Raw genomic sequence first — 288,358 nt, 5'->3', positions numbered from 1 at the left:
GCCGCCAGCCTATTGACCTTCTGCTTCCCTACTGACTATGCTCCTGTACCGCCTGCCCTGACCTCTAGCCAGCCTGACTACGTCCTGCATATTCCTTTGGTGCCACGCTTCACCTCAGCCGCCTGTGTGGTCGAGTCGTGCCAGGGGTAGCCACCTGGGTGTCGCCTGCCGCTTTGCGGTGGGCTCTGGTGAAAACCAGAGGCACCTTAGACTCCGCTCCCTGGCACGGCCCGCGTCATCTGCCACACAGGTCCAGTGGATCCACTACATCACCCGCTCCAGACTAACGGGGAACTACGGATCTACTACTCCCTGGGTACCTGCCATCTGCGGTGACTCTTACACAAATGGCACGATCCATGCTCAATTGCTTGCGTAGTGACCGCCGAATTGTCACTATTCGGCAGCGGGATGACTTCTGGCTCTCCACCTTATTGGACCCTCGCTACCGACACAAAATGGGGGCCTTTTTCACACCCCCTGTGAGGGAGGAAAAACTGTCCTACTACAGAGACATTCTACGTAGTCAGTTGGCCGATGCCTATCTGCGCCATCGTCCATCCTCTCGCAGGTCTGACTCGGGGGGCCCTCTGCGCTCACCTTCCACTGCCATGGCTGCTGGGGAGCGGTGGGGTGGCAGAAGCAGTACCAGCTCCATCAGTAGCAACCGGAGTCTACAGTCACTGATGAGTACCTTTCTTCACCCGCATAGTGTAGCAACTCAGCAGCAGGTAGACCTGGAGCAGGACCTGAACCAGCAGGTGGTGGCATACCTTGACATGCCCATGCCAACACACCTTGAAGATCCGCAGGACTTCTGGGAAGCCAAACTTGATTTGTGGCCGCAACTAGCAGAGTTTGCCCTGGGAAAGCTGTCTTGCCTGGCCAGTAGTGTACTATCAGAGCGGGTGTTTAGTGCAGCGGGGGCCATAGTCACCCCAAGGAGAAATCTGTAGTTTCAGGTGCTGCAGAATGGGCAAAACAAAAATTGGAACAGGACCCTCAGTTTACGCAGAAGATTTTGTTCAATGATGAGGCAAACTTTTATGTGAATGGTTAACAAATGGTTAAAGTTAACAAACAAAACCACCGCTATTGGTCTGACACTAACCCACTTTGGATAGATCCCTCCAAGACTGTTGGAATACAAAAATTTATGGTATGGTGTGGTATAGGGGGGCCATTCTTGATCAATGGAAACCTCAAGGCCACTGGATATGCGAAATTGCTACATGATGATGTGTTTCCCTCTTTATGTACTGAAGCTGGCACGTTCCCTGAGATGGTGCACCACCACATTATGGGTGTCAGGTCCGAGCATTCCTAGATGAACAGTTTCCTGGAAAGTGGATTGGTCGTCGTGGGCCAGTTGAATTGCCCCCAAGGTCTCCCGATCTGACCCCCTTAGACTTTTATCTTTGGGGTCATCTGAAGGCAATTGTCTATGCTGTGAAGATACGAGATGTGCAGCACCTGAAACTACGGATACTGGAAGCCTGTGCTGGCATTTCTCCTGCGGTGTTGCTATCAGTGTGTGAAGAGTGGGAGAAGAGGGTTGCATTGACAATCCAACACAATGGGCAGCACATTGAACACATTTTATAAGTGGTCAGAAACTTGTAAATAACTCATGAAAGAATAAAGTTACGTTAAAACCAAGCACATCATTGTTTTTCTTGTGAAATTCCCAATAAGTTTGATGTGTCACATGAACCTCTTCCTATTGAAAAAACAAAAGTTGGATTCAAAATGGCCAACTTCAAAATGGCTACCATGGTCACCACCCATCTTGAAAAGTTTCCCCTCTTACATATACAAATGTGCCACAAACAGGAAGTTAATATCACCAACCATTCCCATTTTATTAAGGTGTATCCATATAAATGGCCCACCCTGCACACAACTTTCTATGGAACATACAGTAGCTTATAAGTACTGAAAGGCTTAAGATAGAAGTAATTTACAAATCTGTTTAACTTTCTGGCACCAGTTTATTTGAAAACATTTGTTTTCCACTTGTTTTTTATCGAGTACCCCTTTATGGGTACATTCACACTTTCCATGTTTGCTGCAGTTTTCATCCTATAGATTTGATGCTGTGTCCACTCATTTACAGCAAGACAGGACATAAATGCTGCAGATTTTTGCTGCCAGGATTCGATGGCAGAAAATCCAGTGTTTTCTGTAGAAAAATATCTACAGTGGCAAATCCACACAGAATTTGTTTGATTTTATTGTGAATTTCTTGTGGTTTTGTCTCTGCTGGTTTTCCTGCAGATTCTGAATTAAGTAAAAAAAAAAAAAAAAGTAAATGGGTAATCTGCAACAAAATCTAAATTTAATTTATTTTAACATCCCAGAATCTGTAATTTTCCACAAAGCAACATAATTTAAAATGCTGCGGACTTAGGTTATGGTCCCACTTACCGCTTACGCAGCGAATTTCACGCTGCGCAAAATCTGCTGCAGAGGGAAATATGCTGTGCAACCCCTGATCACCATACACACAGGGCTTTGCAGCGGAAGCCCTATGTGTGCAGTGAGTTTTGGAGGCAGGGCCACACGTCACAGTTACGGTGGCAGGTGGCCCTGCCTCCATAGCTCACTGCACACACAGGGCTGCCCCGGGAAATCCCTGTGTGTATAGTGATTGTGGATTATGCAGCGTATATTCCTTCTGCAGCAGCAGATTTTGCACAGATTAGGTGCTCAAGAAGAGATAAATAAGAGTTTTCATGTAAGGCACTCATTTTCCTAATCCAAACTGTGTAAACTCAAGGGCTCGCACACACTATGGAATAAGACAAGTAAAAATCCATTTTGGCACCCGCACCTTTCTGCTCCGTTGCAGAAATTATCTTGAATCAGCACTTATTTAATTCAGGGGAAAGTGACACCACCTTTGCCAATATACTACTGCCACTGCTAAATAAAAGTTGAATGCAATAAATTATACCTTTTATTATGTATATTCACTGTGCCGTTGTGTAAAAAAATGTATTTTATTGCCTATGGTAATTCACTCTTTGGTGCACTAAGGGTGTTACCTTTACAGCAGGAGCACCACTGTGCTTGCATTGGCCACTACCATCCCCTCCTGTAGCCCTACCTGATTACAGCCTCTATATTGCAGTGGCAGTAGTATATGGACAAAGGTGGTGTCACTTTCCATTTAAATAATGGGGCTTTGCTTGTAGATTCTGCCAGAAGAATAAACAGGTTAATTTTTTTTGAGGAACTTGGATCTGAGGCAGAAATTCTGTAACAGAAACTCTGAGATCAATGAGAGGCTGCTGCAAGCGGAATCCTGTGCAGAATATCTGTGGTTTGAACGTCCAGTAAGAAGACAAACCTCTCATTATTTATCTAGAATATTGTTTGAATAATATTTTTTATTCTTTTATTGGGAAGGATATATTCTTATGACATTATACCTAAAAACAAATTATAGTTGTCTTTTATTTAAAGAAGCAGAGTATAAAATAATGTTTTGCAGCAGTATTTAGTGTGTGTAGATCACACACTTGGTTTTGGGCTATTATTGCTCATCCAAAATACCAACTAAAATACGGCATGAACGTGGCCTTATTAGGAAATATTCCTATCATAGCTCTAACACAAATGACCACTAGATGTCAGGATTTGCTTAACGTATTTGCATGACATTTTTCACAATGACAATGTACTCATTTGAAGGGCATAAAGGGCAAAGCCAGATGAAACTAATGATATATACAAAATTATAATCCAGATGGCATTGGGATGATAAAATTGCTTGCTATAATTTGCAGTTATAGATTTTTGTATATAAACTGGAAACCTCAGAGAATATGTTGAAGCCTAAACTACAGAAAATTAGGAGACATGATGTGTTACTTTGCAGAAAGAACAGTGGTAAGTTAAAGAAATAAAGGCAATCTGCCAACACAACAGTCAGTAGACCACACTGTGACAGAGAAACTTGAAAAGCATAGTTGTTGTTCAAGGAGTGAAGTAGTTTCTGGTTATAAGAGTAATATTTCTTATTATCAGAAACATCTTCATTCCTTGTAAATCTTCTATGCTCTTCATGTTTTTCTGTAACAGTGTGGTCTATTGTCTGAAGTATGTGTCAAAGTTTGGAACGCCATATGAAACATGCTGAATCTGTCTCACATGGGTCCGTTTAGGTGCCCTATGGGCTAAAATGGGATATGGCATCTATGCACTATCCAATCCATGACCTATGCACATCCAACATAGTTGATCTTCAGTGTGGTGCATGCAGTTTTGATCTACCAAGTCCGTGTTGGATGGCAACACTACCAGGTCCCCAGATATGAACGGAGAGTAATATTATATTGTTTATCACTTAATAAAAACTTCACTTGTTTATTTCTATTGATGAAAAGGGTGCAGGATACTAAAGGGTGCAGGATTCTTCCTCACCTGCAGCTCCATCCTCGTGTGCTGCCTCGGGTGCGCCAGCTTCATGAAATTTAAAGGGCCAGCGCACCATTGATTGGTGGCTGGTCCTCACTGTTCTGTAAATGTCTCCTGCCCCTTCCTGCCCTCGCCAGATCTTTAGTGCCTTGTGCCTAGTGAAAGCATTCCCTCAGTTCAGTGTTGCCCTTGCCTGTTGCCGAACCATTGCCCGTGACTACCGCTAGTGAACCTGTGCTGCCTGCCCTGACCTGTTGCCTGACTATCGCCTATGAACCTGTGCCGCCTGCCCTGACCTCTGCTACGTCCGACTACGCTTCTGCCTGCTCCTCCTGTACCGCGCCATTCTCAGCTACCAGAGGGGTCGAGTCGCTATCGGGTGGAACGACCTGGGGGCTACCTGCCACAGCAAGACCATCCCGCTATGCGGCGGGCCCTGGTGAAGACCAGTAGTCCCTTAGACTCCGTTCCCCTGGTACGGCCCACGTCTTTGCCCCTCTGGTTCAGTGGATCTACCTCCTGTCTCCTGACCGGTACGTTACAGCAGCAACACATGTTGTTCTATACACAGGTTTATTCACTCTGTGTGCATTATAACTAAACCAAAAAAGGGAGAAAAAAAGCTAATTGAACATAATGGCACACCAAACTCCAAAAATGGGCTGGACAAAATTATTGGCACCTTTTCAAAATTGTGGAAAAATAAGATTGTTTCAAGCATGTGATGCTCCTTTAAACTCACCTGGGGCAAGTAACAGGTGTGGGCAATATAAAAATAACACCACAAAGCAGATACAAAGGAGAGAAGTTCACTTAGTCTTTTCATTGTGTGTCTGTGTGTGCCACCCTAAGTATGGATAACAGAAAGAGGACAAGAGAACTGTCTGAGGACTTGAGAACCAAAAACGTGGAAAAATATAAACAATCACAAGGCTACAAGTCCATCTCCAGAGATGTAGATTTGCCTTTGTCCAGAGTGCGCAGCATTATTAAGAAGTTTGCAACCCATGGCACTGTAGCTAATCTCCCTGGGCATGGACGGAAGAGAAAAATTGATGAAAGGTGTCAACGCAGGATAGTCCAGATAGTGGATAAGCAGCCCCAAACAAGTTCCAAAGATATTCAAGCTGTCCTGCAGACTCAGTTTGCGCTGACACTGATGCTACCTATCTGTTGACATATAAATTAAATGAAATGCTATGGCAGGACACCCAGGAGGACCCCACTGCTGACACAGAGACAGAAAAAAGCAAGACTACATTTTGCCAAAAGGAACTTGAGTTCCTTCTGGGAAAATGTCTTGTGGATAGATGAGAACATGATAGAGCTTTTTGGTAAAGGACATCAATCTACTGTTTACCAAAAATGGAATGAGGCCTACAAAGAAAAGAACACAGTACCTACAGTGAAATATGGTGGAGGTTCAATTATGTTTTGGGGTTGTTTTGCTGCCTCTGGCACTGGGTGCCCTGAATGTGTGCAAGGCATCATGAAATCTGAGGATTATCAATGGATTTTGGGCCACACTGTACAGCCCAGTGTCAGCAAGCTGAGTTTGTGTCGGGGATCTTGGGTCTTCCAGCAGGACAATGACCCCAAACATACGTCAAAAAGCACCCAGAAATGGATGGCAACAAAGCTCTGAAGAGTTCTGAAGTGGCAGCAATGAGTCCAGATCTAAATCCCATTGAACACCTGTGGAAAGATCTTAAAATTGCTGTTGGGAAAAGGCACCCTTCCAATAAGAGAGACCTGGAGCAGTTTGCAAAGGAAGAGTGGTCCAACATTCCGGCTGAGAGGTGTTAGAAGCTTATTGATGGTTATAGGAAGCGACTGATTTCAGTAATTTTTTCCAAAGGGTGTGCAACCAGATATTAAGTTTAGGGTGCCAATAATTTTGTCCAGCCCATTTTTGGAGTTTGGTGTGACATTATGTCCAATTTTCTTTTTTTTCCTTCTTTTTTGGTTTAGTTCCAATATACACAGAGGGAATAAACATGTGTATGTTCTTTTCTGTGAAAAATACTTTATTTTCTAGAAAAATTTCAGGGGTGCCAACATTTACGGCCATGACTGTATGTGTAGGTCACAGCATCCAAACTGCAGACTCCAAAATACTGTAGTACAAAAAGCTGTAGTCTTTTTATTGGTTACCCAAAGTTCTTGCAATGTTTCGACTGTACTCTAGCCTTTGTTAAGCTTGACAAATGCTAGAATATAGCCAAAACATTGCATGCACTTTGGGGTATAAGATGAAGATTAAGCAGATGATTACACAATGCGGCAACAAATACAAGGGCTATGTCCACACTGTGCTAATTTATTAAAAAGGAAAAACTTAAATATTGTATTACAGACCCTTTCCTTTGGGGATTTTCTGTCATTCTTCTCTGCATATCCTCTCAATCTGTGTTAGATTGGATCCCTCTGGATCAGGTTTTCTTTATAAATATATCTGTACATTGCCCCAATCACCTTTCTTTCAACTCTGACCAATGGCCCTGTCTCAACCACTGAAAAATACTCCCACAGAGCAGAATACTTCCACCACCATGCTTCATTGTAGGTAAAGTGCAGGTGTTAAGCAGTGCCTGGTTTCTTCTAGACTTGATCCTTAGAATTTATTATTATTATTTTTTTTTTTTTATTGCTTCATTTTTATTTTGAGCTGAGGTTAGAAAGTTCACTTTTGGTTTAGTCTTAGAGTTGATTGGTGCAGTTATTTTTAACCTTCTGGAAGTTTGTCCCATTTGGATCTTGGTCACATCACTTAGGTTTTGTTCACATGAGGGAATGTCTGCATGGAAAATTTTCGTGTGTACATTCCCCGACAGCGGAGCGCTGGCAGGAAATGCTGGTGCTAGGACCACTGGGACTCTGTGTTGACTTAGCAAAGACAAGAAAATTGTTGTGTGGCTAAGAGTCAAAGGTTTTGCATAATATATAAATGTTTATAAGGTGCTGGAGAGTTAATGTAAATATTTTTATGTCTATTGCACCATTTTTATTGCATACACTTTGGTCTTACACCAAAAGGGTCAATATTTCTGCAATTACTATACCGAGATGAATTTGGTCACATGAACAACTAATAGTTTCAGAAGAAGTCCCTAGTCCAACCCCCTACTCCCAGAAGTACAAAAAGCCTTTTAGAACCAGTCTTGGCTTGACTTTCGCCATAGTGGCATATACTAGCTTTGCTCTTTCTGAGCATTCCAGTCAGACAGCAAGGGGTGCATATTTCCTAGTCCTGATCTTGCTAGGCATTCCTAAACCTAGACCACATTTCTTCTACCTAGATAAAATACTGTCTACAGTCAAGAAATTGGGGGAGATTTATCAAAACCAGTCCAGAGGAAAAGTTGCTGAATTGCATAGCAACTGTAAGAACCTGAAGGGTTAGTCTGCCCTGAGAGCTTTTGTTCATCTCTGTTGCTAGGACTCAACTCTGTGCTTCTGGTGTGTTTCAGTTGCAGCCTATCAGAGTCCTCCTGCTAGATGCACAGGTGTATTTAAGGATGCCTTTGCCATTCCTTCCCTGCCTGTGATAGTTCTAGTAACTGACCTAGCAACCTCTCACTCTTACTGTTTATTCTGTTTTTCTGTGACTCTTAGCTCGGCTTTTTTACTTCCCTTTGTAACTCCATTATTGTACCTCGTTCCCTCTTAACTTGGACTCGGCTCGTCGATTACGAATTAATGTGTGTGTGTTTAGGTTAATTTCTTTTAGTTTGTATGCCTCCAGCTGTTTCCTGACCTTTTGCCTGTTTTTTTGTATTTTGTTTTGACTACTGACTTCCATCACTTATATAGGAAAGGACTGGCACCTTGGCTGTGGACCCACTGCCTAGGGCGGGTACACAAGTAGGCAGGGACAGAGGGAGTGGACGAGCTCAGGGCCACACTCAGTCCCTGCCCAACGCTGACATTAGCTGTGCATGTGGAAGACGTCTGCGTGAGCTCAGACGAGAGTTCTCTTTTTCCTCTACCTCTCCTGTTTTGCCTGATTCTTCTCCTGTATCTCATCACCAACCCGTGCCCGAGGTTGAGGCCCATGGAAATAGGGCACACCGGTATGTCTTGCCTCTCAGAGAACTACGCCTGGCAATGTTCTTCTGGGGGCATTGTTCCATCTAATGTTCGATCTGAATTAATATCTAAGAGTGTCAAGCCAGTTTTGCAGCAGCCTCTGGCTGAATCGGTGTGTTGTGGCAGCATGGGCAATAAGAGTAATGAGACCGCTCATGCGGACTTGCGGTCAGAGGGAAGTAATGAGGATTTGGAGGATGACTGTGAGGACACCAATGAGTGGTGTGATTTAGAGGATGAGGATGCAGATGAGGAGATTGATGGTCCATCTATATCCAAGTTGGTACCTTTGTACTGTACTCTCAGGTGATTAAGGGTCCAGCGGCCCCTCTTAAAAGGGGGGGGGGGGGGGGCCACTGTAAGAACCCAAAGGGTTAATCTGCCCTAAGAGCTTTTGTTTATCTTTGTTACTGGGACTTGCCTCTGTGCTTCTGGGTGTGTTTCAGTTGCAGCCTATCAGAGTCCTCATGCTAGATGCACAGATGTATTTAAGGAGGCCTTTTCCATTCATTCCCTGCCTGCAACCTCTTACTCTTAGGCTCCTTTCACACTATGAGTATTCATCCGTTATTAAGCATCTGTTTTCTGTGTAAAAACAGATGTATAATAACGGATGAAATAACGGGTGCTAATGGCTGAATAATGTCCATCAAAATAACTGGCATATTCATCCGTTAAGACCCGTTATAACATCCTTCATGTACAGCCGTTTTAACACCTCTGCCTACAGACTCCCACAGCTGGGACTACTACTACTCCCATCATGGAACAGACTTGTTTCCATGATTAGAGTAGTTGTTCCCCGGCTGCGGGATGCCACCGGTGCATTTATAATGTACCCCCCGCCGGCGCATTTATAATGTGCCCCCCCCGCCGGCGCATTTATAATGTCATATAATATGTCATTTCTCATATTATGTCACTGCAGCACTGCCAGTCAGCTGCTGATAGATACACTTTTCCTTTGTAGCGCTGCGGTGGCATATGTGTATAGAAGTGCTGTGGGGGGCAGAAGCCCCCAGCGCTTCTATATACATATGCCATTGCAGCGCTGTGTATGAAAAGTATTGTATCAGCAATAATGTATCAGCAATAATGCACCGACGGGGGGTATATTATAAATGTGCCGGTAGGGGGCACATTATAAATGCGCCGGCGGGGGGGATCATATCTTTTTTAATGCGCTGTGGGGGGCACGTTATAAATGCGCCGGCGGGGATATATATATATATATATATATATGTTAATGCGCCGGCGGGGGTCATATCTTTTTTAATGCGCTGAGAGAGGCATATTTTAAATGCCCTGGGGGGCTAGATATATAGGCTATTTGTCTGCCCCCCCTGCAGCGCTATATATCTTGCCCCCCACAGCACTTTTAATATACATATGGCCCCTGCTGCCACTCAGAATGTTAATTTAAAAAAAAAAAACGGAGAGCCCTGAATGGCTTCTTGGTACTGGCCATTCAGGGCTCCCCGCGGGGGATTTAAAAATGAAAGTAAAAACACACAATACATCGCAGGGTTGTGGACCATGCCGCCAGCTCCTCTGCTTAATAACTTCTGATTGCATGGGGTCTCAGAAGTGAGACCCAGTGCGATCAATCCCTCAGCCCCTGTACTACAACCCCCATCATGGAACAGAGTCTGTTCCCTGATTGGTGTAGTAGTAAAAACACTAATGTAGCCTCCCCTGCCACCGGCAGACTCCGGCAGCTGGGGAATTACTACTCCCATCATGGAAACAAGTCTAAAAATGTAGCATGTAAAAAAACCTCTTATCACATATAAAAGGAATAAAATGATAGGTGATGCACTAAATACATGGTTGGGTGATCTTGTTCCAAAAGAGAATTTTAAATGCAAGAGCTGCAATTTTTGTAATTATAACATGGCAACAAAACATTTGAGGATAGGACCGCTTCATCATACAGTGAACAAATTTATTGCATGTCGCTCAAAAAAAACATAGTGTATGCTATTTTTTGCCTTTACGTGGGGAAGACTGGATGACAACTGTTTGTGCGGATTAGTTGGTATTTCTACTCCATATGCACTGGTAAACAGGGTGCCCCCCGTCTTCTATCCCAAGTACATGGTAATAACCCAGAGATCCTGTGTTTCGCAGGACTTAAGAAAAGTAGAAGATAAGGCAGGCGAACACACGGATAAAAAATTTCTTCAGAGAGAGTTGCATTGGATAATTATGTCCAATGCAACAGGCCCTCTAGGTTTGAATGATAGAACAGACATAGATATGATGCACTGATTCAAAGAAGGTTGCATGGTCGGATGAAGCACTAGACAGTGCGAAATGGAGCTTGTTGCCTATCTGTACCCCCTGGTGTCTGTCCCTCTCCCCAGCATGTATTGTGAGTATTTTGAATAAAGAAATCCTGAAGACAAGAGATTGTGAGTGGCCGGCTTTCATTCCTCTTTGATTGATGAATATCTGCATGCTATTTATAGCCAGAGCACCGCCACATGTCTACACTGCCAGAGAAGCACGCTTTCCCCATTATCATCTCCTAATCCCACAGTTGCCGAACACACATCTGTAACTGATCTATGGAAACAAGTCTGTTCCATTATGGGAGTAGTAGTAGTCCCTCAGCACTCCAGGAGTTTACTGATGTCACCTCTTCGGAGCATGCTCAGAAGTAATAACGGGATGTTATAAACTAGGTACAAACGGATGACATAAAGGCTCACTCGTTTGCCATAGACTTCAATGTTAAAAATAACGGCCTTTAATTTACCCATTTCTTGTGACGGAAGAAGAATTAATGCATGTGCCGTTTTTTCTTCCATCACAAATAACGTCTGTTATTCATGACGGGCTATAACGGGTCATAACGGATTATCAAAAAATCCCATAGACTTGAATAGGAGTTTGTAACGGACATTTAACATCCGTTTTTAAAGGGGTACTCCTCTGGAAAATATTTTCTTTTAAATCAACTGGTGCCAGAAAGTTAAACAGATTTGTAAATTACTTCTATTAAAAAAAAATCGTAATCCTTCCAGTACTTATCAGCTGCTATTATGATCCACAGGAAGTTCTTTTATTTTTTAATTTCCTTTCTGCCTGACCACAGTGCTCTCTACTGATACCTCTGTCCATTTTAGGAACTGTCCAGAGCAGGATAGGTTTTCTATGGGGATTTGCTTCTACACTGGACACTTCCTAAAATGGACAGAGGTGTCAGCAGAGAGCACTGTAGTCAGGCAGAAAGGAAATTCAAAAAGAAAAGAACTTCCTGTGGATCATAACAGCAGCTTATAATTATTGGAAGGATTAATATTTTTTAATAGAAGTAATTTACAAATCTGTTTAACTTTCTGGTACCAGTTGATTTAAAAGATTTTTTTTTTCCAGTGGAGTACCCCTTTAAGGCTTTTCTAACAGATGTTCATAAGGGATCTTTTAATGGAACAACTTTATAGTGTGAAAGGGGCCTTACTGTTTATTCTGGTTTTCTGTGACTCTTGGCTTGGCTTTTTGACTTCCCTTTGTAACTCCTTTATTGTACTTCGTTCCCTCTTGGCTTGGACTCGGTTAGAGATGGCAAATTTAAAAAAAAATTGATTTGACCGTTTTGCCTAATTTTCTGAAGAAATTTGGTTCAATCCGAATAAATTTGCGGTGAATCACTATTAAAACAGCTATTTCCGGGCTACAGAGAGCCTCAATAGGGGTGTAGAACACTTTCCCTTGCCATAACACGCATAGAGAATGTGCTGGGGTAGTGAAAAAAATACTGTTATTCAGTATGACATGCAAATTACAGGCGGCACTATTAGAATCCCTACCGCAGAGTGGCACAATGACAGGGTCTGGATGCGGCAGCAGGGTAGGGAGACCATATGGCGTCACAATTGAAAAGATTAAAGAGATTTTTGAGATGTCAATTGAAAAGTTTAAAGAGATTAACGAGTTTAATGTGCCACCAGCAGTATGATCGTATGGCAGCACAATGAGACAGTCTGGAGGTGGCAGCAGCCTATGTAGGTCGCAGAGCGGCACAATGACAGAGAAGTGGGTCAGTTTGTCCTCCCTCTCAGTGGTGTAGGTTACTGGGTAGATCCTGCCTGTATCATATGCTTGCCTAAAATATTAAGCCATGCACGTGAAAGTAAACAAGTGAAATTGTGGTACTGTGAAACTGCATATGAAACTGCAAATGTGTCATTTAATCAATTATGGTTTATTTTTATTGCTCCAACCTGTTTCCTTAGATTCTTGTGGTAATGCCAGAGCTAATATATGTCAACGAGCAGCTTAAGGAGAGTGTGCTTTACGGTGTACCAGTGGCTGAAATGCATGCAAAGTTTCCTGGACATTTTTAGGATGTCTTGCAGATGGGTGGAAGACTTAAGGAAAAATGACAGAGCCTGGAGGTGGCAGTAGCAGCATCAGGAGATCTGAAAGTGACCGGTGACAGAGTGGGGTGGGGGGTGGCAAAACCAGTACCCGCTAACAAAGGTGGGTGAAAGAAGGAGCACTTGGCATCAGATCTGTGGCAAAAACAAAAGGAAAAGGAAAAATAGCCAGCACAACAACCTGATACACAGGTGCCCGCTGCTGTGGCAAATACAAAATGTACAAAAAAGAAAGTTGCAAAAGCACTCTTGGTCAAAAAATGGATGCGCTAAGAGCCTCCGTTTTTTGACCAAGAGTGCTGTTGCAACTTTCTTTTTTGTACATCAGATCTGTGGCATTAGGTGGGTGGCAGGATCAGAATAGTAGCTGAGGCAGATAGGCAGAAGAAACCGGTCTCTTTTGTCAAAATGTTGGTGTGGCACCATGCATAATCTAGTCTGATTCATCAGGCATTGGTGAGTGGAAATTCTGGATGATCCAAGTCTGATTCATCTTGACAAAGGTCAGTCTCTCCACATTTTTGGTGGACAGGTGAGTTGTGGGTTGGCAGGGTCATGACCAAGTATGCCACCACCCGCTGGTTCAGGTCCTGCTCAAGGTCTACCTGCTGCTGCTGATTAGTTACTTCACTATGCAGGTGACGAAAGCTACCCATCAGCGACTGTAGACTCAGGCGTCTGCTGCTGAAGGAGCTGGTACTGCTCCTGCCACCCCACCCTTCCCCAGCAGCCATGGCAGTGAAACGTGAGCGCAGAGGGCCCCCACAGTCAGACCTGCGAGAGGATGGATGATGGAACAGATAAGCATCGGCCAACTAACTAAGTAGGATGTCTCTGTAGTAGGTCAGTTTGTCCTCCCTCTCAGTGGTTGTAAAAAAGGCCCCCATTTTGTGTCGGTAGCGAGGGTCCAACATGGTGGAGAGCCAGAAGTCATCCCGCTGCCGGATGGTGACAATTCAGCAGTCACTACGCAAGCAAGTGAGAATGCATCGTGTCCTTTGTGCAAGTGACTCGGAGGGACTCCCTACCTCCATCTCCACTACATACTACCATGGTGTGTCTAGGTCCTCTGTCTCATCTTCCTCATCACCATGAAGCTCCTCTGGCTGCTCCTGCTCATTCTTTCCTGTCAGCCTTGTATAAAAACCACCCATTTTGCTACACATTGTCTGCGCTCCACTGTCCCCCTCCCCTCCCTCCCCTACTACTCTCCCAGTTCAGCCCCCACAGGGCTCATGTGGTCGTGAGATGTAGGCGCCACATCTCCAGTGCCATGACCAGCCATTTTTTTCCACCATCTGTTGTAGGAAATGAAGCAGTGTAACCACGTTACTCATCCTGTAATCTTGGCGATTGACAAATAATGTGGCTTCCTCAAAGGGCCTGAGCAAATGGCAGGTGTCACGTATGAGCTGCCACTGGCAAACCAGGTAAAGAACATCGTGACACCGCTGTGACCTGCACACTTGGTATGCTGGAGGGGCACTGTGACTTGTCCGTGCAGTGGAGACTGAGTCGGACATTGTCGCAGGACCAACTGCGTAAGAACGTGGAGGTGGAATCGGCGTGACCTTGCCAAGTTGCGGGTGTGGCTGTGCAGGAACCATATTCACCCAGTAGGCAGTAAAGGACATGTATTGCCCCTGACTGTAGTTACAGCTCCACACGCCAGTGATGCCGTGCACTTTGGCACACACAACAGGCTCAAAGACTGGCCCACCTTCTGTTCTACATTTTTGTGCAGTCTATAAAAGCAAAAGAGAGCACTCCATAGCGTAAAACCACCCGGGTGGATATGGCAAAAGGAATGATTATGCAAGCCTCTTACCCCAGGTGGTTTTGTGGACTCACACACAACAATGGTAAGCGTGAGTGAGCGGTAAGGTCCGGTCTGCAGCCTCCCAACCAGGTAAACAGCAACTGGGGATAGACTTCCAAGCAGTGGTGGGTCTCCACGGCGCTGACCAAGGACGGACACGTCAGGTAAGTGAAAGGGGATTTTATTGGGAAAATGCAACGCGTTTCACCGCACTTGCGGAGCTTCATCATGCATCATGAAGCCTAATAAAGCCGCTCAAACGCAGTGAAACGCGTTGCATTATCCCAATGAAAACACCTTTCACTTACCTGACGTGTCCATCCTTGGTCAGCGCCGTGGAGACCCGCCACTCCTTGGAAGTCTATCCCCAGTTACATTTTTGTGCAGGGCTGGTACTGCCTTTTTTTGAAAAGAAATAATGGCTTGGGACTCTCTACCTGGGCTGGGAACAAGTCATCAGTTCTCTGCAAGGTGCAGAGTCCACCACTTGAAAAGGGAGGGACTGCAGCATCAGCAACTTGGACAGGAGCACATTCAGCTTCTGCGCCATTTTATACTGCTGTCTCTTGGAAATTGCTTCAGTGACAGATTGCTACCGTTTGACTGACAAGAAGTAGGAGGAACAGGAGCATCGTGACCAACAGAAGATGGGAATGACAGACAGCTCCCTTCGGCTGAGGTGGTGGAGCCTTGGTCGGCTGAAACAGGGAGCGGCATGCCACTGGGTGATGCAGTGGTTGCTGCAGCTGGCTGCACCACCACACCAGAGCCATGGTTCTCCTAGGCCGCTTTATGGTGAGGCTGCATATGTTGACGCAGGGCCGTGGTGCCAACATTGGTACCCTGGCCACACTTCACCTTCTTCCGATATATCTATGTGGCCATGTTAACCTCCTCTGGATGCTTGACAAAAACTGCCACACCGTCAAGTAGCTGATTTTCCCCCCAACAGTCCACACTGACTGACTGCTACTGCCGCAGACTCCGGGAACCCCTGATCCACTCCTCCCGGGCAGGTATACTGCCGCAAAGCAGTTGGTCTACCCCGGGCACGTTTGGCTCCAGACTTCCCACTGCTGCCACCTTGCTGAATCCCAACCATGATACCACCTTTGCTGGCTCTGCTGCTGCCTCCCAGGCAACCAGCCACCCTCTTTTCCTGATGAAGATGAAGCCCCTTCTGCACCTGGCTCCCAAGTGCGATCGGCTTCATCATCATCGAGTTGTGTCTGCACGTCACTGATGTCATCCTCAAGTTCCTCGACTGTGTATGTTTCAGGAGCCTGAATGCTCACAACACCATCTCCCACGCCACTCTCCTTATCACTACTTGCTTGCCTAGCAAAGGAAGCAGCGGATGTCTGCTCCACATCTTGGCTGGGCAGTAGCTGCTGACTGTCCTTTAGTTGATCGTCCTCACTGTATAGTGGAGCTGAGCCCACAGCATACAATACTTCTCTGCGTGAGGGAACAGTATAGGACAGAGGCAGTTGGAGGACAGGGACTGCTCCCAGGCTATGCCAATTGAGGGTTGAGTCTGAGGAACCCACCGACTGTTGACTGGGGGTGTCGGATGTCACTTGGGATGAAGTGGATAACCGAGTTAATCAATCAATGATGGTTGTTGGGTTACTGGTTGAGACACGACGTCTAGCTGACACAGGGAGCTCAGACCTCTCACTGCTAATCCTGCTGCCCTACTCTGCTGTGACCTCTGCCTGCGCCCGATAAATTTAGGCCTCTGCCACTCCACTGTGCACGGCCTGGCACTTCTCTGCCTGACATACTTGTAGAACAGTGTTGTGCTTATGTATAACTTGCGGAACACTCAATGTGTGTGTATATATGCCTGCTTTTACACTACAGGCCACTATACGCTTGAAACAGAAAACTTATACAACACCGGAGTGCGTATATATTTCACTTTTTATAGAGTAATACGCCCCAGTACAGTTGCACTAGAAATAAGCATAACAATCTAGTGCGTAAGTCTTTTAGTGCTTTTACACTTACTGCCCCCTATTAGCTTCAACCAGAAAAAAACTTAGAACTGCAGAGTGCGTATATATTTCACTTTTTTAAGAATAATATGCCCCAGTATGGTTACACCAGAAATAAGTGTAACAATCTAGTGCATAAGTCTTTTAGTGCTTCTACACTTACTTGCCCTATTAGCTTTAACCAGAAAAAAATATAGAACTGAGGAGTGCGAACATTTTTCACTTTTTTTTTCAGTAATACACCCCAGCACTGTTGCAGCAGAAAAAAGCATTCTCATTCTCTCTCTCTGAATTGTCCCTGCCTGCACTATGGCTGCATGCATTCTTTGAATGGGGAGTGCTTCCTGTGATGATCTCAATTGGCAGACTTTGAAAGGACATCTAAACTCTCCCTGCCTGCCTGCAGTAATGCAGGCTTGAGGGTGCATGTCATAGGCTGGTGCATGGTATACCCCGATAAATACGGTATATGCACCAAAATTTGTATGTTGAAAATTTTCATTTTCTGACCTCTTCTAACTTTTTTATTCTTCCATATACGGGGATGTATGAGGGCTAATTTTTTTGCCGTCATCTGAAGTTTTTATCAATACCATTTTTGTTTTGATGGGACTTTTTGATTGCTTTTGATACATTTTTTTAGGGTATACAAAGTGACCAAAAATATGCAATTTTGGACTTTGGTATTTTTTTTTACGATAACGCCATTGACCAAACGGTTTAATTCATTATATTATTAAAGTTCTTACATTTGCACATGCGGCGATATCACATATGTTTATTTTTATTATGTTTACATATTTTTTATATGGAATTTGGGAAAAGAGGGGTGATTTTAACTTTTAAAGGGGTACTCCGGCGCTTAGACATCCCCTATCCAAAGGATAGGGGATAAGATGTCTGATCGCGGGGGTCCCACCGCTGGGGACCCCCGTGATCTTGCACACTGCACTCCACGGTGGGACCCCCACGATCAGGCATCTTATCCCCTATCCTTTGGATAGGGGATAAGATGTCTAAGCACCTGAGTACCCCTTTAAAGGGTTAATGTTTTTTTTTAAATACTTTTTATTCACCTTTTTTTTTTTCTTACACTTTTAGTCCCCTTAGGGGACTTTTAGGAGGAATCAGTAGATTCCTCATACAGGTCAATGTAGTTCCATAGAACTACATTGATCTGTGTGCTCTGCGCTCGATTGATAAAGCCTGGTCCAGCCAGATTTTATCAATCACAGAGCCGGGACCAGCATGGAAGCAGAGGTAAGCCCTCCAACTACCTCTACAGTGGATCGCTCCCCCGTGATTGTGCGGTGGGTGGGGGGGGGGGGTAATCCACCTTACTGGACCACAAGGGATTGGTCATAGGTCGCATTAGATGCCACTTAATAGCTGCATGTCGGCTATTAATGGCAGCCCCCAGCTACAAGAATAAGGAGCGGAGCCCGCGCCATACACCGCTTGCCGTCGTAGGATGAGCCGGCTTTTCCTTAAACGACAACCGGTTAAGTAAAGTTTAAGTAAAGTAAAGTTTAATTGTTTAAGTTTGTTTAGTTTAAGTTTGCCAATAGAGCAGAAATAGTGCTCAGTGCCACAAATGTGATTAAAGACCTTGTGATTTTCCTTCAGGGAGGTCTTACCCATGGATCCAATGCTTATGTGTATTTATTTATTTATCTTTTCCCCTTTTTCTTTTATTTCTATGAAACCAATACATGATATTCTCAGAATGTAATGTTACCTGCGCTTCTGCACTTAGTTGGTAAATTCACTACAATGCTAATTTTGGTTTTATAAATCTTTTTTCAAATTTGTCAAACAGAATAAAAAAAATAAAAAAATTAAAAAAAGAAAATATTTTTTTCCCCAGTATCCCAGTAGTGTACAGAGGACTTATCCCTGTATGTGCATTGATATAACTTATAATCAAGGGAAAAAGTAACACCTAGTTGTCAACTTATTTATACATTTCCAGTAGGAATAACAGAGCAATCATAAATGCAGTTGTAAGAAAACAAAATCATTAGAATTGTTATTTCATGGGGAATGTGTTTATAAAATGTCTTTATCGGCATTACCATGAAAGCCAGTGACTGGCTGCAGCATCACATGCTGAGTGTACGGGGACACCATCAGTGCACTTCCACAAAGAAGTGGTGGCAGCACTGGAACAGTAGTGAGCTTAGGGGAGAGTATAGATTTTGGTTTAATTGTGTTCCCCATTCATTTAAAATAGAGATGCTAGGATTGCTGACAGGACCTCTTGAAGAAGATTTTGATCATATATTTTGCACTATATTAATTTCTCAAGACAGATACCAAGATTTCTATAAAGTTGGATACATTTTTTTCCTAAGCACTGTATAGAAATATTGTATAAATGTTTCCAAACTATGCAAAATAAAACAAAACTGTGCTGTTAGTATTAACTGAGATATTCAAAATTGTAGTATTTAGCATTTTTGCTGAATACTATATAACTAATATGCGTCTCACTTCTACATATCCCAAGGAACCAGGTTTTAACAGATGAACACAGGATTAGTGTAAGCTATATGTACAGCACCTGTACAGCAGTAAAGTCATTTTAGCTTGTCACATGTGAGAAATGTATTACTTCTAATATCAGACTGTTTTCCCTAAGTTCACCAGGTCCCATGAGTAATGAAATGAATCCCAGCTGCTCACCCACCTTCTAATAAAAGAAGGGAAAACAGGTTTTTTCATTGACAGGTTGATTCACTTATCTAAATGTTAATAGCATTTTGCTGCTCGGGTAGTTTCAGCAGGAAACCTATGCTTCCAGCTGTTATTTCGATAAGAATCCAATAATGCAGCATCATTGCTAGAAAAGAAAAATGGTTTGACATAAGGCTTCTTCCTAGCCTAATAGTAAGAACTACCACATGATGGCCTAAAGGTAATGTGTCATATGACAGCTGTTATTGTTGATGGTGTTGTAAGTAGAACACAAAACAGTTGCTAACAGTATTCCAGAGCAGGATATTGGGAAGATTTATCATTGGATTTATCACTTTTTTCCTGTAAATTGGCACAAATATTTTGCACAGTTGGTTTGTGTGCACAAATTTTGCATCCTTTTGAAATTCTGACTGTAAAATCCAGTGATTCATTATTGACAATGTTGAAGTTATTAATGTAGAGCAGTGTTTCCCAAACGCAATCCTGAAGCACCCCCAACAGGTCATGTTTTCTGGATTTCCTTAGTCTTTCACAGGTGATATAATTCTGGTCAGTGATTAAGGCATCACCTCAGTTATATCACCTGTGAAAGACTAAGGAAATCCTGAAAACATGACCTGTTGGGGGTGCTTGAGGATCGCGTTTAGGAAACACTGATGTAGAGCATTTTTTGGGAACAGATGCAAAATAAAGTGCGCAAACATAAAAAACCCTGCAAACTCATACCAACCTAACATAGACTAAGCTAGTAACATGCTACAACAATATTTCCCTTCACAAGTAAAGGTTAGCAAGGATTTGTGGACTAGTGTTTAACACGTTAAGGATGAAGGGTGTATGGGTATGCCCTTGCGTCCTGGTACTTATGGACTAGGGGCGTACCTGTACCCCTTGGTCCCGCTACCAGTGTTTAAAGCATGCTCCCAGGCTGACTGTGCTTCAAATCCTTTAGACCCTTATAAAGGCAAAAAAAAAGTAAAATGTGTAAAACAAAAGTTAATAAATGTAAATAACCATTTAACCCCTTAAGGACACAGCCCATTTTCACCTCTAGGACGCAGCCCTTTTTTGCACATCTGACCACTGTCACTTTAAACATTAATAACTCTGGAATGCTTTTACTTATCAATCTGATTCCGAGATAGTTTTTTCGTGACATATTCTACTTTAACATAGTGGTAAATTTTTGTGGTAACTTGCATCCTTTCTTGGTGAAAAATCCCAAAATTTGATGAAAAAATTGAAAATTTTGCATTTTTCTAACTTTGAAGCTCTCTGTTTGTAAGAAAAATGGATATTCCAAATATTATTTTTTTTGGATTCACATATACAATATGTCTACTTTATATTTTCATCATAAAATTGACAAGTGTTTACTTTTGGAAGACACCAGAGGGCTTCAAAGTTCAGCAGCAATTTTACAATTTTTCACAAAATTTTCAAACTCGCTATTTTTCATGGACCAGTTCAGGTTTGAAGTGGATTTGAAGGGTCTTCATATTAGAAATACCCCATAAATGACCCCATTACAAAAACTGCACCCCCCAAAGTATTCAAAATGACATTCAGTAAGTGTTTTAACCCTTTAGGTGTTTCACAGGAAAAGCAGCAAAGTGAAGGAGAAAATTCAAAATCTTAATTTTTTACACTTGCATGTTCTTGTAAACCCAATTTTTGAATTTTTACAAGGGGTAAAAGGATAAAATTTATACTTGAATTTGTAGCCCAATTTCTCTCGAGTAAGCACATACCTCATATGTCTATGTAAATTGTTCGGCGGGCGCAGTAGAGGGCTCAGAAGCGAAGGAGCGACAAGGGGATTTTGGAGAGTACGTTTTTCTGAAATGGTTTTTTGGGGGCATGTTGCATTTAGGAAGCCCCCATGGTGCCAAAACAGCAAATAAAAAAACATGGCATACCATTTTGGAAACTAGACCCCTTGAGGAACGTAAAAAGGAATTAAGTGAGCCTTAATACCCCACAGGTGTTTCATGACTTTTGCATATGTAAAAAAAAAAAAATAAATTTTCACTAAAATGTGTTTCTCCCCAAATTTCACATTTTTGCAAGGGTTAATAGCAGAAAATACCCCCCAAAATTTGTAACCCCATCTCTTCTGAGTATGGAGGTACCCCATAAGTTGACCTGAAGTGCATTACGGGCGAACTACAATGCTCAGAAGAGAAGGAGTCATATTTGGCTTTTTGAGAGCAAATTTTGCTCGGGGGGCATGTCGCATTTAGGAAGCCCCTATGGTGCCAGGAGAGCAAAAAAAAATGACATGGCATACCATTTTGGAAACTAGACTCCTTGAGGAACGTAACAAGGGATAAAGTGAACCTTAATACCCCACAGGTGTTTCACGACTTTTGCATATGTAAAAAAAAAAAGATTTTTTTTTTACCAAAAATGCTTGGTTTAGCAAAAATTTTACATTTTTAAAAAAGGTAATAGCAGAAAATACCCCCCAACATTTGAAGCCCAATTTCTCCCGATTCAGAAGACACCCAATATGGGGATGAAAAGTGCTCTGCTGGCGCACTACAGGTCTCAGAAGAGAAGGAGTCACATTTGGCTTTTTGGAAGCAAATTTTGCTCTGGGGGCATGCCGCATTTAGGAAGCACCTATGGTGCCAGGACAGAAAAAAAACCCACATGGCATACCATTTTGGAAACTAGACCCCTCGGGGAACGTAACAAGGGGTAAAGTGAACCTTAATACCCCACAGGTGTTTCACGACTTTTGCATATGTAAAAAAAATATATATATTTTTTACACTAAAATGCTTGTTTTCCCCCAAATTTTACATTTTTACAAGGGATAATAGCAGAAAATACCCCCCAAAATTTATAACCCCATCTCTTCTGAGTATGGAAATACCCAATAAGTGGACGTGAAGTGCACTGGGGGCGAACTACAATGCTCAGAAGAGAAGGAGCATCATTGAGCTTTTGGAGAGAGAATTTGGCCATGTGCATTTCCAAAGCCCCCCGTGGTGCCAGAACAGTGGACCCCCCACATGTGACCCCATTTTTAAAACTACACCCCTCACGGAAGGTAATAAGGGGTGCAGGGAGAATTTACACCCCACTGGCATTTGACGGATCTTTGGAACAGTGGGCTGTGCAAATTAAAAATTTTATTTTTCATTTTCACAGACCCCTGTTTCAAAGATCTGTCAGACACCTGTGGGGCGTAAATGCTCACTGTACCCCTTGTTACATTCCGTGAGGGGTGTAGTTTCCAAAATGGGGTCACATGTGGGTATTTATTGTTTTGCACTTATGTCAGAACCGCTGTAAAATCAGCCACCCCTGTGCAAATCACCAATTTAGACCTCAAATTTACATGGTGCACTCTCCCTTCTGAGCCTTGTTGTGCGCCCCCAGAACACTTTGCGCCCACATATGGGGTATCTCCGTCCTCAGGAGAAATTGCGTTACAAATTTTGGAGGCTTTTTTTCTTTTACCGCTTGTGAAATTTTAAAGTATGGGGCAACATCAGTATGTTAGTGTACAAAAATGTTTTTTTTTTACACTAACATGCTGGTTAGGCAATTTCTCCCGAGTACGGCGATACCCCATATGTGGCCCTAAACTGTTGCCTTGAAATACGACAGGGCTCCAAAGTGAGAGCGCCATGCGCATTTGAGGCCTAAATTAGGGATTTGCATAGGGGTGGACATAGGGGTATTTTACACCAATGATTCTCAAACAGGGTGCCTCCAGCTGTTGCTAAACTCCCAGCATGCTTGAACAGTCAATGGCTGTCCGGAAATGCTGGGAGTTTTTGTTTTGCAACAGCTGGAGGCTCCGTTTTGGAAACACTGCTGTAGGATACGTTTTTCATTTTTATTGGGGGGGAAGGGGTGGTGGTGGGGGGGGGGGGCAGTGTACGTGTGTATATGTAGTGTTTTACTCTTTATTTTATGTTAGTGTAGTGTTTTTAGGTTACATTCACACTGACGGCGGATTACACTGAGTCTCCCGCTAGGAGTTTGAGCTGCGGCTGCTGCAGCTCAAACCTGAAGCAGGGAATTCACTGTAATCCGCCGCCAGTGTGAATGTAACCTGTACATTCACATGGGAGGGGGGGGGGGGCAAAACTACAACTCCCAGCATGCACTGACAGAACGTGCATGCTGGGAGTTGTAGTTTTGCAACAGCTGGAGGCACACTGGTTGGAAAATACTGAGTTAGGTAATAGAACCTACTACCTAACTCGGTATTTCCCAACCAGTGTGCCTCCAGCTGTTGCATAACTACATCTCCCAGCATTCCCTTTGGCAATCAGTACATGCTGAGAGTTGTAGTTCTGTAACAGCTGGAGGCACACTGGTTGGGAAATACCGAGTTAGGTAGTAGGTTCAGGCTAGAGATCACTGACAGTGGTCTCTAAACTGTGGCCCTCCAGATGTTGCAAAACTACAAATCTCAGCATGCTAAGACAGCAAACTGCTGTCTGAGCATGCTGGGAGTTGTAGTTTTGTAATATCTGGAGGGCTACAGTTTAGAGACCACTGTCAGTGATCTCTAGCCTGAACCCCTCTAAATCTTGCAAAACTACAACTCCCAGCATGCCAACACAGCAAACAGCTGTCAAGGCATGCTGAGAGTTGTAGTTTTGCAACATCTGGAGGGCGACAGTTTAGAGACCACTCTCTAAACTGTCGCCCTGCAGATGTTGCTAGGCAACAGACTCCTGGACACGCGGCGTCATACTTACCTCCACCGCCGAGATGATCAAAGCCGCCGCCGTCATCTGGAGCTCCGCCGCCGGGTAAGTGACCGCCACCGCCGCCGCTACTACACGGTTCCCCCCGCTGTGCCCGGACACCGATGGGCGGGCATAGCGCGGGGAACCGAACTTTAACCCCCCCGCCCCCAGTCTGCTATTGGTCGGCCGCTCCGCCGATCAATAGCAGGGATAGGAGGGGTGGCAACCCTGCCACCTCACTCCTATCTCTTCAAGGGGGGTCGAGGGTGTCTTGGACACCCCCGATCCCCCTTATTTTATCGCGGAGCCGCCGTTGATGGGCAGGGGGAGAGCGCTCCCCCTGCAAACACCATAGATGCCGTGATCAGACTGATCACGGCATCTATGGGGTTAATGCTGCTGGGACCGGCGCGATCGCGGCCCCGGCAGCTGCGGTGGGACTCCGGCTGTGATTGACAGCTGAGTCCCACCCGCGATCTCCTGCGCTGCCCGCGGCAGAGCAGGAGATCGCTTGGACGTATGCATACGTCCATTTGCGCGAACATGTAATTCGCCTGGACGTATGCATACGTCCAATAGCGGGAAGGGGTTAATGACGCAGGACGTATATTTACATCCTGTGCCGTCTCCCGATATGTGAAGCGCGCTCAGAGGCTGGGTACGCTTCATACCTGCCAGCTCCCAGGTTCTATCTGCAACCAGGACCTATGGCTAATACTGGACATCGCTGATTGGGCTGATGTCCGGTATTATCCCTTTAGACGCCATGATCAAAGTTGATTGCGGCATCTAAAACGGGAGAAAACTGTTGCCGGTTAGCTCAGTGGGCTGTTCGGGACTGCCGAAGTGAAATCGCGGTGTCCCGAACAGCTGAGAGGACAGCGGGAGACTTCTTACCCTGCTTCCCGCTGTTCGATCGTCGCTCTGCTGCTCCATGCAGCCTGAGATCCAGGCTGTAGCAGCAGAGCACCGATAACACTGATTAATGCTATGTTATGGCATAGCATTGATAAGTGTATGCAATCATAGGATTGCATGTAATAGTCTCCTATGGGGACTAAAAAAAAGTTAAAAAAAGTTAAAAAAACTTCTTCAGTAATTAAAGTTTGAATCACCCCCGTTTTCCCATATAATAATAAAAAAAATAAATAAATAAACATTTGCTATTGCTGCGTGCATGAAACTATAAAAAACCATAAAAATATAATGTTAATTAAACCGCACGATCAATGGCATGTATGTAAAAATTCAAAAGTCCTAAATTGTGTATTTTTGGTTACTTTGTATACCATTTAAATTTTTTTTATAAAAAGCTATAAAAAAAAATCCCATCAAAACAAAAATGTTACCGATAAAAACTTTAGATCACGGCGCAAAAAAATAGCTCTCATATGTCCCTGTATATGGAAAAATAAAAAAGTTATAGGGGAAGATGACAATTTTACACATACAAATTTTGGTGCATGTAGTTATAATTTTTTTAAAGTAGTAAAATAAAACCTATATAAACTAGGTATCCTTGTAACTGTATGGATATAGATACAGGATATAGATACAGAATAAAGATAAGGTGTCATTTTTACCGAAAAGTGCACTGTGTAGGATTGGAAGCCCCCAAAAGTTCCAATTTTGCCCCACAAATATATTTTTTCAGGTTTCGCAGTAAATTTTGTGCTGAAATAATTGATGTCATTATAAAGTACAATTTTTTGCGTAAAAAATAAGCCCTCATATGGATCTATAGGAGCACAATTGAAAGCGTAATGATTTTTAGAAGGTGATGAGGAAAAAACGTCAATATAAAAAGCCTGCGTCCTTAAGGGGATAAGTCTTTTCTCTAATAACAGTGTGACTCACCCTCCTTTACTATATTTTTAAATAAAATAACGTAATCAAAAATAAACAATCATATGTGGTATAGCTGCTTGCGCAAATGTCCAAAAGATTAAATTATAACATTTGTTAAACCGCACAATCGATGGTGCACACATAAAGTCCAAAATTGCGCATTTTTGGTCACTTCATATACCTAAAAAAATGTATAAAGAGTGATCATATTATACCGATAAAAACTACAAACCACACGCAAAAAATGAGCCCTCATTTAGCCCCGTATGCAGAAAAAGAAAAAGCGTTATAGGGATCAGAAGATGACAATTTTAAGCATACTCATTTTAGTGCATGTAGTTAGGATTTTTTTGAAGTATTAAAATAAATAAAACCTACATAAATTGGGTATCCTTGTAACTGTATGGACCTACAGAATAAATATAAGGTGTCGTTTTTACCAAAAAGTGCACTGTGTAGAAACAGAAGCCCCAAAAAAATACAAACGACAATTTTTTTTATTTTACCCCACTAATATGTTTTTTTTTGTTTTGCCACAAATTTTGCTATAAAATAAGTGATGTCATTACAAAGTACAATTGGTGACACAAAAAACAAGCCCTTAAATGGGTCTGTAGGTCCAAAACTGAAAGCGTTATGATTTTTAGAAGGGGAGGAGGAAAAAACAAAAGTGCAAAAAGGAAAAATCGCTTGATCCTTAAGGCCAAAATGGGCTTCATCCTTAAAGGAGTAGTCGACGATATGAGAGGATAGGAGTTGAGTTTTAGATCGTGGGGGGTCTGACCACTGGGGTCCGCCACGATCTCCCATTAAGATCCCAGCAGTCAGCGGCAAGGGTGTGTGTCTTACCACCACATGATTCGGTGGCCGACACGCCCCCTCAATCCATCTCTATGGGAGAACTGCATTCAGCAGTCTTCGGCTCTGCCATAGAGATGTATTGAGGGGGCGTGTTGTCCGCCGTGTCATGCGATGGTCAATTCGCGCTATTTCGGGCCCTTCTGTGATTTGAAACTTTTCCCCTATCCTTAAGATGGGGGATAGGTTTTCATATCCTGGAGTACTCCTTTAAGGGGTTAAACAGTATAGTATGAATAATGTTATAAAGTAATTTGTTGATTAAGGGTACATTCACACGGGCGGATTTATTTGCGGGTTTCCAGCTGCGTATTTGAAAGGGGGCAGGCTCTTCTCGGCTGTCCGCAGCCGATTTTATGGTGTGGAAAATCCGCCGCAAGCCCCATTGAAGTCAGTGGGGTCTGCAGCGGATTTTCCACAGCGGAAATTCCGCCGCAGAAAATCTGCTGCAGACAGCTGAGAAGAGACTGCCCCCTTTCAAATACGCAGCCGGAAGCCCGCAAATAAATCCGCTCGTGTGAACGTACCCTAAGGGTGGATCACACATGCCATATTTTGCTGCTGTGTATTTTCCTACCTATTAAAGTCAATGGGCAACAAAATCAGCTGCAGAAAATATGCAGCAAAATATGCAGAAACATAGGGCACATGTGACCCTAACCCTATAAAGAAATTTAAATTAGGATCATCACAAAATATAATAAAAAATTACAAAATGTAAAGTTGCATTAATCTCTCAATTCGGCACCCACTCTATTTTGGTAAAATCTTAAACTGGGATTCCAAATTGCATACAGAGCAAGTAAAATTATGACTGTGCTTTCTCTGTGAGTGTTGTGAGATGTGGTTGTTGTCTGCCCCTTCTGAGGTGATTTTTTTTTATTTGTGCGAAATATATCGAGCCGGTGCGCCTTTTTGATAAATTTGAGGCAAAGATGCCAGAATCATAAAAGCGTCTAAACTGCCTAGAAACAGCCACATTTTAATAAATCTCCCCAAATGTCATTAGTCTTTGTGCTTGGGAATGATAGTGATAGGGCAATAAGAGTTATAGTTATGTAGTCATAACATATGTGATATAGTTATGTGCCATATGTAATATTGTCTCAGAGCACTATAACATAATTTTATTTCATATATCTGTGTGGTTATTACAGGTAAGGCCAGGTTAATACTAAAGAATATCTTCATGGCAATTGGGACCATGCAGACATTGCCATCCCCATAAATTGCTGTCCCCATAGATACATAAATGTATTTCACATGGATTCCTCAGAAAGATTGAGCAAGATTTAAATCCTTTTGTGTACTGTTAAGTCACATTATTTTTTATTTTCTAATTGGTGCAGACCGGCTGGGAATTGTAGTCCTTTATATTTCCAAAGTGCAGGAATATGTACTTTAGGACAGTAGGATTCCTTGGAACAAAGTGAAAGACTTTTCTAAAACTTCTGATGCAATTCAAAAATCATACAGTTGCGTTGGAATAACTTGAAATGTTACAGCTACTTAGCCAGAAGAATGGATATTTGGTCACTGTCGCTATAATTAGTGCTTTTTTAGCAGCTTGACTGAAATTAGCAATCTTGAGGTGCTTCCCAGTATGTGGACGTGTAATGCAGATGTATGTGCTCTCTTGTTCTCAATTTCTCAGCCCAATATTATTAGATCTACTAGATTGGTTCCCTGAGGTGCAAGGTGCAAAATGTAGATTTCACTTTATTTACTCAGTGATGGCTTCTGTGAGAACACACTCGGAAATATCCATCCAGGGAAGTCTTCCTGATGTGGCAGACAGGCAGCACTAATTCTGATGAAAGGCCGACAAAGAGATTACTGCAATTCAGAGAGGCGCCTCGTTCAGCATTTTTCTTGCAAAGTTCTCCATCTCGGAGACAGGAATCTTGTAGAATGATCTCCTTTTAGTTCGGACAGAGCAGGAGCAGGAACAGTGATTGTAGACCATGATATAAGACATGTGGGTATTGGTTACTGCTATGTTATGTCCCTGTGTTATAGGTTTTTTGTGCACTTGCACTTTACTTTGTTTAGGCAAAGTTTCCACTTGTTTTTTTCTGGCAGTTTTTGGACATCTGCCACTGCAGTTTTTGAGCCAAAGCCAGAAGTGTATTCAAAAAGAATAGGACATATAAAGGAAGGACTTACACTTCTCCTTCCTTATGGATCCACTTCGGACTTTGGCTCAAAAACTGCAGTGGCAGATATCCAAAAACTGCCCGAAAAAAAAAACAAGTAGAAACTTAGCCTTACAGGGATCTTTGCAATAGTCCTTACCCTTTGTAGTAATATGTCCAACCTTGACATTTGAACAGGTTCATCTTCCGGTTTTTTACTTTTTATTGCTCTTTATTTCAGAGATTATCATATGATACAAGATACTCTCCTACTACAAACGGTGAGGTTTTCTCAAGGGGATTCATTTTGTTACATTGTAGCAATTTTGCAGAAAAAATGTCCTTTGGTAATTTTGTGTATACTCTATCTCTTATCAAAATATTTCTTCTTCCCACCAACGCTGATCCATATTACTTCAAACTACCTCTATGGGTTCTATCAGTGCTGATTCACATTTCTTTCATATTGCCCTTCCCGATTGAATAGATGAGCCGTTCCTCACTATCTCATTTAGACTACATGAGATAGGCTTCTCATAGCAATCGATGACAATTAGCGTAAGAGTGCGTTCACACTGCAGAATCTCCCCTCGCAGATTTCTGTGAGTGGAGATTCCGTCTGCCGCCAGCCGCCGAAAATACTTCGGCGCTATGGCCGTGGGGCACTGAGCCGTCACATTGATGGCTGTGCAGTGCTCGCGGAATCCGTGAAAAGAATGATCATGTTCTTTTTTTGGGCTGAACAATTTCAGCGGCGAAATTGTCCGCTGCTGAAATTCCACAGTGTGAACAGGTCTTTTGGAGACGCATTCACACTAATGTTAAGTTCACACCACGGAATTCCGCAATGTGAACTTACCCTAAAGCCCCGTAGCCTTCTCTGACAACTGCAGCTGTCATCATTATTACCACTGCCCAATTTTGGTGCTGGTGGCTTTTATAAGAGTGCGATAGTAAAACACCACGCACTAGATATTAAATTGCTATGTACATTTGTATATTATTATTACTTTTTTCTCCCATAGGGATTATGTAAAAACTATTTAATTATCTATGCACACTTAGAGCCTATGTAGTGCATATGTTTCTTTTTATAGTTTTAGATAATTATATCCTACATCTGCATTTGTCTTTTATGGTGTTAATGTGAATAACTGTTCATGCATTGTATTTTCTATATGAATATCAATTGGACTTCTCTTTGGTGCTCACTTGCATGAGTGAAGAGACCTTCCTAATTGGAACACCAACCTAAACCAAGAGACTGTGGCTGACATTTATCATTGTCTTTAGACTGTTTTTTTGTGTCTAGAAAAGGCTCAAAAAAGGCGCAAGCAGGGTTTACTTGCCCCTTTTTTGCGCCTTTTGGTTTACACATTTCAGCTGATTTTGAGTTGCAATCCAGTGATTTTGGCAATAAACATGATATGGAAGGGCTTTATGAACTGCGCCTTTTCATGAAGGCATTTACTATAAGCATGTCTTTCAGATGCGTCTGTAGTTAAATGTGGGCCACTCGCTGTGTTGACAGAGTGAGGGTGAGGTGGGGGGCTCATGATTGTGTTTCCGCTAAGGCCTCACAAAGTTTAGAACCACCTCTGACTGCAAGATTGTACAATATATGAACACACCCCCAGGGAAAGTGTTTAACCACTATGAGGGACATTTATCAATGTTTGCTTATGTATTCTTTTTTTTAGTAATTTTTTCCTTACTTTTTTTTTTGCTTATGTGTGACTTATTTATCAACTGGTTTCAGTCTGTTGATAATTTTCTTTCACGTAAGCAATTTTTCCTTTTTTACTTTGGTAGTAGCTTTTTCTGCTCCATGTTTGAGCTGGAGTAAATTTAGTCAATTTTTAACCCTGTTGCGACTTTTTTTTGCGCAGTTGCGACTGTCGCAGTTAATAAATACCTGACTACCCTTAGTCCATTTTAAAATTATTACTACGTAGTTAATTTTTGTAAAATTTGCTTTTCTCGCTTTCCAGTCAAAATGTCGCACGAAAAATCGCGTAGTCGCAGTTGCGACAATTTTGCAACAATTATAGTAAAGAAAACCTGACTAAACCCGTTGATAAATGTCCATATATATGTCTAGATTTCAGTATTTCAGTAAAAAAAAAAAAGATCTGGAAGGGGGGGGGGAGGTATGTAGGGAAGGTCTTGTTTAAATACTTAAACAACAAAACCCCAATTGGAAGTACTAGGGTCAAATCAACTCACAACAATTTTAGGGGAACCCCCGTAGGGGAACCCTTAAGCTAAGTACCCCCCAATATTAAAATATACCTTTTATTGATCCATTTAAAATATACTCTGTGACCAACATAAATATGTGATTCAACAATTAGGTGTAATGACACCACCACTAACTTTAAAACCACAGTTAGTCACCAGGCTCCTTAACTCCTATATTTGTCTTTTGTAAACACTTGATTGTGTGATGACAGAGTGAGCATTAATTAGTAGCTCACTCTTCTATCTAATAGGAGCCGGTGGCTACTGCTAATTAAAATAACCAGATATTAGCCAGCCCTTCCAATGTTTCACTGGCACCCCAGCTTCGTCAGGAAAGTCTAGTGGCTAATGGCTGGTGGGCGTCTCATGCTGCCTTTTATATCATCGCGTCTGACGTTGAATATGCCGCCCGCGGCATATCATCCAATCACCGGCCGGCTCAAGCTTATGCGCTTTGTTATGATGGTTGTTCATCCAATCACGATCGTATTGATTGATCATGTGAGTAAACATGCTGGCCGTCACTATGTATAAGTTTACGGACATGCGCGAGACTGACACATGCGCTACGGACCTTACCTCAGGGTTTTAACTATATCCAATCACATGAGGGGCGCCTTTTAGTGACGTCCAGCATGTTTACTCACATGATCAGTCAATACGATCGTGATTGGATGAACAACCATCATAACAAAGCGCATAAGCTTCTGAGCCAGCCGGTGATTGGATGATATGCCGCGGGCGGCATATTCAACGTCAGACGCAATGATATAAAAGGCAGCATGAGACGCCCGCCAGCCATTAGCCACCAGACTTTCCTGACGAAGCTGGGGTGCCAGTGAAACGTTGGAAGGGCTGGCTAATATCTGGTTATTTTAGTTAGCAGTAGCCACCGGCTCTTATTAGACAGAAGAGTGAGCTACTAATTAATGCTCACTCTGTCATCACACAATCAAGTGTTTACAAAAGACAAGTATAGGAGTTAAGGAGCCTGGTGACTAACTGTGGTTTTAAAGTTAGTGGTGGTGTCATTACACCTAATTGTTGAATCACATATTTATGTTGGTCACAGAGTATATTTTAAATGGATCAATAAAAGGTATATTTTAATATTGGGGGGTACTTAGTTTAAGGGTTCCCCTAGGAGGGTTCCCCTAAAATTGTTGTGAGTTGTTTAAATACTTTACACAGTTTAATATCATCTACTCAAGTTTATACTTTACTATGTCATTAACTAATCATTAACAAATATGTTGCAGCAGAGAATAGGGCCTAACACTACCCCCCTGTGGTACCCCACTGCAAACAGTGACCTAATCAGGGTATGCACCTAACTAAGTGAGCTGAGCCAGTTACTTCCACCTATTTCCCTCCATCCCCAGCATTCTCATTTATGACATACAAGGACTTACCTCCTTAAAGGGGTATTCAGGGCAAAAACATTTTATCCCCTATCCAAAGTAAAAGGGATAAGATGTCTGATCATGGGGGCCGGCCGCTGGGACCCCATTCCCCCCCCCCCCCCCGCGATGTCCCTGCAGCACCCGCAGGGAGCTTCATCTTCAGTTTCGGAAACCTCCGGGACTGGGACGTGATGCCACGCCTCCTCCATTCATGTCTATGGGAGGGGGGATGATGGCTGCCACGCCCCCTACCATAGATATGAATGGAGGGGGCGTGGCGTGACGTCACATCCCCAGTCCCGGAGACCCAGCTCACACAGGCGGGTGCTGCAGGGTGATCGCGGGGGGGTCCAAGCGGCAGCCCCCCCCCCGCGATCAGACTTCTTATCCCCTATCCTCTGTCTAAAATATTGTTTCTCTTTCCTTTATTATAGTTACTACATTCACTAATGCCATGATATCTCACTTTGAATATTTTTTGCTTATGGCAAAGTATTGATCCCTTGTGTACTGTATGTCCCCTGATGAACCTCTTTATGTCAGTGGGGAAAAGGCACTGGGACTGTTCTGTTTGAAGAATTCAAGTTGATTAAGTTTGGAATGCAATCTCTACTTATTATTTTGCAATTATTTATTAACATTTAAAACATAACAACAAATAATTATAGAAATAAACATATCATATCTGACCAGAACAAAACAATATAATGAATCATAAAACCACCGACACCATAGCATAAAATAAAACACTGGTACAACCCTACACGTATTCTTGCACACAAACAAAATATATACAATATGTACAACACATTTTATACTTTACCACCCATAAGACTATTCTGTAATTTATATTACATTACAGTATTTGGGTTTGCCAACATGTGGATCTTTTTGCATATTTTATTGGTGATAAGTCTAGTTTCACCGATTCCTCATAAACTTTTACTGATAACGGGGTTATATATTTATTTTCATTTAGATACTCCAGTATAACATTTCTTAGAAAACCTTAAAATAATTTATCCATAATAAAGATTAAAGGGGTACTCTGGTAGAAAACATTTTTTTTATTTATCAGCTGCTGCATACTACAGAGGAAGTTGAATTGTTCTTTTCTATCTGACTACAGTGCTCTCTGCTGACACCTCTGTCCATGCCAGGAACTGTCCAGAGCAGGAGAGGTTTGCTATGGGGATTTGCTCCTACTCTGTACAGTTCTTGACATGGACAGAGGTGTCAGCAGAGAGCACTGTGGTCAGACAGAAAAGAATTGTACAACTTTTTGCTGATAAGTACTGGAAGGTTTGCGGTTTTTAAATAGAGGTAATTTACAAATCTATTTACATTTTTGCCACCAATTGATAATTTTTTTTAAATTTCACTGGAGTACCCTTTTAAACTAACAGGCCTATATCTCCTAGGGTCTCACTTTAAAGGGGTACTCCACCCCTAGACATCTTATCACCAGCAGCGGGACCCCCTCGATCTCAAGTGTGGCACCCCAGACATCCGATACACGGTGTAAACTTCGCTCCGTGCCGGATGACTGGCGATGCGGGGGAAGAGGCTTGTGACGTCATGGTCATGCTTCGCTTGTGATGTCAAATCCAGCCTAGAAGCACTGATAGGGAAGGGAGTGAGATTGAGAGAGAAAGTGCAATTGTAGTACACAGCGACTGTGTGCTGCAGCAGGGGTGTGTACAACAACTGAAAAGCTAATAGTGGCCAGCCAGTTAGGGTGAGCAGAGCACTAAAAGCATATTGTCCTCTATGAAGTGTAACCTGTGCGTACATCTAAGTGGTGTACCATTTTGTTCCTTTTCAAGTCTTAAGGGCCGAGATACTGTGAAAGGCCAGGCAAAAGTACACACCTGCTGGTGTTGAAGACAAATACTGTTTTAAGCGTACTGGAGCACATTGTCCTCCCCTCATAAGTGCATACCACATACATACATCTAAGTGGTGTACCATTTTGTTCCTGTTAAAGTCTTAAGGGCCTATATACTGTGAAAGGCCTGGCAAAAGTACACACCTGCTGGTGTTGTAGACAAATACTGTTTTAAGCCTACTGGAGCGCATTGTCCTCCCCTCATAAGTGTATACCATATATGTATATCTAAGTGGTGTACCATTTTGTTCCCGTTAAAGTCTTAAGGGCCTAGATACTGTGAAAGACCATGCGAAAGTACACACCTGCTGGTGTTGTAAACAAATACTGTTTTAAGCGTAGTGGAGCGTATTTTACTCCCCTCATACACACTAAGTATGTGTGGCAGAGGCTTAAATTCATATCAGGCAGAGGTTTCAGCATATTAGGGGTAAGTGGCAGCAGGAGTCGCAGCAAGAAGCCTGAACTCCAGGTATCAGCTAGAGGTCGTGTCTCGACCAGCAACCCATCTGCCGTCACCGATTGGTTAACACGGTCTTCCACTTCATCACAAGTGACATCTGACACCCCCAGTCAATTGTCCTTGGGTTCCTCAGACACATCCCTCAGTTGGCATGGCCCGGAAGCAGTCCCCGTCCTCCAATTGCCTCTGTCCTATGCTGTTCCCCCCCCACAGAATTATCTTATGCTGTGAGTTCAGCTCCATTATTTAGTGAGGACGATCTACTAGAGGACAGTCAGCAGCTACTGCCCAGCCAAGAACTGGAGGAGACATCCGCTGCTTCCTACGCTAGACGGGCAAGTAGTGATGAGGAGAGTGGCATGGGAGATGGTGTTGCAAGCATTCAGGCTCCTGAAGCAGACACTGTTGAGGAACCTGAGGAGGACATCAGTGACGTGCAGACACAACTCGATGATGATGAAGCTGATCGCACTTGGGAGCCGGGTGCAGAAGGGGCTTCATCACCATCATGAGAAGAGGGTTGCAGGTTGCCCTTGAGGCAGGAGCCGAGCCAGCAAGGTGGTAGCATGGTTGGCAGTCAGCATGGTGGCAGAAGTTGAAAGTCTGGAGCCAAACGTGCCCGGGGTAGACCACCTGCTTCGCGACAGTCTACCTTCCCAGGAGGTAGTGGAACAGGGATTCCTGGAGTCGGCGGCAGTAGCAGTCAATCAGTGGGGACTGTTGGTGGGAAAATCGGCTACTTGGTGGTGTGGCAGTTTTTCATTAAGCATCCGGAGGATGTTAACCTGGCCACATGCAAGATGTGTCGGCAGAAGGTGAAGCGTGGCCAGAGTCCCTAAATGTGCTCCTGTCCAAGTTGCTGGTGCTGCAGTCTCTCCCTTTTCAAGTGGTGGACTCTGCACCTTTCAGAGAACTGATGGCTTGTGCCGAGCCGGAGAGTCCCAAGCCATCATTTTTTTGCGAAGAAGGCAGTACCAGCCCTGCACAATTTTGTGGAACAGAAGGTGGGCCAGTGCTTGAGCCTGTCAGTGTGCCTGGCAGCGCTGATATGTGGAGCTGTAACTACAGTCAGGGACAATACATGTCCTTTACGGCCCACTGGGTGAATGTAGTTCCTGGACAACCACAACAGCAACTTGGACAGGACACGCCTGTAATGTCCTGTGCTCCGGCCAGATATGCTGGCCGTGAGCGCTTTCCTCCCCAGCCGGTGGGGCCGGGATTCGCATTGCGGGACTCACCCGCATGCGAATCTCAGCCCTTCACTCACCTCTGCCCTCTGCTGTCCTGTCCGTCCCCCCTCAGCGCCGGCACACGTGCCCCTGCCTCCTAGGGAGCATGCCGCAGCTCTCTGATTTTGAGGGCCAGTGCGCCCGTTATTATGACATACACTTGCACCTATGTTATAAGTACCAGCACCTCCCACAAACCTCTGCCGGATCTTTGTTGCCATTGTGCGCTAGTGAAAACCTTCCTGTGTCTTCCCTTGCCCATTCCTGACCTCTCTGTTCCGTTACAAGTCCTTGCTCCTGTGCCGCCTGCCTTTGACTTCCTGCCACGTTCCTTCCCACGTACCTGTGCCGCCAGCCCTGACCTGCTGTTCTTACCCTCACTAGCTGTATTCCTCCTTTGCCTTGGACCTCCTCAGCCACCTGTGTGGTTGAGCCATGCCAGGGGTAGCGACCTGGGTGCTGCCTGCTGCAGCAAGACCATCCCACATTGCGGTGGGCTGTGGTGGAAACCAGCGGCACCGTAGACTCCGCTCCCTGTCATAGCCCACGTCATCCACCATACAGGTCCAGCAGATCCACTATTACCCTGAGTGCTACAGCCTACTGCCATGAGTCTTGCAACGCCGCTTCTGCCTCCAGGCTCTCAGGCAGTTTGTCCTGTGACAGTGTGCGACTCCGCCTCCTCATCCTCCACCATGTCCTCAGCCTCCACTGCACGTACAAGTCTCAGTGCCCCTACAGCATACCATGTGTGCAGGGCACGGCGATGTCACGCTGTTCTTCACATGTCACACAGGGGAGGAACTGCTAACAGTAATTTATCAAGAAATTGAATCATGGCTTACTCCACGAAAACTGGAAATGGGAACCATGGTGACCGACAATGGGAAGAACATCTTGTCTGCGCTGCAACAAGGAAGCCTGAGACATGCACCCTGCATCGCACACGTGTTCAATCTGGTTGTTAAATGTTCCTGAAGTGTTCCCCCCATCTGCAAGACATCCTAACAATGGGAAGGAAACCTTGCATGCACTTCAGCCACTCGTACACCGCAAAGCACACCCTCCTTGAGCTGCAGTGTCAGAACGGCATCCCCCAACATAGTCTGATTTGCGACCCACCATCCATATGTTCGACCGACTATATGAAAAGAGAAAAGCCATCACCAATTTCTTTATGGTCCAAGCGAATAAAGGGACTCCCCTGTGTAACTTCAATGTCAACTAGTGGCAGCTCATACGTGACACCTGCTGTTTCCTCAGGCCCTTTGAGGAAGCCACATTATTAGTCAGTCACCAGGATTACGGGATGAACAACATCATTACACTGCTTCATCTACTACAACACGTGTTGGAAACAATGGCTTGTCAGGGCACTGGAGACGTGGCACCTACATCTCACGGCCACAAGAGCCCTGTGGGGGCTGACCCCGAGGAGAAGGGGCACATTGAAGCACAGTTTAGGTTTCGTAAGATGGGCAGTTTTTCTAGTCATCCGACAGGAGAGGAGGAGCAGGAGAAGCTAGAGGAGCTAGAGGGAACAAGGCAGAAAACCCAGACACCGTGGCAGTATGCAGTGGAGATGGAGGCAGGGAGTCCCTCCGAGTCACTTGCACAAATGACACAATGCATGCTCACTTGCTTGCTTAGTGACTGCTGAATTGTCACCATTCGGCAGCGGGATGGCTCTCCACCTTATTGGACCCTCGCTACTGACACAAAATGGGGGCCTTTTTTACATTCACTGAGAAGGAGGACAAACTGACAGACTACAGAGACATTCTACTCATCAGAAGCAGGTAGACCTTGAGCAGGACCTGAACCAACAGGTGGTGGCATACCTTGACATTACCATGCCAACATACCTTGAAGATCCACTGGACTTCTGGGCAGCCAAACTTGAATTGAGGCAGCAACTAGCAGAGTTTGCCCTGGAAAAGCGGTCCTGCCTGGCCAGTAGTGTGCCATTAGAGCAGGTGTGTAGTGCGGCGGGGGCAATAGTAACCCCAAGGAAAACTCGTCTGTCCACGAAAAATGTGGAGAGACTGACCTTTGTGAAGATGAATCAGGCATGGATCAGCCAGAATTTCCACCCACCAATGCCTGATGCATCAGAGTAGATTAACCATGGTGCCACACCAACACTTCACAAATATGGATAGTGCAAAACATATTTAGGCGCTGCTCCCCAGTTACAGACATTCCTCTGCATCAGAGCACAAGTAAGTATTGAGGATATGCATTACGTAAAACTTAACTTTTAATAATATTCTTGGTATTAAATATATGTGCAAAAAACACCATATTGCAAAGGTGTGCAAAAAACACCATATTGTACCTACACCACCAAGTATTGATGTGATGCAAAGACCTCTAAAAGGTGGAAGGGAACAACGTATGGTCCATTGTAACCGGTGGGGGTGAAAACTTCCCCAGTAAGGCCCTACTCTTGCATTATTAATTCCCTTCTTTGCAAGTGTTACTCGCACTAAAAAGGGCGGCCCCACACAGGGACCTCTCCCTCTCCCCCCCCCCTACAAACACTGCCATTTCCTAGGGTTTTTAGGTGGAAATAGAGAGTTTCCTGTGTGGGGCCTCTTTTTTTTTAGAGAGAGTAACACTTGCCAAGAAAGGATTTAATAGGGTGAAAGTAGGGCCTTTTTACCTCCACCTGCTAGAATGGACAATACGTTGTTCACTTCCACCTTTTCGAGGAAGGTGTTACTTGTCTTAAAAAGGGCAGCCCCACACAGGAACCTATTTCCACCTAAAAACCATGGGAAATGGGAATTGTAGGTGAAAATAGGGAGAGGTTCCTGTGTGGGGCTGCCTTTTTTAGGGCGAGTAACACTTGCCAAGAAGGGAATAAATAATGTGAGAGTAGGGCCTTACAGGGGAAGTCTTTACCCCCAACGGTTACAATGGACCATACGTTGTTTCCTTCCACCTTTTAGAGGTCTTTGCATCACATCAATACTTGGTGGTGTAGGTGGCACATGGTGTTTTTTGCACACATTTCCTTTTGTTTTATTTAAAAAAAATTATAATAATTTTGGGTCCAGATATATTTTATCCTAAGCATATTATTCAAAGTTAAGATTTAGGTAAGACGTATCCTCAATACTTACTTGTGCACACTAACACTTACAAAGGAGACCGCTTTCTTCTGCCTACTGTTACGCCGAGCGCTCCGGGTCCCCGCTCCTCCCCGGAGCGCTCTCGGCGTCTCTCTCCCTGCAGCGCCCCGGTCAGTCCCGCTGACCGGGAGCGCTGCACTGTCATGGCCGTTGGGGATGCGATTCGCACAGCGGGACGCGCCCGCTCGCGAGTCGCATCCCAGGTCACTTACCTATTCCGGTCCCCTGCTGTCATGCTCTGGCGCGCGCGGCTCCGCTCTCTAGGGTGCGCGCGCGCCAGCTCTCTTGATTTAAAGGGCCAGTGCACCAATGATGGTGCCTGGTCCAATCTTCCCAATTAGCTTGATTAGTTTCCACCTGTGCACTCCCTACTTATACCTCACTTCCCCTGCACTCCCTTGCCGGATCTTGTTGCCCTTGTGCCTAGTGAAAGCGTTCCCTTGTTTGTTCCTAGCCCGTGTTCCAGACCTCCTGCCGTTGCCCCTGACTACGATCCTTGCTGCCTGCCCTGACCTTCTGCTACGTCCGACCTCGCTTTTGCCTTATCCCTTGTACCATGCCTATCTCAGCAGTCAGAGAGGTTGAGCCGTTGCCGGTGGATACGACCTGGTTGCTACCGCCGCTGCAAGACCATCCCGCTTTGCGGCGGGCTCTGGTGAAAACCAGTAGCTACTTAGAACCGGTCCACCGACACGGTCCTCGCCAAACCCTCTCTGACACAGAGGATCCACCTCCAGCCTGCCGATCCGTGACAGTAGATCCGGCCATGGATTCCGCTGAGGTGCCGCTGTCAAGTCTTGCCGACATTTCCACGGTGATCGCCCAGCAAGCCCTAAAGATCACCCAACGAAATCACCAGCTGGCATACTTGACCACCGTGACACAGCAACTTCAGTCACAGATACAGCAGCTTCAGTCACAATTTCAGTCACAGCTACAGCTGCAACAACCATCTCCTCCGCCGGCTCCTGCAACTCCTCCACAGCAACCGGCCGCTCCTAACCTCTGCTTGTCCCTGCCGGACAAATTTGATGGGGACTCTAGACTCTGCCGTGGTCTCCTGCCTGGGAAGGCCCTGCCATGTGCCACACCGCCCGGAGCACCTCTCTTACAGTATCCATTGCAATCCACCCCTGTGCCTCCCGCCGAGGAGGCTATGCAAGTGGATCGGTCCCGCCTGACCCCTGAGGAGAGGACTCGCCGCAGGAAGAAAGAAGATTTATTTCTACACTGCACTGTGCGTTACTGCACAGAACCCCTGCTCTTCAGCATGGAACTTTTTGTTTTGCCCAAATGCTCCTCTGAAGTCCTCCTCGGTCTGCCATGGCTCCAACCCCCATCTTCTGCCCTTGTCTGGACCACCGGGGAGATCGGGAGCTGGGGTGCTTCTTGCCACAGGAAGTGCCTCATGTCTGCTCCCAGTCCCGTCAGTCAAGCCTCTGTGTCTCCCCCTTTACCTGGCCTCCCCAAGGCCTGTCTGGACTTTGCTGTGTCTCCTCCTCATGGCTCCCGTCCTGTTGACACTCTGCCCCGTGCCGGGCTTGACCCTCTTCCCTCCCTCCTCACCCCCACGCCTTCTTGTGTGCCCGCTGTTGATGTGGTTTCCCGGGGCTTCGCCACCAACTGGAAAAAGACTCTGAAATTCCTCATGCTGGCCTCATCCCGGGTGAAGAAGCTTGCCGGAAAAAAGAGAAGAGCTCCTCCTGTTTTTGTGTGGCTCTCCGCCAAGTATTTCGGCTTCCGTGTCCCCAGTTTTAATCTCGGACCACGTTATCTTGGACCCTTTGTACTTGAGTGCTCAGAGGAGAGATCCTGGGAACCTGAGGACTACGTCCTGGACAAAAGTCTTATCCTCAGGTTCTCGGGCTCCAAGAAGAGGGGGAGACCCAAGGGGGGGGGGGTACTGTTACGCCGAGCGCTCCGGGTCCCCGCTCCTCCCCGGAGCGCTCTCGGCGTCTCTCTCCCTGCAGCGCCCCGGTCAGTCCCGCTGACCGGGAGCGCTGCACTGTCATGGCCGTTGGGGATGCGATTCGCACAGCGGGACGTGCCCGCTCGCGAGTCGCATCCCAGGTCACTTACCTATCCCGGTCCCCTGCTGTCATGCTCTGGCGCGCGCGGCTCCGCTCTCTAGGGCGCGCGCGCGCCAGCTCTCTTGATTTAAAGGGCCAGTGCACCAATGATGGTGCCTGGTCCAATCTTCCCAATTAGCTTGATTAGTTTCCACCTGTGCACTCCCTACTTATACCTCACTTCCCCTGCACTCCCTTGCCGGATCTTGTTGCCCTTGTGCCTAGTGAAAGCGTTCCCTTGTTTGTTCCTAGCCCGTGTTCCAGACCTCCTGCCGTTGCCCCTGACTACGATCCTTGCTGCCTGCCCTGACCTTCTGCTACGTCCGACCTCGCTTTTGCCTTATCCCTTGTACCATGCCTATCTCAGCAGTCAGAGAGGTTGAGCCGTTGCCGGTGGATACGACCTGGTTGCTACCGCCGCTGCAAGACCATCCCGCTTTGCGGCGGGCTCTGGTGAAAACCAGTAGCTACTTAGAACCGGTCCACCGACACGGTCCTCGCCAAACCCTCTCTGACACAGAGGATCCACCTCCAGCCTGCCGATCCGTGACACCTACCTTCCTCAGCTACTATTCTGACCCTGCACCTGCCTGATGCCACACATCTGATGCCAAGTTCTCCTTTTTCCACCCACCTTTGTCACCGGGTACTGGTATTGCGACCCACCGCACCACTCTGTCACCAGGTCACTTTCAGGACTCCTGATGCTGCTGCCACCTCCAGTCTGTCTCATTCTGCCACCATGTGTTCTTCTTGTGCTTATTCCATCTCCAGGCTGTCCCATTCTGCCACCATATGTTCTCCTCATGCTGATGCCACCTTTAGGCTGTCTCATTCTGCCACCAAATGTTCTCCTTATGCTGATGCCATCTCCAGGCTGTCTCATTCTGCCACCATATGTTCTCCTCATGCTGATGCCAGCTCCAAGCTGGCTCATACTGCCACCATGTGTTCTCCTTATGCTGCTGCCACCTCAAGGCTGTGTCATTCAGCCACTATATGGTCTCCTCATGCTTCCACTACCTCCAGGCTGTGCCATTCAGCCACTATATGTTCTCCTCATGCTGCCGCAAAATCCAGGCTATATCATTAAGCCACTATATGGTCTCCTTATGCTGCTGCCAACTCCAGGCTGTGTCATTCAGCCACTATATGGTCCCCTCATGCTTCCGCCACCTCTAGGCTGTGTCATTCAGCCACTATATGTTCTCCTCATGTTGCTGCAAACTCCAGGCTGTGTCATTCAGCCACTATGTGGTCTTCTCATGCTGCCGCCTCCTCAAGGCTTTGTCATTCAGCCACTATATATTCTCCTCATGCTGCCGCCACCACTACGCTGTGTCATGCAGCCACTATATGGTCTCCTCATGCTGCCGCCACCTCCATGCTGTGTCATTCAGGCACTATATGGTCTCATCATGCTTCCGCCACTTCCAGGATGTGTCATTCAGCCACTATATGTTCTCCTCATGCTGCTGCCGCAAACTCAATGCTGTGTCATTCAGCCACTATATGCTGCCGCCAACTCCAGGCTGTGTCATTCAGCCACTATGTGGTCTCCTCATGCTGCCGCCAACTCCAGGCTTTGTCATTCAGGCACTTTATGTTCTCCTTATGCTGCCGCCACCTCCACGCCGTGTCATTCAGCCCCTATATGGTCTCCTCATGCTGCCACCTCCATGCTTTGTCATTCAGCCACTATATGGTCTCCTCATGCTGCCGCCACCTCCACTATGTGTCATCCAGCCACTATATGGTCTCCTCATGCTGCCACCACCTCCACGCTGTGTCATTCAGCTTTATATGGTCTCCTCATGCTGCCACCTCCATGCTGTGTCATTCAGCCACTATATGGTCTCCTCATACTGATGCCACCTCCAGGCTCTGTCATTGTGCCACTCTGTGACAGTAATTCCAATAGCAACGCCTATGATCTGCATGTCATACTGAATAACAGTATTATTTAATTGCCACAATGCGAATCTCAGCCCCACCGACAGTGGGGACAGAGAGCACTCACGGCCGGCGAGTTCGGCCGGAGAGCAGACGTAACACTGTTATTCAGTATGACATGCAGATCAGCGGCGTTGCTGTTAGAATAATTGTCGCAGAGCGGCACAATGACAGAGCCTGGAGGTGGCATCAGTATGAGAAGACCATATAGTGGCTGAATGACACAGCCTGGAGGTGGCATCAGTATGAGGAGACCACATAATGGCTGACTGACACAGCCTGGAGTTGGCGGCAGCATATAGTGGCTGAATGACACAGCCTAGAGTTTGCATTATGAGGAGAACATATAGTGACTGAATGAGACAGCGTGGAGGTGCTGGCAGCACGAGGAGAACATATAGTGGCTGAATAACACAGCGTGGAGGTAGCAGAAGCATGAGGAGACCATACAGCCTCAATAGGGGTGTAGAACACTTTGCCTTGTCCTAACACACATAGGGAGTTTGCTGTGTTAGTGAAATAATACTGTTATTCAGTATGACATGCAGATTTCAGATTTCGCTATTAGAATCACTGTCGCAGAGCCTCTGGATGTGGCAGCAGGGAGACCATATGGTGCCAGAATTGAAGAGAATAAACAGATTTTTTATGTCATTTCTATTTAATTTAATTAGAATTTGTTTACATTTTTTGAGTACCCATTCTTGTGAGCATCAAGCTGGATGTCCTCTGCCAGGCGAGATACCTCCTGTTCCGGCCCCTGCCTCTCAGTGCCCCCTGACTGTGAAAGACTGTGAAATGTTTCATTTAGTCAGTTATGATTCATTGTTATCGTTCCAAGCTGTTTCATTGGATTCTTGTGATAATTCCACAGGTAATATATGAAGCCGACGACCATAGAGCCTCAGTCTTCAAAAGATCACATAAATTTTTTTAAATTTAAGATTTTGATTAGATTCCCAAGTTTAATGTCCCAGTGTTTACTTTGAACTAATACTGTATGACCACAAAACCCAATCTAACAAGGAGTCACATGTCGGCACAATGACAGCCTAGAGGTGGAAGCAGCCTGACGAGACCATAGGGCCTCACTATAGAAAAGATTAAAGATATTTTGTAAAATATAAATTGAAGATTTTAGATACATGAACATTTTTCAAGTTTCTTCTAAGGTGCCAACAGCATAAGGAGACCATATGGTGGCCCAATGACACAGCCTGGAGGTGGCAGCAGCATGAGGAGACCATAGGGCCCAACAATTCCAAAGATTAAAAGATACATTTTCAAATTTTTATTGAAGATTTTTGGTAGCTAGTGCTACCATAAAATTTTTTAGGTAATGTCCCAGCAGCATGATGAGACCATATAGTGGCTGAATGACACTGCATGGAAGTGGCGGCAGCATATCGTGGCTGAATGACACAGCCTGGAGTTTGTGGCAGCATGATGAGACCATATAGTGGCTGAATGACACTGCATGGAAGTGGCGGCTGCATATCGTGGCTGAATGACACAGCCTGGAGGTGGAGGAAGCATGAGGAGACCATATAGTGGCTGAATGAGAAAGCGTGGAGGTGGCGGCAGCATGAGAACATATGGTGGTAGTATGAGACAGCTTAGAGCTGGCATCAGCATGAGGAGAACATATGGTGGCAGAATGAGACAGCCTGGAGGTGGCAGCAGCAGCATCAGGAGCCCTGAAAGTGATCTGGTGACAGAGTGGTGCGGTGGATGGCAAAACCAGTACCCGGTGATGAAGGTGGGTGAATAAAGGAGTACTTGGCATCAGATGTGTGGCATCAGGTGGGTGGCAGGATCAGAATAGTAGCTGAGGCAGGTAGGCAGAAGAAAACGGTATATTTTGTAAAAGTGTTAGTGTTCACAAGTAAGTATTGAGGATATGCATTGTGTAAAACTTAACTTTTAATAATATGCTTAAGATAAAATATATGGCCCCAATTTTTTTTTTTTATCAAACCAAAGGAAAGGTGTGATAAAAAACACCATGTACCACCTACACTACCAAGTATTGATGCGAGGCAAAGACCTCTAAAAGGTGGAAGGGAACAACGTTATGTCCATTGTAACCGGTGGGGGTAAACACTTCTCCTGTAAGGCTCTACTCTCGCATTATTAATTCCCTTCATGGCAAGTTTTACTCGCCCTAAAAAGGGCAGCCCTACACAGGAACTTCTCCCTATTTCCACGTACAAACACTGCCATTTCCCAGGGTTTTAAGTGGAAATAGGGATTGGTTCCTTTGCCGGGCCACCCTTTTTAAGACGAGTAACACTTTCCTCGAAAAGGTGGAAGGGAACAACGTATTGTCCATTGTAGCAGGTGGGGGTAAAAACTTCCCCTGTAAGGCCCTACTCTCGTCCTATTAATTCCCTTCTTGAGTATCGATGTGATGCAAAGACCTCTAAATGGTGGAAGGGAACAACGTATGGTCCATTGTAACCGGTGGGGGTAAAAACTTCCCCTGTAAGGCCCTACTCACGCATTACTAATTCCCTTCCTGGCAAGTGTTACTTGCTCTAAAAAGGGTGGCCCCACACAGGAAACTCTCTTTTTCCACCTAAAAACCCTGGCAAATGGCAGTATTTGTAGGGGGAAATAGGGAGAGGTTCCTGTGTGGGGCCGCCTTTTTAAGGGTGAATAACACTTGCAAAGAAGGGAAATAATAATGTGAGATTAGGGCTTTACAGGGGAAGTTTTTACCCCCACCAGTTACAATCGACCATACGTTGTTCCCTTCCACCTTTTTAGAGGTCTTTGCATCACATCAATACTTGGTGGTATAGGTGGCACATGGTGTTTTTGCACACCTTTCCTTTTGTTTGATTTAAAAAAAATTTTTTTTATCCTATTAAAAGTTAAGTTTTAGCTAATGCATATCCTCAAAAATTACTTGTGGTCTGATGCAGAGGAATTTCTGTAACTGGGGGGCAGCACCTTAAACATGTTTTGCACTATCCATATTTGTGAAGTGTTGGTGTGGCACCATGGTCAATCTACTCTGATGCATCAGGCATTGGTGGGTGGAAATCCTGCCTGATCCATGCCTGATTCATCTTCACAAAGGTCAGTCTCTCCACATTTTTCATGGACAGAAGAGTTCTCCTCCGCTCTGATGGCACACTACTGGCCGGGCATGACAGCTTTTCCAGGACAAACTCTGCTAGTTGCAGCCACAAATCAAGATTGGCTGCCCTGAAGTCCAGAAGATCTTCAAGGTGTGTTGGCATGGTCATGTAGAGGTATGCTATCACCTGCTGGTTCAGGTCCTGCTCCAGGTCTATCTGCTGCTGATGAGTTGCTTCACTATGCGGGTGAAGGAAGCTGTTCATCAGCACCTGTATATTCAGGCTGCTGCCGATGGAGCTGGTACTGCTCCTGCCACCCCACCCCTCCCCAGCAGCCATGGCAGTGGAAGGTGAGCACAGAGGGCCCCCCCGAGTCAGACTAGGCATCAGCCAACTGACTACGTAGGATGTCTCTGTAGTAGGGTAGTTTGTCCTCCCTCTCAGTAGGTGTGAAAAAGGCCCCCATTTTGTGCCGGTAGCGAAGGCCCAATAAGGTGGAGAGACAGAAGTCATCCCGCTGCCGAATTGTGACAATTTTCGGTCACTATGCAAGCAAGTGGGCATGCATCGTGCCATTTGTGCAAGTGGCTCGGAGGGAATCCCTGCCTCCATCTCTACTGCATACTGCCACAGTGTGTCTGGGTCCTGTGTCTCACCTTCCTTATAACCCTCTAGCTCCTCTAGCTGCTCCTGCTCCTCCTCTCCTGTCAGATGACTAGAAAAACTGCCCATTTTCTGAAACCTAATCTGTGCTCCACTGTGCCCCTCCCCCTCCTCCTCCTCCAGTTCAGCCCCCACAGGGCTCATGTGGCCGTGAGATGTAGGCACCATGTCTCCAGTGTCCTGACCAGCCATCAATTACAATACGTGTTGTAGTAGATGAAGCAGTGGAATTAATATGTTCATCCCGTAATCCTGGCGACTGACTAATAATGTGGCTTCCTTAAAGGACCTGAGCAAATGGCAGGTGTCACGTATGAGCTGCCACTGGTTGACATTGAAGCTACACAGGGGAGTCCCCCTATCCGCTTGGGTCATCAAGTAATCGGCGATGGCTTTTCTCTGTTCGTACAGTCAGTCCAACATATGGAGGGTAGAATTCCAATGTGTGGAAACATCGCAAATCAGACTACGTTGGGGGATGCCATTCTGACGCTGCAGCTCAAGGAGGGTGAGCTTTGCGGTGTACGAGTGGCTGAAGTGCATGCAAGGTTTCCTTCCCATTGTTAGGATGTCTTGCAGATGGTGGGAACACTTCAGGAACCGCTTGACAACCAGATTGAACACGTGTGCCATGCAGGGCGCATTTTTCAGGCTTCCTTGTTGCAGCGCAGACAAAATGTTCTTCCTGTTGTTGGTCACCATCGTTCCCATTTCCAGTTTTCGTGGAGTAAGCCATGATTTGATTTCTTGATGAATAACTTAGCAGTTCCTCCCCTGTGTGACTCGCCAAGGAAAACCATGTGAAGAACAGCGTGAAACCGCCGTGCCCTGCACACATGGTATGCTGAAGGGGTACTGAGACTTGTCCGTGCAGTGGAGGCTGAGGACATGGTGGAGGATGAGGAGGCGGAGTCGCACACTGTCACAAGACCAACGGTCTAAGAGTGTGGAGGCAGAAGCGGCGTGACCTGTCCAAGTTGCTGTTGTTGTGGCTGTGCAGGAACCACATTCACCCAGTGGGCTGTAAAGGACATGTATTGTCCCTGACCGTAGTTACTGCTCCTCTCGTCGGCGCTGTCGTTCCACAAAATTGTCTTCGCAATGAAATGACGGTCTGGGACTCTCCACCTTGGCTCTGCACAAGTCATCAGTTCTCTGAAAGCTGCAGAGTCCACCACTTGAAAAGGGAGGGACTGCAGCACCAGCAACTTGGACAGGAGCACATTCAGCTTCTGCGCCGTTGGATGAGTGGGCGCATACTGTTGTCTCTTGGACATGGCTTCGCCGATGGATTGCTGGCTGAATGATTGACTCTAAATAGGAGGAGCAGGAGCATCTGGAGTGACATACGATGGGTATGACGCACAGCTCGCTTCGGCAGAGGTGATGGAGCCTTGGCTGGCTGAAACAGGGAGGTGCGTGCCACTGGGTGATGCAGCAGGCTGGACTACCACATCGGAGCCACGGTTCTCCCAGGCCACTTTATGGTGACGCTGCATATGTTGAAGCAGGGCCGTGGTGCCAACATTGGGACCCTGGCCGCGCTTCACCTTCTGCTGACACATCTTGCATGTGGCCAGGTTAACCTCCTCCGGATGATAAACTGCAACGCTGCAGAGTAGCTGATTTTCCTACAAATAGTCCGCACTGATTGACTGACTCCAGGAACCCCTTTTTCACTACCTCCCGGGAAGGTAGTGCGATTGGCTTTATCATCATCAGTGAGTTGTGTCTGCACGTCACTGATGTCCTCCTTAGGTTCCTCAACAGTGTCTGCTTCAGGAGCCTGAATGCTCGCAACACCACCTCCCACACCACTCTCCTCATCACTACTTTCCCGCCTAGCGGAGGAAATGACCGATGTCTTCTCCACTTCTTGTCTGGGCAGTAGCTGCTGACTGTCCTCTAGATCGCCCTCACTAAATAGTGGAGCTGAACCCACAGCATAGCACAGAGGTAATGGGAGAACATGGACTGCTCCCGGGTTGTGTCTGAGGAACCCACCGATTGTGTTAGATGTCACTAGTGATGAAGTGGATGACCATGTTAACCAATCGATGACGGCAGATGGGTTGCTGGTCGAGACATGACCGCTAGCTGATACCGGGAGCTCAGGCCTCTAGCTGCGACTTCTGCTGCCATTCGCTCCTAGTCTGCTGCGACCTATGCCTGATGAATTTAGGCCTCTGTCACTACTATGGTCCCGTCCTGGCACTTCTCTGCTTGACATACTTAGTGCGTATGTGAGAGAAGTACAATACGCTACAGTACGCTTAAAAAAGTATTTGTGTACAACACCAGCCTGTGAGTACTTTTGCCTGGCCTTTCACAGTATCTAGGCCCTTGAGACTAACGGGAACAAAATAGTACACCACCTTGATGTACGTATATGGTATGCACTTATGAGGGGAGAAAAATGCACTACAGTACGCTTAAAAAAGAATTTGTGTACAACAGCCGATGAGTACTTTTGCCTGGTTTTTCACAGTATCTATGCCCTTGAGACTTTAACAGGTACAAAATAGTACACCACTTAGATGTACGAATGTGGTATGCACTTATGAGGGGAGAAAAATGCGCTACAGTACGCACCAGATGGTGTACAACACTTATGAGGGCCTTTTTGCCTAGCCTTTCACAGTATCTAGGCCCTTGAGACATCTAAGTGTTGTACAAAATAGTACAACACTTAGATGTACATGCGTGGTATGCACTTATGAGGGGAGAAAAATGTGCTATAGTACGCTTAAAAAATATTTGTGCACAACACCAGCAGTACACACCAGTGCTGCAGCACACAGTCGCTGTGTACTACACCCAAAATTGCACTCTCTCTTTCAGTCTCACTCCCTTCCCTATCAGTGCTTCTAGGCAGGATTTGTGCTTGGGCTGAATCGCTGCTGTTCTGTGCAACACACTGCTCTCTGTCCCTCTCTGTAATAGAATGCTGTAGTGACTGGGAGGTGAATCGCTGCAGTAAGAATGCTTTTCTGTGCACCACACACTGCTCTCTGTCCCTCTGTGCAACAGAACGCTGATGTGACTAGGAGGTGAATCGCTACTGGGAAAAAGCTTTTCTGGCCAACACACACCGCTGTCTGTCCCTATCTATCTCACTGCAATGAAAGGCTGAAGTGATTGGCCGCAATATGGCTGCAGATTATATAGGGCTGTGACATCACAGAGGTGACTCGCTGCTGCTAGGCTGCATGCTGCCTGTGATTCAGGGTCATCCCGCACTTTCCAGGATTCCTTGCCTTATGTCCTCACATATGGATCAGCCATTTTCGATACCCTGGAGCCTGGACCGCACTAAATGTAGTTTAATGAAGCGATTCGCACAATCGAATCGCGCCAATATTCGCATTCGTTATGAATCGAACTTTCCCAGAAATTTGTCACAAATTCGGATTCGTCAGATTCGATTCGCTCATCCCTACTTACAATGACTCAGCTGCAAAGAGATGTAGATAGAAAGCAATAAGTGGGAGAGCCTTCTGCGATAGAACCGTATTCCCAGGGCATGTGAAAAGAGTTATGTGGGGAGAACTTTAAGAAAAGACATTTATGGATATTTATCAAAACCTGTGTAGAGGAAGAGTAATGCAGTTCTCTATAGCAATAAATTAGATTGCTTGCTTTTTGAAAAAGGCCTAAACAAATTAAAGGAGTAATCTGATTGGTTGCTATGGGCAACTGCACTGCACTTTTTCTAGACAGGTTTTGATAAATCTCCCCTTTAAGCAAAAACCACAGTGTGCCATAACTGCCTACCAACCAGGCCCGGACTGGCCATCGGGCAGACTGGGCATTTGCCTGGTGGGCCGGGCTGTCCGACTGCCCTGAATCTGCAGCTCTGTGGCAGAACTAGTAGCCGGCCGCAGCTGCTGCTTTGAGGCTAGCGGCCTAACACAGTGTACTAAGCAGCAGTACTAACACAGTGACAGAGGGACTTGGAACCCTTTGTGTGCCGGCCTGCAGCACAAGACGTCCGGTCACAAGCACAGAACAGTGGCCGGCGGTGCCGCTTTAAGAGCAGTGGAGTCACGTGCCGCGTCAGGTGGCATGCAGGCATGTCTTTATCCCTGCGGCAGCTCACTGTACAGTAGCGCGGCTAGAGCTGCGGCCGTGGCTACTGTAAGTGAACTGCATCGTTGCCGGGGAGACGTGCGACCTCGCCTGACATTGCGTGGAGGTGCCGCACAGCACAGGAGGACGTCACACGTCAGTGCAGCCCCGCCGAGCGCTGCATGAAGGAGCAGGCATAGGGACCGCAGAAGGCCCAGACGGCGGTAAAGTAAAAATAAGTTTTAAAGTTAAAAATAAGTGTATGGGATGGAGGGAGGGCATTAAGATGGTGGCAGGGCTTTGAGCACAAGGCATGGAGGAGGTCAGGAGGAGGAAGGAGGGGGGTTTGAGCACAAGGCATTAGGATGGAGGGAGAGAGGGATAATGGCGGAGGGGGGATGGGGAGAAATAAAGCACAATGCATTAAGACTTAATGTCTTGCGCTTTATTTCTCCCCATGCCCCCTCCGCCATTATCCCTCTTCCCCTCCATCTTAATGCCTTGTGCTTTATTTCTCCCCATCCCCCCTCCGCCATTATCTCTCTCCCCCTCCATCTTTATGCCTTGTGCTTTATTTCTCCCCTCTCCCCCCTCCATCTTAATGCATTGTGCTTTATTTCTCCCCATCCCCCCCTCCGCCATTATCCCTCTCCCCCTCCATCTTAATGCATTGTGCTTTATTTCTCCCCATCCCCCCTCCGCCATTATCCCTCCCCCCCTCCATCTTAATGCCTTGTGCTTTATTTATTCCCATCCCCCCTCCCTCCGCTATAATCGCTCTCCCCCTCCATCTTTATCATTAAAATGGAGGGGTAGAGGAATAATGGTGGAGGGGGAGAGGGATAATGGCGGAGGTGGGATGGGGAGAAATAAAGCACAAGGCATTATGATGGAGGGGGAAAGGGATAATGGCGTAGGGGGGATGGGGAGAAATAAAGCACAATGCATTAAGATTATAGTAACAATTTATTCACAATTAAGACATGTATTTTACAGAAACATTTCCAAGCTCTCTATACTATTGCATGTTATAATGTTTTATATCCAGATTATGACTGCAACCTTAAATCATTATATAATCTCCCAGGAATTATATAATCCTACATCTTTAGTTATACAGACAGGGAATAGCTTCTTTAAAAAGGGATTGTTATTAATGTAGTTATACTGTTTGTTAGTTGGAGATATTGGCAGAGTTTTGGCACTGTATATGCATTTGACCTTTTAAGACAATTATTGTTAACTCTGAACCCAAATAATAATTATCAGTTAATTGACACAGAAATATTACATTTGCCATATAATATAAGAAATAAGACACTGATTTGCAGTTAATAAATAATTTGTGGGTGTAAGAAAGGTATTATGCCTAATGGAGTTTTTCTGAATGTATCGCTTGTACAAAGGTTGGTGGCCTACACTTACAGTGATTCATTCTTTTTATGTCTGGATGAATCACAGTAGACGGAGCACAGTTTCTATGGTTACATTACACTGATTACTTCGCACATCTACAAGTGTATGTTTTATAACCACTTTCACACACTTTGACATGTTTGCATTATTGGTTCTTTGCATTTAAATGCTAAAGGACAAAACTTAGACTTTTCAGTAAGTTTAATGAGGACCTGTGGCCATCCCAGACATTGCTCCCCTGGAAAACATTTTTTTTTTAATCAACTGATGCCAGAAAGTTAAACAGATTTGTATATCACTTCTATTAAAAAATCTTAATCCTTCCAGTACTTATCAGCTGCTCTATGCTCCACAGGAAGTTCTTTTATTTTTTAATTTCTTTTCTGTCTGACCACAGTACTTTCTGCTGACATGGAAACCACAAATAGGCATATAGGCACTCACCGCCTAGGAAGTGTTGAAGTCGGAAGGAGGCCAGAAGAAGTATGCACTGACATGAAAAACTGCTGGCGTTGCCTCTGAGCGCTCCCGATATGCGTCTATACTGAAGACCCAGTAGCCCGGACTCTGGATCGCTTCAACACCTACTAGGTGGTGAGTGCATATATACCTTTTTGTGGTTTCCATGATTGATTGATACTTTACCTTAGTATATGCACCCCGCAGGAGTCATTACTGCTGGAATACTAAGGATTGCTGCCAATTCTGCATAAACATATGTATTTAGGAGGAATCTAAACCTGGAGTATACTCAGTGTGCTCTCCCTTTTCTGTCTATATTTTTTGGCTCTCTGCTGACAACTCTGTCCATTTTAGGAACTGTCTAGGAGAGGTTTGCTATGGGGATTTGCTCCTGCTCTGGACAGTTCCTGACATGGACAGAGGTGTCAGCAGAGAGAAATGTGGTCAAAGGAAATTTAAAAAGTAAAGAACTTCCTCTGGAACATACAGCAGCTGATAAGTACTGGAAGGATTAAGATTTTTAAATAGACATAATTTACAAATCTGTTTAACTTCCTGGCACCAGTTGATTAAAAAAAAAAATGTTTTCCAGTGGAGTACCCCTTTAACTTGACCCCCCCCACACACACATTTCCGAGTTATGAAGGTTTTTGTACCCCATTTGACATTAGTGAACTCGTCAGATGGGTGTACGTTTCATTCTAGTACAGTGTTTTTCTAGTACAGTGTTTTCAAAGGGCGCATGCACTGAGCTTCTCTGTGTCTTCCTTCCTGGCTCTGCTACTGAGCACAAACCAACAGTATGAACTAACCTTCTGGTATAGCTATCTGGTGAGCTGGTGAGATTGTAGACAGCGGGAGTGCGTTCATCATGGACCAAAATTAGATTGTATTATCAGTAGTAGCTCATCTTCAATGTACTGTAGCCCATATACTGCGATTATAGAACAGAATTCTCTGAGGAAGAGGGACGGTGGAGTGTAAAACTAGTATATTACTTACAGAATCCAGTTATATAATTCCAGCATGCAAGCTATAGAGCAATGAAAAAGGTGCTGGACTCCTAAAGGGTTAATCCTTGGCAAGTGGGAGGGGTTGCAGCTTGCAGCTTTTAGCGTGGATATCACAATCTCATCATGGTCTACGTGGACACACTCCCAGTGTCTAGAATCGTTCCAACTCACACAGATGGTTATACCACAAGGTTAGTTCACTGTTAGTTTGTGCTCAGCAGCAGAGATAGGAAGGGAGACATGGAGCAGCTCCATGCACAGTATATACCTCCTATCTAAATCACAGCTTCTTGCACACAATGGATTCACTGACAGTCAGATATGGTACAAAACCTTTATCTCAGGAGTGGGGGGATTATTAAAATAATAAGACCCCTTCACTCAGGGCATCCTAAAATAAATCATAATGTTTGGAAAGGCCACACGTCCTCTCTGCAGGTTCCATTTCTAGATAATATTTGCCATAAAGTTACCTAGTTTAAATGTAATTGTATTAGCTATATTACAAATCAAACTAACAAGAAACATAGCCTGCACTCACCGTACAGTACGGGTCTCGCGGCCTCAAACTTCAGACCACCTTGATGGCGTGGGATTCTTAGCAAAAGCCGATAGGGCTCAGAAAAACAGGCGACTGCCGGCGGTTACGCGAAGTTTGAGGCCGCGAGACCTGTATTGTACGGTGAGTGCAGGCTATGTTTCTTGCTAGTTTGATTTGTATATTGATGCCTGACTCTCTGTCCTAGCACCGCCATGGGTCAGAACAGAGACTCCTCCAGCTGCTCCATTAGTCCTTATAGTGGGTGAAGAGAGGACTTGCTAGTGCCGCTACTTACTACTACTTATTGAAGTTTTTAGTTATATTACAGTTGATCATTTTATGTAAGAATTTACTGTGATAACTTTTTTTTTTACAGAATATTTTAACAGTTTTTACCTCTGCAAGCTCAATCTCTAATCTTTAGTTGTCCCTGAGCTAGTGGGTGAACACCTCAATGAAGTGTCTCAAATACTGCACACAGAGAAGAGGAGATCTTGCACTTCTATGTCTTTATAGTATACCCTAAGAATCAGCAGTATCAATAATATAGAGCAGTACTTAGTTGTCTAAACTAATAGTAAAAAGTGTACTCTTTCTGCTGTCACTGTTTGCACTCTCCCTACCTACCTTCTCACTTCCCCCCTCATCCCTAGATTTGTGTGGGCAGCATTTGATATGATCCCTCAGTGATCTGTAGACTGACTTCTGTGCGCACTTCTAACTTGCACCACAATATATGTCATTTTTTTTTTTTTATCATTTGCCATTCACAACTAATATCATTCCTTATCTTATGGCAATGAGTAATGCCACTTTTACTTTTGGTATGTTCTCTATTAATGTTCAAAAAGCTTAGAGATGAAAGCAATCTGTATTATGCAACAGTAAATAGTAGGCCGGGAGAAGGGGGTGCAGTTGCAGCTTCTCAATGGCAGTGGATGGTGGAGGAACCCATCAATGAGAAGACACTAGATTTGCTCAGAACACACAGCAAGGCACTCTAGGAAGAGCCTATACACCAAAAAAAAAAAGAAGAAATAGCAAAACTGTGCTTTTTATAAAAAAAATAAAAAATAAAAAAAAATAACTGCCAAAGGAAATGTGAAACGCTCAAAAAAATTCAGGTTAGAAATTCATTTTTTGTTTGGATCACGTCTAGTACAGAATTACAGGTGGCTGTCAAACTGTAGATATATTTGGAGAGCGGACAAGATCTACTTTAAAGTGCATACAGTGTCATTGAGCATACTTCTTCACATTTCCTTTAAGCCTTCAAATAACCACTCTGGACTCCTCTTCTCACCACGCTTAACTGGGCGAGCACGCCTCATTTTTCCTTCTCACTTTGGAAGCAGACGGAATCCACACACTTCTTTTTCATATACAAGGTAAGCAATTTATTAATCATAAAACATCCGATAAAAGTACTAGTACATAGAGATCGATGCGTTGCAGGGTTTTAATATTAGATCTTTTTGGTATAGCTATATGGTGCCCTTTTAAAAAAAAACTAAAATTTTTTTTTTTGTTTTGCCCAACGATTGGGGGTGGGATGTGGGAGGGGGAGGAGAGAGGAGGTATTATTGAAATTTGAAATTAGAATAGATGTGGGTGATATGGGTCGGACAGGGCACTGGAACCAGACTTGAAAAGTGTATGGGGGGGGGGGGGGGGAAGAAGAAAAAAAAAGGGATCCACAAGAAGAAAAAAAAAGGGATCCACAAGAGATACTCAATATAGGCGTTTCAAGTGTGTGAGTGGTTTGTAAAAGAACCACTCACCAAGTGTATGTTTATTTCTTTATTTTTTACAGCCAAATGTGCTTTTGTGGTGAGAATTTCTTAGGACCGCTCCCAAAAGATTTTTTCTGTATTTTCATACTATATCTTTTATATTTAAGAACACAACCTCCTCAAAGCTTGTGTTTGTAGATCGGTTAGAATTTTTCTTCACCACATATTTTATTTGTTTCTCCATTGTATTATTTCATTTAGCTGTCCCAAGAGAGCATTTGGAATGTGATCATTATTCTTGCACATTGTGTTTGGATTCTTCAGGGGTTTCAAGGTAGAAATGAATGGAGAACCTCTTAGCTCCTTGTTAAGGGATGGAAATTAATTAGGATTGTAAATTGTAATTTGATCATGGGAAACTCATTTCTGTAAACAATACTTAATATGTGTTCTTGTGCAACTAACAATACTTACATCAAACCCGGAGAGTGGTGGTCAATGATTTGTACTCTGATTGATCCTTGGTTATTAGTGATGTACTCCAGGGTTCATTACTAGGCATGCTTTTTGTTTAACTTAATTATTAGTGATATAAAGGATGGTATAAACAGCTCTGTTTCTTTTTTTTGCAGATGACATCAAGCTTTTCAGCACAGTACAGTCTATGGAAGTTGTGTATAAGTTACAAGCTGACTTGGAAAAACTGAGTTTCTGGGCATCCACTTGGCAAATAATGTTCAATGTGGATAAATGTAAAGTTATGCATCTGGTTATAAAAAATAAGCATGCATCATATGTCGGGGGGGGGGGGGGTAAGATTGAGAGAGTCACTGATAGAGAAGGATCTGGGTGTACTTGTAGATCACAAACTACAGAACAGCAAGCAATGTCAAGCAGCTGCTTCTAAGGCCAGCAGGAAATTGTCATCAAACATCAAAAGAGGCATGGACTCCCGGGACAGGGACATATTGCCACTTTATAAAGCATTGGTGAGGCATCACCAGGAATATGCTGTTCAGCTTTAGGCACTGGCTCATAAAAGGGAAATAGAAGGGGTACAAAAGACCCACAACTAAATTATTAAGGGGCATGGAATATCATAGCTATGAGGAAAGATTAAAATAGCTACATTTGTTCAGTCTTGAGAGGAGACATTTAAGGGGAGACATGATCAACTTATGTAAGTATATAAATGGCCAATAAAAAAAATATGGGGAAAAATTGTTCTAGGTAAAAAAAAAAAAAAAAAAAAAAGACAAGGGGACACTGTAGAGAAAAAGGTTTAGTCTCTAAGGGTGACAAGCCATCTATACATCAAAAACTATAAATTTATGGTCTGTCGCAGGAACTGGTCACAGCAAGAACAGTTGTATGCTTCAAAACAGGGTTGGATACATTTCTAGAACTAAATAACATTAATGCATATGCAGAAATATAGAATCGCATCCCCTCCCTTTTATTCACCCATAGCCCTTTCCACTCCTTGGTTGAACTTGATGGACACGTGTCTTTTTTCAACCGTACTAACTATGTAACTACATGGCTTATCAGAAATTATTACCTTTATGCAGAAAACACGCATCTCATGGCCAACTATAACATTGATCAATAATACTTTTATTGCCATAGGTTCCAAATATACCAGTGGTTTTGCTAGATTGTCTCCAATTTTTGAGATAATAGATATCCTGTTAAAAAAGTAACAAACATTTTATTTCATTGGTCATGGATATCATACAAAAACATGTGATCAGTACTAGTGTTGAGCAAATCTGCTTTCTGTCAGAACTTTAGGAAATGTTTGCGTCAGCATTAAAGTGAACATTAGATGATTTGCTTTAGTCAAAGCTGCTTACATATAGTATGCTGGGGATGCAATGCGCCCAACCATGGGAATCCCCCCCCCTTCCCACAATACACAGCAAGCCAAGACTGCCATACTGCCAATTGCTGACAGCTACAGGGTTTCCCAAGCAGAAGCAGAATGTTTTTCTGGCTGTGTGCCAGAAACTTTCTTCTTCTGCTGACAAAAGACGCTAGAAAGATAAGCATGGATGTTGTTTTTTTTATTTGTTTATTTGTTTTTATTTTTACTAACTTTAATTTTTTTAACAGGAAGAAGGAAAGCTTCTGGACAAAAACAGAAAAAATATTATTTTTACTTAATAAAAGGGTTAAAGGGGTTATCCAGCATAAGGTGATTTTAGTACGTACCTGGCAGACAGTAATGGACATGCTTAGGAACGATCTGCGCTCGTCTTGGGGCTAAATGGCTATGCTGTGAGATTACCAGAACATTGTGGCTAGCTTTCTGTGAACTTGTATTTCCTGTTTTCAGTTTTCTTGGTTGCCTACAAATCCCATGATACGATTTTCCTCCTTCGCACACATCAGCCACCCCACTCATTGAAACATAAATTGCTGCAGACCTGTGGTTTTCAATCAGGGTGTCTCCAGCTGTTGCATTACTTGCAGATTGCTCTCTCCACCCATTGAAGCAGACAGGCTTCCTGTCATCAGCTGACTAGTGAGTCAGGTCTCGACCGCATTGCAAGCTGATAAAAATCCAAGACAGCAGTCATTTTGTATGCTGTTAAAAATAAATATTGGGATGAAAATCCCATAAGAATTGTGAGAAAACTGTCAAACACAGGTACAGACACTATATTATGAACTACACTAACTTTACAGCCCCTGTAGCATAGTCAAATAAAAAAAAAATCCTGGAATACCCCTTTAATAAGAGGACTAATTTCAATAACTTTTTTAACCTTGTCTGTGTGTTTTTTTCTTACTTCTTTTTTGTTTAGTTGCGGCAGCCATCTGTTAAATTAAGTCCATTACTAAGATGGAGCTTAGCGTCAACGCTAACCCCACCTATCTAACGCTAACTTCACATCATTACCCCTGTACCCAATGGCACATGAAGGTTATTGACAAGACCCGGGTACTGGGCAGGCGTGGACCCTCAAAAATGATGGTCTAAGACAGGTGCAATAGCAGGCTGGTAGTATAAGCTGCAAAGAGCCAAAATTAATGGCCCATGCTTCCCGGGTGTTACTAGACTGCTACTGTTTGGTTATGGAAATTGCTATCTGGCTGGATATGGAAAAAATTTGTAATGTCTGTCCTGTTCTGTTTTCACACACAGCTATTGGATTTGCTGTGTGTGAACAGTTTTATGTTCTCTGGTCAGGGAATAGTTAATGTCTCTGGCTTTTTCAGCCTCAGCCTCTGTTGTCCAGTTGCCTTTAGGGTGTGTCTACTTAAAGTCAGCCCCGCTTAGCCTCAGGGCTGGCTATTGACTTCATTTCATTCTGACTTCATTTACTGATGGACTTCCTGATGTCTAGCTGCTAACATGCTGGCTATGCTGCTAATGGAGGCTTGGTGAAACACTCTCTGTTTGAGCTTTTACTCTACTATTTCTGTTTTAGCATGCACTTTGTATTTTCTGGTTTTAGCCATGTTAGGTGGCATGCTCTTAGTGGATTTTAAGATGTGTTTGTTTAGTTGGTTTTAGGATTTGTTTATCCTTTCTGCTATGTGTATGTTCACACTGTGTTTTCTCTTGTATCCGTTTATGTGAAGTTCTGTGTTTTATATTTCTGTTTTCCTACTGGGCCAGCATCCTGACCACATGGTGGAGTGTGCTTCTGGCCAGTAGCCTATTTGGATTTATTATTAATGGCTACTCCTATAGTGGAGTGGAGTGTCCAGTTTGTGTGTTCAGTGTGAACAGTGTTCTATAAATATATCCTGTATATTTAGGCATCCCTGTTACGGCTCCATGGGACTCTTTGTCTACTGGAAGTGTTCTGAAGGGATTGCGATTATTCCTGTCTTGTGCTCAGTGTGAACAGTGTCCTATAAATATATCCTTTGTATCTAGGCATCCCTATTACCTGTCCATGGGGACTTCGTGTCTACTGGAGGTTTTGCATTGGCAATGCGAATATTCCTGTTTAGCGATACATCCCGTTTACCTGTCCGTGGGGACTCAGAGGGTATTGTTATTCCTGTGTCTATCGGAGGTTTTTCTAGGGGATTCAGCTTATTCCTGTTTTGTTTCTGGAGTATGTTCAGACTCCGTTTTCCTGTCTGGTGTTCCGTTTTCCTGTCTGGTGTTTTGAACTCTATGGAGGAGATTTATCAAAACCTGTCCAGAGGAGAAGCTGCTGAGTTGCCCATGGCAACCAATCAGATCGCTTCTTTCATTTTTCAGAGGCCTTTTCAAAAATGAAAGAAGCAATCTGATTGGTTGCTATGGGCAACTCACCAACTTTTCCTCTGGACAGATTTTGATAAATCTCCCCCTATATGTTTATTAGTTATTCATTCAGATCTTTGGAGTTCTGTTCATGACCGCTTATCTATAGTGTCCTCTGTTTACGAGCATTGAGTCCTCTGTTCATGTCCACTGATCTATAGTGTCCTCTGTTCATGACCGCTGATCCATAGTGTCTCCTGTGCTGCTCACTGATCTGTGTCCTCTGAACTTAATCAGTTATAGAGTTGTATGTTCCTATTATGTTTCTGATTTGGGACCGACTATTTATTAGTATGTGTTTTTATTAGGCCCCTGCACCTTAGCTCAGGAAGGACTGGCGCCCAATTGTTGATCCACCGGTTAGGGTGGATGGGCAAGTAGGCAGGGAGAGTGGTTTTAGGGTCAGTTTAGGGTACACTCTCCCTGTCCCCCTGATTGGTCCCTGACAAAAGGCTTTTTTTCCTAAATAAATAGCAGCTTCCCCCATTTAATTAATAATCAGTCAGGAACAAAACCAAGCAGTACCATGGTGGCAAGGAACATATATTTTACCTGTTGCCATCCTAATAAGTACAGCCTTTTACCTCCCATTCAAAGCATAATTTTTTGACGCTCTGGAAAAGATGGTACCTGGCTCTCCTTGGTACCCCCGGTGCCGATGTGTATCAGGGTAATAGTGTGTGTGAGTGGGGGGCTTAGCACTAGCCAAAAAAAGGGTTAATGGGTCCACTCATCATGTGTAAAAATGGTTTTATTTTTTCCCTGAAGTCCTGGCCTTCTTCGTGTAAAAAAAAAAAAAGTAGTAGAAAAAAATACTACCACGACTTTAGTGGGAGGAGATGGATAGGAGCTCTAAGAGTCATGTTTTCTACAGGAACAGGACCAGAAACAAAAGCTTTAATAATGTCAACACAAAAAAAACAGAGCCTGCAGTACCCTAACCATCCAGGAGTATATAACAACAACACGCTTCTTCAAATATGCTGCCGAATCTGTTGTAATCTAGAGGGGGTGGTGGCTGTGGCAACCTAAATCCAAGGTTTAAGAAGAGGAAAGTAGCAGCAGGTACCTGCAGCCTGTAGCAGAAGAAATGTACATTAAGTTGTTTAACACACTAGCAGAGACCTCTCTTCCTCCCTGGGCCAGTTATACAGAGATTTGCTTTCACAACTTCAGCATAGATGGCAAAATTTTGGACTAGAACTTTCTCCACAGTGCCTAAAGTTGATGCTTCCTAATTCCTTTTAGGAGTGCATTAGCAACATCTATGCATTTCCTCTTCCTTTAATGTACACATCAAGAACGTCTGGTTGTACTGTATCCAGTATGGCCCTCCAAATCTTGGTATCCAAAGATACAGCAAGTAACCATAATATCCAAAAGTCCTATTAGGTCCCAAAAAACTTTTAATTAATAATAGCCTATGCGACACTGTATGAAAAAAATACAGAATTGCTTTTTTAACATCATTATTACTAAGTAAACAGATAATATTTACTCATGTGGAGACAAAACTAACCATGTGAAGATAAAACTTTAAATCCCCTCATGGCCATTTGCAATGTTATCAATCCATCAGTTTTTTTGTTTTTTTGCAGTTGAAGTGCCATGGAGGCATTGTTGAACAGCAGCAGTGCGCCTCCTCCTTCCCACACCCCCTCCTGCTTACACTGATTAACATGGACCATTCCTAAGCGGCCTTCATGGTATACTTATGCCAAAAAACATAGGTTAAGAAGTCACTGTTAGTGTACATATACCCATAAGGATAAATCATGTATATACAGTGGAACATTTTACTTTTTATTTGAATAGTGCATATAATGATAATACAGGCAGTTATAGTATTCCCAGAGTAACATTTTCCATAGAAAGAAGAATTCTAAATGTTGAAATTGCAATTAAAATAACTTAAGCAAAAACAAAAGAAAACATGGCCCTGGAAACTGTATCCCTTACATGTGACTCGCTTTTATACACATACTATGTTGAAGATTCATGATCTATTAAAAAGTGTGGCTTGATAAATTAGCAATTTAAACAATGCTAAAGGTGAAAAGGACATATCATATATGGTACATAAGGTTTATTTTACCATAAAACACACTTATATTATATATGGAAATAAAACAACACTCAACTTGAATCCTAGGCTAGAGAGACTAAACTGTCTGAAATGGTATAATAGATCACTTACTACTTGTGTTCCCAATTTTTGACTGCTTGTTTTCAGGCCACCAGTCTGTCACAGTGGTCTGTCATGTATCCACATAATAGAGATAGAGATTAGTGAAACAATTGAGTCTATAATCTATGGAGAATTAGGTAAAATAGAAATGATTTAGAAAATAGCTCAACTCGGCCATTTATTGCCAAAGTTCTAGGTATACATATGGTATAGAGGTTGCTATTACCCCTGCTGAGGTACTCTAAGCATAAGCACCAAAATCATTCTCTGTTTTCTATTATACCAGGGCCATATTTTCTACTAGACACTGGAGGGCCTAGGGTGGCACCTTGCAGCAGACAGGAAAAAAAAATGAAAAAGTTTTCGATCCCCATGGCTTTCCTTGCGCTGCACTTGCTAGTAAATATGACGTGTATATAGGTATGTTTCTAACTTGTTTGTATATAGGTACGTGTGCACTGCATAGGCATGTGTTTAATGTTTGTAAATATATGTGTGTGAATAGATATGTGTGCACTGTACATCATAACCAATGTCCTTTTGATAAAGCTAGGTTGTCTAGCGAAACGTTAAGGCGGGGTACGCTGGTTTTTAGACAGGAAGTGTGGGATGAGACGCCGAGACATAGTCTCAGCAATAACTTGCATATGCCGATAACTGGATGTGAATAGGCATCAGGAGTTGAGACTTACACAACAGCACCACCTAGTGGGCTACATCTAATATTAATCTTTTAAATGAAACAAGAAAAGTTATATTTTAGGTGGGTCTTTAGTTTAGGGTATTATTCCCCGGAGGGGTTACCCTGCAATAAGGGGATAGGATTTGAAGTCAATAATCCTGAGACCCACTGGGACACCTTTTTGAATTCACTGTACGGTATACAGATGTGCTGAATTTATATGTGAGTGTTTATGCATGTGTGTGTGTATATATATATATATATATATATATATATATATGCATGTGTGTGTATGTGTATATGTGCATTGTATATGCATTTGTGAAATGCGTGTATGTACCATATTTATGTATGTATGTAAGAATGCAATAAATAATAAAAGTCTTTGTGTGCCTTATCTTTGTATGTGGACATTGCCAGCAAGTAGCTCCCATTCTGGTGGCCTCCACCTATCTATACTTTCCCCCTGCCATGTTGGGACAGTTCAGAACTGGGGCAATCAGGTTTTGATTAATGAGCCAACTCTTTAAAGGGTACCTCTCATCAAAAAAACTTTTGATATATTATAGATTAATGTATGCAGAATAACTTTACAATTGCATGTTATTAAAAAATATGCTTCTTTCTATTTAATTTTCCACTTTGAAGAAATGACCACTAGGGGTCTCCCTACCAGTTCTGGCAGCAAGCATTTCAGACTCATGCTGGAGTCCTAAACACTACGAGCTGCCAGTCTGCTTTGTTCACAAAGGAGAACACTCAGAGCTGCCAGCCTGCTTTGTTCACAGCCTGTTTGGCTGTGAACAAAGCAGGCTGGCAGCTCTGAGTGTTTAGAACTCCAGCATGAGTCAGAAATGCTTGCTGACAGGACCGATTGGGAAAAATACAATAGAAAGAAGCATATTTTACATTAACATGCTATTGGAAAGTTATTCAACATTCATTAATCTAAAATATATCAAAGGTTTATTTGATGAGAGGTACCCTTTAATGCTTTTAAAAGTGTTTTCAAAGCATTCGAGTTTAAAGCATTACTGTCATGAAAAAAAACTTCTAACATGTCAAGCAGACATATCAAAGTTTTGATTGGTCAGGGCTCAGTGCTGAGACCCTAACCAATCGCTAGGTATAGTTGGGTGTTAGCATGTAGCATATTTCACTCCCTGGCTCGGCTTTCATGGCAGGAGATTTATTGCAGGAGGCTCTATTACAGTCTACAAAGCCCATTACATGAAAAGTCATGGTGTGAAAGGCACTGCTGTCTATATCTAGTGATATAGTCTCGGAACTGAGACCCCAACCAATTGTAACTTTTGGCACGTTTTATGACATGTCAACGTTTTTTTTTTTTTTTACGATAATCAACAGTAGCAAATCCACACTATGTTGTGGCGATTTTGGTGGAGATTAATGTGTATTTTGGTTTAGAATATGTAAATAAAAAAATCAATGAGTTTAAAATAAAACTGTTGGTGACTCATGGAATAGCAAGGACTCTTCCTAGGGCTGGCTGCCCCACAAAACTAAGTATTTGGAGGAGAAGGGCCTTTACAAGCCAGGTGACCAAACCAATAGTCACTCTGGTTGAGGTATAAAGATCCTCTGTGCAGATGGGAAAAACATTCAGAAGGGCAACTATCACTCCATCCCTCCACCAATCTAAGCTTTATTGCTGAGTGGCCAGAAAGAAACCTCTCTCAGTAAAAGACAGGTGTGCAAACCTTTTGGCATCATACCCAAGAAGACTGGAGGCTGTAACGGCTGCAATGGTACTTCAACTACGTACTGAGTAAAGTGTCTGAATACTTTGTCAATGCAGTATTTTAGTTATTTTATTTTCAGTAAATAATCAAAGATTTATATCATTCTGGTTTCACTTTGTTGTTATGGAAATGGAGTGCAAAATTATGTGGAAAAACTTGATTTTTTTTTATCTTAGCACAAGGCCATAGCATAACAAAATGTGAAAAAGTGAGAAAGTCTGAAGATGTTCCAAATTCTTGTAGTGCCTGAATAATGTTACCATATAGATTAAAAACCTTATAGTGGCCATCCAAGCTCTACACAGGGTTTAAAAATTTTACATTTTATAAAAATACTTTAAAAAATATATTTTACTATATTTTTTTTTAAATAGCCACTAGGGCTTTCACTCTCTGTAATCTCATTGCCCAACACTTGTAGTCTAGTCAGATGAGACCTCAAAACAGAATGAAAGGAAAGATATATATACATATAGATATATTCACTCCCACCTAATTAAACAGTGTTAGGCCCCTTTAGCACTGATGTTGTGCCCTGTCCATCAGGCACTCTTTTTTTGTGCCTTAACGGACATTCTTTTTAATGGGAAACAATGGGTCCCGACAGATCCCATTTACTATTATGGGGTCAGTCGGGCGCCATTGTTTTTCGATGGCAGTAGTGGGAGGAAAAAAACCTTGTATGATGTATTTTTCCTCCCACTATTCTCCCCAGCTTCCACGACAGACATCACATTGCCATGTCCAAACGGCAGTGTAAAAGAAGCCTTAGATGGCGTCTGATCCATATGAGAGTGAGACAGGAGCCAGACATCTGCAGCATTTACAGAGGAGACCATTGACTTCCAGGCTCACTGACCCCCAATACAAGGTACTATCTCAGTTATTTTTTATGTGCACACTAGTGTTGAGCGGCATAGGGCATATTCGAATTTGCGATATTTCGCGAATATATGGACGAACATTCGTCATATATTCACTAAATTCGCATATTCGTAACATTCGCATTTTATTTTCGCATATGCGAAAAATTTGCATCTGCGAAAATTAGCATAATCAAACATTTGCATATTCGAAAATTAGCATATGCAAATTTTGCATATGCGAAAATTCACACGCCAGTCTCACACATTAGTATTAGAGCCTTCTTTACCCACACAATCTGGAAGCAGAGAGGGATGATCACTGTGATGTGTACTGTGGAAAAAAAAAAGAATATTCGTAATTGCGAATATATAGTGCTATATTCGCGAATATGCGATATTCGTGAATAAAATTTGCATTGCGAATATTAGTGAGCAACACTAGTGCACACATGTTTCTCTATGGGCAAAAAAATGAAAGGATTTCTTGTGGATATACACTGTATACTGTGGACATGGTATGCTCCATGTTAAGGCCATGTGAAAGGTGAGAGGTGAGAGGAAGGGGGGTGGGAGGAGTAAGTTCATTCTGCTCCTAAGGAAATGCCAAGAACAGCAAAGCAAGAAACAACCACAGCTACCAGCAAAAATTCAGTGACAGTGTGTACCCCAAAAGAGAAGAAAATAAGGTATTTATACAAACAATGCATATTGATGTGCATATTTATGTTAGAGCTAATTATTACACCAGCTTGAGGATTTTGGAGGATTTTACAACTAATGACAGTAATGCTTTAAGTAATATGTAAGGAAAATACTCTGTTGTTTCAGAAATCTTTGTGCCCTAGTCTACTATTTCTGGAGCCTCCATCAAAATCATGGCGCTACATAGAAATTGTATCACATGCTAGCCAACTGTACCACTACTAAATTTACTTTGGCTGCCTTTGCTTTCTGACCGAAAACTTCTCTCATCAATGTACAGTGGTCCCTCAACATATGATATTAATTGGTTCCAGGAGAACCATCATATGTTGAAACCATCGTATGTCGAGTACATATGTCTATGTAAAAATGGTAATTGGTTCTGGGGCCTTGGAACCATTGTATGTTGAATACATATCTCTATGGGAAACTGCTAATTGGTTCTGGGATGACCATTGTATGTGGAGTGTATGGGGAGTGTTTAACAAACCAGGGTGCTTCCAGCTGTTGCACAACTACAACTCCCAGCATGCATGTACAGCCATTGACTGTCTGGGCATGCTGGGAGTTATAGTTTTGCAACAGCTGGAGGCACACTGATAGGGAAACATTGATGTATGGGGTGTATAGTGTGTCTATGTATTGTATGTGATGTGTGACGTCGCATACAGTACTGTACAGTTCTTCAAATACCTTCAGGGGGGACATAATGTCCTCCATTACTATCCTGCTGACTACAGCTCTATAGGAAAGGAAGGGGAGGGCAGCCAGCAGCTCATTGGATGCCTGCAGCAAGATGCTCCAGGCTATTGGCTATGGCTGCACTGGGGGGGGGGGGGGGGGGGGGCCTTACACAGAGCTCACAGTGGAAGCCTGTATGAGTTAGCAGGACAGCATGTGAGTAACAGGAGGCAGAACGGGACACACGGGGCACATTAAACAACTATCTGTCAGTTGCTGAAGTTGTCAGCGCCGTCAGATAGCTGTTTGTACGATGGCCCCGACACACAGCAGCATCATATGTTGATGCTGCCTTCAACATACGATGGGCTCTGAGAGGCCATCATATGTTGAAATGATCATATGTCGGGGCCATCATAAGTCGGGGGGTCACTGTACTGATATATCTCTATTGTATAGAAACCTTTCTCTCTTTAGTGGCTGGCAAAGTTTTTCTTATGCATTATTATGTTTTATACCTTTTCACCACAAATTGCATTGGACAAGCTTATCTACCTAAACACTGGCTAGTTGATATTTTAAAAGGGTTATCCACCATAAGGTGATTTTAGTACATACCTGGTAGGCAGCAATGGACATGCTTAGGAAGGATCTGTGCTTGTCTTGGGGCTAAATGGCTATGTTGTGAGATTACGATTAACGCTGTGGCTAGCTGTTTGTTAATTTGTATTTCCTGTTTGACTTTTCTTTTTTTGACTACAAATCCCACAATTCCATGTTCCTCCCTCCCACACATCAGCCACCCCACCAATTGAAACATAAATGAGCTGCATCCATTCAAAAGACCTGTGGTTTTCAATTAGGGTGCCTACAGCTGTTGCATTAGTTGCAGATTGATCCCTCTCCCACCAAGCGATCCCTCTACCCAATGAAGCAGACAGGCTCCCAGTCATCAGCTGACTAGTGAGTCAGGTCTCTGCCACATTGCAAGCTGGGAAAAATCTGAGACAACAGTCATTTTGTATGCTGTTAAAAATAAATATTGGAGTGAAAATCACAGAAAAATTGTGAGAAAACCGTCACACACAGGTACAGACACTATATTATGAACTACACTAACTTTACAGCCACTTTAGCATAGTCAAATAAAAAAAAATCCTTGAATGCCCCTTTAAGTTTCACTCATCTCTACTTATAATATTTCAGCATTAGATTTTGTAACCACTTCTGTTATTTTACTTGTAATATGACCTGCATATTTCAGGGAACATTTTATGGACAGGTATGTAGCATAATAGGTAAACTGTTTCTTTTTATAAAGGTTGAGTGTGTAAAACATTAACATCTAAAACAGATGTGTCATACTGGGTAGAATGATAAGAAAAGTCCTCAACACTGCATCACTCACTTTACATCGCATGAGAAATATTTCAGAACATCCTTATTGAAAAATATTAAGCTGTGTAGCATAATAAAATGTATCGTTTCAGCTATTAAAATACTCTGTAGAATGTTAATCTCCTAAATTATGTACAAAATCCAATCAGTATACAAGATAAAACAGTATTTTTCCCCCCCCCCCTTTTTACATGCAGTAAGGTTTCTTAAACTTCACTAGTTTTGGCCCATTTCCAATGCAGTAGGATATATCCACCTGCTTAAGAACACAGTGGAATGCTAAATGACAGAAGGCACTCGACAGGCCCCAGTCCAGCAGTCTGATGATGAACAAGAATTTATAGCTCTGTCATCAAAAGGCGTTTCATCATCTTCTCTCTCTCAAGTTCACGTCTTAGAGCTTCAGAACTGGAAACAGAAATAAAGGAAATGAGTAGAATCTTTTGGATAGACTAACATATTCTTTCTTAATTGGACAATGTCAGATGCAAAATCTTTATATATGTTGTTACTGATGAAAATCAAAGACCTTTTGTAATATGGTTGTTTAAAAATTTGAATTTAATAAAGAAAACGGCTCCTGAAAATCCCACTACTAGGGGTCCCCATACCTACTGGGACACTAACCACTCCTGCAGTAGCATCAGGCTTGTCCATGAGTCATGGACAAGAGACGACTCATGGACAAGGCTGTATGAGCAGACGCACCAATCACCTCCCACCACAAGAGAGGGACACGCCCCCTTACCCTGAGAGGATTTCTAACACTGCAAGATAATGAAAAGAGGGATTTTTATAATAAATATAGTCGATAGAGGCATAAAAACTACATTTACATAGTTAGGATTAGGTACTGAGTAACATATTATTAATTTATTTATTTATTTATTTTTTGTGGGATCTGACAGGTACACTTTACCCAATTAGCTGTCCATGGTATATTCTACTTATATATTATATAATATCATATTATATAAGATTTCATTTTAACATTATCCCCCCCCCCATCTTGATACCCAAAATTGGCATACTTTATAAATGGTAGACTGCTTTAAATACTAAATATGACATGAACTTTGCTCCAATCATATGTACAAATCAAACATTACACACTGGATTATGATATCTATAGAGCTTCACCAGTATTTTTTTTTATAAGAAATATGTTGCATCAATAAATCTGCAATGCTTTGCATTTTTTTTCCTAAGAGTGTCTGTACAACTTTGTACAACTGTACAACTTTAGTTCTGTGAAATGTGTATCTTCAAAATAAAAAACATGCTTGGTACCTATTCTTTGGTTCTGGTCTTTCTGACTCATCCCAGGGTTGCACCTGAATATGTTTGTGACATTGTGAAAGGTCTAGCATATGTCTAGGACCTTCACCTCCCATGCTAGTATTCTAAGTTTTAGGAAACTTTCTTGTAGTTGGAAGCTGCATGTGATGTTTGAGTTACCTGTACAGAAGTAAATTGCTGCACAGTTCTCTCAATTATATTTCATACATTTCCCCTATTTATAATATTATATTGTAAAATAGTCATTGCACACACACAATTCTGCTGATGCATGCTGGACTTACTGACAATGTGCCAAATGCTTGTTTGCCAAGACACTGCCAGAATGCTGTTCTTCATATTTGTCATGACTGTCTGGGGGGGACAGGGAGAGTGAGCCCTAAGCTGACCCTAGTAACACTCTCCCTGCCTAATTGCCCATCTGCCCTAAACAACGGATCGACAACCACGGTGCCGATCCCCACCTGAGCTAAAGTGCAGTGGGCGTAAAAAACAAATAATAATACACAGTCAGTCACAGACCAGAAACATAACGAGAAAACTACCAAACAAGCAAATATACCAGACAAAATATAAACAGGCTAACATATAGTGTACTAACATACAGTTCAGAAACCGGAACCAAGATAAACGGCAGACATGAATTAACCCCTCAAGGACTCAGCGTTTTTCAGTTTTTGCATTTTCGTTTCTGCCTGGCTATTCTGTAGGTCTATGCGATTAAAATGATACCCTACTTATATAGGTTTGATTTTGTATTACTTCTGGAAAAAATCATAACTACGTGAAGGAAAATTAATACGTTTAAAAACGTCCTATTTTGACCCCTATAACTTTGTTATTTTTCCGCATATGGGGATGTAGGAGGGCTAATTTTTTGCTCCGTGATCTGAAGTTTTTATCGGTACCATGTTTGTTTTGATTGGACTTTTTGATCGCTTTTTATACATTTTTTATGGTATAAAAAGTGATCAAAAATACGCTATTTTGGACTTTGGAATTTTTTTTATGTGTACCCCATTGACCGTGTGGTTTAATTAATGATATATTTTTATAGTTTGGATATTTACACATGCTGCAATTCCATATATGTTTATATTTATTTTTATTTACATAGTTTTTTTTTAAATGGGAAAAGGGGGTGATTCAGATTTTTATTAAGGAAGAGGTCAAATTGTAATAGATGTATCTGTTTTTTTTCATGTAAAATGTTCATTTAGGAGGCCCCCTCCTAATACTTTGTTTTCACATTTATTTTTTATTTTTTGCAATGTTATAGCTACCATACAGGACTATAATCAGATTTTTATTAAGGAAGAGGTCAAATTGTAATAGATGTATCTATGTTTTTTTTCATGTAAAATGTTCATTTAGGAGGCCCCCTCCTAATACTTTGTTTTCACTTTTTTTTTTTGCAATGTTATAGCCCCCATACAGGACTATAACATTGCACACACTGATTTTTTACACTGATCACTGCCATGTTATAGCTATATGATCAGTGTTATTGCCGCTCGACTGCTCCTACCTAGATCTCAGGCACGGAGCAGACATTCGGCAATCCTACGCACAGGGGGCAGGTAGGAATCCTCCTCGTGCCCTGCAAGCTGTTCGGGACGCCACGATTTCACAGTGAGCTGCCGGGAAGCTTTCACTTTCACTTTAGATGCAGCAATCAAATTTGATCGCCACGTCTGAAGGGTTAATACCAGGCATCACCGCGATCAGTGATGTCTGGTATTAGCCGCGGGTCCCGGCCAGTGATGGTCGCCGGAACCAACCCGTTATGACGCGGGATCACCGCGTGACGCCGCGTTATATATCGGGAGGCGGCGCAGGACGTAAATATATGTCCTGTGTCGTTAAGAAGTTAATGAACAAGACAAGGTATGAAATAGGTATGCAACAACAACCAGAAGATGCAGGGGATGAACAGAAGAACTGAAACACTAAACAGATCAAAAAAATAGAACACTGTTCAGACTGGACAACAAAAACAGATTCTAGTTCAGAGGACACAGATCAGTGATAAAGTACAGAGGACACAATAGAGGTCGGCAACCCCTGGGTGCTTTTGAGTGGCACGTGGGGCTGGCTCCGGTCAGGGAGGTGCTCGCTCCACTAATGGGGATCCAGGACACTTGTCAGGTGAGCGAGCGCCGCTTTAATCTGTATGCGCACACACACGCACAGTTAAAGCTCCCTCTCAGTGTGAGCTGCAGGACCTGTGGCTTCACTGAGAGGAGACCTGTGACCTCTGCCTGCATGCAGCGCTGGTGCTGATGACATCACTCATGACGGGGAGAGGGATGCAGGTGATGGGGGAGGGGGGTGCAGGTGACAGGGTGGGGGATGATAATTTTCGATGTGAAGGAGCACTGGCTACTTCCCTACCTGGCTACCTACACAATTATCGGGGTATGCAAGTGATGATGGGGGGTGCAAGTGATGATGGGAGTGCAAGTGATAATGGGGGGGAAGGGGGGTGCAAGTGATGATGGGGGTTGCAAGTGATGGGGGGTGCAAGTGACAGGGGGAAGAGGGTGCAAGTGACGGGGGAAAGGCGGGCCAGGTGACAGGGAGGGGGATGCAGGTGAAAGGGAGGGGGATGATGATTTGAATGTGAAGGGGCACTGGCTACTTCCCTACCTGGCTACCTACACAATTACCTGCCTGGCTACCTACCTTATTAATTCCCTGGCTACATACCCACCTAGTTAGCCACCTGGCTATCTACCTACATAGCTCCTTACCTACATAGCAACCTAATTATCTAACTACCTACTTGCTACCTAACTACCTACCTATCTACCCAGGTACCTACCTACATACATAGCTACCAATTTACCTACCTTGCTACCTCCCTATGAACTTATCTCCATATCTACTTACCTACCTGCATAGCTACCTACCTACTTATATCCAATTAAAATAATCGTAGCTCACCAAAGTATAAAGTGCAGAATACAGTGATTTATTCCATTTCAAACAGTGTTACAGAGCAGGCTACGTTTTTCACTGTACTGGAAAAATGCAGAGAGAGGGGTTTCATTATGGTGGGTGGTGACTCATGGGTCTGTATTATGGTGGGGACTGATTCTGGGGTCAGTATTATAGTGGGGCCTGATTCTGGGGTCTGTATTATGGTGGGTGGTGATTCTGGGGTCTGTATTATGGTGGGTGGTGATTCTGAGGTCTGCATTATGGTGAGGACTGAATCTGGGTTCTGTATTATAGTGGGGCCTGATTCTTCTGTATTATGGTGGGGACCGATTCTGGGATCTGTATTATGGTGGGGACTGATTCTGGGGTCTGTATTATGGTGGGTGGTGATTCTGGGGGTCTATATTATGGTGGGTGGTGATTCTAGGATCTGTATTATGGTGGGGCCTGATTCTGGGGTCTGTATTGTGGTGGGGTCTGATTCTAAGGGTCTGTAATATGGTTGGGACTGATTATGGTGTCTGTATTATGGTGGGTGGTGATTCTGGGGTCTGTAATATGGAGGGTTCTTATTCTGGGGTCTGTTTTATGGTGGGTGGTGACTCTAGGGGGGGGTCTGTATCATGGTGGGTGGTGATTCTGGGGTCTATATTATGGTGTTGCCTGATTCTGGGGTCTGTATTATGGAGGGGTCTGATTCTGGGGTCTGTATTATGGTAGGGTCTGATTCTGGGGTCTGTATTATGGTGAGGACTGTTTCTGGGGTCTGTATTATGGTGGGTGGTGATTCTGGGGTCTGTATTATGGTGGGGTCTGATTCTGGTGGGGACTGATTCTGGGGTCTGTATTATGGTGGGTGGTGATTCTAGGATCTGTATTAGGGTGGGGCCTGATTCTGGGGTCTGTATTGTGGTGGGGTCTGATTCTAAGGGTCTGTATTATGGTTGGGACTGATTATGGTGACTGTATTATGGTAGGTGGTGATTCTGGGGTCTGTATTATGGAGGGTTCTTATTCTGGGGTCTGTTTTATGGTGGGTGGTGATTCTGGGGGGTCTGTATTATGGTGGGTGGTGATTCTGGGGTCTGTATTATGGTGTTGCCTGATTCTGGGGTCTGTATTATGGAGGGGTCTGATTCTGGGGTCTGTATTATGGTAGGGTCTGATTCTGGGGTCTGTATTATGGTGAGGACTGTTTCTGGGGGTCTGTATTATGGTGGGGTCTGATTCTGGGGTCTGTATAATGGTAGGGTCTGATTCTGGGGTCTGTATTATGGTAAGGACTGTTTCTGGGGTCTGTATTATGGTGGGGTTTGATTCTGGGGTCTGTATTATGGTGGGGTCTGATTCTGGGGTCTGTATTATGGTGGATGGTGATTCTGGGGTCTGTATTATGGTGGATGGTGATTCTGGGGTCTGTATTATGGTGGGGTCTGATTCTGGGGTCTATATTATGGTGGGTGATGATTCTGGGGTCTGTATTATGGTGGGTGGTGATTCTGGGGTCTGTATTATGGTAGGTGGTGATTCTGAGGTCTGTATTATGGTGGGTGGTGATTCTGGGGTCTGTATTTTGGTGAGGTCTGATTCTGGGGTCTGTATTATGGTGGGTGGTGATTCTGAGTTCTGTATTATGGTGGGGTCTGATTCTGGGGTCTGTTACGGCGTCTGTATTATGGTGGGGTCTGATTCTGGGGTCTGTATTATGGTGGGATCTGATTCCGGGGTCTGTATTATGGTGGGGACTGATTCCAGGGTCTGTATTAATGTGGGGTCTGATTCTGGGGTCTATATTATGGTGGGGTCTGATTCTGGGGTCTGTATATAGTAGGGTCTGATTCTGGGGTCTGTATTACGGTGGGGTTTGATTCTGGGGTCTGTGTTATGGTGCGTGGTAATTCTAAGGTCTGTATTATGGTAGGGACTGCTTCTGGGGTCTGTACATGGTGGAGTCTGATTCTGGGGTCTGTATTATGGTGGGGTTGGATTCTGGGCTCTGTATATGGTAGGGTCTGATTTTGGGGTCTGTATTATGGTGGGTGGTGATTCTGGGGTTTGTATTATGGTGGGTGTTGCTTCTGGCGTCTGTATTGTGGTGAGGTCTGATTCTGGGGTCTGTATTATGGTGGGTGGTGATTCTGAGGTCTGTATTGGGGTGGGGACTGATTCTGGGGTCTGTGTTATGGTAGGTGACGATTCTGGGGTCTGTTTATGGTGGGGACTAATTCTGGGGTCTGTTTATGGTGGGGACTGATTATGAGGTCTGTATTATGGTGGGGACTGATTCTGGGGTCTGTGTTATGGTGAGTGGTGATTCTGAGGTCTGTACTATGGTGGGGACTGCTTCTGGAGACTGTATATGGTGGGGTCTGATTCTGGGGTCTGCATTATGGTGGGGTTTGATTCTGGGGTCTGTATTATGGTGCATGGTGATTCTGGTTTTTTTATTATGGTGGGTGGTGATTCTGTGGTCTGTATTGTGGTGAGGTCTGATTCTGGGGTCTGTATCATGGTGGGTGGTGATTCTGGGGTCTGTATTATGGTAGGGTCTGATTCTGGGGTCTGTTCCGGGGTCTGTATTATGGTGGGTGGTGATTCTGGGGTCTGTATTATGGTGGGGTTTTATTCTGGGGTCTGTGTTATGGTGGGGACTGATTGCGGGGTCTGTGTTATGGTGGGGTCTGATTATGGGGTCTGAATTATGGTGGGGTCTGATTCTGGGGTCTGTATTATGGTGGGGTCTGATTATGGGGTCTGTATTATGGTGAGGTTTGATTCTGGGGTCTATATTACGGTGTGGACTGATTCTAGGGTCGGTATTATGGTGGGGTCTGATTCTGGGGTGTGTATTATGGTGGGGTCTGATTCTGGGGTCTGTATTATGGTGGGGACTGATTCTGGGGTTTGTATTATGGTGGGTGGTGATTCTGGGGGTCTGTATTGTGGTGGGGTCTTATTCTGGGGACTGTGTTATGTTGGGTGGTGATTCTGGGGTCTGTATTATGGTGGGGACTGATTCTGGGGTCTGTATTATGGTAGGGACTGATTATGGGGTCTGTATACGGTGGGGACTGATTATGGGGTCTGTATTGTGGTGAGGTCTGATTCTGGGGTCTGTATTATGGTGGGTGGTGATTCTAAGGTCTGTATTATGGTGGGGTCTGATTCTGGGGTCAGTATTATGGTGGGGGGGGGGGGTAATTCTGGAGCCTGTATTGTGTCGGGGTCTTATTCTAGGGTCTGTGTTATGGTGGGTGGTGATTCTGGGGTCTGTATTGTGGTGGGGACTAATTCTGGGGTCTGTAATATGGTGGGGACTGATTCCGGGGTCTGTATTATGGTGGGGACTGATTCCGGGGTCTGTATTATGGTGGGGTCTGATTCTGGGGTCTGTATTACGGTGGGGTCTGAATCCGGGGTCTGTATTATGGTGGGGACTGATTCCGATGTCTTTATTATGGTGGGGTCTGATTCTGGGGTCTGTATTATGGTGGGGTCTGATTCTGGGGTCTGAATTATGGTGGGGACAGATTCTGGGGTTTATATTATGATGAGTGGTGATTTTGGGGTCTGTATTGTGGTGGGGTCTTATTCTGGGGTCTGTATTATGGTGCGTGGTGATTCTGGGGTTTGTATTATGGTGGGTGGTGATTCTGGGGTCTGTATTGTGGTGAGGTCTGATTCTGGGGTCTGTAATATGGTGGGTGGTGATTCTGGGGTCTGTATTATGGTGGGGTCTGATTCTGGGGTCTGTTCCGGGGTCTGTATTATGGTGGGGTCCATTTCTGGGGTCTGTATTATAGTGGGATCTGATTCTGTTGTCTGTGTTATGGTGGGGACTGATTCTGGGGTCTGTGTTATGGTGGGGTCTGATTCTGGGGTTTGCATTATGGCGGGGTCTGATTCTGGGTTCTATATTATGGTGGGGTCTGATTCTGGGGTCTGATTCTAGGGTCATTATTATGGTGGGGTCTGATTCTGGGGACAGTATTATGGTGGGGTCTTATTCTGGGGTCAGTATTATGGTGAGGTCTGATTCTGGGGTCTGTATTATGGTGGGGTCTGTATTATGGCGGGGTCTGATTCTCGGGTCTGTATTATGGTGGGGACTGATTATGAGGTTTGTTTTATGGTGGGTGGTGATTCTGGGGTCTGTATTGTGGTGGCGTCTTATTTTGGGGTCTGTATTATGGTGGGTGGTGATTCTGGGATCTGTATTATGGTGGGGTCTGATTTTGGGGTCTGTATTATGGTGGGGACTGATTCTGGGGTTTGTATTATGGTGGGGGGGGGGGTGATTCTGGAGCCTGTATTGTGTCTGGGTCTTATTCTAGGGTCTGTGTTATGGTGGGTGGTGATTCTGGGGTCTGTATTATGGTGGGGACTAATTCTGGGGTCTGTAATATGGTGGGGACTGATTCCGGGGTCTGTATTATGGTGGGGACTGATTCCGGGGTCTGTATTATGGTGGGGTCTGATTCTGGGGTCTGTATTATGGTGGGACAGATTCTGGGGTTTATATTATAATGGGTGGTGATTCTGGGGTCTGTATTGTGGTGGGGTCTTATTCTGGGGTCTGTATTATGGAGGGGTCTGATTCTGGGGTCTGTATTATGGTAGGGTCTGATTCTGGGGTCTGTATTATGGTGAGGACTGTTTCTGGGGTCTGCATTATGGTGGGGTCTGATTCTGGGGTCTGTATTATGGTGGGGTCTGATTCTGGTGGGGACTGATTCTGGGGTCTGTATTATGGTGGGTGGTGATTCTAGGATTTGTATTAGGGTGGGGCCTGATTCTGGGGTCTGTATTGTGGTGGGGTCTGATTCTAAGGGTCTGTATTATGGTTGGGACTGATTATGGTGTCTGTATTATGGTAGGTGGTGATTCTGGGGTCTGTGTTATGGAGGGTTCTTATTCTGGGGTCTGTAATTATGGAGGGGTCTGATTCTGGGGTCTGTATTATGGTGGGGTCTGATTCTGGGGTCTGAATTATGGTGGGGACAGATTCTGGGGTTTATATTATGATGGGTGGTGATTTTGGGGTCTGTATTGTGGTGGGGTCTTATTCTGGGGTCTGTATTATGGTGCGTGGTGATTCTGGGGTTTGTATTATGGTGGGTGGTGATTCTGGGGTCTGTATTGTGGTGAGGTCTGATTCTGGGGTCTGTAATATGGTGGGTGGTGATTCTGGGGTCTGTATTATGGTGGGGTCTGATTCTGGGGTCTGTTCCGGGGTCTGTATTATGGTGGGGTCCATTTCTGGGGTCTGTATTATAGTGGGATCTGATTCTGTTGTCTGTGTTATGGTGGGGACTGATTCTGGGGTCTGTGTTATGGTGGGGTCTGATTCTGGGGTTTGCATTATGGCGGGGTCTGATTCTGGGTTCTATATTATGGTGGGGTCTGATTCTGGGGTCTGATTCTAGGGTCATTATTATGGTGGGGTCTGATTCTGGGGACAGTATTATGGTGGGGTCTTATTCTGGGGTCAGTATTATGGTGAGGTCTGATTCTGGGGTCTGTATTATGGTGGGGTCTGTATTATGGCGGGGTCTGATTCTCGGGTCTGTATTATGGTGGGGACTGATTATGAGGTTTGTTTTATGGTGGGTGGTGATTCTGGGGTCTGTATTGTGGTGGCGTCTTATTTTGGGGTCTGTATTATGGTGGGTGGTGATTCTGGGATCTGTATTATGGTGGGGTCTGATTTTGGGGTCTGTATTATGGTGGGGACTGATTCTGGGGTTTGTATTATGGTGGGGGGGGGGGGGTGATTCTGGAGCCTGTATTGTGTCTGGGTCTTATTCTAGGGTCTGTGTTATGGTGGGTGGTGATTCGGGGGTCTGTATTATGGTGGGGACTAATTCTGGGGTCTGTAATATGGTGGGGACTGATTCCGGGGTCTGTATTATGGTGGGGACTGATTCCGGGGTCTGTATTATGGTGGGGTCTGATTCTGGGGTCTGTATTATGGTGGGACAGATTCTGGGGTTTATATTATAATGGGTGGTGATTCTGGGGTCTGTATTGTGGTGGGGTCTTATTCTGGGGTCTGTATTATGGAGGGGTCTGATTCTGGGGTCTGTATTATGGTAGGGTCTGATTCTGGGGTCTGTATTATGGTGAGGACTGTTTCTGGGGTCTGCATTATGGTGGGGTCTGATTCTGGGGTCTGTATTATGGTGGGGTCTGATTCTGGTGGGGACTGATTCTGGGGTCTGTATTATGGTGGGTGGTGATTCTAGGATTTGTATTAGGGTGGGGCCTGATTCTGGGGTCTGTATTGTGGTGGGGTCTGATTCTAAGGGTCTGTATTATGGTTGGGACTGATTATGGTGTCTGTATTATGGTAGGTGGTGATTCTGGGGTCTGTGTTATGGAGGGTTCTTATTCTGGGGTCTGTAATTATGGAGGGGTCTGATTCTGGGGACTGTATTATGGTAGGGTCTGATTCTGGGGTCTGTATTATGGTGAGGGCTGTTTCTGGGGTCTGTATTATGGTGGGGTCTGATTCTGGGGTCTGTATAATGGTGAGGACTGTTTCTGGGGTCTGTATTATGGTGGGGTTTGATTCTGGGGTCTGTATTATGGTGGGGTCTGATTCTGGGGTCTGTATTATGGTGGATGGTGATTCTGGGGTCTGTATTATGGTGGATGGTGATTCTGGGGTCTGTATTATGGTGGGGTCTGATTCTGGGGTCTATATTATGGTGGGTGATGATTCTGGGGTCTATATTATGGTGGGTGATGATTCTGGGGTCTGTATTATGGTGGGTGGTGATTCTGGGGTCTGTATTATGGTAGGTGGTGATTCTGAGGTCTGCATTATGGTGGGGTCTGATTCTGGGGTCTGTATTATGGTGGGGTCTGATTCTGGTGGGGACTGATTCTGGGGTCTGTATTATGGTGGGTGGTGATTCTAGGATTTGTATTAGGGTGGGGCCTGATTCTGGGGTCTGTATTGTGGTGGGGTCTGATTCTAAGGGTCTGTATTATGGTTGGGACTGATTATGGTGTCTGTATTATGGTAGGTGGTGATTCTGGGGTCTGTGTTATGGAGGGTTCTTATTCTGGGGTCTGTAATTATGGAGGGGTCTGATTCTGGGGACTGTATTATGGTAGGGTCTGATTCTGGGGTCTGTATTATGGTGAGGGCTGTTTCTGGGGTCTGTATTATGGTGGGGTTTGATTCTGGGGTCTGTATTATGGTGGGGTCTGATTCTGGGGTCTGTATTATGGTGGATGGTGATTCTGGGGTCTGTATTATGGTGGATGGTGATTCTGGGGTCTGTATTATGGTGGGGTCTGATTCTGGGGTCTATATTATGGTGGGTGATGATTCTGGGGTCTATATTATGGTGGGTGATGATTCTGGGGTCTGTATTATGGTGGGTGGTGATTCTGGGGTCTGTATTATGGTAGGTGGTGATTCTGAGGTCTGTATTATGGTGGGTGGTGATTCTGGGGTCTGTATTTTGGTGAGGTCTGATTCTGGGGTCTGTATTATGGTGGGTGGTGATTCTGAGTTCTGTATTATGGTGGGGTCTGATTCTGGGGTCTGTTCCGGCGTCTGTATTATGGTGGGGTCTGATTCTGGGGTCTGTATTATGGTGGGATCTGATTCCGGGGTCTGTATTATGGTGGGGACTGATTCCAGGGTCTGTATTAATGTGGGGTCTGATTCTGGGGTCTATATTATGGTGGGGTCTGATTCTGGGGTCTGTATATAGTAGGGTCTGATTCTGGGGTCTGTATTACGGTGGGGTTTGATTCTGGGGTCTGTGTTATGGTGCGTGGTAATTCTAAGGTCTGTATTATGGTAGGGACTGCTTCTGGGGTCTGTACATGGTGGAGTCTGATTCTGGGGTCTGTATTATGGTGGGGTTGGATTCTGGGCTCTGTATATGGTAGGTTCTGATTTTGGGGTCTGTATTATGGTGGGTGGTGATTCTGGGTTTTGTATTATGGTGGGTGTTGCTTCTGGCGTCGGTATTGTGGTGAGGTCTGATTCTGGGGTCTGTATTATGGTGGGTGGTGATTCTGAGGTCTGTATTGGGGTGGGGACTGATTCTGGGGTCTGTGTTATGGTAGGTGACGATTCTGGGGTCTGTTTATGGTGGGGACTAATTCTGGGGTCTGTTTATGGTGGGGACTGATTATGAGGTCTGTATTATGGTGGGGACTGATTCTGGGGTCTGTGTTATCGTGGGTGGTGATTCTGAGGTCTGTACTATGGTGGGGGGGGGGGGGGGGGGTGATTCTGGAGCCTGTATTGTGTCGGGGTCTTATTCTAGGGTCTGCATTATGGTGGGGTTTGATTCTGGGGTCTGTATTATGGTGCATGGTGATTCTGGGTTTTTTATTATGGTGGGTGGTGAATCTGTGGTCTGTATTGTGGTGAGGTCTGATTCTGGGGTCTGTATCATGGTGGGTGGTGGTTCTGGGGTCTGTATTATGGTAGGGTCTGATTCTGGGGTCTGTATTATGGTGGGTGGTGATTCTGGGGTCTGTATTATGGTGGGGTTTTATTCTGGGGTCTGTGTTATGGTGGGGACTGATTCCGGGGTCTATGTTATGGTGGGGTCTGTTTCTGGGGTTTGCATTATGGTGGGGTCTGATTCCGGTGTCTGTATTATGGTGGGGACTGATTCTGGGGTCTGAAATATGGTGGGGTCTGATTCTGAGGTCTGTATTATGGTTGGGTCAGATTATGGGGTCTGTATTATGGTGAGGTCTGATTCTGGGGTCTGTATTACGGTGTGGACTGATTCTAGGGTCGGTATTATGGTGGGGTCTGATTCTGGGGTCTGTATTATGGTGGGGTCTGATTCTGGGGTCTGTATTATGGTGGGGACTGATTCTGGGGTTTGTATTATGGTGGGTGGTGATTCTGGGGGTCTGTATTGTGGTAGGGTCTTATTCTGGGGACTGTGTTATGTTGGGTGGTGATTCTGGGGTCTGTATTATGGTGGGGACTGATTCTGGGGTCTGTATTATGGTAGGGACTGATTATGGGGTCTGTATATGGTGGGGACTGATTATGGGGTCTGTATTGTGGTGAGGTCTGATTCTGGGGTCTGTATTATGGTGGGTGGTGATTCTGAGGTCTGTATTATGGTGGGGTCTGATTCTGGGGTCTGTATTATGGTGGGTGGTGATTCTGGAGCCTGTATTGTGTCGGGGTCTTATTCTAGGGTCTGTGTTATGGTGGGTGGTGATTCTGGGGTCTGTATTATGGTGGGGACTAATTCTGGGGTCTGTAATATGGTGGGGACTGATTCCGGGGTCTGTATTATGGTGGGGACTGATTCCGGGGTCTGTATTATGGTGGGGTCTGATTCTGGGGTCTGTATTACGGTGGGGTCTGAATCCGGGGTCTGTATTATGGTGGGGACTGATTCCGATGTCTTTATTATGGTGGGGTCTGATTCTGGGGTCTGTATTATGGTGGGGTCTGATTCTGGGGTCTGTATTATGGTGGGGACAGATTCTGGGGTTTATATTATGATGGGTGGTGATTCTGGGGTCTGTATTGTGGTGGGGTCTTATTCTGGGGTCTGTATTATGGTGCGTGGTGATTCTGGGTTTTGTATTATGGTGGGTGGTAATTCTGGGGTCTGTATTGTAGTGAGGTCTGATTCTGGGGTCTGGAATATGGTGGGTGGTGATTCTTGGGTCTGTATTATGGTGGGGTCTGATTCTGGGGTCTGTTCCGGGGTCTGTATTATGGTGGGGTCCATTTCTGGGGTCTGTATTATAGTGGGGTCTGATTCTGTGGTCTGTGTTATGGTGGGGACTGATTCTGGGGTCTGTGTTATGGTGGGGTCTGATTCTGGGGTTTGCATTATGGTGGGGTCTGATTCTGGGGTCAGTATTATGGTGGGGACTAATTCTGGGGTCAGTATTATGGTGAGGTCTGATTCTGGGGTCTGTATTATGGTGGGGACTAATTCTGGGGTCAGTATTATGGTGGGGTCTGTATTATGGCGGGGTCTGATTCTCGGGTCTGTATTATGGTGGGGACTGATTATGAGGTTTGTTTTATGGTGGGTGGTGATTCTGGGGTCTGTATTGTGGTGGCGTCTTATTCTGGGGTCTGTATTATGGTGGGTGGTGATTCTGGGGTCTGTATTATGGTGGGGTCTGATTCTGGGGTCTGTATTATGGTGGGGACTGATTCTGGGGTTTGTATTATGGTGGGGGGGGGGGGGGTGATTCTGGAGCCTGTATTGTGTTGGGGTCTGATTCTAGGGTCTGTGTTATGGTGGGTGGTGATTCTGGCGTCTGTATTATGGTGGGGACTAATTCTGGGGTTTTTAATATGGTGGGGACTTATTCTGGGGTCTGTATTATGGTGGGGACTGTTTCCGGGGTCTGTATTATGGTGGGGTCTGATTCTGGGGTCTGTATTACGGTGGGGTCTGAATCCGGGGTCTGTATTATGGTGGGGACTGATTCCGATGTCTTTATTATGGTGGGGTCTGATTCTGGGGTCTGTATTATGGTGGGGTCTGATTCTGGGGTCTGTATTATGGTGGGGACAGATTCTGGGGTTTATATTATGATGGGTGGTGATTCTGGGGTCTGTATTGTGGTGGGGTCTTATTCTGGGGTCTGTATTATGGTGCGTGGTGATTCTGGGGTTTGTATTATGGTGGGTGGTGATTCTGGGGTCTGTATTGTGGTGAGGTCTGATTCTGGGGTCTGTATTATGGTGGGGTCTGATTCTGGGGTCTGTTCCGGGGTCTGTATTATGGTGGGGTCCATTTCTGGGGTCTATATTATAGTGGGGTCTGATTCTGTGGTCTGTATTATGGTGGGGACAGATTCTGGGGTTTATATTATGATGGGTGGTGATTCTGGGGTCTGTATTGTGGTGGGGTCTTATTCTGGGGTCTGTATTATGGTGCGTGGTGATTCTGGGGTTTGTATTATGGTGGGTGGTGATTCTGGGGTCTGTATTGTGGTGAGGTCGGATTCTGGGGTCTGTATTATGGTGGTATCTGATTCTGGGGTTTGCATTATGGCGGGGTCTGATTCTGGGGTATGATTCTGGGGTCATTATTATGGTGGGGTCTGATTCTGGGGTCAGTATTATGGTGGGGTCTTATTCTGGGGTCAGTATGATGGTGAGGTCTGATTCTGGGGTCTGTATTATGGTGGGGACTGATTCTGGGGTCAGTATTATGGTGGGGTCTGTATTATGGTGGGGTCGGATTCTCGGGTCTGTATTATGGTTGGGACTGATTATGAGGTTTGTTTTATGGTGGGTGGTGATTCTGGGGTCTGTATTGTGGTGGCGTCTTATTCTGGGGTCTGTGTTATGGTGGGTGGTGATTCTGGGGTCTTTATTATGGTGGGGACTGATTCTGGGGTCTGTATTATGGTAGAGACTGATTCTGGGGTCTGTATATGGTGGGGACTGATAATGGGGTCTGTATTGTGGTGAGGTCTGATTCTGGGGTCTGTATTATGATGGTGGTGATTCTGAGGTCTGTATTATGGTGGGGTCTGATTCTGGGGTCTGTATTATGGTGGGGACTGATTCTGGGGTTTGTTTTATGGTGGGGGTTGATTCTGAGGTCTGCATTGTGGCGGGGTCTTATTCTGGGGTCTGTGTTATGGTGGGTGGTGATTCTGGGGTCTGTATCATGATGGGGACAGATTATGGGGTCTGTATTATGGTGGGGACTGATTCTGGGATCTATGTTATGGTGGGTGGTGATTCTGAGGTTTGTATTATGGTGGGGACAGCTTCTGGGTTCTGTATGTGGTGGGGTCTGATTCTGGGGTGTGTATTATGGTGGGGTTTGATTCTGAGGTCTGTATTATGGTGCGTGGTGATTCTGTAGTTTGTATTATGGTGGGTGGTGATTCTGAGGTCTGTGTTATTGTGGGGTCTGATTCTGGCGTCTGTTACGGGGTCTGTATTATGGTGGGGTCTGTATTATGGTTGGGTCTGATTCTGGGGTCTGTATTATGGTGGGGTCTGTATTATGGTTGGGTCTGATTCTGGGGTCTGTGTTATGGTGGGGACTGATCCCGGGGTCTGATTTTGGGGTCTTTATTATGGTGGGGTCTGATTCCAGTGTCTGTATTATGGTGGGGTCCGATTCCGGGGTCTTTATTATTGTGGGGTCTGATTCTGGAGTCTGTATTATGGTGGGGTCTGAATCCGGGGTCTGTATTATGGTGGGGTCTGATTCTGGGGTCTGTATTATGGTGGGGACTGATTCTGGGGTCTGTATTATGGTGGGGTCTGAATCCGGGGTCTGTATTATGGTGGGGTCTGAATCCGGGGTCTGTATTATGGTGGGGACTGATTCCAGGGTCTTTATTATGGTGGAGGTCTGATTTTGGGGTGTGTATTATGGTGGGGTCTGATTCTGGGGTCTGTATTATGGTGGGGACTGATTCTGGGGTCTGTATTATAGTGGGGACTGTTTCTGGGGTCTGTATTATGGTGGGGTCTGATTCTGGAGTCTGTATTACGGTGGGGTCTGAATCCGGGGTCTGTATTATGGTGGGGACTGATTCCAGGGTCTTTATTATCTGGGATCTGTGTTATGGTGGGTAGGGATTCTGAGGTCTGTATTATGGTGGGGACTGCTTCTGGGGTCTGTATATGGTGGGGTCTGATTCTGGGGTCTGTATTATGGTGGGTTTGTATTATGGTGGGTGGGGATTCTGTGGTCTGTATTGTGGTGGGATCTTATTCTGGGGTATGTATTATGGTGGGGACTGATTTTGGGGTCTGCATATGGTGTGGACTGATTCTGGGGTCTGTTTTATGGTGGGTGGGGATTCTGGGGTCTGTATATGGTGGGTGGTGATTCTGGGGTCTGTATTATGGTGGGGACTGATTCTGGGGTCTGTATTATGGTGGGTGGTGATTCTGGGGTCTGTATTATGGTGGGGTCTTTATATGGTGGGTGGTGATTCTGCGGTCTGTATTATGGTGAGGACTGATTCTGGGGTCTGTATCATGGTGGGGTCTAATTCTGGGGTCTGTATTATGGTGGGGTCTGATTCTGGGGTCAGTACTATGGTGGGGACTGATTCTGGGGTCTGTATTATGGCGGGTGAAGATTCTAGGGTCTGTATTATACAGATCTGATTTAAAATGGTTGTTCTCACTGTAAGGTCCTTACAGCAAGAACAATATATAGGGACAATTCCTTAAAAAAATCCCCCCTGTGACAATCCACAGCCCCACAAACCCCACCCACAGCAAGCCACACCCACAGCAAGAGAAACACATGTTGCCGTCACACCAAGCGACTTCAAAAATTTGGGCACAGCACTATCAAAAGGTTTCCTACCCCTGCTATAGACCAATGGTAATGTTCAGAGGAAACACTAGATCAGTGATCTTGAACACTATAATTGGTGCATGTACTAAAAACACATAAGATCAGCAATCATGAACTTTATTAAAAATGGGTAAGAAAAAACAAACTCCACAAAATGGAGGAACCAGGATACCAGAACAGGAATAATACCAGCGAGACTCACAGTGTGAACACAGGCTAAGATACAAGGCTAAAGCAGAACAGACATACAATTATCCTAAAAACTATAAACAGGACTATTAACCATGGTTAAAACACAGAAATATTACAAGATAAATACAAGGTGCATGATTAAGTAGACATGGTCAGAATTGCACAAATCACCAGCACAGAATACAGGCCAGCTGGGGTTTTAAAGCCACACCCGAACTGCAGTAGAGTGAAAGCAATAACTCTTCCAAGTCTAGGAAGAATTAGAACAGAAACTGCTCAAAACACAAAAACCAGTGTCTGAACAGACCCAAAGACAGAAAAAAACAAAAACACATAAACAGACAATACAATATTTGCACATAATAGAGACAATGTACTGCCCTGATTTGTATAAACGTTGTCTTAACTACGGTATTGCACAAATCAAGCACAGTCACCTTGTATTAGTCCCTATCTCTAGTTAGATTGAGAGCCCTTACAAGCAGGGCTTTTAATCCTCTTTTTTGAACTTTTAGTGTGTTACTCTGCAATGTCTGATTTTAAATAAAGGCTATGGGGGTATTTATCAACGGATTTATGTGTTTTATTGCGTTTCTTTTGAGCAGAGTTTTTTTGTGCCAATGTTTGGCGTATTCTCTCCTACCTCAAATTGTAAACTTGCTAGGACTTTGACGGTCCTGTATACGATTTTGGCAGTGGTCAGTAATTTATCAATTACGTAAATTGTATTCTGGCGCTAATTTTCCTGTTTTTGACGCATGTTTAATGCAAATCACTGAAATCAAGGAAGACTGTGGTATGCGCCAAAGTTTACTAAAGGACGTGCGCCAAATGATAAATTTGGTGCACGCCTGTAGAAACCAAAGTAAAAAAAAAGGGTAAAAATAAACTGACAACAGGTAAAAATGATAAATACCCCCAATTATGATGTGGGTTATCATTTTTGTTATTATAAGCTACATGGATTGCGGCACGGTTCTTCAGCCCCTCTATAAAAAGGGGTATGTATGTGTTTTGCATATTCCTTTATTGGCTTGGTGCAAAATCCTACTCATCAGTCGGACTGTATGCTGAGCCAGGGAATCAAGAGCACTGCCATACCTGTCACCTGGGTATAAAAAATGATGAGTGGTTATTCTCAGTACTAAGTCCCCAACTGATCTAAGCTTTTGACATATCTCAGTGATGAAAATTTTAATTAAAGGGGTACACTGGTACCTAAAAACTTATACCCTGTCTACAGGATAGGGGATAAGTGTCTGATTGTGAGGGGTCTGACCAATAAAACCCCCCTCTCCTGTCCGTCACCGTGGCTTTTCCCATGCTCTGAGCAGCCACCACCACTGAGCTGTGTCAACCACTGCACAAAGCAGTGGTCAACATACCCCCTCAAAGCATCTCTTTGGGAGACCCGAGTGTTGTATCTCGGGCTCTTCCAATGAGATGCATGGAGGACTGTATTGGCCATCGCTTCATGCGGTGGTCAACAGAGCTCAGTGCATAGTGTGGTGCCCATTACCATAAATAAGCCATACAACATAAAATTGCAATGCTTTATAGCCTTATAAAATATTCATAGACACCTATAGACAACTATAGAGAACAATAATATATTTATTTACCTGTCCACGTTTGAGGTGTGTGAAGAATGTGTTGTCTGCATTGGTTGTGCTTGGTTCATCAGTTGCCTTGGAGTCACCATGTGAATTGACCGTGAAAGTCTCTTTGGGGAAGTCTGTGCAGTGTATATTTGCAATGGGGAATCTAACAAATCCACCTGAAAAAAGGCAAAAAGACATCAAATACAGTTGCCTTGGTAAACATGGGTCACCCATAAAAGTTTTTGACTGATTCCTTCCAATGAAACTGTATAATTCTATGAGTTTCGAAAAGTTAGCACAAAAACTATATCCAAACGTTGTAGTATAGTAAAATAATTCTGCATCATGGGCATATACATACAGCGGTCCCTCAACTTACAATGGCCCCAATGTACAATATATTTAACATACAGTCTTCTTTTCTGGAACATTGTATCGTGAAACCAGACTCAACAATGCTACGGAAAGTCCAGATCTGCTAGATGTGTCAATGGCTGGAAGAACTGACTAATCAAAATGGACACTTCCCTTGTAAAACACCTGTATTGACGGGCTGCCTGGTAGCGCCTCCCTACAATACACGGACGTACAACATGTTCTTGCCAGGGTTAGCTGCTCCTTTGGACACCAAGTGAAAGTAGCTCCATTATACTTTTTTGAGGCACTGTGTGTACTGTATAAGACCCTGAAAGCCCCTGTCCTCTACATAAACAGAGATTAACAGCTCTTTCTTAGTTTTATATGTAAGGATTTGCTTTATCTGTATTAGTTACTTGCTTATGTTTATTTAATCCTCACCTTTTCCTATTTTTGGATGACATTTTGTGGGCTTCAGAATAAATTACCAGGTTTCTATAGAGTTATTGTCTCAACGTGCAATGGTTAAAACATACAATGGGTGTCCTGGAACCAATTTAACCTGAGGGACCATTGTAGTAACACGGATCCCAAACCAAAAATCCTGCTGTTTGTAATTTACTGCATTACATCCCATCATCTTGGGCAGAAGATGGGGTGAGGTTTTCACTAACATTGCTGTAATGGGAGATAGTTCAAAAAGATTCAAGAAGACTAGTCTGACCAAACCCTCTGCTGTCTTTCTTTTACTACCTTTTACTATCTGTAGTTCTAAATATCTCTTCACTGCCCCCTTATCACCAAATATTAAAATAAAATTTATCAGGCATTGTATAAAGGCATGTTGTGGTTCGTAGTCATAAACAAGGGAATTTTAAGTTAACCTGCACCAATTAACTGTAATTTGAATTACAGTTAAGGAGTATGAGTGCACAGCACGCACAAAACCAAAGACACACTTTAAGGCTATTTTCACATATTCCATAATTTCTTATTGGGAAAAACAGCACTGCATATAGGGAATTTTTGTTCATCAAAATTGCAGAACCCAGTGGACCCAAATATAAGCCAATTCTCTCAGTTGGGTGTTGCTGTTATCTTGGGTACAATGGATCCAAAACTGCATTAGGATTTCAACAACAATAAAGCTATGAACAGAGTCTAATATACCGGTATTTTTAACACTTTACAAATCATCATTTGCATGTGTGAACAACAGCAACAAATATATGCATATATATATATATATATATATATATATATATATATATATCATAGAAAAAATCCGCAGCACTACTCAGCTCAGTCCGTTTAATGGTGCCAGCGCTCCAACCTGATCAGGGTTCCTCGTAATGTAGAAAATCCAACAAGCGCAGCACTCAAATTAAATAAAGTGCATTTATTTGTTCATGTCTCAATACAGCAACGTTTCTGCCCCTATGGAGCCATTTTCAAGCCTGTGATACACACAATCTAAGGGGTTTAAATACCCAGTTCTAGTGCAATATTCCACATCACATGATTCACATCAATCAATTACAAAAAACTATAAACATATTAAGTGAAATACATAAATAAATTACATCTCATACTGTGTTTTACAAAAATAAAGTGCATATTATAGTGCGATACTGTGCATAATTGTGCAGATTAAAAACAATGCTTGAAAATACACCATCTCAGGTATACTCATATAACAACATCTAATTATTAATTATACTCATATGTACATAATTATGTATCAATATTAGTATAAGGCCAGTGAGATATTACTCACTCGCTCTGTTGATGGCGGCGCTGGCGTGGGTGAAAAGTGCACTGCGCATGTGTGTATAGATTAGAAGGGCTCCTGGGATGTGATCACATGACCGGGGCACCCACGTGACCCTCTCCCACGTCATCGCCATCAGTAACTGATGACGAGAGTAGGGGAGGAGGCCGCGGCATCCCGATCACGTGACACACCCCTATCACATGACCGCATCCACCTAAATGAGTGCGATCATGTCTAAAGGGAGCTAATGTTGCCATGCAACCACTGGCGTCATGTCAGCCGCTGACTGGCATAAAGAAGGAGCAGAGTTCAATACCTAAACAGGTAGGGGATCCGGGTAATGGAAGGGGAACTTAATATTGAGGAATATAACTTGTATATAACAAGTTATATTCCTCAATATTATGGGGTCCTTGAAAAGGACCCCATTGAGAGGGTTGAAACGTTGCTGATATGATGGGTGAATAAAAAGCACTACTTTTTTACTTTGGATGCTGGAGTGCCGCTTCTTGCCTTTTTTTGGATACTTATATATATATATATATATATATATATATATATATATATGTATTTTTTTGTTGTTGAAAGATATACAGTATGACTTTAAAACATAACCTAAACCATAACAGTACAGTACACAATGCCAGAAATTCTGCATATTAAGCTAGAGCAAAGAGATAAAATGTCACTGGTGAGTAATAGTTTGAAGTAGTGTACCTGTCATTTAAAAAAACATGTCAAAAGTTTTGATTGGTTGGGGTCTCCTACCAATCAGGAGAATATGTGGGGAGTAGCGCATGCCCTGGCTAGCAGCAATCTCCGTCCAGCCCCATTGACTTATAATGGGGCTACAGGATGGTAATTGCTATGACCCGGAACTTAAGGATGCTACCATGCCCCCCCCCCCTCTCCTGACTTTTGGGAGTTGATTAACGCATAGTGAAACCTGAAAACAAATGACAGAAAGATTTTATAAAAAGATATACATTTTAAAAATTATCTTACAATGATCTATTAAACCCCTTTTTCTTTGAAGGTTCCCCGAACAATAAGCTGAAATTTGCTGGGGCACCCAGAGATCAGCTTTGTCATTCGTGAAGGAACCTGGCAGCAATTTAATTTCCTAACAGAGCTGCCGAAGGTGAAATAAAACTATAGAGTTTCCACTAAAATCAATGGTCCTGATGTGATAGATATATTGTTTAAGCTTTTCTTCCATCTTCAGTATCAAATGGTAATCCTTTGTAACTAGGTTAGTACATTTTCATATGTGCATGTATGTTCTACTTCTTGTGAAAATAATGTGTCCCTCTGGGAATGCAATTAAACAACTTTTTTTTTCTCATATCAACTGGCTCCAGAAATTGTAAATTACTTCTATTAACTTCTATTAAAAAATCTTAATCCTACCAGTACTTATCAGCTGCTGAAGTTGAGTTGTTCTTTTCTGTCTGACAGCAGTGTCTTAGGAACTGTCCAGAGCAGGAGAGGTTTTCTCTGGGGATTTGGTGCTACTCTGAACTGTTGTCAGACAGAAAAGAATAACTCAACTTCAGCAGCTGATAAGTACTGGAAGGATAAGGATGTTTTAATAGAAGTAATTTACAAATCTGTTTAACTTTCTGGAGCCAGTTGAAATGAAACACCCCTTTAAGTGACCCAGCCAGAATCCTGACTTAAACCCAATTGAACATCTCAATTTAGACCTGAAAATGGCTTTTCTCTGACAGTCCCATCCAACCTGACGGAGCTTGAGAGGATGTGCAGAGAAAATCTCCAAATCCAGGTATGCAAATCTTGTGGCATCATCTTTAGGAAGACTGGAGACTGTTATTGTTGCCAAAAGGTGCTTCAACTATGGTCTAAATACTTATGTTGATGAAATATTTTAGTTTTTCCTTTTCAATAAATTAGCAAATATTTCTAACATTCTATTTTCACAATGAGGGGCATTTACTAAGGGGTTTAGTTATTTTTTTCTGACTATTTTTGGCGCAAAATTGTCGCAATTGCGCCTACCCTATAAATTGTGCGACTTTCCCTAGCAAGAGCTAGAAAGTAAAAAAAAAAATTCCCGCTTAATTTACGCAAGTTTTCAGTTTTTACTTGCAGTGGTCAGGAATTTATTAACTGAGACAGTCGCAGTTGCGCAATAAACTGTCGCAACGGCCGTAAAAATTGACTAAATTTACTCCAGCTCCAACATGGAGCAGGAAAAGCTACTGCTGCCCGGGCTCCGACATACTTTCTCCCCGCTACCCTCACTGCGCTACCGGGACACTGCAGTGATTTACAACCCACCCCTCTCACCTGCCAGCGCCATGCAACTCCCATCTGTCTGCTGTTGCAAGACTACAAGTCACAGCATGGCCTTACAGTGAGGACACGCTGGGAGTTGTAGTCTTGTAGCAGCAGGAGCTGAGCAGCGCGGGCGGGAGACAAGGGGGGGGGGTAGCGGGGAGGCCGTATGAGGAGCCCGGGCGGGAGACAAGGGGGGTAGCGGGGAGACCGTATGAGGAGCCCGGGCAGCTGCACTGTAATGTCAGCCCGGGCTCCTGCCCTGAGAGCCATAGGCTTTGGCTGTCAGGGCATGCTGGGTGTTGTAGTTTTGCAACAGCTGGAGGGCCACAGTTTGCAGACCACTGGTGTGTGGTCTGTAAACTATAGTCCTCCAGCTGTTGCAAAACTAAACAGCTGAAGGGGACCGTCGCGCGGCAGTGTCGTGCGGCAGTGTCGTGCAGCGCTGGATCCTACGGAAGGCGGTAAGTTGTGCAAGCTTCCCAACCAGGGTGCCTCCAAATGTTGCAAGACTACAACTCCCAGCATGCCTGGACACCCTTTGGCTGTCCGGGCATGCTGGGAGTTGTAGTTTTGCAACAGCTGGAGGCACCCTTGTTGGGAAACACTGGCCTAAAACAGTGTTTCCCAACCAGGGTGCCTCCAGATGTTGCAAGACTACAACTCCCAGCATGCCTGGACAGCCATTGGCTGTCCAGGCATGCTGGGAGTTGTAGTTTTGCAACAGCTGGAGGGCCACAGTTTGCAGACCACTGGTTTGTGGTCTGTAAACTGTAGTCCTCCAGCTGTTGCAAAACTAAACAGCTGAAGGGGACCGGCGAAGAAGTTCACTTACCCTTCCGAGGCTCCAGCGACGATCGCTGTCGGAGATCGTCGCGCGGCAGTGTCGTGCAGCACTGGATCCTACGGAAGCCGGTAAGTTGCGCAAGCTTCCCAACCAGGGTGCCTCCAAATGTTGCAAGACTACAACTCCCAGCATGCCTGGACACCCTTTGGCTGTCCGGGCATGCTGGGAGTTGTAGTTTTGCAACAGCTGGAGGCTCCCTGCTTGGGAAACACTGACATAGACAGTAATTTACAGCTCCCAGCAGATCTTTATTACTTTTATATGTAAGGATTTGCTTTATCTATATCAGTTATCTACTTATTTTTCTTTGTCACTTTTTCCTATTTTGGATGACATTTTGGTGCCTTTAGAACCAATTACCACGTTTCCATAGAGTTATGGTCTCAACATACAATGGTTTCAACTTACAATGGTTTTCCTGGAACCAATTAATATTGTAACTTGAGGGACCACTGTAGTTATTGAATTATTTAGATGTGGTGAAAAAGCTAAAAAAAAACCTCAAAAACAAAAGATCCAGAAGGAAACCAGCAGCCAAACCTATTCAGACAGCAGGAAAAAGGAACAGACTATTTTTTCTACTACATGAAGTAAATTTCCCACTTTTGCCTATGTGTGCCAAATTTATTAATGCCGTGCAACAATTTAGTAAATTTGTCGCACATAGTCAAGAATGAAGTAGAAAAAAACAGGGTAAAAACCAGACTACATAGTAAAAGATTAGTAAATGCCCCTCTTTGTCATTATTGGGATTTGAGTGCAGAATGATGGAGGAAAACTTTTTGTTTGTTTGTTCTTTAGCACAAGTCCGCAACATACCAAATGTGAAAAAATAAAATGATATTAAAGTTTCCAAATTTATTGTATAAAATATTTATATTATTCTAAGATACATGAGTAGAACACAATCATTGTTTACTGTAAGCCCTGATAAATAAAAGAACGGAAATATAGGAGGGTGTGCTGTCTTTTTTTTTTTTTTGCCATGTGTGTGTCATTTGCCTAAAAATTTTGATTTGTTATGTTCTTGTTAAGATCATTCTTCCTAAATGTGCAGTGTGTGTTTGGGGCTTTAAACATATGCCATCATATATACTGTATTTTTCGCCGTATAAGATGCACTTTTTCTTCCCCAAAACTGGGGGGGGGGGAAAGTTGGTGCGTCTTATACGGCGAATACACACACCTATCGCGGCGGTCCCTGCGGCCATCAACGCCCGGGACCCGCGACTAATACAGGACATCACCGATCGCAGTGATGCCCTGTATTAACCCTTCAGACGTGGCGATCAAAGCTGACCGCCGCATCTGAAGGGAAAGTGACACTAACCCGGCTGCTCAGTCGGGCTGTTCGGGACCGCCGCGGTGAAATCGCGGCATTCCCAAACAGCCTACAGGACACCGGGAGGGACCTTACCTGCCTCCTCGGTGTCTGCTCTGTGCCGGGATCCCCTGCCTGGCCGGCGCTCTCCTTCGACGTCATCACGTCGTCGCGCACGCCGTCCCATCATCCAATAGGAGCGCCGTGCGTAGCGACGTGATGACGGCGACGGAGAACATGGATCCCGGGGAAGAAGACGTCCGGAGATTCGGGGACACCACAGGGATGCGGCGACAGCGATGGAGTGACATCCAGGGCAGCGGTGACCGGTTTCGGAGCGGCAGGGACATGTGAGTACTACCTCCTATACCAGTGGTCTTCAACCTGAGGACCTCCAGATGTTGCAAAACTACAACTCCCAGCATGCCCGGACAGCCAACAGCTGTCCCGGCATGCTGGGAGTTGTAGTTTTGGAATATCTGGAAGTCCGCAGGTTGAAGATCACTGTTGGGTTCAGAATCTTTTTTTTCTAGATTTTGCACCTTTAAAATTGGGTGCGTCTTATATGCCGGTGCGTCCTATAGGGCGAAAAATACGGGTATGTGGCAAGGATTAAAGCCTTGGTTACTGAAATCACATAAGCAGTTTTATAGTTTATAATTTCTCGAGATGAATTACATATATAAAGACATACAAAAAGGAGCAAAACATTTTTAAGAAATTAATAAAAACACATTGCACCAACACAGAGCCAAACCATATAGCCCACTGGAAAGTTTACATATTACAAAACATTAAGGTATAAATGACAGAGAAAATAAGCAAAGAGATTTTAACTCTAGAAGTAGACTGCCATTTTTTTTTGTAAACACTGAAATAAAAAATTTTTTTTTTAATCCTTTATTGTTATTAGGTAGGCCAACAATAGAAAAAGTTTAGACAAAATATTCTGGTCTTTAAGTGTTAGATAATACACATCTGAACTAAACAGAGAAACATACACCTAAGTATACATTGTTTGGATATTGGGGAAAAAACTCTGCATGCTAAAATGCATCTGCTGACTTATTTTGGTTGATAACCGGCAGTTGCGGTCATTGAATTATAAAGCAGATAGCAGATTATGATGCTACCCAACATCACACACCAATTTTTAGTGATTAGAATGAATAGTGTTTTTCCAATGTGCTGACATGGATGGGTAAAGCATGTATAGACACCCTGAACATGGAAAAGGAATTAGGAATTGAAAGTAATAAATAGTCTTCAGACACGGGGAAGACACAAGGACAACATCATTATACCATCAATAGGATTGGTTTCTACCAAAGACAAATTTTACTTACAGGGTATTGTTGCACAGTTGTATAGGGGTCAAAAAATGAATTAGATGGATCAGCAGGATATGCCTTTATCTTTAAAATATAAAAAAAAAAATGCATTATTTGTATATAAAGAATAGTAAAACATATTGCATAGCCTGTAGAAATATGTCTGTATCTTTTCATAACAAAATAGTAAACAAAAGAAAAAAGAAACTTTTCAGTATGTTGTTGGCCTACTATAACTCATATGACCAGGGCAGCTAAATGCTCCATCACTGCAGTGCATATCAATTGTCCTCTAGTAACTGACTGTACTTATCACTTGCTATATGCACCAAACTGACAATGTTAAATATTTACTGACTGTTGGTCTTTAGAAGACTCCTAGCCGGTTCCTGTTGCACTGCATTATGGGGATTGTCCCAGACATGGAAATCACTTTTTCTATTCGCTCCCTGGTAACAATATTGTGGAGCCATAGGCCACTGCATGCATGTTTGCTATTGCTGGAATAAAAGATCAACCACAACAAATTTTTGGCGACACATCCTGCCCCCTGCAAGGGGGGAGATAACATGCTACGTTGCCATGCTTCCCTGAAGCGAGCCGTTGTGGAGCGAGCATAGTTAGAGCTTTTTACATTATGGGAGAACCCCTTAAAGGCTGTATAAAAGTGATTTCACAGATGACGTCTTTTCCAGAGTAACACAAAAAAAAATGTTGCTTTGTGTTATTGTAATATTTTTATTTTTTTTTCACATTCTTCAATAGAAATTCTTAAATCTCATATTTAAAGAATGTTGAAAGCATTAGACATAAGACACTGGTCTTAGATCAGAAAACTTGCCTTCTGGCGAGAGATAAAAAATCTGCAACTGCTGATTTTGAATGTAATTTTATCACCAATTTTAGCTGTGATTACAAACAAATTAAAGGGCATCTGCAGCAAAAGACAACTTATCCCCTATCCACAGGATAAGGGATAAGTGTCTGATCTCCCAAACGGGGCCCCCGCATTGCCGCTCTATATGAGCGGCTAATGTGGCATAGCATTGACCTTTCTGAACTCGACGGTATGCCCCCTTCCCGGCCTTTCCTCATACAGTTCGAAGGGAGAGGCGGGGGGCTTAAACGCTGCCTCCCCGCCTCTCCCATAGAACTACATGGAGGAAGCGTGTCGCTGCAGCCGGCACACCTCCTGCATGGGAAAGCCACGGCAGAGCCGTGGCCCCTTGCAGGAGATCACGGGGGGATCCCAGCAGTCGGACCCCCCGCGATCAAACACTTATCCTCTATCCTATGGATAGGGGGTAAGTTGTCTTTTGTTGCAGATGTCCTTTAAGTCCATCTTAGAAAAGCACTGGAGCACCTTAATGCTTGATCCATATCTTAAAGAGATCATCCCTGCTAAAGCCAATATTACATTTCGCAAGTCACTTAAAAATATCCTAGCTCCGAGCAAGAGACAAAAACACAACAAAGCATTCACATTTTTATCAGCTTTGCCGGGTAGTAGGGATGAGCGAATCGAATCTGACGAATCCAAATTCTTTACGAATTTCATGAAAAATTCAATGTGCAACGAAAGCGAATATCGGCGCGATTCACTTCATTAAACTCCATTTAGTGTGGTCCAGGCTCCAGGGCATCTAAATGGTGGATCCACATGTGAGGACATGGGGCAAAGAATCCTGGGAAGGCGGGAACAAGGGTAGGCGGGATGACCCTGAATCACATGCAGCCTATCACCAGACAGTCACTCCTGTGATGTCACAGCCCTATATAATCGGCAGCCATATTGCGGCCAGTCACTTAATCCTTTTACTGCAGAGATATAGATAGGGACAGACAGCACTGTGTGTTGGCCAGAAAAGCTTTTTGCAGCAGCAATTCACCTCCTAGTCACATCAGAGTTCTGTTGCACAGAGGGACAGAGAGCAGTGTGTTGGACAGTGTGTTGCACAGAACAGCAGCGATTCAGCTTAACTCATTCAGGATGCAGGGAGTACCCATACACCCCCTTTTCCGAGTCCTTAAGGACTCAGGGCGTACAGGTATGCCCTGCGTTTCTCCGCTCCCTGCCTCTCGCCAGGCAGGGACCGGACTGGGATGCCTGCTGAAATCATTCAGCAGGCATCCCGTGACAATGCTTGTGGGGGCCCTGAGACCCCAATACAGATCAGCGATTTGTGATGATTCTGGGCTGATCGGGTCTCTAGTGACCTGATAGCCCGGAAAATAGGGATGATCGGAGCTGTCAGAGACAGCCCCGATCATCCTAAAGGATAGGAGCAAGTGGCAGTGGTGCCACCTCCTCCTATCCCCTGCTATTGGTCAGTTAGGACTAACTGACCAATGGCAGGAGGGGTGCGGGAGGGTTAAAGTTGATATCCCCGCTCTGCCCGCCCCTGGATGTTGGGGCAGAGCAGGGAGAAGATGTCGGTGCGTACCGGAGAGCAGGAGGAGAATCAGACCAGTGCTGTATTTTTGGTATTTCCTCTATTCAATGATGCTGCAGTGCCACCTGCATCTATTTCCCTATACGTGTACTTGGTTGCATATTGTAGTGTTGAGGCTCCGGTGGTTTTCCCGCATCATCTGTATATTTGTACATACATTTTATATGTACAAAATTGTTCTTTATATATGGGTACATATATATTTCTTTATATTGTGCATTATATATAGTATTTTTAATTATGTGCATCTGTATATATAATTTATTTTTATATTTGTTTTCTATATGTTTTTCATGTATTCCTGCTATATCATTGTACCTTTTTGATAACAGCATCTCAGTACTACATTATTCTGTGACTATTTTAGAATTTCTCCCCATGTATGCATTGCTTGCTTTTTATTTGGCTCCGTAATTTTACTGATGTGGCTAAATTTCTTCCCGATAAAATAGCAACCCATATGCTCCCTGTTAAGCCTGATGAAGCTGCTTTCCCACAGCGAAACGCGTTGCATCTTGGAAAATAAACTACCTTGATTTTACCTTGCTTCTTCCTGTTTGTATCCTGCTCTATGTCGAGCCGGCATCCACTTTGAAGCCATTCTGATTGTCTTCCATTGCTTTGCCGGAGGGCTATAGATACTATACCATCCGATGCGCTTACCATTGTTGTGTATGTTGCTGCACAACCACCTTTGGTGAGCAGCTTTCATGTCTATGTTTTATATTGAGAATCTCACTTTTATTACACCAAGGAGCGCTCTCTTCTCATCTTTTTAGATCCTTGGCTGTCTGGGCATGCTGGGAGCTGTAGTTTTTCAACAACTGGAGGCACTCTGGTTGGGAAACATTGTCTGTTTCCTAACTCAGTGTTTCCCAACCCGTGTGCCTCCAGCTGTTTCAAAACTATAACTCCCAGCATGCACTGACAACTGGAGGCACACAGGTTGGGAGACACTGAGTTAAGTAACAAACTCAGTGTTTTGCAACTAGAGATGTCACGAATTGTTCGCCAGCGAACAGTTCCCGGCAAACTTAGCATGTTCGCGTTCGCATCGCCCGCCCAAACATATGTGAAGTTCGATTCGCCCCCTATACTTTAACATTGCAGTAAACTTTGACCCTGTGAGTCAGAGTCAGCAGACACATTACAGCCAATTAGCAGCAGTTCCTCCCTTCCAGACCCTCCTACCTCCTGCACGGACGCCATTTTAGCCTCATTCAGCATGCTGCAGGCTTAGAAAGTGGAGGGACAGAGAAGCTGCTCCTGCTGTAATAGGGAACGCGATAGCTAGGTTGCTGCTAGGTGGTGTATTCAAGGTCCACTTTACTCCTAAAGCACTAGTCTAACATCTGCTTTAAGGACAGCACCCAAAAAAGCCCTTTTTAGGGCTCAAATATCAGTCCGTGTGTTTTGCAACAGCTGGAGGCACCCTGGTTGGGAGGGAACCGCTGGTTAAAAGGGGTACTCCAGTGTAAAACTTAAGTTCCTTCAAGCAACTAACTACAGTATTAAAAGGGCTATAAGTTCAGTCCGTGTGTCTTGCAACTGCTGGAGGCACCCTGGTTGGGGACCTCTGCTTAAAAGGGGAACTCCACTGGCAACCTCTTTTTTGCTCATTGTCACACTAGTGCAAATCACATTTGGTGTGACAGTTGTTCAAATAAAAAAAATTAAAAAAACTTTTTTGGCTGTGAAATAAAACCAGTGCTGCCTAAAGGGGGGCTCTAACTATGTGCTGCCTAATATGGGGGAATCTGTGTGCTGCCTAAAGGGGAAATCTAAATATGTGCTGCCTAAAGGGGGCTCTATGGGCTGCCTAAAGGGAGGCTCTAACTATGGGCTGCCTAATATGGGGGAATCTATGTGCTGCCTAAAGGGGAGACTCTATGTGCTGCCTAAAGGGGGGCTCTAACTATGTGCTGCCTAACATGGGGGAATCTATGTGCTGCCTAAAGGGGGGATCTAACTATGTGCTGCCTAAAGGGGGATCTAACTATGTGCTGCCTAAAGGGGGCTCTATGTGCTGGCTAAAGGGAGGCTCTACCTATGTGCTGCCTAAAGGGGGGCTCTAACTATGTGCTGCCTAATATGGGGGAATCTATGTGCTGCCTAAAGGGGGATCTAACTATGTGATGCCTAAAGGGGGGCTCTATGTGCTGCCTAAAGGGGGCTAAAGCACGTTATTCCAGATAATTTAGGAATAATAGGTGATTTATGCCCTTTATGGATTAAAACCAGATTCTGCATCAACTATGTAATTTTCCATGGGAGTTTTGCCATGGATCCCCCTCCAGCATGCCACAGTCCAGGTATTAGTCCCCTTGAAACAACTTTTAAATCACTATTTTGGCCAGAAAGAGTCCCTGTGGGTTTTAAAATTCATTTTCGCGAACCGAAAATGTTATGTTCGCGACATCACTATTTGCAACCAGTGTGCCTCCAGTTGTTGCATAACTACAACCCCCAGCATGCACGGACAGCCAAAGGGCATGCTGGGAGTCGTAGTAGTATGCCTCCAGCTGTTGTGTAACTACAAGCATGCCCAGCTGTCACTGCATGCTAAGAGTTGTAGTTTTTTCAACAGCTGAAGGCACACTGGTTGTGAAACACAGAGTTTGTTCCCTAACTCAGTGTTTCGCAACCAGTATGCCTCCACCAATTGCAAACTACAACTCCCAGCATGCCCTTTGGCAGTCCGTACATTCTGGGAGTTGTACTTCTGCAACAACTCGAGGCACCCTGGTTGCGTAACAAACTCTCAGTGTTTTGCAACCAATGTGCCTCCAGCTATTGCATAGCTACAACCCCCAGCATGCTCGGACAGCCAAAGGGCATTCTGGGAGTTGTAATTTATAACAGCTGGAGGGATACCCCCCCATGTGATATACAGGGTACATTCACACGGGCGGGGGTTCACAGTGAGTTTCTCGCTGCAAGTTTGAGATGCAGCAAATTTTCTGCTGAAGCTCAAACTTGCTGTGAACGGGAAACTCGCTGCGAACCCCCCTCGTGTGAATGTACCCTAAAAACACTACACTACACAAAATAAAAAATAAAACACTACATATACATATACCCCTACACATTTACCCCCTCCCCCCCCCAATAAAAATTAGAAACGTCTGATACGGCGTGGTTTCTAAAACTGAGCCTCCAGCTGTTGCAAAACAACAACTCCCAGTGTTGCCAGACAGCCATTGACTTTCCAGGCATGCTGGGAGTTTTGCAACAGCTGGAGGCACCCTGTTTGGGAAAAACAGCCATAGTATAATTTTGGTATCGGAGGAAAGTGTAATTCTTGCATCTGGATCTGTCCCTATTAGAGATGAGCGAACTTACGGTAAATTCGATTCGTCATGAACTTCTCGGCTCGGGAGTTGATGACTTATCCTGCATAAATTAGTTCAGCTTTCAGGTGCTCCCGTGGACTGGAAAAGGTGGATACAGTCCTAGGAGACTCTTTCCTAGGACTGTGTCCACCTTTCCAGCCCACCGGGGCACCTGAAAGCTGAACTAATTTATGCAGGATAAGTAATCAACTCCCGAGCAGAGAAGTTTGTGACGAATCGAATTTACTGTAAGTTCGCTCATCTCTAGTCCCTATACAAATCCCTAATTTACGCCTCAAATGCGCATGGCGCTCTTTTACTTTGGAGCCCTGTCGTATTTCATGGCAACAGTTTAGGGCCACATATAGGGTATTTCCATACTCGGGAGAAATTGTTCTCATTTTACCCCTTATGAAAAGGTAAAGTTGGGGTCTACTCCAGCATGTTAATGTAAATGTTTTTAATTTTTTACACTAACATGCTAGTGTTGCCCCATACTTTTCATTTTCACAAGAAGTAAAAGGAAAGCAAGACCACCAAAATTTGTAACACAATTTCTCCTGAGTATGGAAATACCCATTATGTGGACCTACAATGCTCTGCGGGTGCACAAGGCTCAGGAGAGAGAGAGCGCCATGTACATTTGAGGTGATTTGCACAGGATGGCTGATCGTTACAGCAGTTCTGATATAAACGCAAAAAAAAAAACACCCACATGTGACCCCATTTTGGAAACTACACCCCTCATGGAACGTAACAATGGGTATAGTGAGCCTGAACACACCACATGTGTTTGAAGAATTTTTGTTAAAGTTGGACGTGAAAATTAATAAAAAAAAAAAAAAATCACTAAAATGCTGGTGTTATGCCAAATTTTTCATTTTCACAAGGGGTAATAGGAAAAAAGCCCCCCAAAATTTGTAACACCATTTCTTATGAGTATGGAAATGCCTCATATGTGGATGTAAAGTGCTCTGCGGGCGAACTACAATGCTCAGAAGAGAAGGAGCACCATTGGGCTTTTGGAAAGAGAATGTGTCTGGAATTGAAGGCCATGTGTGTTCACAAAGCCCCTTGTGGTGTCAAAAGAGTGGACCCCCCACATGTGACCCCTTTTAGGAAACTACACCCCTCAAGGAATGTAATAAGGGGTACAGTGAGCATTTACACCCCACTGGTGTCTGACAGATTTTTTTGTAATTGTAATTTTTCATTTGCACAGCCCACTGTTCCAAAGATCTGTCAAACGCCAGTGAAATGTAAATGCTCACTGCACCCCTTATTAAATTCTGTGAGGGGTGCAGTTTCCAAAATGATGTCACATGTGAGGGGTTTCTGCTGTTCTGGCACCATGGGAGGTATGTAAATGCACATGGCCCCTGACTTCAATTTCAGCAAAATTCTCTCTCCAAAAGTCCAATGGCGCTCCTTCTGTTCTGAGATCTGTAGTGCGCCAACAGAGCACTTAAGGTCCACATATGGGGCGTTTTCTTATTTGGGAGAAATTGGGCTTGTGAAAAAGAAAACATTTTTATACCATCATTTTAGTGTTAAAAATCTAATTTTCCATTTTCACGTCCAACTTCAACGCAAAGTCGTCAAACACCTGTGAAGTGTTAAGGCTCACTGTACCCCTTGTTACATTCCTTGAGAGGTGTAGTTTTCAAAATAGTATGCCATGTGTTTTTTTTTTTTGCTGTTCTGGCACCCTGTGGACTTGCTAAATGCAACATGCCCCCCATAAACCATTTCAGCAAAATTCTCTTTCAAAAAGCCAAATTTTGCTCCTTCTCTTCCAAGCATTGTAGTGCGCTAGCAGAGCACCTAACGTCCACATATGGGGCATTTACTTAAATCGGGAGAAATTGGGCTTCAAATTTTGGGGTCCATTTTCACCTATTACCCCTTGTGAAAAAGAAAAATTTGGGGTAACACCATCATTTTGGTGTTAAAAATAAAATTTTCCATTTTCACATCCAACTTCAACGCAAAGTCGTCAAACAGCTGTGAGGTGTTAAGGCAAACTATATCCCTTGTTACATTCCTTGAGGGGTGTAGTTTCCAAAATAGTATGCCATGTGATTTATTTGTGTGTTTTTTTTTTGCTGTTCTGGCAACATGGAGGCTTCCTAAATGCAACATGGCCCTCAAAAACCATGACAGCAAAATTCGTTTTCCAAAATCCAACAGTGTCTCTTCCCCTCTTGAACCATGTTGTGAGCCCGCAGAGCACTTTATATCAACATATGAGGTATTTCCATATTCGAGAGAAATTGGGCTACAAAATTTGGGGGTCTTTTTCTCTTTATAGCACTTGTAAAAATGAAAAAATGATGCTACAAGAGAAGATTTTGATTTTTCTCCTCCACTTTGCTGCTATTCTTGTGAAACACCTAAAGGGTTAACAAACTTTCTGAATTTCATTTTGAATACTTTGAGGGGGGTAGTTTCTATAATGCGGTCATTTATGGGGTATTTCTCAAAGAAAGGTATCTCAAATCCACTTCAAACTTAACAGGTCCCTGAAAAATTCAGATTTTGAAAGTTTCGTGAAAATTTAGAAAATTGCTGCTTTACTGTGAAGCTCTCTAATATCTTCAAAAAGTAAACACATGTCAACTTTCTAATGCCAATATAAAGTAGACATATTTTATTTGTGAATCAATATAAAAATTTTTTGGAATATCCATTTCCCTTACAAGCAGAGAGTTTCAAAGTTAGAAAAATGCTACATTTTTTCATGAAATTTGGGGATTTTTCACCAAGAAAGAATGCAAGTAATGCCTAAAATTTACCACTGTGTTAAAGTAGAATAAGTCACGAAAAAACTATCTCGGAATCAGAATAAACGGTAAAATGATCACAGAGTTATTAATGCATAAAGTGACCCCATAACAACCACGGACATAAATATACGTCCTGGATTGGTGGTACTTCGCGCACCAGGACGTACATTTACGTCATGTGCATGACCCCGAGCATCAAACCGAAGCTCGCATCATACACGGCAGGTTCCAGCTGCTATCAGCAGCCCAGGGCCCGCTGGTAAAGGCCGACATCCGCGATCGTGCTGATGTCCGCCATTAACCCCTCAGATGCCGTGATCAGTACAGATCCCGGCATCTGCAGCAATGCGCATGTTAAAATAGATGATAGGATTGCCCGCAGGGGATCCGATCATCTGTAATGGCAGATGGAGGTCCCTTCACCTGTCTCCGTCCGTCTCCCGGCGACTTCTGCTCTGGTCTGAGATCGAGCAGACCAGAGCAGAAGATAGCTGATAATACTGATCAGTTCTATGTCCTATGCATAGCACTGAACAGTATTAACATTCAAATGATTGCTATAGATAGTCCTATATGGGGACATAAAAAGTATTTTAAAAAAAGTAAAAAAAAAAAGGTGAAAAATCCCCCCCCCCCCCAATAAAAATGAAAATTTTAAGTTTTTCCCATTTTACCCCAAAAAAGCGTACATTTTTTTAATAAACATATTTGGTATTACTGCATGCATAATTGCAACCAGTGTGCCGCTGCGTATTCCTTGCTCACTATACACACAGGGCTTTCTGGCGGCAGCCCTATGTGTGTTGTGAGTTTTAGAGGTGGAGCCGTGTGCCGGCGTGTCTGTGACACACTACTCTGCCTTCAAAACTCACTACACGCATAGGGCTGCCGCCGGAAAACCCTGTGTGTATAGTGAGCAAGGAATACGAAGCGTATTTCCCGCTGCTGCCGTAAATTTTGCGCAGTGTGAAATACGCTGCGTATACGCCATGTGGGAACGCACCCTAAATACTGTGGCCTAAAGGGGTTAATAAGCAGTTAAAAAAACTCTTATAAATAAAGGGTACTGTTAGAAATCGGAATTCTACATTTTGCCAGGACTTCAGACCAATGCCTGAAGATTCAAAACCTTATCAGGAAAAATTGTTTCTGAAACATGTAAAAATTCTCAAACACTTCACTGACATCATTAAAAAATACTTCACTATTCCAGGGACAAAGGCAAGGCTGGATTAATTTAATACAGATATTGCTGCATATTATTTCAATCCCCAAGCCAGAAGTGTTGTACTTATGTTACTAAGGTAACCTAATTGGAAGAGGTCTTAGCGTAAAAATGAAAAGTATTATTACAGCCACAATTTGCATATGTTCTATTCTGCTACACAGATTACTAGGCAGAGTGGGTTACAAGTTTCTATATGAAGAAATTATTTACAGGAAGGTCAGACAATTATTATGGACTTCTTCAATGCAGATAGTACTTTGCATTTTGAGGCAGACTTACTAAGAGTGGATGCAAAGAAGAAGAAATTCCTGAATCTTTCAGTTATATTGCAACAAAACAACAAAAAGAACTAAAAAGGCTACATCATATGGTTTAAAGATTGACTATAAGAAACTGCTATGTTTTGTCTGTGACACATCTGGTAATATTACTAGTTATACAAATCTTGGTATAAGAACACAGGGCATTATTTTGAGAATAAATGTGGAATAATTTAAGAATTGGTTAAAATGAGTTAATCCTTCTACCATCAGCTGCCTTACTTTTAAATTACAACCCATAACAATTGATCTTTCAACCTGGCATGCTTTTTTCAGTAGCCAGGGCTTCAAAGACAAGACCACAGTGGCCATTTTTCACATATATTAATGTGGCTTAAAAAGGGTATCTGTCAGCTCTATATTTAAGTGTCATGGTAGCATTGCCAAGCCAAAAATGCATGCCTCTCCCCCCCCCCACTCTGCCTTAAAGCGTACCCGTCAGATTCAACAAAAAACATTTTTTTTTATATATCACTCAGTAACTAATCCTAATCATGTACATTTATGTTCATTTTTATGTCTAGCACCTTTATTTATTATTTTATTACACTTTTAATTACTAGCTGGAATGCCTCTCACAGTGTGGCCTCCCTCAGTATGGGAGGATTTTTCCTCCAGCTGTGAGCCCTGCACTCATAGCTGTCAATCAAGGAAGTGTGTCCATGACATAGGTGATGATGCATGGACACAGCAGGACTAGTATGTGTCCAAGTAGGCAGTTGTTTGACTGGCTTTTTCACTATGAAATACTGAAAATTTTCTAATGAAAGCAATTGCAAAACCTATTGGCTTTGGATGTTTTACAACATATCAAAAGTTTTTGTATCTGAAAGTGCCCATTTAGCTGTTGACATACAGATCTCAATGCTGGAAGCTAAGCAGGGAAGGGTGGGGGAGAGGAGGTGTGCATGTACAAAAGATGTGATCAGCTGACAAATGAGTGCTTTGTCATTCATCTGCTAATTGTTGGCCCTTTTACAAGAGCCATTTGTCAGGAATTAACGTTCCTAAGAACATTCAGCTAATCAGTTGTGTGATGGGTTTGAGATACATTGCCTCATACACTTTTTCTACTGCATGCTCACAATGAGTAAATGTACCCTGGGTCATAATGAGTAAATATCTGACTAGAGATGGATGAATTTTCGATTTTTTTTTAAATGGCTATATATGGCCTACAAGGAGCCTCAATAGAGGTGTAGAACACTTTGCCTTGCTGTAACATGCATGGGGTGTGTGCTGGGTTAGTGAAAAAATACTATTATTCAGTATGACATGCAGATCAGAGGCATCACTATTAGAATCACTGTTGCAGAGCTGCACAATGAAAGAGCCTGGAGGTGGCATCAGTATGAGGAGACAATATAGTGGCTTAATGACACAGCCTGGAGTTGGCGGCAGCATATAGTGGCTGAATGACACAGCATTGAGTTTGAGGCAGCATGAGGAGAACATTTAGTGGTTGAATGACACAGCCTGGAGGTGGTAGCAGCATGAGGAGAACATACAGTGGCTGAATGACACAGCCTAGAGTTTGTGGCAGCATGAGGAGAACATATAGTGGCTGAATAACACAGCCTGGAGTTGGCAGCAGCATGAGGAGACCACATAGTGGCTGAATGACACAGCCTGGAGTTGTTGGCAGCATATAGTGGCTGAATGACACAGCCTGGAGTTTGCAGCAGCATGAAGAGAACATATAGTGGCTGAATAACACAGCCTGGAGGTGGAGGCAGCATGAGGAGAACATATAGTGGCTGAATGATACAGCCTGGAGTTGGCAGCAGCATGAAGAGAACATATGGTCGGAGAATGAGACAGCCTGGAATTGGCATCAGCACGAGGAGAACATATGGTGGCAGAATGAGACAGCCTGGAGGTGGCAGAAGCAGCATCAGGAGTCCTGAAAGAGACCCGGTGACAGAGTGGTGCGGTGGGTGGCAATACCAGTACCCGGTGACAAAGATGGGTGATCAGGTGGGTGGCAGGATCAGAATAGTAGCTGAGGCAGGAAGGCAGAAGAAAACGGTCTCTTTTGTAAAAGTGTTAGTGTGCACAAGTAAGTATTGAGGATATGCATTACGTAAAACTTAACTTTTAATAATATGCTTAGGATAAAATACATCGACCCAAACTTTTAGCAGTTCCTCCCCTGTGTGATTCCGTTCGCCAAGGAAAACCATGTTAAGAACAGAGTGACACCGCCGTGCCCTGCACACATGGTATGCTAGAGGGGTACTGAGACTTGTCCGTGCAGTGGAGGCTGAGGACACAATGGAGGATGAGGAGTCGCAAACTGTCACAGGACCACAGAGCGTGGAGGCGGAAGCGGCATGACCTGTACAAGTTGCTGTTGTGGCTGTGCAGGAACCACATTCACCCAGTGGGCCGTAAAGGACATGTATTGTCCCTGACCATAGTTACAGCTCCACACTTTGGCGTTGCCATGCACTTTGGTACACACCGACAGCCTCAAGGACTGGCCCACCTTCTGTTCCACAAAATTGTGCAGGGCTGCTACTGCCTTTTTCGCAAAGAAATGACAGCTTGGGACTCTCCAGCTCGGCTCAGCACAAGCCATCAGTTCTCTGAAAGGTGCAGAGTCCACCACTTGAAAAGGGAGGGACTGCAGCACCAGCAACTTGGACAGGAGCACATTCAGCTTCTGCGCCATTGGATGAGTGGGCGCATACTGTTGTCTCTTAGACATGGCTTCGCCGATGGATTGCTGGCAGAATGACTGACTCGAAGTAGTAGGAGCAGGACCATCTGGAGCGACATAAGATGGGCAAGACACACAGCTCCCTTTGGCTGAGGTGGGGGAGCCTTGGCTGGCTGAAACAGGGAGCTGCATGCCACTGGGTGATGCAGCAGGCTGGATCACCACATCAGAGCCACAATTCTCCCAGGCTGCTTTATGGTGACGCTGCATATGTTGACGCAGGGCCGTGGTGCCAACATTGGGACCCTGGCCACGCTTCACCTTCTGCTGACACATTTTGCATGTGGCCAGGTTAACATCCTCCGAATGCTTAATGAAAAACTGCCACACCGCCGACTAGCTGACTTTCCCACCAACAGTCCGCACTGATTGACTGCTCCTGCCGCTGACTCCAGGAACCCCTGTTCCACTACCTCCCGGGAAGGTAGGCTGAGGCAAAGCAGGTGGTCTCCCCGGGCACGTTTGGCTCCAGACTTTCCATTTCTGCCACCATGCTGACTGTCAACCATGCTACCACCTTGCTAGCTCTGCTGCTGCCTCACAGGCAACCTGCAGCCCTCTTCTCCTGATGATAATTGAGCCCCTTCTGCACCCGGCTCCCAAGTGCGATCGGCTTCATCATCATCGAGTTGTGCCTGCACGTCACTGATGTCCTCCTCAGGTTCCTCAACAGTTTCTGCTTTAGGAGCATGAACGTTCGCAACACCACCTCCCACGCCACTCTCCTCATCACTACTTGCCCGCCTAGCGAAGGAAGTGGCGGATGTCTCCTCCACTTATTGGCTGGGCAGTAGCTGCTGACTGTCTTCTATCGTCCTCACTAAATAGTGGAGCTGAACCCACAGCATAAGATACTTCTGTAGAGGAGGGAACAGCATAGGACAGAAGGAAGCAATGGGAGAACAGGGATTGCTCCCGTGCCATGCCAACTGAGGGTTGTGTCTGAGGAACCCACCGACTGTTGACTGGGTGTGTCAGATGTCCTTTGTGATTAAGTGGATGACCGTGTTAACCAATCGATGACGGCAGATGGGTTGCTGGTCGAGACACGACCGCTAGCTGATACCGGGAACTCAGGCCTCTTGCTGCGACTCCTGCTGCCACTCACCCCTAGTCTGCTGCGACCTCTGCCTGAATTTTGGCCTCTGCCACTCTTCTTTTGTGCCCAATCTGGCACTTCTCTGCCTGACATACTTATTGCGTATATGAGGGGAGAACAATGCGCTCCACTACGCTTAATGGGGTTATCCAGGATTATATATATATATATATATCAACTGGGTCCAGAAGGTTAAACAGATTTGTAAATTATTTCAATTAAAAAATCTTAATCCTTTCAGTACTTATGAGCTGCTGAAGTTGAGTTGTTCTTTTCTGTCAAAGTGCTCTCTGATGACACCTGTCTTGGGAACCGTCCAGAGTAGAAGCAAATCTCCGTAGCAAACCTCTTCTACTCTGTGCAGTTCCCAAGACATGCAAAAATGTCAGCAGAGAGCACTGTTGCCAAACAGAAAATAACAACTCAACTTCAGCAGCTGATAATTATAGGAAGGATTAAGATTTTTTAATAGAAGTAATTTACAAATCTGTTTAACTTTCTGGAGCCAGTTGATAAAAATTTTTTTCCCCTGGAATACCCCCTTTAAAACAGTATTTGTCTACAACACCAGCAGGTGTGTACTTTTGGCTGGCCTTTCACAGTATCTAGGCCCTTAAGACTTTAACAGGAAGAAAATAGTACACCACTTAGATGTATGTATGTGGTATGAACTTATGAGGGGAGGACAATGCGCTCCAGTACGCTTAAAACAGTATGTGTACAACACCAGAAGTACACACCAGTGCTGCAGCACACAGGCGCTGTGTACTTCACCCAAAATTGTACTTTCTCTCTCAATCTCACTCCCTTCCCTATCAGTGCTTCTAGGCTGAATTTGGGCTTGAGGTGAATCGATCCTGTAAAAAAGCTTTTCTGTGCAACACACTACTCTCTGTCCCTCCCTCTGTGCAACAGAATGCTGATGTGACTGGGAGGTGAATCGCTGCTGGAAAAATGCTTTTCTGTGCAACACACAGCACTGTCTGTCCCTCTCTCTCTCTCTCTCTGCAATAAAAGGCTGAAGTGACTGGCCGCAAGATGGCTGCCGATTATATAGGGCTATGACATCACAGGGGTGGCTGGCTGCTGATAGGCTGCATGTGATTCAGGGTCATCCCGCCTACCCTTGTTCCCGCCTTCCCAGGATTCCTTGCCCCATGTCCTCACATGTGGATCTGCCATTTTAGATGCCCTGAAACCTGGACTGCACTAAATGGAGTTTAACCCCTTAAGGACGAGCGCCGCAAAGTGTCACTTTGTGCACAGCGCCGTACATTGACGGCGCTGTGTTCCTTGATCACCTTGCCTCCGGACGCGGTGATCGGAACGGGATGACTGCTGATATCTATCAGCAGCCATCCCAGCATATCGCCCAGGGGGGTCCTGAGACCCCCCCCTTGTCGGCGATTGCCATGATTCGCCGGTCAATTCTGACTGGCAAATCACGGCTTTTCCGGGCTGATCGGGTCTCTGGTGACCCGACAGCCCAGAAAATAGGAGCCCCGATCATCCTAAAGAATAGGAGCGAGGTGGCAGGGGTGCCACCTCCTCCTAACCCCTGTGATTGGCCGGTCAGGTCTGACCGACGAATCGCAGGGCAATACCCCATATGTGGATGTAAAATGCTCTGCGGGCAAACTACAATGCTCAGAAGACAAGGAGCGCCATTGGGCTTTTGGAGAGAGGATTTGGCTGGAATTGAAGGCCATGTGCGTTTGCAAAGCCCCCATGCTACCAGAACAGTGGACACCCCTCCCATGTGATCCTATTTTGGAAACTACACCCCTCACAGAATTTAATAAGGGGTGCAGTGAGCATTTACACCCAACAGGTGTCTGACAGATTTTTGGAACAGTGGTCCGTGAAAATGAAAAATGTAACTTTTCATTTGCACAGCCCACTGTTCAAAAAAATCTCTCAAACGCCAGTGGGGTGTAAATGCTCACTGCACCCCTTATTAAATTCTGTGAGGGGTGTAGTTTCCAAAATGGGATCACATACATGGGGGGGGGGGGGGGTGTCCACTGTTCTGGTAGCATGGGGGCTTTGCAAACGCACATGGCCCCCAACTTCCATTCCAACCAAATTCTCTAACCAAAAGCCCAATGGCGCTACTTCTGTTCTGAGCATTGTAGTTCGCCCGCGAGTACTTTACATCCACATATGGGGTATTTCCATACTCAGAAGAAATGGGGTTACAAATTTTGGGGGGCTTTTCTCCTATTAAAGGAGAACTCCAGAGTATAAAAACGTCACCCATACTGCCGGCAGTAAAAAAATAAAGACGTACATACCTTCCTCCACTCCCCCTCTGGTAACCGGCTCCGGTCTCCGCCACGATCCACTTCCTGATTGCCGGTGGTCGGAGAATCTTACTGCGCTCAGCCAATCACCAGCCGCAGTGAAGTCCGACTCGGCCGGCGATAGGCTGAGCGGCAGTGTGAAAACGCTTCAGGACACAAAATTCTTCACTACACCGACCTATCGCCGGCCGAGTCGGGACTTTGCTGCGGCTGGTGATTGGCTGAGCGCAGTAAGACTCTCCGACCACCGGCAACCAGGAAGTGGATCGCGGCGGAGACCCGAGCCGGTTACCGGAGGCCCCAGGGGAGCGGAGGAAGGTATGTACCTCTTTATTTTTTTTCTGCCGGCAATATGGGCGACAATTTTTATACTCTGGAGTTATCCTTTAACCCTTGTAAAAATGAAAAATTTGGGGTAACACCAGCATTTTAGTGAAAAAAAAAAAATTTTCATTCTCACGTCCAACTTTAGCAAAAATTCGTTAATAACCTGTGGGGTGTTAAAGCTCACTATACCCATTATTACGTTCCTTGAGGGGTGTAGTTTCCAAAATAGTGTGCCTTGTGTTTTTTTTTTTTTTTTTTTTGCTGTTATGGCACCATGGGAGCTTCCTAAATGAAACATGCCCCCCAACAACCATTTCAGCAAAATTCGCTCTCCAAAATCCCATTGTCGCTCCTACCCTTCTGAGCCCTCTAGGGCACCCACAGACCACTAAACATCCACATATGAGGTATTTCCTTACTTGAGAGAAATGGGGTTACAAATTTTTGGGGACATTTTTATCTATTACCCCTTGTAAAAATGAAAAATTTGGGGTTGCACCAACATTTTAGTGAAACATTTTTTTTTTCATTTTCATGTCCAACTTTAGTGAAAATTCATCAAACACCTGTGGGGTCTTAAGGCTCACTGTACCCCTTCTTACGTTCCTTGAGGGGTGTAGTTTCCCAAATAGTATGCCATCTGTTTTTTTTTCTGTTATGGCACCATGGGAGCTTCCTAAATGAAGCATGCCCCCCAACAACCATTTCAGCAAAATTCGCTCTCTAAAATCCCATTGTCGTTCCTACCCTTCTGAGCCCTCTAGTGCACCCACAGACCATTAAACATCCACATATGAGGTATTTCCTTACTTCAGAGAAATGGGGTTACAAACTTTTGGGGACATTTTTACCTATTACCCCTTGTGAAAATGAAAAATTTGGGGTTGCACCAGCACTTTAGTGAAACATTTTTTTTCTTCATTTTCACGTCCAACTTTAGTGAAAATTCATCAAACACCTGTGGGGTCTTAAGGCTCACTGTACCCCTTCTTACATTCCTTGATGGGGTGTAGTTTCCCAAATAATGTGCCATGTGTTTTTTTGTTTTTGCTGTTCTGCCACCATGGGAGCTTCCTAAATGAGACATACCCCCCAAAAACCATTTCAGCAAAATTCGCTCTCCAAAATCCCATTGTCGTTACTTCCCTTCTGAGCCCTCTACTGCGCCCGCAGAACACTTTACATCCACATATGAGGTATTTCCTTACTCGCGAGAAATAGGGTTACACATTTTGGGGGACATTTTTACCTATTACCCCTTGTAAAAATGAAAAAAAAAATGGGTCTACAAGAACATGTTAGTGTAAAAAATAAAGATTTAGAATTTTCTCCTCCACTTTGCTGCTATTCCTGTGAAACACCTAAAGGGTTAAAAAAAACGTTCTGAATGGCATTTTGAATACTTTACAGGGTGCAGTTTTCATAATGGGGTCCATTATAGGGTATTTCTAACAAAGACCCTCAAATTCACTTTGAAACTGAACTGGTCCCTGAAAAATTCCAATTTTGAAATTGTCATGAAAAAATGGAAAATTGCTGATAAACTAAAAAGCTCTCTAACGTCTTCAAAAAGTAAAAACATGTCAACTTTATGATGCAAACACAAACAAGACATATGTGAATCAACATATTTATTTGGAACTTCCACTTTCCTTACAAGCAGAGAGCTTCAAAGTTTGAAAAATTTTCAAATTTTCAAATTTCTAATGAAATTTTGAATTTTGAATTTCCACTAACATAAATTTACCACTAACATAAAGTAGAATATGTCATGAAAAATCTACCTCAGAATCAAATTAAGAAGTTAAAGCATCCCAAAGTCATTAATGCTTAAAGTGACCGTGGTCAGATTTGCAAAAAAAGGCTGCATTCTTAACCCCTTAAGGACCCAGCCATTTTACACCTTAGGACCCGGCCATTTTTTGCACATCTGACCACTGTCACTTTAAACATTAATAACTCTGGAATGCTTTTAGTTATCATTCTGATTCCGAGATTGTTTTTTCGTGACATATTCTACTTTAACTTAGTGGTAACATTTTTTGGTAACTTGCATCCTTTCTTGGTGAAAAATCCCAAAATTTGATGAAAAATTTGAAAATTTTGCATTTTTCGAACTTTGAAGCTCTCTGCTTGTAATGAAAATAGATATTCCAAATATTATTTTATTTTATTCACATATACAATATGTCTACTTTATATTTGCATCATAAAATTGACGAGTTTTTACTTTTGGAAGACACCAGAGGGCTTCAAAGTTCAGCAGCAATTTTCCAATTTTTCACAAAATTTCCAAAATCACAATTTTTCAGGGACCAGTTCAGGTTTGAAGTGGATTTGAAGGGTCTTCATCTTAGAAATACCCCACAAATGACCCCATTATAAAAACTGCACCCCTGAAAATATTCAAAATGACATTCAGACAGCATTTTAACCCTTTAGGTGTTTCACAGGAATAGCAGCAAAGTGAAGGAGAAAATTCACAATTTCCATTTTTTACACTCGCATGTTCTTGTAGACCCAATTTTTGAATTTTTACAAGGGGTAAAAGGAGAAAATGTATACTTCTATTTGTAGCCCAATTTCTCTCGACTAAGCACATACCTCATATGTCTATGTAAAGTGTTCGGCGGGCGCAGTAGAGGGCTCAGAAGGGAAGGAGCGACAAGGGGATTTTGGAGCGTACATTTTTCTGAAATGGTTTTTGGGGGGCATGTTGCATTTAGGAAGCCCCTATGGTGCCAGAACAGCAAAAAAAAACCACATGGCATACCATTTTGGAAACTAGACCCCTTGAGGAACGTAACAAGGAATAAAGTGAGCCTTAATACCCCACAGGTGTTTCACAACTTTTGCATATGTAAAAAAATGTAAAAAAAATTTCTATAAAATGTGTGCTTCCCCCCAAATTTCACATTTTTGCAAGGGTTAATAGCAGAAAATAGCCCCCAAAATTTGTAACCCCATCTCTTCTGAATATGGAGGTACCCCATAAGTTGACATGAAGTGCACTATGGGCGAACTACAATGCTCAGAAGAGAAGGAGTCATATTTGGCTTTTTGAGAGCAAATTTTGCTCGTGGGCATGTCGCATTTAGGAAGCCCCTATGGTGCCAGGACAACAAAAAATACCCACATGCCATACCATTTTGGAAACTAGACCCCTTGAGGAACGTAACAAGGAATAAAGTGAGCCTTAATACCCCACAGGGGTTTCACGACTTTTGCATACGTAAAAAAAAATTAAAAAATTTCACTAAAATGTGTGTTTCCCCCCCAAATTTCACATTTTTGCAAGGGTTAATAGCAGAAAATACCCCCCAAAATTTGTAACCCCATCTCTTCCGAGTATGGAGGTACCCCATAAGTTGACCTGAAGCGCACTACAGGCAAACTACAATGCTCAGAAGAGAAGGAGTCATATTTGGCTTTTTGAGAGCAAATTTTGCTCGGGGGGCATGTCGCATTTAGGAAGCCCCTATGGGGCCAGGACAGCAAAATAACCCCCACATGGCATACCATTTTGGAAATTAGACCCCTTGAGGAACGTAACAAGGGGTACAGTGAGCATTTACCCCCCACTGGTGTCTGTCAGATCTTTGGAACTGTGGGCTGTACAAAATTTTTAATTTGCGCAGCCCACTGTTCCAAAGATCTGTCAGACACCAGTGGGGTGTAAATTCTCACTGCACCCCTCATTACATTCCGTGAGGGGTGTAGTTTACGAAATGGGGTCACATGTGGGTTTGTTTTTTTTTGCGTCAAAACCGCTGTATTAATCAGCCACCCCTGTGCAAATCACCTCAAATGTACATGGTGCACTCTCCCTTCTGAACCTTGTCGTGCGCCCCCAGAGCACTTTGCGACCACATATTGGGTATCTCCGTAGTCGGGAGAAGTTGCATTACAAATTGTGGGGGGCTTTTTTCCCTTTTACCTCTTGTCAAAATGAAAAGTATAGGACAACACCAGCATGTTAGTGTAAAAAAAATATTTTTTTACACTAACATGCTGGTGTAGACCACAATTTCACCTTTTCATAAGGGTGAAAGGAGAAAAAGCCCCCAAAATTTGTTAGGCAATTTCTGCCGAGTACGGCGATACCCCATATGTGGCCCTAAACTGTTGCCTTGAAATATGACAGGGCTCCAAAGTGAGAGCGCCATGCGCATTTGAGGCCTGAATTAGGGATTTGCATTGGGGTGGACATAGGGGTATTCTACGCCAGTGATTCCCAAACAGGGTGCCTCCAGCTGTTCCAAAACTCCCAGCATGCTTGGACAGTCAACGGCTGTCCGGCAATACTGGGAGTTGTTGTTTTGCAACAGCTGGAGGCTCCATTTTGAAAACAGTGGCGTACCAGACGTTTTTCATTTTTATTGGGGAGGGGGGCTGTGTAGGGGTATGTGTATATGTACTGTTTTTTACTTTTTATTTTATTTTGTGTTAGTGTAGTGTTTTTAGGGTACAGTCACACGGGCGGGGGGGGGTTACAACGATTTTCCCGCTGCGAGTTTGAGCTGCCACGCAAAATTAGCTGCATCGCAAACTGCAGCCTGATACTCGCTGTAAGCCCCCTGCCCATGTGAATGTACCCTGTACATTCACAAGGGGGGGGGGACCTCCAGCTCTTGCAAAACTACAACTCCCAGCATGCACAGTCTATCATGCTGGTAGTTATAGTTTTGCAACAGCTGGAGGCACACGGGTTGGGAAACACTGAGTTGCAAAACCACAACTCCCAAACATTCTCAGGCATGTTGGGAGTAGTAGTTCGGCAACATCTCTAGAGCCAGATGTTGCCGAACTACAACTCCCAGCATGCTTGGAGTTGTTGTTTGCAACATCTGGAGGACTACAGTTTGCAGACCATTAATACAGTGGTTCCCAATCTGTGCCCTTCCAGATGTTGCAAAACTACAACTCCCAGTATGCCAAAACTGTCCAGGCATGCTGGGAGTTGTAGTTCTGCAACATCTGAAGGGCCAGATGTTACAGAACTACAACTCCCAGCATGCCTGGACAATAAGGGCATGCTGAGAATGTGTAGTTTTGCAACATCTGGAAGGGCACAGTGGTCTCCAAACTGTGGACCTCCAGATGTTGCAAAACTGCAACTCCCAGCATGCCCAGACGCCAAGGGCTGTCTGGGCATGCTGGGAGTTGTAGTATATAGGGTCCCAATACAGCAATGCATGTCGCTTTACGGCGACGTGCATTGCTGTGAAGGGCACGACCGCGGCTGAAGATCTACTCACCTGTCGCCGCCGCCGCCATCTTTCTCGCCGGGATCCGGGTCTTCAGGGACGAGGTAAGTTCCGGGGCCGGTCCCCAGCACTCCCCCGTCCCCCGCCGCATCCTCCGGTCTTCCTCCCATCCTCTCCGGACTTTCAGGGGCCAGGCAGGACGGGAGGAAGTAACCGCCCCCCCTCCTGCGATTGGTCGGTTAACTAACCGACAGATCGCAGGGAATAGGAGGAGGTGGCCGGCTTGCCACCTCGCTCCTATACGTTAGCATGGTCCTGGCTGTCTGTGACAGCCGGGATCATGCGAAATTACCGGGCGGTCGGGTCCCAGAGACCCGATCAGCCCGGTATCGCCGCAGATCGCAAGGGCGATTTCCCTTGCGATTTGCAGCGATCGCCGACATGGGGGGCATACATGGCCCCCCTCGGCGTTTGCCCTGGATCCCTGCTGAAGGATTTCAGCAGGGATCCGCTTCCGATCTCCGCCGGGTGAGCGGCGGAGACCAGGAAAAGACATGACGTATGCATACGTCATGGGTCCTTAAGACCCAGGGTGTGAAGACGTATGCATACGTCATGGGTCCTGAAGAGGTTAAAGGGGTACTCCGGTGGAAAACTTTTTTTTTTTTTTTTTTTTTAAATGAACTGGTGCCAGAAAGTTAAACAGATTTGTAAATTACTTAAAAAATCTTAATCCTTTTAGTACTTTTTAGCAGCTGTATGCTACAGAGAAAATTCTTTCCTTTTTGAATTTCTTTTTTGTGCTGTCCACAGTGCTTCTGCTGACACCTCTGTCCATGTCAGGAACTGTCCAGAGCAGCATTGGTTTGCTATGGGGATTTTCTCCTGCTCTGGACAGTTCCTGATATGGGCATCAGGTGTCATCAGAGAGCCCAGTGGACAACACAAAAAAGAAAATAAAGATTTTCCTCTGTAGCAAATAGCTGCTAAAAAGTACTGAAATTGTTAAGATTTTTTAAAAGAAGTAATTTACAAATCTAAAACAAAGATTAACCACACCTCAAGAATGCTACCCTAGGGTACACAGTGAATAATTGTTTGAGACATAAAGTTTTGAAAAAAAGTGCAGATTTTATTAAAACAATAAAAACCTAAATGGTTAAAAATATCAGAGCAATGTCAATGTTATCTTAAACTGTCATTGGGCCCTAATGACAGATTTAGAAAATATGAATATATGTATAGCAACCACCTAATATAGAATAATCTATAGATTTAAAAAACAAATGCAATTTTTCAACGGTATATAATGATCCGGAGTCGACTATTAGTCCGGCACCTATGATGAATAAAAAAGGGCTGATAGTCCGGCACTTATAATGGAAAAGGCAAAGTCACTTGATGGACTGATGTATAGGTGTATAAAAAGCTGCCCACAGTTGTTAGACAAATGCAAAGTTCAACCTCACCCTGGCTGCTGGTCCCGTACTGCGACGGGCCGATAGTTGAAATTCTTGTGTTGGCTGCAGCAATCCTGGCGTGAGAGCCTGGATGGATATGGGCTCCGGCAGGAGACTCTCTCGGGAACGGTCCGTGGTATCGGCAAATACCTGGATGTGTATCGGACCTTCGCTGGAGAGATCGTGGTTGGGTTCTGGTAGTGCAGGCAGCAGGTTGGTAATGCGCTCAGTGGGAGAGGATGTTTGATGAATGCAGCAAGTGGTGCACAAAGTTCTGGGCCGGCTTCAGTCTAGGTGGTGCGTGCAAATTGGTGTCTGTTCAGATTAGATATCAGTCTAGACGCGTTTCAGGGTGCTAAAAACGACCCCTTCCTCAGTAGGCGAATGACGCCTACTGAGGAAGGGGTCGTTTTTAGCACCCTGAAACGCTTCTAGGCTGATATCTAATCTGAACAGAGCACAATTCGCACGCACCACCTAGACTGAAGCCGGCCCAGAACTTTGTGCACCACTTGCTGCATTCATCAAACATCCTCTCCCACTGAGCGCATTACCAACCTGCTGCATGCACTACCAGAACCCAGCCACGATCTCTCCAGCGAAGGTCCGATACACATCCAGGTATTTGCCGATACCACGGACCGTTCCCGAGAGAGTCTCCTGCCGGAGCCCATATCCATCCAGGCTCTCACGCCAGGATTGCTGCAGCCAACACAAGAATTTCAACTATCGGCCCGTCGCAGTACGGGACCAGCAGCCAGGGTGAGGTTGAACTTTGCATTTGTCTAACAACTGTGGGCAGCTTTTTATACACCTATACATCAGTCCATCAAGTGACTTTGCCTTTTCCAATATAAGTGCCGGACTATCAGCCCTTTTTTATTCATCATAGGTGCCGGACTAATAGTCGACTCCGGATCATTATATACCGTTGAAAAATTGCATTTGTTTTTTAAATCTATAGATTATTCTATATTAGGTGGTTGCTATACATATATTCATATTTTCTAAATCTGTCATTAGGGCCCAATGACAGTTTAAGATAACATTGACATTGCTCTGATATTTTTAACCATTTAGGTTTTTATTGTTTTAATAAAATCTGCACTTTTTTTCAAAACTTTATGTCTCAAACAATTATTCACTGTGTACCCTAGGGTAGTATTCTTGAGGTGTGGTTAATCTTTGTTTTAGTTTTTACCCATTTGGATTGGTGGGGATCAATCCTTTAACCACAATAACCTCGAATACCTGGTTGTGAGCTGCACACATTTTTCTAATTTACAAATCTGTTTAACTTTCTGGCACCTGTTCATTTAAAAAAAAGTTTTCCACCGGAGTACCCTTTTAAGGTCAAAATGGGCTGCGTCCTTAAGGGGTTAATGAAGCGATTTGCACGATCAAATCACTGCGATATTCAAATTCGTTGCGAATCGAGTTTTTCCTGAAATTCGTAACTAATTCAGATTCGTCAGATCAATTCACTTATCCCTACATATACAGTAACCTATTCATTTCAAGTTGAGTATGTAAAATAGAGAGATAACATTGGTGCTTGTTTTGATATTATGATGGTATTCAAAGGTTTAAAAGCTTTCAAAGACTGAAAAGACTATTTAAATTTTTGGAGTAGTAAACAAAACTTAATCAATACTCCTCCAAAAAGATTAAAGGGGTTATCACATCCCTTGGCTCCTCTTACTTACTGCTTTCAGTAGGGGAGGGCTCTTGCTCTTTGACTGACACTCCAGACACACTGGCTCTGCTGACTGTGTGCAATCTACTTCCAGTTTGAAAGACTCACTGACTCAGTACAGCTTTCACACAAGCAGCAGAGCTTCTGTCTGAAGTGTCAGTAATTATGTTTAAAGAAAGACAAGGTTCCCAGCAGATGAGGTGGCAGGGCAGTCAGTAAGTTTGGGTAGGATCCTGGCTCTCTCCTGCTATGTGCAGAGAGAGGGTGTGACATCAGCAGCAGCCCAGCCACTGCTTCTAGAGTGAAGAGGTGGTCTGTAACCTAGACAGTGAGCAGCAAACAAGGGGAAGAGAAAAGCAGCAGGGACATAAAAAGAGGTAAGCTTGATAAATATATATTTACAAAAGAAGAAAAAGAACATGAGGTCTCCCTTTTATTTTTTAATCACTTCACTTCAAACAGTCAACGTTTTTCCTTGGAAAAGTGAATATGTGTAGGAAAAAAAATGACAGTGTGGTGTTGCATTAAACTATATCCATATTAAAAAAATCTAATATTGCAATTGATAATATTTAAAATTGCCGTTGCCATTGTTTTCCACTTCCCAGGTGTCCTTTTAATTTCCTATTATTATTTCATATGTAAGTACGTATACAAATTTTTTAATTGTACCTGTAATTTCAGGCAACTTTTTAGCATACCCTGTCCTTTTTTTTTTTTTTTTACCAGTTTTCACCCTTTGTAGAGTCATCCTCTAATTTTCAGTTTTCTTTAAGCTCCTGTCTCATTGTACCACCTTTCTCCTCTTTTTTCTTTCCCTCTGCTATCCATAGACTTTAACAGGCAGCTGATAATCCATGTTGTCTCTTTCAGTGCAATAAGATATATTGCTTGTACTATGGATTTATTTTATATTTGTTGAAACAGCAGAGCTCACTTAACATCCCGTTCACCTTTTTTCCTTTGCATAGCAGCCACCAGCATTTGGGTGTACAGGAAACTGCACTGCAGCCCCTTTCAACTAAAGGGAGACAACTGCCACTGCCTGTACAGGCAGTTGGCCGTGAAGATTGGTGTGCAAGAAAAAACTACAAAGGCGATGCAGTACTAAACCAGTGCTGTTTCTTCTAAATTTTTTAAAATGGTAAGGATTCCAGAGTTAATACTCCCACCGATTATATGGTATATCCTACCAGAAAAACCTTTTAAACATGGTATTTGTTTTTTATGCTTGATAGTAAATAGAAAAATTATGTTCAAGTAGAAAAAAAATTAAACAAAAATTATAACTGTGTATCTCACATATCTTACAAGTTGAATTAATAGAAAACATTTCAGTAGAGATAAAAGATTAGATATATTCTAAGCCCCTCAGAATATAACAGCCTTTTTCTGGGAGTAAACCATAAATATATTGATATGGGTTTTATTGTGATAAATATTGTTGAGAGAAGTTTTAAAAAATTTGCTGACTATTTGCAAAAAGTTCGCTTCTGATCAAATAACGGACTGAAGCAGGAACTCAACAATAACCCTAAAACTTGTGCCTAAGACTCGGGTCCTGAAGTCCAGTATAACCATGTGAGGTCAACTAGGAGTGTATTCAAGTAGTAGCGGATTTTGTATGCTTTTTAAAATTAAAATAAAGATAACAAAATTATATCTTTTTGTTGTTATTTGCCTGCTGGTGTTAAATTGCATATGTAGAAGACATGTGCAATTTGTTTCGGCACGAATGTCTAATTTACCAAATATTACCGTTTTCGGGCATTCAGACCGATCCGAATGCACGAAAACATATTTTGAACATTCCCGAATAGCCACGATAATACGAATAGCAAAATAACGAATGCATTCGTTATTTACCGAATGCATGCGGTAAATAACGAATGCATTCGTTATCCGTAAACGAACGTAAATAATTCATTCTAATAAAAATAAAATAATAAAAAAGATACAGTAGTGATGTAAAAAATTGTATCTAATGAAATGTATCTTTTTTATTATGAAATGTTTATCAATTTTTAAACAGGGATCAATTTATGTGAGCGGGTAAAGCACTAAAAATGTAGCCGACAATAATAAAAATGTAGTGTGTGCGTGTTTTTCACTTTTTTTTTCTTCATTTTTTAGGTCGGTCCCTTTGGAACCTCTTATATAAAGTATAGATGCGGCGGCCGCTCTTCTATGGTCCCCTGCACTGACGTATATATACACCTATTCATATTTCCCGCAGAGCTGTGATTGGCCAGATGGTTCCAACCAATCACAGCTCTCTGTGAGAAATAGGAATATGTGTATATATACGGCACTGCAGGGGACCATAGGAGAGCGGCCGCCGCATCCATACATTATACAGGAGCATCACAGCGGGTGTCAGGAGTGATACCCACAGTGATCTTTCCTTAACTACAAGTACTACTACTCCCAACATGGAGTACACTCTGCTCCATGCTGGGAGCTGTAGTATCTGCATTAATAGACAGATCGCATCATGTGTCAGAAGTTACTGCATTACTGAAGTTAATGCAGGTACTACAGCTCCCAGCATGGAGAAGAGTGTGCTCCATGTTGGGAGTAGTAGTACCTGCAGTAAGGGACAGATCACAGCGGATGTCACTCCTCCTGACACCCGCTGCGATCCTCCTGATGTGAATGTCGGGATCAGCTGTTCTCAAGGCTACAGAGCCGGGAGAACAGCTGACGCTGAGCCGTAGGTATACATCGTATATCTACTGCCCAGCAAGAACTTACAGTGAGTCTGCAATGTATATACAGTATACACATTGCTGGCTCACTTAACCCCTTGCTGAGCTGTGCGCTATGCGCAAGCCCAGCAAGGAAAGAGTTAACTTACACTGCTGGACAGTGTAGGTTAACCCTTTGGGCTGTATACACTATATACAGCTATCTATAGATAGCTGTATATAGTGTATACAGAAGACGACGTCCGCTTACTTCCCTCAAGTCCCGGGCAGGCCCGTGTAGCTCCGCCCCTAGAGATGATGTCATTAGGGACGGAGCTACAGACGGGATTCAGGCTAGTCTGAAGCTCTGTTCACATTGTCCTTTTTGGATAATGGGAACAGACCCTTCTGCCAGTGTCTACCCAGACAGGGAGACTCCAGCTGTTGCTAAACTACAACTCCCAGCATGCCGAGACAGCCAAAGGCTGTCTGGGCATGCTGGGAGTTGTAGTTTTGCACCAATTGGTGGCTCCCTGTTTGGGTAGACATTGCATCATGGGTGCTCTCCCCAGCGGACAGCGCCAAAAATGTCATAACCAATTTTTTGTGTTTTTTTCTTCTCGTTTCAGATCCGTGTATGCAGGGGATTACGGCAGATTCGATGGATTACGGCGAATTAATTTTTTTTCTTTTAATAAAATGGTTAACGAGGGCAGTGGGGGAGTGTTTTTTAAAATAAAATAATTTTTCCAATGTGTTGTGTTTTTTTTATTGAATTTTCAGGCTTAGTAGTGGAAGCCAGTCTTATCGACGGAATCCATTACTAAGCCAGGGCTTAGCGCTAGCCCCAAAAACAGCTAGCGATAACCCCCAATTATTACCCCGGTACCCACTGCCACAGGGGTGCCGGGAAGAGCCGGTACCACCAGGCCCGGAGCGTAAAAAATGGAGCTCCTGGGCCTAGGTGGTAACAGGCTGGTGTTATTTAGGCTGGGGAGGGCCAATAACAATGGTCCTCGCCCACCCTGGTAACATCAGGCAGTTGCTGTTTGGTTGGTAGTGTGCTGAGAATTAAAATACGGGGAACCCTATGCGTTTTTTTATTTATTTATTTATTTAAATAAAAAAATAAAAAAACGTATAGGGTTCCCCATATTTTCATTCTCAGCACAATACCAACCAAACAGCAACAGCCTTACGTTACCAGGGTGGGCGAGGACCATGTTACTGGCCCTCCCCAGCCTAAATAATGCCAGCCTGTTACCGCCTAGGCCCAGGAGCGCCATTTTTGACGCTCCGGGCCTGTTGGTACCGGCTCTTCCCGGCACCCCTGTGGCGATGGGTACCGGGGTAATAATTGGGGGTTAGCGCTAGCTGTTTTTGGGGCTAGCGCTAAGCCCTGGCTTAATAATGGATTCCGTCAATAAGACCGGCTTCCACCACTAAGCCTGAAAATTCAATAAAAAAAAAACACAACACATTGGAAAAATTATTTTATTTTAAAAAACACTCACCCACAGCCCTCGTTAACCATTTATTAAAAGAAAAAAAATTAATTTGCCGTAATCCATCGAATCTGCCGTAATCCCCTGCATACACGGATCTGAAACGAGAAGAAAAAAACACAAAAAATTGGTTATGACATTTTTGGCGCTGTCCGCTGGGGAGAGCACCCATGATGCAATGTCTACCCAAACAGGGAACCACCAATTGGTGCAAAACTACAACTCCCACTCCATGCTGGGAGTTGTAGTTTAGCAACAGCTGGAGTCTCCCTGACTGGCAGAAGGGTCTGTTCCAATTATCCAAAACGGACAATGTGAACAGAGCTTCAGACTAGCCTGAATCCCGTATGTAGCTACGCCCCTAATGATGTCATCACTAGGGGGCGGAGCTACACAGGCCTGCCTGGGACTCAAGGGAAGTAAGCAGACTTCGTCTTCTGTATACACTATATACGGCTTTCTATAGATAGCTGTATATAGTGTATACCGCCCAAAGGGTTAACCTACACTGTCCAGCAGTGTAAGTTAACTCTTACTTTGCTGGGCTTGCGCATAGCGCACAGCTCAGCAAGGGGTTAAGTGAGCCAGCAATGTGTATACTGTATACACATTGCAGGCTCACTGTAAGTTCTTGCTGGGCAGTAGATATACGATGTATACCTACGGCTCAGCGTCAGCTGTTCTCCCGACTCTGTAGACTTGAGAACAGCTGATCCCGACATTCACATCAGCAGGATCACAGCGGGTGTCAGGAGGAGTGACATCTGCTGTGATCTGTCCCTTACTGCAGGTACTACTACTCCCAACATGGAGTACACTCTGCTCCATGTGGGAGTTAGTACCTGCATTATTAGACATATCACAGCGAGTGTAACTTCTGACACTCGCTGCGATCTGTCTATTAATGCAGGTACTACAGCTCCCAGCATGGAACAGAGTGTACTCCATGTTGGGAGTAGTAGTACTTGTAGTTAAGGAAAGATCCCTGCGGGTATCACTCCAGACACCCGCTGTGATGCTCCTGTATAATGTATGGATGCGGCGGCCACTCTCCTATGGTCCCCTGCAGTGCCGTATATATACACATATTCCTATTTCTCACAGAGAGCTGTGATTGGCTGGAACCATCTGGCCAATCACAGCTCTGCGGGAAATATGAATATATGTATATATACGTCAGTGCAGGGGACCATAGAAGAGCGGCCGCCGCATCTATACATTATACAACAGGATCGCAAGGGACCCCGGCGATCAGTCAACTAGTACAGGTAACTACTACTCCCATCATGAAACAGTGTGTTCCATGCTGGGAGTAGTAGTACTACCTAAAAAATGTAAAAAAAAAAAAAGGGAAAAACAGGCACACACTACATTTTTATTATTGGCTACATACCCGCTCACATAAATGGATCCCTGTTTAAAAATTAATAAACATTTCATAATAAAAAAGATACATTTGTTAGATACAATTTTTTCCATCACTACTGTATCTTTTTTATTATTTTTTTTTATGGTACCCTACGAAATTTTAATAAAAAAGGTATCTCCATCATTTTTTAGGATCGCTAGGAACTCCAAAAAAGAATAAAAAGATTTACCCGAATGTAACCGAATATCAAATGTATCCGATAGAAAATAAAAACCTGAATACCGAATGTGTCCGAAAAATCAAACCGAACACCTGAATACCGAATGTATCCGAAAAATAAAACCGAAAATATTACCGAACCGAAAATTTTATCCAAAACCGAAAAAAACAAACGAAATGAAAAATTTTCTTGTGCACAAGTTTAATATGTAGGTATCCAAAGAAGCAATGGCTTTTTCCAAGCATTCCCAAAATGATCCCTTTATGAGAGTAGCAGCAGGTTTTGCGCCTGGCAAGTGATGAAACAATTACTTTTTTTCTTCCAAATGAAAAGCAGAAAAAAAAGTTATCGCTTCTGTGGGACCACAGGGTTGTATATGTAGAAGCCTGGTAGAAGCAGCAGCAAGGGTGATGGTAGTAGTAGCTTCAGCAGTACAATAAAACACAAAGTACAGGAGAGGGGATCTGTGCTCACATAGGCTCGGTAGTAGTGAACGGAGGGGGAGTGGACTGGTGGTAGATGTAGCGATTCGACAGCAGGGGTGGCTGGTGGTAATGTTTCAGTCGGCAGCACTTAGACAATGTGGGGGGATTTATCAAAGTTGTCTATTTTCCGGATCAATATAGACCAACCTACATTGGCAGGTCTATTGCGCGCCTAATTTATCCAAAGTCACACGGCTCTTGATAAATTCTGCACACAGACTTAAATTTAAACCTGCTTCAGTATGGTCTGACATTTCAGCGTACTTTCGCCCCATGCTAATTTTCGCAGAAAAGTCGCTATTGATAAGTTCCGCACCAATGCATTTTTTCATTTAAAAGAGCCTAGAATAAATAAATCATGTACTAAAAATCCTCTAAAGAAAAAGTCGCAAAAAAGTCACACGTATTTAGACTGCGACTTTCTGTGCGACAATTTTAGATGGGAAAAACCAGTCTAAATCCTTTGATAAATCTCCCCCAATGTTTTTATTTGCATGTTTATTCTCCAACTAATATGTACGTGTGTGTATACACTTTAAAGGGGTATTCCAGGAAAAAACTTTTTTATATATATCAACTGGCTCCAGAAAGTTAAACAGATTTGTAAATTGCTTCTATTAAAAAATCTTAATCCTTTCAGTATTTATGAGCTTCTGAAGTTAAGGTTGTTCTTTTCTGTCTAAGTAATCTCTGATGACATGTGTCTCGGGAAACATCCAGTTTAGAAGCAAATTCCCATAGCAAACCTCTTCTAAACTGGGCGTTTCCCGAGACACATGTCATCAGAGATTACTTAGACAGAAAAGAACAACCTAAACTTCAGAAGCTCATAAGTACTGAAAGGATTAAGATTTTTTAATAGAAGTAATTTACAAATCTGTTTAACTTTCTGGAGCCAGTTGATATATAAAAAAAAACTTTTTTCCTGGATAACCCCTTTAATCTGCAATGGCAATTATTATATTACCAAAAAAGATACACCAAAACAGAGAAAGTATTACCAAGATAGGATTATGTACACATCCAACCAATGCAGTATTGCTATAATAGCTCCCTGCAAATAAATCTGGCAACTGTATGGGGAACTCCTTAATTACGTACAGATACCAAAGAAAAATAAAATGGAGTCATTTAAAGAATGTTTTAAAAGGTAAATATTTATTTCATCATTTTAAATAAGAACATATTAAAAAAGGAGGAATGCATACATCACAATAGGGATGACATATCTGGAATCTGCATAATCAAATGTAATGGCAGTCACAGGTAAGTGCTAATAGCACAAAAAGGAGTGCATCAAACCACTGATAGCTAAACCCTAAATAGTACAATACAATAATACCGGACAAAGGCTGGACATGCCGAAACGCACATCGGAGTGGCGCTATACTGGTCGCTGCACTAACTATATCTGCACATGCACTTTGTTGGTCAGTAGGGTTTATCTCTGTTAATATGTATCTATCTATGGTAATCTATTGGTGGTGATTTAGACACTTAGCACTTTAGCAACATCAATTGCTGTGTGATGTACCGTATTATTTAGGGTTTAGCTATCAGTGGTTTGATGCACTGCTTTTTGTGCTATTAGCACTCACCATTATATTTGTTACTGCCAACATACCATATTTAGCTGTGCGTTAATTATGCAGGTTCTGGATATGCCATCCCTATGGTGTATTCCATGTTCTTATTTTATGTAATGAAATAAATATTTAACTTTTAATACATTCTTTAGGTGACTCCATATTTTCTTTCTTTGGTATCAGAGGCAGTTATTATGTAATATGTTTTCTTAGATCACAAAAGTATTCTTGGGCTATTTTCCGCACCTATATGTGTGTGCCACCTACAACAATAGTAATATTGGCTCTGAGCACACACTATTACTGTCTGAATGAATCATCTTTTCACCCTGACCTGACAAGGCAAATGCAGTCCACAAGCCTGCAGCTGCTGCAGATGTAGCTGCTATAGTTCTTTAGTAGTGTAAAAATGGAGTGTAGCCTGTTTTTCCGGCCTCTCATCACACACACTTGGGGGAGATTTATGAAAACCTGTGCAAAGGAAAAGTTACCCAGTTGCCCATAGCAACCAATCAGATCGCTTCCTTCATTTTGCAGAGGCCTTGTTAAAAATGAAAGAAACAAGCTGATTGGTTGCTATAGGCAACTGGGCAACTTTTCCTCTGGAGAGGTTTTGATAAATCTCCCCCCACTGTCCCTGACCGAGATGTTTTCATCAGTTCCTTTTCCTAAAAATACCACCCTCTGTTCTACCCCTACACTGCCCTCTGTCTATGGGAGAGCTGGAGAGTGCTTGAAGGGCCTGTTGACCACCCCCGCTCCGTGCATGAAGAGCAAACCAGTGTTCTGAAGAAAATCTTCAGAACATCAGATGCCAGGCAAGAGACCGCTGGGGGGCCCCAGCGGTTAGACCCCCTGTGATCATACACTTATCCCCTATGATAAGATTAAAAGCACCATCATTCCCCTTTAACAAAACTTTTTTGCTGTTATTAAAGAGTTTTTAATTGTTCTAAATATGTTTCCCTATCCACTCATCTGAAAAAAAGGTAAAGCATACCGAATGTAGATTGTGCTATTAGCCCATATTAACCTATGATATATATATATATATTTATATATATATATATATATATATATATATATCTTTGCAAAAAAGACAGGTCAACTATTGTACTAAAATCCAAAATCTTCAAAACATATGTATTGTATGAAAATATACCATTGGTGTAGCTTCTGTGAAATCCATTAAAAGATTGCCAGGTTCTAATGTGAAGGAGCTGCTTGCTTTATTGGGACTCTGCAAAGAAATATTTTGGAGAATTATTTTTCCTAAGCACCAATTAAATTCTAGAAATTCTTATGAGCAAATAATATTTATTGTACATATACCAATAAGCATTAACATTTATAACCATTGAACTACAACTAAATTAGCCTGGTGTCTTTACTGTTATGTGTTGAACAGTGTATATATGTATTTTATAGATGGATACAGCCTGAAAAATATGGTCTACAAATGGTGAAACAACAGCCTAGGGTCTTTTTACATCTGATCCTTACATTACTCAGCTCCCGCAAAAGGTCCCAGCAACCAGATACTACCTCCTCTGGTATCAACACCAGCCTTGCTGGATTCAGCTATGGTTCCCCACCTAAGAATAATCGGCAGCATCAGGTTGCTGGGAAGTCATGTTGCCATATCTTCCAGACCGACTGGTATTCATACCCTTGCCTGGCTCCCTTTTTACAGCCCTTTGTCATTCACTCTGATATGCTATGACCTTACAGAGAAATCACAATTGAACTGCTTTCCTGTCAATGATGATTTTTTGGCCAAACTTTTTTTTTTTTTTTTTTTTACAAAAGATTTACAAAAAGGAAGAGGTCTATCACTCAACCCCAAGCAGGGCAGGAAGAAGAGCTGGGACCAATCTGTTGACTTAAAAGGGTTATCCAGGAATATATAAAAAAAACTAAGCTAATTTCTTTCAAAAGCTGCTTCCCGTCTGTCTCCAGGTTAGGTGTGGTATTACAATTTGGTTTCATTTACTTCAATGTAACTGAGCTGCAGAACCACACCCAACCTGGAGACAGACGGGGATAACCCTTTTTAAAGCCCAATTTCCAGCTGATTTTTAAACTGTGATTCATCTGAAAGACTGTAGCATTCCAGCGTGAATTATAGACAGATGTACTAAGGGAGTCTTTCCATATTTTATGCTGCCAATGGTTCTGGAACAAGAAACCAATGTCAAGTTTCCTTTAAAGGGGTATTCCAGGCAAAACCTTTTTTTTTTTATATATATATATCAACTGGCTCCGGAAAGTTAAACAGATTTGTAAATTACTTCTATTAAAAAATCTTAATCCTTCCAATAGTTATTAGCTTCTGAAGTTTTCTGTCTAACTGCTCAATGATGATGTCATGTCCCGGGAGCTGTGCATGATGGGAGACTATCCCCATAGGAACTGCACAGCTCCCGGGACGTGAGTCATCAGAGAGCAGTTAGACAGATAACAACAACTCAACTTCAGAAGCTAATAACTATTGGAAGGATTAAGATTTTTTAATAGAAGTAATTTACAAATCTGTTTAACTTTCCGGAGCCAGTTGATATATAAAAAAAAAGTTTTGGTCTGGAATATCCCTTTAAGGATAAAAAATGGGGAGATATCTAGACTACTTTTCCTTTGTTCTCATGATTGGTGGGGGTCTAAACAGCCAGAACCCTACTAATCACAACTTCTGGAATGTCTCTATTTTGCATTGGAGCCAAGAAGCCTCAAGCTCTTTGGGTCTTCTTGAGTTTCTTATCAATTGTCATTGCATTGTTGCTTTCTGCAAAGGTCCAGTACTATAAACCTGACTAAAAAGAATATGCAAGTATGAATGGAGTCTAAATTAAAGGATTTTCACTATAAATATTGTGATGCTTTGCTTTATTGTCTCGATTTGTCAATTTAACCTTTATCTATTACCTATCTTTCATGTGCCCCAATTTATCCAGTGCTGTCAAGACAGTAATTCTTTGTGCTAAATAGAACACAAAGAAGCCAAGTGTCTGGGCACACTGTGCTGATATGTATAAGTTGCAAGATAAATGATAAAATCTGGATTATTTTTGGGAGGATTGTTGTTTTGCCATTACATTAGTTAGTCACAGTAGTGATTGTCTTTTAACTTTTTATAAGAAAGGTACAGGGACTAAGTAAGACCTCCATAGCACTCCAGAAATTTTTCCTTTCCCAAATAGTTCAGCATAGGTTATTATAACAGAAAAATGTAGTATGCCTTGTGTCTACCTGCTTTAGCTGATGTGGGAGGCATTGGTTTTCAGTCACACTAATGTGTTTTTCTCATGCTCCCTACATTTCCTATAAGTCCTAAAGCTTTGCAGAGAGAGGGGGTGGAGCAATACATGTAATGAGCCCAACTTAATCACCTGGCTAGACTGCAGCAACCTGAACCCTAAACTGCACTTCACACTACATGCAGTTTAGAAGTATTTAAAGTGGTACTCCGGTGCTAAGACATCTTATCCCCTATCCAAACGATAGGGGATAAGATGCCTGATCGCGGGGGTTCTGCCACTGGGAACCCCCGTGATCTTCCACGCCGCACCCGGTTAGAATCAACACCGGGAGCGTGCTGGCTCTGGGTCTGATTACTAGCGATCACGGGGACGGAGCATAGTGACGTCACGGCTCCGCGCCCATTTGACGTCACGCTCCGCCCCCTCTATGCAAGCCTATGGAGGGGGCGTGACAGCTGTTATGCCCCTCCATAGGCTTGCATTGAGGGGGCGGAGCGTGATGTCACACGGGGGCGGAGCGAGACATCACACGGGAGCGGAGCCGTGACGTCACAATGCTCCGTCCCCGTGATCGCTAGTAATCAGACCTGGAGCAAGCACGCTCCGGGGGCTGATTCTAACGGGGTGCGGCGTGGAAGATCACTGGGGTCCCAAGCGGCGGGACCCCCTTTGGATAGGGGATAAGATGTCTTAGCGCCGGAGTACCCCTTAAAGGAAGGGGAAAAAAAAGGTTATTCATCTTATAATCACATGTAAAGTATTCAGGCTGTGTTCAGAAAGTGATTCAAATTATAATCACATCTGAGATATTCAGGCTGTGTTCAGAAGAATCTTATTGGTGATGATGTCATTCTGTAGTTGACAGGAAGTCAGTTGACACAGGACTGACCACTTCCTCTTACACACAAAGCACTGTAATTTTCTGCGGGACATACTTGTGACTACATGACTGAGTTACAGTAATATAAAAAATGGTTGCAGCTCTGCTGGAATGAAATAAATGGTGCGGTGCTATAAGAATAGCGATGGGGAGTATACATGATAAGGGCCACAATAAAAAAACATCAAACAGACCTTCTCAATGGAGGATGCTTGAGAGTTTCCATTGGAAGCCAGGAGAAGCGCAGCCCTCTGTTCTGCAGCTGATTCGGCAGCCACTGCAGCCAGTGCTGGGGGGAGATCATCTTCATCACTGTGGTTACTAAAAATCAAAGATAATATTTAGAATTACCAATAACATGGCTACTGTCTACAGTACAACCTTTAGTGAATTATACACAAAAGGTTTTATTGTAGAAAGCAATCATAGATTGAATCAATTCTATTAGAAAGATACATGGTTATTCACATAATGGAAATCTAATGGCAGGTTCTATTTACATACTAAAATACTCTGAAACACATTCATTTTCCTAGTGTCTTGCTTTGTTTAACCCAGGCCTTTGTGTAGGTCACGCCATTGATTACAGAGCTATTTTATGAACTTTTGGCTCATCATATCCCATATCCAAAGGATAGGGGATAAGATGTCAGATCGAGGGGGCCTGCTGCTGGGGACCCCTGGAATCTCCGCTGTGGCACCCCGCTATCATTACTGCACAGAGCACACTCGCTCTGTGCGTAATGACAGGCAATACAGGGGCCGGAGCATCGTGATGTCACGGTCCCGCCCCCTCATGACGTCACGGCCCGCCCCCTTAATGCAAGTCTATGGGAGGGGGCGTGATGGCCGCCACGCCCCCTTCCAGACACTTGTATTGAGGGGGCGGGCTGTGACATCACAAGGGGGTGGAGCCTTGACATAACGATTCTCCGGCCCCTGTATTGCCGGTCATTACGCACAGAGCGAGTTTGCTCTGTGCAGAAATTATAGTGGGGTGCCACAGCGGAGATCCCGGGGGTTCTCAGCGATCTGACATCTTATCCCCTATCCTTTAGATAGGGGATAAGATGCTAAGGGAGGAGTACCCCTTTAAATTGTTGCAATATATTCTCCTAGCTCCACATATTAAGCATCTTAGTGGAAATCACCTGATTTACACATATCTGAAGTTATCCCCAGAATTAACACCATTCTTCCAAATGAAGGATTTGTTGCTATTCGCAATGACACCCTGGGTCTAAGAATAAAAATACAGCACCTGACAAACTCTTTAAGGTTTTAAAGAAATGTGTCACAAAAAAATAGATCAGATTACATTACAATGCATGCAAGGTTACAAAACGGATGGCTTTTTTTTTCCATTTAAAAAGAACATGGTGAGTTGTATGAATTAAAGTGAACAATCTCCTGCCTGTTTGCCTTTAAAGAAGACCTGAGGCTGTGGCCTCCCCAAACATTCTAAGTTTTTAAAGTAAATCTGTCATCAGTTTTACCTGCACTAACCTGTCGGTACAGACAGGTAGTGGAGGTGACACTATTGACAACGATATTTACCTGCTCCCATTCCATGCTCCGGTACTCCCTCTATCGTCTTCTGTTCCGGTACTGACTTGGAGCATGGGCGGAGCTTCGTGATGTTATCTCTCCTGCTTCTCTTCTGGGTCCCGCAGCACGCAAACAGCAGTGGTGACATCACAAACCTCCACCCATGCTCTAAGTGAGCCCCGGAGCAGAAGATACCCAGAGAACCAGAGCACGGAACGGGATCAGGTAAGTATCGTTGTCATCAGTGTCATCTGCACTACCTGTCTGTATCAGCAGGTGAGTGCAGGTGAAACTGATGACAGATTTCTTTAAATATTATCTGATAGGTTAGGGTGTTTTTAAGATCCTGCTGTCAGAGCTTTCTACAAGGCCCTCCGTGTACGGCGCGCCCCCTGTATGTGAATCATGCCCCTCATGTAACATCACATACAGTATTCTAATTAAGGTAACCGCCCCTCTGACGAATTTCCTTAATCGCCAGAGGGGCAGAAAAACATTATTGCGTAGGGAATGGGGGGAAGGTTATGTGACCTATTAATAAAGTATACACACCTGTACACTCAGGGCTCCGTAAGCTTTCAGGTAATATAAAAAAAATTCAGCATGTTTGGGGAGTACACAGGTCCTCTATAAGCCTTTCCTATTTATTTTTTTTATTTTTTATTTTATTGGACAGCAATACTGAAGTCACAGACCATTGTCTCATTGATGACTGTAATGAATAGTATTTAATTGAAAAACAGTGATGTAGCAGCAATTGAACATTAGTGACATACAAGTATGCAAAAGCAATGTCTGTAAATTCATGTTGGCACTCTTCTTGGCATCGCTACTGGCTCAATGCATTTTGGAAGATACCAGAAGCCCAATCCTGTGTGGTGTCATGCTGACATTGATACATTACAAGTGAATGTTACATTACTGTGGCTGCTACTTCAGAAACTATTTATATAACAGGAGGAAAATCAGTTAAAGGGGTACTCCAGTGGAAAACATTTTTTTTAAATCAACTGGTGCCAGAAAGTAAAACAGATTTGTAAATTACTTCTATTAAAAAAATCTTAATCCTTCTAGTACTTATCAGCTGCTGTATACTTCAAAGGAAGTTCTTTTCTTTTTGAATTTATTTTCTGTCTGACCACAGTGCTCTCTGCTGACACCTTTGTCTATGTCAGGAACTGTCCAGAGCAGGATAGGTTTGCTATGGAGATTTTCTCCTGCTCTGGACAGTTCCTGTTACGGGCATCAGGTGTCAGCAGAGAGCACTGTGGACAAGACAAAAAATAAATTCAAAATAAAAGGAATTTCCTCTGCAGCATACAGCTGGTAAAAAGTACTGGAAAGATAAAGATTTTTTTATAGAAGTAATTTACAAATCTGTTTAACTTTGTTGCACCAGTTGATTTAAAAAAAAATGTTTTCCACCGGAGTACTTTTTTAAGTCTTACAGTGCACATGTATTATACAGCAAAAAGAAATTCCTGTGATGATTTTTACCATGAAGCTACATGTATCCAACTTGTGATGACCAAGCAAACATTTATAAAGAGAAGACTTACTATTAAAATGCATCAGAATTCTGGCACAACTGCTGCTAAAAACCTGGCTTATATGATTTATCTTACATTTATTATGAGTTTTACACACTTACACCTTTGTATCTTATTCAGCAAGAGGGCATGGCTTAGTGGTAAGTTGTGTAATAGGGCTTCAACATGTGAAACGTTGGGAGCTGTAGATTTGCAACCTCTGCAGGGCAGCAGTTTGGAGAGTACAGGTCTAGGGGAATGATATGATTAGGGTGGTTAAAGTGGTACTCCATCCCTAGACATCTTGTCCCCTATCCCACGGCTGGGGATCCCCGCGATCTCGGCTGCAGCACCCAAGACATCCAGTGCACGGAGCGAACTTCGCTCTGTGCCGGATGACTGGTGATGCGGGGTGGAGACTCGTGACTTCACGGCCATGCCCCCTCAATGCAAGTCTATGGGGGCTTGACTGCCATCACACCCCCTCCCATAGACTTGCATTGAGGGGGCATGGCCATCACGAGTGGGGTGTGACTATGACGTCAAGATCCTTCGGCGCTGCACTTGACGCTCTAAATGACTGCCGAGTGCAGCAGGGAGATCGCGGGGGTCTCCATCTTATCCTCTTTGGATAGGGGATAAGATGTCTAGGGGCAGAGTACCCCTTTAAGTAGTTAACACTTAAGATGATACAATGGGGGAATGAATAAAAAAGTTTGTCTGTTAATATTTTAAGTACATGGTTTCTCCTTTTCACAAGTCACTTATAAATAAAAGTTGTGTATGCATCATGTAAAATTAGGTTTGTCTTCACGTTTAATTCATACATGAACAATTGCGTAATCATAGGAACCAAGCAGTTGGAAATTAAAAGTGGTGCACATGGATTTTGCTGCAGATATGCGGAGTCTTCTATGTGCTTTTTGTGAAAGTACCTAAAAAGACTTAAAAGAAAAAATTGCAACATAATATTAAAAAAATGTGATTGTTTATGCCTTGGATATGGTTTTCATGCATGAAGCCTTTTCAATGGGAAAATGCAATTACAATGGCAAAATCTTTTCATTTATTCATCATATTTCTTATGAATATTGTCGTACATAGAAGAAAGGGGACCCCATAGCAAATATAAAAATGAGTCTCCTAATATGGCATCTGATTTTGCCCCAGGAAAGTTCTGGTGTTTATTTCCCTTGCTTTCCATGACCCGTGACAATGCAGTTCGCTGGATTAAGAAGTTCTGGTTGGCCCTATGCTGGGACCAACCAGGGAGGGTTCCTTTCGCTCCAAGGGCCAATTTTGCACATTTTGGAGGGTTTCGTTTTCACAATGTACACTTAATGGTAAAAATGACACGTGTTCTTTATTCTGTAGGTGAATAAGATTAAAATGATACCCATGGCTAGATACTTTTATATTTTTGTACCGCTTAAAAAAAAATCTAAAACTTTTTGTACAAAATCAGTAATCTAAAATCACCCCATTTTGACCACCTATAACTTTTTCATTTTTCCATATATAGGGTGGTATGAGGGCTTATTTTTTGCACCGTCATTGGTACTTTTTATCGATACCATATTTGCATATATAAAACTTTTAGATCATTTTTTATTATTTTTTGGGGAATAAAATGTGACAAAAAAGCAGCATTTGTAAAAAAATTAAAATTTTTACGTTTATGCCGTTCACCGTACGGGATCATTAACATTCGGACATTTACACATGCGGCAATACGAAATATATTTATAAAAAAAATGTTTTCGCTTTTCGGGGGTAAAATGGGAAAAACGGACAATTTTCATTTTTATTGGGGGAGGGGATTTTTCCCTTTTTTTCCCCTTTTTATTTTTACATTTTTCTACTTTTTTTTACACTTTTTATGTACCCATAGGGGACTATGTATAGCAATTGTTTGATTGCTAATACTGTTCAGTGCTATGCATAGGGTAAAGCACTGATCAGTATTATCGGTGATCTTCTGCTCTGGTCTTCTCGATCTCAGACCAGAGAAGGAGATGCCGGGAGATGGACGGAGGTAGGTGAGGGGACCTCTGTCCGCCAATACAGATGATCGTATCCCCGTGACTGCGCTGCGGGCGATCCGATCATCTATTTTAAAGTGCGCATTGCCGCAGATGCCGTGATCTGTACTGATCACGACATCTGAGAGGCAATCGCTGATGTCGGCCAATACTGGCAGGTTCCTGGCTGCTGCTAGCAGCCAGAACCTGCCGTGTATGACGCGAGCACTGCTCCGATGCTTGCGGTCATACACGGGACGTAAATGTACATCCTGGTGCACTAAGTACTGCCACACCAGGATGTACATTTACGTCTGTGGTCATTAAGGGGTTAACCCCAACCCCCCCCCCCCCCCCCCACACACACACACACACACACATATACACATATATTTTTCTTGACATAACCAGTTAATTGTAAAATTCTGCCTGCCTGCAGCTGGAAATAGTACAGGCTCAATGCACGAGGATTGTGACAGCTCCCATTAGAGGAGTACTCCACTAGAAAACCTTATTTTTTTTTATCAACTGGTGCCAGTAAGTTAAACAGATGTCAATTACTTCTATTAAAAGATCTGTCCAAAGCAGGATAGGTTTTCTATGGGGATTTGCTCTACTCTGGACAGTTCCTAAAATGGACAGAGGTGTCAGTAGAGAGGACTGTGGTCAGGCAGTAAGGACATTCAAAAAGAAAAGAACTTCCAGTGGATCATATAGCATCTGATTAGTACTGGAAGGATTAAGATTTTTTAATGGAAGTAATTTACAAATCTGTTTAAATTTCTGTCACCAGTTGATTAAAAAAAAAAAAAGGGTTTTCCAGTGGAGTACCCCTTTAAAGTCAGCATTGAGGGAGTTCCCCCTTGTGGTGGGAGAAGGAAGGTTATCATTTAACTTTTTTTTTTTTTTTGCTTATATAGTTCAGCACAGGCTATTGCTGGAGAATAATGAGATTCTTGTGTATACCTTGTGCCCATCAGTAACAGCAGATGTGGCAGGCATGGGTTTTCAGCCATACTGGTTTGCAATTCCATCACTGTAAGGATGCCTAAATACTGCCTAAATTTCCCATGATTCCTCTTGCTTTGCAGAGTTTGTGAAGTTTTATTATTGCACCTGGTCATCTAATTAGGCTGCTGGTCCTGGGGTTCAACCAAGTGAACTCATTAGGCTCATAATGTAAGTGGGTGGAGGTCAATTCACATTATGTGAAGTTCTGATTTGTTTTTTTAAGTAATAAATAAATAAAATATACATGTACACTGTCTATTTGGGTTTATGATATTTTCTACATTCCTACTGATATAACTATACAGCAGCTGATATTTTTAAAATAGTTGCAATTCTTCCTTGTTACTGAAAACATAAATAAAATAGGGGGATTTGTCAAATTTTGTGCAAAGGAACAGTGGAGCAGTTGCCCTTAGCAACCAAATACGGTCAGCTGTTCATTTTTCAAAGGCCTTTTCAAAAAATGAAAGAAACAATCTCATTGGTTGCTATTGGCAACTACTCCACAGTTTCTTTGCACAAGGTTTGATTATTTTCCCTTAGGACAAATATTCCCATTCTCAAGAAAGTGGGAGACTGTGCTAGTGTTGTATCCCCCTCATCTACTTAGGATGTCATAAAGCAAATCCTATATTCATTTCTGATTTAAAATTTCAGCTATAATATAATAAGCATTACAAATAAACATGCACACATTCCTAAATCCTGTAATAAATATTTTCCTTCCTACAGATGGTGTAGGAGCATCCAGCTTTGAACATCATAGTGAGGATGTGGTAGAAGACTGAGCCATTTATTCCTCCGTGGCTTCCAGAATTTACACCCACTCAGAGCTGCGGTACAGCCATGATTAATATATATTACTTATTTATGTTGTTTTAATTAGACAAAACTGGCTCCGATATCAGTGAGTCAGTCAGAAACCGACATCTGGAGACAAATAGTGTTAGGCTGGGTTCACACTACGTTTTAAGCAATATGCCACCGTATACAGCTGGGGGAGCGAAAACTGGGCTCTCCCGTATCCCAGCCGTATCCAGCCCGTATGTAATGCATTTCAATGAGCCAACCAGAGTCAAATGCTGACTCCAGTCAGCTAATTTTTGCTCCGAATATGGTTTTCCCACCGGACCTAAAACCGTGGTCTACCACGATTTTACGTCCGGTTAGAGAACTGTATATGGGGCAAAAATTACAAACGCTGACTCCGGTTGGCTCATCGAAATGCATTACTTATGGGCCAGATGTGGCTGGGATATGGGAGCGCCCGGTTTTCGCTCACCCCCCCCCCAGCCGTATACGGTCCTGTATTGCCTAAAACGTAGTGTGAACCCAGCCTTAGTTCCCTGACAAATTTATCTGACCAGGTCCAGTCATTTTCATTCGCTCCTTATCCCACTGATCATCTTTTAGGTCATTACTTCCCACTCCTAATTTCTAGCTGCTGTTGTAAATAACACACTTACATCTATAGGCATCAAGACATTGGCCCTTATTTACAAAGCAGGTTTTGCTTTTTGTTTTTTTTTCACAATGTTTGCAACATGTGCGTGCCAAGGTTGTGCCATCAGGCACCGAAAAAATCCACAAAACCAAGCAAACCAACTCAAATAAAACCCAACAAAATAGGCATGTTAACTAATTTTCATAAGGAACCTACATATTTATTAAGGTTTCTTGCTGAGAAAAGAGAATTCTGTGGGAAAATTTCTGATCGAAACAAAGATGGTCTGAAGAAACCCCATTATCCAATTTCTTCACTTTTGACCTTTGGGAATTGTGTTTGCTTTATTCTAAGTGAGTTTGCTTGGTACTAGGTTCCCTAGTTAACCCCTTCATGACCCAGGGTTTTTCTGTTTTTGCACTTTCGTTTTTTCCTCCTTACCTTTAAAAAAACCATAACTCTTTCAATTTTGCACCAAAGAATCCATATGATGGTTTATTTTTTGTGCCACCAATTCTACTTTGTAATGACATCAGGCATTTTGCCCAAAAATCTACAGCGAATCAGAAAAAAAAATCATTGTGCAACAAAATTGAAGAAAAAAAACACAATTTTGTAATTTTGGGGGCTTCCGTTTCTACGCAGTACATTTTTCGGTAAAAATGACACCTTCCCTTTATTCTGTAGGTCCATACGGTTAAAATGATAGCCTACTTGGTTGGGGGGTTCTCTGGGGTGTCACTGGGATAGCAGTGCATAGTAGAATTACGGTGCATTATGGGGAGGGGGGTGTGTGCGGTGTGGGGGGAAGGATAGGGGGAAGGGGGAGGGATGGCACGGGACGATCGAAGGAGGGGATCTCTTTTTTTTTTTCTTTCTCTTAGGTAAATATGTCTATGCTTAAATTGTTAGCCTGGAATGTACGAGGTATGACGGATAGAATTAAAAAGTGTGCAATCTTCGATTATATTCGGAGGTGCCTTCCTGCGATCATATGTTTAGTTGAGACCCATAGGTCAAGAGATGAGCAGATACTTCCAAGGAAGTGGGCCAAAGAAGAATACCATCCTAGACTCTCTTCTTACTCCTTGGGAGTATCAGTATATGTTCACAGGAAGGTACCATTCAAGACTAAAAATGCAAAGGTAGATAAGTATGGTTGATACGTATTTCTGTATGGAATATGGGAAGATAGGGCCTTTATCTTGGCTTTTGTTTATATTCCTCCACCTTTTAGAGTGGATGTTTTGAGGGACCTCGTGAGTTATAGCGAAAGTAAGACACATTCGGCATTATGGATAGTTGGAGATCTGAACAATGTAATGGACCCTAGTATGGACAGATACAAATTAGGTAGGAATGTAGGGGGGAATGAAACAGCACTGGTGAGATACTGTGGAGAGATGAATTGGGTTGATGGGTGGCGGAAACTAAACCCAGGAGTAAGACAGTACTCATGTTTTAGTACCTCATATAACACCGCTTCCCGAATTGACTTATGCCTGTGTGATAAGAATGCGATTACCTGGACCAGCAGGGTGCAGTATAAAGCTAAAACCCTATCAGACCATTGCCCAGTGGTGGTGGAAATCGGAGGTAAGGCAATGGGTGGGAAAAGGTTGGGCTTTCGGCTTAACCCCCACTGGATAGAATTAGTGGGAGACCAGGACTGGTTTAGACAGGAAATAGAAGCATTCTGGGAGATTAATCATAAGTCCGCAAATCCTCAGGTGGTATGGGACACTATGAAGGCATTTTTGAGGGGCCTATATATAGGGCGAATCAATAAAAAGAAAAAGGAATTCTCACAGGAAGAATCAGTACTGAATAGTAAAGTGGCAATATTAGAAGCAGGGATAGATGAGGATAGTGGGGGTGAACAGCTGTTAGAACTGAAGGCAGCTCAAGAGGAATATAAAGAATATATACTTAAAAAGGCACAAAATAAACTATTCTTCAGTGGACAATTAAATTTTTTTGAGAAAGGGAAACCAAATAAGACATTGTCAAGACTACTTAAAAATCAAGGCGAGGAATGTGGTATTATGGCTCTGAGGAGGGAGCATGGTAGCATAACCACAGAAAGAGAAGAAATAGCCCAAATGGTTAACTCTTTTTTCTCCAATCTTTATATAGGCAGCAATATTAATAGGGTGGATGTAGAGGAATTCTTGAGGGGAATTAACATTCCAAGTTTGACAGAGGATGTCAGGGACTCCTTGGATGACCCAATTTCTCTCCAGGAACTGGAGGAGGCATTGGCATCAATCCAAGGGAATACATCCCCCGGGTCCGACGGCATTCCATTCCAGATATATAGGATATACTCAACCCTGCTGCTTCCAAGATTGCTGGGTATCATTAATGAATCCTGGAGGAGGGGGGGGGGGCTCTCCCTAAATCTATGTGTGAGACCAATATTAGACTCATTAGGAAAAAAGATAAAGATCCCTTGGATTTGGGTTCATATCGTCCTATCTCCTTGCTTAATACAGATATAAAGATAATAGCGAAAGCATTGGCAAGGAGATTGGATAAAGTAGTGGATGCAGTGGTGGGCAATGACCAGGGAGGGTTTAGGTCAGGAAGAACGGTTCATGACAATATCCACCAGGTGTATGAAGCAATCCAGAGTGGATCCCGGGGCCCCCGCTCCATTCTGTCATTGGATGCTACTAAAGCTTTTGACAGAGTGGAGTGGGGATACCTCTGGGAAGTTTTGAAGAGGGTTGGCGTGGGCCCGAGGTTTTTGAGTTATATTCAGCTATTATACACTAACCCCGAGGCGAGTGTAGTGATGGATGGAATTTCCTCCTACCCATTTAAACTAAGCAGAGGAACAAGGCAGGGCTGCCCCCTCTCACCCTCTTTATTTTTAATTTATATTGAACCCTTAGCGGCTTGGATAAGAGATAATGATGTTTATGAGGGATTTGGAGTAAATGGAGAGAAGAGTAAGATCTTGCTATTTGCAGATGATATCCTCCTCTTTGTAACTAACCCACAAGAAAAAATACATTGTATCATTAAGATGTTCGAGGCATTTGCCCCTCTATCTGGGTTGGAGATAAATTGGAGTAAATCTACTATGCTCCCCCTGGATGAGGATATGGGGGAGACGGTGGGAAGATTATCCGTGTTAAAAAAAAATGAATGTTTTCCCTACTTGGGAGAAAAATAGCAGCCACGAATGATAGGTTTGTGATTAACAATATACGGCCCCTCTTAAATAGTTTAGCGAAGAGAGTAGAAGTATGGATTAAAATGCCCTTCTCTATGTCAGAAAGGATGGCGATAATAAAAATGGTTGTCCTCCCACAGATCCTTTTTTTTCTTACTGCCTCGCCAATGTGGATCGGCAAATGCTGGTTTCCGGAAGATAGAAGTGATACTGGGGAGATTGTTATGGGGAAGAAAAAGGGTTTGTCTGAAATACAGATATTTTATGGCCCCTGGTGACAGGGGGGGATTGGATATGCCCAACTTTTTTGTTTATTATATGGCCGCGCAGTTGGTACGAATTGTGAATTGGAGGAATTTTAGATACCTGGAGAAGATTGTAGTAGATAAGGAGAAAGTGAACATATATGAGGTGCTGGAATTAGATGATTATGAGGAGAGTGGTTCAAATAACAAGATGTTATTGTATAAATATAGAAAAGTATGGGGTGTTGATTAGGTATACTCCTAGATGTAAACTAACATGGCTACTTGGCTTCTAGGGCTTTTGTTTTCTTTCTTAATTGGTGATGTTGTTTTATCTGAATTGTATAATGTACTTTTGTCAAAAAAAAAATAATAAAAAAAATTATAGCCTACTTATATAGGTTTGATTTTGTCGTACTTCTGGAAAAAATCATAACTACATGCAGGAAAATGTATATGTTTAAAATTGTATCGTGATCTGAAGTTTTTAGCGGCACCATTTTTTTAATGATCAGACTTTTTAATTGTCTAAAGGGTTAATAGCGCGCGGCCCCGTGATCACTGCTGCGCGCTATTAGCCATGGGTCCCAGCCGTTGCTAGGTGCCGGGCCCCACCCGCTATGATGTGGAGCCATGCCATGGCCCCTCATTATAAAATGGGAGCCGACCCATGACGTACATGTATGTCATGGGTCGGGAAAGGGTTAAAATGTGTATACAATTACTCATTTGGAATGCAATTATTATTTTTCCTGCATGTGCCAAAAAATCCAGCGTGCGTCAAAATTGCACCAAAAAACCTACACAAACGCAAAGAATATTAAATAAATTACGGGGGAAAAAACACATGGATTATTAAACCTACAAAAAATACCCCCACCCCACACTCTTAGTAAATGGGAGCCATTGAGTGCCGTGGGGGTACCCAATAGTGAGGAGTAATGAATGACTGCAGGTACTGGTATAATGTCAGAATAAATTCTTCGAGATCTGGTCTGCAATCTAAATTTATGCAAGTGACTAATCTTAGGGATCTGAATTTATTCATGACTTGCGTATATTTATTTTAGGGTTAAGTATGGGGTAGGAAAATGGCTCAAAAGGCAAATAGACTAGTACCTATATGTTCTGAGATTTTTACCATATTTTACCATATATCTGGTATGTGGCATTTTCTGCCATTTTTTTAAAATTATGAATGAATGTGGATAATCTGACTACTATGTATTATTCATTATTACTGCCATTTTGCTTCCGAATTTTGTCCTTTTTCTGCTGATTTACATAGCATTGTAATTGTTTTTTATAGATTTTTGGGGTATATTCATATTACGGAATTAAGCAAGGAAAATCTCCGAGGATCGCTCCATGGCTGATGACGGGTGATACAGGGGACGGAGTATTGTGATGTCATGGCTCCGCCCCATCGTGACCTCACACCCCGCCCCCTCAATGCAAGCCCATGGGAGGGAGCATGATGGCCGCCACGCCTCCTTCCCATTGAATTGCATTGAGGGGGCGGAGTCGTGACTTCACGATACTCCGTCCTCTGTATCGCCCATCATCAGCCACAGATCAATCCTTGCTACCAGCAGCTGAAGGGATATCCCCTTTGGATAGGGGATAAGATGTCTAGGGATGGAGTACCCCTTTACATCTTCTTGGGAATCCCACCCTTTCGCTCCCTGGTAAATGGAGCAGAAATTATGTGGAATCAGTGCTTATTTCCTCTGCAATTTGCTGCGAAACTAAGAGCCAAATAAAGGAAAAGTAACACCACATATACTGCACTGCCACTGCTAAAAATATAATAAGTAAAATATAATGACATAGCCATTGTTATTCTATAGGTTTTCTGCTTGTTGGAACCCTGGGAGGGGTCACCTGGACCACTTCCATCTCCTCCTGTAGCAGTGACATAAAGCCATGTGACAGTCTCACCGAGGCACAGGGCACGCACAAGATCTGGCATCGGCCTTGGCTCCACGTCACTGCGGAGAGGCGGCTCAGGCTAGCTGGGCAGGTGGGGGCTACAGGAGATGAGGGAAGTGGTCCAGGTGACCGCCCCTAGTGCACCAATGAACTTTAAGTATGCAGAATAACTAAGGCTATATAGGTTTATTTTCTTCCAGTAGCAGTATATGTCGTGGCAGTTTCTCTTTAAAGGAACTTTGCTTGCAAATTCCACGGAAAGAATGAGCATGTTAATTTCAACTGATCAATTTTCACAGTGGAATTTTCCGTCACTGAAATTCCACAGTGTGAATGGGTCCGCAGAAGACTCATTCACATTTCACACCAATGTTGGGCTTGTGCAGCTGAATCTCTGGCAGAATTCCTGATTGAAATTCCATTTAAAGGGGTACTCCACTGGAAAACATTTTTTTTTAATCAACTGGTGCCACAAAGTTAAAGGGGTATTCCAGGCAAAACCTTTTTTTATATATATCAACTGGCTCCGGAAAGTTAAACAGATTTGTAAATTACTTCTATTAAAAAATCTTAATCCTTCCAATAGTTATTAGCTTCTGAAGTTTTCTGTCTGAGGCTAAGTTTCCACTTGGTTTTTTTTCTGGCAGTTTTTGGAAAACTGCCACTGCAGTTTTTGAGCCAAAGTCAGAAGTGGATCCATAAGGGAGGAGAAGTGTAAGTCCTTCCTTTATATTTCATATTCCTAATGGATCCACTTCTGGCTTTGGCTCAAAAACTGCAGTGGCAGTTTTCCAAAAACTGCCAGAGAAAAACCAAGTGGAAACTTAGCCTGACTGCTCAATGATGATGTCACATCCCTGGAGCTGTGCATGATGGGTGAATATCCCCATAGGAACTGCACAGCTCCCTGGAAGTGAGTCATCAGGGAGCAGTTAGACAGAAAACAAAAACTCAACTTCAGAAGCTAATAACTATTGGACGGTTTAAGATTTTTAATAGAAGTAATTTACAAATCTAAAAAGGAAAAGAGTCTCAGCTCACCTGGGGCGTGCACGGCTACCTCCAACCAAAGTAGAAAAAAGTAGAAAAAGGCCAGCACGGCTGAATGAAATCTTCAAAGCTTTATTCACGAATCCTCGTTAAAAACCTTCATGGTGGCAGAAAGACACGGACATATACAAAAATAGAAATATTGCACATGGAAAAACAGTCCCAAACAAGGCTGACGCGTTTCAGGTTGCTATACCCTTACTCATAGCTATGAGTAAGGGTATAGCAACCTGAAACGCGTCAGCCTTGTTTGGGACTGTTTTTCCATGTGCAATATTTCTATTTTTGTATATGTCCGTGTCTTTCTGCCACCATGAAGGTTTTTAACGAGGATTCGTGAATAAAGCTTTGAAGATTTCATTCAGCCGTGCTGGCCTTTTTCTACTTTTTTCTAATTTACAAATCTGTTTAACTTTCCGGAGCCAGTTTATTTATAAAAAAAAAAGTTTTGGCCTGGAATACCCCTTTAAACATACTTGTAAATTACTTCTATTTAAAAATCTTAATCCTTTCTGTCTGACCACAGTGCTCTCTGCTGACATCTCTGTCCATGTCAGGAGCTGTCCAGAGCAGGAGAGGTTTGCTATGGGGATTTACTCCTACTCTGGACAGTTCCTAAAATGGACAGAGGTGTCAGCAGAGAGCACTGTGGTCAGACAGTTTCAAAAAGAAAAGAACTTCCTGTTGAGCATATAGAATCTGGTAAGTACTGGAAGGATTAAGATTATTTAATGTAAGTAATTTACAAATCTGTTTAACTTTCTGGCACCAGTTGATATAATTTTTTTTTTCCCAGCGGAGTACCCCTTTAAAGATTCTATAGTTTGAACATACCCTTAAAGGCTGTCTTTTGATTTATAATTTTGTAGCTGACTATCAATCTTTTAGGATTTTTGCTGGTTTTACCACATTGCTTGTTGGAAGTTTTTAGATTGAATGTAACATTTGATGCATTTCCAAACATTTACTGTCATATTTGGGAAGCTTTTGAAATCCACAAAAAAATGTGTCTGATTTTTTATTTCAGCTGGCAACCAATCACAGCTCAGGTTTCATTGCTCTGGTAAAATGAAAGATGAGCTTTGAATGCCTGGTGAAGATCCCGGTATGGGCTCGAAATGCATTGCTTTTTAACTTGGACTTATGTGATCTATTGGGAGAAGCCCTAATACAAGGTTAAATTTTTGGGTCTTAAACTTATTTCACGTCATTTTATGGTGACACTGAATGATAAATCTGGGGGCCAGTATGTTCGGAAATGGGCCCAGTGCAGGTACATCTCGTATTTGTCAATGTACCACTCTGCTGCTATGCCTGGAACGTAGTGCATTTTTTAAAAGGAGTTATCAGATGTCTTGCAAAAAGGAAGTACATAAAATATTAATTGCTTGCTTTCTTTCATCTATTTTTTTCTGAAAAAACCTGGAAAAAATTTCCCTATAGAGGTACAGAGATCTTTCACTGCACTAACATGAAATCATCATCAATACTCATGTTCTCTTAGCAAACAAATTAATATTTCTGTTTCATGTAACTCTTTATCTGATTTGAAAACTTTAAATAAAAAGCCAGAATTTAAAAACCATGTTTGTTTGTCAGGTTCTATAGGATAACCTGCATGCAATAATAGAGCAGTATTCAGTCTTGAAAATAATTGCAAATTACATGATAAAACCAGCACATGGGCATATCCCCTTCAACTCTTATCCATTGGATAAGGTTTTTGAAAAAAAAAAAGTTATTTTTTTATGGATTTAATCTTTCCTTCTTTACAAGGTCTGCAATAAACAGCGGCTACAAACTGTCACGGTTTCTCTGGATTGTATGAACTAGTTTTTCTACATTAATTTATTGATGTCACAATCCATTAATCTATGGGTTCTGCAAAACACATTCATCAGACCAGAATGACAGAAGATAAATTGTCAGGGTTGTGTCTTGTCAAAAGAAGAAGGTAATTAAGAAAGTGACATTACACAAGACATTCTGCAGGAATGCAGACCCACCATGAATTGTTGTATGGAATGAATACATGAATGAATTTTTTTCTAGGAATAATTTATTTTAGCAAATTTGGGAAATTGTTTCAATAATGTTAATGTTTTTGCTTTAATAAAATAGGTATAGACTAGAAGTACCTAGCCACCACCAAGGGAGCTTACTGAAGATGTATCTGCTCAGATCTGACATGTGCTTACACATTAGGTATTAAAGAAAAATGTTAAGACTTTTAAAGCATTACTGTCATTAGAAACAACTTTTTTTTCCATTTAATACTTCCTTAAAAAGTGAGCATTTTTCTAATATACTTCATAAAAAAATGTGATTGCTAAAGATGTGAAAAATAGGTTTAAAAAATGGCCACTAGGGGTCTCTTCTGCAAGCGAACTCAGAAAATTCAGCCTTTTTAAAAAGGACCAACATTTCTGAGGGGAGGGGGGAGGGAGGTGTGGTTATCCCCATGCTGTTCCTCAGAGCACAGACAAGATGCAGACAGCTTGCAGCCTCTTCAGGAGAAGCATTTGCATGCACAGTTACAAGCAATACAAGGTGCTAAACTTTTATTTATATGCAAAATGGTTTCTCTTTGGTCATTTTATGAACTTACTTCTTGTTTATGTGCACCATATAGATTCCACTTGGCTGCTTTAGGGTTATGAAAAGCATGCACTTTGGTTACAAAGCTTTTTCATTCTGTCCTTGCACCATATAGTTTCACATGGCTGCATTAGTTATATAGAGCATGCATTTAGCCAATATGCTTTGCAAAAGTAAAAATGTTTGTGCAGACCTCATGACAGGGGAGAGGAGAGAGGAGAAGAGCTCATCAAACTCAAGGGGAAACCCCCCAGGCCTTTGAGAGGAATTCAGAAGACTGATCAGATATACATAGATCAAAAGGTATTTTACATATTAGCACATGCATATTATTATGCATACAGATCTTAGGGCATATTACTACACTGATTTAAGCTTTTTTTTCTAAATAATAACAGTAACACTTTAATGAGGGGCTAGAGTGTTAAAAACCACAGGAGTTCTGTGCTTCCTTAAACATAACCACTGGAATACTAACTTCCAACAAATACATATGCTGCAGGGAATAGTCTATAGTGTTGGCATCACTACAATGTGATTTACCTAACATTGCAATCCTGGGTGTCCCAACCCTAAAAGGAGGAATCAAGTGCTTCATCAACAGAATATTTTAGAGAACTCCACTCCAGCCAACAAATTGAATCCTTCTTTTTTGAAACCCAATTCCACTCTATGCTGCAGACGAAACTGAACTAAATGTCGCCAAAAATGGCTGCTAGTCGAAGCAGAGAGATAAGAGACCTGGGACCTGGCCATAAGATATCAACTTCTCCCAACTGCATGATTTTTTTCCTCAGTCCCCAGTAACCATGCATGACTCCATAGCCGACCTCTTCCTCCCATTATCACTTGAGAAGGATTATCCAAGAGCAGCAAAGCCGGTAATTACTCACCGGTAATGTTGTTTCCCCGAGCCATGACAGCACCACTTGAGAGAGAGAGACTCCGCCCATAATGACAGGAAACCTGAGAATAAAAAGAAGAGCCCGCCTCTCCAGCCTCAGTGTATTTCTGAGACCAGAAGAGCCTTTTTAAGTTATTATTTACATGAAGATTTATACAAAGAGAGAAAAATCACCAACTTGTGAACCTAAACCCAGTGAGAGAAAGAAGCATCATAAAATAAAGGGTGGAAATGCCCTAGTGCTGTCATGGCGCAGGGAAACATTACCGGTGAGTAATTACTTGCTTTCCCCATTGCCATGACAGCACCACCTGAGAGAATATCAGAGATTAAACCTAGGGTGGGATAACGGATTGTAAGACCTTACGGCCAAAGGCAAGAGAAGAGGAGCTACCCACATTCACCCTGTAGTGACGAAAGAAAGTATGTGGAGAAGACCAAGTAGCAGCCATGCATATTTTATCTAGAGAAGCTCCATGCCTTTCAGCCAAAGAGGTGGCTATGGACCTTGTAGAATGGGCCCTCAGTCCTACTGGTGGATCAAGACCTAACGCTGTATAAGCTAAGGCAATAGACTGTCTGATCCACCTAGCTAACGAATTACTATTAGCTTTGGATCCCTTATTTTTAACTGCAAACCGAACAAATAAAGCAGTAGAATTTCTGAAGTCCTTTGTTCTGTCTATATACTGCAGGACACATCTTCTAACATCTAATATATGAAGGGCCTTTTCTTTGTCATTAGAGGGGTTGTTACAAAAAGAAGGTAATACAATATTCTGAGAAACATGGAAAGAAGAAACTACTTTACGTAAGTATGCAGGATCTGGGAGGAAGATTATGCTATCCTCTAAAATTTTTGTATATGGTTTTATGCTAGAAAGGGCAGAAAGATCCCTTACCCTCCTGGCTGAAGTTACTGCCACTAACGGGACTGTTTTTAGAACCTGTTTTTAGAACCAAAGTTGAATCGTATCAATTGGCTCAAAAGTTTGGGACAAAAAAGCTTCAGAACCGATAGTCTTTTAACTGCTCTGAGGAATCTGATAACCCAGGGATGATCTGCTATTTTGGAATTATACAGGGCACCTAATGCTGAGACTTTTAAAGTAGCTAGTTTTAACCCTTTCTCCAAACCTGCTTGAAAAAAGTCAAAAATTTTGGGAATATTTGGGACAGATGAAGAAGAGAATGGTTCATTAAGAAAGGATAGATAAACTTTCCATATCCTGAAGTAAATTTTGTAGGTGCTGGAGATGCCCTTACTTTTAAGAATCATGCTCTCAAGGGCCATGACGTCAGATGGAGATTCTTTACCGACAGATGTAACACTGGACCCTGCATCAGGAAGGACCCATGAATCTGTGACTGACAGTTCTCTTAGTGAGAAAACCATGCCCTCCGTGGCCAGAACGGGGCTATCAAGATCACCCAAGCTTTGTCCATCCGAATCTTTTTTATGACCCTTGGAATTGAAGAGGTTGAAAAGCGTAGGCTAGGCTCCAGCCCCAAGTTTGGGTTAGAGCGTCCACTGCCCATGGGTTTTGTACCTGTCGGTTTTCCCTCGTGGCAAAAAGGTCTATCTGTGGAGTCCCCCAGAGACAGCTAATTTTCTTGATGATCTGGGGGTCTAGGCACCATTCCCCTTGACGAAGTTCGTGACGGCTTAAGAAATTGGTTCTTGTGTTTAACAAACCTTTTACATGCACCCTGGATAATGAAAGGAGATTTGATTCTGCGAAGGAAAATATTTGATAACAGATATTCATTAAGGTTTCGCTCTTGGTGGTACCCTGTCTGTTCAGCACGGATACTGTGGTAGAGTTGTCTGAAAACACTTTTAAATTTCGGTTGAGAAGGAGCTTTTGCGACTTGATCAGGCTGTGGTGTACAGCTAAGAGTTCTCTTCCATTCGAGGAAAGAGGTTTTTTCAAGATATCCCACGGACCTTAAAGGTTTAGATCTCATATGTGAGCCCCCCAGCCCCAGGGGCTGGCATCTTTGGTAAGTATCTTGGGATCTACAGAGACCCAGTCTAGACCTATTTGAAGATTTTCTACTCTTAGCCACCACTGGAGGGACTCTAAAGTCTCTGGAGCCAGACAAATTTTTTGTTCAAGACCCTGAACTGAACCATCCCAGCAGGCAAACAGATTTAAATGCAGATGACTTACATGAAAATGAGCCCAGGGGACTGCCTATATAGCGGCTGTAAACAGCCCTAGGAGGGACATACCTTTCCTTAGAGATATGGAACAGACACGGAGCAGTTCGCCTACTATTTTTTTTTTTTCGCCTACTACAATTTTTACTATTTTTTTATTTTGGCAGAAAAGTCTTTTGTACCTCTTAGTCTAAGAGGACTCCCAGAAAAAGATTTTTCTTCGCTGGCACCATGGATGGCTTTGTCCAATTTACAATCCAACCTAATTTTTTTAGAATAGACAAGGTATGATCTAAGAAACTTTTTACCTCTTCTTCTGTCTGACCTACTAGCAGGAAGTAGTCTAAATAAGGGACAAAGGTACCCCTTCTTTCCCTTATATGAGCCGCAATCTCTGAAACGATTTTTGTGGACACTCTTGGGGCTATTGAGATGCCCAAGGGTAGAGCCCTGAACTGAAGGTGCACCAGTTCTGAGTTTAGATAGCTAGCTTGTCTTAGGTATTTTTGATAATCCGGATGAATTGGTACATGTAGGTATGCGTCTTTTAGGTCTATTGAGACCATGAAACAGTCTGTGAGCTGATTTATAGTTTATTTCACAGTTTCCATTTTGAATTTCTGGTAGACTAGAAACTGATTTAATGGCTTTTGGTTTATTATGGTGCGAAATGAGTTGTCTGGCTTTCTTACTAACAAAAGGGAAGAATAGAAACCCTGACCTTTTTCGCTTCCTGGGACTGGAACTAAGAACTCCTTTTCTATTAACCAGTTAACGATCATGGACGTCTATACTCATCCATGTTATAGGGGTCAGAAGAGGACAATTTTGAACGTATTCATTTTCATGCATGTAGTTATGATTTTTTCCATAAGTATGACAAAATCAAACCTATATAAGTAGGGTATCAATTTAATCATATGGACCTACAGAATAAAGATAAAGTGTCATTTTTACCAAAAAATGTACTGCGTAGAAAAAGAAGCCCCCAAAATTTACAAAATTGTATTTTCTCTTCAATTTTGTCATACAATGATTTTTTTCCCCCCATTTCACCGTAGATTTTTGGTTAAAATGACTGATGTCATTACAAAGTAGAATTGTTGGTGCAAAAAAAAAAAAAAAAAGCCCTCATATGGTTTTTTAGGTGCAAAATTGAAAGGGTTATGATTTTAAAAGGTAAGGAGGAAAAAACGAAAGTTGCAAAAATAGCTTGGTCCTTCAAGGGGTACTCCGCTGCTCAGTGTTTGGAACAAACTGTTCCAAATGCTGGAGCGGGTGTCGGGAGCTTGTGACATCATAACCCCGCCCCTCATGATGTAACACCCCGCCCACTCAATGCAAGTCTATGGGACATGAGCAGCATAGTACCCCTTTAAGGGGTTAAGGAAAGAACTTCTTTTTCTAGAGCTAGTTGACCTACATGACCTGAGTGACTCACAGTGATTTTTAGACGAGTCAGGGGGAGGCTGTGAAATTTGAAAGTGAATCAATTTTTTAGGGTATTTAATACCCAAGAACTGTTGGAAATTTGTTCCCAATGGATGAAGAAATTTCTCAGTCTGCCGCCAACTCGATCTTTAGTGTAATTGCTGAACTGTTTTTTTTAGAGGTTGAGGCAGACTGGTTAAAGAGATAACCTTTTCAACCCTTGGGAAAACGCCACCTAGAATTTTCCCCAGTTTCACGGCCCTGACCCCTAGACTTTTTATTTGAAGCATAGGGCTTGTTTTGTTTAAAGGGTGGCTGGATAGGGAACCCTTTCTTTCTGTCACCTGCCTTGTCCAAAATGTCAGACAAGGCTGGTCCAAAAAGCAAATTTCCCTCACACGAAAGGGATCACAGTTTAATTTTAGAGGTTACATCCCCATTGCCAAGGTTTTAGCCAATGGGCTCTGCAGGCAGAATTTGATGAAGCAGCCGACCTGGCAGACAGCCTCAAGGAATCTGAGGAAGCATCCGCCAAGAACGCTGCAGATTTTTTAATTAAAGGTATAGAAGATAATAATTGTTCATGGGAAACATTGTGCTGGATATCCATAGACAATTGATTGATACATAGTAACATGGATCTAGAAACCCATGATGCTGCCACATTTGGTTTGAAACAAAAAACAGACAGCGCTCCATAGTGTAATACAGTTGTTGCACAAGAAAGAATTATGCAGGTGGATATTGCGCTTACCACAATGGGTTACACTCCACCAAGTGCAAAAATGGATCAGGACGTGAGATGTAATAGAGGTGTCGGCAGCCACTCCACGTCTCATCAAATGTAGCAAAGCAAACAGTAGAACTCCAAGGTATAGACGGGATACACGGGCGCTCAACCACCAGGTAACAAGATAAAACGTTTATTCACCCATAATGCCATGCGTTTCACAGCACAGCTGCTTCATCAGGCATCTTGCCTGATGAAGTAGCTGTGCTGTAAAACGCATTGCATTATGGGTGAATAAACGTTTTGTGGTGTCCCGATACCGCATCCTATACGGTACCTATGTATGTGTGGGTCCCCATAGCCAGAGTCCCTAGGACGTAGGGATCCCTGTCATTTGGTTAACCCCTTTTCATCTCTATTTCTACTAATAGACCAGTGGTCTATATAAGGTTAATGTAAATATAATGATATATTTGTAAATAAATGGTTAATATATATTATAATGGAGCGGCGGCCATGTTTCTCTCTCTTACCTTGTGGGCTGTCATGAGAGAAGGATCTGCACAGCAACTAACGCAGTGAGTTAGGCCCGAGCCTTGCGGCAACGGCTGAACAATTCTAAATCTAGAGTGTATCAATCCCCAGACACTCTGCAGCATCACCGGACCTAATAATACCCCTAAATCCGGACGGATCTGCAAATATCTACCCTAAATTCAGAGACTGTATGACTAGCTCAAGGTCCACAACAACTGTCAGTCACTAAGCAAGATAAGGACTGTTTATATGAGACTGTTACTGTGCCTTGGATACTGCAAGCACTTAAGTAAAGTTGTTCAAGTTCAAGTTCAATCTCTTTGTGGACCTTCAGTCATTTCATGCACCTATCGTTACTGGGAAGGGCAGCGATAGGCCGGAGCATTGACTCAGCATACCAGCCCTCAGCCTGGCGTCACGAACTATAGGGTTAACATTAACCCCTCATATACCAATACCATACCACCACTACCATACACCCCCCAAGGGCTACCACAGTTTTATCTTGCTACCTGGTGGTTGAGCGCCCGTGTATCCCGTCTATACCTTGGAGTTCTACTGTTTGCTTTGCTACATTTGGTTTGAAGGAAGCAGTTGAGGCTTCCCTCCTCAAGAAAGATTCGGATTTTTTATCCATAGGATCCCTAAAGACCCCCAAATCTTCCAATCTAGAAATTTTAGAGATTGATACGTCTATCTTAGGAACTTTTTCCCACATAGTAAGATTCTTATGATCAAAGGGATATTTGTGTTTTAGAGCCTTGGGAAAAAAAAGCTTTCTTATCAGGGTTTTCACACTCTTTTTTTTATGAGACCAGAAATGCATCTGTGGACCCGAAAAACCCTGTTCTTCCTTGGTTCAAGGCTCTCAAACATTATATCCTGGATAGTTTTAACTTCCTTTGGATTCTCTATGTTCATGGCCATACGGATATTTTTAATAAGTCCATCTGTATCCTCAGAAGAAGAAACGGTCTTCCGGATGTAGTGTCCTCAGAAGAAGAAAACTCATCCTCTGATTCTCCAGAATCTACTATAATACCTTCTTCTTCAGACCCCACAGCAGATGGTAATATAGCTGCAGGGGATTCAGGGGTTTGGCATGCAGACACCGGGGTAGAAACAGAAGTATTTAACCCTTTCAGGGAATTTTTAATCTCCATTTTAATCATTTCTTGCATAGAGATTAGTAAAGATGGAACTTCTTTAGAAAATACTTTTACTACACAAGAGGTACAGGTCTGCTTGTCATAACCCTGGGGAAGTTTTGATTTACAGGTATTACAATTATTACATTCCAAATGCTTCTTTTTTGAAGATTTTTTTAGGAACATCACCCTAGAAAATAAACCGTATCTAACATTATTGACCCCATAAAGAAAACAAGGAATGGATACATTCACTTAGGGTGTTGGTGGTACTGTAGACAGGGTTTTGGCTGCAACCTCAGCTGTATCTTGTTTGGAGTCCTCCTTGGCTGAGCTCATGCTAATTGCTGTTCAGGAACACTTGCTGATGACTTGATAGCTAGCAAGGAGGGCTTCTGGAATTGTGCAGGCTGCCTAAATACTATCAGACAGCACTTACACACCGAGGGCCAGCGTCTGATGTCACATCTGGGTCCTCTGATCACATGACCCGACATCATATCTGTCCGCCGGCCCTCTGCTCTGCGCCGCTTCCGGATTCTTCTGCCCAGCAACGCATGTGGGGAACATACAAGCAACAACCTGTAGTCCCGCAGCAGGTTCCGGCCCAAGATACGCTACTACAACACCGGCCATAAGCGCTCCCCACCTGCAGAGTGCCTGGAACCCTTTGTGGAGCCAGACTCACCTCCCAACTAAGGAGCTATGTAGGGTAAGGGGAACCCCGTCACCATGGAGATTTAGCATCCTTGCCTCAGCTATGGAAAGTCCCCCTGAGACAGGGACTCCTGCTCAGCTCAGGCTTCCTTAGGGACTGGAAACACACTGAGGCTGGAGAGGAGGGCTCTTCTTTTTATTCTTAAGTTTCCTGTCCTTATGGACGGAGTCCCTCCTTCAGGTCGTGCTGTCATGACTTAGAAATGAAACTTCCATGCCCTCATGTGGTGACCAATGACCACAGTGCCAACCATGTACATATTAAACATATTTCTCACCCATCTTATCACCACATTACCTCCAGACAAAGTCAGAGCCATAGCTATATACATTGACGGAACCATCCCTTTTCTCCTCCAGTCCTCCAAACACACCATTAAAAGCTGCTAATATCTTTTAGCAGGGTACCATTCAAGATATGCTGTCCCGCCCAACTTTCTACCAAATATAACACCTACCTTCATTCTGCCAGTGCTCTGCTCAGAACAAAACCCCATCTCTCTAAAGTTTTCTGTCTTGATGTGGAAGCCAATCAATACTGTGTCACAATGACTTCACACATCCTGGAGCATCCAATCTTCTGGAGTCAGGTTTCAAAGAACACTTCTGACTTAATAGTTATTTAGCTTCCACAGTGACCTTCCTATAAAAACTACAGGAGGTGTTCTTTAGGAGTCTACTGTTTATGAACCATAAAATACTTGGTTATCAAATTTGTCTGTAAGGGCTCAATTCTAAGAATTGGGGCACATTTCACACCAAATCTAAATATTACCAAGCAACAGAAATGTCATAGCTGGCCCTATACCACGCTAAGTCAAATTCTCTCTAGCTGTCCATGACAGCTCAGAATGCCACTCTCTGATGTTAGACAATATCCCCTGTACCCCTCCCTCTTATAGATGTCATATAAACATCTTAGTTTTGGTATTAGCTGGTTTATCTCACCTTCTACTAAAATCTCTGCAACAACCCATTTTTTTGTTGACAGATGACATTAATTCATTTTCAGTTTTACTTACTTTCATCCAAAATTTGGTCTCATTCTTGTCCTCATCTACATTCAAAACCTTTACATATACTCTATTCGAACAAAGATGCAGGTCAACCACTCACTCTCCAGGTCTAATATCCAAGCTGGACTCCAGTTGGGGTCCTATTTGACAGTTTTCCTATGACCACACTGTTCCAGGTTGCTTGTCTAACTGCTTTAGGGTAGGGTCACACGTGCCACATTTTGCTGGTGCGTATTTTTCTACCCATCAAAGTCAACTGGCAGCATAATCAGCTGCAGAAATAATTGTAACAAAATATGAAAATTCAACACATGTGACCCTGCCCTTAGAGTTTGCCCAGCCATAGGGCATATGTTTGCTATTTGGTGGGCATGTAAGAATGAAGCATCTGTGGCTCAGGACATACAAAATATTTGCCTAATAAAACATGATATCTAAAAATAAAAAAAACTGGGAAGCCCACCTAAACAAATTCAATTGTGGCCAATATCTACATAAATAAATTCTCATTTTAAGACAGATTAATAAATAAATACCATATATACTTAAACAACTGAAAACAATTAACTCACAAACTGAATTGTCGTGTCAGCTTTTTTAATCTTGCTGGTCGGCCTTCTTGCTTGCTTGAAGATGATCCTGTGGATTGTGTGCTCTCAGCCCGCAGAGACGCTGCTGGACTTCTGTGTAGAAAAAACAAATATGGCTAATTAAACAAAAGCAGATAAATGTACAAATAAACAATATACTATAATGGGGAGATTTATTAAAACCTGTGTAGAGGAGGAGTATTGCAGTTGACCATAGCAACCAGATTGCGTCCTTTATTTTTTAAAAGGCCTCTAAAAAGGAAAGAAGGCATTTGAGTTGTTGCTATGGGCAACTGCACCACCCTTCCTCTACACGTCTTGATAAAACTCCCCCATCTATCTACACCCTTTCAGGTGGCATATAACATTAATTAAAAGGGATTATACAGGATTAGAAAATAATAACTACTTTCTTTTAAGAAGTGCCACCCTTTTCCTTAGCTTGTTTGTGGTATTGGAGTTTAGTTGTAATACCACACACAAGCTGAGGGGGCTGGTGAGGCTCTGTTTTTGGAAAAAAGCAGATGTGTCTTTCTAATCCTTGATGACCCCTAAGGTGGTAGTCTGGGGACCATTTTTTATATGTAAATGTGCTTGGGCTGATGTAAACAAAAAACACTGTAATTGTCTCCCCTTATTCTACATGGCCGCCTTTCTGATGGTCCACTCCCGGTCACGCTGTTAGTCTCGAAAGCAAGAACCTGCTCAGCCGATCTATTTCTGAGGCAAGACACCACTCCAGCCAGTGACTGGCTAAATGTGTGAGCTGCAGGACCAGAGGTGGCAGGGGATTGAGCAAGGTAAGTACAGGGGATTTTTTTATTTTTTATACCAACCTAAGCATATCAAAAACAATCCCCAGATTACTCCTGCAAAAAAAGTCTCCCATTGTAAAAAGGCATTATGTAGCAAATAAACGTGATGTAAAACTTACTTGAAAGAAATGATAATGAATAATTAAATCATAAATAGATTTTTATTAATAAATGTGAATTACAAAGAAGATAGCCTGAGTAGTTAAAGGTTTTACTCTTCTCACTCAGACATTCATGTAGGAGGGGGCATTTGTTTGCCTTAAAGTGCTGTTCCAATAAAAGTAGTACATACCATCAGTGTTATTATAGAGGGTAGGTTGGTAGATTTAACACCAAGACCCGACACAGTATACACTCACCCAGTGCCACTCTACCACACATTTAATGCATAAGACAATTAGCTCATACTGACTGAACACCTGTGTAGGAAACTATCACCATATTATCATACAAGAATAATACAGATACAGTAAACCCTCTACAAAAGACCACCTCTTGACCACCTCTTGAGAAGACTATTTACCCCTACAAACCAGATATAGTGTAACAGATTTTCAGTCCTCTGTTTATAATACATTGTTTGATAAGACTACTCCCTCCCCCCATGAGTGCAATTTATGGCGGTCTTCTGAATGAGGCCTCACTATACATACAGTACATATACTTTAGGGCCCAGATTTATCAAACTGTGTGAGATAAAAATGTTGTGATTTTCCCACAGCAACCAATCACAGCCCAGCTTTCACTTTACCAGAGCTCGTTAGCTGAGCCGTGATTGGCTGCTGTGGGAAAATCACAAAAAAATTTCTCTCACACAGTTTGATAAATCTGGACCTAGATTGCTTAAAAAGATGTATGGTGTTACCTGTTCTAAACATTTAGTCATTCTAGATATCTTGTTCTTAGATCTAATATCCAAACTTGCCTACAAGGTTGTGTCCCCATAAGTATATAGTGATAGTTTCATACACTGAAAGCTAATGTTTACATAAGTTGGAGAAACTGTAGGACTCTTTATTGTTCTCCAAAAACCAACCAAAGTCCCACCTGGAGAGTATAGAATATCAATAAAAAAAATAACAATGGCAAAAACCCAGGCCCGGCACAACAATCTGATATCACGACCTTTGTACATGACTTGATACACTCACAGATTAATATAAAAAGAAAATGTAAAAAATTCTGCACTGTTTAACCCCTTTACTCAATAGCCTGTTTTGACCGTAACCCCTTTATGACGCGGGTTTTTCCACTTTTATTTTTTCCTCCAATTTTGTGCCACCAATTCTACTTTGTAATGACATTAGTAATTTTACCCAAAAATCTACAGCGAAACAGAAAAAAAAAATCATTGTGCGACAAAATTGGAGAAAAAACACCATTTTGTAAATTTTGGGGGCTTCCGTTTCTACGCAGTACATTTTTCGGTAAAAAAGGACACCTTCTCTTTATTTTGTAGGTCCATACCATTAAAATGATACCCTACTTATATAGGTTTGATTTTGTCATACTTCTGAAAAAAATCATAACTACATGCCCCTTGCATGTGTGAGGGCTCATTTTTTGCGCAGTGATCTGAAGTTTTTAGCTGTATCATTTTTTGTATTGATTGGACTTTTTGATCGGTTTTTATTCATTTTTTTCATTATATAAAAAGTGACCAAAAATACGCTATTTTGGACTTTGGAATTTTTTTGCGCGTACGCCATTGATCGTGCGGTTTCATTAATGATATATTTTTATAATTTGGACATTTCCACATGGGGCAATACCACATATTTTTATTTTTATTTACACTTTTTTTTTCAATGGGAAAAGGGGGGTGATTCTTATTTTTATTAGGGAAGGAGTTAAACGATCATTATTAACTTTTTTTCACTTTTTTTTGCAATGTTATAGCTCCGATAGGGGACTATAATATGCAGTACATTGATCTGTCATGCTGTTCAATGCTATGCTATGGATCTCAGGCACAGAGCAGTCATTCGGCGATCGGACCCGGAGGAGTAAGGTAAGGCATCCTCCTCGTACCATCCAGCTGTTTGGGATGCCGCGATTTTGCCGCAGCGGTCCCGAACAGCCCACTGAGCTAACCGGCACTGATTAGCTTTCACTTTAGACGTGGCTATCAACTTTGAACGCCACGTCTAAAGGGTTAATAGCGTGTGGCACGCTATTAGCCATGGGTCCACGCCGTGCATGGCCCCGCGTTGTAGAAAGGGAGAGGACCCAGGACGTAACGGTACCGGGAAGGGGTTAAAGGGGTATGCCGGTGGAAAACATTTTTTTTATGCCTCTGTATGCTACAGAGGAAATTCTTTTCTTTTTGAATTTCTTTTTTTGTCTTGTCCACAGTGCTCTCTGCTGACACCTCTGTCCGTTTCAGGAACTGTCCAGAGCAGAATAGGTTTGCAATGGGAATTTTCTCCTGCTCTGGACAGTTCCTGATACCGACATCAGGTGTAAGCAGAGAGCACTGTGGACAAGACAAAAAAAAATTCTAAAATATATTTTCTCTGTAGCATACAGCTGCTTATAAATACTGGAAGGGTAAAGAGTTTTTTTTTATAGAAGTCATTTACAAATCTGTTTACCTTTCTGGCACCAGTTGATTTAAAAATAAAAATGTTTCCACCAGAGTACCCCTTTAATTACCAAGGCAAATTTTCAAAATCTGTCATGAGTCCACTTATTTGGTAATTACTTTGGAACACTTTCACTTATGAAAGCGATTCTGAGATAATTTTTTTGTAACATATTGTACTTTACATTAGTGGTAAATTTTGATTGATATATTTAGCGGTTTTTGTAAAAAAATAAAATAAAACAGCATTTTTCTAGCTTTTACATTTTCTGCTTGTACGATAAATAGTAATTCCACACCAAATTAATGATTAATTCAAATCTACATTATGTTAACTTTATGTTCCCATCATTTTGTAAACATTATTTAACTGTTTTAGAATGTTAGAGAGTTTATAAGCTAAGCAGCAATCTTTCAGATTTTCAAGAAAATTACAAAAGCAGATTTTTCAGGGACCAGTTCAGACCTGAAGTGGAATTGAGGGGCATGTATGTAATATACCCCCATAAATCACCCCATTTTATAAACTTCACCCCTTAAAGTAGTCAGAATGACATTAAAGAAGTTTATTAACCCTTTAGGTGTCTCACAGAAATAAAAGCAGAGTGGAGGCGAAATGTTAAAATGTAATTTTTTTGCAGATTTTTTGTTTTAATTCATTTTTTTTCTGTAATACAGTAGGTGTTGACAAAGAAATAAAACTCAAGATTTATTCCCCGAATTCTGACGTACTTAGAAATATCCCATATGTTGCCTTTGTGCACTACGTGTCTCTCGCACAGGCCTCAGACATGAAGGCATGCTGTGTGGATTTTTGGGGCATCCTTTTAGTTTAGGATATTTTGTTGGCATCATATAAAATTACAGAGGCCTGGGGGTGCAAAAATATTTTTGGGAGACAGGTTGACACTTTCATTTGTACCATTCTGGGGTACATGTGACACTGATCATTTTTTATTTAATTTTTTATGAGGCGGTTTAAATGAAAAAAATCTATTCTGTGGTTGTTTTTTATATATTTTTTAGGTCGTTCATCATGCGGTATAAATGACATGTTAACGTTACACTGCAGGTTGATACGATTACGGTGTTACCAAATTTATATACTTTTTTCATATTTTACTTCATTTATGGCATATACGACGTATTCTGTGAGCTGTAACTTTTTTATTTTTTCACTGACACAATTGTGTGAGGACTCTTTTTTTGCGGGACATGTTGATGTATTTGGGGGGGACTATTTTTAGGAGTGTATTATATACTTATAATTTTTTTTCTTATTTTTTTAATTTTTAAAAATTTTTTTTATAGATTTTTATTTTTTACCTTTTTCACACTTTTTTTCTACTATTATAAACATAATTAAATGGAGTACACATCTGTACTCAATTGAATTATGCCTATATCTGTCAGTACTCACAGGCATAGGATAGATCCATTAGGGACTGACTCCTGATTATGTCATCCTAGGTCTTGCCATATACATTGTTAGTCTGTGTGTGCGGTGTACTCTGTGCAATGGATAAAGAAAGGAGAAGGTAATAGGGGAAATTACAGCACATATCTCACTGCCTAACCAGTGTGGAACCAGTAACAGATATTGTGGGGGGGATGGGGGGGATTTAAGATTTTAACTCTTTGAGGACACAGATAATTTTGATTTTTGCCATAACACTTTAATTTTTCCATCCACAGACCCATTTGAGGTTGTTGTTCTTTTTTGCACCATCAATTGTACTTTGTAATGACACCTTTCATTTTACCATAAGATGAACGAAGCAACCATTACAGCGCAACCATTATTATTATTTTGATGTGAAAATGAAAAAAAAGGCTATTTTGCAACTTTTGGAGGATTTTAGTTATGTGGGCCAATATAATTTAAATGATTATTGTACTGCTTTAAAAAAAAAAAAAAAAACTTTTAACAAAATGTTTCTGGCAAAGAAGCTCCGAATTCCGTATCTGCAGAAAGAGTGAACCCATTCATTCTTTCTGTGGACTCCGCATAGAGATACATGGAGGAGACGTGTAGGTTGCGGCTTTCTGCGGGGGTTGGAACAGGCACTTCTGGCACCTAAAGTACGAGAACTGATTTGCACTGAATTTCTCTACGTGTGTCCTTACAGCTGTCCGTTCACTTCTTGCATAGGGGGGAGCTGAGCTGATTTGCACTCTATGGGGTCAGGTTGCAAACCCCCAAATTACTGCAGCCACAAACTCCTCCTGGATGGAATTATTATGTTTGTCATGTTGTAGTCACAGCCATTTGTGGCTTGCAGCGCAATCTAATTTAATCACACCAGCTGAGATGCAGCACAATTCAGGGAGCACAACATGGAGATCTTTGGTCACGCAATCTGAGGGCCCCATTTTAAATTCTTTGCCAAGAGCCACACTTAGTCTAAAACAATCCCTGACCATGTAAGACTCCACTGCTGAATAAAAAGCAAGTTGAAGCTCTTTTAGAGTTTGCTGTATAACATTTGGAAAAGCCAGTGAAATACTGGGAGAATATAGTGTGGTCAGATTAGAGAAAAATGTATAATATGCATAATATGCATCATGTTTGGAAGAGAAATGTTAGTGCAAATCACCCTAAAAACAGCACACCAACAGTGAAGTTTGAAAGTGGCAACATCATGGTGTGGGGCGGCTTTTTAACCAATGGTACTGGCAATCTTCACATAATGGGAGAAGGATGAATGGGCAAATTTAGTGAGACATTTGTGACAAACATCTGCTGCCAACTACCAAGATGAAGATCAATGGAGGGTGGACATTTCAGTAAGACACTAGTCCCAAACACACAGAAAAGGAAACTCTCACATGGTTTTCAAGTGTCAGATCACAGGGGGTCCAACTGCTGGGGACCCTCGCGATCTCCTGTATGGGGCCCCGGCTCTCCTCCTAAAAGGGCATTTCGATCACCACCCAAATCACTGGCCAACACGACCCCTCCATGTAGCTCTATGGGAGAGTCGGAGATTTCCAAGTGCAGCGCTCCGGTTTTCCCATAGAGCTGCATGGAGGGGGCGTGTTGGCTGCCGCTTCGTGCAGTGGTCGAAACGCCCCATTCAGGAGGAGAGCACAGTCAGAGAGTTGGGCTCTTTCTCCGTGCTCTCTAATGGGAACTTCCTGGGTCCCACCTCTAGCAATGATTTGCAGCTCTAGCAATTTTCTTGAATAGACGCTAGAGTGGTCAATCATTGGTGAGAGGTGGGGGTGAGGGCGCAAATAGCATGACCAAGAATACAGGTATGTATGCATTAACTTTCCCTGTGGCTATTTAGGGATGTCAGCAGTCTTACTACTCTATATTTAAATTTATTATTTGAACACATGTTATGCTGATGCGCCATACATTAGCTTAAACATAGAGCAGCTTTCTCGTGCTGTGTAGCTGTAATTCATATCACAATTATGATGGTGGGGATGATGATAATTATGATGATGATGATGATGAAGTTAATTGATGTTGAATAAAGGAATTGACCAACTGCTCAAGCTGAAAGGCCATTTTCTATTTGACTAATGAAAAGTTATTTATAAAAATGAATTACAATGACATGATAAATTTTCTGCCCGATTTATTATGTCCTTCCAAAGTCAGTTAAGTGATTGAAGACACAGTATGGTAATTTATCTTTATGTCTATCAAATCCATCCTAAAATGATTCCTACAAATTAAATAGATTTTTAAGTCATTCATTACATTTTTTAATTGACTTAAACTGCATGTTAGGAAATAAGGTATTGTTTCATGACAAACTTGATTCATTTACCTACTCATAGACCCAATAGATCCTTTTTGAGTGAAATCAGATTATCAGTATCTTGTAAGTAGGGATTTATAGTCTACCAACTATTCCCTGGTTGGACTTGATGGACGTATGTCTTTTTTCAACCATACTAACTAACTATGTAACAATAGTCTTCACAGGGTCCCTGATCCCTTAATTAACATCCCCACCATTATCACTTTTTAGGGCTTGTTCACACAGCCGTCTGCCCCCATAAATTCATGCCCATTCTGCAATCCGTTTGATAATTTTTAAACGGGTTGCAAACGGCTGTAAAATAATCCCTTTAATGTCAATGGGATTTTTTTTTACAATCCTTTATCACCCGTTTGCACCCGTTTCCTTCCTGTTTAATTTTTTTTTTAGCGGGAAAAGACGGTGCATGCTGAATTTTTTCTCCTGTCAAAAATAACGTAATAGAAACGGATATTCAAAATTTAACATTGAAGTCTATTGCAAAAGGATGAGCATATAATGTCATCCGTTTGCACCCAGTTCTTAATAAGCATTTTTGGACCGTTACTACTTCTGAGCATGCTCAGAAGGAGTGAAATCAGCAAAGTCTTGCTGTGCTGCGGTATTACTACTACTGCCATCATGGAACAGACTTTTTTCCGTGATGGGAATAATAGTTTCTGGGTTGGGGGAGTCTGGGGAGGCTAGATTAATGCTTGTACTACTACCCACATCATGGAACAGAGTCTGTTCCATGTTGGGGGTATTAGTACAGGGGCTGATGGATTGATCGCACCAGGTCTCACGTCTGATACCCGATGTGATCAGAAGTTATTAACCAGGGGAGCGGGCGGCATGCTCCGCAACCCTGCGATGTAGATCAAGTGTGTGATTTACTTTAATTTTCAAATTCCCCGCCGGGAGCCCTTAATGGCCCCTTGGTGCATCGCAGGGTTGCAGAGCATGCCGCCCGCTCCCCTGGTTAATAACTTCTGATCGCATTGGGTCTCAGAAGTGAGACCCGTTGCAATCAATCCCTCAGCCTCTGTACTACTACCACCAACATGTAACAGACTTTGTTCCGTGATGGGGGTAGTAGTACAAGCACTAATCTAGCCTCCCAGCCACCTGCAGACTTCAGCAGGCAGGGAACTACTCCCATCATGAAAAGATCATGAAAAGAAGTCTGTTCCATGATGGGAGTAGTAGTAGTCCTGGCTGCAGGAGTCTGTAGACAGCTGATGCTAACGGATGAAAAACTGATGTAAACAGATTCCACTAAATAGCATCCCTTTGCATCAGTTTGCACCTGTTAATAGAAGGGTCCGTTTAGGAGGCAATAAAGGACACATTCAAGACGAGGGACAACGGCTGTGTGAACATAGCCTAATTCACCATCTTTGCTTTTCTAACCTTATTTTCTCCTTATGTTTCACATATTGTTTATGTTGCATGATTAGAATTTATACAAAAAACTGCTTTCAGCTCATATTATTGACTTGAGTATACTCTAGCTTTGTGTACTTTTTTACAACTCATCGTTTTTTTTCTGGGGAAATATACCCTCGATGACATCTGATTGTCCTTGTCCTCAGAGTCAAAATTTGTTTAACTAGGTTTGGCTATATTTGTTGCATCAAGTAAGTGCTTATTCTTTCAAAATAAAGAATAATAAAGACATCTATATGGCTGTATAATGTATACAATAAAGAGAGTGATCCTTACCATCTTATTGCTGGTCCGGGCCTCTTCTTGTGTAGCTCTGCCCCCTAGTGACATTATTACTAGAGGCGGAGCTACACAAGAAGAGGCCCAGACCAGTGATGAGATGGTAAGTATCACTCACTTTACTGTATACATTATACAGCCATATAGATGGCTGTATAGTGTGTATACCTAAAGAGCTAATGAACTCCCTCCTTGTTGGGGAGGCGCATAGCATACTGTATGATATTACAGTAAACCAGCAGATTCACTGTGACAAAAGAGTTTAGTTTTGTTGCACATAGATGGTTTATCACTGTCAACTCAGGCCATGACATTACCCTCTTAGGTCCTGGCAGGTTTTGGGTAGCTGCAGTAGCTGTTGGGCCTTAGCAGACCCAGATCAACCATGCATTAAGAGTTAGGCACCTAAATTCACCTTTATAAATAGGGCTAATATGTCAGCTCCAGTTACAGGGGAAATCGGCATAAAAAATTATGCAATGTTAAAATGCCACGAAAAGTATTTTTTGACCGTATGGGAGGCACAATAATAAAAAAAAAAAAATAAAGGAAGTCCTACTTCTCAAGACTCCTTGAGTTCCCTTTAGGTATTTTAAAATAAAGTTTCTGGTCATAATGGTGGTATACTGGCCTGCCTTAGGCCATGTTCACAGGGCAGAATTTCTGCACTGAATTCTGCATAGAAATAGAATTCTGCATGAAAATTCTGCATGACGTTAGAGTCAATGGGGGGCATTTAGCCTTGTAGGTGTAAGTAAAGCATTTCATTTACACTTTTTTTGTGTGCTGGTAATGTGTAGGAGCACCACATTTATTAAATGGTCACAGACCATTTGATAAATTTTGTGCAGGTCACATTTTCTGAAATTTCTCTCTTCACATACACCAAAAAGCTAAGCTAAGTCTGGGCTGGTGTAGTTTAGAGACTTTTCATTGGCTTAGCGCCTTTTTTGTGCTTTTTCACAAAAAGGTGCAGTTCATAAAACCCTTCCATATCATGTGCCAAAATCAGTGGATTGCAACTCAAAATCATTAAAGTGTATTGGCTATAAATTCATGCAGAATTTTCATGCAGAATTAAGTGCAGAAATTCGCCCATGTGACCCCAGCCTTAAACCGGGTAAGGGCTTTTTTTTTTTTTTTTTTAGCTAAATCTGGAGTTTCTGCCAGAGATTTCATCTTGCTTGGCAGGAAGAATCACATTGTATGTAGTCCTATTTTTCCAATCATGTACATTATGGCAGAACCCACTGACCTCATTATAAGTCAATTCAACAGATTTGGTACTGCTTTGTGGTTTTGCAGGTGTGAACAGAGCCTTATACCAGAATAGTAGGCACTTGATTCTGCACCACAGAATTGCATAGCCCCTGGCAAATGTAACAGCAGGATGCGTTTCGACATAAGCCTTTCTCAGCTGTCATGTACAGTTTTCATGTACAAAGTAATCTTACAGAGGCTTCTATCTGTGTGGACCCCTGAGTTGGGTCATTGAATGATGGAGTAATCCACAAGGAGCTGTCCTCCAGTCTTTTTTTTATTTTCATACAGGCACATAGCAACATGTCCTGCTTTGTTACATTAGCCGATTAAAGTCTTCGACATGTTGCATTCTAGTTACATGAGCTAGGATGTCTTTCTGCAAAAGTATGTTGACAAAAAAAATAATAATCTAAAACCATGGATGTTAACATAGAAATGTGCTCCCTTTTGCAACTAAGGATGTAAACACTCTTCTCGGAAGGCTTTTAGAGTTAGCCTGTAGGAATGTAGGAAAGTTTAAGATTTTAGAGTTAGCCTGTAGGAATGTATTCCCATTCAGCAAAAGGAGCAAATGGGAGGTAAGGCCTTGAGTTCGCTAACCTCATTAGTGGTTCTGTCTTGTAATTTATGCCAAAGGTGGGGTTCAAGTTAGGACTCTGTGTAGGTCATATGGTTGCCACAAATCAAACTCATTTAGGGTACGGTCACACATGCCGTATTTTGCTGCATATTTTCTGCAGTTATTTCGCAACCCATTGACTGTAATCGGTAGGGAAATACGCAGCAGCAAAATATGCAGCCAAATACAGCACTTGTGACCCTACCCTTAATCAGATTCATATCAAACATTTATTGTGCATAGTAAGTGTTTGAAGACTACTATTAAAATGTGTCTAAATGTTTTTATATGCTGTTGCATCCAGATAGGTTATGATCGCCAAGCATCTGTCAAACCTGATCTCTTCATCAGACTGCCGGATAGTTATTGAACTCTTCAGCACAGTCCATATAATATTTGGAGATTGGAGATTGGATGGTCTATGGTGATTGGGTTCAGGTGACACAATCAGCAAATAGCTGCATAAAACCAATCATTAGAAGCAGTGTTTACAGATATTTAAATATATGTTATTCCTGCCAGCACAAACAGTGAGCTATAAAACAAAGTAGAATTGAAATGTTTGTTAAGAAACTTATTTTTACATATTGGGGTATATATTCTAGAAGTAGGAAGGAAAGAAGTCCAGCCTCACAAGGTAAGTATAAAACAGTGCTAGCTTTATTGGTTGTCTCCTACAAACACATACAGGAAAAAAGTACAGGAATTGCAATTGGCCAGTACGTCAATTGGAACACTACGTATTTACTGTCATATGTCTGTTGTTTGCAGTATGTTGGGTGTCCTCACAATAGTATGAACATGCTTATATTCAGATATATCCTCTATACATTTAGTGGACACGTCTTTTTTCATAGTGGATTTCATATTAGATACAGATAGGGTGGATTAGTGACAGCGATCATCGCCAAAAGTTACTGAATTGGGAGACATTCTGGATGATTTGTTTGAGCACATATTACCTACCGGGCAGGAAGAAAATCTGATGTCATGTTACATTATTAATCATTTCATTCATGTATACTTACACTCATCTCTTCTGCTCTGAATATGAGAATGCCATTTAATGCATATTGATGCTTGTTCACTGTTATAAATATGTATGCCTTCAGTCCTCACCATTTAAATTGCATGTTGTTTGATTATGTCATTCACGAGGAAATCAGCTTCAATTTTCCATAAATTTTTTCCAGGTATGTTTTCCTTATTGCAAGTAATAAGCTAATGATGTTTTTATGTATTTTATTTTGTATTCACTTTTGTTTTTTTCTATGTATGTGTTTGGAGCTTTAAAGAGAAAGCCAAAAAAGCTACAACTTTTTTATACTTACCTTCTGACCCTGGACCTCCTTCCTTCCTACTTGCACAGTTTGCAGGTCCATGCACTGAGAATCCACAGGCTGAGGTGGACACTGATGTATCGTATACAGCTGTGGGAAGCAAAGTTCATGGGAGGCTGGGCAAAGTGATAATGAGGCTGCTAGGGAGCAATGGAGGTACAGTAAGTATTGGCTTTTTTTTTTGTTATCACACAGCCGTGGCACATTTAGTGAGAAAAATTCAGGATAACCCCTTTAACCCCTTAAGGATGAAGCCCATTTTGTACTTAAGGACAAAAATTTTCATTTTTGTGCTATAAAACTGCACACAATGATCTTTTACATTGATCTTTGTTATCCCATAGGATAACATAGATCAATGATTCTGCCGCTTGACTGCTCATGCCTGGATCTCCGGCTCTGAGCAGTCATTCAGCGATCAGACACCAGGAGGCAGGTAAGGGGACCCTCCTTGTGTCCTACAGCTGTTTGGGATGCTGCGATTTCACCGCGGCTATCCCGAACAGCCCCCAGAGCTAACCGACAGCAGTTTAGTTTCATTTTAGACGCGGCGATCAACTATGAACGCTGCATCTAAAGGGTTAATAGCTTGCGGCACCGCGATCAGTGCCACGTGCTATTAGCCATCTGCTATGATGCGTTATAGAAAATGAGTGGACTCAGGGCGTGCAGGTACGCCCTGAGTCCTTAATGAGTTAAAAAAACTAATTTGTGTTAACAAAATTCATATGCATAAAATTGTCTTTTTCTGACACCTATAACTTTTTTATTTTTCAATATACAGGGATGTTTAAGGGCTCATTATTTGCGCCGTGATCTACAGTTTTTATCAGTATAATATTTGCTTTGATGGGACATTTTGATCACTTTTTAAATACTTTTTTATGATATAAGGTGTGATTAAAAATCAGTATTTTTGGTGTTTGATTTTTTTTTTTTTTTTTTTACGTTTATGCTGTTTACCGTACAGGATCATTAACATTATATTTTAATAGTTTAGACATTTACGCACGTGGCAATACCAAATATGTTAACTTTTTTCTTTTTTTTTTCCTTCTTTTTGTAAAATGGGGGAAAATAAGGGTAATTAATTTTTTTTATCTGGGGAGGGAGTTTTATATAATTTTAGAAACTCTTTTTACATTTTACACTTTTTAAGTCCCCACAGGGGACTTTGATATGCAATCATTAGACTGCATTTACTGTATAATGCTATGTCTATGGCATAGTATTATACAGTGTGATCGGCAATCCACTGATATAGCCTGGCTAAGCCAGGCTACATAATTGAATCGGCAATCAGGCGGCAGGAGGCAGGTAAGGTGACCCTCCCTCACTGTTTTAGCTCACGAAGCTAAAACGATCACGGCGTCTAAAGGGTTAATGACTGGCAGCGTTGGGATCGCCACTGCCTGTCATTAATAGTGAGTGTAAGGCTACTAGTAGTCACTATTCAGAAGCGATCGCAAACCTCCTTTTCCTGTGTGTGTTAATTTAAAACATACAGTCTCCAATTCTAGGATAATTATAAATTAAGACAAATTGGGGAATATGTCACCACATTTAATAGCACTAGCGGTAACATGAGTCGTAATATCTCAAAGGCCTTCATGGATGCAAATCAATACTAGAGTACCATAGGGCCTTAAGTACTGTATTATTATTGACCTATTACTCCAGAACTTATGTAATGTATTATTATTGATCTATTACTGTGGTGTTATACACATCTAGGTTTGGCCATGCATTTGCTTTGCTTAGTCCTCATTAGCCCATACGTGTTGTAAAGGGAGGGGTATACAGGTAACAACTGATGATGTCATGGGGAAAGTACCCACAGGGATTCCATTTTGCCATAACAATATGACTGCGAATATAAATTTGAATAGGAATGTTTAAATAGTCCTTCAAAATACATTGCCATAGGTATGATTTTTGGATATTACGTTTAATATAATACTTTAATAAAGATGAAGATATTTTTGAAGCACATTTCCACTCCAGGTTCTTGAAGTATTCTCTATATAACAGTTGCCTGTATGGAGTACAGCTCAACTTGAGTCACTTAAAGATGTCTGCTACTGGGGCTTATAGACTACCTTTAAAGGGGTACTCCATTGGAAAAAAATTCTTTCAAATCAATTGGCTCCAGAAAGTTAAACAGATTTGCAAATTACTTCCAGTAAAAAAAAAATCTTAATCCTTCCAGTACTTATTAGCTGCTGTATACTACAAATGAAGTTGAGTTGTTATTTTCAGTCTGACTACAGTGCTCTCTGCTGACACTCTTTTTTATTATAAAAATACAAAACAATTCCAAAAACAAAAACACTAAACAAGCTTAACCAGCTACAACAGAAATGTAAAATAAAACAAAATCCTGCCTGACCGGCCAGCCCAGCTTTCATAAATTCTAAAATATACCAAACTATACCTATACACCTAAGCAAACTATGAAATTCACACACAATAAAAAAAAAAAAATTTTGCTCAACTTGGCTAATTAAATGAAATAAATAAACCAACATAAAATTCAGCACCACCTGGCTATAACTCAAAATCATCCATACTTGGGGGAAAAAAAAAATATAATTATTGTACATGCAATTACACACCGACATACTATAATATAGCATAATAATAATACTACATAATAACAGCTGGTCCGACTGCCCTTTTCTTATGGCTAATGCTACATAATATAAAACAAAATACATAACACAAAATGCATAACACAATATACCAACAAATAAATAATATAAAACAATATACATAACACAGTATACATACAAATATAATAAATGTGCCTCACAAAACTACATACAAAGCCCCTAAAATAAATCCTACACTAAAACTGTGCCCTCTCCCACACCACCCTTCCTGTACATGGGTCAGTCCATAACCGTTCGTACAGTTCTTAAGTCCAGTCCTTAACTGACCTGTTAGGATTCGGCTAGCTGGATGTGGATCCTCTGTGTCAGCGAAGGATTGGCGTGGACCGTGTCGGTGGACCGGTTCTAGGGTTGCTACTGGTTTTCACCAGAGCCCGCCGCAAAGCGGGATGGTCTTGCTGCGGCGGTAGCAACCAGGTCATATCCACCGGCAACGGCTCAACCTCGCTGACTGCTGAGAAGGAGTGGGACAGAAGGACTAGGCAGAGGCAAGGTCAGACGTAGCAGAAGGTCGGGGCAGGCGGCAAGGTTCGTAGTCAATGAGGATAGCAGGAGATCTGAAACACAGGCTTTGGACAACACTAAACGCTTTCTCTGGCACAAGGCAACAAGATTCGGCAAGGAAGTGCAGGGGAAGTGAGGTAATATACACAGGGAGCAGGTGGAAGCTAATTAGACTGATTGGGCCAGGCACCAATCACTGGTGCACTGGCCCTTTAAATCCTAGAGAGCTGGCGCGCGCGCCCTAGAGAGCAGAGCCGCGCGCGCCAGAACATGACAGCCGGGGACCGGGACGGGTAAGTGGCTTGGGATGCGATTCGCGAGCGGGCGCGTCCCGCTATGCGAATCGCATCCCCATCGCGAATGTCAGTGCAGTGCTCCCGGTCAGCGGGTCTGACCGGGGCGCTGCAGAGAGGAGAACGCCGCGAGCGCTCCGGGGAGGAGCAGGGACCCGGAGCGCTCGGCATAACAGTACCCCCCCCCCTTAGGTCTCCCCCTCTTTTTGTCTCCTCGTCCCTTCAAATGAGACGAGAACATAGGGGACGCCTCTTGAGTTTCCTTCTGGAAAAAAAAGAAGTCCTGGGTAACTACATCAGCGGCCGGTAGTCCAGAAGAAGTGGGAATGGGGAGGGGGGGCAGAGGGTGAAGCTTGTCACGGGGCAGAGTGTCCCCAGGACAGGGGCTATGAGGAGGCACGGCACAGTCCTGATAGGCCTTGGGGAGACCAGGCACAGGAGGAGACACTGAGGCCCGACAGAGCAGACGTGAGGCATTTCTTGTGGCAAGCAGGACCCCAATTCTTGATCTCCCCGGTGGTCCAGTCAAGGGTGGGAGAATGATGCTGGAGCCATGGAAGACCGAGGAGGACTTCAGAGGTGCAGTTGGGCAGGACGAAAAATTAAATTTTCTCGTGATGCAGTCCAATGCTCATAGGCAAGGGCTCTGTGCGGTAACGCACAGTGCAGTCCAACTTCACTCCGTTGACCGAAGAAATATAGAGCGGCTTGACGAGACGGGTCACCGGGATGCAGAACCTATTCACCAAAGAGGCCAGAATAAAATTTCCAGAAGAACCAGAGTCCAAGAAGGCCGCGGCTGAGAAGGAGGAGTTGGCAGAAGGAGAAATCCGCACAGGCACAGTGAGACGTGGAGAAGCAGACTTCGTACCAAGAGACGCCACACCCACGTGAGCTGGGTGCGTGCGTGCGTTTCCCAGACGGGGAGGACGAATAGGGCAATCCACCAAGAAATGTTCGGTACTAGCGCAGTACAGACATAAATTTTCATCCCTACGGCGAGTCCTCTCTTCATGGGTCAGGTGAGACCGATCCACTTGCATAGCCTCCTCGGCGGGATGCACAGGGGTAGATTGCAAAGGATACTGGGAGAGAGGTGCCCAGAGATCAAGGTCTTTTTCCTGGCGGAGCTCCTAGTGTCTTTCAGAGAAACGCATGTCAATGCGGGTGGCCAAATGGATAAGTTCTTGCAGGTTGGCAGGAATCTTTCGTGCGGCCAGCACATCCTTGATGTTACTGAATAGGCCTTTTTTAAAGGTCGCGCAGAGAGCCTCCTTATTCCAAGATAATTCGGAGGCGAGAGTATGAAATTGGATGGCGTACTTGCCTACTGAAGAATTACCCTGGACCAGGTTCAGCAGGGCAGTCTCGGCAGAAGAAGCTCGGGCTGGTTCCTCGAAGACACTACAGACTTCAGCGAAGAAGGACTGGACTGTGGCTGTGGCAGGATCATTGTGGTCCCAGAGCGGTGTGGCCCAAGACAAGGCCTTTCCAGACAGAAGACTCACTACGAACGCCACCTTAGACCGTTCTGTAGGAAATTGGTCCGACAACATCTCCATATGTAGGGAACATTGAGACAGGAAGCCACGGCAAAGTCTAGAGTCCCCATCAAATTTGTCCGGCAGGGACAAGCGGAGGCTAGGAGCGGCCACTCGCTGCGGAGGAGGTGCAGGAGCTGGCGGAGGAGATGGTTGCTGCTGTAGCAGTGGCAGAAGTTGCTGTAACGTGGCGGTATACTGCGACAGCTGCTGTCCTTGTTGGGCAATTTGCTGCGATTGCTGGGCGACCACCGTGGATAGGTCAGCGAGACTTGGCAGCGGCACCTCAGCGGGATCCATGGCCGGATCTACTGTTAGGATTCGGCTAGCTGGATGTGGATCCTCTGTGTCAGCGAGGGATTGGCGTGGACCGTGTCGGTGGACCGGTTCTAGGGTTGCTATTGGTTTTCACCAGAGCCCGCCGCAAAGCGGGATGGTCTTGCTGCGACGGTAGCAACCAGGTCGTATCCGCCGGCAACGGCTCAACCTCGCTGACTGCTGAGAAGGCGTGGGACAAAAGGACTAGGCAGAGGCAAGGTCAGACGTAGCAGAAGGTCGGGGCAGGCGGCAAGGTTCGTAGTCAGTAATATAAACAGGTAATATAAACAGGGAGCAGGTGGAAGCTAATTAGACTGATTGGGCCAGGCACCAATTACTGGTGCACTGGCCCTTTAAATCTTAGAGAGCTGGCGTGCGCGCGCCCTAGAGAGCGGAGCCGCACGCGCCAGAACATGACAGCCGGGGACCGGGACGGGTAAGTGGCTTGGGATGCGATTCGCGAGCGGGTGCGTCCCGCTATGCGAATCGCATCCCCATCGCGAATGTCAGTGCAGCGCTTCCGCCGCGAGCGCTCCGGGGAGGAGCAGGGACCCGGAGCGCTCGGCGTAACATGACCCATGTCAGGTCCCCAAAGAAACAAAACCCCACAACCCACAAATACACCCTCCCCACCTAGCACTCCAACCAACCAACTAAATACAACCTTATATACAAGACCACAACCCAATTTAGGCCCAAGTTCAGTGCCTGTAAGCCCTTCATACCATATCAGCTGAAAACAAAACAAAAAGCTATGGTGCACATGCAACAGCCCACCACCAGGGAGAAGGATGGCAGATCTGATACACTGAAGAAATTTAAACTCTTTCCCTAACTCCCCCTACTATTCTCCCTAATTCTATCCCTTCATTAAAACTGACCCTATTATCACCCTATCCCTGTATGCCTGTCCCTAACTAAAATAAAGGTACTCTACCAAAAAAGTCTAGTACCTAGGGCACATGAAAAGAAAACCCTCTCCATAGGAGAGAAGCCCTACTGGTACCAAGACTGCCATACTCCAAAGACCTGATCTTCCCGAGGTCACCGGTGATGTTCCTACAGACCTCCACCTCGGAGAGGACTTTCTGTTGGGTGGACACTAAACACCGTACATTCCACGTGTGATACTTCATCACTAAGCTGACTAAAAATAAAGTGCTTCGATCTCGGCCACCGAGGGTCCTGAATGCCCCAAAAGCCCACTCCGGATAGGTAAGGCCAGCAAGTTGACTCCAGCCGATGGAAGCGCCCACCTGGTTGTAGACCCCTACGTTAAAGGGACAATAAGCAGGAAATGGTCCATGCTTTCCAGCGTGTCCACACACTCTTCTCGGGGACACCCCCGGTCATCAGAGTTCCTGTACTTCAGGTTATCCCTTACACCTAGCTTCCCCTGAAAGCAGCGCCAGGCCAAGTCCCAAAACTTCTGGGGGATCCTTTTCAAGTTTAAAATATACAACCCCACCCTCAGATACCGACCTGGGCAGTCCCTGAGCGCCAGAGGCTTCTGGAAGTGGGTAAACAGAACCCATTTGTCAAGGAACTGCCTTGACTGGGTCCTAATCTCCCACACTCCCAGACCCCACCGACGCATAGCCTTCAGAGTCGGGGTAGCCTAAGCCGGAAGATATCCATGGGGCGTACGGAGGTCCTTCACTTGCCCTCCTCTCTCCCATTCCTGGAAGAAAGGCCGAAACCACTCCCTGCAGGAGAGTACCCATGGAGGAGCCCTCTCCTTCCAGAGGTTCAAGATGTTAGCTTTCAAGAAGGTGCTGGTTAAGAACACCACAGGGTTTACCATAGATAAACCCCCTAGCCTCCTCTTGCGGTACGTAACCTCCCTCTTGACTAGGTTCAACCTGCTCCCCCATAACAGTTGGAAAAACAGGCTGTAAACCCTAGTGTAGTAAGCCTTGGCAAGATACATACACTGCCCAGATAGATAAACAAGGGGAGCAGGTACGATTTGATCGGGTGTACCCTTTCCCTGAGGGTCATAGACCAAACCCTCCACTGGTTCACCCTCCAAGTGGCATCCTGGAGCTTACCGTCCCAGTTTTTGGTGGGATAATCATCCTGGCCGAATGTGATGCCCAGGATTTTTGCTGTCTTGGGGCCCTGGGAGGGTGTCCGGGAGATCAAACGTGGGATCCCCCCCTCCCAGCCAGAGACTTTCACACTTATCCTGGTTGAACTTGGACCCGGATGCCTCCGAGTAGTGGTCCACCTCCGACATCACCACATCGACCTCCTCCCTCGAAGAGCCGAAAATAGTGACATCATCAGCGTACGCCACCACTCTCTGGGTGACATCCAGCTCCGCCAGACTCATCCCGACTCCGGCCAACGGCCCACAATCTACCCTCCGGACGAAGGGATCAATCGCGAACACGTATAAAAGCGGACTCAAAGGACAACCCTAACGGACTCCAAGACCACCCATTCACCAGCGGGAAACTCTTTGCCCCTGCATTTAAGATCTTAAGCCAATTTACAAAAGTACACGGTAAGCCATATCTCAGGAGGACGGACCAGAGATACTCGTGGTTCACCCGATCAAATCCTCTAAGATCAGGCACCTCTAAGATCAGGCACCTCCCCATTTCTAACTCAATAACCCGTCTGCATTCAACCGGAGCGGTAAAAAGGACCGCCACCCCACTATACGGCTCAGCCACAAGAGACCAGTGGGAGGGCCCGCGCCTCCACTCTCTTCTGGCTTTCACCAGAGAGGCTAGATCTGACAACCTGGTCTCCTGTAAAAAGAAAATATCGGCTTCAACGCGGCCGAGAAAATCGAAGGCTGCGAATCTAGCCGTATCAGACTTGCACATATATATACTGGCACACTTAATAGATGCCAGCGTCAGTGGGGTGAGTGCCGCCATCATGGGTGATTGAGTTAGACGGCCACACCTTTACTTCTGCTTCCCCTTCTTTTTTGCCCCCTCTATCCCTGAAGAAGAGGAAAAGGCAGGAACACTTTTGGACTTTTTTTTAAACTCTGATTGGTCCAAGTGGCCCCCGTCTCCGTCCGGCCCCAGTCCAGCCATGCCCTCCGAGGAAGGTGCCTCCGCAGGACAGGGCCCAGTTCCCCCCAGAGGCTCTCTCACCCTAGGCACCCCGCCCTCACCTTCCCCCTCCAAGGAGGGGGAGGAGATGGTATCGAGGACGAGGTACTGGTTTGACAGGTCAATCAGAGGGGGGGCAGTCAGGCTTCCGTTTTGGACCTGGTCCGCAGTACAAGGCTTAACAGAGGGCTCCGACCTCTTCTTTCTCCTTTTCCTTTTGCCCTTGTCTTTCTTTTTTGGCCTTTCCCCACTCTCCTCATCCACACTTTCATAGTGGGAGGAATCGGAAGGGTCGGCCATATTGCCTTCCTCTCTGCGCAGCCTCCTGATCTCCTCATCCAGCACGTTCTCCCCCAGGGCTTCAGTGGTTACAGGGCCAGCTTCAGGAGCAGGGGCCGAAGCTACCCCAGTCACCTGGGCACTCTCCAGCTCCCTACTCCTCTTACGATTTTCCTCCCGACTTAGTTTGGCTCATTCTTGGCCACTTCGTAGTTCGACCAAAAGAGTTCGAGACCCTCCGGTTGAACAAAACTGACGTCAAATTCGGATGAACCGTAGGGGTGAACCAGGGCAAAGATGTCACTCGCCCTGAATTCCATCTGGAGGAGGAGCTCAACCACTTTAGCGCGAGGCAGGCACACATCCCTGCTCCTCCAAATCAGACGGACCATGTTCCTACGGTTATTGACCTTCCCGGGTGTGGGGAGGGACCCGACCACCTCCCCATTCTGTTCTCGGAATGCCCCCAAACCGTCCCTCTCTATCCAGAAAGACAGGTCAACCTCACCCCTTCCCTCTATCTGGATTGACCTGTCGCCCCTACGTAGAGCCTCCAGGAGGCGCTGCTGCAAGTGACCCCCGGGGCCAGATGGAGAGGGGGACCCCCCGGCAGCAACATAAGCATAGCTCCTAGGAACAGTCACTACCGGGGGGGCAGCCGAACCAGACCCAGACTCAGACCCAGGACCACCAATCACACCACTACACCCACCAACATCCACACCACAATTCTCATCATCCATACCAGACTTTGTATTCATACCACTACTACTCCCACCATCATTCACTCCACTAACACTCCCACATGCACTCATTCACAACACTACCACACCCAACATCCTCACATCCTACACTCGCGTCCTGCGTAACGTATCCTGGGCTGGCTGGGTCTTGTAGTACTGCCGGTTTTAACAGAGTCTTTTTTGATTGCTTAGCTGTTGCTGGGGTCGACACTGATGGCTCCTCTTCCATGGGCGATGTTACTGCCTAAGCCTGGGGCTGCCCCTCCGAGCGCACCCCAGCTCCTCCCACAACGCCATCACCATGTCTGCCTCTGCAGCTGGCACTGGCGCTCGTACTCTCTCCCCCCTCACAGGAGAGTGCCCCGCAGCACCCACAGACCGACCGTTTTCCACTCCCGACACCTGGACACTCCCCCTCCCTCACAGAGGAGTGCCCTGCAGCGCCGGTAATGTCCACGGCACTCGAGGGACCGCCCCCCAAGCACACAGACATATCACTTATCTGGACACTCCCCCCCCCCTCCCTCACAGGGAAGTGCCCCGCAGTGCCAGCAACACCCGGGGAACCGCTCCCAGAGCAAACAGTAGTATAGCTTGCCCCTGGTGCCTGGACACGCTCCCCACCACCCTGGGGCGGTCCCGCAGCACCAGGGCTGCCCACCTTAAGCCCAATAGGACTTCCTGGCTCTATAGTGTCCTCTGCCATCTTGGACGCCATGCTGTACCCCTCTTTCTGGCCCTGCTTCACCACAGAAACGGGGACTGGCAGTTTGGGGAGCCCAGCAGTCTGAACCAACTTTAAAGCTGGCTCAGACTGCTGGTAAGGACGAAACACATAAGTCACAGTCTCCTGAACCTTCTGCCTTTTCTTCCTTTTCTTTACTAGATCATCTTTACCGAGATCCTCACCAAAGGCAAAATCATTCATACGGGTAGGGGACTCCTGCTGTATAATGGCTTGCAGCAAACCCCCACTGGCCAGCTCCTCCTCACCGATCTCCTCTGTCTCCCCATCACTGGAGGGTAGCGCCACCTTGGTGGGCTCAGGGTAGCTATCTTGGGGGGGCTGGGGGTCACACACACTAGGGGTGGCATCCATTTCACTTCCCACAGCCGACATCTCCCTCCCCTCCTTCCTCATCCTCATCACTGCTCTCCTGAGGGCAGCCTGCACCATATTTCCTTTCTTTGAATCTCTCCTTATTAATCGGTTTTTCTTTCAGGAATCCTGCCCCCTCAAAGATTTTTCTTTTGGCCTCCTTCACCTCTATCTTCAGAGCCCGCACCAGGGCAGTGAACATCTGCCTCTTACCTGTAGGGCCCTGGTCAGCCTGGTAGCGGGCAAATCTCAGGTCCTCTCTCAGGCTCCTCAGCTTCCTGCCCAGCTCTTCGTACTCCACCATCTTGGCTTGTATCCTTGAGCCATAGGTCGCCAATGACTCCCTTGGTCCCCGTGCCCCCCATTGCTGGGGTTCCGGGGTAGAAGAAGGACCGCTGGTCTTTGCTGTTGCCTTACGTCCCTCTGATCCGGTCGGGGGAGTGGGCACCACATTTCTGCGGGCCCTTCTGGAACGCCTCACTCCGACCTTGGAACCGGCTGTAGATACTATCTTCCCCCCTCTCGCCAGCCGGGAACGAGAGGTAGAAGCCCGAGACTCCCTTGGCTCCATGCAGGAAAGCTCTCCCCAGGGGCCTGCCACACCCCTGGAAAGGCAGATGAAAAACGCTGCTTCTCTCTGTGTGGAAGTCTGGAGCTCAAAGGAGACACACCCGACAACTTCACACACTGAAACTGCTGTGTTCACAGGATGTGCTCTCTGCTGACACCTCTGTCCATGTCAGGAACTGTCTGGAGAAGGAGAGGTTTGCTATGAGGATTTGCTCCTACTCTGGAGAGTTCCTGACATGGACAGAGGTGTCAGCAGAGAGCACTGTGGTCAGACAGAAAAGAACAAGTCAACTTCCTCTGTAGTATACAGCAGCTGATAAGTACAGGAAGGATTAATATTTTTTAATAGGAGTAAATTACAAATCTGTTTAACTTACTGGAGCCAGTTGATATGAAAAAATATGTTTTCCACTGGAGTGCCCCTTTAAAGGATAAGGATTACAGTAAACTCTCAGGACATAAGGGAAATGTGTGATACAAATGTGCTTCTATCTCAGACTATTGGTACCTTGTAGCAAGGTCTTTCTTATGAGAAGTATAAAATTTCTAGTAAAATCTCTAACTTCCAATAATAATAGCAAACAGAAATCTTTGTAATGTTAGTACAAATATGTTTAAAGTGTACCTGTTGTTTAAAAAAAAGAAAATGACATGTCCAAAAGACACGTCAAACGTTTTGATCAGTCATGGTCTGATTGTTCAAACCCCAGCCAATTTTTAGGAAGAGTGGGCTAATGCGTGGCTGACTGAGAAAATGCAATAAACTTACATTTTAAGTTTGTTTTGCTAGTGTGCTCTTCTAGTTCTTGCTGTTGGTCGCAGACTGAACTCTCACTGATCAAAACTTTTGTCTCTGCAACATGTTAAGAGTTTTTTAAGTGACATTCCCATTTAATTAATGTGCCAAGAAAAAAAGATTGCACATGCTTACTTCCCTTTATTAAAAATAAAAAATATAACATAAATAAAAAAAAAATTTGAATATCTTGCTTAGAGTTAAGTATAGGTATAACACATTAAATCTAGCAACTGGATACATAAAATTTCTATATCTGCTTGCAAATGCAATAAACAGGCAATAACAGACCTTACATTAGTGTCCTGAAGGCTTGGACTCTTACTGAAATCTGACCCACATGACTCTTCTCTTCCAACCTAAAATGAAAAAAAGAATACTTAAATACATGTCCTACTTTTATTCAGAGATATACTTTCATGTGGAAATTAGTTTTGCCTAGCAGTTTATTAAGAACCATAAACAAGTTTGTTATGCTACAACTTACCTGTGTTAACCACTTCCTGTTACAGCACTAACTATTCACACTCTAATGTATGTGCGCATTGCGTAATTCCTGGGGAATTCAGTGAACGGAATTCCGCAAGTGGAATTACATGCAGTGAACATTAGCATCAGTGTGAATGGGTCTTCTGTGAGACCAGTTCACGCTGAGGAATTCCAGTGGTGGACAATTCCGTTGCTGAAATTGTTCAGTGCAAAGAAGGAACATGATCATGTCCCTCCTCAGCCAGTGATAGGTTGAGCGCAGTGCCAGAAAAGGAGCCCGGGCAGCAGGGAGAAGGCAGAGCTCAGGCTCCTTACATGACACTGCACCCAGCCTATCACCAGCCAAGGTGGTACATTGCTGTGGCCGGAGATACACTGACTGCAGTGTGACGATCTGTGCACACGGAAGGAAGGAAGGAGACTGGACCGGAGGACTGAAGAGCTAAAGCAGCGCAACGGGGGAATGGAGGAAGGTGAGTTAATGTTTTTTTTGTACCTAGCACTAGACATGTGCAATTCGTTTTGGAACGAATACTAAACTTAACAAATTTTCCCATTTTCGCGTGTTCGTTACAATCCAAATGCACGGGAAAAAAAATCAAATATTTCCAAAAAAGAATACGAATATACAGTTAATGAATGCATTTGTTAAATAACGCATAACGAATAATGTATGTTAACGAATAACGAATGCATTCGTTATCAGTAAACCGAATGTAAGGAATTAATTAGATTTTTTTTCATTGAGTTTACCTGTGGAAAACTTGACTTCCTACACAGAGAAAACTGCAAAAAAAGGTGAAAACAACAAGAATCCTAAGGTAACACCTGCTATTTATTACAAAAGAGGATCAGCAAGTGAAACTAATGTGCATTTCGTTTCATAACGAATGCTAAATTTAACAAATTTTACAGATATAACGAAAGATCCGAATTAACGAATGCATTCGATGTTATTAACGAATGCATCCGAAAACGAAAAAAATGTTTAGCCTATGCATCCGAAAACCGAATATAACGAATTAACAGCATTCCGAATATTCACAGAACAGAAAGTTTTTGAAAACGAAAACAAAAGAAACAAAATTTTTGGTTCTGCACATGTCTACCTGGCACATTGAGCAACTTCTCTATACCCATACTGCTTTAATCTCTTAAAAGAAAAAGATATATTTTAAAATATCTTTCTGTGAATCAAACTAAAATTAACATGATCAGATATGGACTTTACATTTTGGAGGGCCTTGCCCATACTTGATCTGAGATATAACCAAGTGAATTTTCCCACTTACTCCTTAAACTATCTAATTCCCTCTGCCCAAAATCTTCCCTTAATGCGTACCTGTCATAGTGCCAAGTGATATGTTACTCAGTACCTAATTTTGAACATGTACATATAATTTTTATGTGTCTAGGACCTATATATCTCTAACAAATAGCATTTATATGTTGCTCACTTGCTTTGTCTTCTTGCCTTATGGAGGGGGCGAGTCCATCTCTCTCCTTCACTGTGGATGACTTATCTGCTCTGAGTCTGGGAGCAGCCTGGCAGCCTGCAAATCACTGTACTCTGTAACCCTATGTTCTCTTGGCAGTCTGCAAATCACTGTACAGTAGTTTTTATGCATACATTTTCTATCTACTCTTAGTAAAGCTACATGCTAATCAACATAGCTCTCACTATGTGTGTCATTCAGCTTTCACAGACTCCTGAATGTCTGATCAGCTTCTTTGTAATTCAGGAGTCAGAGGAAGCTTTGGCTGTTCAAGCATGCTGGGAATTGTAGTTTTGCAAGAGCTGTAGTTGCAGTGTTTGTAAAGCACTGTGTTAGGGCAGTGTTGCCTTTAGCTACAACTCCCAGCATGCCCACACATCCATTGTCTGTAGTTTTGCAAGAGCTGGAGGCACACAGCTGGAGAATATACAACTCTAAAACAGAGATTTACAAAAATTGTATCTCCAGCTGTTGAAAAACTACAACTCCCATCATGGGAGTTGTAGTTTAGAAACATCTGAAGGCTGTAGTGGTGCAATGGTGATCTCCCATACTGGATACCAACACACTTTACGACCGGTATTCAGTATGCTGCAAAATACAAATACAATGCAAAATGTATATTGAAAAAAGTAATCTTATCAGTAGTACTACAAAATATAAAAACTTTTTCGTAATGACAATGTCTCTTTAAAGAAGCCGGCAGCCCTATGATTTGCAAGGAACATATCAAATCTTGAAGCGGTCCTATAGGAGGAAGTACAAACAGCTCTATCCCCATATAGTTCCCTCCACAAATCCATCCACCCCACTTCCTCCATAAACTTACTCAACAGAGAATGCCCCTTCTATATATTAGAGCTGCCACCTATTCTATCCTTCCGCCAATCCATAACTGAGTTGAAGTCCCCCCCCCCCCCCAACTAAGAGTGGTAGACCAGGCTTTGATTCTACAAATTTTAATAACGTCATGAGAATAAGAGATTCTCAAGGGATAAGGCAGGAGGAGTGGGGTTGGGGGGGGGGGGGGACTATATACACAAAAGCTATTATCATTTCTTTCCACTCCACTATACAATGTAAAAAAATATACCTCCCTCTTTTGTCTATTGCCTAAGATTTAATGCTGAAAGGAATCTGTTTGTTGACATATACCGAAACACCAGCTGAAAGATTGGAGAAGGTAGAATGGAATTCCAAGATAGCCCGTTTTCTCGAAGAAATAGCCACATTCTCCGAAGACAGATGAGTCTCTGTAAGGCAAACTTTAGCTGGCAAATTTCTACAGATCTGGTCAAAAAGTGTGCATCTTTTAGTTTTATCTGACATCCCCCAAATATTCCAATATAAGACCTTCACCATTTAGCAAATAGATAAAAAAAAATAAAAAAATAAAAGGACCAGACAAGCCTCCTCCCTTCAGCATGTCAATCCTTAAACTATCCCTCCCCCTTCCTTTACCTTCCCATCCATTCCCCACTGACCCCAAGAAAAAACACTCTCTCAAGGGTCTCTAACTGTCCGCCAACATTCTCTGACCCCCACCCCGCTCCATGCTGGATGACTGGTGACTACAACCACTACGCCCCCTCTATTCATGTCTATGGGAGGAGGCATGACTGCTACATACTAGTTTTCACGCCCCCTCCCATAAACATGAATGGAGGGGGTGTGGCTTGATGTCACGAACACCCTTATCGGAGGTGCCATTCTGGAGATACAGGGTGTATCATCAGTTGCGAATATGTAAATATGGTTCTTTGCTCACTGGAGGCAGGATCCAGGTTACCAGCATCCCTGCCTCTGTCTCCATTGCTCCTATATGCTCACCCACCTCGTGAATATTTATTGACTCTTCTCCCATGTGAGCAAGATTTGGTTGCCATATGGGAGCAGAAAAGATGGAGGCAGGGATGCTGCATATGCCGGCGATTTGCATATTAGCAATGGAGGATAATACACCCTGTATCTCCGGAATGGCAGCACTGTTTTGGGTAAGTTATGCACCATTTTTAACCCGTTCACCTGCACTTTTACCCTGTATATTGGGTTAATGTAGGGGAACTGGCTGTCCGTTAAGGGCATCTTATTATATTATATTATATATATATATATATATATATATATACACATATATATTTTGTTGAGGGGGTAAGCACATTGTTATTGTGAGTTAAAAATGTATTCAATACACTTCTTTAACAAAACAGACAACCTCAAATAACTAAATTTTATGTGTCAACTTCTCTTGCTTAATAAAATAAAGTTGCCATTTAATAGCTCCTAAAACTCACCGCAAACAGTATTGTAGCATAAAATAATTCTGAGTTCCTGAGTGACTCCATTGTGTTATCAAAAAATTGATGTGCCATCATGTCATCGGGACCTCATTTGACTAGAACAGAAATTCATTGTTGTATGTATGAAACTTACAAAGTTTTGCAATAATTTAAAATAGAAAACAAAAGCATGGGACAAACAGCATGAATGTCTAATAAGAATATCTAACCAAGAACCATTTAAAAATGCTCAGCAGTCAGAGAAAGACTGAATCTAAATGTTGTGTGTATTTTGTGTAGATGGAATCCCCTACCAGATAACAGATTTACATAAAGTGTGCTTATAAAAACGTATTGCACATAATTGACTACTGTTGGTGTTTTTTTTAAATAAGACTTTTGGTAATTATCAGGTATGCCTTTGCACCATGCTGTGAATGTATTGTTTTACATATGTTGGCTAATGGGATTTACCATTATCTCACTATGTCATAATTTTTTATTCATTTTTCTTTATGCCTTTTCCTTAACTGGACCCCCTAGCCTGATTTCTAAAATGTTTACCTATTCTTAAAAGGGTACTTTGGTGGGAAACTATTTTTTTAAGTCAACTGATGCCAGAAAGTTAAACAGATTTGTAAATTACTTCTATTTATTTCCAGTACTTATCAGCTACTGTATACTACAGAGCAAGTTCTTGTCTTTTTTAATTTATTTTCTGTCTGACCACAGTGCTCTCTGCGGACCCCTCTGTCCATGTCAGGAACTGTCAAGAGCAGGGGAGGTTTTCTATGGGGATTTGCTTCTGCAATGGACAGTTCCTGAAATGGACAGATGTGTCAGCAGAGAGCACTGTGGTCAGACAGAAAAGAAATTCAAAAAGAAAAGAACTTCCTCTGTAGTATACAGCAGCTGATAAGTACTGGAAGGATTAATATTTTTAAATAGAAGTAATTTACAAATCTTATAGAAGAGTTGGAGAGGCTCTTGTCTGACTACCCACCAAATAAACCCGGGCTACCTAATTAGACACCTATACCCAAGGTGTCAGATAGTAGTTTGTCTGTAGAAGTATATATATTAGGGCTCAGGGTTTGAGACAACTGGACAGGTTGTGTTTCAAGTAATATTTCAATTTATTAAATATATATAGTGTGACCATAGAATATAAGATAAAATGTAAATAGCAGCAACTGCGTCTCACAGGGCCCTTGTGTAGGCGCAGCACCAACTATAAAGGACTATAACATGTGTATAGTACAGTATATAAAATATAAAAAATAATATACTTTTGAAAAATTGTTAAAAAATATATAAAATATAGAGACCACCATAAACATATATAGAGAGGGGGATCTGGGTGGGAAAGTCTTAGTCCATCCACAATGGTCAATTATCTCCTCTCTTAAAAAAGTCCTGCTAATATAGACAGATTCCGGTATTTACGTAACCAATGGCAACCATATGCTTAGTAACCCGTAGCAACCATTCAGATGAGTCCGGCTATTGTGGTAGTTAGCACTTCAACTTTTAAGTAGAAGATATACTTGCTATTTGTAGACAATAGTAGACAAGCTAGTGTGCAGTCACTGTTAATATGCATGCATATTTGTATGATACTTTGTTTCTCACCGCTCCCGGACACTGATGCGCTGAACTTCACGGGGATGCTGCGATCTCCTCCTGTTGTGCTGTGAAATCCCACAGTGTGTTAGCACTGAGTAGCTGTCTTGGCATGAGACAGCATCACCGGAGACTCGGCCGTCTCTCACAGTGGTGATGTTGGTAGATGGTGGGTTGCGGGTGGTGTTGTCGCAGCGGTTCTGCGGGTAAGCACGTACATGTGTCGGTGGCGTCCTCGTGGCAGCGAGGCGCGGATGTCTCCTTCACCGGGTGTCGGGTGATTGACAGTTTATTATCCGGTATCGGACTGCTATTTACTGAGCAGGGCAAATACACTGGTGGTCTCAATAGGTATTGAGGGGACGCTGGACGCGTTTCAGGACTGTCTCAGTCCTTTCTTCAGCAGCTAAGAATAAGTATAATGGGGGGTCACTGTATCGTAATTTATATATTTAACTCCTCCTCTATCAATTAGTGACATCAGATCCAGAGTAAACAAAATAAACAAAACGAAATAGGGGTGTTAGATTTATGAATGAAAGTAGTAGAGCTCAGTACTATATGAATAGGACTGCTTCGAATTTAGTATAATCGGCTGTAGAGTGCATTGAGAATAAAAAGACTTGTGTTAAATAATATAAGTGAGTAAATTAATATGTGGTATCTATTTGTGTAAATGAAATGCTGAGATATTAGATGAAGTTAAATTCATTGTGTACCGATATTGATAACTGACCATAAATGCAAAATTGTTTATAGTAAATATGTACAATTGTATGAAAATATATAAATATTCTATAGAAGTATATAATATTGATAATAATGAAAATATTGAAAATATTGGTGTAGTGTGGAATAGGTTATGTATTTTGTTGTGATAGGTTATGTATAATTGTGATGGTGAAGCCTAATAGGAATTGGGATGATTGTGGATTACCAGAAACCAGGTGTCTAAAGAAAAGTATCTATATTCATAGTGACCTAAAGTCAGTATATCTGTTGCAGTATAGAAGAAGGGACTGGATAGTGTGCATATGTGATATACATAAGATTGAATACAAAAGTAATAGATAATAGAGATATAAATAACAGAGTGATGTGGATAAAGGCAAGGGCCCGATAAAGGGTTTGTCAGGGTGCTGATAGTACAGCCAGACCCCGAGGGGCCGTCCAAAGGGACCTCGCCCATCTTTATTCCAAAAAGCCAAACAATTCCAGGTCATTATTCAGGCCCTTGTGGGCTAGTGACCCAAATTCGGATATCTTGCGGGATTCTGCCCTAGACATTTTACCGATAAAATTCCCTCCCCTCCAATCTTTGTGTATCTGTTGCAGTGCCGTATATCTTAAAAGGTTAGGGTTACCTTGGGTTAAATCTGTCCACCAAGGTAACCCTAACCTTTTAAGATATACGGCACTGCAACAGATACACAAAGATGGGAGGGAATTTTATCGGTAAAATGTCTAGGGCAGAATCCCGCAAGATATCCGAATTTGGGTCACTAGCTCCCAAGGGCCTGAATAATGACCTGGAACTGTTCGGCTTTTTGGAATAAAGATGGGTGAGGTCCCTTTGGACGGCCCATCGGGGTCTGACTGTACTATCAGCACCCCGACAGACCCTTTATCGGGCCCTTGCCTTTATCCACATCACTCTGTTATTTATATCTCTATTATCTATTACTTTTGTATTCAATCTTATGTATATCACATATGCACACTATCCAGTCCCTTCTTCTATACTGCAACAGATATACTGACTTTAGGTCACTATGAATATAGATACTTTTCTTTAGACACCTGGTTTCTGGTAATCCACAATCATCCCAATTCCTATTAGGCTTCACCATCACAATTATACATAACCTATCGCAACAAAATACATAACCTATTCCACACTACACCAATATTTTCAATATTTTCATTATTATCATATTATATACTTCTATAGAATATTTATATACTTTCATACAATTGTACATATTTACTATAAACAATTTTGCATTTATGGTCAGTTATCAATATCGGTACACAATGAATTTAACTTCATCTAATATCTCAGCATTTCATTTACACAAATAGATACCACATATTAATTTACTCACTTATATTATTTAACACAAGTCTTTTTATTCTCAATGCACTCCACAGCCGATTACATATACTAAATTCGAAGCAGTCCTATTCATATAGTACTGAGCTCTACTACTTTCATTCATAAATCTAACACCCCTATTTTGTTTTGTTTATTTTGTTTACGCTGGATCTGATGTCACTAATTGATAGAGGAGGAGTTAAATATATAAATTACAATACAGTGACCCCCCATTATACTTATTCTTAGCTGCTGAAGAAAGGACTGAGACAGCCCTGAAACGCGTCCAGCGTCCCCTCAATACCTATTGAGACCACCAGTGTATTTGCCCTGCTCAGTAAATAGCAGTCCGATACCAGGTAATAAACTGTCAATCACCCGACACCCGGTGAAGGAGACATCCGCGCCTCGCTGCCACGAGGACGTCACTGGCACATGTACTTGCTTACCCGCAGAACCGCTGCGACAACACCACCCACAACCCACCATCTACCAACATCACCACTGTGGGAGACGGCCGAGTCTCCGGTGATGCTGTCACATGCCAAGACAGCTACTCAGTGCTAACACACTGTGGGATTTCACAGCGCAACAGGAGGAGATCGCAGCATCCCCGTGAAGTTCAGCGCATCAGTGTCCGGGAGCGGTGAGATACAAAGTATCATACAAATATGCATGCATATTAACAGTGACTGCACACTAGCTTGTCTACTATTGTCTACAAATAGCAAGTATATCTTCTACTTAAAAGTTGAAGTGCTAACTACCACAATAGCCGGACTCATCTGAATGGTTGCTACGGGTTACTAAGCATATGGTTGCCATTGGTTACGTAAATACCGGAATCTGTCTATATTAGCAGGACTTTTTTAAGAGAGGAGATAATTGACCATTGTGGATGGACTAAGACTTTCCCACCCAGATCCCCCTCTCTATATATGTTTATGGTGGTCTCTATATTTTATATATTTTTTAACAATTTTTCATAAGTATATTATTTTTTATATTTTATATACTGTACTATACACATGTTATAGTCCTTTATAGTTGGTGCTGCGCCTACACAAGGGCCCTGTGAGACGCAGTTGCTGCTATTTACATTTTATCTTATATTCTATGGTCACACTATATATATTTAATAAATTGAAATATTACTTGAAACACAACCTGTCCAGTTGTCTCAAACCCTGAGCCCTAATATATATACTTCTACATATAATTTACAAATCTGTTTACCTTACTAGCACCAGTTGATTTAAAAATAAAAAATTACACCGGAGTACCCCTTTAAAATAATTTGATGTCAAACTCTCTTCCAGAGAAATTTGCCTATATACTGTATGATATCTGACCTAACCTTCATAACTGATACTGTGACATGGTTACTAACTTCTGTGACTTGCAGTTCTACTATATGTAGTCACTGAGCTTATACTGCTGCATTGACATTTTTTATATCCTTGTCTGATGAATATGTCATTGTAATTCTTTACATATATGACTGTTTATTATTTACTATTGTTTATTAATTTATTAATTATTAATGAGCTGATGTTTAATAATTGTAATCAATAAATCGTTTTTTTTTTATAATATCTAAATTATTATTTCATTATATTGCAAAAGTACTTCCTAGAGCTACTGAAATCAAAGAACTTGATATATATCTGAGAAATAGTTACATAGTTAGTATGGTTGAAAAAAGACATACGTCCATCAAGTCTAACCAGGGAATTGAAGGGAAGGGTGTAAGGGGATAAGGGGAAGAGATGTAATTGCACTGTTTGAAAATTTTCAGCAATACATAAGGTCATATATTTTTATTATTTTTGGTGGCCATAATTCATAACTTATGATTGTGTATAACCCACTAAAAATATCAACATCAGCAGAACAATTCTGGACATCTTACTCTGACCATTTTTCATTGGTGAATTGTTTACACCTGCAGGATCTCATGGTAACATAGTAACATAGTTCATAAGGTTGAAAAAAGACCAGAGTCCATCAAGTTCAACCTATAACCCTAGTGAGTCCCTACTGAGTTGATCCAGAAGAAGGCAAAAAAAAAAAACTCATACTAGAGGTACAAATTCCTTCCCGACTCCAAATATTGCAGTCAGAGTAAATCCCTGGATCAACGTTCTGTCCCTATAAATCTAGAATCCATAACCTGCAATGTTATTAATCTCCAGAAATGCATCCAGACCCCCTTTTGAACTCTTTTACCGAGATCACAATGACCACCTCCTCAGGCAGAGAATTCCACAGTCTCACTGCTCTTACAGTGAAGAACCCCTGTCTGTGCTGGTGTAGAAACTTTCTTTCCTCTAAACGTAGAGGATGCCCCCTTGTTATAGATACAGTCCTGGGTACAAATAGATCATGGGAGAGATCATTGTACTGTCCCCTGATATATTTATACATAGCTATGAGGTCTCCCCTAAGCCTTCTTTTTTCTAAACTAAATAACCCCAATTCTGCTAATCTTTCTGGGTACTGTAGTCCTCCCATTCCCCGTATTATTCTGGGTGCCCGTCTTTGAACCCTCTCCAGCTCTACTATATCTTTCTTGTACACTGGTGCCCAGTACTGTACACAGTATTCCATGTGTGGCCTGACTAGTGATTTGTACAGCGGTAGAATTATTTCCTTGTCGTGGGCATCAATGCCCCTATTGATGCACCCCATGATTTTATTTTCCTGCCCGACACTGGTCACTACAGCTAAGTTTACTATTAACTAAGACCCCTAAGTCCTTTTCCATGTCAGTCGTCACAAGTGTGCTCCCATTAAATACATAATCCCAGCCCGGATTTTACTTCCACATGTGCATTACCTTACATTTATCAGTGTTGAACCTCATGTGCCACTTACCAGCCCAAACCTCCAACCTATCCAGATCCATTTGTAACAGTGCACTGTCCTCTATAGTGTTTACTGCTTTACAGAGTTTAGTAGCATCTGCAAAGATTGCTACTTTACTATTCAACCCGTCTACAAGGTCATTAATAAATATATTAAATAGAACAGGGCCCAAGACGGACCCTTGTGGTACCCCACTAGTAACAGTCACCCAATCAGAATAAGTACCATTAATAACCACCCTCTGTTTTCTATCATTGAGCCAGTTACTTACCCACTTGCACTCATTCTTCCCCAGCCCCATCCTTCTCATTTTATGCACCAACCTTTTATGTGGGACCGTATCAAATGCTTTGGAAAAATCCAGATATATGACATCCAGCGATTGCCCCTGGTCCAGTCTGGAGCTCACCTCCTCATAAAAGCTGATCAGGTTAGTTTGACAGGACCAATCCCTCATAAAGCCATGCTGATATGGAGTCATACATTTATTTTTATTAAGATACTCCAGAATTTCATCCCTTAGAAAACCCTCAAACAATTTACATATAACGGAGGTTAGACTAACAGGTCTATAATTCCCGGGGTCACCTTTTGATCCCTTTTTAAATATTGGTACCACATTTGCCATGCGCCAGTCCTGGGGAACAGTACCTGTTACTATATAGTCCCTGAATATTAAAAATAGGGGTCTGTCTATCACATTTCTTAATTCCTTTAGAACACGGGGGTGAATGCCATCTGGACGTGGTGATTTGTCTATTTTGATTTTTTGTAGGCGGCATTGTACTTCTTCCTGGGTTAGACAGGGGACCTGTACTGGGGAGCTTATCTTGCTGTATTTCACCTGGCATTTCATTTTCCTCTCATTTCATCTCCTTTCACTGGATGTTTTTTCCAATGACATAATTCTTCTTGTACTGTCAACACCGTAGCACAAGTTTACCAGTCACAGCTAGTCTACCACCAATGATAATGTATCAGCAGAAGTCACTCAAAATTGTTTTAGTCAGAATTACTATTGTATTTTTTAAGACTATCCCTTAAAATGATGTCTAGTGATTTTTGGAGCTGAAACCAACCATGTGAGCACAGAGAAGGTAGTCAGATTCTCATTAATGAGTAAGCCAGCCCATTGTGGTCATGTGATTGGTGACTCATCAACACAAATGGGAGGGATGAGAAAGCGTTCAGTAAAGTATGGCTGCAACACTAAAGAAGAAGTGCAAAGCTGTTGGGCACACATAACTGCACTGAAAAGGGAGGAGGGTTATGGAGGAGGAAGAATGGTTACCTATTTCAAAACTGGTCACCATAGAGACACCAAATGCATAGAGTTTCTGGAGGACTTTGCAGCTCTGACATTTTCAACTTTCCTTACCATCTATCAAACACTTCTCGCTTTCAGAATTTTTTTTTTAGGTACTATGTTCTGGTTGTGGGTCTGCTAAGCATATCCTCTCTCAAGTCTATGCCATGTTGGACCGTAAAGACCCTGCTTACATCACACAATGGGAAAATAATTTGGGTGTAGATTATAGATGGGCTCATACATCGTCCATCTCAAGTAGATTTCAGGAAGCAGTATATAAAATATTATTGCAGTGGTATCAGGTTCCTTCCCGGATACATAAGATGTACCCCTCTTGTTTATTGATGGTGTTTTTGTACTTTACTTGAATTTTGTACTTTGAATAAAATTAATAAAACGTTAATATAAAAAAATAAATAAATAGATGTACCCCTCTGTAACCCCAACCTGTTGGAGAAGTTGAGGGCCGATAGGCTCACTCTTCCATGTTTTTTGGTACTGCCCAACCCTGATTGGGTTCTGGAGAGAGATTCACAGATTTCACAATTTCATATTGCCCATTGCCCATCCTTTTTCCTTCTCCATAAAGGTTTTCTCTCCTCCATTACATGGCAAATGCAGCCAAAGCATACATCCCAGCACTCTGGAGACATATGGAGCCTCCATCCCTTAAACAATGGGTCCATAAATTGGAGGAGATTTAACAAATAGAGGAATTAGTCGCTCTTTCCCGGGGCCAAAATGTAGGGTTTCAGAGGACATGGTACACCTGGATAAGGTTTCAAAAAACAAGTGAATACATATAGTGCCTTTAGATCTGGGGAAGGTGGTTCTCAAGTTCCATAATCCCAATGGTATGGTAGAAAACATGGATTAAGTTTCTTTCTTAGGAACCCCCCCCCCCCCTCCATCTCCATCATAACCTCCCATCCATGTTATTTATTTATTATTATCTTTTTTTATGTTATGTAACATTTTTTACTGTTTTCTTTTCTTTGTTAGGTATTTTGTGAGAATTATCTATGTTATTTGCCTGTATGATTTAAGTATTCACTTCTTTGTCCTTTTTTTTTTTTTTTTTTACGGAATGACAAAAAAAACTGTATACCTTTTTCTTTTGTGTAAAAATGGAAAAAGAAAGAATAAAAAAAAAGAAAAACAGAACCCTTGCACCATATATATTATATAAGTGAAAAAAAAATTCTGCCCACTAAATAACCCGTAGAAAATCCTACACTGGTCACACATTTGGGAAATAATTTTATTTGCTGCCTCTTTAATGCTTTAGAACTAAAGTATAATGAGTAGACATGTACATCTTCACCCCACTGTGCCCTTTATGTGGTTAGTTCTGAAAATGAGATAAGAATCTGTGAGGTAAGTGACACCCTTCACAGGTGGCATTTATATCTTAGCAGGATCCAATCAAACTCAAATTGCAATTTCAAAAAAATATCAAAGTCATTTTATTTATTGTCGTAAGGTGATACGATTAAATAATACATTTTTCTTTTTTAATTATAAAATGCACTTAACCTTTTATAACCACTGTATTGTTGCAAAAAATAAAAATGAAAGAATAGAAAGAAGAAAGTAATCCAGTATACTAAATAGTATTATGTGATTCATATGATTGAAGATAGCAAGGACTTCACTGTAAAGGACACAAAACTGGGTTTCCACATACAAATATCCGATATATATTCCTGTACAGCACATGATGGATCTGACCAATGGTGTATGGTGCACTTCAGGACTCAAGCCCAATCCATACCCAGCAGCCACTGTCTGATTTTAGTAGTCAAGGGCCACCAATAATAGCCACAGCACAGCGACGGGTGCTGGAGGCTATTTACCCTTTAGATGCTGCTGCCGCTAACTGACAGTGGCAATGACCCCTTGACATAGCAGCCCAAGGCCTCTGTTAAATGTACAGAACAAAAATGTTATAATTAATGTATGCTCATGTGCTCCATTTGCTCTATATGGCCAGTAAATGACTGCTATAGAGAGCTAGGCTTTAAGGGGTACTTCGGTGGAAAACACGTTTTTTTCAAATCAACTGGTGGCAGAAAATTAAATGGGTTATCCACCATAAGGTGATTTTAGTACATACCTGGCAGGCAGTAATGGACATTCTTAGGAAGGATCTGCACTTGTCTTGGGGCTAAATGGCTGTGTTGTCAGATTACCATAATACTGTGGCTAGCTTTTTGTGAACTGGTATTTCCTGTTTCAGTTTTCTTTTTTTGGCTACAAATCCCATAATTCCATTCCACACTACACTACACTAACTTTACAGCTCCTGTAGCATAGTCAAATAAAAAAAAATCCTGGAATACCCCTTTAAACAGATTTGTAAATTACTTCTGTATAAAAAAATCTTAATCCTTCCAGTACTTATCAGATGCTGTATGCTCCGCAGGAAGTTGAGTTGTTCTTTTCTGTCTGACCACAGTGCTCCCTGCTTACACCTCTATCTGTGTTAGGAACTGTCCAGAGTAGGAGCAAATCTCTATAGCAAACCTCTCCTGCTCTGAGCAGTTCTTGACATGGACAGAGGTGTCAGCAGAGAGCACTTTGGTCAGACAGAAAAGAACAACTCAACGTCCTCTGTAGCATACAGCAGCTGATAAGTACTGGAAGAATTAAGATTTTTTTTAAGTAATTTACAAATCTGTTTAACTTTCTGGCACCAGTTGATTTGGAAAAAAATAAAAATGTTTTCCCCTGGAGTACTCCTTACATTTTAGGATAAGAAGCCCTGTGTGTACATGAAAAGCAGCACTATTTCTGGCCATTATATAACTTGTTAAACAAATAGCTAATCAATCAGGGCGTACAGGTAAACCCTGAATCCCGAGTCCTTAACCCCTTAAGGACCAGGGGTTTTTCCGTTTTTGCACTTTCGTTTTTTCCTCCTTACCTGTAAAAAATCATAACCCTTTCAATTTTGCACCTAAAAATCCATATTATGGCTTATTTTTTGCGCCACCAATTCTACTTTGCAGTGACATCAATCATTTTACCCAAAATCTACGGTGAAATGGAAAAAAAATCATTGTGAGACAAAATTGAAAAAAAGAAAAACACCATTTTGTAACTTTTGGGGGCTTCTGTTTCTACGCAGTACATTTTTCGGTAAAAATGACACATTCTCTTTATTCTGTAGGTCCATACGATTAAAATGATAACCTACTTATATCGGTTTGATTTTGTCGTACTTGTGAAAAAAATCATAACTACATGCAGGAAAATTTATACGTTTAAAATTGTCATCTTCTGACCCCTATAACTTTTTTATTTTACCGCGTATGGGTCAGTATGAGGGCTATTTTTTGCGCCGTGATCTGAAGTTTTTAGCGGTACCCTTTTTGTATTGATTGGACTTGTTGATCACTTTTTATTCATTTTTTTCTTGATATAAAAAGTGACCAAAAATACACTATTTTGGACTTTTGAATTTTTTGCGTGTACGCCATTGACTGTGCCGTTTAATTAATTATATATTTTTATAATTCGGACATTTCCGCACGCGATGATACCACATATGTTTATTTTCATTTTCATTTACACAGTTTTTTTTTAAATGGGAAAAGTGGGGGGGGGGGGTTCAAACTTTTAAAGGGGTTGTGCACTGCCCTGCCTTTCGGAGCTCCGCACGCAGCGTCCGGAAGTTCATTACTCCAAATGCTGTGTGCGGGCGACCGCTGTCTCGCCCCCTTCCCATAGACTTTGGTAGAGGGGCGGGCGTGACGTCACGAGGGGGCCGGGTCTAGCGGCCGCGAACACCGAAGCCCGCACACAGCGTTCGGAGTAATGAACTTCCGGACGCTGCGTGCGGAGCTCCGAAAGGCAGGGCAGCGCACAACCCCTTTAATAGGGGAGGTGTTAAATGATCTTTTTTCACTTTTTTTCACTTTTTTTTTGCAGTGTTATGGCTCCCATAGGGACCTATAACACTGCACGCACTGATCTTTTACATTGATCACTGGTTTCTCATAGGAAACCAGTGATCGATGATTCTGCCGCTTGACTGCTCATGCCTGGATCTCAGGCAATGAGCAGTCATTCGGCGATCGGACACCAGGAGGCAAGGTAGGAGACCCTCCTCGTGTCTAACAGCAATCCCGAACAGCTCCCTGAGCTAACCATCATGGTTTCACTTTCACTTTAGACGCAGCGTTCAACTTTGAATGCCGCGTCTAAAGGGTTAATAGCGCGCGGCACCGCGATCACTGCCGCGCACTATTAGCCACGGGTCCCGACTCGCTATGACACGGGGCCACGACGTGGCCCCGCGTTATAGAAAGGGAAAGGACTCAGTACATCCTTGGTCCTTAAGGGATTAAGGACGCAGGGCGTACCTGTATGCCCTGATCCCATCCCATAATCAGCGGAAAACGGGTTATACCACGTGGGTCCCGGTTGTTACCAGCAGCCAGGCTACTGCCGGGCACCTCCGATTGGGCCAATGCCCAGCATTAACCCCTTAGACACCACGATCAAAGCTGATGGTGGTGTCTAAAATGGAACTAAAACTGTCCCAGCAGCTCTGTAGAGCTGATCTGCACTATCGTGCCAAAATCACTTACTGGATGACGAGAGGGTCCTCAGCTGCCTCTCCGTTGTCAGATCGGTGATCTATTGCTCAATGCCTGTGCAGCAGAGCACCGAGAACACTTATCAATGCTGTGCTATGGCATAGCATTGATCAGTATATGCAGTCAGAAGATTGCATGTTTTAGCCCCCTAGGGCTACAAAAAAAAAAACTGTAAAAAAAAAGTTAATAAAAGTTCATTAACCCCTTCACTTTTAAAAGTTTAAATCACCCCCTTTCCCATTTTTTTAATAAAATAATGTAATAAAGAATAAAAATAATCATATGTGGTATGGCCGCGTGCATAAATGTCCTATTAAAATATAAGGTTAGCTAAACTGCACGGTCGATGGCATACACAAAAAAAAAAATACCAAAGTCCAAAATTGGGTATTTTTGGTCACTTTATATACCATAAAATTATTTATAAAAAGTGATGAAAAAGTCCCATCAAAACAAAAATTGTACCAATAAAAACTACAGACCACGGTGCAAAAAATGGGTCCTCATATAGCCCCATATATATACGGAAAAATTAAAAGTTATAGGGGTCAGAAGATGCCAAGATGCATTCCTGTAACCGTATGGATCTACAAAATAAAGATTATGCCCCTTATTTACTAAGAGTGGAGTGTAGGTTTCTTTGTGGGTTTTAATTCCCTACAATTTATTTTCCACGATATTTACTAAGGTTTCCCTACATTTTCCACTTCCCCTACTTTTTGCTTTTTTTACACCTGCTCTGATCTGTCTGGTTTTCCTCAGCTCAAATCCTCCACATTTCATGTGTAAACTTTAGTAAATATGTTGTTTTTTTGTGAAAATGTCGGAAAAACTCCTCTTTTCGGAGACCAAGCCCCCTTTTCCCAATTACCATGACCCTTTTTTGGTTTTTCTTAGCAAAATGGAGAGTTAGTCGTTTTTTTTTTCAATTCTGGCACAAATTCTGGCGCAAACTTTGGCGCAGACAGAATTTCTAGCGCAATGCAACAGAATCTGGCGCACAACCCGACAAAACATGTCGGGTTTGCAATAGTAAATGAGGACCAATGTGTAATTTTTACCGAAAAATGCATGGGTAGAAATGGGAGCCCCCAAAAGTTTTATTTTTAAATTTATTTCACCCCAAAATAATTTGTTTTTGTTTCGCCACAGATTATATTATAAAATAAGTGATGTTATTACAAAGTACAATTGGTGACGCAAAAAACAAGACCTTATATGGATCTGAAGGTGCAAAATTGAAAGCGTTATGATGAGGAAAAAAATAAAATGCAGAAAACAAAACTTTGCTGCATCCTTAAGGGGCTTAGGGCTTGTCTTTTGTGTCACCAATTGTTCTTTGTTATGACATCACTTATTTTATACCAAAATCTGTGGCAAAACAAAAAAAAAACATTATTTCTGGGGTAAAATAAAAAGCCATTTTGTAACTTTTGGGGGCTTTTGTTTCTACGCAATGCACTTTTCTGTAAAAATTACACATTGGCCCTCATTTACTAAAGTCCAACGACTCTTTTTCTCGGTTATTGCGCCTAAATTTTAGTTGCAGCATCTCTGCGACTATTTATGCGACCAGACTTTAGTCGCACAACTGACACTTTAGAAAACACTCAGTGTTTTTTTTTCACTCTGAAATGGGCGTGTTCTATGCAAAAATGGGCGTTTTACCGACATAAACAAAAAAAATACTCTGAGTACTTCCAAAATCACTCGAGAAAAAGTGTGGGTTTTGCCTCACACAATAACCGACAGCCAAGAGGCCAAGTGAAATTCCGAAAATGGAGTGATTTCTAACAAGAACTGTTTACCATTGTGTTTTTTGTGAAAGTAACTTGTTTTATAACCTGAAAACATTTTGTACAGTTCAACACTTTAATGAATAAAATATTGAATGCTTTTGTGATAGTTAATGTTTATATAATTTTTTTTCTTTTTAACACATTTGCAATATTAGGTTTAAAGGGTACCTATCATCAAAAAATCTTTTGATATATTATAGATTAATGTATGCAGAATAACTTTACAATTGCATGTTATTAAAAAATATGCTTCTTTCTATTTAATTTTCCACTTTGTAGAAATGACCACTAGGGGTCTCCCTACCAGTCCTGGCAGCAAGCATTTCAGACTCATGCTGGAGTCCTAAACACTACGAGCTGCCAGTCTGCTTTGTTCACAAAGGATAACACTCAGAGCTGCCAGCCTGCTTTGTTCACAGCCTGTTTGGCTGTAAACAAAGCAGGCTGGCAGCTCTGAGTGTTTAGGACTCCAGCATGAGTCAGAAATGTTTGCTGACAGGACTCATCAGGAAAAATACAATAGAAAGAAGCATATTTTTCATTAACATGCTATTGGAAAGTTATTCAACATTCATTAATCTAAAATATATCAAAAGTTTATTTGATCAGAGGTACCCTTTAAATCAATTTAACACCCAAGCTGAAAGACAAGGATAATTGTTATAATGTTTGACAAAATTTGATTCATGGAAACATTTTTAAACAAACAAGTCTAAACCATTTTGACTCACACAACTAATTTCTTTAGTTCGGAGTTTGTGCGACACAATTGACTAGTGCGACACAAAAAAACGTGCGACAGAAAAATAACCGACATGTGCGACAGAATAGTAAATAAGCCTGAAATAAAAGACGAGTGATATTGAAAACACTCCAGAATAAACACTCCACTCTTAGTAAATCAGGGCCATTATCTTTATTCTGTAGGTCCATATGGTTACAAAAATACCCAATTTATATAGGTTATTGTGGCAGTGTGGCAGGGAAAGGGTGTATTTCTTTGGCTCACCCTGCAGAAGCTCTCACCTGCTTCTTAAGTAATGAGGCAGGAGGGAAGGGAGGTGTATATGAGATGGAGACTCAGTCTAATGTGGGCTCTTTCTAGGAGACAGCATGTGGGCTGTAGGGAAAAGACAGAGCCTGCTGAGGAGTACACAGCCCGAGCTATGATTGGCTCAAAGAGAGTGACATGAAGTGTGAGTAGAAGGTTGCAGGGGACATATGTTTAACCGGCTGAGGGAAGCTCAGCGGTTGTTAGTCAGGACAAGCTGATCTGTTTAGTCAGTGACCAGACGGTCTAGGATTTTGTTTTGTTCCTGCTTTTTGTTTATTTCTTTCCCTGCAACCTGTCTAATAAAACTGGCAAGGTGCCAGATTTGCATTATAAGCATTTGTTTGCTGGTTTATTGAGAAGAAACGCATCCTGTGGCGTGGTCCAGGACGATCCCAGAGCTAATCCCCAAGACGGATTGTCACAGTTATATTTTACTGCTTTAAAAAAAATATAACTACATGCACCAAAATTAGTATGCTTAAATTGTTATCTTCTTGTCCATATAACTCTTATTTTTCCGCTTATGGGACTATATGCGGGCTCATTTTTTCCGCCATGATTTGCAGTTTTTATCGGTACCATTTTCTTTTTTGATGGGACATTTTGATTGCTTTTTATTAATTTTTTTATGGTATATGAAGTGACCAAAAATTCACAATTTGGATTTTTTTTTTACATGTATGCCATGGACTGTGCGGTTTACCCAACCCCTATATTTTAACAGTTCAGACATTTACGCACACCGCAGTACCACATATGATTATTTTTATTGCATTATTTTATTTTAAAAAATGGGAAAAGCGGGGATTCAACTTTTATTAGGGAGGGGTTAATTCACTTTTATTAACGTTTTTGTAAACCTAATTTTTTTAGTCCCCATAGGGGGCTATACCATGTAATCTTTCGATTGCATACACTGTTAAATGCTGCATTGATCAGTGTTATTGGTGCTCTGCTGCTCCAGCCTGCTGAGGCTTCTTGGAGCAGCAGAGGACCGATCGGACGGTGAGGAGGCAGGTAAGAGCCCCTTGCCATCTACTCAGCTCCGCTGAGCTGCCGAGATCTTTAACCCTGCATTTTAGACGCTACAATCAAGTTTGATTGCGGTGACAAAAGGTTTAATGCCGGGCATCGGCCCGGTCGGCGATGCCCTGCATTAACCGTGGGTCCTTGCTGCTGATAGGAACTGGGCATGAAGAGTGCTCAGCTCCTGGTAACTGGACCATGGCGCACAGGTACACCCTTGGTCCTTAAGCACCAAAGAACAAGGGTCTACAAGTACATCCTTGGTCCTTAAGGTGTTAAGTGACTTTGAATGTGGAATGGTTGTTGGTGCCAGACAGGCTGGTATTTCAGTATTTCAGAAACTACTGATCTACTGGGATTTTCATGCGCAAGCATCTCAATAGTTTACAGAGAAAATATCCAATAAGTGGAAGTTATGTGGAGAAAAATGCTTTGTTGATGTCAGAGGAGAATAGGCAAACTGGTTTGAGATGGCAGAAAGGCAACCAAGGTATGCAGAATACCATTTCTGAATGTACAATATGTTGAATCTTGCATATGCCCTACATCAGCAGAGGACCACACTGGGTGCAATTCATGTCAGCTAAGACCAGGAAACTGAGACAACAATTCCCACAGGCTCACAATAATTGGACAATAGAAGAGTATTGCCTGGTCTAATGAGTCTCAATTTCAGCTGCAACATTCAGATGGAAGCATCAGCATTTGGCGTAAACAACATGAAAATAGGGATCAATCCTGTCTTGTATCAACGGATCAGGTTGGTGTGGGGGACATTTTCTGGGTACACTTTGAACCATTTAGTACTGATTTAGCATGGGTTAACCCATTGCCTCCACAGGACATATGAGGAGAGGAAGATTCTGCCATGATCTCACCCAGTACCTGGCTTTTCCCATGGCCAGTATCAAAGGCCAGGGACTGCAGTTTATAGACTATTTTTTGTTAACTGAAAAAAAAAAAAAAATAATAATAATAATAATAATAATAAAAAAAAATATATATATATATATATATATATATATATATATATATGTACATATAAAATAAATGTTAAGGAAATCACACAGTGAATGGCGTAAATGTAAAAATAATATCAGAATTTCAGATTTGTGGTCACTTCATATTTCAGGAAAAAATGAATAAAAAGTGATAAAACATTACATCAATACTACAGATCACTGCACAAATAATAAGCCCTCTTACATCGTCTTACAAAAATATATAATTTTTTTAAAGTAGTAAAATAAAACAAAATCTATTTAAATTGTGTATCACTGTAAGGCTGGGTTCATTCGCCGGATTCCAAGAACGAGCAGCACCAACTGCTTGGCCCTAGGACCACACAGAAATTGCGTCCCCATAGATGCCAATGTCTGTGGAGCGGATTCCGCCCAAAGAATAAACTAGTTAATCCCTTTGGCGGCGGAATTTCAGCAGCGGAATCCCATTGAGAGCAATTTTTGCCTCACCATACATTTTGTGTTACAATAAGTTTTTCCGTTACAAAGCACAATTGGTCCCGCAAACGACAAGCTCTCATATTTCTTCTGTAGAAATACCCTTCATAGACTTGTATACAGGGCCGTTTGAAGGAATTTGGGGGCCCCAAGCAACATGGACATGGAGGGCCCCCCCACCCCCCTGATGTTCACTCACGTCAAGCTCTAGGGCCGGCGTCAGGACGTAGTAACGCCGGCCCTTGAATTCTGGGAGCGCGACGTGAGCGAACGTCGATACGAGGCCCCCACATTAGGTGCAGCACAGTTCCCCCCACGTTAGGTGCGGCACAGTTCCCACCACGTTAGGTGCGGCACAGTTCCCCCCACATTAGGTGCAGCAGAGTTCCCCCCCCCACATTAGGTGGAGCAGTGTTCTCCCCACATTAGGCTAGCAGTGTTCCCCCACATTAGGTGCAGTATAGTCCCCACATTATGTGCAGTATAGTTCCCCACATTAGGTGCAGTATAGCTCCCCAAATTAGGTGCAGTATAGTTTCCCCACATTAGGTGCAGTATAGTTCCCCACATTAGGTGCAGTATAGTTCCCCCACATTAGGCAGTATGGTTCCCCACATTAGGTACAGTATAGTTCCCCACAATAGGTGCAGTACAGTCCCCCACATTAGGCTGTAGTTCCCCCACATTGGGTGCAGTATAGTCCCCCAACATTAGGTGCAGTATAGTTCTCCACATTAGTATAGTTCTCCACATTAGGTGCAGCATAGTTCTCCCCACATTAGGTGCAGTATAGTTCTCCACATTAGGTGCAATATAGTTCTCCACATTAGGTTGGCAGTATAGTTTACCCCACATTAGGTGCAGTATAGTTCCCCACATTAGGTGCAGTATAGTTCTCCCCACATTAGGCTATAGTTCCCCCACATTAGGTTCAGTATAGTCCCCCCACATTAGGTGCAGTATAGTTCTCCCCACATTAGGCTATAGTCCCCCCACATTAGGTGCAGTATAGTCCCCCCATATTAGGTGCAGTATAGTCCCCCCACATTAGGTGCAGTAGAGTCCCCCAACATTAGGTGCAGTATAGTTCTCCCCACATTAGGTGCAGTATAGTTCTCCCCACATTAGGTGCAGTATAGTTATCCCCACAGAAGGTGCAGTATAGTTCCCCCACATTAGGTGTAGTATAGTCCCCCCACATTAGGTGTAGTAGAGTCCCCCACATTAGGTGCAGTATAGTCCCCCCACATTAGGTGTAGTATGTTCCCCCACAGAAATACAGCCTCCAGCCATACAATGTATGGCTGGAGGCTGTATGCCTGATTACTGCCCTACTTCAGTGCTCCGACCACTCCTCCTCTGGTCCGGCCACCGTAGTAGTAGGTCCCGGGATTGGAGGAGCGGTGGTCGGAGCACTGAAGCTCATGTGCCGCTGGTCACTTACCATGCTGACCAGCACATGTCATGTTCTCTGCTACTCCGCGTCGCTTTCCAATGGGCGCACGCACAGGACGTCAGTGGGCTAACAGGGGCATGGCATGTCCTTAATCGGCATGTCCTTAAAAGTGATGGGGAAATTAAACTGGGGGGGGGGTGGAATTTCCCCGTTTCCCCCCCCCCCCCCTGCATCCGCCACTGCATGCATTATATATACACACACACAACACACTGTACACATTACATACTGTACATGCATTGTACACACAGCACACATACTGCACACATTACATACTGTACATGCTTCATACACACACAACATACTGTACACATTACATACTGTACATACATGCTTCATACACACACAGATAGAATAGATCAGTGTTTCCCAACCAGGATGCCTACAGAGGTTGCCTTTGGCTACCCGGGCATGCTGGGAGTTGTAGTTTTTCAACAACTGGAGGCACCCTGGTTGGGAAACACTGGTATAGATACACACATGCAATTTACACATAGTCATCCCCAGAGGCCCCATGTTGTAGAGCCTCTGCGGTCTCCTTTCCTCACAGCTCTGTGCTCTCTACTTCCCCCTCCCCCTGCTCTGACGGCTGAGAGAGTCCGGGGCTGAGGGAACATACCAAGTGCAGCGGGTGTGGGGGGAGCGTGATTGTGGGGAGGTGAGAAGAACTCCAAAGCTGCAAATGAGTTTATTTATAAAAAATGTCAGACATTTGGGGGCCCTCTTGTTTGACTGGTTGCCTGTGGCCCAGAGCTCAAGCTCCAAGAGCACGATTGTTAATCCGGCCCTGGTGATGGGGGGGGGGAATTGCCCCGTCGCTACAGGACGGGCAAGCACTGGCTCTGCTTGGGGCCCCCCAGCCAGCTCGGGGCCCCAAGCAAATGCTTGGTTTGCCTGTCCTGTAGCGATGGGCCTGCTTGTATAGGCAGCTGTGATATCAGAAAGAATTGCAGGACCACCTTATAAACAACAGGTGAAATTGAGATGATTTTTCCAGTGGATGACAGTTTAGCAAGGGGGAGGCTTTATAACAGAAAAAAGAAGAATTTTTGTCTAAAAAGTTTTAATATTTGGTTGTTCTATGGATCAGTTTGTTGAAACAACAAAACAGGACATTTTTCTCATCTCTCTTTTCTGCCTCTCCTTCCCTATTAGTAATTTTTTCCTTCTCATAGCCATACACCGACTCATAATTTCTCCTTCTTTCTCTCAGCCCAAAGTTCTTAGTAAAAAGACTCTATAGTTATCTAAATTATACCAAGTATCCATAATAAACTGAGGCAGGAGTTTCAATCTGGAAACCAATCCTATAATCTCATCATAAATGTTGAAGGCAACTTCCTGGATCTCCCATGCCTATTTATAAACAGAAGGTTGTGGACCAATATTTTTAAGTCTTAACCCTTTAACCCCTTAAGGACAATGGACATACTCCTATGCCCCCGTTTCCGAGTCCTTAAGGACCGAGGACGTAGGAGTACGTCCTGTCCATTCCCGGACCCCCGCCGCTAGCCGGAGGGGAGCCGGTGCCCGATGCCTGCTGAAATCGTTCAGCAGGCATCGCGGCACATCGCCAAGGGGGAGTCATTACACCCCCCCATGTCGGCGATGGCCGCAGATCACTGGACAATTCCGGGTCAATCGGGTCTCCAGTGACCCGGTGACCCAGAATTACTGGCTGATCGGGGCTGTCAGAGACAGCCCCGAACAGCCATAGCCAGCAGGGGTGAGGTGGCACCTCACGATCGCCCTGATTTATCGGCCGGTTTACCGGCCGACCAATCAGGGCGCCTGCTGCGGGTGTCACTCCCGCAACCCGCTCTGCCCCTCTTCCGGTGGACATGAGCGGGAAGAAGACCCCGGGTGCTGGGGACCCCGATCCCCAGCGTCAATGTTGGGATCGGGGCCCCAGGAGCAGCGGCGAGGGACTGACCTGATGCGGCGTGGAGGTGGAGTGACAGCCTCCTGCTGTTGCTTAGCAACAGCTCCCAGCATGCAAAAAGGGCATGCTGGGAGCTGTAGTTATGCAACAGCAGGAGGCAGACCACCACAACTCCCAGCATTCCCTTATGGGCATGCTGGGACTTATAGTTTTGCAACAGCTGGAGGCACATTTTTTTCTTTGGAAAAGTGTACCTTCAGCTGTTGTATAACTACAACTCCAAGCTGGCACAATCAGCTAAAGTGCATGCTGGGAGTTGTAGTGGTGCATCTGCTGGTTGCATAACTACAACTCCCAGCATGCCTGTTGGCTGTCGGTGACTGCTGAGAGTTGTAGTTTTGCAACAGCTGAAGGCACACTGGGTTAAGTAGCAAACCTGTGTGTCTCCAGCTGTTGCATAACTACAATCCCCAGCATCCCCAGCCAAAGTAGTATGCCTCCAGCTGTTGCATAACTACAAGACTCAGCATGCCCTTCCGCTGTCCGTACATGCTGGGGGTTGTAGCTTTTGCAACAGCTGAAGGCACACTGCCTGCAAAACACTGAGTTTGTTATCAAACTCGGTGTTTCACAATCAGTGTGCCTCCAGCTGTTGCAAAACTAAAACTCCCAGCATGCACTGATAGACCGTACATGCTGGGAGTTGTAATTTTGCAACAGCTGGATGTTCCCACCCCCCCCCCCCCCCCCCATGTGAACGTACAGGGTACACTGACATGGGCGGAGGTTTACAGTAAGTATCCGGCTGCAACTTTGAGCTGCGGCAAATTTTCTGCCGCAGCTCAAACTGCCAGCGAGAAACTACTGTGAACCCCCGCCCGTGCGACTGTACCCTAAAAACACTACACTGCCAAAAAATTAAATAAAAAGTAAAAAACACTACATATACACATACCTCTACACAGCCCCCCTCCCCTCCCCAATAAAAATGAAAAACGTCTGGATCGCCACTGTTTCCAAAACGGAGCCTCCAGCTGTTGCAAAACTACAACTCCCAGCATGCACTGATAGACCGTATATGCTGGGAGTTGCAGTTTTGCAACAGCTGGATGTTCCCCCCTCCCTAATGTGAACGTACAGGGAAGCAAGTACTTCTAGTCCATAGGTACTACTGATTTTGTAAAGGGTTGTTGGTTTTAAAGTTTTTCTAAAATTTTTTATATTTTAAGTCACTTACCTATGTGTTAACGCCCTTCTGCTGACGTAGTTGTAGGTGTGTATTTAACCTGCGATACGACACCAGAAGGCGGAGTCTGACGAAGCGGGCTGTGTTCCCGTGAAACATCTGTAACTGCACCTCGTGTTCCCCGGTGTTCCTGCCGACTGCCTGTCCCCTGTGTTCAACGTTTTATGCTTCACGGAATAAAGTTACCAGTGCACAATAATCGGGTGAGTGCGGTTTTTTCTACATTGTTCTGATTCTACAAGCGATTTGTGCTTTTTCTGACCAGCACCCCGACATAGCACACACTGTGTAGTCTCCATTCATTCCTGGATTAGCGGATACCATACTACCTAGTATATTGCTTCCACCTGCATAGCAGTGCCGGACTTGTACTTTTTCTACTTTTGTATCAAAGTGTATCTTGGAATTGCTTTCCACTGAAGCCCAGAGCACGCTGCATTGGATAAGGTGATTTGTCAAAAGGAACTTCACGCAGCAAAACTGCATTAGCGTTCCGATTTGAGATGGAAATGGATACCGCATCAGGCTCTACAGAGACTAGTATGAACACAGACCAAGCGATAAAGGCAGGCCGGCAGGACGCTGGAGCATTTTTCACCCTTTGCAATGACCTGGACTCATTACAATTTACAAGTACTAAAAATCTGGAACATAAAATCAGCCAACTAGCTGAAAAAGAGATGAAACTCTTCTGGACGATCAATTCCTTAAAGTCTTACAAAGACTGCAAAAGGGTCCCTAGGGGCCTTAGAAACTACAATGAACCCTCCCAATACCTGGACGATGCTGAATTAATTCATAAATGGGGAGCAGCTTCACTTGGAATAGTCAATGAGTATGTTGACCACCATCTTAGAGAGGAATGAAAAGGAATATATCTACCTGTCTGAAGCCCTTGGCAAGGCGAAGGTGGAATTAAGGACTCGTCTGTCAGTATCGCAAAGACAAGTCTTCTTAACCCCTTAAGGACCAGGCCATTTTATACCTTAAGGACCGGAGCGTTTTTTGCAATTCTGACCACTGTCACTTTAAACATTAATAACTCTGGAATGCTTTTAATTATCATTCTGATTCCGAGAGTGTTTCTTCGTGACATATTCTACTTTAACTTAGTGGTAAAATTTTATGGTAACTTGCATCCTTTCTTTGTGAAAAATCCCAAAATTTGATGAAAAAAATGAAAATTTAGCATTTTTCTAACTTTGAAGCTCTCTGCTTGTAAGGAAAATGGATATTCAAAATATATTTTTTTTGGGTTCACATATACAATATGTCTACTTTATGTTTGCATCATAAAATTTATGAGTTTTTACTTTTGGAAGACACCATAGGGCTTCAAAGTTCAGCAGCAATTTTGAAATTTTTCACAAAATTTTCAAACTCACTATTTTTCAGGGACCAGTTCAGTTTTGAAGTGGATTTGAAGGGTCTTCATATTAGAAATACCCCATAAAAGACCCCATTATAAAAACTACACCCCCTAAAGTATTCAAAAAAACATTCAGTAAGTGTATTAACCCTTTAGGTGTTTCACAGGAATAGCCGCAAAGTGAAGGAGAAAATTCAAAATTTTCATTTTTTACACTCGAATATTCTTGTAGACCCAATTTTTGAATTTTTGCAAGGGGTAAAAAGGAGAAAATTTTTACTTGAATTTGAAACCCAATTTCTCTCGAGTAAGCACCTACCTCATATGTCTATGTTAATTGTTCGGCGGGCGCAGTAGAGGGCTCAGAAGGGAAGGAGCGACAAATGGTTTTTGGGGGGCATGCCGCATTTAGGAAGCCCCTATGGTGCCAGGACAGCAAAAAACACATGGCATACCATTTTGGAAACTAGACCCCTCAGGGAACGTAACAAGGGGTAAAGTGAACCTTAATACCCTACAGGTGATTCACGACTTTTGCATATGTAAAAAAAATATATATTTTTTTTACCTAAAATGCTTGGTTTCCCAAAAATTTTACACCCCGGAAGAAGTCTTCATTGGTGAAACGTTGGGTGGCGGGTGGCTGTAGCGCTGTATTCCTTGCTCCACTTGGTAAAGTATTTTGTTATTTCTGTCTAGTTCAGGTTTTGTCCTACCTATAATGCGTTATTGATCCCCTGAGGCTCCCTTATCTGCTCTTTGATTTTTTGTACCTACTTGCGATCCGAGCATATTTGCTGGATCCGACTCTAATATTTACTCCACAACCTATGAGCCGTAGCCTCCCTCATTAATCCACGGGAGTCAATACTTATTGTGCACTATTTATTTAACCCTTCCCCTGGCAGACAAGCATAGCCCCCGTTTCTCTCTCAGCACTTTTTGGATTCATGTTTACTACTATATATGTATTCTTTTAAATTATTTTAAATGTCTTGTCATTTTGGATTCATGTTAATAAAGTATACTTTGTGATATCTATGTCCTGTTTGACGCCTTTTTCTTTATGAATTATTTTTAAAAAGGGTAATAGCAGAAAATACCCCCCAAAATTTGAAGCCCAATTTCTCCCGATACAGAAAACACCTCGCATGGGGGTGAAAAGTGCTCTGCTGGTGCACTACAGGTCTCAGAAGAGAAGGAGTCACATTTGGCTTTTTGAAAGCAAATTTTGCTCTGGGGGCATGCCGCATTTAGGAAGCCCCTATGGTGCCAGAACAGCAAAAAAAACCACATGGCATACCATTTTGGAAACTAGACCCCTCGGGGAACGTAACAAGGGGTAACGTGAACCTTAATGCCCTACAGGTGTTTCACGACTTTTGCATATGTAAAAAAAAAAATTTTTTTTTACCTAAAATGCTTGTTTTCCCAAAATGTTTACATTTTTAAAAAGGGTAATAGCGGAAAATACCCCCCAAAATTTGAAGCCCAATTTCTCCCGATTCAGAAAACACCCCATATGGGGGGTGAAAAGTGCTCTGCTGGCGCACTACAGGTCTCAGAAGAGAAGGAGTAACATTTGGCTTTTTGAAAGCAAATTTTGCTCTGGGGGCATGCCGCATTTAGGAAGCCCCTATGGTGCCAGAACAGCAAAAAAAAAACACATGGCAAACCATTTTGGAAACTAGACCCCTCGGGGAACATAACAAGGGGTAATGTGAACCTTAATACCCTACAGGTGTTTCACGACTTTTGCATATGTAAAAAAATATATATTTTTTTTACCTAAAATGCTTGGTTTCCCAAAATTTTTACAATTTTAAAAAGGGTAATAGCAGAAAATACCCCCCAAAATTTGAAGCCCAATTTCTCCCAATTCAGAAAACACCCCATATGGGGGTGAAAAGTGCTCTGATGGCGCACTACAGGTCTCAGAAGAGAAGGAGTCACATTTGGCTTTTTGAAAGCGAATTTTGCTCTGGGGGCATGCCGCATTTAGGAAGCCCCTATGGTGCCAGAACAGCAAAAAAAAAACCACATGGCATACCATTTTGGAAACTAGACCCCTCGGGGAATGTAACAAGGGGTAATTTGAACCTTAATACCCTACAGGTGTTTCACGACTTTTGCATATGTAAAAAAATATATATTTTTTTACCTAAAATGCATGTTTTCCCAAAAATGTTACATTTTTTAAAAGGGTAATAGCAGAAAATACCCCCCAAAATTTGTTAGGCAATTTCTACCGAGTACAGCCATACCCCATATGTGGCCCTAAACTGTTGCCTTGAAATACGACAGGGCTCCAAAGTGAGAGCGCCATGCGCATTTGAGACCTAAATTAGGGACTTGCATAGGGGTGGACATAGGGGTATTCTACGCCAGTGATTCCCAAACAGGGTGCCTCCAGCTGTTGTAAAACTCCCAGCATGCCTGGACAGTCAACGGCTATCTGGCAATACTGGGAGTAGTTGTTTTGCAACAGCTGGAGGCTCCGTTTTGGAAACAGTGGCGTACCAGACGTTTTTCATTTTTATTGGGGAGGGGGGTTGTATAGGGGTATGTGTATATGTAGTGTTTTTTACTTTTTATTTTATTTTGTGTTAGTGTAGTGTAGTGTTTTTAGGGTACAGCCGCACGGGCGGGGGTTCACAGTAGTTTCTCGCTGGCAGTTTGAGCTACGGCAGAAAATTTGACGCAGCTCAAACTTGCAGCCGGATACTTACTGTAATCCTCCGCCCATGTGAGTGTACCCTGTACGTTCACATTGGGGGGGGGGGGGAATCCAGCTGTTGCAAAACTACAACTCCCAGCATGTACGGTCTATCAGTGCATGCTGGGAGTTGTAGTTTTGCAACCGCTGGAGGCTCCGTTTTGGAAACAGTGGCGTACCAGACGTTTTTCATTTTTATTGGGGAGGGGAGGGGGGCTGTGTAGGGGTATGTGTATACGTAGTGTTTTTTACTTTTTATTTTATTGTGTGTTAGTGTAGTGTAGTGTTTTTAGGGTACAGTCGCACGGGCGGGGGGTTCACAGTAGTTTCTCGCTGGCAGTTTGAGCTGCGGTAGAAATTTTGCCGCACCTCAAACTTGCAGCCGGATACTTACTGTAATCCTCCGCCCATGTGAGTGTACCCTGTACGTTCACATTGGGGGGGGGGGGGAACATCCAGCTGTTGCAAAACTACAACTCCCAGCATGTACGGTCTATCAGTGCATGCTGGGAGTTGTAGTTTTGCAACAGCTGGAGGCACACTGGTTGTGAAACACTGAGTTTGGTAACAAACTCAGTGTTTTGCAACCAGTGTGCCTTCAGCTGTTGCAAAAGCTACAACCCCCAGCATGTACGGACAGCGGAAGGGCATGCTGGGTGTTGTAGTTATGCAACAGCTGGAGGCATACTAATTTGGCTGGGGATGCTGGGGATTGTATTTATGCAACAGCTGGAGACACACTGGTTTGCTACTTAACTCAGTGTGCCTTCAGCTGTTGCAAAACTACAACTTTCAGCAGTCACCGACAGCCAACGGGCATGCTGGGAGTTGTAGTTATGCAACCACCAGATGCACCACTACAACTTCCAGCATGCACTTTAGCTGATTGTGCAAGCTGGGAGTTGTAGTTACACAACAGCTGAAGGTACACTTTTCCATAGAAAGAATGTGCCTCCAGCTATTGCAAAACTACAAGTCCCAGCATGCCCATAAGGGCATGCTGGGAGTTGTGGTGGTCTGCCTCCTGCTGTTGCATAACTACAGCTCCCAGCATGCCCTTTTTGCATGCTGGGAGCTGTTGCTAAGCAACAGCAGGAGGCTGTCACTCACCTCCAACGATCTTCGCTGCACCAGGTCAGTCCCTCGTCGTCTCCGCCGCCGCCGCTGCTCCTGGGGCCCCGATCCCAACAGGGGCGCCGGGGATCGGGGTCCCCAGCACCCGGGGTGCACGTCCCGCACCCACTCACGTCCTCCGGAAGAGGGGCGGAGCGGGTTGCGGGAGTGACACCCGCAGCAGGCGCCCTGATTGGTCGGCCGGTAATCCGGCCGACAAATCAGGGCGATCGTGAGGTGGCACCAGTGCCACCTCACCCCTGCTGGCTCTGGCTGTCAGAGACGGCCCCGATCAGCCAATAATTCCGGGTCACCGGGTCACTGGAGACCCGATTGACCCGGAATCCGCCGCAGATCGCTGGACTGAATTGTCCAGCGATCTGCGGCCATCGCCGACATGGGGGGTCATAATGACCCCCCTGGGCGATATGCCCCGATGCCTGCTGAACGATTTCAGCAGGCATCGGGCACCGGCTCCGCTCCAGATGGTTGCGGGGGGCCGGTAAAACACATGACGTTCTCATACGTCATGTGTCCTTAAGGACTCGGAAATGGAGACGTATGAGAACGTCATGTGTCCTTAAGGGGTTAAAGAAATTAGACACCAAACTTTTGAATCTCCAGAGTACCCTTAAAGAGGAAAAGAGAGATAAATACTTGAGAGATAAACAGGACTTTGAAAGTGGAAAAATCTTTGTGAAAAGATCTAATGTCCCTAAAGGAAGAAAACCACAAAATTACACCAATAAAGGAAACAAAAAATATCAGAAGAAAAATGAACGTACAACAACTGATTTTCTGACCACGGGCTCGGATTCTAGTGATCTAGAGGCAGTAACCCCTAGCAACCAAGCCAATGCAATTGCAAAGGGGCACCCTTTAGAGCAAAGATTAGAAGAGGAGGTAAAAAGAATAGGAAAAAGAGGAGCCAAGAAAAGGAAAAAAGTCACATGGAGGTCATAAAGGACCCCCAACAAGTTATTATTGCTGGACTTCCTACATGTGCGGACATTATTTCCCCTGAGACCCCTCCAAGTCATGCTCCCGTGAGCAGCCTAGCCACCTCCAACCCTGCCACTATAATTAATTTAACGGACTTAGTCCTGAATGATCATGCTATTTCCTTATAACAAAAGGGTTTAAATTACTGTCCGACAAATGACTTTGATTTGGTGTCCTTTGAAATAGATTTGTTTAAGAGCATGTGTAAACTGAATCTTAAGAGAGTTTTCTCAAGTAAAGATACTAGTGCACCCAAAAGAGAGGGAGATTCCCCAATACAGTCCCCTAGAGTTTAGTCCCCTCATCAGTCCAAGCATTTCCGAAAACAAATACCTATTAGCTTTAACAGAATTATTGGGGGAGAATGATGCTTGTGTAGGGGAAACCCCCATAGGTGATGCAACGGCGAGAAACTCCTTAGATTTTGGCTACTTTTCTGGTGGAGTCAAATCCACATATAATCCCCCTATTGCATCGGGCAGCATCTTAGACATATTCCAACAAAAACTCATGGAGGACGTAAAGGCAATCATATACCCGCAAGATAGCCCTAATCTTACAGTTAAAGAAAAGGAAGCTCTAAAATGGCTAAAAGCACAGAAAGGGATTATTATTAAAAAATCTGACAAAGGGGGCAATGTTGTGCTGATGCAGGAAAGTTATTATTTGTCCGAAGCCAACCGACAATTATCTAATAAAAACAACTATGAGGTTCTGTCCACTAACCCTATACCGAGACTCTCCTCACGTCTACAGTCCTTTTTACGGAGGGCTGTGGAGGTGGGGACAATCTCGAATTCCACTGCTATAAAATTGTTCCCTACTACACCAACATATCCATGGTGGTATTTTCTGCCGAAGATGCACAAAACATTAGAGAGACCCCACCCGGAAGACCTATTGTCTCTGGTGTGGGGTCTCTAATGGAACCCCTTTCAAAATATATTGACTGGGTTTTACATCCTATTTTGAAAGAAATCCCAGATATGGTCAAGGACACCAACCATTTCCTAGAAACCCTGAAAAATACAAAATGGCAACCCAGCTATATGCTGGGAGCCATTGATATTGAAAGTTTGTATACAAACATTGACCAAAACATAGCAATTCAGTGTGTGAGGGAATTGTTGGTGTCCTTCAATAAAAGTGAGTCTTTTATCAAGTTCATTTACGAATTCATCTTACAAACAATGTATTCCAATTTAACAACATGTGGTATATACAAAAGAGTGGTGTTGCCATGGGTACACCAGTAGCTTGTACCCTGGCAAACATATATGTAGCCTTTTAGGAAAAAAGATGGATTTTCTCAGAAGTTAACTCCTTTAGAAAACTCATTGGTAGCTATGTGAGATTCGTAGATGACGTCCTGATAACCTGGATCGGAGTGGAGTTGACGAATTTCATCACATGGCTGAACACTAATAACAACATGTGTCTAAATTTCACAAGTAACATCAGCAAAGAAAAAATAGAGTTTCTAGATGTCCTTGTAAGAGTAAGCGAAAATAAATTGTGCACAGAGGGTACCGAAAACCTACGGCTGGTAATTCCCTCCTACATTATAGGAGTTATCACCCGAGACATGTTAAGTCCGCTATCCCTTATGGACAATTCCTTCGCTTGCGAAGAATTAATGATACACAGAGCAGCTTCGAAAAACAAGCCAGGGAACTCACTTTGCGTTTATTAGAAAGAGGATACCCATCCTCGGTCCTGCATATAACGTATGATAGAGCAAATAGACAAAATAGGAATTCCCTCTTACAGAACAGTGGTTTACATAACTCTAAAAAAAAGTAAACAAAAAACAATAATCAGAGATTTTGCTTTACGTTCATGCACAGCCCGATGGCTGAGAAAATAAAGCAAAGTATCCATAAACATTGGTATTTAATCCAAAGTGATCCGATCCTGTCGGAGCAGTTCGATAATAAACCCCTCATCTCCTACAAAAGGGTTACTAACCTAGGCGACATCTTGACTAGCAGTAAGTGCTCGGGTAAAGAGAACTGGCTAAGTGGCTGGCTAAGAGGCTGGCTAAGTGGCCCCGCAGTATGCGGTAATTTCCGCTGTGGGAGCTGTAAGTTGTGTCCCAAACTTAAAGTAGGTAAATTCTTCACAATCGGAGGTACACAAATCAAGGTGAGGAAATTTATTAATTGTAAAATGAACCACATCATCTACTGTATGTTTTGCGACTGTGGTCGCTACTACATAGGTAGCACCACTAGGTCGCTAAACATCAGATTCAGAGAACATCTTTACTCTGTCCGTTCAGGTAAAGGGTGCCCGCGGGTATTGGAACATCTAAAGATCGCCCTTAATAATGACCCAGCTGCTTTAAAATTCTTTGGGATAAAGAGAATAATGCCACAGGAAGGAATTGACAGGAAAAAGCTACTGCTACGTGCAGAGGCGGAGCTTATCCTGCGCACAAACGCCCAGGGTAATCTCGGGCTTAACGACAAGCTAGATTTTAGCGTTTTTCTATAAGAAGTACTTGCTAGTCCATAGGTACTACTGATTTTGTAAAGGGTTGTTGGTTTTAAAGTTTTTCTAACATTTTCTATATTTTGTTAACGCCCTTCTGCTGACGTAGTTGTAGGTGTGTATTGAACCTGCGATACGACACCAGAAGGCGGAGTCTGACGAAGCGGGCTGTGTTCCCGTGAAACAGCTGTAACTGCACCTCGTGTTCCCCAGCGTTCCTGCCGACTGCCTGTCCCATGTGTACTACGTTTTATGCTTCACGGAATAAAGTTACCAGTGCACGATGATCGGGTGAGTGCGTTTTTTTTCTATATTGTTCAGATTTGTAAATTACTTCTATTAAAAAATCTTAATTCTTCCTGTACTTATTAGTTGCTGAATAATAGAGTAGAAATTATTTTCCATTTGAAACACAGAGCTCTCTGCTGACATCATGAGCACAGTGCTCTCTGCTGACATCTCTGTCCATTTTAGGAACTGTCCAGAGTAAAAGGAAATCCCCATAGCAAACATATGCTGTTCTGGACAGTTCCTAAAATGGACAGAGATGTCAGCAGAGAGCACTGTGCTCATGATGTCAGCAGAGAAAAAAAAAGAATTTCCTCTGTAGTATTCAGCAGCTAATAAGTACAGGAAGGATTACGATTTTTTAATAGAAGTAATTTACAAATCTGTTTAACTTTCTGGCACCAGTTGATTTAAAAAAAAAAAAAAGTTTTTCACCGGAGTACCCCTTTAACCCCTGTGATGTATATAGTACTCAGCAGCATACTATTAATTTAACTTCATGCCCCCCTGTTGGCATTGTTTACTGTATGCAGAGCAGTTCCTCTCTCATTCAGCATGTCATACTGAAGGCTGTCAGCATGGAAAAAAGGGATATGCTGAAGTGTCCAGCCAAGTATCATAATGCTCACTGTCTAGCGAATGCTGAACATTGGACTGCTGTGCCAAGGTAAGTATTAGTTCATTACATGTGCTCACTTCGATATCATTTACAGTAAACCCATCAGTTCTGGAATACCTGTTTAGGTAAAAATATGCATTCCCCTTCACAAAGAGAATCATTTTTTTTTTCTTAGAACAATTTAGTGTGCTGTTCCTCTTATATTCTTCCTGGAAATATATGAATTAATCAAATGGATGTTACTATTTCCCTGGCAAAATCTTATGCTCCTACATAGACTGACACAGTACAATCAGGGGTGAAAACTAGAGATGAGCGAACTTACAGTAAATTCGATTTGTCACAAACTTCACGGCTCGACAGTTGATGACTTATCCTGCATAAATTAGTTCAGCTTTCAGGTGCTCCGGTGGGCTGGAAAAGGTGGATACAGTCCTAGGAAAAAGTCTCCTAGTACTGTATCCACCTTTTCCAGCCCACGGGAGCACCTGAAAGCTGAACTAATTTATGCAGGATAAGTCATCAACTGCCGAGCCGAGAAGTTCGTGACAAATCGAATTTACTGTAAGTTCGCTCATCTCTAGTGAAAACTGCAGATTATAAGGAAACATTAAAAGGGGGGTTCTAAATGCACATTTTTCAAATTTTTTACGAGGAGGATTGACAGGAAACGCAACTTCACAGAGTTCTTAGAAAATGTGTTCCAGAACACTTATCAATTGTTATTTTGTACAAGTGTTTAGTAAAACAGACATAAAAAGAGCTGGCGGGTTATCTTTGATAACAAACACCCCACCCTCTAATGTCAGACTCACAATGGTCATGAGACACATAGGCCCAGATTTATCAAACTGTGTGAGATAAAAAGTTGAGTGATTTTCCAACAACAACCAATCACAGCTCAGCTTTCACTTTACCAGAACTCATTAGCTGAGCTGTGATTGGTTGTTGTGGAAAAATCTCTCCACTTTTTCTCTCACACAGTTTGATAAATCTGGACCATAGGTTTTTTTTTGCTTCTCTTTCTAACAAAATGGAATATCTGCATGCATTACATACACCCACTTTATCATCAGAAAAAGATGTGTAAAAGGTAGACACATATCAAAGTTCTGACTCCAACCAGTCACTAGAATGAGCTGGAGTGTGTGCTCAGTGAATTTACTCCTGACTAACAATGTACCAGGAGGAAAAAAGAGGGGTCCAAGTGGTCCAAAATGCATTGACTGCGTTTTGTCTGCTATTTATGGAATTTCCACAAAGACAACCAACGAAAACTTTTTAAAAGTCAGAAGGTTTATACTGTATAATGACAGGTACACTTTAACTTTATAAATGTTTTGCTTAAATGGGACAAATGGCATGCACTCTTTTTGTCAAAGCATTTTGACCAAGCAAATTATACAAAAGTCTCAATTCAGAAACTGAATAAACCCATTTAACCCGATAACGACCATGGACGTCTATACTCGTCCAATGGCCGTTACCGGGGTATGACGCGGGCTCCCGACTCGAGCCCGCGTCATACCGGCCAGCCCCCAGCTGATTCCTGTAGCTGGGGGCCGGCGTTAATAGCCGACATGCGGCGATCGCCGCGGCCGGCTATTAACCCTTTAGATCGCCGCTGTCAAAGTTGACAGCGGCATCTAAAGGTGCCTGTATTAAGTCCCTGGTGGTCCAGTGGGGTGTATCGCCCCCCCCCCCCCGCATCCTCTACTGAGGTAGCCTGAGGGCTTACCTCTCCTGCTGCGGCGGCTCCGGCTTTATCAATCAAGTGCAGAGCACGCAGATCATTGTGGTTTTATGAAACCACAATGATCTGTATGAGGAATCTAATGATTCCTCCTAAAAGTCCCCTAAGGGGACTAAAAGTGTAAAAAAAAAAAAAAAGTTTAAAAAAAGTTTAAAAACACACACTTTTCCCAAATTCCATATTAAAAATATGTAACCATAATAAAAATAAACATATGTGATATCGCCGCGTGCGTAAATGTCTGAACTATAAAAAGATATCATTAATTAAACCACACGGTCAATGGCGTACACGCAAAAAAATTCTAAAGTCCAAAATAGCGTATTTTTGGTCACTTTTCATGCCATAAAAAAGGAATAAAAAGCGATCAAGAAGTCCAATCAAAATAATAATGGTACCGATTAAAACTTCAGATCATGGCGCAAAACATTAGCCCTCAAACCACCCTGTACGTGGAAAAATAAAAAAGTTATAGGGGTCAGAAAAGGACAATTTTAAATGTATACATTTTCCTGCATGTAGTTATGATTTTTTCCAGAAGTACGACGAAATCAAACCTATATAAGTAGGGTATCATTTTAACCGTATGGACCTACAGAATAAAGTTAAAGTGTCATTTTTACCAAAAAATTTACTGCCTAGAAACAGAAGCCCCCGAAATTTACAAAATTGTGTTTTTTCTTCAATTTTGACGCACAATGTTTTTTTTTTTCCGTTTCGACATAAATGTTTGTGTAAAATGACTGATGTCATTCCAAAGTAGAATTGGTGGCGCAAAAAATAAGCCCTCATATGGATTTTTAGGTGCAAAATCGAAAGGGTTATGATTTTTAAAAGGTAAGGAGGAAAAAACGAAAGTGTAAAAACAGAAAAATGCTTGGTCCTTTAGGGGTTAAGCAAGAGAACAACACAAGGGTGTTGGTTGTCATTGACAAGGTAACTATTAGAAATTTTTAAGCAACATACAGTCATTTCTAAGAAACATAAAAGTCTTCTGAAAAAATATCTATAGAGTGTGATTATTAAAAAGAATTAGAACATAATCTGAACTGGTAGGGTTTAAAAGGAAAAACGTGGCACTTTCTTCCAAAGACAGTGCCACAATAGTCCACAGGTTGGATGTGGTACTGCTGCTCAACCTCTTTCAGTTCAGTAGACTTAAGCTAGAATATACACATAAGTACATAACCTGTAGCAGGCGTAGCCCTGTTTTTAGTCAATGCCTTTGAAAATGTCTACATCTTTACAGTGATTCACATTTTTCTGTTACAGAGTTCAAAGTCCCCACTTTCCTTTACATAGTCAAAGAGATACATAATAGTACTGGATGCCTACATCCAACACTAATGGGAGTTCACTGGATACAGATTTTTGCACCTTCATTTGACCTCTATTAAAGGGGTACTCTGGCGCTAAGACATCTTATCCCCTATCCAAAGGATAGGGGATAAAATGCCTGATCACAGGGACGGAGCATAGTGATGTCACGGCTCCGCCCCGTGTGATGTCACGCTCCGCCCCCTCAAAGTAAGCATATGGAGGGGGCGTGACAGCTGTCATGCCCCCTCCCATAGGCTTGCGTTGTGGGGGCGGAGTGTGACATCACACGGGGGTGGAGCCATGACGTCACTATGCTCCGTCCCCGTGATCGCCAGTAATCAGATCCGGAGCGAACACACATCGGGGGCTGGTTCTAACAGGGTGCGGCATGGAAGATCACGGGGGTCCCCAGCGGCGGGACCCCTGCGATCAGGCATCTTATCCCCTATCCTTTGGATAGTGGATAAGATGTCTTAGCGCCGGAGTACCCCTTTAACTATATAACTAGAGAAAAAAAGACGAAAGGATTCGCTCCCTTGTGTGATACCCAGGTATAATGTGGTAACGTTTAATGTGAGTTAGCACTTACCAAGTATGGTTGTACTCCATCCAAGTACAACCATGTACAACCAAGAGCGTGTGTTGTAACTGGATCTCAGCAGCCGCTCCGCTTCACATAACCACAGATACAGTACAAATTTCCTCCAAAAAGGCAGAGATCATGAAGGCACTGGAGATCAGGTAAAATGCAACTTTTCCTGATCTAAAGTTGCATTTTACCTGATCTCCAGCGCTTTCATGATCTTTGCCTTTTTGGAGGAAATTTGTACTGTATCTGTGATTAACTAGATAAGTCTCTATGCTCCTTAGTGGTCATTGGTATCAGTTGATTCTATGGTGGCTGGTGACCTCGTGAGCCCCTGACAGCTATTTTGCCCTGATGGCAGTCCACATTCCAGAGAAAAACTTTATTATCTACAAGGGGGACACTGTCCTCAAGTCTGGTCTTAGGTATTTCTACATATGAATACGTATATGTAATCTCAGTCAGAATAATAGTGAAGAATATATAACATTTATTTATAATCAATAATCATGGCCCTTGCAGACTGTGCCTACTACATACATGTATATTGATTATAAATAAATGTTATATATTTTTCACTATTATTCTGACTGAGATTATATATACGTATTCATATACAGAAATATCTAAGACCAGACATGAGGACAGTGTCCCCCTTGTGCATATTTTATTTGATTGAGGTTATATAGGAAACATAACCTTACCACACCAGTACTCGTCTGGCAATATATATGTATTGTGTTTTTCCTTGTGCCTTGGTTGGGCTGCCCAATCCCATTGATGTTTAGACTTTCATATCTATACAGTGGTCCCTCAACATACGATGGTAATCCGTTCCAAATGAACCATCGTTTGTTGAAAACACTGTATGTTGAGGGATCCGTGCAATGTAAAGTATAGGAAGCTGTACTCACCTGTCCCCGCCGCTCCGGACCCGTCACCGCTGCCCTGGATGTCAGCCTCCATCGCTGTCGCCGCATCCCCGTGGTGTCCCCGACGCTCCGGACGTCTCTGCTTCCCCGGGATCCTCGCTCTCCGTCGCCGTCATCACGCGCGCACGCCGCTCCTAATGGATGACGGGACGGCGTGCGCGCGACGTGATGATGACAAAGGAGAGCGCCGGCGATGGAGGGGATCGGGAAAAGGATGTTCCGGAGCCCCGAGGACAGGTAGGAGACCATCACCGGACCACACGGGGCACCGTAAACGGCTATCCGGCAGCAGCTGAAGCAGTCAGCGTGCCGGATAGCTGTTTATGCCATGGCCCCAACATACAAAAGCATTGTATGTTTATGCTGCCTTCAACATGCGATGGCCTCTGAGAGGCCATCGCATGTTGAAATTATCGTATGTTGGGGCCATCGTAGGTCGGGGGGTCACTGTATCTCCTAGTTTTAGCCCCTTAAGGACCAGCCTATGTTGGACAATGAGGAGCTTGTTTCTTTTTTGTGTATTTTGTTTATTTTTAGTACCGTTCAATTTCTTTATTTACAAATGCAAAAATGTTGCCATTGTTTTTTTCTTTTTTGTTTTCTCTTTTTAACAAGTTAACTTCATCCCTTGTTTAGATTTGACTCAACAAGGGTCACTACAATTAGAGATAAGAAGAGTTAAAAAATAACACTATAAAGACAAAAGAATAAAGAAGCTGTCTGTAATTATTCAGCGTGTTATCTAGAGTAAAGCACAATTTATAAGAAGGAAATCAAAAATACTTCCTACACACCTGGGGTCCCACTGCATCCATCTGTGCTTTGAGTATGTTGCATTTCATGTGATCAGAAGCAGATGAAGGGGGAGATAGTGGAGATAATGGAGAGTGGAGAGGCTTTTCATATAGTTTCTTTTCTTCCACCTTTATTTTACAAAGGGAAAAAAAAAAAACATAAAGCTTTCTATGTTAGATTACAGAAATGTTCTCTAACATATACGTTTTGTTGTCCTTTTAATTACTGTCTACTGTAGCAGAGTATTTCAGCCTTAAATGTTCTAAAGTGAAAAGTGTCTAGTTAATAGCAGTGTAAATTTCTTGACAGTGCACAAAGAAACAACATATATTTTAAAAAGCCGCTGGGACCCGGAGTGAACCCCATGGCTACTAAGCCGGGTCCCAGTTGCTATTTTAAAACATTATTGCTCCGGCATTTCAGAGTACATCATAGTGTTCCATGATCTGCTCACTGAATTTGTTTCATGCTGCCTATGGTTTGGGTCAAATAAAACAGGTGATGGGTTCCCTTTAAAGGAAAATGGTCACCCGTTCACCCGCACTATAACCAGATACACCGAGTTATAGTCAGGGGCGGATCCAGAGTCTAGTCTCAGGAGGGGCACTATCAAGAGTATCATGCGGTGGTCAACACGCCCGCTCCCATAGACTTGCTTTGAGGAGGCATGGTGTGGCGTCACAAAATGTTCCAAACGCTGGGGCAAGGGAGTACCCCTTTAAGTACGCAGCATAGTTCCCCCACACTAGGTAGGCAGCATAGTTCCCCACACTAGGTAGGCAGCATAGTTCCCCACACTAGGTAGGCAGCATAGCTCCCCCACAATAGGTAGGCAGCATAGTTCCCCCACATTAGGTTGTCAGCATAGTTCCCCCACAATAAGTTGTCAGCATAGTTCCCCCACAATAGGTTGTCAGCATAGTTCCCCCACATTAGGTTGTCAGCATAGTTCTTCCCAAATTAGGTTGGCACTATAGTTTCCCCACATTAGGTTGTCGGCATAGTTCCCCAAAAATTGGGTTGGCAGTATAGTTCCCCCCACATTAGGTTGGCAGTATAGTTCCCCCCACATTAGGTTGGCAGTATAGTTCCCCCACATTAGGCTGGCCATATAGTTCCCTGCACATTAGGTTGGCAGTATAGTTCCCCCCACATTAGGTTGGCAGTATACTTCCCCCCACATTAGGTTGGCAGTATAGTTCCCCCCACATTAGGTTGGCAGTATAGTTCCCCCACATTAGGCTGGCCATATAGTTCCCTGCACATTAGGTTGGCAGTATAGTTCCCCCCACATTAGGTTGGCAGTATACTTCCCCCCACATTAGTTTGGCAGTATAGTTCCCCCACATTAGGCTGGCAGTGTAGTTTCCCCCCACATTTGGCTGGCAGTATAGTTCCCCCCCACATTAGGTTGGCAGTATAGTGCTCTGATCACCGCTCCTCCTGTCAGGGGTTAAAGGGGTTCTCCGGTGCTTACACATCTTATCCCCTATCCAAAGGATAGGGGATAAGATGTCTGATCGCGGGAGTCCCGCAGCTGGGGACGCCCGCGATCATACACGCGGCACCCCGTTTGTAATCCGTGCCCAGAGCGTGTTCATTCCGGGACTGATTACGCTCGACCGCAGAGCCGGCGGCGTGTGACATCACGCCCCCGTGTGACGTCATGCTCCGCCCCTCAATGCAAGGCTACGGGAGGGGGCATGATAGCAATCATGCCCCCTCCCATAGCTATGACATCGCACGCCGCCGGCTCTGCGGTCGAGCGTAATCAGTCCCGGAGCGAACACGCTCTGGGCACTGATTACAAACGGGTGCTACGTGCATGATCGCGGGTGTCCCCAGCTGCGGGACTCCCGCGATCAGACATCTTATCCCCTATCCTTTGGATAGGGGATAAGATGTGTAAGCACCTGAGTACCCCTTTAAGATCTACTTCTATTGCCTATAGAACATAGCAGTAGGTCCTGGAACCGGAGGAGCTGTGGTCGGAGCACTGAAGATGATGTGCCGCTGATAACTTACCATGCGTGTGTCTTCGCTTCTCCGCTCTGTCTCTATGGGTGCACACATGGGACATCAGTGACGTCCCTGCGTGCGTACCTTCAGGCAGCCCCTGCATTTTTTAAGTAAACGGGGGTCTGCAGAGAGGTAACCGGGACCTCCTTGTGTCCCGAAAAGATCTTTAGGGACCCAGGGATATCCTGAATGTGATGGGGGAAATTAATCTCAGGGGGGGGGGGCAATTCGCCACTGGTTATAGTGCGGGTGAACAGGAGACCGATGCAGGGTCTCAGACTGCTATACCTTCCTGCATTTTGATACCCCGATCCTCCGAACGGGGCCTATTCTTTCAGCGCTGACTTGCGCTCTGGAGGAAGGCCCGCCGGCTTGTGCATACTGAGCGCTCAGGTGACAAACGCTTATGAATATTTAAATCCAGCCGACGGGCCCGCCTCAAGTCTGCACTGAAAGAGATAATGGCAGAAAAAGACTTCAAGGTGTGATGGGATTCAATGGCGCTGAGCAGGAACAGACACGTCAGGTAGGACGGAAGATAGCTTTATTAAAACAATGCAACGCGTTTCACCTCAGGTGCGGCTTCATCAGGCATAGCTAACAAGGAAGGGGTTGGTCTTTATATACAGGTAAGGATAGTAACCCCTACCTGAACATTTTAAGTTACACTTATGTATACAAAATCGATTGACAAAGTCCACCGGCAACATGCCTGACATGAATTTTACACAATTAAAACAATTCGAAAAGAATTCCATATAAAAATACATAGTTTTACACTAAAAGTTATTTCCTTACAAAAAAATATTTTTCATACACAATTATGATGGACATTTGTTAGTGATGTATGCATATGCCTATGCGCATAGACGATTATATAATAATCAATACTATAATTTAATCTTAATAATTAACTTGAATTTTTATTTCTTTTTATCTTTTATCCATATTAGTTTATTATAAGTTTTTATTTTTCCATTTAAATTATTTAACACACATATTTGAATAACCAAACATGTGTGTAAGGAATATAAATGAATGTGCACCGGCATTTGCATTTTTACCATCATAACAATTTACAAAATAAATAAATAACTCCACATATGGACACCAGCATAAACTTACGGGCACACAAACACATATGCACACGTGTACAGATCTAAAAATACACACACACATATGTTAAAAACTAATCTATGAAAAAAATGCGCAGTGTGAACAGAGTACCAGGATATTTGTCCTTTTTCTTTTTCAACGTACATTCTCTATGGTCTCATTAAATCCTCGCGGAGATAATGTATCTAGTTTATGAATCCAAAAGGATTTGCGATTAATCAAACGTTTATAGAGATTAGGGTGATTTTCCGGAATTTGTTCTAATATTATTAATCTTAAAGAATAGAGAAATGTCACGAAACACTATGTAACAAAAACATTTTTTTATATTAAATCTGTGCTTGCTCATACGGGATCACACCGTCTGAATGGTGCGACCCACGTATTGAATGTTGCAACCACAGGACAATAAATATATTGCAAACTGTGAATTGCAACTGAGGTGATCTTTTATTATATATTTCTTTTGAGTTTGAAAAGACATGAAATTATCTATCCTGGTACCCTGTAGCATGCTGCAACACAAACAGCGCTTGTTGTTGCACGGCACACATCCTCCTGCTCTACCTTCACTTTTATCCATTTTTTCTTTTGTACTTTTATCTTCTATATTTTTAAGTCTGCTTGGGGCTATTAGATTTTTTTAATTTTGTGCGCGTCGATATGTAACTCCAGGGTGTTTAGGAATAATTTGATTTAAAGGGGTACTCCGGTGAAAACCTTTTTTCTTTTAAATCAACTGGTGGCAGAAAGTTAAACATATTTGTAAATTACTTCTATTAAAAAATCTTAATCCTTCCTGTACTTATTAGCTGCTGAATACTACAGAGGAAATTCATTTCTTTTTGGAATGCTCTCTGATGACATCACGAGCACAGTTCTCTATGCTGACGTTTTTATAATAATAGCGCTTTGAACCCAAGTCCCCAGCACTGCAAGGCAGCAGTGCTAACCACTGAGCCACCATGCTGCTTTTAGCATGCGTCTGCCAAGCATGGTTGCTAAAATGGACAGAGATGTCAGCAGAGAGCGCTGTGCTCGTGATGTCATCAGTGTTCCAAAAAGAAAGGAATTTCCTCTGTAGCATTCAGCAGCTAATAAGTACTGGAAGGATTAAGATTTCTTAATAGAAGTAATTTACAAATATGTTTAACTTTCTGCCACCAAATGATTTAAAAGAAAAAAGGTTTTCACCGGAGTACCCCTTTAATATAGGATTCGCCATTATAATGAATCAATTTCTCGCTAGGATTTTTTTAATTTCATTAGCTTTATTATTATAATTTGTAATGAAGTTATATCTAAATTTGTTCTCTCAATTATGATTTTCAATCTTATGTTTATACATCAAGAAATCCGTTTTTTTTATCACTGCTGCCTGCAAATTAAAATCTGTCTCACTGGTACAATTTTTTCTTATGCGAACATACTGCCCATAGGGCACATTTTTAAGCCAATTTGGATAAAAAACTGTTAACGTCAACCCATTTGAAAAAAATGCGGGTGACGATCTGATTTTCTATGTTTCTTGTTATCTCAAGATCCAAAAATTCTGTTGTAACTGAAGAATAATGTAATGCAAATTGTAACCCACATGAGTTGTTGTTCAAAAACGCTGATAAGGGGGGCGGAATAGCGATTTTGGATAGAAATATGTATATCAATGAGGAGAATCGAATACTTTCAGAATTATGAAATCTTGAATAGTGACCCCTCACCTGAGTAATATTGACTCTATATGGATTTAATAAATAGTGGATCTGATTCACAATTATTTGACAAGAGGGAAAACACATTCGTAAATATTAAACATTATTCCCTACCTATTTTTTATTATTTACCTAAGTTACATAAAGATTTAATTAAACCCCCAGGTCGTCCCATCATTTCTGGTATTTTTTCGATTACGGTTAACTTATCTCATTATGTTGATTTATTCCTTCAACCTTAAGTTTTACAATTACCCTCGTATTTGAGGGATTCTACCTAATTAATACAAGATATGAGAAAATTATCCCTCCCCCCCACTTTTTCGTTTCTAACCTTGGATGTATGTTCCCTCTATTCAAATATCAATACAGAGTTGGGCTTGAGCAGCATTGAGCATTTTTTGAATGATGACCAGGATTTAAAAAGTGAGCAAGCGCTATTTTTGTTAAATTCCATCAAATTTATTTTGGAACATAACGTTTTCACTTTCAATAATATAATTTATAGACAGACGAGGGGCTGTGCCATGGGGACGCTAATTTGCTTATGGGGCGATTCGAGTTCCAATACATGGCACAGTGCCCTCTATTCCACCAACACGGTTTATTTTTTAGAAGATTTATTGATGATTTATTCTTTATTTGGACAGGGACTCAGTCAGAGGCAGAAAAATTCATTAAGTTTTTGAACAACAACTCATGGAGGTTACAATTTACATTACATTATTCTTCGGTTACAACAGAATTTTTGGATCTCGAGATAATAAGAACCATAGAAAATTAGATAGTCACCCGCACTTTGTTCAAACGGGTTGACGTAAACAGTTTTTTAAAGTTTTGATGCGCATTATCCAAATTGGCTTAAAAATGTGCCCTATGGGCAGTATGTTCGCATAAGAAAAAATTGTACCAGTGAGACAGATTTTAAATTGCAGGCAGCAGTGATAAAAAAACGTTTTCGAGAAAAGGGATACCCTGAAAAATTACTAAGTGTAGCATATAATAAAGTAAAAAGAAAAAAACAATCGGATTTCTTGATGTATAAACATAAGATTGAAAATCATAATTGAGAGAACAAATTTAGATATAACTTCATTACAAATTATAATAATAATAAAGCTAATGAAATTTAAAAAAATCCTAATGAGAAATTGGTTCATTATAATGGCGGATCCTATATTAAATGAAATTATTCCTAAACACCCTGGAGTTACATATCGACGCGCAAAAAATTGAAAAAAATCTAATAGCCCCAAGCAGACTTAAAAATATAGAAGATAAAAGTACAAAAGAAAAAATGAATAAAAGTGAAGGTAGAGCAGGAGGATGTGTGCCGTGCAACAACAAGCGCTGTTTGTGTTGCAGCATGCTACAGGGTACCAGTAGAGATGAGCGAACTTACAGTAAATTCGATTCGTCACAAACTTCTCGGCTCGGCAGTTGATGACTTTTCCTGCATAAATTAGTTCAGCTTTCCTAGGAATGTATCCACCTTTTCCAGCCCACCGGAGCACCTGAAGGCTGAACTAATTTACGCAGGCAAAGTCATCAACTGCCGAGCCGAGAAGTTCGTGACAAATCGAATTTACTGTAAGTTCGCTCATCTCTAGGTACCAGGATAGATAATTTCATGTCTTTTCAAACACAAAAGAAATATATAATAAAAGATCACCTCAGCTGCAATTCAGTTTGCGATATATTTATTGTCCTGTGGTTGCAACATTCAATACGTGGGTCGCATCATTCAGACGGTGCGATCCCATATGAGCAAGCACAGATTTAATATAAACATTTTTTTTTGTTACATAGTGTTTTGCGACATTTCTCTATTGTCCATAAGGGCAATATTAGTTCTTTAAGATTAATAATATTAGAACAAATTCCGGAAAATCACCCTAATCGCTATCAATGTTTGATTAATCGCGAATCCTTCTGGATTCATAAACTAGAAACATTATCTCCGCGAGGATTTAATGAGACCATAGAGAATGTGCGTTGAAAAAGGACAAAGACAAATATCCTGGTACTCTGTTCACACTGTGCGTTTTTTTTATAGATTCGTTTTTAACATATGTGTATGTGTATTTTTAGATCTGTACACATGTGCATATGTGTTTGTGCGCCCGTAGGTTTACGCGGGTGTCCACATACATGTGCATATGTGGAGTTATTTATTTATTTTGTAAATTGTTATGATGGTCAAAATGCAAATGCCGGTGCACATTCATTTATATTCCTTACACACATGTTTGGTTATTCAAATATGTGTGTTAAAAAAATTTAAAATGGAAAAATAAAAATAAAAACTTATAATAAACTGATATGGATAAAAGATAAAAAGAAATAAAAATTCAAGTTAATTATTAAGATTAAATTATAGTATTGATTATTATATAATCGTCTATGCGCATAGGCATATGCATACATCCCTAACAAATGTCCATCATAATTGTGTATGAAAAAAGATTTTTTTTTGTAAGGAAATTACTTTTAGTGTAAAACTATGTATTTTTATATGGAATTCTTTTCTAATTGTTTTAATTGTGTAAAATTCATGCCAGGCATGTTGCCGGTGGACTTTGTCAATCGATTTTGTATACATAAGTGTAACTTAAAATGTTCAGGTAGGGGTTAATATCCTTACCTGTATATAAAGACCAATCCCTTCCTTTTCAGCTAGGCCTGATGAAGCCGCACCTGCGGTGAAACGTGTTGCATTGTTTTAATAAAGCTATCTTCCGTCCTACCTGATGTGTCTGCTCCTGCTCAGCGCCATTGAATTCCATCACACCTTGAAGTCTTTTCCTGCCATTATCTCGCTTGCATGGGAAGGCTGCAGACTGGACCTGTTTCTCACTCACTCTGACCACTGTTGTCTGTGAGCTTACACAACCGCTTATGGTAAGGGCATTTCCCATTGTACCTGCGGATTCCCTACCTTGCGGTATTACGCTATGGAGTGCTATTCTCTTTCTTTGAAAGAGGGGAACCTTTGGAGGATCGAGGTTCCGGACTTTAGGTAGATATAGCACTTCGAGATCCCGCATCGGTCTCCTGTTCACCCGCACTATAACTCGGTGTAACGCATTATAGTGCTTTTCCTTTAAAAGCCAATGCAAAACATATAGCAATACCTTATTTGTGTTGATACGCAAAGCCGGCCACGGAGAACCAATTTTTGTGCTTTCAACATCAGTTTTTTTCAAATGTCCTGAAGTTTCTTCATAAAGACATGGGGCTCCAGCAGACAACCCTAAAATAAAAATAAAATAGTAATGAAGAACAATAACATTTTCAATCCTAAATAATTCATGTCCAGATTTAAATAGTCAAGTATAACGTTCATAGGTTAAGCAAAATTCTATTTATTGAGTTATGTTAACATAGATTTGCAAAGTATAACAGAGATCAATCAGGTGTTTTGTTTTAAAGGGGTACTCCTGTCGAAACTTTTTAGTTTTTTCTGTCCATTTTAGGAACTGTCCAGTACAGTAGAAAATCCCCATAGCAAACATATGCTGCTCTGGACAGTTCCTAAAATGGACAGCAGAGGTCAGCAGAGAGCACCGTGGTCTTGACATAAGAGAAATCCAAAAAGGAAAACATTTCCTCTGTAGTATACAGCCCCTAAAAAGTACTGGAAGGATTAAGATTTTTTAATAGAAGTAATTTACAAATCTGTTTAACTTTCTGGCACCAGTTGATTTTGTTTTCCACGGGAGTACCCCTTTAAAGGGGTACTCCGGTGCTTACACATCTTATCCCCTTTCCAAAGGATGGGGATAAGATGCCTGATCACGGGAGTCCCGCAGCTGGGGACACCCATGATCATGCACGCGGCACCCCGTTTGTAATCAGTCTCCGGAGCGTGTTCACACCCCCTCCCGTAGGCTTGCATTGAGGGGCGGAGCGTGATGTCACACGCCGCTGGCCCTGCGGTCGAGCGTAATCAGACCCGGAGCGCACACGCTCCGGGGACTGATTACAAACGGGGTGCCGTGTGCATGATCATGGGCGTCCCCAGCTGCGGGACTCCTGCGATCAGGCATCTTATCCCCTATCCTTCGGATAGGGGATAAGATGTGTAAGCACCGGAGTACCCCTTTAAGGTAAAATAAAAACTTGAGAAGAAAAAGAAAAAAAAGTTTGTTTAACCCCTTCAGGACGGAGACCATTTTGGCCTTAAGGACCGGAGCGTTTTTTGCACATCTGACCACTGTCACTTTAAACATTAATAACTCTGGAATGCTTTTAGTTATCATTCTGATTCCGAGATTGTTTTTTCGTGACATATTCTACTTTAACATAGTGGTAAATTTTTGTCGATACTTGCATCCTTTCTTGGTGAAAAATCCGTAAATTTGATGAAAAATTTGAAAATTTAGCATTTTTCTAACTTTGAAGCTTTCTGCTTGTAAGGAAAATGGATATTACGAATACATTTTTTTTTGGTTCACATACACAATATGTCTACTTTATGTTTGCATCATAAAATTGACAAGTTTTTACTTTTGGAAGACACCAGAGGGCTTCAAAGTTCAGCAGCAATTTTCCGATTTTTCACAAAATTTTCAAACTCAGTATTTTTCAGGGACCAGTTCAGGTTTGAAGTGGATTTGAAGGGTCTTCATATTAGAAATACCCCATAAATGACCCCATTATAAAAACTACACCACCCAAAGTATTCAAAATGACATTCAGTCAGCGTTTTAACCCTTTAGGTGTTTCACACGAATAGCAGCAAAGTGAAGGAGAAAATTCACGATCTTCATTTTTTACACTCACATGTTTTTGTAGACCCAATTTTTGAATTTTTACATTGGGTAAAAGGACACAATTTTTACTTGTATTTGTAGCACAATTTCTCTCGAGTAAGCACATACCTCATATGTCTATGTAAAGTGTTCGGCGGGCGCAGTAGAGGGCTCAGAAGGGAAGGAGCGACAAGGGGATTTTGGAGAGTACGTTTTTCTGAAATGGTTTTTGGGGGGCATGTTACCTTTAGGAAGCCCTTATGGTGCCAGAACAGCAAAAAAAAACCACATGGCATAACATTTTGGAAACTAGACCCCTCGGGGAATGTAACATGGGATAAAGTGAACCTTAATACCCCACAGGTGTTTCATGACTTTTGCAAATGTAAAAAAAAAAAAAAAATTTACCTAAAATGCTTGTTTTCCCAAAAAAATTTTATTTTTAAAAAGGGTAATAGCAGAAAATACCCCTAAAAATTTGAAGCCCAATTTCTCCCTATTCAGAAAACACCCCATATGGGGGTGAAAAGTGCTCTGCTGGCGCACTACAGGTCTCAGAAGAGAAGGAGTCACATTTGGCTTTTTGAACGCAAATTTTGCTCTGGGGGCATGCCGCATTTCGGAAGCTCCTATGGTGCCAGGATAGCAAAAAAAAACCACATGGCATACCATTTTGGAAACTAGACCCCTCGGGGAACGTAACAAGGGGTTAAGTGAACCTTTATACCCCACAGGTGTTTCACGACTTTTGCATATGTAAAAAAAAATTTTTTTTTTTACCTAAAATGCTTGTTTTCCCAAAAATGTTACATTTTTAAAAAGGGTAAAAGCAGAAAATACTCCCAAAATTTGTAACACAATTTCTCCCGAGTACGGCGATACCCCATATGTGACCCTAAACTGTTGCCTTGAAATACGACAGGGCTCCAAAGTGAGAGCGCCATGCGCATTTGAGGCCTAAATTAGGGATTGCATAGGGGTGGACATAGGGGTATTCTACGCCAGTGATTCCCAAACAGGGTGCCTCCAGCTGTTGCAAAACTCCCAGCATGCCTGGACAGTCAACGGCTGTCCGACAATACTGGGAGTTGTTTTGCAACAGCTGGAGGCTCCGTTCTGGAAACAGTGGCGTACCAGACGTTTTTCATTTTTATTGGGGAGGGGAGGGGGGCTGTGTAGGGGTATGTGAATATGTAGTGTTTTTTACTTTTTATTTTATTTTTTGTGTTAGTGTAGTGTAGTGTTTTTAGGGTACAGTCACATGGGCGGGGGTTCACAGTAGTTTCTCGCTGGCAATTTGAGCTGCAGCAGAAAGTTTGCGTCAGCTCAAATTTGCAGCCAGATACTTACTGTAATCCTCCGCCCATGTAAGTGTACCCTGTACGTTCACATTGGGGGGGACATCCAGCTGTTGCATAACTACAACTCCCAGCATGCCCGTTGGCTGTCGGTGACTGCTGGGAGTTGTAGTTTTGCAACAACTGTAGGCACACTGGTTATGTATCACTGAGTTTGTGACCTAACTCAGTGTTTCACAACCAGTGTGCCTCCAGCTGTTGCAAAACTACAACTCCCAGCATGTACGGTGCATGGTGTACGGTGACTGCTGAGAGTTGTAGTTTGCAACAGCTGGAGGCACACCGGTCGTGAAACACTGAGTTAGGTAAAAAAAAAAACTCTGAGTTTCACAACCAGTGTGCCTTCAGCTGTTGCAAAACTACAACTCTCAGCAGTCACCGACAGCCAACGGGCATGCTGGGAGTTGTAGTTATGCAACCAGCAGATGCACCACTACAACTCCCAGCATGCACTTTAGCTGTTTGTGCAAGCTGGGAGTTGTAGTTAGACAACAGCTGAAGGTACACTTTTCCATAGAAAGAATGTGCCTCCAGCTGTTGCAAAACCATAAGTCCCAGCATGCCCATAAGGGAATGCTGGGAGTTGTGGTGGTCTGCCTCCTGCTGTTGCATAACTACAGCTCCCAGCATGCCCTTTTTGCATGCTGGGAGCTGTTGCTAAGCAACAGCAGGAGGCTGTCACTCACCTCCAACGATCCAGACGCTGCAGGTCAGTCCCGCCGCCGCAGCTGCTCCTGGGGCCCCGATCCCAACAGGGGCGCCGGGGATCGGGGTCCCCAGCACCGGGGGTCGTCTTCCCGCACCTGCTCACGTCCTCCAGAAGAGGGGCGGAGCGGGTGCGGGAGTGACACCCGCAGCAGGCGCCCTGATTGGTCGGTAATCCGGCCGGTAATCCGGCCGACGAATCAGGGCGATCGTGAGGTGGCACCAGTGCCACCTCACCCCTGCAGGCTCTGGCTGTTCGGGGCCGTCAGAGACGGCCCCGAACAGCCAGTAATTCCGGGTCACCGGAGACCCGATTGACCCGGAATCACCGCAGATCGCTGGACTGAATTGTCCAGCGATCTGCGGCGATCGCCGACATGGGGGGGCATAATGACCCCCCTGGGCAATATGCCGGGATGCCTGCTGAACGATTTCAGCAGGCATCCGGCTCCGGTCCCCAACCGGCTAGCGGTGGGGGCCGGAATTCCCACGGGCGTATGGATACGCCCTCGGTCCTTAAGGACTCGGGATTCAGGGCGTATCCATACGCCCTATGTCCTGAAGAGGTTAATGCCATGTTCTTACCCTTATAACAATAACATTTTTCCACCTACGGAGCTGTTTTATGGTAAATTTTTTGTGTCATGAGCTGTAGTTTTTAACAGTACCCCTTTTTGCATATATGACTTTTTGATCACTTTTTGTTACTTTTTTCTGGGACGTGATGTGATCAAAAATCAGCAATTTCTTTGTTTGGAATATTTTTTGGAATATATATATATATATATATTTATATTCCCCAAAAATATTTCTATGTGTAATTATTTTTAATTTTTCTTTCTTTTTTTTTTTACACATTGTGTGCCCCCCAGCAATGATGTCAGTCATTACAGGCAGATGTCAGCTGCTGATAGCAGTGGGGATCTGCCGATTGTGATGCGGACCTGACTCGCGGGCCCGCACCATATTCCCCTCACCTGACCCATCATGTATCGTGTATCGGTACATTATAGGTCAGGAAGGGGTTAAAGTTAAAATTGCCAACAACCAGTATAAAATCATCTCCCATTCCCAAAGCAACACTGATTCACTTCCTACCCACATTTCCTCTTCTTTACTACCAGTGTTTGATATAATACCTGAAGGCTTAAGGTTCTCCTTTTCTTAATGAAATATAGCCTGCATTAGTGACCCTATTCCCTCACACCTTGCCCAGTCTCTTTCCGGCTGTCACTTTTCACCTAACTGAAATATTTTAAGTGTTCACAATAGAAAGAATGGCACTCGCATGTCCATCTGGTGCAGCAATCTTTATCTTAAAACAGCAGTAAGCTCGACCAGGATTAAGGCGGACACAAGGTATTAGCCATTTTGCCCTGTTCACGGTGTTTCTTCTGACCATGTGGTGTGCCCCATTCTTTCTAATGTGGACACTTTGTATGGGCATTTTTATATGCTTTCTGGAGGAGAACACCACTTACCCCTGGTCTGGTGGATGTGCGTCTTGCCACGCTGTGGTCAGTGTGGGCTTCCATAGCCTAGAGGGACATGAGGAGAGCTAGTACTGACCGCTTTGTCTCTTTGCTAGTTTTGAAATATTTTAGTGATTGTTCAGCCAAAACAGCTTCTGCAGTAGTGTCCTGCCTCAGCCACTTATTTGCTGAGCGGGTGTGTGATATCACATCCTAGAACTTGGAGGTGCCATACAGTGGGCCGCACAGCTCCATTGTAATGGCACCATGGGAACAAAGAAGGCAAGAGACAGTTCTATTATATATATATATTTTTTACTTACAACCTCCCTGTCCACATTTTATTTAGAAAGTTTTGGTTGGACTACCCCTTAAACCTCGCCCTTTCTTTTGGTATCTTCCACTTCTGAATAAAAAACAAACAAAAACAAAACTGTACCTGTTCTGTGCAGCTAACTACCCCCTCCCCCATCCCCCCTGCATCTTCAAAAACTTCTGAAGCACCTGTTATATGTTCTTGCTTAATCAGCCATCCCTATGCTTATTCTCTTTATGACCCTTTACAGCATTTACAATCTGGTCTGCAGACTGTACAGAAACTGTCCTTACTAAAGTGTAGAGTAGTCTAACAGCACCTACTTTCTACTGATTCTTCTGGATCTCTCTGCAGTTTGCACTGTAGATCACTACTTGCTATACACTCTTTTGATCTTAAAAGGGTTTTAATGTATTGCAACACATATACGGTAAGGTGAGTTACACTCACTGCTCATGTGCCGCAAGTCTGCGTGACATGAAACTGATAGGGGAGGATAGGATAGGAGATAGGGGAGAGGAAGAAAAGAAAAAAAAACACACAGGGTGCGCTCCTAGTGAAGATCGCTTGGATGGAGAGGCAGAGAGGAATAATATAGGGTCCTTACCCTTAACCCCTTAAGGACACAGCGCATTTGGGCCTTAAAGGAGTACTCCAGCGCAAAATAACTTATCCCCTATCAAAAGGATAGGGAATGAGTTATAGATCGCAGGGGGTCCGAGCGCTGGGGCCCCCCGGGATCTCCTTGACGGGGCCGCGGTAGTCTGCAGGAAGTGAAGTTTCGTCCCCAGCAGAAAGCCGCGGCAGACACTACCCCTCCATGTATCTCTATGGGGTACATGGAGGGGGCGTGTTGGCCGCCGCGTCATGCGGGGACGGAACGCCCCCTTTCCTGTACATTGCAGCGGCCCCGTACCGAAGATCATGGGGGGCCCCAGCGCTCGGACCCCCCACGATCTATAACTTATCCCCTATCCTCCGGATAGGGGATAAGTTATTTTGCACTATAGATGTCCTTTAAGGACTTTATTTTTATGTTTTTGTTTTTTACTCCTTGCCTTAAAAAAATCATAACTCTCTTATATTTTCATCCACAGACTAGTATGAGGGCTTGTTTTATGTGCAACCAGTTGTCCGTTGTAATGCTATCACTTACATTAAAATAAAATGTATGGCATAACCAAAAAAATACTATTTGTGTGGGAAAATTAAAAAGAAAACTGCAATTTTGCTAATTTTGGAAGGTTTTGTTTTCACGCCGTACAATTTACGGTAAAAATCACATGTGTTCTTTATTCTTTGGGTCAATACAATTAAAATGATACCCATGATAACATACTTTTCTATTACTGTTGAGCTTAAAAAAATTGCAAACTTTAAAATCCCCCTATTTTTAAGACCTTTTTCATTTTTTCGTATAAGCAGCGGTATGAGGGCTAATTTTTTGTGCCGTGATCTGTACTTTTTATTGATACCAAATTTGCATATATAAAACTTTTAATACATTTTTTATAAATTTTAATAAAATGTTAGAAAAAAGCAGCTATTTTGGACTTTCTTTTTTTTTTACGTTCACGCCGTTCACCGTACGGTGTCATTAACATTTTATTTTAATAGTTCAGATATTTACACATGCGGCGATACCAAATATGTATATAAAATATTTTTTTTTACACTTTTTCGGGGTGAAATAAGGGAAAATGGAAAATTTATGTTTTTATTGGGGGAGGGGGGTTTTCACATTTTTGTTTTACTTTTTTACTTTTATTTTTACACTTTTGTAGTCCCCATAGGGGACTATTTATAGCACTCATTCCATTGCTAATACTGTTCAGTGCTATGCATAGGACATAGCACTGATCAGCATTATCGGTGATCTTCTGCTCTGATCTGGATGATCGAATCGCCACGGCAGCGTTGCAGGCGATCTGATCATCCATTTTAGTGACCTCGATGCTGCAGATGCCTTGATCTGTATTGATAATGGCATCTGAGGGGTTAATGGTGGACATCCGCATGAACGAAGATGTCTGCCATTACCAGCGGGTTTCTGGCTGCTATCAGCAGCCGGGACCTGCCGCGCATGACCCGAGCATCGCTCTGATGCTCGCCGTTATGCATAGGACGTAAATGTACGTCCTGGAGCATTTAGTACCAGCTCACCAGGACATACATTAAGTCCGGTGTCGTTAAGGGGTTAAGTGTTGCGCTAAGGGCACAACACCTACAGTGGCTTCTGGAAGTAAATTGCAGGATAGCCGCCAAGTGGAACTCCAAAGAATGACATCAGTCGGTCCTGTTTAGATACATGGCAGTGGAAAAAAGGAAGATGTTCCCCCCAATGAAGACGCTGGTCCCACTGGACAAGATGTGGGAACTTCATTGCAATAAAGTTCACACATCTTATCCAGTGGGACCAGCGCCTTCATTGGGGGGAACATTTAGCTTTTTTCCACTGCCATGAAACTGCCTCTGTCATAGCACAGACTACTTGCAACCAGGGGTGGAGATAAATAAAAATGAGACAGGACTGCACTACAGTGAAAAAATGGTGTGAAGATTTAGTTGGCCAAAACAAAGCAAATCATTGCACATTTGCCAAAATATGTATACACAGCAGAGGTGCAAGGTTTGTATATCAATCTTGGAGAGAGAAAGAGGGAAAAGCCAGGAAATAGGCCAGAGGTGTAGCAAGGCATTTCTTTATCTTCATTTCGTCTTCCACACAAAATTGTCTCCTGTCAAATAACAGTTTTTTTTTTTACCCATCCCATCCTAGTACATATGCACATGTCCAAGTTGCTAGCTAGTTAGCGCAGCGATGAGCTGCAGGAGATCGCCGGCGAGACCTGGCTGTCAATGACAGCCGGGGTCCTGGCTCACCTGCCGAGACCGGGACCGGCATCATGCAGTACAGATATAACCTGTAAAAAGTGAGAAGTAAAAAAAATAAAAGATTTTTTTTTAAATAAACAGTACAAAAAATAAAATAAATGCCCCTTTCTCAATATAACCCTATATTATCACCAAAAATTAAAAAAAACACCCAACTCCATACATAATAGGTATTGCTATGTCTGTAATGACGTACAATAATGCTGTAAAAAAAATAAAAAATAAAACAAAAAAACACAAAGAAATGATAATTTTGGTCCAAAAACATGGAATAAAAAAAGATCATGAATTACACAAATAGCATGACTCACACAAATGGTACCAATAAAAAGTAGCTCAACAAATATTTACCACTAATATAAAGTACAATATGTCACACAAAATAAATCTCAGAATAGCGTCACTAAATAAAAGCATGCTAGAGGTATTATCACTTAAAGAGACACAGGGCAGATTTGAAAAATTGGGCATGGTTATTAAGGTAAAAACAGGCGGAATCCTTAAGTGATTAAATGGGCACTCTCATTAAAACACATTTTTGCTATTGCACTCCTTATGATAAATAAAAAATATTTCTAATATACTTTGTTTAAAAGAATGAAGCTTTCTATGTTTTATTTGTGCTTAAAAAAGCTCCAGAGCACATTTTCCCCCATCTCATACACAGGCTTTGGACCGAAGCCCAAACACAGGAAGTGCAGCCTGGAGTATTGAGGGGGGGGGGGGGGGTCCAACCAACAGCATATGGCAGTTAAGTGTGAGAGGAGTTTTGATTGGATGAGGCTGAACACCCCCCCCCCCCTCAGCACTCCAGGCTGCACTTTCTGTGTTTGGACTTCAGTCCAAAGTTTGTGTATAGGATGGGGGAAAATGTGCTCTTGAGCTTTTTAATCACAAATAAAACATAGAAAACTTCCTTTTTTTTAAACAAAGTATATTGGAAATATTTTTTATTTACCATAAGGAGTGCAATAGCAAAACTTTTTTTAAAGAGAGTTACCCTTTAATGCAAGCATTCTTGATTGTCACTTTAACTCCATAGCAATTGATGTAGAGAGCTGCACACTTGTACGGTCCTTTCTCCATTCAGGGACGTGCATCTACCTATACCCCATGGATATGGCATAAATGTGTACAATGAAAATATCCCTCTATCTTAAAGGGGTACTCTGGCCCTAATACATCTTATCCCCTATCCAAAGGATAGGGGATAAGATGTCTGATTGCGGGGGGTCCTGCCACTGGGGACTCCCGCAATCTGTCATTCAGCACCCCGCTCTTCGCAGCGCTGGAGGCTCCAAGTCTGCAGGGTGACGACCACGGGCCGGAGTATCATGATATCATGACTCCACCCCCTCAATACAAGTCTATGGGAGGGGGCGTGACGGCCGTCAAGTATGAGTATGAGTGAAAGCAGGGATAGGAATAAAGTTTCTACATTCAGTTATCTCATTGCTATTTCTGCTTGCCTCTGTCTATCTTATCAGTCTTTATTCTGTATCTTGTGTTTTTTATTATTAGGAGCCTATGTCATACTGCTGGCCTCTTATGAAGAAACCTCCACTTGTGCAAGTTACTGTGCAATTACTAAACAGGAACATAATTTGTGATGTTGCAGATGATGCCCCCATCAGTGTAGTAATAAGATAGCAAGGGAAAAATAACTATATAGAGATGCACGTCATCCAAGGTAATTTTCTATTGTTTTACTATTCTCTTGCTAACACTTGCAGCATAGAATTATATTATTTTCACACAGTAAGCGAAGAACATCCAGCACTCAGGGTAGCATAATAAAACTTCTTTTTTTATTGCATGTTAATGAAATACAGCAAATACATGGCATACATAGGAAAAATACAGATGTTATGAGTCTTAAGAAGTGAACCTTGCTCACAAGATGCAATTAAAAAAATAAAAAAAAACATCTCAGAATGAATGTGTTATTTATGTGTTAAAACTCAATACAAAAATCTTAGGTTCATTAGCAGAAATTCCACATATGCAGGAGTGTGTAAAGATGGTGAAGCTGCTCCAAACTTTAACCTTTTTTAACATCTTAAAGTCAATAGACGTATATTAATGTCCATTGCCGGCTCCCGATATGTGAAGCGCGCTCAGGAGCTAAGCACACTTCTTACCCGACAGGTCCCGATTGCTGTCAGCAACCAGGACCCGCGGCTGATACCGGACATCGCCGATCGGGCTGATGTCCGGTATTAACCCTTTAAAGCTGCGATTAAAGTTGATTGTGGCAACTAAAACGGGAGAGAACACATGCCGGTTAGCTCAGAGGGCTGTTTGGGACCACCGTGGAGAAATTGTGGTGTCCCGAACAGCTGAGAGGACGGCTGGAGGGCCCTTACCTGCCTCCTCGCCGTAAAATCTGTGCCTCGATGCTCCAGCCATGCTCTGCAGGCTGGAGCAATCGAGCACAGATAACAATGATCAATGCTATGCATTGTTCAGTGTATGCAATCTAAGGATTGCATGTAATAGCCCCCTATGGGGACAAAAAAATGTGTAAAAAAGTAAAAAAACTAAAAAAAAGTTAATAAATGTGATTTAACTCCTTCCCTAAAAAAGTTTAAATCAACCCCCTTTTTCCATTTAAAAAAAATATATATATGTAAACAAAAATAAACATATGGTACCATTGCACGCGGAAATGTCCTAACTATAAAAATATAATGTTAATTAGAGATGAGCGAATTGAAGCTGACGAATCCGAATTTGTTACGAATTTCAGGAATTTTGCTTCATTAAATTCCATTAGTGTGGTCCAGGCTCCAGGGCATCTAAAATAGCGTATCCACATGTGAGGACATGGGGCAAGGAACTCTAGGAAGGTCAGAAGGCAAGGCAAGAAGGCGGGTAGGCGTGATGACCCTGAATCACATGCAGTATGAAGCCTATCAGCAGCCAATCACCCCTGTGATGTCGCAGCCCTATATAATCGGCAGCCATATTCCGGCTAGTCACTTCTTTCTTTACACTGCAGAGAGATAGGACACACAGCCTGTGTGTGTGTATGTCACACAGGAAAGCTTTTTCCAGCAGTGTTTCACATCCAAGTCACATCAGTGTTCTGGTGGACAGAGTAGTGCTTTTTTTCACTGAAATTTATTTTTACTGCAGTCATTAACCTCCCAGTCACTTTCTACAGCATTGTATTACAGAGAGGGGCAGAAAGCTGTGTGTTGCCTCATACATTTGAACAAGCTGCCTCAGCTTCTTAAACCTTAGCAGTGGATGGGGGAATAATATTTCAGCGCAATTCTGTGTCTTTGTTCCACAACAAATGGTCTGCTGGTTATACTAGTCTGTAGACGGTATAATACCTAGCAGTCCATTAATAATAGTCTGTGGGAGAGTGCACTTTTGGGTTTAGTACACAGCTTTTGTGTGCTGCAGCACTGTTGTGTACTGCTGGTGTGCAAAAATACGTTTTTTTAAGCGTACTGTAGAACATTTTTCTACCCTCATAAGTGCATACCACACACCTACATCTAAGTAGTGTATTATTTTGTACCTGTTAATCCGTAAAGGGCCTAGATACTGTGAAAGTCCAGGCAAAAGTACTCACCAGCTGCTGTTCTAGACAAATACTGTTTTAAGCATAGGGAAGCATATTCTACTGCCCTTATATACGCACTAAGTATGTCAGGAAGAGAAGTGCCAGGACGAGGAGTGACAGAGGCCTCATCAGGCGCAGGCAGAGGTCGCAGCAGACTAGGGGCGGGTGGCAGCAGGAGTCTCAGCGAGAGGCCTGAGCTCCCGGTATCAGCTAGCGGTCCTGTCTCGACCAGCAACCCATCTGCCGTCATCGATTGGTTAACATGGTCATCCACTTCATCACAAGTGACATCTCATACCCCCAGTCAACAGTCGGTGGGTTCCTCAGACACAACCCTCAGTTGGCATGGCCTGGGAGCAGTCCCTGTCCTCCCATTGCCTCTTTCCTATGCTGTTCCCACCCCTAAAGAAGTATCTTATGCTGTGGGTTCAGCTCCACTATTCAGTGAGGACAATCTAATAGAGGACAGTCAGCAGCTACTGCCCAGCCAAGAAGTGGAGGAGACATCCGCCGCTTCCTACGCTAGGGCAGCAAGTAGTGATGAGGAGAGTGACGTGGGAGGCGGTGTTGCCAGCATTCAGGGTCCTGAAGCAGACACTGTTGAGGAACCTAAGGAGGACATCAGTGACGTGCATACACTTGTTGATGATGATGCCGATCGCAATTGGGAGCCGGGTGCAGAAGGGTCTTCATCATCATCATCAGGAGAAGAGGGTTGCAGGTTGCCCGTAAGGCAGCAGCTGAGCCAGCAAGGTGGTAGCATGGTTGGCAGTCAGCATGGTGGCACAAGTGGAAATTCTGGAGCCAAACTTGCCCAGGGTAGATCACCCGCTTTGCGGCAGCCTACCTTCCCGGGAGGTAGTGGAACAGGGGTTCCTGGAGATGGCAGCAGTAGCAATCATTTAGTGTGGACTGTTGGTGGGAAAATCAGCTACTCGGTGGTGTGGCAGTTTTTCATCAAGCATCCGGAAGAGGTTACCATAGCCACATGAAAAATGTATCAGCAGAAGGTGAAGTGTGGCCAGGGTCCCAATGCTGGCACCACTGCCCTGCGTCAACATATGTTGCGCCACCATAACGCGGCCTGGGAGAACCATGGCTCCGATGTGGTGGTCCAGCCTGCTGCATCCACCACCTCAGCCGAAGGGAGCTGTGTGTCATACCCTCCTTTTGTCGCTCCAGATGCTCCTGCTCCTCCTACTTTTAGTCAGTCATTCCACCAACAATCCATCGGCGAAGCCATGTCCAAGAGACAACAGTATGCACCCACTCATCCAACGGCGCAGAAGCTGAATGTGCTCCTGTCCAAGTTGCTGGTGCTGCAGTCCCTCCCTTTTCAAGTGGTGGACTCTGCACCTTTCAGAGAACTGATGGCTTGTGCTGAGCCGAGGTGGAGAGTGCCAAGCCATCATTTATTTGCGAAGAAGGCAGTACCAGCCTTGCACAATTTTGTGTAAGAGAAGGTGGGCCAGTCCTTGAGCCTGTCGGTGTGTAAAAAAGTGCATGGCAGTACCGACATCTGGAGCTGTAACTATGGTTAATGTGGTTCCACTGGGTTAATGTGGTTCCTACACAGCCACAACACCAACTTGGACAGGTCATGCCGCTTCCTCCTCCACGCTCTCAGGCAGTTGGTCCTGTGACAGTGTGCAACTCCACCTCCTCATTCTCCACCGTGTCCTCAGTCCCCACTGCCCAGACAAGTCTCAGTTCCCTTTCAGCATACCATGTGTGCAGGGCACGGTGGTGTTACGCTGTTCTTCACATGGTTTGCCTTGGCAAACGGAGTCATACAGGGGAGGAACTGCTAAAAGTCATTCATAAAGAAATCTGAGCATGGCTTACTCAGCAAAAACTGGAAATGGGAACCATGGTGACTGACAAAGGGAAGAACATCTTATCTGCGCTGCGACAGGGGGCTGAGCCATGCCCCCTGCATGGCACACATGTTCAATCTGGTTGTCAAGCGGTTCCTGAAGTGTTCCCCCCATTTGCAAGACATCCTAACAATGGGAACGAAACTTTGCATGCACTTCAGCCACTCATACATCCCAAAGCACAGCCTCCTTGAGCTGCAGCGTCAGAACGTTATCCCCCAACCTAGTCTGATTTGCGACATTACCACAGGTTGGAATTCCACCCTCCATATGGTGGACCAACTTTATGAACAGAGAAAAGCCATCATCGATTTCTTGATGATCAAAGCAGATAGGGGGACTCCCCTGTGTAACTTCAATGTTAACCAGTGGCAGCTCATACGTGACACCTGCTGTTTGCTCAGGCCCTTTGAGGAAGCCACATTATTAGTAAGTCGCCAGGATTACGGGATGAATTACGTCATTCCACTGCTTCATTTCCTACAACACGTGTTGGAAACGATGGCTGGTCAGGGCAATAGAGACATGGCGCCTACATCTCACGGCCACATGAGCCCTGTGGGGGCTGAACTGAAGGAGGAGGGGGAGGAGCACAGTGGAGAACAGTTTAGGTTTCACCAAATGGGTGGTTTCTCTAGTCATCTGACAGGAGAGGAGGAGCAGGAGCAGCCAGATGAGCAAGAGGGTTATGAGGAAGGCGAGACAGAGGACCCAGACTCACCGTGGCAGTATGCAATGGAGATGGAGGCAGGGAGTCCCTCCGAGTCACTTACACAAATAGCACGATGCATGCTCACTTGCTTGCGTAGTGATTACCGTATTGTCACCATTCGGCAGCGGGATGACTTCTGGCTCTCCACCTTATTGGACCCTCACTACCGCCACAAAATGGGGGCCTTTTTTACACCCACTGAGAAGGAGGACAAACTGACCTACTACAGAGACATCCTACGTAGTCAGTTGTCCGATGCTTATCTGCGCCATCGTCCATCCTATCGCAGGTCTGACTCGGGGGGCCCTCTGCGCTCACCTTCCACTGCCATGGCTGCTGGGGAGGGGTGGGGTGGCAGGAGTAGTACCAGCTCCACCAGCAGCAGCCTGAGTCTACAGTCGCTGATGAGTACCTTTCTTCAGCCGCATAGAGAAGCAACAGATAGACCTGGAGCAGGACCTGAACCAGCAGGTGGTTGCATACCTTGACATGACCATGCCAACACACCTTGAAGATCCTCTGGACTTCTGGGCAGCCAAACTTGATTTGTGGCCGCAACAAGCAGAGTTTGCCCTGGAAAAGCTGTCCGGCCCGGCCAGTAGTGTGCCATCAGAGTGGGTGTTTAGTGCAGCAGGGGCCTTAGTCCCCCCAAGGAGAACTCGTCTGTCCACAAAAAATGTGGAGAGACGGACCTTTGTGAAGATGAATTAGGCAGGGATCAGCCAGGATTTCCACCCACCAATGCCTGATGCATCAGAGTAGATTGATATTGGTGCCACACCAACACTTCACAAATATGGATAGTGCCAAACAGATTTAAGGCGCCGCTCCCCATTTACAAGCATTCCTCTGCATCAGACCTTTTTTACCCACCTTCGTCATCGGGTACTGGTATTGCCACCCACCGCACCACTCTGTCACTGGGTCCCTTTCAGGACTCTTGATGCTGCTGCTGCCACCTCCAGGCGGTCTCATTCAGCCACTATATCGTCTCCTCATGCTTCTGCCAACTCCAGGCTGTGCCATTCAGCTACTATATGGTCTCCTCATGCTTCAGCCACTTCCAGGCTGTACCATTCAGCCACTATATGGTATCCTCATGCTTCTGCCAACTCCAGGCTGTGTCATTCAGGCACTATATGGTCTCCCCATGCTTCAGCCACCTCCAGGCTGTGCCATTCAGCCACGATATGGTCTCCTCATGCTTCAGCCAACTTCAGACTGTGCCATTCAGCCACTACATGGTCTGCTCATGCTTCAGCTATCTCCAGGCTGTGCCATTCAGCCACTATATTGATTAATGATGCTGCTGGGCCTGGAACATTACCTACAAATTTTCATGGTAGCACTAGCTACCATCAATCTTCAATTTAAATTTTAAAATTCATCTTAAAATCTTAGGGATTGTGAGGCCCAATGGTCTCCTCATGCAGCCACGAGCTGCAGGCTGTGTCATTCAGCCACTATATCGTTTGCTGATGCTGCTGGGCTTGGGACATTACCTACACATTTTCATGGTAGCACTAGCTACCATAAATCTTCAAATTAAATAAAAAAATTCCTAATCTTAGGGATTGTGAGGCCCTATGGTCTCCTCATGCTGCTGTGAGCTGCAGGCTGTGTCATTCAGCCACTATAAGGTTTAATGATGCTGCTGGGCCTGGGACATTACCTACACATTTTCATGTTAGCACTAGCTACCATAAATCTTCAATTAACATTTTAAAATTCACCTTTAAATCTTCGGGATTGTGAGGCCCTATGGTCTCCTCATGCTGCCGCGAGCTGCAGGCTGTGTCATTCAGCCACCATATGGTTTACTGATGCTGCGGGGCCTGGAACATTACCTACAAATTTTTAGGGCAGCACTAGCTACCATAAATCTTCAATTTAAATTAAAAAATGTATCTTAATCTTAGGGATTGTGAGGCCCTATGGTCTCCTCATGCTGTCGTGAGCTGTAGGCTGTGTCATTCAGTCACTTTATGGTTTACTGATGCTGCTGGGCCTGGGACATTACCTACAAATTTTCATGGTATCAATGGCTACCATATATCTTCTATTTAGATTTTAAAATTCATCTTTCAACCTTAGGGATTGTGAGGCCCTATGGTCTCCTCATGCTGCCACGAGCTGAAGGCAGTGTCATTCAGCCACTATATGGTTTACTGATGCTGATGGGCCTGGGACATTACCTACACATTTTCATGGTAGCACCAGCTACCATAAAACTTCAATTTAAATTAAAACTTTTTTTTATATATATATCAACTGGCACTGGAAAGTTAAACAGCTTTGTAAATTACTCCTAATAAAAAATCTTAATCCTTCCAATAGTTATTAGCTTCTGAAGTTTTCTGTCTAACTGCTCAATGATGATGTCACATCCCGGGAGCTGTGCATGATGGGAGAATCCACTTGGCAAATGAGGTTCAATGTGGATAAATGTAAAGTTATGCATCTGGGTACTAATAACCTGCATGCATCGTATGTCTTAGGGGGGATTAAACTGGCAGAGTCACTGGTAGAGAAGGATCTGGGTGTACTTGTAGATCACAGACTAGAGAATAGCATGCAATGTCAGGCTGCTGCTTCCAAAGCCGGCAGGATATTGTCATGTATCAAAAGAGGCATGGACTCAAGGGACAGGGACATAATACTCCCCCTTTATAAATCATTGGTACGGCCTTACCTGGAATATGCTGTTCAGTTTTGGGCACCTGTCCATAAAAGGGACACTGCGGAGTTGGAAAGGGTGCAGAGACGCGCGACTAAACTAATATGGGGCATGGAACATCTTAGCTATGAGGAGCGATTAAAGGAGTTACAATTGTTTAGTCTTGAGAAAAGACGTTTAAGGGGGGATATGATAAACATATATAAGTATATTAATGGCTCATACAAAAAATATGGAGAAAAACTGTTCCAGGTTAAACCCCCCCAAAGGACGAGGGGGCACTCCCTCCGTCTGGAGAAGAAAAAGTTTAGTCTCAAGGGGCGACACGCCTTCTTTACCGTGAGGACTGTGAATTTATGGAACGGTCTACCTCAGGAACTGGTCACAGCAGGAACAATTAACAGCTTTAAAACAGGATTAGATACATTCCTGGAACAAAATAACATTAATGCTTATGAAGAAATATAAAATCTCATCCCTTCCCCAATATCGCGCCACACCCCTACCCCTTAATTCCCTGGTTGAACTTGATGGACATATGTCTTTTTTCGACCGTACTAACTATGTAACTATGTAACTATGTAATATCCCCATAGGTACTGCACAGCTCTCGGGACGTGACATCATCGTTGAGCAGTTAGACAGAAAACAACAACTTAACTTTAGAAGCTAATAACTATTGGAAGGATTAAGATTTTTTAATAGAATTAATTTACAAATTACTTTCCGGAGCCAGTTGATATATAAAAAGAAAGTTTTGGCCTGGAATACCCCTTTAAGGATTGTGAGGCACTATGGTCTCCTCATGCTGCCACGAACTGCATGCTGTGTCATTCAGCCACTATATGGTCTCCTCTTGCTGCCGCCAATTCCAGGCTGTTTCATTGTGCCAGATTATGGTCTCCTCATGCTGCTGTCACCTCTAGGCTCTGTCAGTGTGTCGCCATGTGACTCCTTATTAGTTTGGGCTTGGTGGTCATACAGTTTTAATTCAAAGTAAACACGGGACATTAAACTTGGGAATCTAATATAAATCTTAACTTTTAAAATATTGATGCAATCTTTTCAAGACTGAGGCCCTATGGTTGTCGCCGTTATATTACCTGTGGAATTATCATAAGAATCCAAACAGCTTGAAGCGATAACAATGAACCATAACTGATTAAATTAAACATTCTTTCACCATAAGCGGGGCGCTGAGAGACAGTGGCTGGAACAGGTGGTAGCTTGCCTGGCGGAGGGCCGCCAGCTCAATTTTAAGATACAAATACAAGCTTTTTCACTGCAACCAATTCTAGCTTTATGCGCCCACTTATCCAAGGGCACAGAAGCTGAATGTGCTCCTTTTCAAGTTGCTGGTACTGCAGTCCCTCCCTTTTCAAGTGGACACTCAGAGTATGGGGGTGTGCTGAGAGGCAGGGGCTGGAACAGGTGGTAGCTCGCCTCGTGGCAGACCGCCAGCTCGATGCTCACCAGAATGGTAATCAAAAAATTTTAATAAATTAAAATTAAATTAAATAAAAATTACATAAATAAATCTGCCACATCCAGATGTTCTGTGGCAGTGATTCTAATAGCGATGCCTGTAATCTGCATGTCATACTGAATAACAGTATTATTTCACTAGCACAGCACACTCCCAATGTGTGTTAGGACAAAGTAAAGTGTTCTACACCCCTATTGAGGCTTTCTGTAGGCCAGAAATAGCCCTTTTTATACAGATTTGCCGCGAATAAATTCGGACCGAACAACATTTTTGAGGAAAATTCGGCGAATCGGCCAAATCAAATTTTTCAAAAGTTCGCTCATCTATAATGTTAATTAAATCACACGGTCAATAGCGTATAAGTAAAAAAAATCTCTAAAGTCCAAAATTGCATGTTTTTGGTCGCTTGTATACCCTAAAAAATTTTTTTAAAAGCGATCAAAAAGTCCTATCAAAAATGGTATTGATAAATACTTCAGATCATGGTGCAAAAATGTTGCCCTCAAACATCTCGTATACGGAAAAATAAAAAAGTTATAGGGGTCAGAAGATAATGTTAAACATTCTAATTTTGGTGCATATAGTTATATATATTTTTTAAGTAGTAAAATAAAATAAAACCTATATAAATTAGGTATCCTTGTGACCGTATGGACGTACAGAATAAAGAGAAAGTGTCATTTTTACAGAAAAGTGCACTTTTTCCCAATTATGTCCTACAAGTATTTTTTTTTTCTGGTTTCAAAGTAGATTTTGTTGGAAATGATTGATGTCATTACAAAGTAAAATTGTTGGTGCAAAAAACAAGCACTCATGTGGGTCTGTAGGTATAAAATTGAAAGGGTTCTGATTTTTAAAAGGTGTGGTGGAAAATACAAAAGTGCAAAAATGAAAAATCTGTGGTCCTTAATGGGTTAAAAAGATGCATTTTACTTTGGGCACAAAAAAAGTTAAACTCAATTTTGAATATATTTTTATATACTAATTATATTTTTAGGAAACAATATAAACTATATGAAAGCAAAACAATGTATATAATGCAGCATTTGAAGCATGGAGACGTAAAAATAAATGAACAGAGCAGCAGCAAACAATATCAATCTCTATTCCTTATGTAGACATATACCACTAGCATTAACTTCATGCCCCTATAGAATCCCAAAAGAGTTCTGTTCCATATATACGCTCTAAGCTAAAATCATGCTGTGTCATGAAACCAAGAAGGAGGCTATTGGTCCCACCAGAACAGACAGGCTAACAAGGAGAGACAATGCTGCACATTATAGGTCTTATAGCGCAGGCAACTTTTTAACGGAATTATCTAAATAAGATTTGAAGTTAAAGGGGTACTCCCCTGTAAAACATTTTTTTTTAAATCAACTGGTGCCAGAAAGTTAAACATATTTTTAAATTACTGCTCTCTGCTGACACCTTTGTCCATTTAGGAACTGTCTGGAGCAGGATAGGTTTGCTATGGGGATTTGCTTCTACTCTGAACAGTTCCTGACATGGACAGAGGTGTCAGCATTCACCTGGCCCACGATGACCAATCCACTTTCCAGGAAACTGTTCATCTAGGAATGCTCGGACCTGACACCCATAATGTGGTGGTGCACCATCTTCTTGGAAAAACTCAGGGAACGTGCCAGCTTTAGTGCATAAAGAGGGAAACACATCAAGTGGATTGGTCATTGTGGGGCAGTTGAATGGCCCCCAAGGTCTCCCGATCTGACCCCCTTAGACTTTTATCTTTGGGGTCATCTGAAGGCAATTGTCTATGCTGTGAAGATACGAGATGTGCAGCACCTGAAACTATGGATACTGGATGCCTGTGCTAGCATTTCTCCTGCGGTGTTGCTATCAGTGTGTGAAGAGTGGGAGAAGAGGGTTGCATTGACAATCCAACACAATGGGCAGCACATTGAACACATTTTATAAGTGGTCAGAAACTTGTAAATAACTCCTGAAAGAATAAAGTTACGTTAAAACCAAGCACATCATTGTTTTTCTTGTAAAATTCTCAATAAGTTTGATGTGTCATATGACCCTCTTCCAATTGAAAAAACAAAAGTTGGGTTCAAAATGGCCGACTTCAAAATGGTTGCCATGGTCACCACCCATCTTGAAAAGTTTCCCCCCCTCACATAAACTAATGTGCCACAAACAGGAAGTTAAAGGGGTACTTCGGTGAAAACCTTTTTTCTTTTAAATCAACTGGCTCTGGAAAGTTAAACAGATTTGTAAATTACTTCTATTAAAAAATCTTAATCCTTCCTGTACTTATTAGTTGCTGAATACTACAGAGGAAATTCTTTTCTTTTTGGAATGCTCTCCGATGACATCACGAGCACAGTTCTCACTGCTGACGTTATTATAATAAGAATAATGCTTTATTTATTGTTGGCCTTAGTGGGAACCACTAACCACTAAGCCACCATGCTGCCCTTAGCATACATCTGCTATGCACGGTTGCTAAAATGGACAGAGATGTCAGCAGAGAGCACTGTGCTTGTGATGTCATCAGTGTTCCAAAAAGAAAGGAATTTCCTCTGTTGCATTCAGCAGCGAATTAGTACTGGAAGGATTAAGATATTTTTAATAGACGTAATTTACAAATATGTTTAACTCTCTGGCACCAGTTGATTTACAAGAAAAAGGTTTTCACCGGAGTACCCCTTTAATATCACCAACCATTCCCATTTTATTAAGGTGTATCCATATAGATGGCCCACCATGTATATACCAACTTCTCAATTTGTTATTTTTAATGATACAGGATGCGGCATTAACCCCTTAAGGACCAGGCCATTTTGGTCTTAAAGGGGTACTCCGGTGCTTACACATCTTATCCCCTATCCAAAGGATAGGGGATAAGATGCCTGATCGCGGGAGTCCCACCGCTGGTGACCCCTGAGATCTTGTACGCGGCACCTTGTTTGTAATTAGTACCCTGATTACCGGCGATCGCACGGCCGGCGGCGTGTGACGTCACGCCTCCGCCCCCGTGTGACGTCACTCTCCACCCCTCAATGCAAGCCTACGGGAGTGGGCGTGACAGCTATCACGCCCCCTCCCGTAGGCTTGCATTGAGGGGCGGAGCGTGACTTCACACGGGGGCGGAGGCGTGACGTCACATGCCACCGGCCGTGTGGTCGCTGGTAATCAGACCCGGAGCGAACACGCTCCGGGGACTGATTACAAACGGGGTGCCGCGTGCAAGATCCCGGGGGTCCCCAGCGGCGGGGGTCCCCAGCGGCGGGACTCCCGCGATCAGGCATCTTATCCCCTATCCTTTGGATAGGGGATAAGATGTGTAAGCACCGGAGTACCCCTTTAAGGACCAGACCAATTTTATTTTTGCATTTCCGTTTTTTCCTCCTCGCTTTCTAAAAATCATAACTCTCTTATATTTCCATCCACAGACGCATATAAGGGCTTGTTTCACTTATCTTGCCATAAAATGTATGGCGCAACCAAATAAATATTATTTATGTGGGAAAATTTAAAAGAAATTCGCAATTTAGCAAATTTTGGAAGGTTTTGTTTTCACGCTGTACACTTTCCGGTAAAAATTACATGTTTTCTTTATTATGTGGGTCAATGTGATTAAAATGAAACCCATGTATATTGTACCGCTTAAAAAAAATCTCAAACCATTTTAACAAAATTAGTATGTTTGAAATTGCCCTATTTTAACCACCTATAACTTTCTCATTTTTCTGTATATGGGGCAATATGAGGGCTCATTTTTTGTGCCATGATCTGTAGTTTTTATCAGTACGACTTTTGCATAGGTTTTACTTTTTATACATTTTTTATACATTTATTTTTGGAATAAAATGTGAAAAAAGCAGCAATTTGGGACTTTAAAAAAAAAATGTTTACGTTTACCCCGTTCACTGTACGGCATAATTAACAATATATTTTAATAGTTCAGATTTTTACGCACGCGGCAATACCAAATATGTGTATTAGTTATTTTATTTAATGCTTTTTGAGGTTTAAAATAGGAAAAACAAACTTTTTATTGGGGAGGGGATTTTTCACTTTTTTTTACTTTTTAATTTTACATTTTTTTAACATTTTTTTTTTTTTACAGTTTTTATGTCCCCATAGGGGACTATTCATAACAATCATTTGATTGCCAATACTGTTCAGTGCTATGTATAGGACATAGCACTGATCAGTATTATCGGTAATCTTCTGCTCTGGTCTGCTCGATCTCAGACAAGAGCAGAAGACCCCGGGAGACGGCCGCAGCCAGGTGAGGGGACAGGCTGGATGATCAGATCCCCGTGGCAGCGCTGCGGGCGATCCCATCATCCATTCAAAGTACCGCACTGCCGCAGATGCCGTGATCTGTATTGATCACGTCATCTGAAGGGTTAATGGCGGACATCCGCACGATCGTTGATGTCCGCCATTACCAGCGGGTCCCTGGCTGCTGATAGCAGTCGGGACCTGCCGCGCATGACGCGAGCACTGCTCCTGTGCTCGCGATCATGGCGGCGTGTAAATGTACGTCATGGTGCGTTAAGTACCACGTCACCATGACGTACATTTACCTCCATTGTCGTTAAGGGGTTAAGGAGTGGTTATAAAAATCCATATTAAATAATTACCATGGAAGGTAAGGCCCCCTCTCTTGGGATTAGAAGTGGAACCAATTAGTTAGTCAGTTGAGCTGTGGCTTAACCCCTTAAGGACGCAGAGTTTTTATACTTTCGTTTTTTCCTCCTTACTTTTAAAAATCATAACCCTTTCAATTTTGCACCTAAAAATCCATATGATGGCTTATTTTTTGCACCACCAATTCTACTTTGTAATGACATCAGTCATTTTACCCAAAATTCTACGGCGAAACCCCCTCCCCAAAAAATCATTTTGCGACAAATTGAAGAAAAAACACAATTTTGGAAATTTGGGGGCTTCCGTTTCTACGCAGTAAATTTTTTTGGTAAAAAGGACACCTTCCCTTTATTCTGTAGGTCCATACGATTAAAATGATACCCTACTTATATATGTTTGTTTTTGTCATACTTTTTGATCGCTTTTTATTCATTTTTTCAAAATATAAAAAGTGACCAAAAATTCACTATTTTGGACTTTGGAATTTTTTTGCACGTATGCCATTGACCGTACAGTTTAATTAACAATATATTTCTATAATTCGGACATTTACGCACGTGGTGATACCACATATGTTCATTTTTATTATGGTTACATATTTTTTATATGGAATTTGGGAAAAGGTGGGTGATTTAAACTTTTAATAAGAAAGGGGTTAATGTGTGTGTTTTTAAACTTTTTTTTAAAACTTTTATTTTTTACATTTGTAGTCCCCTTAGGGGACTTTTAGGAGGAATCATTAGATTCCTCATACAGATCAATGTGGTTTCATAGAACCACATTGTTCTGTGTGATCTGCGCTCGATTGATAAAGCCTAACCCTGCCAGGCTTTATCTTTCTCAGCGCAGAAGCCAGCATAGGAGGAGAGGTACCCCACTGGACCACCAGGGAGCGTTTAAATTTCCCTTTAGACGCCGCTGTCAACTTCGACAGCAGCGATCTAAAGGGTTAATAGCTGGCCACGGCTATTATGGTTGGCCCCCAGCTACAAGAATCAGCTGGGGGCCGGCCGGTATGACGCTGGCTCGAGTAAGGAGCCCGCGTCATACAACAGTTGCCGTCTCAGGATGAGCCGGCTCGTCCTTAGTTGGCGACCAGTTAAGCAAAGAGAGCACACAGGCTCTGCAGCTCGGTCACCACCACAGTGAGCCTTAGGTGTACCTTGAGTCAGGCACACCTCATATAAGTAAGCCACATCATTCCTTGTCCTATCTACATTCAAGATCTATCTGCCTTGTGAGGCGTGCTGCAAGAATATCCATGTAAAAAAAGTAAAGAAATGGGTATCATTTGAGAGAACAAAATCAATGGGACCAAAAGGAAACATGGGCAAGCTTGCCTCCTATCCTGGTCCAGTTATATACTGCTAAGTCAGGTGAATCCTCCTGGAAGCACCAGGGAAGACATGTCTCTGCAATGTTCATAGAAAATCCTTGTCAGTTGTTGAGTTTAATATGTTATATGCTAGTGATTTGCTAAGTAAATTATACATTTACGAGTTCCAGTACAAGGTAGCACTAAAGTAGACATATAGAGGGGTATACCAATTTTGCCTGTTGACAGTTTCTTTTTACCCTTTTTTTTTTCATTTTGGTTTTTGCGGACGTGTGCCAAATTTATCATTTGGCGCACGTTGTTAATGATTCTGTCGCAAACGCCAAAATCAGCTGTTCACAGCACCTTTTAAACAGAACTTACTGCCACAGAGGACGGCGTATTTTACCATGTAGAGCACCCATTCCGGAGTCCCTCCTTCAGTATATCAGCAAGCGGCGTGAGTTATTTTCTTTTGTGGGGTTTATAGCCACCATGTGAAATGTGTTTTTATTTATTTTTTTTTTTTTTTCCTTTAGTGCTTACCTTTCCTGAACTTGTGTGGCCATGTCCGATGCTGGCTCAACCGAGGGTGAAGGTCCCTCAGAGACAACCATGTCGCAGGATAGTGGTGCGCAGCCCTGGTTGCTGCTTTCACAAAAAAATGATTTTATGTAGTATGACGCCTTTACATTTTCTGACTTTGCTATGTGTGTTTTCCATGTACAAAATTTCATTGCCGGTGAATTGTGGCAAAAAAAACCCCTAAAGGCGCAAAATTGCACCAAAGATTGATTGGCACAAATAATGAATTACTGACCAAAGCAAAAATCCCACACAGGACCGTGTGATTTTGAGCAAGTTTAAAAAATGACAGTGGAGAGAATGTGCCAAACTTTGGAGCAAAAAGACACTGTGCCAAAGAATTGGGCCAAAGTTAACCAAAAAAAAACACATAAATCCGTTGATAAATACAGTATCACATCACACATACACTGCTCAAAAAAATAAAGGGAACACTTAAAAAACACAATGTAACTTCAAGTCAATGACACTTCTGTGAAATCACACTGTTCACTCAGGAGGCAACACTGATTGACAATCAATTTCACATGCTGTTGTTCAAATGGGACAGACAACAGGTGGAAATTATATGCAATTAGCAAGATGCCCCCAATAAAGGAGTGGTTCTGCAGGTGGCGACCACAGACCACTTCTCAGTTCCTATGCTTCCTGGCTGACGTTTTGGTCACTTTTAAATGCTGGCAGTGCTTTCACTCTAGTGGTAGCATGAGACGGAGTCTACAACCCACACAAGTGGCTCAGGTAGTGCAGCTCATACAGGATGGCACATCAATGCGAGCTGTGGCAAGAAGGTTTGCTGTGTCTCTCAGCGTAGTGTCCAGAGCATGGAGGCAGGCCAGCACATCAGGAGACGTGGTGGAGGCCATAGGAGGGCAACAATCCAGCAGCAGGACCGCTACCTCCACCTTTGTGCAAGGAGCAGGAGGAGAACTGCCAGAGCCCTGCAAAATGACCTCCAGCAGGACACAAATGTGCATGTGTCTACTCAAACGGTCAGAAACAGACTCCATGAGGGTGGTATGAGGGCCCGACGTCCACAGGTGGGGGGTTGTGCTTACAGCCCAACACCGTCTGGAGATGCCATGGAGAACGTTCTGCTGCCTGCAACATCCTTCAGCATGACTGGTTTGGCGGTGGGTCAGCAATGGTGTGGAGTGGCATTTCTTTGGGGGCCGCACAGCCCTCCATGTGCTTGCCAGAGATAGCCTGACTGACATTAGGTAACGAGATGAGATCCTCAGACCCCTTGTGAAACCATATGCTGGTGCAAGACAATGCTAGACCTCATGATGCTATGGACTGGCCATTCCCCAGACCTGAATCCGATTGAGCACATCTGAGACATCATGTCTCGCTCCATCCACCAATAACACGTTGAACCACAGACTGTCCAGGAGTTGGTGAATGCTTTAGTCCAGTACTGGGAGGACATCCCTCAGAAGACTATCCGCCACCTCATCAGGAGCATGCCCAGGCATTGTAGGGAGGTCATACAGGCACGTGGAGGCCACACACACACTACTGAGCCTCATTTTGACTGGTTTTAAGGACATTACATCAAGGTTGGATCAGCCTGTAGTGTGGTATTGCACTTTGATTTTGAGTGTGACTCCATATCCAGACCTCCATGGATTGATAAATTTGATTTCCATTGATAATTTTTGTGTGATTTTGTTGTCAGCACATTCAACTATGTAAAGATGAAAGCATTTCATATGATTAGTTCATTCATTCAGATCTAGGATGTGTTATCTTAGTGTTCCCTTTAATTTTTTGAGCAGTCTATAAGAAAGGAGAAGTATCATAGTTCATTAGGTCGAAAAAGACCAGAGTCCATAGAGTTCAATCTATAACCCTATTAAATCCCTGCTGAGTTGATCCAGAGAAATGCAAAAAAAAACTCATACTAGAGGTAAAAATTCCTTCCTGACTCCAAATATGGCAGTCAGAATAAATCCATAACATGTAATGTTATTACTCTCCAGAAATGCATCATGTCAAAAACCAAAGAAACAAGTCTGCTAAAAAGCAAAAGACTACATTTAACGCACAATCTTAAAGGGGTACTCCGATGGAAAACATTTTTTTTAATCAACTGGTGCCAGAAAGTTAAAAAGATTTGTAAATTACTTCTATTAAAAAATCTTAATCCTTCCAGTACTTATTAGCTGCTGAATGCTACAGAGGAAATTCTTTTCTTTTTGAAACACAAAAACACATGGTCTCTGCTGACATCATGAGCCCAGTGCTCTCTGCTGACATCTCTATCCATTTTAGGAACTGTCCAGAGCAGCATATGTTTGCTATGGGGATTTTCTCCTACTCTGGACAGTTCTTGAAATGAACCGAGATGTCAGCAGAGAGCACTGTGCTCGTGATGTCAGCAGAAAGCTCTGTGTTCCAAAAAGAAAAAAAAATCCTATGTTGTATTCAGCAGCTAATAAGTATTGGAAGGATTAAGATTTTTAATAGAAGTAATTTACAAATCTGTTTAACTTTCTGGCACCAGTTGATTTAAAAAAAAAAAAAAGTTTTCCATCGGAGTATCCCTTTAAATAGACAGTTACTAGTGACCAAATTCCAGCAACATTTCAAAGTTACTGCATTGTATTGATCTATGTTGGGGGTAAAGTAAAGTTAAGTAAGGGGAACAGCTTCATTGAAAATGACATTGTGGGCTCAATGTTGGCTGCTATTGATCGCAGCATTAAAGGGCTTACACAGCCAGATTCAATGTTATCTCTAATTTCAGCTATTGAAGCATGGTGTCAGCTGTATTTTAAAGCTTACTCCTGCTTCTGCAGGTACAGACACAGCATCTAAGGTTGTATGTAGGACATACATCTAGACTGCACCTTAAAAGGGTTGTCTGGTGGAATTTTGTAATGAAATACTGTCCCCAGCTTGCCATATTAAATAATAAAAACTTTAACTCACCTTCCTCTGCTCCCTTGTAGCCTATCAGGGTGACCAGCCTCCCAATGGTCTCTGCTGACATTCTAATCCCCAGAGCAGGCCAGAGCTGCAGACGAGACGTTATAGCACAGCTCAGCCAATCACTGGTCACAGAGGTGTCTAGCCTCAGCCTGTGATTGGTGAATGGCACTGTCAGTTTTCCCCAGCAGTAGAAACTTAAAGGGGTACTCCACGCAAAAGAATAGGGGATAAGATGTCTGATCGCGGGGGTCCCGCCGCTGGGGCCCCTCGGGATCTCGGCTGCAGCATCCCAGACATCCAGTGCACAGAGTGAACTTTGCTCCGTGCCGGATGACTGGTGATGCTGGGCGGAGGCATGTGATGTCATAGCCATGCCCCGCTTGTGACGTTACGGCCTTGCCCCCTCAATGTAAGTCTATGCATACAATTGCATTGAGAAGGCGCGGTCGTGATGTCACGAGCCTCCCGCGCTGCACCCCGACGCTCTAAACAAATGCTGGGTGCAGCAGGGAGATCACAGGGGTCCCCAGCAGCAGGACCCCAGCGATCAGACATCCTTTGGATAGGGGATAAGATGTCTAGGGGCGGAGTACCCCTTTAAAGGGGTTATCCAGGAATAGAAAAACAGAGCTACTTTCTTTCAAAAACAGCTCCACATCTGTCTCCAGGTTGGGTATGGTTATGCAGCTCAGTTCCATTGAAGTGAATGGAGCCAAGTTGTAAAACCACACCCAACCTGGAGACAAATGTGGAGCTGTTTTTGTTGTTTTTTTTTTTAAATAAAAGTAGCTTTATTTTACAAATCTTGGATAACCCCTTTAAGTTTAGGGAAATGCAGACAGAGTGCCCTGATACCGAAAGCAGGTGAGTTAAACTTTTTTTAATTTTATGAAGCAGGCTGGGGACAGTATTTAAAAAAAAAAAAATTCCACTGGACATGTACACTATGATAGGAGTTATAGTTCACTAAATGTATTTATTAATTGTATAGATTATATTTATTTATTTATTTATTTATACATTATTGAGGATTTGGATAGAAGTGAGTACATGTGGTTTTTGCATGCTCCCATATGCAGATCACTGAATAAAGGGAAATAATGGTAACAGATATAAGATCACTACAGGTATTACCGGTGATCTGCATACAGTAACATGCACAGGGACACAGATCATACCTTCTTTGTATTTCCTGTAACCACCTCTTCTACAAGAGACCCATGTGTGTTTCCCTGGCAACTATCCAACTGCAGAAGCAATGACTTGTTTACTTCAAAACGCACAAGTGCTGGGTTCAGAAGCTTTACAAACATTGATTTTGTGGGTGTTCACTATGTACAGTAGGTATCTTTACAGCTCAATACCAGTGGCAGCAATTCATTTGAAACCGGTGCCGGCTGAACTGTGCAGAAAAAAACCCCAAAACATAAAGTGAAGTTGACTGTTCTGCCCCTGATGGTGACAATACATCACAGAGGTGAAAAAAAAGAGAGCAGAATTAGCAGGTCTCTAGGAAATTAAAGGGGTATTCCGGGCAAAAAATGTTTTATCCCCTATCCAAAGCATAGGGGATAACATGTCTGATCGCGGGGTTTCCGGGACTGGGGACGTGACATCACGCCACGCCCCCTCCATTCATGTCTATGGGAGGGGGCGCGATGGCCGTCACGTCCCCTCCCATAGACATGAATGGAGGGGGCGTGGCATGATGTCCCCAGTCCCGGAAACCTGGAGGTTTCCGAAACTGAAGATTCAGCACTCGCATAGAATGCGGGTGCTGCAGGGAGATTGCAGGTGTATCAGCAGCGGGCCCCCCGCGATCAGACATCTCATCCCCTATGCTTTGGATAGGGGATAACATTTTTTTGCCTGGAATACCCCTTTAAACCTAAGAATGCCCTCCCCAATGCTTCTAATGAAGGAAATGGAGTGCAGTCACTTGATATTAGAACACCCCTTCTTTTTTTGCAGTATCTAACTGCTCAAATGGCAGGAAGGCATGGGACACAGTAAGTCTGGCACTTACACACTGTTACCCTTATACTAGTGACAGCCAGAAAGCTCACAAAACAGTGGCATGCCTGGTTTGTGGGCTTTCTGGCTGTCACTAGTATGAGAGCAATGTGGCTGTTGTAGAGGTACTATAGGTGACACTATCGAAACACAGATGTAGAAGGCATATTTTACTGTTTTTCAAGTGTTTACCCTGCATTAGCAGAGCTTGTTTACTTGTTTATTCTCAGGAAAGCAACCAGTGTATGTGGTAAACTCATCCATACCCTATTACTCAAAAAAGGTCAAAAGAGTCCAGTTTTGTATTCCATTCGATTAGAATATGCCGGGGTATGCTAGATGTCACTCCATCGCATATATCCATTGGACATACATGTCAGGTAATCCCCTTAACATATACCTTGGAAATACACTGTGGACCACAGTATGAAAATAACTTTAAAGGATTCTTGCCTCTTCTCTTCTTTATAATATTAGGACATAAATCTTAGTTATATTGTTACCCTACTAAAGAACTAAATTGAAAGGGTGTATTTAACACAATTGTATAGAAAGATGTAAACAAACGACATTGCAATTATTTATGATCAAGTAACTATCTACATAATACAAGTTTGTAACACAAAATAAATGAAGTAAAATATTATTGGTATATTCCCACATATGGGATCTGTTGTAGATTTGATGCTGCAGATATTAATGTAACTAAATGACTGAACACAGCATCAAATGGGCAGATACTGTACATGTGAATATAACCCAAGGGAAATACCGAATTGTCTCAAAGTGGTTTGCAGCATCTATGCCAGGACTTAGACAAACATAAGCCAATTCTTGAGTGAGGATTAGTATTTACATAAACTTAAATCATAGAAGTTCATAGAATGTACTTTAACTTTATTTGTCACCGTTTGGCGAACGAGAATATAACAGCAGATCCATTAAAGTGAACTATTTGGGAAATTCTTGAAAAATCATAGTCACTACAAGTATCAAAGCAGTCATTCCATTGATACATTTCCTACATAATACTGCTAATGTTATTACTTAATGTTAAATATTACAGTTTTCCTAAAAATATACCTTTATTAAAAAAAGGGAAAGATCATTTCAAACTGAATATTCAGTAACGAATATCTCTTTAAATATCAAAAAGAACAGGGGTAACACTGCAGAATAATCTGGTTTTAGCTGTTATTCTTTTTACACAGAGCAATCAATAATCATAGGACTGAAGTGCTATAAAGACAGCTGTAGGTGAGAACTGTTGTCTGTATGAAAGACTTAGCTGCAGGATGAAAAGAAGTACATCGAAGAATTGCATAAGAGAGATCTATAAGGAACCATGCTGCAGTTTGTTGGAACAATATTGCTGGCACTTTATTGTGTTATACTGTATAACAATTTTATAAAAAAATAAAAAAAAATCTTAGTAAAAACATAATGCAGTATGTCTATAAGGTTACTTAAAGAGTACCTGCCACTAAGTAAACAGGGGAGCTTATCTTGTCATCCTGAGTCCATATCACTTTTTATTTTTTTATTTTAGGCAATCATTTATCAAGTTATAGCCTTCTAAAGTCTGCTCACTTACTCACTGCTTAAAGGGGTACTACCGTGGAAAACTTTTTTTTTTTTTAATCAACTGGTGCCAGAAAGTTAAACAGATTTGTAAATAACTTCTATTAAAAAAATCTTAATCCTTCCAGTAATTTTTAGGGGCTGTATGCTAAAGAGAAATCCAAAAAGAAATGCATTTCCTGTAATGTCCTGACCACAGTGCTCTCTGCTGACCTCTGCTGTCCATTTTAGGAACTCTCCAGAGAAGCATATGTTTGCTATGGGGATTTTCTCCAGTTCCTAAAATGAACAGCAGAGGTCAGCAGAGAGCACTGTGGTCAGGACATCACAGGAAATGCATTTGTTTTTTGGATTTCTCTTTAGTATACAGCCCCTAAAAAGTACTTGATGGATTAAGATTTTTTAATAAAAGTGATTTACAAATCTGTTTAACTTTCTGGCAACAGTTGATTTAAAAAAAAGAAAAAAATTTCCATGGTAGTACCCCTTTAAGCTGCTGCATGAGGGCGTTACCCAGCAGGCATGAGGTCACATGAAGCCTGCATGGTAACGCAACATGTAATACCCATGCATTCACATTAATCTAAGGGTAACATATGTTTATATGAAGCTGCATATAGGATTTTAAAGGAGATATGTCATGGGAAAAAACGTATCCCCTTTCCAAAGGATAGGGGATATGTTTTAGATTGTGGAGAGTTCAACCGCTGGGATCCCCCGCAATATCCTGTACGGGGCCCGGGCTGGAAGCAAAGGCTGACATGCCCCCTCCATATATCTCTATGGGAGAGCTGTTCGGCTATCTTTGGCTCTCCCATGGAGATTAATGTAGGGGGTGTGTTGGCCCCCGCTTCGGTCGTGACGCGCCACTCCCATACAGGAGATCGCAGTCGCAAGATTTGCCTCTATGGATATGGGATATGTTTTTTCCCCATGATACTTCTTCTGTAATAACATTTAAAAAAATGACTAACAAAGTATTGCATTGTTCATTCATGTATTTGTTACAAACAATGTGAAACTTACTGCTTGTACTAGAGCTTGTACTGGAACTCCTCTTATCTTTGCTATCTGTGGCAAGATGTCCGTAAGATGAGTGATGATGATGGTGATGATGTTGATGGTGATGGTTATGTCTTCCAGAAGCCTTTGCTGTAAAAGGTGTTCCTCCATTTTCTTCACCATTAAAAAAGTGTAGATCAGTGTTTTTTATGCCTGGTGACAATGGATATCTGTCAATAAAAATAGCATATTGTAATTACCTTACAACTCTCTCGGGCTTGATTTGAACATATTTAATTTTACTTTCGATTTACCAAAAATTTTTCTTGAATTAGCAACAGCAAACAACAATGAACACTAGGGGACATATTCATAAACTAGTGTAATTTCTGTTACAGCAATATCAGTTACATTTTTCCACTCACATTTTCAAAGGTCCTTTGTGCTGCATTTGTTTTTTATGAGCCACACTAAAAATGAGTTGTAAATCTCAGAAAATTACTGCTGTAACAAGGTTATATCACATAATATACAGTGATTACTCTATTAGTGCACAGACAATCAGCAACTGTGGAGGAAAGGTAACACAAAGAAGAGGTAACATGTCTGAAGATGAAACTGCGGTGGGACAACCTCCTAAGACTGCCGAGATGAAGTGTTCCCATTAACAAAACCCACTCTCTCCCTCTTAAATAAATACTCTAACAACCAATAACTTTAAGTGGGTGGATTTTGGCCACAGCTTTATTAATAAATAACATTTTAAGGCACTAACTCGGTGATGGTCAACGGTTGAGTGGTTCTTCCTCCCCGATTCCGATGAGGAGGTGCAGCTCCCACCGGACCTATTCACATTGGAACCTACCTGCTGCATCTTAATAAATTCAACATCAGAAAACAAATGCAAAACAGAATAAAAAACCAACAACAGGGGAGGGAGGGTGGGACGAGCCTCCGGGACCCAGGTGGGGGAGTAAGGACACAGGGCTGGGCAGATATATATATATATATATATATATATATTATTAAGGGAGCTGGAGCACAGGGAAAAAGTAGAGGCTGTGATTGGCCTGCTCCTAGCCCCCCCCCCCCCCCCGCAGGAACACAGGAATGCCCTAACAGTGACCCCAGGACCACAGGAGGGAGGGGGAAAGGGGACAGCCTGTCTGCTCCTAAGGCTCAGCAGTCAGAATGCAATACCGTTAATCCACGACTTGCCTTTTCAGACTGCCGAGATGAAGTGTTCCCCTTAACAAAACACACCCCCTACCTCTTAAATAAATACCCTAACAACCAATAACTTTTAAGTGGTGGATTTTGGCCACAGCTTTATTAATAAATAACATTTTAAGGCACTATCTCGGTAATGCTCAACGGTCGAGTGGTTCTATCTCACCGACTCCGATGATGAGGTGCAGCTCCAAATGGACCTATTCACATTGGAATCCAACACAAAGGAGCCAGTGTACTCCTACACTGGGCTCCAACATCCACCTAACAAAAAAAGGCCATGTTCCACCCCATCCTGTAAACCAGCTAAGAAAATATGCAGACCAATATCGGATTGGGGGCGCAGAAGTCCCCAATTATCGCCCTCCAGCTAGCGATGCTGAACCATGACCCCTCCACATGCAGCCTAACATAATGGGACATGCGAGCATCAACCGTCCGGAGCGCCCACTCAACAGCACTCACATGCCGAGCCCCCCGCCACACCATGTAGGGAATGATCTCAGACCAAAGGTTGAGGAGCTCGGGGAAAAAGGCAGGAAAGCGTTCCAAATCCGCCCACATCATCATGAGGAGCTCCGTGAACCGCACAGAACAAAGATCATTCCTGCCCACTTGGATAGCCAGCAACACTGGACCCCGGACCTGTTGGCTGATAAAAACAACCTCCTGAAGAACTTGAGTCCAGCAAAGTCCACGAATACCTCTCCAGAAGACATCAACACCTTGAATGCCAAGGTTGTGCCCGCCAGGCAATTGCTCGGTATGCTGTGCCACCCAGAAAACTTAAGAGTGACCCAGGAACCACACCACAGGTTGGGAAACACCAAAAAGAAACAAAAAATAGTCATCTAGCAATGAATCGAGCCTACCTAGCATAGCAAGCCCAACGCCACCTGCCAATCCTCTATATTTCAGACTCCAGCAGGCCAGCCCTGGCGGCCTCAGTAGCAGCGCCAATATGAAAGGAATGAGACCCAAACTGCTTAGGATTGAGGCACAGCTCCGTTCAAAGGTGCCGAAAAATGGACAAAAACTAACACTGAGTCAAAGGGAGGGAAAACTCTTTAAAAAAAAAAAAATTTACATATTCCGGGCGCAATGCCCGGTAAGCCAACGCTGACCGCATAGGGCAGGCCTCAAGAGGGACTGCATAAAGCAATAGCCACGGACCCCGGCCCTTCTGATCTGTCTTCGAGCGGCGAACACACAAGCGCCCAAAACTATCGCCAATAAAAACATCATCATGCTGCAAACCGCCCAGATGCACTTTGGACGGCGGAAGAAGCTTACCAATCTGCAATGCCCCAAAAAAACGAAAAGGAAAAGGAATGCGACTGAAAATAAATTCGACTAAAAAACCGAAGAACAGACCAGGCTAGTAGCGGCAACTAAATGGTGCAAAATGGGGAAAGACACCGGTCGCCTACAGTCACAGCTGAACTGCTCCCGAGACCAACCCTTCACAGCCTGACACACAATAAAATTTTTTGTAACATCAGCCAAGCAACTGAAAATAAAAAGCAATGCCGCAAGTGCTCCAGAAACCCCCTGCTGGCGCAACCACAGCAGATAATCCAGCATCACCTGCAACCTGCCAGAGACCACAGAATCAACCCGCCTAGAACCCACAAGCTTCAGTCATTTGCCCCAGGCCTTACCATGAGCTGACCAGGTAGACTGGGCCATCGAGGATGGGACTATCGACATCAAGACATCCCCACAAGGTCCCAGGGTATGGGTAGGCACGGGCACCCCTCCAGGTCCGCCTGAGAAAGAAGGCGGTGGAAATCTTGCCAAAGAAAATGGGAGAGAGCATCAGCCACAGTATTCTCAACGCCAGGAACATGCTGGGCCATGAACCAAACATTAAAATGCAAGTACTGCAGCACCAGTTGATGCAGCAGAGAGAGAACAGGGGGGGAGCTGGGGGACAGCCCATTCACCGCCTGGACCATGCCCAGGTTGTCAGACCAAAAACAGATCCTGCGACCCGCAGACTCCACCCCCAAATCTCAAGGGGACACCAAAGCGAGTGGCATAGAAATGGAAGGTATTCAACAAATAAAGGCACTGAGCCGAATCAGCAGGACCCACAAACAAAAAATCATCCAAATAATGCATGACAGCCGATGAGCCGGTCTGATAACACACCACCCACTTCAAAAAGGAGCCAAAAAGCTCAAAATAGTGGCACGAAATTGAACACCCCATTGTAAGGCAGGCATCATAACAATAAAACCCATCAAAACTATAGCCCAGCAAATGATAGCAATCAGGGTAAACTGGGAGGAGGCGGAAAGAGGATTCAACATCAGACTTTGCCAACAGCGCACCCTGGCCCGCTTGACAAACCAATTGAAGAGTCCTATCAAAGGAAGCATAAGACACAGATGAGTCCACCCTCTGGGAAGGACAGGTGATGAATCATCCTAAATTTACCCGCCTCCTTTTTAGGGACCAGACCAAGGAGGGACACTCGCAGATTGGGGAACGGCAAATCAGAGAAGGGCTTCATCATCCTACCCAAAGCTACCTCCTGCACTCAACACATCAGGATTATCCCAGGCAGACTTCAAGTTAGGAGAAAAGGAAGGGGAGCTACAAAAATGGAAAGGGATGATAAAAAACAAACAAAAGTGAAACCAAACCTCAATTGACCTGCAGCATCCTTATCAGGATACAGGTCGGGCCACGGCCCCATCGCGGCTATGCTCACCGGGGTCCTTTGGCTCGCCAGGGTGACCTGGCTTAGTGGGCAGCTTGGGAGAGGGGCGGGGCACTTAACAGCTGTGTGGGCTCCTCCGCAAGCAGAGCAATCATGCTTGTACTTGCAGAGGCCAAAGAACCAACAATGTCTTTTATTAAACAACCAGCATGGCCCTGGGCGTCGCACGGCCACTGCTCCCTGCCCAGCATCCGATCCACCGGCATTGGCCCGGGACAGAAAAGGGGCAGGCTTAGGGGATAACATTAAATGCAACGAAACACCTGAGCCTTCACACTCCAACCCACTTCGGGTTGCAGGGCCAGATGACTCCTGAATTCCTCGTCATACTTGCACCAGGCTTAACCCCCATGGGACTTGAAAGACGAATAAATAACGTCCTGATAGACGAACAACTCCGAGGAACGTTCGGGCCCACAATGCAACTCTGTACACTAAAAGCCTGCAACCAATTTCAAAATAGTCTTGGCCACCCGGGGCTTCCTATCAAAAGGCTTATCACTGACCCTCCACACTCTATCAACCGTGTGCTGATAAGCAGAAATAATATTTGAATATATTTCAACATATTTCAATGTATATATGTTCCCAAATCTTCTGCCTAGTCTCATCATCCACATGTGATACCAAGGGACTAACCCCACAGAAAAAGACCTCCTTATGTACACTAGCACTAACACGGGCGGGGGCTGGGATGGGGACAGGACTGGGGTAACCCTTGCAGTAGAAGCAAGCTGGTCAGCTAAGCCACTAAGAGCAGGTACTAAGCGAGGACCCAAACCCGCCCCCCAAGCCCCAGAGAAAAGAGACTCACCAAGTCCTGAAGCCGAGCCTGGAGGAAGAAACTTCAGCACCACCACCTTACGCGTGGGCCACGGCCAAACTCGCTGCCGGCTGAGCAGATGCACGCTCACGTCTTCTGTGGCGACGTCTCACTCGCCCGCTGGACCAGCTGGAAGCATGGTCAGAGCTGGCCAAAGTGGAAGGAGAACGCCATCTGGAGGATCTGGAATGCCGACTCCGCTGGGATGAGCAGGAACACCTGAAATGGTGCCCAGAACGCCTCTGAGAAGCAACAGAATGCCTTTCGCTGTGTCTGCGCCCATGCGCAGATATCGAATGGGAGGGTCTCCTGCTGGTATGAGACCTCTCTCTCTCCCTGCCATGCAAAAGTGCATGAGGAGGTGGTGCCATAGGAGCAGCAGCAGAGGGGGCTGAAGGAGGAGGCATAGGAGCAGGCAGGGACTGGAAAGCAGGAGCTGCTGGCAAAGTAGGCACAGCAGGCTGTATAGGGAATAGTGGTGGAGAGAGATCCCCAGCAGAGGTAGATGCAGCAGTGGGAAGAGGAGCAGCAGGAGCCTGTGTGGGAGGAATTACAGACCCCTCAGAAGAGGAGCCAGAACTAGAATGGGCTCCCATGTTATCAGGGGGATGTGAGGTAAGGGGTTTTTCACATCACATTAACAAAAAAAAATTTAATAAAAAGCTATTAAAAAGTCACATATATGTAAAACTGATAAAAGCTACAGATCACATCGCAAAAGATGTGCCCTCATATAGCCCCATATACAGAAAAATGAGAAAGTTGTAGATATAGATGGTCAAAATAGGGCAATTTTAAACATAGTTTATAACAAAAAAAGTTTGTTTTTTAAAAGCAATACAATAATAGAAAAGCATGTAAACATGAAAATGTGTCACTTTTATTGTAAAATGAACAGCACGAAAAAGAAACCTTCTAAAATTTCATTTTTTTTTTGCTTTGCTATACATTTTATGGTAAAATGATTAATTCTGTTACAAAGTACAATTGGCCGTGCAAAAAACAAGCCCTCACATAAGTCTGTGGATAGAAATATAAAAGGGTTATGATTTTCAGAAGGTGGAGGAGGAAAAAACAAAAATGCTAAAATAAAATTGGCTGTGTCTTTGAGGGGTTAAAAGAGTGATGCATTTTTGACACAAATAAACCTACTCAATTTTTAGTAAGCCCCACCCCTTGTCAAGCAAGGTGCAATCATGTCTATAATGTCAGTTTAGTAGAGCTAAATGTACCATATTTTTGGAGCAAAATTCATTAATGTCCCCCATAGAGCTCATATTTTAAATATCAAATATACCAGCCACTTTATATAGGTGGATTTCACACCAGTTAATGTTATATTTCTTGGGCAGATCGTGAAAAATTTAAACTATTTGCAATTTACATGTATGATCCATAAATGATCGATTGATGAGTTACTACATCAACTTACAGTACATTCACCTAACCAAAGTGCTGGTGGGCACACATGTATAGTCTCTCTATCCACTGGTGGATCCGAATGACTATCCTGGGAATTGTGGTCCATTCTTCACTGAACAGCAGTTTATACAAATAGTCTCTATGCTGTTATGAAGAGAAGGACCGGGGCCTGTGCAGTTGCACAACCATAAACAGCTAAGCTAAAATGACTATAGTTACAACCTCCAGAAGGATTGTTTGGTGGTTATATGGGGCAGGGTATTAGTGAAAGACACAGGTGGATTGTATTAATGTTGTATGCCTTTTTTTCTGGCATACAAAAGTCACAAATTTTTGCGCAAGCATGTTGACTTTTTCCCCTTTTGTAAATTATGCCAGAACCTCATAGTTGAAGTAGATTTACACAGAATCAATTGTCGGGATGCTGACACCTTGTGCCGGCACTGATCAAGCCCTTCTGCAGTGCCACAGCTCTGGCATATACACAATGTGTTGGCACCTCACTGATCAGACATTGATGGCCTATTCTATGGATAAGTGACCTGTGTCAGATTACTTGCGTGATCTGCACAGAAAACACATTAGTTGCCAGGGCACAAGTTAGCTCAGTTGAATAGGGCTAATCTGTGTCCACACTAATGGCAGTAGGGAATAAAATATGCAGTCTTGAAGTTCTGACAGTGAGAAAATATACCATGTGACATGTGAACATACCCTCAAAGTAGTTGTCCCATAATAAAAAAAAAATTAAATGGGCACTGTCAGGTACAAAAACTTTTGATATGTTGTAAAGCATATATAACCAATAGGTTTTGCAATTACTTTCATTAGAAAATGTTCTGCATTTCATACTAAAAAGCCAGTCAAACAACTGCCCCCTTGCCTGCTTGGACACATACTAGTCCTGCTGTGTCCATGCGTCATCACCTATGTCATGGACACACTTCCTTGATTGACAGCTGTGAGTGCAGGGCTCACAGCTGGAGGGAAAATCCTCCCACTGTCAGCTTGTGTCAGCTACTGTCAGTGAGGACAAGCTGGGAGTTGTAGCTTTGCTAATGCTAGGGGAGATGTGAGCAGACAGCATACTGAGGGAGGGGGCGGAAACCTGCACAGTGAGGCCACGCCCCCTCCCTTTGAGAGGAATTCAGACTAGTGAGCTAAATTAAAAGTGCAATAAAAAAATAAATAAAGGTGCTAGACACATAAAAATTAGATGCACATGGTCAGGATTAGGTACTGAGTGATAAATTTAAAAACATTTGTTGGATCTAACAGGTACACTTTAAGTTTTTTTTTTAACATAGATACGGTTTTGGTGTTTTTCCTTAACCTCTTCTAGACTGTCATCCTAATGTCTTTAGTGCAGATGAGAAGAAACCGCTTCTAAGGGAACAATTTAAATTGACTGACAGGAAATGCTTCCCTTTGTGGATTGGTGGTGGGAATAACATGCAACAAGGTGGCACTTAGAGAGGACATCTTCATACCTGGAACCTCCCTAAACAATTCAGGAAAAAAAATCAGAGAAAGGCTAATATTTCTAAATTGGTTCAACAGGAGCTGTAAGTTCCTTTACTGCGAGTTTCTTTTAGTTGCAGTTGCCAGAACCAGAAATTGCATTGTGTTACTCTTCTGTTATGTGAAAGGAAGATAGGGGGTTTAAGCCTTTCATCACAGAACAAAATGTCTAATTTTAGCAAAGAATTCTAGACATTTTAACAATAAAAACAATTAAATGGGCACTGTCAGATCCAAAAACCTTTCATCTGTTGTTAATGAAAATTAAAGATCTTTTGTAATACGGTTGTTTTAAAAAAAATGATGTTTAATGAAGAAAATGGCCCCTGAAAATCCCACCACTAGGGGTCCTCATACCTACTGGGAAACTTACCAGTCCTGAAACAGCATCAGGCTTGTTCAATCCCCTCCTGCCACCAAAAGAGAAGGACATGCCCCTAAGAGGATTTCTAACACAGTTAGCTAACGAAGAGAGATATTTTTATAATAAATATAGGTAATAGAGGCATAAAAATAAGGTGTACATGGTCAGCATTTGGTGCTGAGTAACATAAAAAAAATTGTGGTATCTGACATGTACGCTTAAAATTATAGAAATCTTATTCTGCCCAAGACCCCCTTCATTTAAGGGGTAGTCCAGTGGAAAACAGTTTATTTAATTTCAACTGGCTCTAGAAAGTTAAACAGATTTGGAATTACTTCTATTAAAAAATCTTAATCCTTTCAGGACATATTAGCTGCAGAGGAAGTTGAGTTGTTCATTTCAGTCTGACCACAGTGCTCTCTGCTGACACCTCTCTCCATGTCAGGAACTGTCCAGAGTAGAAGCAAATCCCCATAGCAAACCTCTCCTGCACTGGGCAGTTCCTGACACGGACAGAGGTGTCAGCAGAGAGCACTGTGGTCAGACTGAAAAGAAAAACAACAAAGAACTCAACTTCCTCTGGAGCATACAGTAGCTGATAAGTACTGGAAGGATTAAAGGGGTTATCCACCATAAGGGGATTTTAGTACGTACCTGCCAGACCATAATGGACATGCTTAGGAAGGATCTGCGCTTATCTTGGGGCTAAATGGCTATGTTGTGGGGTTACCATAACACTGTGGCTAGCTTTTTGTGAACTGGAATTTCCTGTATGACTCTTTTTTTTTTACAACAAATCCCATAATTCCATTTTCCTCCCTCTCACACATCAGCCACCCCACTCATTGAAACAAAAATGCGCTGCATCCATTCAAAAGACCTGTGGTTTTCAATCAGGGTGCCTACAGCTGTTGCATTAGTCGCAGATTGATCTCTCTCCCACCAAGCGATCGCTCCACCTACTGAAGCAGACAGGCTCCCTGTCATCAGCTTACTAGTCAGGTCTTGGCCGCATTGGAACCTGGGAAAAATCTGAGACAACAGTCATTTTGTATGCTGTTAAAATAAATATTGGGGTGAAAATCACATAAGAATTGTGAGAAAGCCGTCAAACACAGGTACAGACACTATATTATGAACTAGTTAACTTTACAGCCCCCGTAGCATAGTCAAATTAAGATAAAAATCTGGGAATATCCCTTTTTTTATAGAAGTTATTTACAAATCTGTATAACTTTCTGGAACCTGTTGATTTAAAAAGAAAAAAAAGTGTTTTCCACCGGTACTCCTTAAAGCTGAGAAGCAATTGGGTTATAGTACAAGTTGTGGATGTGCAGCCACGTTCTTTTAGGGTAGTGTCACATGTGCCGTATTTTGCTGCCTACTTGCTGCTGCATATTTTCCTCCCCATTGAAGCAAAATATGCAGCGGATTCTGTTACCCATTAACTTTAAAGGACAGGAAAATATGCAGCAACAAAATATGTCAAGTGTGATCCTACCCTTATTTAGTTTTTCTTTGGCCAGCACTCCACTCCACCCATTTGGCCCTGGCTAGAGACTGCATAATGGTTCCTATCATTCTCCAAGGGCTCTGTCAGGGAGTACATGGTAGGTGCTCACACTGGTGTGGTGCTGTGCGGCGGTCATTGTTGCTGTGGTGCTTTATATGTGTGATGATGTGGCCCAGAGTCGGGGGCTTGGTCGAGCAGCAGAGGGGCTGCTTGGCCACTGGGTCATCCCTCACGTGGGCTTGGTGTTGGGGCAAAGGTGGTTGCCATTCAGTGATATGCCAGTTTTTTCAGTTAAGAACCCACAGCTAATCATTTAAGGACCCATGTTAATGGGGGTATTTATGGTGTAGGTGTTTTTTTTTGGAGTAGGACTTTTTACTCCATTAATTCATGTGGTGGAAACTGTGTACCTGCACCAAATTTATTACATGGTGCAGGGCAAGTGATAAATCTGGTATTGATCACATTTCTTACATCAGTACTCCATTTAGTATGGTGTTTTTTTTTTTTTACTTTTTATTCTGTGCGACAATTTTGCTACTTTAAAATAATGCTGTCCACAGTTCGTTTGTATGCTTTTTTTATTTGGTGGTGACTTGCGCCCTTTTGGGTGCTTTGTGTCAAAGTATGCAACTTTTTTTTAAAGTTGCATTTCATAAATTCCTGACCACTGCAAAAATTTTACTCAAAACACATCTACAAAAAAGCACGTAAATGAAAAGTTGCAAAAAAAAATGTACTGCACCAAATATTGCAACAAATTTACCCAGGAAAACATGAGTAAAAGGCTTCATAAATACCCCTCAATGTGGGAGATTTATTGAAGTCTGTGCAGAGGAAAAGTTGCCGAGTTGCCCATAGGAACCAATCTGATTGCTTCTTTCATTATTAACCCCTTAGGAACTCAGCTCCTTTTCCCAATAAAGGGGTACTACGGTGGAAAACATTTTTTTTTTTTTAAATCAACTGGTGCCAGAAAGTTAAACAGATTTGTAAATTTACTTCTATTAAAAAAAATCTTTACCCTTCCAATTCTTTTTAGCAGCTGTATACTAAATTCTATTCTTTTTGAATTTCTTTTTTGTCTTGTCCACAGTGCTCTCTGCTGACACCTGATGCCTGTATCAGGAACTGTCCAGAGCAGGAGAAAATCCTTATAGCAACCTATGCTGCTCGGGACAGTTCCTGACACGGACAGAGGTGTCAGCAGAGAGCACTGAGGACAAGACAAAAAAGAAATAAAAAAAGAATAGAATTTCCTTTTTTGCATACAGCTGCTAAAAAGTACTGGAAGAGTAAAGATTTTTTAATAGAAGTAATTTATAAATCTGTTTAACTCCTTTAACTCCTTCACCATCCTAAGCAAAAGGATAATTTTATTAAAGTGAATGTTTACCACTAAACCTCCCTACAAAGACCTTAATGCACAACCACCCTAGACCACCAAGTACAGAGGATTTCAAAGCTCATTGTCTTCTCCTGTAATATTTATTGCCAGGAGTTCCAGAAAAAGATGCACACATTTTACTAGTGCAGAAGGGAAATCTGGCGCATAACTCTGGCAGTCAAAAGAATATACTTAAAGGAGTTCTCTAATGCTACTTTTTTTAAGACCATAACATTCCTCTCTGCTTTACCTTTATGCGCATGTCTTCCTTTCTGAAATTGGTCCAGCCGCAAATTTCCCGCACTTCCAGGTTATGGAGCCCTGGAAGATGACGTAAAAATCATCATCCCCCAAGCTCCCTTGATTCTGTTTCCTGTCCCTCCATGCCTCCCTCCTCATCCCCCCTCCCCTACCCAAGTTTCTCCCCTCCCCATTCATTTCAATAAACACACCCCTCCCTGCAGCCCATGCCACTAAAGCTGATGTGAGGTGTTTTTTTGCGCCCAGTGAATCCTTGCCTCCGCTCCTCCCCCAGCTCTCCGAAGATTTCTGAGGCTAGAGCTATGGGAGGGCAGAGCAAGGGGAGAGAGAAGGTACACGCCCCCTCTCTTATCTTCTCGAGCTGAGGACGTAGATCTTCATGGGGAGAAGTACACGCCCCCTCCCTCCTCTCCCCGAGCTGAGGACGTAGATCTCCACGGGGAGAAGTACACGCCCCCTCCCTCATCTTCCCGAGCTGAGGACATAGATCTCCACAGGGAGAAGTACACGCCCCCTCCCTTATCTCCCCGAGCTGAGGACGTAGATCTCCACGGGGAGAAGTACACGCCCCTCCCTCATCTCCCCTGCCTGAGCTCTGGCTGTGTTTACTGTACACAGGCTGGGGATTCATACACTGCAGGGACTGGGAATAAATCTATGACTGGGGACGATTTCTATGTGAGGAGGAGGGAGTCCCGTGTGTGTGTATGCTGGGAGTTGTAGTCCCTGTTATGTGTGTATGTATGCCGGGAGTTGTAGTCCCTGTTAGGTGTGTGTGTATGCCGGGAGTTGTAGTCCCTGTTATGTGTGTGTATGTATGCTGGGAGTTGTAGTCCCTGTTATGTGTGTGTGTGCTGGGAGTTGTAGTCCCTGTTAGGTGTGGGTGGGTGTGTGTGTATGCTGGGAGTTGTAGTCCCCATTAGGTGTGTGTATGCTGGGAGTTGTAGTCCCTGTTATGTGTGTGTGTGTGTGTGTATGCTAGGAGTTGTAGTCCCTGTTAGGTGTGTGTGTGTGTGTGTGCTGGGAGTTGTAGTCCCTGTTATGTGTGTGTATGCTGGGAGTTGTAGTCCCTGTTCGGTGTATGTGTGTGTGTGCGCATGTATGCTGGGAGTTGTAGTCCCTGTTATGTGTGTCTGTGTGTATGCTGGTAGTTGTAGTACCTGTTAGGTGTGTGTGTATCCTGGTAGTTGTAGTCCATGTAAGGTGTGTGTGTGTATGCTGGGAGTTGAAGTCCCTGTTAGGTGTGTGTATGCTGGGAGTTGTAGTCCCTGTTAGCTGTGTGTATGCCAGTGGTTCCCAACCAGGGAATGCTGGGAGTCGTAGTCCCTGTTAGGTGTGTGTGTGTGTGTGTGTGTGTGTATGCTGGGAGTTGTAGTCCCTGTTAGGTGCGTGTGTGTGTGTATGCTGGGAGTTGTAGTCCCTGTTAGGTGTGTATGCTGAGATTTGTAGTCCCTGTTAGGTGTGTGTTTATGCTGGGAGTTGTAGTCCCTGTTAGGTGTGTGTATGCTGGGAGCTGTAGTCCCTGTTAGGTGTGTGTATGCTGGGAGTTGTAGTCCCTGTTAGGTGTGTGTGTATGCTGGGAGTTGTAGTCCCTGTTAGGTGTGTGTATGCCAGTGGTTCCCAACCAGGGAATGCTGGGAGTTGTAGTCCCTGTTAGGAGTGTGTGTGTGTGTATCCTGGGAGTTGTAGTCCATGTTAGGTGTGTGTGTGTGTGTATGCTGGGAGTTGTAGTCCCTGTTAGGTGTGTGTGTATGCTGGGAGTTGTAGTCCCTGTAAGGTGTGTGTGTGTATGCTGGGAGTTGTAGTCCCTGTTAGGTGTGTGTGTATGCTGGGAGTTGTAGTCCCTGTTAGGTGTGTGTATGCCAGTGGTTCCCAACCAGGGAATGCTGGGAGTTGTAGTCCCTGTTAGGAGTGTGTGTGTGTGTGTATCCTGGGAGTTGTAGTCCATGTTAGGTGTGTGTGTGTGTATGCTGGGAGTTGTAGTCCCTGTTAGGAGCGTGTGTGTGTGTATGCTGGGAGTTGTAGTCCCTGTTAGGTGTGTGTGTGTGTGTGTGTGTGTGTATGCTGGGAGTTGTAGTCCCTGTTAGGTGTGTGTATGCCAGTGGTTCCCAACCAGGGAATGCTGGGAGTTGTAGTCCCTGTTAGGAGTGTGTGTGTATGCTGGGAGTTGTAGTCCCTGTTAGGTGTGTGTGTGTGTGTGTATGCTGGGAGTTGTAGTCCCTGTTAGGTGTGTATGCTGGGATTTGTAGTCCCTGTTAAGTGTGTGTGTGTAAGCTGGGAGTTTTAGTCCCTGTTAGGTGTGTGTATGCTGGGAGTTGTAGTCCCTGTAAGGTGTGTGTGTGTGTATGCTGGGAGTTGTAGTCCCTATTAGGCGTGTGTGTATGCTGGGAGTTGTAGTCCCTGTTAGGTGTGCGTTTGTGTGTGTATCCTCAGAGTTGTAGTCCCTGTTAGGTGTGTGTATGCAAGTGGTTCCCAACCAGGGAATGCTGGGAGTGGTAGTTCCTGTTAGGAGTGTGTGTGTATGCTGGGAGTTGTAGTCCCTGTTAGGTGTGTGTGTGTGTGATTGCTGGGAGTTGTAGTCCCTGTTAGGTGTGTATGCTGGGATTTTTAGTCCCTGTTAGATGTGTGTGTGTGCTGGAAGTTGTTGTCCCTGTTAGGTGTGCGTGTGTGTGTATGCTGGCAGTTGTAGTCCCTGTTAGGTGTGTGTATGCCAATGGTTACCAACCAGGGAATGCTGGGAGTTGTAGTCCCTGTTAGGAGTGTGTGTGTGTATGCTTGGAGTTGTAGCCCGTTAGGTGTGTGTGTATGTATGAATGCTGGGAGTTGTAGTCCCTGGTGTGTGTGTGTGAATGCTGGGAGTTGTAGTCCCTGTTAGGTGTGTGTGTGTATGGTGGGAGTTGTAGTCCCTGTTAGGTGTGTGTAGACTACAGACTACAGAGGCAGCATGCTGGTGTTATACCACAGACTGAAGACTCCTGAAGGACACATGCTGGGAGTTGTAGTCCCTTTTGTGTGTGTATACCAGTGTTTCCCAACCAGGGCTGAGTTATATTAGTGTACTGTGTATAACGCAGATTTCCTCGGGCTGCAAGGGGGAGGACAAACTGCACGGCTAGTTTCTGCTTTTTCATGGGGTGATCATTAGCCCAATAAAGAGGAGATGGAAATGAATGGGGTTTGTACAGGACATGAACATCACTGTATGAACCCTGTGCATTTATATGTCAGCGTTCATGCAGGGAAGCAGAGATACATGGGGTTCATACAGGGAAGCAGAGATGCACAGGGTTCATACAGGGAAGCAGAGATGCACAGGGTTCATACAGGGAAGCAGAGATGCAGGGAGTCCATACAGGGAAGCAGAGATGAACGGGGTTCACACAGGAAAGCAGAGATGCACGGGGTTCATACAGGGAAGCACGGGGTTCATACAGGGAAGTAGAGATGCACGGGGTTCATACAGGGAAGAAGAGATGCGTGGGGTTCATACAGGGAAGAAGAGATGCGTGGGGTTCATACAGGGAAGCAGAGATGCATGGGGTTCATACAGGGAAGCAGAGATGCACGTGGTTCACACAGGAAAGCAGAGATGCACGGGGTTCATACAGGGAAGCAGAGATGCACTGGGTTCATACAGGGAGCAGAAATGCACAGGGTTCATACAGGGAAGCAGAGATACACGGGGTTCATACACGGAAGCAGAGATGCACGGGATTCATCTAGGGAAGCAGAAATGCACGGGGTCCATACAGGGAAGCAGAGATGCAGGGGGTCCATACAGGGAAGCAGAGATGCATGGGGTTCATACAGGGAAGCAGAGATGCACAGGGTTCATACAGGGAAGCAGAAATGCACAGGGTTTATACAGGGAAGCAGAGATGCACAGGGTTCATACAGGGAAGCAGAGATGCACAGGGTTTTTACAGTCCTCTTCATGTCAGCGTTTATTGTACTGCAGCTTTTAGAGAAAATCATGTCAGGAGGGACGTACAGGAGAAATAACACAGTAGCATGTACAGCCTCATCCAGGGGAAATTGAGAAGGAGGGGAAAACGGATTTTGGTGGCGCCCGCCAATTGAAATCTACAGTTGCAGAATTCTGCAAGTGGAGTTTTAGATTAAATCATTATGTGATAGCCTGGGGGAGTAGGGTATGGGGAGTGTAGCTGTGCGGTGACTAAAGGGTGTCTGGTAAACCCTTGCTATTCATGACGCCAGGGTGAGGGCTCCTCTGTAATGCTTGTCCTACTGCCACCCTTCCCAAGAGCGATAGGGAGGTATAGAATAATTGAATGTCCACAATCGGAGAGTTTGCTGAAAACAGTTGGATCTTTTACTGAAGATTTTATGCAAACTTCACAACAGGAACAGTCTCTACAAATGCAAATTCTCTTGGAGATTGACAAAGGTTGGGACCTTAAGCAATTTAGAGTCTTTAGGATAATATGCGTTGTTCCACTGGATTTAGGAGATTTAGTTGCGATCCAGTAGTTACGCTAGCTTTAGCGGGGATTAGTTTAGAACTCACAGTTTAGGTTCTGCTGAGGCCGTTAGGTTGTAAGGCCTCGAGTGTCTTTGAAAGTTGTGCAGATCAGTCCTGCTAGTCCGGCATCCACGAGAGCAGTAACCCAAGAGAGCGATCATTGGCTACAGCTCCCTTATATGGGCAGGGGCTGGACTAGTGCTAATTTGTCCATACTGATGTCAATCACCTTCACAGAGGATTATGAGTAACATGTTACCCAAGGACCTCCAAAGGTCCTCTAACATACCATAGAGGATTAAACATGGTCACATGACCGAAGGTCCTGCGACGCTAGCAAGGTAAGTACTATACATTGTATTAAATATACATTATTACCAAATATGTCCATGTATAAACATGACAGAATTAGAGTAGAGGAGAGGTGACTAGGGGCTGTCCCACCTGGGGGACCCTACCTGAGCGTAGTTACTCTGACTTTGGGGACCACCATACAAGGTACGGTATGCAATACGGTACCGGGACACCACAATTAACCTGTCTAGGACCAAGGGCGTACCTTTACGGCCTCAGGGTTTCCAGTCACCACCAGTAACCGGGCTGTGAACGGAACGGAATGCCTGCTGAAATCGTTCAGCAGGCATCCCGTGCCAGTGCCTGGGGGGCTCCTGAGCGCCCCACATGTTGGTCAATTGAGACTGGAGATTTGTGGCGATTCCAGGTCATATGTGTCTCTGGTGACCCGGTAAATAAGGGTGTTTGGGGCTGTCCAAGGCAGCTTTGATCACCCTGAAGTGAGGTGCGGGGGTGCCACCACACCAATCTCTGCTATTGGCCGGTCAGAAGCGACTGACCAAAAGCAGATCGGGGAGGTGGCGCGAGGGTTAAAGTTCAGTTCCCCCGCTCTGCCCACCCACGGTAGTCCGTGCAGAGTGGGGGAACTGTGATGTGAGCAGCGGTGGCGGTCCCTTACCGACTGCGGGCCAGGATCCTCCTTTAGGTGTGGCGATCGTGCTGTTGATGGGAGCCAGGAGGTAAGTAGTTGCCTAGCAACATCTGGAGGGCCACAGTTTGGAGATCACTGTGCAGTGGTCTCTAAATTGTGGCTATCCAGATGTTGCATAACTACAACTCACAGCATGCACTGACAGACCATACATGCTGGGAGTTGTAGTTTTGCAACAGCTGGAGGCTCACTGGTGGGGAAGCACTGATTTAGGTTCTGTTACCTAACTGGGTGCTTCCTCACCAGTGGGCCTCCAACTGTGGCAAAACTACAACTCCCAGCATGTACTGATAACCGAAGGGCATGCTGGGAGTTGTAGATATGCAACAGCTGGAGGTACACAAATACTCTCACCATGCCTAGACAGCCATTTGCTGTTCGTGCATGCTGGGAGTTGTAGTTATGCAAGATCTGGATGGCTACAATTTAGAGACCACTGCACAGTGATCTCCAAACTGTGGCGTTCCAGATGTTGCTAGGCAAGTACTCACCTCCTGGCTTCCATCAACAGCACGATCGCTGCCCGCCACACTTAGAGGAGGATCACAGCACGCAATTGGTAAGGGACCTCCACCGCTGCTCACATCACAGTTCCCCCGCTCTGCCCGGACTACCGTGGGTGGGCAGAGCGGAGGAACTGAATTTTAACCCATGCGCTACCTCCCCGATCTGCTATTGGTCGGTCGCTTCTGACCAACCAATAGCAGAGATAGGTGGACTTGGCACCCCGGCCACCTCACTCCTATCACTTCAGGGTGATTGAACCTGTCTTGGACAGCCCCAAACACCCTTATTTACAGGGTCATCGGAGACACACATGACGTGGAATCGCCACAGATCTCCGGTCTGAATTGACCAACATGGGGGGCTCAGGAGCCCCCCAGGCATTGGCACGGCATGCCTGCTGACCGATTTCAGCAGGCATCACGTGCCATTCACCGCCCAGTTACTGGTGGTGACCGGAAACCCTGAGGCTGTACAGGTACGCCCTTGGTCCTAGACAGGTTTATGATTTAATCTAATATTCCACTTGCAGAATTTTGCAGGTGTAGATTTCAATTTACGGCCGCCGCCAAAATCCGTTTTCCCCTCCTTCTCAATTACCCCTGGATGAAGCTGTACATGCTAGAGTGTTATTTCTCCTGTACGTCCCTCCTGACATGATTTTCTCTCAAAGCAGTTGTGCAATGAACGCTGACATGAAGACCAGTGTAAAAACCCTGTGCATCTCTGCTTCCCTGTATGGACCCCGTGCATCTCTGCTTCCCTGTATGAACCCTGTGCATCTCTGCTTCCCTGTATGAACCCTGTGCATCTCTGCTTCCCTGTATGAACCCCCTGCATCTCTGCTTCCCTGTATGAACCCTGTGCATCTCTGCTTCCGTGTGTGAACCCCCTGCATCTCTGCTTCCCTGTGTGAACCCTGTGAATCTCTGCTTCCATGTATGGACCCCCTGCATCTCTGCTTCCCTGTATGAACCCTGTGCATCTCTGCTTCCCTGTGTGAACCCCGTGCATCTCTGCTTCACTGTATGAACCCTGTTCATCTCTGCTTCCCTGTATGAACCCTGTGCATCTCTGCTTCCCTGTGTGAACCCCGTGCATCTTTGCTTCCCTGTATGGACTCCCTGCATCTCTGCTTCTCTGTATGAACCCTGTGCATCTCTGCTTCCCTGTGTGAACCCCGTGCATCTCTGCTTCCCTGTATGAACCCCGTGCATCTCTGCTTCCCTGTATGAACCCTGTGCATCTCTGCTTCCCTGTGTGAACCCCGTGCAGCTCTGCTTTCCTGTGTGAACCCCCTGCATCTCTGCTTCCCTGTATGAACTCTGACATATAAATACGCAGGGTTCATACAGTGATGTTCATGTCCTGTACAAACCCCATTCATTTCCATGTCCTCTTTATTGGGCTAATGATCACCGCATGAAAAAGCAGAAGCCATGCAGTCCGTCCTCCCCCTTGCAGGCGAGGAAACCTATATACAGCACAATGTATATATAACTCAGCCCTGGTTGGGATACACTGGCATACACACACAAAAGGGACTACAACTCCCAGCATGCGTCATTCAGGAGTCTTCAGTCTGTGGTATAACACCAGCATGCTGCCTCTGTAGTCTCCTGGGAGTTGTAATTCACCACACCTCTACAGGGCATACACCAGTGTTTCCCAACCAGGGTGCCTCCAGGTGTTGCAAATCTACAACTCCCAGCATTACCTGGTTGGAAAACACAGGCATACACACACCCACCAAACAGGGACTACAACTCCCAGCATACAAACACACACCTAACAGGGACTACAACTCCCAGCATACACACACACACACACACCCCTAACAGGGACTACAACTCCCAGCATACATACACACATAACATGGACTACAATTCCCAGCATACACACACACACACACCTAACAAGGACTACAACTCCCAGCATACACACACCTAACAGGGACTACAACTCCCAGCATACACACACAACAGGGACTACAACTCCCAGCATACAAACACACACACGCATAACAGGGACTACAACTCCCAACATACACACACCTAACAGGAACTACAACTCACAGCATACATACACACATAACAGGGACTACAACTCCCAGCATACACACACCTAACAGGGACTACAACTCACAGCATATACACACACACCTAACAGGGACTACAACTCCCAGCATACACACACACACCTAACAGGGACTACAACTCCCAGCATACACACATAACAGGGACTACAACTCCCATCATTCACACACACACACCTAACAGGGACTATAACTCCCAGCATACATACACACATAACAGGGACTACAACTCCAAGCATACACACACACATAACAGGGACTACAACTCCCAGCACACACACACACACACACACACACACCTAACAGGGACTATAATTCCGATCATACATACACACATAACAGGGACTACAACTCCCAGCATACACACACACACCTAACAGGGACTACAACTCCCAGCATACACACACACACCTAACAGGGACTACAACTCCCAGCATACATACACACATAACAGGGACTACAACTCCCAGCATACACACACACATAACAGGGACCCCCTCCTCCTCACATAGAAATCATCCCCAGTCATAGATTTATTCCCAGTCCCTGCAGTGTATGAATCCCCGGCCTGTGTACAGTAAAAGCCAGAGCTCAGGCAAGGCAGGGGAGATGAGGGAGGGGGCGTGTACTTCTCCCCGTGGAGATCTACGTCCTCAGTTCGGGGAGATAAGGGAGGGGGCGTGTACTTCTCCCCGTGGAGATCTACATCCTCAGCTCGGGGAGAGGAGGGAGGGGGCGTGTACCTTCTCTCTCCCCAGGCGCGGACGGACGTGGTTAATAGGCTGGGGGCATACAGAGGAGTTTGCACAGCCCAGCGAATCGGGGCTGTGCAAACAAAGAGCATATTAATATGCAAAGTGTGGGAGTGACCCACAGGAGGCTGGGGCGGCCAGCAGACAGCAGGGAGGATCTTAGAAATGGTGACGTTTCGTTACCAAGATGGCCACAGCAGAGCGAATGCAGGGGGTACGAAATTTATCAAGGAGAATCAGTGGCTGAACTTCCGGTTTCTGTGAAGTCTGGTATTACTGCAGATATCGTAATGGAGGTAAATGACAAACTTATATAACTTCTGCAGAGGTTTATCATGGTCTAAAAAAATTTGTTCTGGAGTACTCCTTTAATCAGTACACAGACCTCTGGAACAGATTTTTGCCATAAAAAGCCTAAAGCCACAAGTGACTTCCCAGAAGCTGCAAACATTTGACATAGTTTCCCTTAGTTTGTATTTATTCCTCAGTTTGTATAAGTGCTTGTTCTAGATAGGTTTATAAAGCGGTAGTTAACATTTTATATTGAAAGAATGCAGCATATAACTTAAAGATAACAAGGAAGGAGAAATTAGTAAATTCTATCTAATGGCCCAATTTTGACACAGTTGATGCTTCTGGCCAGAGAATTGTCTGTTTCCTCTAAGGAATGGCAATGTAATGTGCTAAAGCCTTGATATTCACTATGTAATTAACATATGCTAAAAATAAAGGAATAAAACTTAGCACTGCATTAGCAAACATAGTGACCTATTTTATATTCCCATTGTTCTACTTAACTTACTAAAGGACTTGTTTTCTTAAATTTTCTAAACCTTTTATACCACAAAGATTTTCTATTATAGGAAAATTCACAGCAGAAAATCTGCAGCAAAATACGTGTACCACTCACGTTTCAGAAGACAGGAACACCGATGGATGTGGATCAGCTGGACATGTGTGGCAGATGACTCGGACCGTACCAAGGAGCGGAGTCTAAGGTGCCGCTGGTTTTCACCAGAGCCGGCCGCAAAGCGGGATGGACTTGCTGCGGCAGGCGGCACCCAGGTCGCTACCCCTGGCACAGCTCGACCACACAGGAGGCTGAGGAGATGCGGGGCACAGAGGCGCCTGATGAGATGCGAAGCACAGGAGGGATAAGGCAGCTCATGGTCAAGATAGCAGAAGGTCAGGGCAGGCGGCACAGTAGCGTAGTCAGGACTTAGCAGGAGGTCAGTAGGCAGGCGGCAGAGGAGCAAGGTCAGGTCACAGAGCAAAGGATCAGATGCACGGCAAAGCAACTCTAAGGTATGCTTTCTCTCAGGCACACGGCAACAAAGATTTGGCAGGGAAGTGTCAGAGGAGGAGGAAATTATCAATGAGCCACAGGTGTACTACACTAATGGGCACACTGGCCCTTTAAATCTTAAAGCTCTGACGTGCTCCCTAGGGGACGGGGAAACGTGTGTCAGAGCAGAGAGGCGGGGGCAGGAGAAGCACCTGGTGAGTGACGGACTGGGATTCTCATGCGAGCGTGTACCGCAATGCGAATCTCAGCCCTGCCGGCAGCAGCAGGTAAAGGGACCAATGCGCTCACAGCCAGCGTCTATGACTGGAGCTCATAATGTAACAGTTCCCCCTCCCCCTTTGGTCTCCCCCTCCTTTTATGACTCCTGAGAAGGTCACGGTCCCGGATATTCTTCTCAGGCTCCCAAGATCTCCCCTCAGGACCGTAACCCTCCCAGTCGACCAGAAAAAATTGTTTACCTCATGGTTTTAGTGGCAAGAATCTATTTACCTTTGTAGACGTCAGTAGAGCCAGAAACAGGTATGGGGACAAGATTCTTTTGAGAAAACCGGTTTGAGGAGAGAGACTTGGAAGGAATTGGGAATACGTAATGTAGCAGGTACATGGAGTTTGTAGGAGACTGGATACATTTTTTGTAGAATCTGGAAGGGACCAAGGTAGCAAGGACTGAGCTTTTAATAGGGTATCTTGAAGTGGATGTACTTGGATGAAAGCCACACCATGTCACCAGGACAGAACGACGGAGGAGTTCCTCTACTTTTATCAGCTTGCACCTTCATGCGTGAAAAAGCCTGTGATAACGACTGTCGGGTATGTTGCCAGATGGTGGAGAAGTCACATACCAGCAGATCAACAGCAGGCACACCGGAGGAAACTTGGAGAGGAAGAGGAGAACGGAGATGGCGTCCATAGACAACAAAAAAGGGAGACGACCTCGTGGACTCGGAATCCTTATGATTAAACAGTAAGAGAATTCAGCCCAGAGGAGAAGGTCGACCCAATCGTCTTGGTGAGCTGAAAGAAAATGCCGAAGATAAGTCTCAAGGCTTTGATTAACCCTCTCCACCTGACTGTTAGACTGAGGGTGGTAGGCCGAGGAGAATCTTGGAAAACCGATCTACAACGACCCAAATGACAGTGTTATTATGAGATGGTGGCAAATCGGTAATGAAATCCATGGCAATATGGGACCAGTGAGTCTCTAGAATGGATAAAGGCTGTAAGAGTCCTGCAGGTCTCTGTCGAGGGGTTTTGTCACGGGCACAAGTTTCACAGGAACAAACAAAATCAGAAACATCTCGTTCAAGATGGGACTACCAGTAGTGCCGGGAGATTAGAAGTAGAGTCTTGCGTATTCCAGGATGTCCTGCTGTCAAGGAAGAATGACCCCATTTCAGTACCTTGCGTCTCAATCTGGCGGGCAAAAAGTCATTTTCTGGAGGAACTTGCTGAATTTTGGCAGGAGCTGCAGGAATCAAACAGTCAAGAGGAATAATATGCCTAGGCGGGGAGTCCAACCCAAAGACGTCAGAGGACCTGGAGGGAGCATCTGCTCTGATGCTCTTGTCTGCTGGACAGAAGTGGATGAAGAAGTTGAACCTAGAAAAGAACAGTGACCACCTTGCCTAGCGGGGGTTCAAACGCTAAACAGACTGAAAGTATAGAAGATCCTTA

At 43.2% G+C, this 288,358-nt stretch overlaps 1 protein-coding gene across 1 annotated transcript; it reads right to left on the bottom strand.

The window, feature by feature from the left end:
• Positions 1 to 60,693: 60,693 nt before the first annotated feature.
• On the bottom strand, positions 60,694 to 260,954 carry LOC130273646 (band 4.1-like protein 4B). Its single transcript, XM_056520801.1, has 10 exons — positions 260,694 to 260,954; positions 232,533 to 232,651; positions 224,554 to 224,682; positions 183,174 to 183,241; positions 158,869 to 158,979; positions 133,285 to 133,411; positions 130,116 to 130,193; positions 96,184 to 96,252; positions 88,262 to 88,416; positions 60,694 to 69,300 (listed from the first exon to the last, which is right to left on the bottom strand). Exons 1-10 carry the CDS (start codon positions 260,752 to 260,754, stop codon positions 69,231 to 69,233), a joined length of 987 nt encoding a protein of 328 aa, XP_056376776.1. The 5' UTR covers positions 260,755 to 260,954; the 3' UTR covers positions 60,694 to 69,230.
• Between the last annotated feature and the right edge of the window lie 27,404 nt (positions 260,955 to 288,358).

This window comes from Hyla sarda, chromosome 5, assembly GCF_029499605.1.
Source record: "Hyla sarda isolate aHylSar1 chromosome 5, aHylSar1.hap1, whole genome shotgun sequence".
Classification (NCBI taxonomy): Eukaryota; Metazoa; Chordata; class Amphibia; order Anura; family Hylidae; genus Hyla; species Hyla sarda.
Note: the sequence above shows the minus strand (reverse complement) of the source record. Positions and strands in the feature narration are given on the sequence as shown.

Coding starts and splice junctions, on each gene's coding strand:
- LOC130273646 (XM_056520801.1), bottom strand. CDS start 260,754: ATGTCAGCAGAGACCATTGGGAGGCTGGTCACCCTGATAGGCTACAAG. Junction 183,242..224,553: donor TGGATGCAGTGGGACCCCAG/GTGTGTAGGAAG, acceptor TTTTCATTTTAG/GTTGGAAGAGAAGAGTCATG. Junction 130,194..133,284: donor AAGCATCCTCCATTGAGAAG/GTCTGTTTGATG, acceptor ATTTCTTTGCAG/AGTCCCAATAAAGCAAGCAG.